Source organism: Chelonia mydas, chromosome 1 (assembly GCF_015237465.2).
Source record: "Chelonia mydas isolate rCheMyd1 chromosome 1, rCheMyd1.pri.v2, whole genome shotgun sequence".
Classification (NCBI taxonomy): Eukaryota; Metazoa; Chordata; order Testudines; family Cheloniidae; genus Chelonia; species Chelonia mydas.
This window is the reverse complement of record NC_057849.1, coordinates 286482823-286750549: the sequence shown is the minus strand read 5'-3', so window position 1 is coordinate 286750549 and position 267727 is coordinate 286482823. Positions and strand designations below refer to the sequence as shown.

At 42.8% G+C, this 267727-nt stretch overlaps 2 protein-coding genes and 1 pseudogene across 14 annotated transcripts; all 3 read left to right on the top strand.

Moving 5' to 3' along the window:
- Positions 1-5772: 5772 nt before the first annotated feature.
- TBK1 (TANK binding kinase 1) lies at positions 5773-65031 on the top strand. 10 transcript variants are annotated; one of them, XM_043548436.1, is made up of 22 exons: positions 6426-6534; positions 13674-13940; positions 21869-21988; positions 23840-23980; positions 25046-25175; positions 25916-26097; positions 29665-29825; positions 31265-31375; positions 39517-39696; positions 43547-43743; positions 44395-44453; positions 46874-46965; positions 47539-47640; positions 54776-54851; positions 56731-56855; positions 56963-57039; positions 57381-57420; positions 58901-59002; positions 59092-59188; positions 60485-60591; positions 61102-61173; positions 62135-65031. In XM_043548436.1, exons 3-22 carry the CDS (start codon positions 21902-21904, stop codon positions 62184-62186), a joined length of 2190 nt encoding a protein of 729 aa, XP_043404371.1. In that variant the 5' UTR covers positions 6426-6534; positions 13674-13940; positions 21869-21901; the 3' UTR covers positions 62187-65031. The 10 variants fall into 10 exon arrangements, with proteins under 10 accessions (XP_043404391.1, XP_037743280.1, XP_037743261.1 ...); XM_043548450.1 differs by having other exon boundaries at positions 6428-6534; positions 56734-56855; XM_043548456.1 differs by lacking the exons at positions 6426-6534; positions 13674-13940 and adding an exon at positions 5773-6129 and having other exon boundaries at positions 56734-56855.
- An 8030-nt stretch (positions 65032-73061) lies between these two features.
- RASSF3 (Ras association domain family member 3) lies at positions 73062-246197 on the top strand. Of its 4 annotated transcripts, none has more exons than XM_037887319.2 (6): positions 73062-73848; positions 123934-124055; positions 234700-234807; positions 238804-239071; positions 241152-241267; positions 243381-246197. In XM_037887319.2, exons 1-6 carry the CDS (start codon positions 73488-73490, stop codon positions 243528-243530), a joined length of 1125 nt encoding a protein of 374 aa, XP_037743247.1. In that variant the 5' UTR covers positions 73062-73487; the 3' UTR covers positions 243531-246197. The 4 variants fall into 4 exon arrangements, with proteins under 4 accessions (XP_037743247.1, XP_043404355.1, XP_043404350.1 ...); XM_043548424.1 differs by lacking the exons at positions 73062-73848; positions 123934-124055 and adding exons at positions 166573-166706; positions 183800-184190; XM_043548420.1 differs by lacking the exons at positions 73062-73848; positions 123934-124055 and adding an exon at positions 166082-166228.
- Positions 246198-251155: 4958 nt separating this feature from the next.
- LOC119566440 lies at positions 251156-266060 on the top strand (annotated as a pseudogene).
- Positions 266061-267727: the final 1667 nt, after the last annotated feature.

Here is a 267727-nt window from a genome sequence, read left to right as displayed (position 1 = left end):
GAAAATTTGGTGGGGAAAAACATAGTTATGCAATGAGTCCTAGTTTTCTCCCAAGAATAAATATCTACATAAGATTGTGGAGTCAACATACCCCACAGATAATCAGGAGTGGCCAATTTTTTTTCCTACATTACATAGTACTTTAAAATAAGACTCGAGTCACAATACTCATTTAAAATAATGACAGTCTGTCCTTCAACTAGGCTACAGCAAACCAGATTACTAGGAGTAGAAAGGCTGCCAAATAACTAATCCTAGGAATGTCCAGCAAGGACCCGAACTTTCTGGCAGTCATTAGCAGATTCACAGTTTGGTACAACTGGAACAAAATCCAATACACTTGTGGAAGAACTCAACCACCCCCACCCACTATGATTATCAAATATCTTCTGAACTAATTGTCACATTTCTTGACTAAAAGGATAGTCCTGTGGGACAGAGGGGGTTAAGTGAAATATTATATGGCTCTCTAGAGAGATACCAAGAACAAACTGAGGGACTGCCCTCTTGGTGTGGATTCTTCAGTGATTTAAATTTTCACTGGCTCTAACAGAGTCCTGGCTTACTTTCATTATATTACCTGTAATCTAATTATTAGGGCTGTGGATTAATCACAGTTAACTCACACGATTAACTCAAAAAAATTAATCACGATTAATCACTGTTAAACAGTAGAGTACCAACTTAAATTTATTAAATGTTTTGGATATTTTTCTACATTTTCATATATATTCTGTGTTGTAATTTAAATCAAAGTGTATATTCTTTTTAAATACAAATATTTGCACTGTAAAAATGATAAAATAAATAGTATTTTTCAATTCCTCATACAAGTACTGTAGTGCAATCTTTGTTGTGAAAGTGCAATTTACAAATGTAGATTTTTTGTTACATAACTGCATTCAAAACCAAAACAATGTAAAACTTCAGAGCCTACAAGTCCACTCAGTCCTACTTCTTGTTCAGCCAATCACTAAGAGAAACAAGTTTGTTTACATTTACAGGCGATAACGCTGCCCTCTTTTTATTTACAATGTCACCAGAAAGTGAGAAGAGGCATTTGCATGGCACTTTTGTAGACGGCATTGCAAGGTATTTATGTCTCAGATATGCTAAACCTTCATGTGCCCCTTCATGCTTCAGCCTCCATTCTAGAGGACATGCTTCCATGCTGATGACGCTCATTAAAGGACTAATGCATTAATTAAATTTGTGACACAATTCTCCCCCAGGAAGTTCAATGTCCCCTGCTCTGTTTTACCCCGATTTTGCCATATATTTCATGTTATAGCAGTCTCAGATGATGACCCAGCACATGTTGTTCATTTTAAGAACGCTTTCACTGCAGATTTGACAAAACACAAAGAAGATAGCATTGTGAGATTTCTAAAGATAGCTACAGCACTAGACCCAAGGTTTAAGAATCTGAAGTGCCTTCCAAAATCTGAGAGGGATGAGGTGTTGAGCGTGCTTTCAGAAGTCTTAAATGAGCAACGCTCCGATGCAGAAACTACAGAGCCTGAACCACCAAAAAAGAAAATCCACCTTCTGCTAGTGGCATCTGACTCAGATAATGAAAATGAACATGTATTGGTCCGCACTGCTTTGGATTGTTGTTGAACAAAACCCGTCACCAGCATGGATGCATGTCCTCTCAAACGGTGGTTGAAGCATGAAGGGACATATGAATCTCTAGTGCACCTGGCACATAAATATCTTGCGACGCCAGCTACAACAGTACCATGAGAATGCCTGTTTTTGCTTTCAGGTGACTTAAACAAGAAGTGGGCAGCATTCTCTCCTGCAAATGTACACAAACTTGTTTGTCTGAGCAACTGGCCGAACAATAGGACTGAGTGGAATGTAGGCTCTAAAGTTTTACATTTTTTATTTTTGAATGCAGATTTTTTTTGTACCTAATTCTACACTTGTAAGTTCAACTTTCATGATAGAGACTGCACTATAGTACTTGTATTAGGTGAATTGAAAAATACTATTCCTTTCTTTTGTTTTTTTACAGTGCAAATACGTGTAATCAGAAATATAAAGTGAGTCCTGTACACTTTGTATTTTGTGTTGTAATTGAAATCAATATATTTGAAAATGTAGAAAACCTCCAAAATATTTAAATAAATTGTTAACAATGTAATTAATCACGATTAAGTTTTTTTAATCGCTTGACAGCCCTACTAATTATGTAAGGGCTAGACTGGAGGGTGCAAGGTAGCAATTATGCCTCAGGCCAGATTTCTTCCTGCTTGCTCCTGGCTGCATTTGGTCCTGGATAATAGCAAATTACTACCTTCCATGTGCCCCTTCAGCTGTGCTGGCTGCCATGTTTGGGGTAGAGCCCAAGTTCCACCCACATCTCTCCCACCTGCTGAGGCAAATGAATAATGGGCTTGCAGCTCGCACTCACCATTACATGCCTGGATTTTAGGTTTAGTTGAGACTGTACTCTTCCCTCCACCCCTTGAGGATAAATGGTTTGTATAACTGGTCATTTGTAAGATTGGAGTTTGTGAAACTGAGGTTCGACTGAATTCCAACTCTTAAGTGGTACCTGTAATCTTCACTGAAGCGGGAAAAGCATCCTCTGCGTGTTAAACATGTCCAGATACTTCCAAAGAGGGGAGTCTGGTGATGACTCTCCTTCCAGATCATGAGTGGGCTCACCAGCCAAAATTCTTGTTTGTTTGGTTTTTTTGTGAGATGCTAAATGGGCACTTTGAGGGTGAGAGCAGTCAACCACCACAGATTCTAAATCCAGGTATGCTGAGGTTTGTTTCCCCCCCCCCCCCCCCTCCTCAGGCATTGGCTTCTTATGACCTTATTCTAGCACATATTCCCTTCTAGCACATGCCTCTTTTGCAATCTCCTTATGACACCTTCTCTATCATGTACTCCACTTGCCTATGTACTAGCCACAAGCATGAGTGGAAGGAGTTAGGCACTTAAATCTGCCATACAGTTATAACAAGCCCAGGTATTTTCCTAGGATACAAGCTAAGTGTTTTTGGAAAAGGTGCTGCAGTTTCTTAGCTGGCTGTGGAACTCTGAAGAGCCAAAACTGTCCGTATGTGAGGCAGAACTTACAGGCTCTTCAGAGTGCAAATTATGCCCTCCTTGGTCACAGCCTTCTGACCCTCTTACTACCAGGGCATGGCCCTGTAGAGCTGAACAGACATATCTGGTCCCCACTTGTCCTAAGGAGCCATAACTCCAGCGTGGAAAGACCTGATCAGGAGCAGCAGACCATGTCAAGGAGGCAATCTAAGGGTCAAGAGGATACCAGCTGACCAGCTCAGGGGTCAAGTCCTGGGGTAGACCTGAGCCAGAAGGGAGGAAAAAAACTTTAAGGGCTCATATGCCCCCACAAATATTGAAGGGAGTCCTAAGTGCTCTGGGCTGGTACATAGCTCCCCTTCTGAAACAAACCCTGGGACTCTAGCAATGAGCCCCCACCACCCCCAGGCATGGAGTGTGTGACTCTGAGGTGGAGGACACAAAAGAAGACACATCTAAGGGACTCAAGGCACTAGATAAAGTGTCACAAGAGACCCTGCCAGGGCTGGGTGGCAACTCCTGTGAAGCAGATGAAAAGGGCCACAAAATGAAAAGGAAAGAAATATAAGAACTCTGACTCAAGCACTGTCTCTTCTAGTGAGGAAGGAGAGCTCTCCTCTTCCAGGGGAAACCTCTGGTACTGCAGATTACATGGCACAACCAGAGGTGGTAGTACTGCCTCTAAGAGTTCAGACAGATGGCCACAGGGCTGCCTTTGCATATCCATTTCTTCTAGGGAAGGTCAGAAGGTAAGGTGAAAAGTAGCAAAGGTGATCATTCCAGGACACTGGTTTTCAGTTCTGATAGACTTGGCACTAAAACCCCCACTGCATCTAGCAGTGAGACCAACACCAGTCAGGAACACCCTATCCTTCATCTAGACCCAAAATGTCTACAGCTGATAGCATGGCTATTGAGAGGGAATATTAATTGCATTCAGTCTGTCCTCCAAAATTATTGGGACTTGCCTCTTCTCTACATAAGCTTCGACGCTAAAGGCCTACTGCTCCATCTGGACTAGGTTTAGCTCATGTCAGGAAAACAACAGAAGCCCCAAGGACCCTGGCATCCCAGCTATTCTGGGTTTCTTCAAGATAGTGGGGGAAAAGGATTCCAGCCCACCACTGTTGCATGCTAGGTGTCAGATATAAGTAGCATCTTACATACTGGGTCTATTGGCAGATAATCCTCAAGTACCCAGATCTCTCAGACCAGTCAGACTGGCTAGACCTGTTGTCAGACAAATCTTTTCTATATGGGACCCACTGGTGCTAGAAGCCCTGATCACACACAGTTTTGAATCATGAACATTAGTCGCACCATTCTGTCTATCCGACAAAACCTGTTTCTTGGTCACTATCACATCTGCAAGATGAGTTTTCGGAGTTGGCAGCTTTATCCAGGCCGGAAAGTCATCATGACCCCAGAATCTTCTTGCCAAAAGTAAACTCCTCTTTCTATTCCTCACAGAAGGTAGTCCTGTCATTCAGTCCAAAGCCACAACATCCTGAAGAAAAACTGGCATAATCTGGATGTTCATAGAACACCAAAGATCTGTCTTAAGTGCACTGAACTGACAAGATCATTTCCTTTCACCTGAAGTGCCAAGGGCTCTAGGTGTTCAAACTGTGACCAGATTGGTCAAGTTATGCATTGTAGAGGCAGAGAAGGCCTCAGGTTTACCTGTTCCTGACGTCATCAAGGCACAAGATCTTTCTTTCTACTTATGAAGTCACCAATCTGTTCTTCCACTGAGGAAATCTGTAGGGCAGCAACATGGGCCTCTATTCTGTTTGTTAGACGCTAGTGTTTATGGAGAATCCATTCTGTTATTTGTGCCAGTCTTTTAGAGTAAGTTTGGCAGTTGGATCACTTTAGCCCATTCCACGCTTTTGTTTTGACTAGGGGGAGTTCAGTTAGCTACACCCAGAGAAGCTGCATGCTGTGGATTAAACCTACTGGATTAAACCAGTGATCTATGGAATCTTACTTTAAAACTATATACTTTGCATGATTCGTTCCAGAAGCTCTCAGTCAGGACATAACAGACACTAGAAAATGGACTTTCTGTCCTCTACACAGGCATCCTTTGGCAAGAAGGTGCTACATTTGGTGATCCAGAAACAGTTTGCCCTTTTGGCAATTAATTTTGTGGGGGACTCTCCCTATCTCATTCTGCTACTTTATTCATCTCTTATTTATTTTCACTGCTCGCTACTTCACAGATGTCTGATACTGGGCTACAAAAGGGGAAATTTTTTACACAATAACTTTCTTGCTGCAGCGATGTTTTCCATGATTCTACCCTTCCTGGTATTGTTAAAAAAAATGTTCACAACTGTTTTGTTGAGAAGCTTTGGAGCTTCATGCTTTGGGGTGTGAACTTGAAATTTGGGAGTGGTGCAGGATGGGGGTGGGGTGTCACTCGAGTGTCATGACTGTGCCTTCTGTAGTTCCTTTGAAAATTCACCTACATTTGGCCTAGTTCTAAGCCTCCAATACAAAACAAATCTGTTTGTATATGATCGGTAGATACTTGCCTAGAGTTTAGCAGCTACGTTCTCCAAAGATTCCATCGGCAATGAGCATGCTCCAACCCAGGGCTGCCAAGACTGAGCATAGCGTCGCCTGCTCAGGCTCCTCCTAGGTGCCGAAGGATAGATACAGTGTCACCGTAAGCGAGATGAGGGATACTACCTCTCTTGTGCTCTCAGTGCTTCTGCTGCAGCGGGCCAGGAAGCGTGACTGGAATGCAAGGGGTGGAAGGGATGATAGAGAATACAAAAAAGGGGGGTAGGATGGTAGGTGGAGAGAAGCTGCGATGGAGTTAAGGGGGGGAAATGGACTGAGGCCATCTAGAGGGATAAGGGGTACAGGAGCTAGGGTGGGGAGCTAGGAGCATAAGTCTAACCACAAGAGAACACCCCCCTCCAGAACCTGAACACACGACTCCAGCATCTCAATATTTTTCGGCTGTTGGCAAGGAGCAGCGAAACCCTTTGGAAATACATGATGGGGATGGGGTGTCTGTGAAGAGGGATGGCAGTGGTCGGGAGGGGACAGGTAGGCTACAACGAGGGACGTTTGGGACTAGGAGGGGATGGCGGGGGAGTCTGAGGCGGGATGGGCGGGGGGGGGTCTGAGGTGCTGGATGGGGATGAGCAGGGCGGCTGGGGCTCTGAGGGGGATGTCGGGGGACTGGCGGGGGTGAGGTCGGTGTCGCTGGATCGGAGCGGGCTGGGGCCTGCCGCAGGGCTCCGTGCGGGGCGGGGCTCCCCCGGCTGGGCCCGGGGAGCCCGTGGGAAGTACCCGCGGGGCGGCACGGCCAGGCCTGACACGCAACGGCACCGCCCCGCCTCCCCAGCGCCGCCGTTGCAGGAAGCCGGAAGCGGCGGGAACAAGCTTTAGCTTGGCAGGGCCGGGCGGGAGTCGCGGATCGCGGCGCTGGGACGGGGCTGCTGTCTGCAGGTAGGGCCGGGCCAGTGCCGCGCGGGAGGGGTGGCGGGTCTCGGGGTCGTCTCGGCGCTGTGGTGGGAGCCGGGGCTAGGGCCGTTGCCGGAGGCTGGGCTGTGACAAGCCGGGGCCAAGGGGGAAGGGTGCGGGGATCGGGCCCGCCAGTGACTTGCTGCGTGAGCTCGGGACCGAGTCGGGAGAGGGAACAGGAGCCCGCCCGGTGAGCCCGCCGCTCCTGGGGGCGGCCCGGCGGCTCCGCTCCAGCCCCCCAACAGCCCAGCGCTATGCCGGCCCCCACCGTCCCGGTGACCTGACCAGGCCCCGTGTCCTCTGCCCCCGGTGCCGGGAGGGGGCAGGTCAGTGAGCCGCCTTTGGTACCCCACGCTGGGCCCTAGTCCTAGGGCAGCGAGCATCAGCCTGGGGCTGCTGGGGCTCGCCTTGGGGTGACAGCGCTGGTGAGTTGTGGCCGCGTGCCTGAGACTTGCAACGTCTTCAACGTTAAACGCAGCAAAATCCTTTGGTACTGGAGCGAGAGATTTTACAAGCTGCCTTTAAAGTCTGTCCAGATGGAGGAGGGAGTTTCCCTAGAAGTGATCGACATGGTGGGTAAGGCATTGAGTTGGTGCCTAGGTGACATGGTTTCCTACTCCAAGGATGGTATCCTGATTTGTTCATGGATGCATATGAGCTTTAATGACCTCATCTCAAAACTGAACCACAGTTCATTCACTTATTTCAGGGGTTCTCAAACTGGGGGTCACAACACCTCAGGGCGTCCTGAGGTTATTACATGGGGGGATTACAAACTGTCAGCCTCCACCCCAAGCCCCGCTTTGCCTAAAGCATTTATAATGGTGTTAAATATATAAAAATACGTTTTTTAATTTATAAGGAGGGATTGCACCCAGAGGATTGCTATGTGAAAGGGGTCACCAGTACAAAAGTTTAAGAACCACTGAATTATTTTATGTTTTTAAATCTTGTAGCCTCTTCAACTAGGCACCTATGGGGAAAGAGTCGGGGGGAAGAGAGGAGGAGATGGGAACCATTATCTTTTGTGGAATATAAGCTTTCAAACTTTCATTTAAGAAAATAATTCCATCTGTTGGAGTAATTCCAGTTTTTGGATGTTGTGAAGGCCAAGACTATAACAGGATTAAAAAAAGAACTAGATAAGTTCGTGGAGAAGAATAAAAGGAGGCAGCTAGAGACAAAAAGATACCTTTTTAAATTTAAAAGGTAATATCCTACTGAGGAAAATAGAAAGGAACATAAACTCTGGCAAGTCAGGTATAAAAGTATAATTAGGCAGGCCAAAAAGGAATTTGAAGAGCAACTTGCCAGAGACACAAACTAACAGCAGATTATTTTTTAAGTACATGAGAAGCAGGAAGCCTGCCAAACATGGGGCCACTGGACAATTGAGCTGCTAAAGGAGCACTCAAAGAAGACAAGGCCTCTGCAGAGAAGCTATATTTTCAATTCACCTAATACTATTTCACAGTTCACCTAATACAAGTACTGTAGTGCAATCTCTTTATCATGAAAGATTTCAGAGTAGCAGCTGTGTTAGTCTGTATTCGCAAAAAGAAAAGGAGTACTTGTGGCACCTTAGAGACTAACAAATTTATTTGAGCATAAGCTTTTGTGAGCTACAGCTCACTTCATCGGATGCATTCAGTGGAAAATACAATGAGATTTATATACATAGAGAACATAAAACAATGGGTGTTACCATACACAATGTAAGGAGAGTGATCACTTAAGGTGAGCTATTACCAGCAGGAGAGCGGGGTCGAGGGGGGCAACCTTTGGTAGTGATGATCAAGGTGGGCCATTTCCAGCAGTTGACAAGAATGGCTGAGGAACTGGGGGTGGGGGATAAACATGGGGAAATAGTTTTAGTTTGTGTAATGACCCATCCATTCCCAGTCCCTATTCAAGCCTAAGTTAATTGTATCCAGTTTCCAAATTAATTCCAATTCAGCAGTCTCTCGTTGGAGTCTGTTTTTGAAGTTTTTTTGTTGAAGAATTGCAACTTTTAGGTCTGTAATCGAGTGCCAAAGAGATTGAAGTGTTCTCCAACAGACTTGTTGTTCCTCAGACGTTTTTGTCAACTGCTGGAAATGGCCCACCTTGATTATCACTACAAAAGGTTCCCCTCCCCGCCCCCGCTCTCCTGCTGGTAATAGCTCACCTTAAGTGATCACTCTCCTTACATTGTGTATGGTAACACCCATTGTTTCATGTTCTCTATGTATATAAATCTCCCCACTGTATTTTCCACTGAATGCATCCGATGAAGTGAGCTGTAGCTCATGAAAGCTTATGCTCAAATAAATTTGTTAGTCTCTAGGGTGCCACAAGTGCTTCTTTTCTTTTATCATGAAAGTTGAACTTACAAATGTAGAATTATATACAAAAAAACTGCATTCAAAAATAAAACAATGTAAAACTTTAGAGCCTACAAGTCCACTGAGTCCTACTTCTTGTTCAGCCAGTCGCTAAGACAAACAAGTTTATTTACATTTATGGGAGATAATGCTGCCTGCTTCTTGTTTACAATGTCACCTGAAATTGAGAACAGGTGTTTGCATGGCACTGTTGTTGTAGCCAGTGCTGCAAGATACTGACATGCCAGATGTGCTAACGATGCATATGTCCCTTGATGCTTCAACTACCATTCCAGAGGACATGTCTCCATGCTGACAATGGGTTCTACTCAATAACGATCCAAAGCAGTGCAGACTGATGCACGTTCATTTTCATCATCTGAGTCAGATGTTACCAGCAGAAGAGTGATTTTCTTTTTTGGTGGTTTGGGTTCTGTAGTTTCTGCATCAGAGTGTTGCTCTTTTAAGACTTCTGAAAGCATGCTTCACACCTCATCCCTCTCAGATTTTGGAAGGCACTTCAGATTCTTAAACCTTGGGTCGAGTGCTGTAGCTATCTTTAGAAATTTCACATTGGTATCTTCTTTGCATTTTATCAAATTTGCAGTGAAAGTGTTCTTAAAATGAACAACATGTGCTGGGTCATCATCCGAGACAGCTATAACATGAAATATTTGGCAGACTGTGGGTAAAACAGAGCAGGAGACATACAGTTCTCCCCTAAAGAGTTCAGTCACAAATTTAATTAATGCATTATTTTTTTAACAAACGTCGTCAGCATGGAAGCATGTCCTCTGGAACGATGGCCGAAGCATAAAGAAGGATATGAATCTTTAGCGCATTTGGCACATAAATATCTTGCGACGCCAGTTACAACAGTGAATTGAAAAATACTATTTCTTTTGTTTAATCATGCAACAGCCCTAGTTGAAACTATTGTAAAGAACAGAATTATTAGACACACAGATGGATATGATATGTTGGGGAAAAGCCACATGGACTTTTCCCCAATCTATTAGAATTCTTGGGGGGGCGCTGTTCGAGAATCATGTGACCAAGGGGTATACAGTGTAGTTGGACTTTCAGAAAGTCTTTGACAAGGTCCCTCACCAAAGGCCCTTAAGCAAAGTAGGCAGTCATGGGATATGAGGGAAGGTCCTCTTATGGATCAGTAACTGATTAAAAGACAGGAAATAAAGGGAGAGAGGTAAAAAGTTCGGTCTCCCAAGGATCTGTATTGGGATCAGTGCTGTTCAACATGTTCATAAATGATTTTGAAAAAGGGGTAGACGGTGAGGTGGCAAAGGTAGCAGACAATGCAAAATTACTCAAGATAGTTAAGTCTAAAGCAGACTGGGAGGAATTACAAAGGTATCTCAGAAAACTGGGTGACTGTACAACAAAATGACAGATGAAATTCAATGTTAAGTGCAAAGTAATGCACATTGGAAAACATAATTCCAACTATACCTACAAAATGAAGGGGTCTAAATTAGCTGTTACCACTCAAGACAGATCTTGGAGTCATTGTGAATAGTTCTCTGAAAACATCTGTGCAGTGTCAGTCAAAAAACCCTAACAACGTTAGGCTCTATTAGGAAAGGGATAGATAAGGGGATAGTAAATATCATAATGCCCTATATAAATCAATGGTATGTCCATGCCCTGAATATTGTACGCAGTTCTGGGTTGCCCCATCTCAAAAAAGATATATTAGAGTTGGAAAAAGTACAGAGAAGGGCAACAAAAATGATTAGGGGGATGGAACAGCTTCCATATGAGAAGAGATAAAAAGGACTGGGAGTTTTCAGCTTAGAAAAGAGACAACTAAGTGGGGATATGATAGAAGTCTACAAAATCATGAATGGTGTGGAGAAAGTGCATAAGGAAGTGTTATTTACCCCTTTACATAACACAAGAACCAAGTGTCACCAATGAAATTAATAGGCAGCAGGTTTAAAATAAACATAAAAAAGTACTTCTTCACACAATGCACAATCGACCCACGGAGCTCGTTGCCAGGGGATGTTGTGAAAGCCAAAACTATGACTGGGTTATAAAAAGAATTAGATAAGTTCATGGAGGATAGGCCCACCAGTGGGTATTATTCAAGATGGCCAGGGATGCTACCCCATGCTCTAGGTGTCCCTAACCCTCTGACTGCCAGAAGATGGGACTGAACAACAATGGGTGGATCACTCGACAAATTGCCCTGTTCTGTTCATTCCCTCTGAAGTGAACAGGATACTGGGCTAGATGGACCATTGGTCTGACCCCGTCTGACCCTTATATTCTTAAGATCTTGGGGGCATAGTTCATGTCTTAAGTGTTTGTACAACAACTAGCACATTGGAGGTTTTGGGCATCTTCATAATACAAATGATATTTGCTGGGGAGGAGGCTGAAAAAGCAGAAGCAGAAAGAAGGGCAGCAGACTAGAAGCCAGGAGTTTCAGAGAAAAAGAATGCTCCTCCTTTCCAGTGGGTAAGGGCTTTTGAATGTACTAGAAACAACAATGGATGAGTTCCCAGGAAGAGTACCTTAGTAGGAATCCCAGCAGCTTTGGTGTGGGGGTGGTCAGAGTTTGCCTTCTCCTTTAGGCATTGCCCCTAGACAGAGGGACCTCTCAGCTTTGTTAAGTCTTCCGGCTATTACAGGTCTGGTAAATTTTTCAAGTCCTAGGTATTATGCATGCAAAGCAAAACTGGGTCAGTTCCTCCTGCTGACTAACATACAAGAAAGAGCACTAAATTTCTCATCTCAACCAAAGCAGTCAATGCAAAATAATCCGCAATCCATTCCTACTATATACAATCACTTCCTGAATTCACCAAACGCTAACCTGCTGACAAATAGAGCAAACCTCCCCACCAAAAACTGAAAAATGGTCAGGATGCTAAACCAAAATCTAAAATATCAACATATGAGTCATTGGGAAGAACAAATTAAAACAAATAGTAAGCTAGACTGCTTTTAGGTCCCTGTACAGAACTACTTCCTCATCCGTGATCATAAGCTAGAAGTGAAAATGAAACAAAGTTTTTAGAGCTAGTTCAGAAAGGCACAGTCATGCAAGGAGGACAAAGGACAGGTTGAGACAGGGAGACATTCTAATCTAATACCCAAGGTACAAAGACATGTGAGAAATTATTCCTAGCAATTTGAAAAAATAGGTTTAAATGAAAAATCCACTCCCTAGCTCTGGGGAAAAAGGAGAGAGATTACAGAGAAGGCAATGTGTATCTTTTCTGGCATTTTTAGTATCTGTTTCCTTTTTTCTTTCTCAGTTTTTGCCTTACCTTGTATACTTTTCTTTTGTCCTGCTATGTTGTGTACTATGTACTCTGTTTTGTCCACTTCTTCCCACAGTTTTAAATGCACTCTCTTTCTGGGTGTCTCCATTTTAGTAACATCAGTCAGTATCCTAAATCTCTAAGGAAGAGAAAAGAGTGAGTGGATTTGGGAAGAAGAGGAGGAGGAGGTGGTAAAGACAGAGAAAAAAGAGAAAGGAATAGATGCAGCATACACATAAAAAGAAACATTCTGAACTATTGTAAGAAAAAAGGTGGAGTGAAGCCAGAATGGGAAAGGAAGTAAAACAAAAACAAGGAAAAGATGTAGCAAGTTATATTTTTAGAAGTTAAATAGAAAGTTGATTGAAGATTGTTAAAAGCAGATCAGAATACAACTGTGTTATTCCTTTAAATTGAGGGTTGTGATGTTGGGGGAATGGTTATTTTTCACCTTGGATAGGGTGAAACCAGAGTAAGTTGCAATGGTGTATTGTATTTATTTAGGAAGGAATATATGGGCCCCAAGAACAAAGGTGTTAATATGACCATATAACTGTCCAACATGAAACAGTTTTCAATAAAGTTCAGGGTTTGGAATGCAAAGATCTGAGCCTGCTTAAAACCATGGCAAACTCATTATTAAACATTTAAAAACCTTTTATTAAAGATATAGGGGGAAAAGAGAAAGTTAGAGCATTTGAAATATAAAGTATTAAGTAAGTCTTTCATTTTAAAAAAAAATCCCTTATTCCCTTTCCCTTTAGCTGTGGAGAGTCCTTAGAAGATTACAAAAATAGAAAAAGAAAACCCTTGTGTGCAGTCTTTTAGATGGTATTGAAGATAGTAATTACTGTTATTTTTGGGAAAAGTTAGCTGAGATGGGCTGTAGCTGGCATTATTGCTGTTATGAACGTCCATTCATAGGAAAACAAAACACACACAGAAGAGGAAAGAAAAGAACAGCAAAGACAGAAAATGCAGCATCTGTCTCTGGTGGTGTTTCTCACTTACAACCTCACTGCTGGAAAAAAAAACCACAGATGTGGCACAGTGTTTTCAGCTGCTCTGAGACCTGACATACTTGTACCAGCATCAGGCTGTTCAGGGTATTGCTTTTAGTTTCCTTTTTCTGGTTACAGGCTTATAGCAATGTTGCAAACTAGGCGTCTGCTTAGCCAGCCAAGACTGTATATTAAACAGAAGGAAAAAGGAGAGATAGGAAAGAGAAGAAATAAAGTGGTGAAGGAAAAGAACACACAAGGAGGGGTGACGACAAAGTCACATCTCAGGTAGTGTTTGGGATTCAGCAGGTGACAGTGGCAGTTTCATCTGGTTCCCTCTCTTTGGAACTGATGTCCTGATCAGACATTTCTCAGAATTAGTATAAAGAAGGTCTGGGGACCCAGGAGACAGTGGGGATGGCAGCCATGATGGTGAAGTTTCTTCCTTCCCCTCTCTTGTCTTTCAGCCAGCCAGCGTTCACCAGAGCCAGCTTTTCCTCCTGAAGTCTCTTTTTGAAGACCCCGAAAGGGAGTGATGGGCAGAATAGCTAAGTGGTTCTCAATCAGGTGTACACATACCCCTGGGGCTATGCAGAGGTCTTCCAGGGAGTACATCAACTCATCTAGATATTTGCCTAGTTTTACAACAGGCTACATAAAAAGCACTAGCAAAGTCAGTAGAAACTAAAATTTCAGAGGCAATGACTTGTTTATACTGTTCTATAAACTGAAATGTAAGTACAGTATTTATATTCCAACTGATTTATTATATGATAAAAATGAGAAAGTAAGCAATTTTTCCGTAATAGTGTGCTGTGACACTTTTGTATTTTTATGTCTGATTTTGTAAGCAAATAGTTTGTGAGGTGAAACTTGTGATACAACTTGCAAGACATCAGCCTCCTGAAAGGGGTACAGTAGTCTGGAAAGGCTGAGCACCACTGGAGTAGCTCATCATCTCCCCCCCCCCCCCCCCCACGTTAGGCCTAATTTCCAACAAAACCGTTTTGTTCTTTTGATTTCCAGTCCAGCACTTCTCTTGTTTACCAGCCATGACCTTAACATAGTTCTTGAATTAGATCAGTAGGCCTTTTTGTTTAGATTAATACAGTCTTACTCCCTTTTGCACCTTCTCGCGTCGACATTTGTTGTTATGGGTTACTGAGACATTTTATAAACGTTCTATAACTATTTACAGTTGAACTCACAATTAGGGTAAATTTGTAGGCCCAATCATCACAAGTGCAAGCTCTTGTTTGCACCAAGGCTCCACATGTACATAAAGCATTTTCACTGGTGCAGCTATATCAGTGTGGTTACATCAGTACAAATATCCTAGGCTTAGATCTGATTCCTATTTTCACTGTTTGAGATTTTTGTCGACATTTTGTACCGTATTGTAAATGGTTTCCTGTCTGCTAGATTTTTGTCATCCATCAAATGAAGTCCTAGATCTGACAGCGTGTTATACTGTTTTGTAGGGTGCTATGGCTCAGGCAATTTTTTTCTATTGGTCTTGGCATACATTACCTTTAAAAATAAGAGGGAAGGAGGACAAGAGACCTCTTATGTAAAAATGTCACATTAGTATCTATTGGGCTGTGAGATGATCACTTTCTAGTCAGCTATTAAATTGTTTAGTTTCTGAATAAAATTGGTAAGACAGAATTCTTTGTGTTCTTACTATCTATGTGCACTTTTCTGCTGAACAAACAAGATTCAGTAGATTTGACTCTTGGCAAGAGGTAGTCAAGATAGCATCATGCAAAGCATCAATCCCATCTTCTCTTCACTATGTCCATGCCACCTGGCACATCACAGGTAGTGGGTCTCATTATCTGGAAGACATTTTTAGTCCAGTGTTTTTTCAAGCTTTTTCATAGCATTGACCTTGTTTTAATACAGAAACTGCAGCAGATTGCCTCAGGGACCTGTCTCCTGCCATTCAGGTCTGCATAACATCTCTTTTTGTACCGTAGCAGTTACCAATATGGGAAAATTGTTTGACTAGTATTTTAGGTACTTTTAGTAGAGCTGGTTGAGAATTTTTGAAGTTTTGGTGAAAAGACGTTAGAGAAGATTTCCACTGTTTTTTTGACCAGCTGTTGTTCTGAGTTTTCTTTAATGCCTTTTAGCAGCTTGAGAAAAGGAAGAGGACCCACCAGCACCATGCGACCAGCCAGCTTGCTGTCTTTTGTGCTATATGGAGCTCTTCTTCCCTAGCTCATGTGTTAAGAATGAGTAATGATGGAAATAGATAAAATACAGTAGATTGGAGCTGCTTCATAACATTGGATCTATTTTGCAAGAATTCCAAGTTTTTACCTGGTATCTCCACATTTCACACATTACAAGATGATTGGACTTGTCTAAATGCCTTGGGACTGGCTTATAAGAAACACTTTACGCATAGTAATGTACCTTAATGAGAATCTATTATTAGAAATTATTACAAGTAGAAACTTGTTCAGCCAAAATAATTTGAAAATTCCTGTTTTAATGCTGTGTTGCCCTGAGTACTGTTAGAAAGGCAGGCCCCTGCCTTGTGCTAAGCACTGTAATGTGACTGATTAACTGTAATTGATATTGCAGCACAACTTCCTCCATTCTATTGATTTTCCTGTGGTTAACCCCCTTCTGTGTTGTTACAGACTTTCTTTGCTGTTGTATAAACCAATGATTTCTTCAAACAGAGCTGAACAACTTAGGTGATAAATATGGTTCCTTTAGATCTCTCTAAAAACAGGAAGTTCTTTTATCTCTTCTTCCTGTTATCACAGGGCTTGTGGGGCTTGATAGTGCTTTTCATAAGAAGAGTAAAGAGGCTTTTCTTGGGGGGCTGGCAGGGAAGGGGGGATGGGGAAAAAAAATCCTGATACGATGAATGACAAAACTGAACTAATTCAGGTTATCCTTAATTCTGAAGTGTTCATAGTTTTGCTGTTCCATAATTTATGGTAACTTACTGTTTTCTTTAGGCATTGAGAGATATTACACTGTTTGGAGACACTGTAGTAGCTGGTTGTATTGGGCTTCTGCTGAAACAATAAGATTATAGTATTGGTTGTGTATGAAAAATTAGAGCTTTGCTTTAATTAAAATAGATATGTTGTGGGCCTTTTTTAAATTTGGACAACTTAAAATTTTGTATTAAAAATCAGGAATTAACTCATAACACGATTGAGTTCTATTATTAATAATTGTGGGAAACTATCCAGGAAAATGCTGCTTATCTGGCACACTTGTCGTCAGAAGCAGTTTATAATCCATCTGAGGGCTAGGAATGGGACTCTGGTTGCTGACAATTTTCCTGTCTACCATGGTAGTATAAGAGAGTTGAGCCTGTTATCATCTGTACCTTTCCAAGGACAGCATATAGGGTGGCTTTTATTTCTGTTACTTAGGCCCTGATTCGGTAGGCTACTTTATTCAGGTGCCAGGGTCTGCCTGTGCAAAACATGGGCATTCTGTTCTATATCAGTCTTTATACCGTCTGGCTCCTCACTGTAGTATCTGAGCGCCTTCCAGTAGTTCATGTTGTCTGGTCTCTCATCCTCGCCTCAAGTGGAGGAGCATGTGCAGTGGAGTGTCTTGTTTTGGTAGAGATTACGGGTTGATTTGTTTTTTATACATATATCTGCTTTGTGTTTTTATTAGAGAAGGTGAGGTGAAAGAAGTGTGCTTTGCAGTTGAAGTGGAAAGTGGCAGGGTTTGGGGTAGTCCTTAGTTCTTGGGGGGTGGGGGAGGTCATTCCACAGTCTCAGACTGTCCCCAAGAAAGTTCTGTCTCCCACACAAGTGAGCTTTACTGTGGTTGTAGAATTCCATTGTGCCAGAAGAGTGGAGTTGTTGACACAGTCTTTGTTCCAGAGCTTTAGATGGTCTTTTGGGCATCCTGGGCCCAGGTCATGGACCACTTGGGAGAAAAAACTGAGATCTTGTACTTCATTTAAAGTTCTATGGGAAGCTAGTGTAGAGAGCAGAGGACAGATCTACTGTGCTCCCAGTAGCCTGTGTTGCTGAGAAAAGAGACTGCAGCATTTTCTACTAATTGGAGTTTCCAGAGTGCTGAAGGTTCCATGCCCACCTATACTGCATTGCTGTAGTCCAGCCAAGTGGTGATGAAGGCATGAATAACTGAGGCCAGGTCTTTGTCCACCGAGTGGGAGCGGTTGGGTCATTACAAAACCTAAACGTAATTTCCCCAATACTAATTTCCCCCTACTGTTACTCACACCTTCTTATCAACTGTCTGAAATGGGCCACTCTCATTACCGCTTCAAAAGTTATTTTTCCTCCCTTGGTATCCTGCTGTTAATTGAATTATCTCATTAGACTGACCTCACACTCGGTAAGGCAAATCACATCTTTTCATGTATTTATACTTGCGCCTGTATTTCCTACTCCATGCATCTGATGAAGTGGGTTGTAGCCCACGAAAGCGTATGCCCAAATACATTTGTTAGTCTCTAAGATGCCACAAAGACTCCGCGTTCTTTTTGCTGATACAGACTTACACGGCTACCACTCTGAAACCTGTCAGGATAGGATGGAGTCTCAGCCAGCTGGAGATTGTGGTGGTTGCTATGTGAGAGCTCTACTTGTGGCGGTTGCTATGTGAGAGCTCAGTGAGGAATCCAAGAGTACTACTATACTACGGATTGAGTTGACCAGTTTTGCAAATCGTTATTTTTATTAGATTTTAAAAAGAATCTTTCAGCCTGAAATTTTAATTAAAACAAATGCGTTTAAAAGTAGCTTCAGGTATTTCACCTGCTCCTGCACCCCATTGCTGCTTTTTGTGAGCTCACAATCACACTTCCTGAAAGCAGGGGGAGGGCAAAAAAACAAAAACCCACACACCAGTGGGAAAGACCCACACAAACAAGGAAAATTCCCAGCCTATAACTGGGAAATAGTTAAATTGACTCTACCCCAAATGATCTACAATTAAGAAAGCAAAAAAAAACCCTTGAAAATTGGAGAAAAATCTCTAGTTTCTTTCAGTTGCAATAGTTACTACTTCTAATAAGTAGTTAAAATATTAGAGTTTACATTGGTTCTTTAATTATCTGACTCATGTGAAACTAGCTTCTTGGAACCTTCCAATCTGGAGCATCCATACTTACACTGAGGTAGGGCCATATCTTTCAGTCTCCTGTCATACTTCCTGGGGTTACCCAGAGTTGAGCGGCACTTCGCTACTACCTGCCCGTGCCCTTACCAGGAGGAAGCCTTGTCTGAGCCTGACAGGGGTCAGAACCCCCACTCTACTGGCCGCAGGCAACACAAGCACTCCTCCCTCAGCCTACTCAGGCTCCGCTCTTCTTCTGCAGGTTAGCCCTCAAGCCCTTTGAGGGGCCCCCTGAAGTGTCCAGCCCTGGTCCACTGGATGCTCACAGAATTCACAAATCCACTGCTCCCAAAAGAACAGTACCTCCAGCTTACCAGTTACACCTCAGAGCATAGCTCTGCTTGATACGCAACTCTTATGTTTATAGTGAAAACAAGTAAAAATGTATTTTATAAAATGTAGAGATTTGAGGCGAGCCAATAAAAGTATTGGAAACAAATGGATAAATATAAAAAAACCATAACGCATGATCTAGAATCTAGACTGGCTTAATCCTTCCAGCATTTGTGACAGGGTCTGATCACCGCTAGTAGTCCTCCTCCTGGCCATCCTGGGGATTGGTTCTGCGAGACATTGCACCCTTCTTTGGCAGTGTCTTCACCCATCCTGTCTTACCCTGCGGCCCCTCTTGCTCCAGGAACCTCAGCCTCCTCTTTGGGACTTGGCCTCCGCCTGGGTCACCATACATATTTCCCGACAGGGGGTGATGTAACAACAAAGTCTTTCCTGGACAAACCATCCCAGGGAGTCTCCTCAGGGCACCAGCTAAAGGGAGGGACACGTGACCTCCCCATGTGACACCCCCACATGACTCTGCCCTGCCCCCAGCCCAGGGCTCTCCCCATCCCCTCCGCACATTACCTGGAGGAGTGGGGGGGGAGAAGGGGCTCTGTCCTCCCACTGTGCCAGCTCTGAGCATGCCAGAGGGGCAGGGCAGGGCTCCAGCTCACTCGGCTGCTGCCCCCAGAAGCTGAGCCTGGGTGGGGGGCAGCCTGCCGTTGCCCTACCCAGGCTCTGTCCCAGTCAGCCACTATGTTGCACTGAGCGGGCAGCGTCCCAGGTAATTTGGCTGGAAGAAGCTCTGGCCCCGCCTCTTCTGGCCCCACCCCACCCCTCCTCTCCCTCCAAGGCTGGCTGCGGGGCGGTGTGGGGGAACACACTTAACCCTTCATGCCCCTCCAACAAGTCACCTCTGTGGGCAGGCCTGTCCTCTACTTTGGATTCCAGGTCAGGGGGCCTCCAGTCAGCAGCCAAGATCTGCACTGTTCTACCGTGCTGCTTTCCCCGAAGCCCTCTCCTGGCTTCCCTGTTCTCTGGGTTCACCAGCCTCCCTCATCTCCAGGAGTAACTGTGGATTAACCTTTAGCCCCTTAACACACCTCCCTCCTCCCAGGGAGTGATTGCTGTCTACTTCCCTGCAGCTCCCTTCTGCGGTCTGCGCCCTGGCTTTATGGAAGTCTTGCCTGTTTCTGCCCAGCTGAGCCTGTTCCCAATCAATCCTCTACTCCCTGGCTGCTCCTCCAGGTGCAGCCTGTGGAGTTAATTGGCCCATCTAGCCATATTAACCCCTTCCAGTCTTGTGTGGGGTAGACACCCTGTCACAGCATATTATATACCAAGGCTTGCCTTGTGATCTGTTATGAGAAAAGTCACGCTGTCCTCTTGCCTCCTCAGTGGAAGGATACTATCTCTTTCCTTGCAATACCAGATATATCACCTCCTGCTCTGTGGTCCTTTCTATAGCTTTCACAATCTGTTATTGATTTCGCAACTTCCATTGTGAGACATACAATGCACAATATATACCTGACCAGACACAGAAAGATAAGGGACTCCTAATCCCATGCCTGAACAGAATCTGTCCACAGCCTGTCACATCCTGGTCACCCGCCTTTAACTTTAAGAACATAATTTCCAGTGTAGATCTAAGTTCCCTGTAAGCTGTGCAGCCACGCAGCAGCTGATTTAGGGCCACACAGGTGCTCAGGGAACCCGCTTGACCAGGACCTGCTGGGGAATGGGTGCCTCTCCCCTGGCCCCGCTGCTGTGGCTGGAGGAAGGGGCGCCTCTTCCCCCAGCCCCAACTCAGCCCCAGACTTGCCACAGCCTGGGGAGGGGCGGCCTGAACCCAGCCCCGGTCCGGACCGTCTGGGGGATGGGCGCCTCTCCCCGCAGCCCAGGTGCTGCTGCGGGGAGAGACAGCTGAGTGGGAGTCCTCTCTCCCCGCTATAGCCCCAGAGCACCCTTCTGCACTCCAAACCCCTCATCCCCGGAGCCCACACCCCAACCCTCTCCCCCAGCCCTGAGCCCCTCATCCCTGGCCCCACCCCAGAGCCTGCACCCCCAGCTGGAGCCCTCACTCCCCCCTGCACTCCAACCCCCTATCCTAGCCCTGATCCCCCTCCAGCACTCTGAACCCCCCAGCCTGGAGCCCCCTTCAGCATCCCAAATCCCTCATCCCTGGCCCCACTCCAGAGCCCGCACCCCCAGCCAGAGCGTTCACACCCTTGCACCCCAGCCCTGAGCTCCCTCCCACACTCCAAACCCCTCGGCCCTACCCACACCACATGAATTTTGTTACGTGCACCAATATGAAGGTGATGTGTCACCTCCATATTGGTGCACATAACAAAATTCATTCTGCACGTGTGTGGGAAAAATGAGAGGAAACACTGGTGTAGATACATAATGTCTTAAATATTATCCATCCATACGTTTCCATGTAAGCTACTGGCTCTCGGTAAAGACCTTACATGCGACTCTTTTGTTAATTATTATGTATGTACCTGATGAAAGGATCCCTATTAAACCCAGTTGGCATCAAAAGGACCCTGGGTCACAAACTCCTTATTTCAGAGCCAGGCTTACTTTGATATCACAAAAACAATGAGGATTCCAGTACTCCATGAATCTGAAGAAGTGGGGTTTTTACCCATGAAAGCTTATGCTCAAATAAATCTGTTAGTCTTTAAGGTGCCACCGGCCTCCTCGTTGTTTTTGTGGATACAGACTAACACGGCTACCCCTCTGATATTTGATATCACGTAAACCTGCCATTATCTCACTTCCATTGTGCAGTCTCTCAGATATGCTGAACCATGAAACTTATAGAAATGTTGCTTCTCTTAAAGGAAAGACATAATTCCCACATTATTTGAAACCTTTTGTATTATTTTCTTCTATCTTTTATGGTCTCTTTATGCCACATTTAGAAGCTGACAAAAGAATGGTTATTGAGACCTTTATTTGATTTTTAGTTGATTCTTTCAAATGGAGGAAGGGAAAAAGAAGACCTAAAACTGTGTGACAGATTTTATACAGTGTTAATTTTCATTCTGGTAGCATTTAGCTTGCCTTCGTTTCCTTTCTTCCTGCCTCCCCATCTCTCTAATTGGTGGATTTTTAATTCCTTTGTTAATTCTTTAAATCTCTGGAGTAGTGTTTCTCTGTTTCATTAAGAATGTATTGATTTTCCTTTAATTTTTGTGTGTGCAATATACTTGGTAACATTTATTTTTTTATTTTTAAGCTTGAAAAGAGAATTGACTAATCGAGAGAAAACATGCAGAGCACTTCCAATTATCTATGGCTTTTATCTGACGTTCTAGGACAAGGAGCCACTGCAAATGTTTTTCGTGGACGACATAAGGTTTGTGTGGAGTAAACAAACTCGTTACCATATAATAATTATTTTTTTCAAGAACAAGGATCCTTGTATTAATTCTTAAATAGTCTTCCTGTCTTGTTTCCTTTGTTAATGCATGGAAGTTGTTTTGGAAATCCACAGGCTGGATTCAGTAAGAAAACAATCATTAAACCTGGCACCTGTAATGTGAAAGCCCTTGAAATCTGTTCATCAGCCTTTTATGGAAAAGTTTTTTGAATTTTTTTATGATATTTTATTTTAATGTCCCTAGTAATCAGGAAAATATGTGTAAGATACGTGTTTTTAAACATCTTTATCATTGTTATTAATAACACAATCGGTATTAATACTGAAAGCATTTGTAAAATGTACCATTCTTTTTACTGTGCTTGCTCCATGCCTTTTGCATTTTATCCAGTTTGGACAGTGAAATTAAGCAATCATTTTCTGATTCTTATGCACAAGTACACAATGCTGTTTTGGTTCTTATGCACAAGTACAGTGCTGTTGAGTTTCCAACAATGCAGGGAAATGTTTAAATAAACAAGTAGAAAAGACTCTTTTAGGGCCTAAATTACTAAACGTATATGTCCTTTTTAAATTGGAAAGAAATATGTATCTGTGTCTTTTTAAAGAAACTGTTATTTCTGAACTCATTTGGGTTGGGTGGTAATCTTCATTCCAGATAAATATTCTGTTTGGGCTCTCTTTACCTAAACTTCTGAATTTATATTTATTAAATATCTGAATTTATTATTATTTAATATTATGATAGTGCCCCAATGCCATAGTCAGGTTCAGGTAACCATTGTGCTAAGTACAGGGTAGATTGGTTTTAATGTTATCCAGAGTGCTTAATTATGTCTTAATTTCTTTAATTGCCTTACTAATGTATATAAAAACAGTGAGAAAAATAACCCAACTGCTAATACCTTCTCCTGACTATAAATTATTAACAATCATTTTATAATTTTAAAGAAAAACTGAAAGGATTTTTATCTGCCAAGGTGTGTTTTGGGCGGCCTTTGTTTTCCCCTGAAATAGCTCAGGATATCACAAACTATAAAAGCATACGGAGTTGCACTGCTGTTTGAGATGTAATGGCTATCCAGTGGTGTAGGAAAAATGCAAAATCCCAGGATTCAGGTCAGCAGATAAATAAAGCCCCAATCCTGCAAACACTTTTACATTATTATCCCCACTGAATTCATGTGAGTAACTTTTTCCAAGATTGGGGCATAAAGCAGGAACTAATTTTTAAGTGTGTTGTTCTAAACTGTATTAATTGTAGTTTTTAAACCTCTACATACTTGGCTACGGATTTGGGCCTTACACAAATTTTCTAGAAGAAGATTTTCAATTAATCTTTGTACAGATAGTAAAATCTAAAGTTACCCCTCAGATTTCTCCATCTTTGTGAAAAATTACCCCCTAATCGGTGTTTATTACCTGAATTTAGATGGGAGTTGAGGCTGTTCTTTGTCATCAGATTATATATTTTGTCTCTCTCTCTCAAATTGTCTTGAGTTTGCAGTTCTTCATGTGTCCTGGCATTGTCTGTTAACAACCCTCAAGTGTTTGTAAAGAAGTAGCTTATCTTGAGCCATTTTTTCCTTCCTGCTTGTTTTTCCTTACAGCCCCCTATTAAATCAATATATTCATATAATAAACATTCCAATAACCAGATGAACATACAATATTAATAAATTATTGCAGAGAAGCTGCAATTATATCATACTTGTATATAAGTGAAAAGTGTTCTGGAATCTTTCAGGATGACTGGTACTGTATAAATGTTAATTATTAAGACTTGACTTTGATTTTTTAAAAATAATCTGAATATTTTTCTGATAGAAAACAGGGGATTTATATGCCGTCAAAGTATTTAACAACATAAGCTTCCTTCGTCCTGTGGATGTTCAGATGAGAGAATTTGAAGTATTAAAGAAACTGAATCACAAGAACATTGTCAAATTGTTTGCTATTGAAGAAGAGGTAATTAGCTGAAGTGGTTTGTAGTAATGCCATCCATGATTCCTGCATATGTATTTCATGTAAACTCAGCTGTATGGGGTAAGGTTGTATTTTTATTAAGAAGTATATAGGAGCCTTTTCCTACTGGCTCCTCTCCTTTTGCTGAGAATCTCCCCTGATCTGGAGCCACAGATTGAAAGATAGCAGAGACTGAATGGTGATACTGCTACTGAAATACATAACTGACTCCTAACAGCTTAGCATATCAGTACGCTTGCCCTGCTGTCTTTAGCATACAATCAGGATCAGTGCAACAGGCACTGAATCTGATCCACTGCATTCACATGTGCATATTATGCAAATACTGTCCTAATTTATAAAATCTTAAATTGAAATTATTTAAGATAATAGATTTTAATTACACTACTGTATATTTTTATATTAATATGGAATGCATGCTACTGTTTGATTTGCTCTTGCTTGATAATTTTGCAGCTTATTCAGAACCCCTCACTTTTTAAAAATATAAATAAGATTTCAGGTGTTCCACAAGACCGTCAGAAGATAGGCATCTTGCTGTATAAAGTTCACATAATGATAGAGCAGATGTAGAATTGCATCCAGGGATGAATTAAAGTAGCACTTCTCAAAGTGAGGTTGGCTAGGAGTTCACAGGAAAATGGGTAAAATGCAGAGGTCGGTAAAGACTTTGGGGAGGGGGAGTAATCAAAGGAGAGAAGTAAAAGTGCTGCTCCAGGCTCTTCTCCCACTGTAGTTCCTCATTTTTCATTTGCCTCTACACTACCTGCTACTCTGAGAAGGCCATTTTAAGGGTGAAGAAGGGCTAGCACCCATAATCTTGTGGCCTCCCTAGTTTCTTCTACACTCAAGATAAATTTTAAAATGGAACCAATTTTTCTTTTTTCTTTCTTTTCATTTTTTAAAAGCCATCAGAGTGAGACTTGTATATAAAATAGCATCAGGTTACAAAGCTTTGAAAAATAGGAGACTATGGCTTGATGTAATCTCTGGAATTATTAACAGTCTTCGTATCATTGTCAAATCTTTTTATTTTTTATTTTTCAGACAACCACTAGACACAAAGTACTTGTTATGGAATTTTGTCCATGTGGGAGCTTATACACTGTTTTAGAAGAGCCATCTAATGCCTATGGGTTGCCAGAGTCTGAGTTCTTAATTGTGCTGAGAGACGTGGGTATGTAGGATTTAATTTTTTAAACACTGTATAATTTGCCCTGTTGCTCAGCTGTTGTTTGGTTTAGTTTGGAATTGGAGTATTAAAATTCCTAGTTTGACAATATAGATGAAATCCTATGGATTATAGTATTACTTTTAATCTGTATCAACAAATGTAGTTGCATTATAAAACTATGATTTTTTTTTCTAAAAATTAGATTTTTTTTAAATGCAAAGATTTTTTTTTTTTGGTCACACACTGGACTTCCTTCTTGACAGATCATCACATAATAGATTACGGGGAGTAATGAAGTCCACCATTGTCTGCCCCTATCACCGCAGGAAATCTGGCAATTAAAATACGTCCACTTTATCTGCTCAGTGTTCCGAAGGATGATGGCAAAACCCATTGTTATCTCTTGTTTTCTACATTGTAGACATTCCTCTGGGAAGAGAATAAGATCACTAAGGATTATAAACTCTTACCTAAAATAATGGAAGAAAATAAGTTTCAAGAAAGGCATTTTTGAGAGCAAGATGTACTATTATTTGCTGTTTGCAGAAGAAAAGGCAAAGATTATTAGAATAGAGACAATAGGATATTCTAATCCTAGTAGCAGCAGTGGTCTTTGCCCTTCTCCTTTGCACACACTGAAAAACCATAGTCTGTGAAAGTATATATGCTTTTTTGGTATTTTAACATTTTTCCAGCTGGTTTTGATACATATGTACTAAATGCTGTACAACTCTGTATTTAAGTGGCTGGGATGAATCATCTTCGAGAAAATGGAATAGTGCACCGTGACATCAAACCAGGCAATATAATGCGTGTTATAGGTGAAGATGGTCAGTCTGTTTACAAACTGACAGATTTTGGGGCTGCTAGAGAGTTGGAAGATGATGAACAGTTTGTTTCTCTCTATGGTACAGAAGAATATTTGGTAAGCCATTTAATTTCTTACTGATGGACTTGTTGAAGCATGGGATATTTCTTAGTGAAAACTGAATAGCTGAGAGACAGAACCCCAGTTGGGAATTCATTTATCAATGACGCATCTAGTCTGGTAGTTACTGTTATAACATCAATCCTACCTTTTGCACCTTGTGTCATGCCAGGCCTCCGCTGATCTGGGGAACAAGTGTGCTGAGGTCATTTCCTGACTCAGATTCTCCATGTTTCATTGGGTGATATAAAGAATTGTAGCATAGATTTATTAGAGCTTCTTTGCCTCTCCCTCTCTGGATGTTTTTTAAATGTTCTTGTGAACTGTTTGGATGATGCTGCGTATCGCTCAGATCCACTTTCCTGATATTTGTATTGACCAAGCAGCGTGCAAGAGCACTGTAACTTGGAATGTCCAGTGTAGTGTTTTAAAGTCAGAGTACTTTAATTCCAAAAAGTGACAGGTGAGGGAGCCTAAATATCTAAAATACTTATATTGAATTTGAAAGTAAGTATATTTTTGTGGAAAAACAGAAAGAAAACAGTTGTCCCCTCCGCTTCTGTTTCCATGCCCCTCACATGCCAGTGTGCTAATAAATGTTGTCAATGCTCTTTCTCTCTGTTCTTATTTCAGAGTAACAGCCGTGTTAGTCTGTATTCGCAAAAAGAAAAGGAGTACTTGTGGCACCTTAGAGACTAACCAATTTATTTGAGCATGAGCTTTCGTGAGCTGCAGTTCACTTCATCGGATGCATACTGTGGAAACTGCAGAAGACATTATATACACAGAGACCATGAAACAATACCTCCTCCCACCCCACTCTCCTGCTGGTAATAGCTTATCTAAAGTGATCACTCTCCTTACAATGTGTATGATAATCAAGTTGGGCCATTTCCAGCACAAATCCAGGTTTTCTCACCCTCCGCCCCCCGCACCCCCCCCCACCCCACAAACTCACTCTCCTGCTGGTAATAGCCCATCCAAAGTGACCACTCTCCTTACAATGTGTTTGAAAATCAAGGTGGGCCATTTCCAGCACAAATCCAGGTTTTCTCACCCCCCGCCCCCCAAAAAAAAAAAAAAAAACAACCCCCACACACACAAACTCACTCTCCTGCTGGTAATAGCTTATCCAAAGTGACCACTCTCTCTACAATGTGCATGATGATCAAGGTGGGCCATTTCCAGCACAAATCCAGGTTTTCTCACCCCCCACCCCCCACCCCCCCAACCAACAACAAACACACACACACACACACACACACCCTCACACACAAACACACACACAAACTCACTCTCCTGCTGGTAATAGCTCATCCAAACTGACCACTCTCCTTACAATGTGTATGATAATCAAGGTTGGCCATTTCCAGCATAAATCCAAGTTTAACTAGAACGTCTGGGGGGGAGGAAAAAACAAGGGGAAATAGGCTACCTTGCATAATGACTTAGCCACTCCCAGTCTCTATTTAAGCCTAAATTAATAGTATCCAATTTGCAAATGAATTCCAATTCAGCAGTTTCTCGCTGGAGTCTGGATTTGAAGTTTTTTTGTAGTAAGATAGCGACCTTAATGTCTGTGATTGCGTGACCAGAGAGATTGAAGTGTTCTCCGACTGGTTTATGAATGTTATAATTCTTGACATCTGATTTGAGTCCATTTATTCTTTTACGTAGAGACTGTCCAGTTTGACCAATGTACATGGCAGAGGGGCATTGCTGGCACATGATGGCATATATCACATTGGTGGATGTGCAGGTGAACGAGCCTCTGATAGTGTGGCTGATATTAGGCCCTGTGATGGTGTCCCCTGAATAGATATGTGGGCACAGTTGGCAATGGGCTTTGTTGCAAGGATAGGTTCCTGGGTTAGTGGTTCTGTTGTGTGGTATGTGGTTGTTGGTGAGTATTTGCTTCAGGTTGGGGGGCTGTCTGTAGGCAAGGACTGGTCTGTCTCCCAAGATTTGTGAGAGTGTTGGGTCACCTTCAGGATAGGTTGTAGATCCTTAATAATGCGTTGGAGGGGTTTTAGTTGGGGGCTGAAGGTGACGGCTAGTGGCGTTCTGTTATTTTCTTTGTTAGGCCTGTCCTGTAGTAGGTGACTTCTGGGAACTCTTCTGGCTCTATCAGGCATTGGCACCCTGACAGCAGGATTGTCTGGCTATGTAGACTCCCTCCTCAGGCCCTACGCTACCAGCACTCCCAGCTACCTTCGAGACACCACTGACTTCCTGAGGAAACTACAATCCATCGGTGATCTTCCTGATAACACCATCCTGGCCACTATGGATGTAGAAGCCCTCTACACCAACATTCCACACAAAATGGACTACAAGCCATCAAGAACACTATCCCCGATAATGTCACGGCTAATCTGGTGGCTGAACTTTGTGACTTTGTCCTTACCCATAATTATTTTACATTTGGCGACAATGTATACCTTCAGATCAGCGACACTGCTATGGGTACCCGCATGGCCCCACAGTATGCCAACATTTTTATGGCTGATTTAGAACAACACTTCCTCAGCTCTCGTCCCCTAACGCCCCTACTCTACTTGCGCTATATTGATGACATCTTCATCATCTGGACCCATGGAAAAGAAGCCCTTGAGGAATTCCATCATGATTTCAACAATTTCCATCCCACCATCAACCTCAGCCTGGTCCAGTCCACACAAGAGATCCACTTCCTGGACGCTACAGTGCACATAAACACCACCCTATACCGGAAACCTACTGACCGCTATTTCTACCTACATGCCTCCAGCTTTCACCCTGACCACACCACACGATCCATCGTCTACAGCTTATGCTGGAAATGGCCCACCTTGATTATCATACACATTGTAAGGAGAGTGGTCAGTTTGGATGAGCTATTACCAGCAGGAGAGTGAGTTTGTGTGTGGGGGGCGGAGGGGGGGGGGGATGAGAAAACCTGGATTTGTGCTGGAAATGGCCCACCTTGATTATCATGCACATTGTAGGGAGAGTGGTCACTTTAGATAAGCTATTACCAGCAGGAGAGTGGGGTGGGAGGAGGTATTGTTTCATGGTCTCTGTGTATATAATGTCTTCTGCAGTTTCCACAGTATGCATCCGATGAAGTGAGCTGTAGCTCACGAAAGCTCATGCTCAAATAAATTGGTTAGTCTCTAAGGTGCCACAAGTACTCCTTTTCTCTGTTCTTAATGCATTTTCTGAAATAGTAGTTTTTGTAGTGTTTCTCTTCCTCTCCTTTTGTGCGGCTTTTATCTCCTAATTTGTAATTTCATCTGAATTTTCTTGACTAAATTCCCTTTATTTGATTTTGAACTTTATTGTAACAAGAGTGACTATAAACGGCTACTGGCTCAGGCTGAACAATGTTGCAGTATGATCTTGAAGTGCCTGTAGTGTGAAAAGCTTATGCAAATTCTACATAGCAGATGCTAACTTCCCTTTTTGATGAAAGAAATGCTTAGAAAGGTGGTGTATCCTGCTGTGGTTGCTCGCTTGAGTTTTGGTCTTTATAATTGTTTAGAAAGCAAGTAGTTCTAAGTTTTCCCCTTTTTTCCCCTTAAGCATCCTGATATGTATGAGCGAGCAGTGTTGAGGAAGGAGCATCAGAAGAAGTATGGAGCAACAGTTGATCTGTGGAGCATAGGGGTGACATTTTACCATGCAGCAACAGGGAGTTTACCATTCCGACCTTTTGAAGGGCCTCGCAGGAACAAGGAAGTGATGTGGGTAATTTAGAGGGAGAGTTTTGTCTGTTCATAAATGAATTCAACCAATAAAAATATCTATAACAAAGAGTTCTGTGCACACACACACACACAGCAAACAGTGTAAAAATAATGCAAATGGTAGGCAGATTTCATATTTAGCAAGGCTAGTGCCGTGGGAAGATTTCATATTTTACAAGACTAGTCCCTTGTGTGGCACATTAGACCTAATGATGCAGCAGAGCCTCCAGAAAATTGTGACACAACCTTTTGAAGCCTCTTGCCTTCTTTGCTGCACTCGCGATCCAGTACAATTTGTGAAAATTACCTTGTGTAATTTTCTTAGACACTACAAAATTAATTGAATGTAACATAAGATCTTATATTTTCAGAATTTCAAACTTCTATTTTAACAAGTAGCTGCCATTTAGGTGTTTTCAAATGACCGCCAGAAATTTGGCCAATTGGGTGGAGGACAATTGGGAGTTCTGGCATTGAGGAAAGTATGGGAGCTGTTTTTGGTATTCAGGAGGCAGTAAAGTCTTTTGCTGCTGAGGAAGAAATGCATCTTGTCTTTCCCTCTCCCTTTGCAGACAGGGATTTGGGATAAATTGGAGTTAGAGACTTAATATTTTTTAAATGAAAGTTCAGATTTTAGAGTGTAATTATGCAGCAACTTAAAAATCAGCTGTTCAGCAACAGTTTATGCAGCTGCATAATTGAATAATGTACAGGGCCTTACTATCATATATTGTACATTTAATTTTTCAGACAGGCTATGAAGCATGAAAGCAGTTGTCTCTGATGTCAGTTCGCTGTTTGAATCTTCCTTGTCTCTACACCATGTGTGTATAAAGTAACGTTTGTCCTAGAGCTAAATAAAATTTAATTCAGAGTTCTCTCCTTTCACACTTATTCCTAAATTTTCTGTTCAGAGTTGGGAAAAAATTGTGACTGTACAAATTTGTGCCAAAATCTGTGGCTATTTTAATATTAACGTAATCTCTGCTGAACCCAAGCTGTATTCCTTTTCTCCCAAACGAACATTTTTGGTAATTCCCTGGAACGTTGCAAGTTGAATTCAGTAAATGCCTGTACTATACGGACATAAAAATGACTTTGACATTTTTATTTTTTCCAGTGAGTTCCTGGATCCCCTCCCTAATTTTTCTCAATCCCAAGTCAGCCAGAGGGGCTTCTCCAATTCAGCATAAGGTGTTTCTTTTCATGAAACATTAAGTGTATTATTTCAGCACCCTGTGCCAGTCTGGAGATGAGCCCTGAACATTGTACTCCTGTTGAGCAGCAGATTGGTCTAAATTCTTGTACTAGCTTTAGATTTTTATTTACATTACAGGGTCCCATTAGACGGTCCATTTACTAGACTTGTACTTGAAGAGATAGTAATTAAGGATTGCATATTTATTTTGCATAATAATTTTTGTAATATCTCATAGGTATAAAATAATCACTGGAAAGCCTTCTGGTGCCATATCTGGAGTACAGAAAGCAGAAAATGGACCAATTGAGTGGAGTCGAGACATGCCTATTTCCTGTAGTCTTTCTAAGTAAGCTTATTTGAATTTTTTACCAAATACTGCAGTGCTACCTGAGTAAGGTTTTTCTCATTATTTTCTCAGTATAAGATGTTTGGGACTCTGGCTGTCTCTGACTTTTTTCTTTGAATTTTTACAGCAGCCCTATATTATGTTCTTTTATGGGCTATGAAATGCCTCTCTTTCCATTCCATCCAAGTGTTTCTGTAACTGTTCATTTACCCAAGAGCACTCAAGTGGTGAAAAAGAGTAATATGGCCAAGAACCAGCCTGTGCAGGGAGGGGGAGAATATGCTATTGAACAGGTAGGCATTAGCTCCATCACCAGAAGAGAGGATAATTATTACTGTGGATATACTGTAGTTTGTCGAAACCTCAAGTTTTACCTCCATCCTCCTGCCCGAGGGTCCTAAAGGGATTCAAAGAGCTAAAAATTATACACATGAATTTAATGGGAAAAAAGTCATAGATTCGTAGATATTTAGGTCAGAAGGGACCATTATGATCATCTAGTCCGACCTCCTGCACAACGCAGGCCACAGAATTTCACCCACCACTCCTGCAAAAAACCTCTTACCTATGTCTGAGCTATTGAAGTCCTCAAATCGTGGTTTAAAGACTTCAAGGAGCAGAGAATCCTCCAGCAAGTGACCCGTGCCCCATGATACAGAGGAAGGCGAAAAACCTCCAGGGCCTCTTCCAATCTGCCCTGGAGGAAAATTCCTTCCTGACCCCAAATATGGCAGTCAGCTAAACCCTGAGCATATGGGCAAGATTCACCAGCCAGATACTACACAAAATTCTTTTCTGGGTAACTCAGATCCCACCCCATCTAATATCCCATCACAGGCCATTGGGCCTATTTACCATGAATATTTAATTACCAAAACCATGTTATCCCATCATACCATCTCCTCCATAAAGTGATTGAGTTTAATCTTAAAGCCGGATAGACCTTTTGCCCCCACTGCTTCCCTTGGAAGGCTATGCCAAAACTTCACTCCTCTGATGGTTAGAAACCTTCGTCTAATTTCAAGTCTAAACTTCATGGTGGCCAGTTTATATCCATTTGTTCTTGTGTCCACATTGGTACTGAGCTTAAATAATTCCTCTTCCTCTCCCTCTCTGGTATTTATCCCTCTGATATATTTATAGAGAGCAATCACATCTCACCTCAATCTTCTTTTATCTAGGCTAAACAAGCCAGTGGAAAGAGACTTAAATTCTTCTCCTTCCTCCAGAACACAGTCATCTTCGTAGACCTAATACCTTCCACTTAAATATCCAGTTCTTGATCCCCATAGAGCCTTATGAAAATGTTCCTCCTTGCTGGTATTCCTGTATGTAAAATTGGATTTAACATTACAGAATATTATTTGATCATAGGAACCGTACCAGGCTAATTTAGGCACAAAACAACCATTTTCCCTCATATACGTTGCAGTCAAACATTAAAGGAAAAATGAAGGTGTTTAAATCAGAATAATCTAGCTCTCAGTATTTTGGTGACTAATGCCCCATTTCAACAGATGCATAAATTGAAGCATTGAAATGGTTCAGTTGACTTCAATATGATAAATGAGAGAAATAAAATAAGTAAATGAACCAAAAATACGTAAGTCAATGGGACTGCTCACATTATGCCTAAGTACCTGGCTGAATCAGGGCCTAATTACTAGGGCTGTCATGCGATTAAAAAAATTAATCACGATTAATCGTGTGATTAATCGCACTGTTAATAATAGAATATCATTTATTTAAATATTTTTGGATGTTTTCTACGTTTTCAAATATATTGATTTCAATTACAACACAGAATACAAAATGTACAGTGCTCATTTTATATTTATTTTTGATTTCAAGTATTTGCACTGTAAAAAAACAAAAGAAATAGTATTTTTCAATTCACCTAGTACAAGTACTGTAGTGCAATCTCTTTATCATGAAAGTTGAATTTACAAATGTAGAATTATGTACAAAAAAAACTGCATTCAAAAATAAAACAATATAAAATTTTAGAGCCTGTAAGTCCACTCAGTCCTACTTTTTGTTCAGCCAATTGCTCAGACAAACAAGTTTGTTTACATTTGCAGAAGCTAATACTGCCCATTTCTTGTTTACAATGTCACCTGAAAGTGAGAGCAGGCTTTCTCATGGCACTGTTGTAGCCAGCGTTGCAAGATATTTACGTGCCAGATGTACTAAAGATTTGTATGTTCCTTCACGCTTCAACCACCATTCTAGGGGACATGCATCCATGCTGATGACAGGTTCTGCTTGGTAACAATCCAAAGCAGTGTGGACCAACACATGTTCATTTTCGTTATCTGAGACAGATGCGACCAGCAGAAGGTTGATTTCCCTTTTTGGTGGTTTGGGTTCTGTAGTTTCCGGATCGGAGTGTTGCTCTTTTGAGACTTCTGAAAGCATGCTCCATGTCTCATCACTCTCAGATTTTGGAAGGCACTTCAGATTCTTAAACCTTGGGTTGAGTGCTGTAGCTATCTTTAGAAATCTCACATTGGTACCTTCTTTTCGTTTTGTCAAATCTGCAGTAAAAGTGTTCTTAAAATGAACAACATGTGCTGGCTCATCATCCGAGACTGCTATAACATGAAATATATGGCAAAATGGGGGTAAAACAGAGCAGGGGACATACAATTCTCCTCCAAGAAGTTCAGTCACAAATTTAATTAACATATTGTATTTTTTATGAGCGTCATCAGCATGGAAGCGTTTCCTCTGGAATGGAGGCCGAAGCATGAAGGGGCATACAAACGTTTAGCATATCTGGCACATAAATACCTTGCAACGCCGGCTACAAAAGTGCCCTGCAAATGCCTGTTCTCACTTGCAGGTAGCATTGTAAATAAGAAGAGGGCAGCATTTTCTCCTGTAAATATAAACAAACTTTTTTTTTCTTAGCGATTGGCTGAACAAGAAGTAGGACTGCGTGGATTTGTAGGCTCTGAAGTTTTACATTGTTTTGGTTTTGAGTGCAGTTATGTAACAAAAAAAAAATCTACATTTGTAAGTTGCACTTTCACGAAAAAGAGATTGCCCTACAGGACTTGTATGATGTGAATTGAAAAATATTATTTCTTTTGTTATCATTTTTACAGTGCAAATATTTGTATTAAAAATGATATACACTTTGATTTCAGTTACAACACAGAATACAATATATATGAAAATGTAGAAAAACATCCAAAATATATAATAAATTTCAGTTGGTATTCTATTGTTTAACAGTGCAATTAAAATTGCTATGAATCGCGATTAATTTTTTTTAATCGCATGAGTTATCTGCGATTAATCAACAGCCCTACTAATTACCTTTTCAAAATTAGTCTCCCTTTTTATAGGGAAGAGAGAAGTTGTTCTAGAGCTTCATTGTAGGAAAAGTGGCTCTGTCTTAAATGGAGCTAAAATGAAATGGAGTTTGTAGATCTAATTTATATATTTACTTTAGTTATTAAAATTATTTCCTAACTGAGGAATATTGGAAAGAGATAAGAATATCAGAGAATTATCATGTAAATTGCATTAACATTTTCTTTGTTTCACTTTGTGTAGTACCCTTTCCAGTTGCATTATTGTCCCTAAACAAATATTATTTTCCATTGTGGCAGTTTTGATAGGAGTATAAATAGAAGTAGAAAAATACTGAAGTGTGAACCAGTAACTAGCTGTAATCAGAAATGGTGAGTCATTTAAAGGGACACTGTCAACTTGAAGTCTAGTCAGTTTAAAACAAAATAAATGTTAAAAGTAGTTTCAGGTACTATGCCTGTGTCCTTCTGTCAATTTTTGTGGGTTTTACATTAATATTTTTCTATTTTAAAAATATTTTTATCTTCTATATTTTTGCATGGAAAAACATACGGGAATGTCACTGACTATACAGAAGAAGAAGAGAAAATGACTATATGCAGTGTTTTCCAATAGTAAAGTAAACAAATGGGGAGAAAAGAGTGTTTTCCATTTATAATGTAAATTATGGTGATATTACTTGTTACAGTAGAAGTTAAAAACAATTATCAAGTAGAATTATGGTTTTTAAGTTGAGGGTGTCCCTCTCACATTCAGATGCAGTTTGAGACTACGGATTTCAAAGAGCTCCCTATAACACTAACACAACCTGATTTTAGCTTCTAAGTGAAGTCTCTGCCTCACAGTTAGTCATTTCATAGTTGGGGTAGTAATTTTTCCCATGAACTCTTGTGAAGAAAATAGAGTTGTCTTCATTAGAACAGGTTGGGAAAGCTGTACATTATTTTTGAAAGTGGTGCAGAGAGGCCATGTTTAGCCATCTAATAGCAAACTATTCAGCTATAAGTATGTAGGGTGGGATTTTCAAAGTGGTTTAAGAGCACAATATCTGTTGACTTTAAATGGGATCTGTGCTACTAAGTCACTTAGGCTCCCTTGAAAATTGCAGGTTTGATTTGTGTACACATACCAGCATGTTGTTAATATTCATCTTTGCATTAGCCTGTAATGAAGAACAGGTACAAATTCAAGATACTTAAGATGGCTGCTGCCCCACTTTAAAGTAATCACTTGAAATTTCCATAGAATCATAGAGTCGTAGGTCTGGAAGATACCTTGAGAGGTCATCTAGTCGAGTCCCCTGCACTCAAGGCAGGAGTAAGTATTATCTAGACCATCCTTGACATGTCTTTGTCCAACCTGCTCTTAAAAATCCCCAATGATGAAGATTTCACAACCTCCCTCGGCAATTTATTCCAGTGCTTAACCACTCTGACAGGTAGGAAGTTTTTCGTAATGTCCAACCTAAACCGCCCTTTCTGCAATTTAATTGCTTCTTGTCCTATCCTCAGAGGTTAAGAAGAACAATTTTTCTCCCTCCTCCTTGTAACAACCTTTTATGTACTTGAAAACTGTTATCATGTCCCCTCTCAGTCTTCTCTTCTCCAGACTAAGCAAACCCAATTATTAAAATATTCCCTCATTGGTTTTCTAGACCTTTAATCATTTTTGTTGTTCTTCTCTGGACTTTCTCCAGTGTGTCCGCATCTTTCCTGAAATTTGGCATCCAGAACTTGACACAATACTCCAGTTGAGGCCTAATCAGCATGGAGTAGAGCGGAAGAATTACTTCTCATGTCTTGCTTACAACACTCCTTCTAATACATCCCAGAATGTTGTTTGCTTTTTTTGCAACAGTGTTACACTGTTGACTCATATTTAGCTTGTGATCCACTGTGCCCCCAGATCCCTTTCCACGGTACTCTTTCCTAGGCAGTCATTTCCCATTTTGTACGTGTCCACTGATTGTTCCTTCCTAAGTGGAGTACTTTGCATTTGTCCTTATTGAATTTCATCCTATTTACTTCAGACCATTTCTCTAGTTTGTCCAGATCATTTCGAATTTTAATCCCATCCTCCAAAGCACTTTCAATCCCTCCCAGCTTGGTATCATCCGCAAACTTTATAAGTGTACCCTCTATGGCATGATCTAAATCATTGATGAAGATATTGAACAGAAGCGGACCCAGAACCAATCCCTGCGGGACCCCACTTATTATACCCTTCCAGTGTGACTGTGAGCCACTGGTAACTACTCTCTGGAAACCATTTTCCAACCAGTTATGCACCCACCTTATAGTAATTCCATCTAGGTTGTATTTCCCTATTTTGTTTATGAGAAGGTCATGCGAGACAGTATCAAAAGTCTTACTAAAGTCAAGATATACCACATCTACCGCTTCCCCCCCCATCCACAAGGCTTGTTACCCTGTCAAAGAAAGTATCAGGTTGGTTTGACACTATTTGTTCTTGACAAATCAATGCTGACTCTTGTTTATCACCTTATTATCTTCGGTGTTTGCAAATTGATTGCTTAATTATTTGCTCCATTATCTTTCCAGGTACAGAAGTTAAACTGACTTGTGTGTAATTCCCTGGGTTGTCCTTATTTCCCTTTTTATAGATAGGCACTATATTTGCCCTTTTCCAGTCTTCTGGAATGTCTCCTGTCTTCCATGACTTTTCAAAGGTAATTGCTAATGGCTCAGATATCTCCTCAGTCAGCTCCTTGAGTATTCTAGGATGCATTTCATCAGGCCCTGGTGATTTGAAGACATCTAACTTGTCTAAGTAATTTTTGACTTGTTCTTTCCCTATTTTAGACTCTGATCCTACCTACCTCATTTTCACTGGCATTCACTATGTTAGACATCCAATCACCACCAACCTTCTTGGTGACAACCGAAACAAAGAAGTCATTAAACACCTCTGCCATTTCCACATTTTCTGTTATTGTCTTTCCCCCCTCATTGAGTAACAGGCCTACTCTGTCCTTGGTCTTCCTCTTGCTTCTAATATATTTGTAGAATGTTTTCTTGTTTCCTTTTGTGTCCCTAGCTAGTTTGATCTCATTTTGTGCTTTGGCTTTTCTAATTTTGTCCTTACAGACTTGTGTAATTTGTTTATATTCATCCTTTTTGTAATTTGACCGAGTTTCCACTTTTTGTAGGACTCTTTTTTGAGTTTTAGATCATTGAAAAGCTCCTGGTTAAGCCAAGGTGGTCTCTTGCCATACTTCCTATCTTTCCTACGCAGTGGGATAGTTTGCTCTTGTGCCCTTAATAATGTCCCTTTGAAAAACTGCCAACTGTCTTCAATTGTTTTTCCCCTTAGACTTGCTTCCCATGGAATTTTACCTACAAACTCCCTGAGTTTGCTAAAGTCTGCCTTCTTGAAATTAATTGTCTGTATTGTGCTGTTCTCTCTCCTACCATTCCATAGAATCATGAACTCTACCATTTCATGATCACTTTCACCCAAGTTGCCTTTCACTTTCAAATTCTCAAGCAGTTCTTCCCTATTTGTCAAAATCAAATCTAGAACAGTCTTCCCCCCTAGTAGCTTTCTCCACCTTCTGAAATAAAAAATGGTCTCCAATACATTCCAAGAACTTGTTGAATAATCTGTGCCCTGCTGTGTTATTTTCCCAACATATGTCTGGGTATGTCTGAAATCCCCCATCACCACTAAGTCCTGTGCTTTGAATGATTTTGTTGTTTAAAAAAAGCTTCATCCACCTCTTCTTCCTGGTTTGGTGGTCTGTAGTAGACCCCTACCATGACATCACCCTTGTTTTTTACCCCTTTTATCCTTACCCAGACCAACCTAAACTACTTTTGCTGCTAAACCCATTTTTTTCTTGTCCTATCCTCAGAAGTTAAGGAGAATATTTTTTCTTCCTCCTCCTTGTAACAACCTTTTATGTACTTGAAAACTGTTACCATGCCCCCACTCTGTCTTCTCTTCTCCAGACTGAACAAACCCAGTTTTTTCAAACTTCCCTCATAGGAAGATTTCTAGACCTTTAATCATTTTTGTTCCTCTTCACTGGACTTTCTCCAATTTAGAATCATAGAAGATTAGAGCTGGAAGAGACCTCAGGAGGTCATCTAGTCCAACCCTCTGCTCAAAGCAGGAGCAACCCCAACTAAATTGTATCACATATCACAATTTGTCCACATCTTTCCTGAAGTGTAGCATCCAGAACTGGACACAATACTCCAGTTGAAGCCTAACCAGCACAAAGTAGAGTAGAAAAATTACTTCTTGTGTCTTGCTTACAACACTCCTGCTAATACATCCCAGAATAATATTTGCTTTTTTTGCAACAGTGCTACACTGGTGACTCATTTAGATTGTAATCCACTCTGATCCCAAGATTCCTTTCCACAGTACGCCTTCCTAGGCAGTCATTTCCCATTTTGTCTGTGTGCAACTGATTGTTCCTTCCTAAGTGGAATACTTTGCATTTGTCCTTATTGAATTTCATCCTGTTTACTTCAGACCATTTCTTTGAGTGCTTCTTGCCCCTATCCCTGCCTTCATGATGAAATTAGGATTCAGTATTTGCCAAATTCCAAAGGCAAAATATTTGGTACTCAAATTTCGAAAAAGTGAATATGGTATGTACTGTCCCTATTCAGGAAAAACAGTGGGCAATATTGTTGAACAGAAGCTGTCAAACAGTAAAGGAAAGGAATGTTGTAGAATTTCTCAAAGCACAAAAATGTCCTACTTGTGATCTGTCCAATAGGGAGATCTTATAATGTCAGAATGAGAAACATTCCAACGTGTGGTGTCTCTTTTTTGTGTATCCACAGGGGCCTGCAAGTACTGCTCACGCCTGTTCTTGCAAACATTCTTGAAGCAGATCAGGAAAAATGCTGGGGATTTGACCAGTTTTTTGCAGAGACCAGTGACATACTCCACCGAAGAATAATTCATGTCTTTTCACTACAGCAAATGACCTCACACAAAGTTTATATTCACAGCTATAATACGTAAGCATTCTTTCCATATTTTCACTATTTCTGTCTTATCCAGGCAAATAATGCTGTGACCTCAGATCACATCAGTTTGACAGATTCAGTAGCCATTCCTTGACAGTTACCTGGTTGGGGAGAAGAGAAATGCATGATGATGATGATGTGTGCTGCAAGCCTGTAAGGCCTTCCTATGTCAAGCACTGTGTGTGTGTGATATATATATATATATATATATATATGCTGTGAATAGGTGTACATTATTTTTTTTGTTCTGGCCTCTTAATGGTTTGTCCCTTTCTTTTTCTCTGTGATTCAGCCTTTGGCAACAGTGCCCAAGTACTATGTTCTCGAAGAAATTGTGACAGGGCAAGGTCCCGCTCCTGTCTTCTGCTGTGTCAGACTATATGGAGACTTTCAATTGTTTTTCACCACAGTGTAGTTTATTTAAATTGCTTTCCCCACCACCTTTAGAGATCTCTACACCATATTTACAGCATCATATTACACATATATCACCCCTCTGCTGAGGAGACAGAAGAGATCTCTCTGTCCCAAGATCCTTCTTAGTTCTGGCTCTGTTAGCCTATATCTCCCCACATTGGTTCCTTCCTGTGGTTTCTTCTGTGTTCTGCATTAATGTGCCAATTAGCTCATTAATGCTCTCCCAGCTCATTTTAATCCACTGGTTAGGCACAGTTAGGTCCATCCAGGGGGAATTAATTGATGTGGTCAGAGTGGTGACTCAGCTGTTTTGATCCCAGCACTCTGTCACAGGAATCTTTTGTAATACTTCTCTTTGATCAGTCTTACCATTTTTAATTAGATTGCTTTTCTGTTTTGTATTTGTATCTCTTTGACTATACGCCTTAACATGCCAAAAACATGTTGGTGCTGTACAAGAGACAAATTGTAAACTCTTCAGGGTAGGGACTTTCTTCAATCTAAAATATTTTAAAGATATGAAACTTTTTAAAGGGTCTGTTTTTGTTTCTTCTCACAGTGTCATTGAGCTCCAATCTAGCTTTTCATAGAATCATAGAATATCAAGGTTGGAAGGGACCTCAGGAGGTCATCTAGTCCAACCCCCTGCTCAAAGCAGGACCAATCCCCAATCAAATCATCCCAGCCAGAGCTTTGTCAAGCCTGACCTTAAAAACTTCCAAGGAAGGAGATTCTACCACCTCCCTAGGTAACGCTTTCCAGTGTTTCACCACCCTCCTAGTGAAAAAGTTTTTCCTAATATCCAACTTAAACCTCCCCCACTGCAACTTGAGACCATTACTCCTTGTCCTGTCCTCTTCTACCACTGAGAATAGTCTAGAACCATCCTCTCGGGAACCACCTCTCAGGTAGTTGAAAGCAGCTATCAAATCCCCCCTCATTCTTCTCTTCTGCAGACTAAACAATCCCAGTTCCCTCAGCCTCTCCTCATAAGTCATGTGTTCCAGACCCCTAATCATTTTTGTTGCCCTTCGCTGGACTCTCTCCAATTTATCCACGTCCTTCTTGTAGTGTGGGGCCCAAAACTGGACACAGTACTCCAGATGAGGCCTCACCAATGTCGAATAGAGGGGAACGATCACGTCCCTCGATCTGCTCGCTATGCCCCTACTTATACAGCCCAAAATGCCATTGGCCTTCTTGGCAACAAGGGCACACTGCTGACTCATATCCAGCTTCTCATCCACTGTAACCCCTAGGTCCTTTTCCGCAGAACTGCTGCCTAGCCATTCGGTCCCTAGTCTGTAGCTGTGCATTGGGTTCTTCCGTCCGAAGTGCAGGACCCTGCACTTATCCTTATTGAACCTCATCAGGTTTCTTTTGGCCCAATCCTCCAATTTGTCTAGGTCCCTCTGTATCCTATCCCTGCCCTCCAGCATATCTACCACTCCTCCCAGTTTAGTATCATCCGCAAATTTGCTGAGAGTGCAATCCACACCATCCTCCAGATTATTTATGAAGATATTGAACAAAACCGGCCCCAGGACCGACCCCTGGGGCACTCCACTTGACACCGGCTGCCAACTAGACATGGAGCCATTGATCACTACCCGTTGAGCCCGACAATCTAGCCAACTTTTACCCACCTTATAGTGCATTCATCCAGCCCATACTTCTTTAACTTGCTGACAAGAATACTGTGGGAGACCGTGTCGAAAGCTTTGCTAAAGTCAAGAAACAATACATCCACTGCTTTCCCTTCATCCACAGAATCAGTAGTCTCATCATAGAAGGCTATTAGATTAGTCAGGCATGACCTACCCTTGGTGAATCCATGCTGACTGTTCCTGATCACTTTTCTCTCGTGTAAGTGCTTCAGGATTGATTCCTTGAGGACCTGCTCCATGATTTTTCCGGGGACTGAGGTGAGGCTGACTGGCCTGTAGTTCCCAGGATCCTCCTTCTTCCCTTTTTTAAAGATTGGCACTACATTAGCCTTTTTCCAGTCATCTGGGACTTCCCCCGTTCTTCACAAATTCCGCTTCTACTGTTCCTTAAGAAAAATCTGTCTTTTTATCATATGGATTCTTAAAAGGGCTGGATAACAATATTTGTAACTGGTTCAGACCTATTTTAGTATGTATATTCTCATGCTTCAGGGTGTCAGATCATCACCTGCAGGTGTCATGAAGATTTGTTCTGTAATGCACAGCACTGGACAATTGACTAGGTCAGCGTTTCTCAAACTGGGGTCCATGAGGGTACTCCAGGGGGTCCACGGGCCCCACCGATCAACTCCTCCCTCTCCCTCCCAGCACCTCCTGCACTCCGGGGAACAGCTGTTCAGCAGCGTGCAGGAGGCTCTGGGAGGGAGGGGAAGGAGCAGGGACAGGGTGCACTCGGGCTAGGGGGCAGAATCATGTTCAGGGCTGCTGGTCCCACTGATCAATTCCTCCCCCTCCCTCCCAGTGCCTCCTGCACACGGGTGAACAGCTGTTCAGTGGTGTGCAGGACGGGGGGCAAGGATCGGGGATGGGGTGTGCTTGAGGGAGGAGGCAGGGAAGAAGAGGGGCAGGGGTGGAGCAGAGGCGGGAAGAAGTGGGGCGGGGTGGAGCCTTGGGGGAGGGAGGAAGGAAGGTGGAGCCTGGAGCTGAGTGGAGGACCTGGGGGTCCTCAGAAAAATTTAAATCAAAATGCGATCCTCGGGTTGTTAAAGTTTGAGAACCGCTGGACTAGGTGATAGATTATGGCCAGTAAGTATTATTGGCCACTGTTGGAGGTAGGATACCAGAGTTGAAGAACTGATAGTCTCTAGTACAACAAATGCTTTATTTCCTGGTCACTAGTACTCCATCATCTGCACTGGCTACCTGTGAGTTTCTAGTTTGCATTCAGGGTGCTGGGTTTGATATGTAAATGCCCTAAATGTTCTGTGACTTCGCTTCTTGAGACACTGCCTCTCTCCTTGTGCCATACTGCCACACTTGCGATCAGTAGAGCTGACTCCGTCAACTTAAGAGAGGGACTGAGAGTAGAGTGTTCTCTGTGAGAGGTTCCGAGCTCTGGGTTAGGCTTCCGTCACTGGGTCCAAAGTCACCCTATTTTATTGCCCTTCAAAACATATCTATTTATGCAGGCTGTTGCAGAGATGGGCCTTTGAGAGAAATCAGATGTGTGGAGAGGAGTTTGGTTTTCTGCAGGCAATTTAATTTTATTTTTGTAATTTATGCAGGAGTTCCCAGAATCTTAGGTAGGCTGCACACTGCTTATTATTTGTATAAATCTAATAAGTTATATAGGAACAAAACCAATACTTAATTCACTAAATATAAAAGTTATATTTAAAAAAACCTATGAATTGCACCCTGTTGCATTTTAGTGAATTTGATCTGATTGTTTCCTAAGTGTAATGTTTTTCTTACAGAGCTGCCATATTTCATGAATTGGTCTACAAACAGACAAAAATAACTTCTCAGAACCAAGAAATGATATACGAAGGCCGCCGTCTAGTACTAGAGCCTGGAAGATTGGCACAACATTTTCCCAAAACCACTGAAGAAAATCCTATAATTATAATAAGCAGAGAGGCTGCGAGCATCGTAGGATTAATCTATGAAGAAGGTATGTTAAAGTCTTTTCTGACTGTTGTTAAATAAACAAGATTAGGCTGCTTATAAATGTTCTTTGAAAATAGGATTGATTACTGAATATTTCTGACCTCTGATAAATATATTAAAATCTTGGATCAAGAGTTTGTGCATATTTAGGCACCTAAACAGGCCTGATTTTCCTAAGTGCTGAGTATCCATCGCTTCCCATTGACATCAATAGATGCTGCTGGGTGCTCAGCACTCGGAAAAATCAGGCCACTTATTTTGATGCTTAAATATGCATTTAAAATCTAATTTTAGACAATTTTTTTTAAAAGTCCTGGTCCCTGAGCATTAATATAGGTAGGATTTAGTAATTTGCATAGAATTCTACAATCCTTTTGTGAACCACAATATTTAAATAAGTTGAAAGGAATTTTATAAAATAGCACTCCTAACTAATGTTGTTCTAATTTCCAGTAATATCTGGAAATGCAAGTGTTCTTGAGCTCTGATTAATCTTTCTAGTCTTTTAACAGAAGCAGTTCTTACTAAATTTGATGTTTCACTGAACACATAAAAGAAATGTTTCTAAACCAAAACTTATATTGTGTATTCACTAATGTATTACAGACTTATTACATATGAAATATAAAATAAAAGTCCATCTCTTATGTTTCAGTTTCACTTCCTAAAGTACATCAGCGCTATGACTTGGACAGTGATGCCAGTATGGCTAAAGTGAGTATTTATTTAATTAGAACGAGAATTAAATTGCTATCTCAAATAAACTAAAGCTACCTAATGCTGAATTGAATAATACCAGCCATCTTGTTTGTTTTTTTAATGGTCATTGCTTTTATAAATGTGTGTGTGTGTGAGGGTAACAAATGACAAATATGTATATTAGCTCTTTCTCTCAATTAGTACCTTATATTTATATTAAACTATGAGTTTTAAGTGGCTAATGATTGTAAATTGCTTTGAAGGCAAAAAGCATTATATAAGTGCTGTGCATTATTATTCCTCATCTGCATTTTGCTGGTTGTGATTTTCCTGAGGGGAAGGTCAGTGCTGAAGAAATTAAGGACCAAATCCCAAAATCATTGCTCAAGCAAAACTTGCATTGAAATCAATGGGAGTTTTTCCTGAGAAAGGACTGAATTAAGATTTATTATACTACAGTGGGTTTCAACCTTTTTTCATTTGTGAACTCCTAAATATTTTAAAAGGAGTTGCAGACCCCTTTGAAAATCATAGACGGTCTGTGGACCCCCAAAGGTCTGCAGACCACAGGTTGAAAACCGCTGTTATAGCAGGTTTATATGTCTAATGGATTTATACAAGTTGAGTTCATTTACAGTGAAAGAAAATGTTTTCCTACCCTCCCCACTTCAGTTTTTAAGAAACATTTGCTATAATATGCAATACAGTGCATAGTTAATGGTAAGTGAATATTTAAAGGGTAAAAAAATCAATTAACTGGTGGTCTTTCATAGTCTTATCCTAGACAAAATAAGAATATTTGAAAGTTAAGGTTATTGCAGAAAATCATCTAGCCTTATACAAAAATATTTTATTTAAAAATATCCTACAGGTTAGATAACTTTCAGATAAATAAGTTTTTAATCTGAAAAGCAGAGGTGAAAGTAAGCCGGTACGCCCAGGTGCGCCATACCAGGACCAGCTTTCCCAGAGGGCAATTTAAAGTCCTGGGATAGCAGCAGTGGGGCTGTGGCAGGGATTTAAAGGGCCCCGGAGCTCCAGCCGCTGCTACCGCCCCAGCCCTTTAAATGTCCACCTGCTGCCGAAGCCCTGGGGTAGCGGCGGCGGGGCTCTGGTGGGGATTTAAAGGGCCAAGGCGATAGCGGCTGCTGGAGCCCCAAGCCCTTTAAATCTCCACCTGACCCCTGCTGCCCAAGCCCTGGGGTAGGGGTGGGGGGGCTCTGGTGGGGATTTAAAGGGCCCCGGAGCTCCAGCCGCCACTACCACCCCGGGCCTTTAAATCCTCGCCGGAGCTCTGCTGCTGAAGCCCTGGGGTAGCGGCGGCTGGGCTCCGGAGTGGATTTAAAGGGCTAGGGTGGTAGCGGCGGCTGGAGCCCCGGGACCCTTTAAATCCCCGACTGAGCCTGGCCGCCGCTACCCCAGGGCTTGGGCAGCAGGGCTCAGGCGGAGATTTAAAGGGCTTGGGGCTCCGACAGCCACTACCATAGCGGAGCCCCAGGTCCTTTAAAGCTCTGCCAGAGCCCCGGGGTAGCGGTGGCAGCCGGGAGCCCCCAGGGCTCCTCAGTGATTTAAAGGGCCCAGGTCTCCGCTGCAGTAGCGGCAGCTGGAGCCCTGGGCCCTTTAAATAGCGCCTGAGCCCCGGGGTTCCCAGCCGCCTCTGCAGCTGGTAGCTCGGGGGTGATTTAAAGGGCCCTGGGCTCCCAGCTGCCACTACTGCAGCTGGAGCCCTGGCCCTTTAAATCAAGACTTAAAGGGCCTGGGGATTTAAGGCCCTGCCTCTTCCGGTTGAGGCCACGCCCTCTGCTCATGACTCCGGCGTATTGGTAAATCCTCTAAGTATTTATCATAGTCCATGGCATAAGTAGTAAGCTATGAGTAATAATATCAATAACTTTTAATTAAAAAAAAAGTTAAACTAGCTTCTGCTTGAGATTTTGTTTAGACGTATATCTACCTAGAATTCCAAGTGTTAAAACAAAGTTTGTAAGCAGAATTGGGTGGATGCCAAAAAATGGGACCCTACAATGAGGCCCTACAATTTTGAAAATGTATTATTTTTAAAAAAATTCTTTACATTCCTATACACTACTGAATACATTTACTTGTAACTTTCCAGAAAATTAAATCTGAACTCCCAAGAGTATGTGGTATAACTTTGATTATGACAGACTTATTTTCATGCCTAACAAAGACAGTGAAATTTCAGTGTAATGGAAAACTCATCTTTGCTTTAACTATGCTGCCATAATGAGTATGTGGATTCCCCCCATACACACTAATTTATGGACAAAGTTACCCCATTTTGTGTTACCATCTTCATGTTCTAATTTCTTCTAATATTAATCAATGTTGCTTTCTTGTGATCCATTGACTAGAAACAAACTACAGTGTTGGGAACACTGAATTAGTACTGACATTGTTTATTTCTCTGTCAGGGAGTAACAGGTGTTGTATGCTATGCCTGTAGAGTTGCCAATGCTTTGCTGCTTTACCAGGAATTAATGCGAAAAGGAATACGATGGTTAATGTAAGTGATTGGTTGAATTTTGTTGGGCATGGTTTCTTTACCAGACTTGTTCTGGTCGTTCACACCTTGCATAATTTTGTGGGCTTCCAATGACTTCTGAAGCTTTCTTCCTTCCCCTCGACCATGAGTATGAGTCGACTTTCACAGTCTCTCAAATGTTTCCTTCTCCCTCATCAGGGGAAACTCTGAAGACCCAGTTTCTGAACACTAGATCCTAGGTATCCATGTTATTTAGTTTAATTGGCTCCTACAGAAGTTTGGATAATTTTAACTTAAGTATAGTGTCGGAACATATGACCAGCATGGACAAATAATTAATGAATTTCAAAATTTTAAATAATGATTTTGGTAGTTCATGTTGTTAATAAGATTGTGAAAGATCTCTCTAGCTACTAAACTATTACTGAAGTAATGTCCGCCAGAACATTGGAATAAAATTTTATATGACAATAATATGTAAAATCTTAGAGATATTGCTCTTCATTATTACCAGCCATTATTACTGTAGGCAAAGATATGTGATGATAAGGAAGTGAAAACTTTTTTTTGATAGACTGATGCTATTCTTTCCAGTGAAATAATCAGGGAAGACTACAATGAAACGGTGCACAAAAAGACAGAGGTTGTCATCAAGCTGGATTTCTGCAACAGGAACATTGAGATAGCTGGGAAAATGTGAGTAGAAACACTGTATTGTTTTTTGGAAGTAAATACATTGCACTGCCAGTGGATACTGGCTGAATGTGTAGTTTTTTCTTCTCAGTGACAGCTGTATTTAAAGATAACTTTTTTTTACCATGTGTCTGCACACAAAAAAGGTTATTACTTTTTAATTACAATTGTTTCACCGATGGCAGTGGCCTAGCACCAAGTGAGGACAGGAGTGGTCTTGGACCTCACTGAATGTTGTTCCTTAATTTAGTGGAAAGGAGAGTAACTGTTGAATAGTGTGTATTACTCTTCTCTCCTTCCCCCCTCCCTGCCTGAGTTCTCTTGATGGCTTAGGGAGATACAGTAAAAGGTAGGACAAATAATCTAGTAGTTCAGTCATATGGTAGTGGCTAAAGCAGTAAGCTTGCCCTGCATATGATTTTAAAGATGAATAAAAGTGTTATGAAAGCAGGTTGTTAAAGACCTGGGCTCCCTGCTGCAGAGAGTGGATTTTAACATTGTAATACATGATTGTCTTTAATATTTCTATAAATATGACAAACAAAAAACTACATTAAAAGAACATTATTAACGTTGCAAGTCAAGCATTCACAAGTTAGGAAATGCCAGAGTTAAGATTGCCTGTGTAGGTAAACTTGAGGTTGCATGCCTTAACCATGACACCATCTTACTCTTCCTGCAATCTCCTGTCTCGTTCACTACACACCCTTCAAAGTCTGCTACAGAAGAAGCTGGGATACTACAGACAATAGTTTCCTTCACTATACAGCCCTGATTCATCCTTAGAGCAGGTTCGTCCTGTACACTGCAAGAGGCAGGGGTCCTATGGAAATTACAGTACGTGTTAATAATTTGTATAGTCAATTGTCTGGCCACACTTTGGTTTGTTATTTCGTTATGAAATATACTCAAGAGACCAAATAACCAATTCAGTCAGGTTTATTAATATAGTACAGGAAAAGAGTTCTGCACAATACCAATCTCTTGAGAGCAGTCCTGTGCAGCATGTGTGCTCCTTGAAATTAGATCCTTAAAGCCATCTTTTTATACCCTACCTCTTTACTAGTAAAAGGTACTATATACATCACCTGAAACTGGATTCAATGAATCAGCTTTTTGCCTTGTTTATTTCTGGTACCATGGTGTACCCCTTTATCTTTTGTTCCAAACCCATGCACCCGAATTCCAGGTCATGATGCACCCTTAACATTATTCTGAGCACATTCATTCCAGGTACTAAGGAGCGTGAAGATTCTTCCTAGGCTTGTACCAGGTTAAATAGGTTTGTGAGGGTAACTTCCTTTCTGTTGCTATGAGGAAACAATTACACCTCTACCCCGATATAACGCGACCCGATATAACGCAGGTTTGCATACAACGCGGTAAAGCTCCGACACGCTGCTCAGAGCAGTGTGTAAAGGGTGCAGGACCGGGGCCGAGGGGTTGGATAAGGGGCAGAGGGTCTCGGGGGTGGTCAGGGGCTCCCCCCCAGTGTCTGGGAGGCAGGAGCTGTGGGGGGGCACTTTTGGGGCCCTGCAGTCCCAGAGTGGCCTGGGGGATTAGCGGGGGGCCAGGAGCAGCCCACTCCGCTTCCCTCGCCTCGGCCCCAGCCATATCGCTCGGGGGAGGGGGCTTGGGGGAAAGGATCCCCCCGCACTCACTGGCAGTGGTGGAAGCAGAGCAGCCCGGCCCCAGCCCGCTCTACTCTGCCAGCTTCCAGCCATGGCGCTCCGCTTCCCGCCGCTGCTGGTGAGTGCCTGTCAGGGGTCAGGGTGTGTGGATAGGGGTCGGAGCAGTCAGGAGGCAGGGAGCAGGGGGGTTGGGTAGGGGGTGGGGTCCTGGTGGTGATTAGGGAGGGGGGGTCTCTGGAGGAGGCGGTCAGGGAACAGGGAACGGGGGAGGCCAAAGCAAGTTCGATATAACATGGTCTCACCTATAACATGGTGAGATTTTTTTGTCTCCCGAGGACCGCGTTATATTGGGGTAGAGGTGTATATGATACTGACAGTCTTCCTACCTACTTAAGCCAAAGCTTTCTTCAGCAAATGGAAAGTGTTACGGAATAAGTGAACAGGATTATAACAAATGCACAGGCTAATTTGGGCTAAATATCTGTTATATTAATGCTTAATATGTGTACTTAATACCTCATATATATGTTTGCTATAAGTCAAGAATATGTGATCATGTAATTAAAAACTGTATCATAATGTATACACGCACAGGGTCAAATTAAGGTTGTACAAGCAGCCTTAATTCTGGCATTGCCTAATTTTTGAGTGCTTGTTTTTGCAACCTTAAAAATATTATTTTAATGTACTGATTTTTGCATGATTGCCTTAATTTAAAAAAATCAAACTGAAAAAACAGAAATTGCGTCTTGTAGCATCACATTGACACGTTTAGATCCACCACACAGACCTCCGCTGCTTGAGCTAAAGGAGTGAGGGCTGAATGCTCAAAGAAGTTAGATACCTGGAAAAATCACTCTGATTCTCAAAGCCTTAGTTAGGTGCATAAGTTCCTTTACAATGAATGGTAAGAGATAGGTGTCTTAGACTAGAGCCCTGCGTGGGACTATTTTTTTTTTAAAAATCCCACTCCTATCCCACCTTGCATTACACACTCCCACCCGCTCCTGCGTTGGTTCTTGCATTTTTATCCCGCTCCCACCAGCATACATATATATGGGATACACACACACACACTCCCACCAGCATATATATGGGAGATATATACACACACACACACAAAATTCAGGCACAATTTTTACCACGAATAGAATAAAACAAATCTTGCTTAAACCATATAAAAATATTTTAACTCTTGTGATAATAGACATCAAATCTCTTTCTAGGCCTCACTTAAATTTAAGTATTAAAATCTTTATTTTACAAAAAGAGAAAAACGTGCTTTACATTGCTGAAATTCTATTTATGACAAACTGATGAGAGATTTAGTATTTTCCCACAAATTACCACAGTCTTCCCCCCCCCGCCCCGATCATGCCCACAACAAACTATATTTTACCCGTTCCTGCTATTATCACAGCAGGTCTTAGGACCCATGGGATCACAGTCCCACTGCAGAGTTCTACCTCAGACTGCAATTCACAAAAGCCACCACACTAGACATGGAGGCGCCTAAGCTAGCCAGTGGAAGATGCTGATGAGAAGCGTATGTGCTAAGCCCTGCTCCTCTCATGGAGATAGGTGCCTGTTTGCAATTCTGAAGTTGGGTACCCTCTTTAGAGTTAGATGCCTTACGCTGTTTTAGCAAGGAGCTGTTTCCGGTGGTGGTGCCCACCTTCTAAATTTTAGACCAATAGTTAGGGCACTCACCCTGGGATGTGGGAGACCTAGGTTCAATTGCCATCTCTCTGCCAGAGCGGGAGGAAGACTTGATCAGACTTGATCTCCCATCTCTCAGGTGAGTGTTCTAACCATTGGGTAATGTGATATTTTTATGTGACATTCCCTCATTCTCTCCTGTTGAAGTTGTTGTACTCTGGATAAATAAATAGTCATTGGAGCAGGGGAACTGGATCCTGGGTCTCCCACTCATTGGGTGAATGTGTTAACCACCATGCTATACAGTCATTCTCATTCTTCTATATGCATTTTCTGTCACTTGCTCTCATTTCATTTGGACCCCATATGTGATTTAGGTGGTTGAATGCCTATTTTTCTGCCTGTTTGTCAATCAGTGTGTGACTTAGTTAGAAGATAGGTGACAAGACACCTTCAGAGATGCAGCTGTTACTCCTGGGGAAATTCTGCACCAAAAAATTTAAAATTCTGCGTATTTTATTTGTCAAAATAACACCATATAATCGCACCAGTTTCAATTATTTTAGTAATTTATTTCAAAATACCTGTCAGCAAGTATGTCTGTAACAATATAGATAATAAAAAAGATTCAGGAAATGTTTTTAGACAAATAGATTCCTTACTAGGCATATTAATACGGAATTCTGAGTAATAATTCATTTAAACTACAGTATAGAACCGTATTCCCTGGACCCCTCAGAAGCAGTGCAAAGACTTGGGGGAGTCGAGGTAACGGAGGAGCTGAGGGAGAAGGAAGTAATTGATGGAAGGAGGCTGGGTATGAACTTGAAGGGTTGTTGGGTATGGGCGGGAAAAGTATGGAACAGGTATTTTTGGGGGGCGGGGAGAGATTGTTAGGGAGCATCCCCATGCTGATCCTGGCTGACCCTTAGCCTCTCCCATTCAGTCAGGCACATGTGCCCCTGTCCCCATGTGTCTTTGTGCCCCCACTCAGCCATCCCCCTACCCCCTTGTAGCTCTGCACCCCTTTCGCCTCTGCCCATGTGTCCCTGCACCCTCTCAGCCACCCCCTCCCCTCATCTCCATGTGTCCCTGCACCTCCGTCCCCATGTGTCTCTGTGCCCCCACTCAGCCACCCCTTTCCCCCTGTAGCTCTGCATCCCCTCCCCCTTTGCCCTGTCGTCCCCCACTAGCCCTTATGAGCCCTGTCTGACCTCCCAGCAGCCCCACACTGTCTGTCTCCCGACCTGGCCTGACAGGCACTGTGAAGAAGGCAGGCTTTTTCTCTTCCCTATCATAGCTGGGGCTTGCCAGGAGCGGCTGCTGTGTCTAGCGCCGCAGCACCCTCTGGTGGGCAAAAGCCGGAACTGCAGAAGTTCTTTTCTGCTGGGAGCTGCTGCTCTGTTCTAGTGCCACTGCACGTTCTGGTAGGCAAAAGGTGGAACTGCAGCAACTTTTCAGCTGAAGCTGTTTTCTGCAAAAAATAAAAAATATGCGTGGTACATGAAATATGCACACGCACAGTGATGCAGAATTCCCCCAGGAGTAAGCTGTGTGCGTGCTCAGAGGCAGAAATGTAGGCACCTAGGGAATTTTTAGTGCAAAAACTTAGGCGTAGAGCGAGTGTAGGCACCTGCAGGGTTTGGCAGGGGTTTTGTGCATTGCCGTGGTACCAAACTCAGGTTTTAGCTGTCTGTAACAGGGACGTGGCATCTAACTCCTTTTGAGCATCTGGGCATACCTGATAGCAGTAGTACATTGTTATCCTCTATGTGGACCTGCACTAAGGGGGGATGAAACGCTTTTCCCATTGGTTTCACAGATATTTGAGAGCAGAGGAATGGTGAGGCTCGGGTGTTTGGGGTTCCATTCCAGGCTCTGCAGAGGAGTGTGCTCTAGCAGATGCAGACTTTTCTTCCCATTCCCCTGGAGCATGAACCCTTTTGCCCCATCCGACCCAACCTGACCCTGTCAAAGTCCTGTCTCTTTCTCATCCCAGCCCCATTCTCCTTACATAGTAAGTGACCGTCTCTAGTCCTCAGATTTTTCATCCTGGTTCTAGTCTTTTTCTCTCCTTCCCCTCTCCTTGTCTGATCTGTTGCTCTCTTTCCTCCCCCCTCCCCTGGCCAAACCCTCCACATTCCCCAGTCCTGTTTTCTCTCCCCAGGCTTCAATCTCAATGTCCCTACCTACTCCAGCTCCTTATCCCAGTCTGTTGCCCAGCCGGTCCCAGTTTTACCCCTATACCCTGGCTTATTATATCTATCTCTCCTGCCTCCACCTTTTCCCCCCTGCCATCCACTGGTCTCTTTGCCCCCCCTGTTCCAGTCTCTCCCCCCAATTCCTAGTCCCAGTTTCCCTCGAACACCCCCCACCCCCGCAAGCCTACAGTCCCAGTCTGCATCCCTAGATTCCTTGTCCCATCTTTTCTCCCATTGCTGGGCTGCCTCTTGTAGTCTCTGTATTCAAATCAGGCAGCTTCCTCTACCACACTGACTGGACCCAGTAGGGAGTGAATTCTGAGAATGGGAGAGACAGGGAGTCTCCCTGTTTTTATGTCTAGTCCCTCCACAGAGCACAGCAATCAGAGCTGTAATTGCAGGAAAAGTACTGCTCAGCCCTGGGCTGGAGCATGCTCAGTGTGTACAGAATCTTCGGATATTTTAGCTGTTAAACTCTAAGGGTTTGTTTACACTGCAGCTGCAGGTGTGATTTGCAGCTAATGTAGACAGACCCATGCTTGCTGTACTCTAACTAGCTTGCTAAGAATAGAAGTGAGGATGCCACAGCACGGCTGCACAAGCGAGTATGTACCCAGCAGGACTGGGTAGGTTTGTGCAGCCTACCCTGAAACCTGCACCATGGCATCCTCAGTTCTCTTTTTAGCAAGCTAACTAGAGTACAGGTAGTGTGGGTATGTCTGCATGAGGTGCAAATCACAGCTTTACTTAGCATATGAAAACTTCAATTTTTCAAAGGCTTATAACTTGGTGAGATTTGAGCAGATTTCCACAGGGGCAGCAAAAGGCACATCCCTCATACGAAGGCCACCTCAATGCCAAATTTCTAATCATTTGCTCCAAAGTATGGTGATGCAAGTGCTTTTCTAAATAAATAAAAAGGTCACCAGATTTTTTTAACACAGGCAAACAATGTGTTTTTTCCCTATCATCATTCTTGGAAACTGCAGAATCATTTTGGCTGAATCTTTCTGAAACAATTCAGTCTCAGGCAGTCACCTGGCATTGAACTTCAACCCAAAGGGTTAACGTTTAGCAAAGTTATAAGCAATTGAAAACTGGGTCTTATAATAGGAAGTGGTTGGGAAATCTTAATAGGCCATGCTACCAGCCCTACCTATCATATTTGGTTATAACCCAGGTTTTCCAAGATGTTTCCATAGTCGTTGGAGAACTGGTGCTTGATGTGTTTGACTGTTTTTAAGGGGTACATTTCAAAAACAGATTGAGGTGATTACATCACACATTTCAGCTGTCTATAGAATACAAGTAATGAGTAAAAAGCAGGAATGCTAGGAATGCAAGTAGTTTAAAACTTTTTTACGGTTCAGCGAAAATATGGAATGAAGGGGCAAGAGTCTGTTACTGAACTAATGTTTTGTTCGTTGTTTAGGGAAGCTTTTAAATTGATTGCTTCTCAAAGTTACACATAATTTTGGTGGATTTTTTTAACTTTCTAACTTTTGTTAGTACAGGCTAGACAATTGTATTAACTTCTTGTTTTCAGTTCTAGGAACAAAATAATTCCCAAAACATGTTCTTTGTTTGTTTAATACAAAAGTATGAACAGCCGTCATGTTTTTAACTGAATTACATTTTTATGGACAGATACGAGAATCTGATGCAGATCCACTTGGAAACAGAAATGGATGAAATTTCAGAGATACATACTAAACTATTGCTTGTAAGTGTCTAATATTGTAATAAGTTCTCCTCAAAATATTGAGTGTACCTGTATACAAGTCCAAAGATGCAGTTTTGAAAGATGCTTTCTACAAGGAAAAACCTCTAGATTTTCTTAGCAGCTTTCCTCTTCTTCTGAGAGTTTCTTTGCATATGAAAATTGTGATGTGGTTATTTTCTAAAGAAAAATACAGCTGTGTTATCTGGTACTTTACCAACTGGAAAGCTCTATAAACCAGCATTTCGGGAGGGTGTGTGGGGCATGGGCTGTGGGAGAGAGTTTGGGCGTGGGAGAGGGCTCAGGACAGGGGGTTGGGGAGGGGTTTTGGGGTGCCGGATTTGGGTAGCGTTCAGCTCGGGCGACTTCCCGCAAGCGGCGACATGTCCCTGCTGCTCCTCTGCACCTCCGCCTAGGAGCTGCAGGGATATGTTGGTGCTTGTGAGGAGCTGCCCGAGGTGAGCTCTGCCCAGATCTGGCACCCCAAAACCTCTCCCATGCACATTCGAGTGGAAAGAGCAATGTGTCCACTGAAGGAGTCATCCCAGATATCAGACACTCAAAAAAATATCCTTAGCACCAAGCTTTAAAAAATCTAAATGTGCTTGTTTTGCATTTCATTTGGAAGGATCCCAAAGTTCTTCACATATTTTGTAAAATGTGTATGAATCATGTCACTACCATGTCCTTTGAAATCTACAGAGTTTTAAATTAAAAAAGGCATATAATCATATCTAGTACCCTACTGGATTTTAGCTGTCCCTGTGCCCACCCTAACTCCCCTTTGTGGCTCATCTTGGGGATGGCGATTACATCTCTGCCATGCCAGGAATCTGATACTCAGGGTGATATAATGATGATGTCTCTGATGGGCTCTTTGTTGATTCTCTGCCGCTACTGGGCTCTTGAACCTAGTTGTCATGAAATAAAAACTGAATTTATTAGCAAATTACAGAAACAGAGAATATTAAAGTAAAATGGTAGGCACATAATACATTCATCTGGGCAAATACCATGGAAAGGTGGGGGTTTTTTAGGTAGGTCGTGTGGTTAGAAAGTTATTTTTTATGACATTTGTAGAGTTTCATGATTTATGTTTCTCAGTGACTTCAGATCTCCTCTGTTTAAAAGTGTGTGTGTGTATGTACATATATAATGTTTAGCTGCCAGCTCATGCAGACTCAACCTGGAATCTGAAAGTCAGTCTGAGTTCTTTCTGGATTGCACTCCAACAAACTAAAGATCATGCAATAAGAATTCAGTTAATAGTTTTTTGATATGCAAGCCAAAACAAAAGTCAGCTTGCTGTCTTCAAGCGCTATTGTTTCTGTAGTGTTAACAGTGTGAATAAAAAACACGAAATGCATTGGGAGATCTAGAGGAAGACTATCTTACTGTATTTTTCTTGTCTTTTGTAATGTGTTGGTTGCAGCATTTGTATGGTTGAAGGTTGGTGTTAGGAGGCTTCATGGAGAAAGAGTTTGATGCACTGAAGCAGGGAGGAAGTTCCAGGATTGGGCAGTATAGGAGAAAAAGCATGAAGATAAGTGAAAGAGAGAGACAAAGAGAAGATACTGCTTATTGAGAAAATAAATGTTAATCAGCAGAAATATTAACTCCAAAGAAGATACTTTTCCTAATAATGCCATATTTGTATGTTCTTAAAGTGAACATTTGAGCTGCTAAATACTTCGTAAGTTGTCTAGGCATATTCCTATAGTTGGAGACAATTAGTGAAGTGAGGACTAGGTGGTGGTGGTGGTATTATTATTATTATTATTTATTATCACTATAATAAAGTGAAAATGCACTGAATCCCATCTCAAGTGCAAGATCATTTGTGATTTTTGGCAATGGTAGTGGTGAAACTGTTGTTCTTAAGCAGCTTTCTAGCTCTCGGGGAACAATAGAGCCCAGTCTTCATGACATTGAAGATAAACTGTCTCCTGGTGGATTGCTGAGTGATACCTGGGCAAATCAGGAAGGCACACATCCCAGAGACAGAAAGTAAGTGACAACTTCACATTCATTACTTGAACATATTCTCATTTCTGGACTGACCTACATTCATTATAATTAACCTTTTGTTTCCACCCACCCCCACCCCCTTCTAGTCCAGAAAAGCTACAAGTATTGCTGAGTTCTATCACAGATATTTATTATCAGTTCAAGAAAGACAAAGCAGAACGTAGTAAGTAATTCTATTTTTAGTATACATTAAGAATAATTAAAAGTATAAAGGACAAGTCAGCCTTAAGTCTGTTCAGATATTTTTAGTAGTGATGGGGAGAAATGGCCAACAACCGTGAATATGTCCTGAGTGCTCTGTAGGACAACAGTTAGGAAAATAATCTGAGGGAATAAGTGAACCACAACTTTGGTTTTATAAATTTAAACATCTGCATTGAAAAAAGTAAATGTCCATGCTTGCTACCTAATGCTTACTCAGACAGGGATAAAACAATTCTGTAGGATGATGGCTAAATGTAATAGAATTAAATCAGTAATATCTTTGATTTCCTCTGATACTAGGACTTCCTTATAATGAGGAACAAATCCACAAATTTGACAAGTAAGTGTTAAAATTACATTTAAAAAATATCACTTGTGCTAAGGTCCCTGACAAATCTTTGGCAGTTACCTTTCCTGCTGGTTCCTCTTCGATATAGATTATAAGCTCTTTCGAACAGCAACTTTCTTTCAATTTCTGTCAAGCACGATGACAGATTTTATGCATATTTGTTAATCATAATTATCTGCTTTCTAGAGATGGGGTAACTTTATATACCTTGAAGTGTGGATGTTAATTAACCAATTGGTCTTTGTCTGAGGGCATATATGTGTTTGAGTGCATGTGTATGTAAAATACCGTGTACCCAGTAGACATTTTGTAATTCCTGCCTCCTTTCCAATTTGCTACTTTTAAGGAATGTCTGTGGTTGATTTCTCTCCCTAAAGTGTTCTGCCTTTGCTACTACCAGTGGAGCTCCAGTGTTTTCCCTTTGGGGTCTCCAAGTGTCACTTGGGATCCTGAGCACATCTCTTTGTACTCCATACACTCCCAAAAGGAAATTGCTAGAGGATGGCATAAAGTATTGCTTTCTGTTCTGCGATTGCAGTAATTTCAGCGGTGGTGGTCTGAGAACTCAGCTCCTAGATCTTGGGGCTTTTTGGTGGCAGCAGAATTACTGGCTGGCCACTCCAGTCTTAATTGTAGCACTTTATCACTGGGTAGGCAAGTGAGCAGTGTTCATTTCAGCTGCTTCCTGGGTGGATGCCGGTTGTGTGATATTAATGAGAAAACAGGTACTTTGTCCATATATAAACCATACAGGTAAGATTACCAACTAGCCATCATTCAAGACTTTGTTCAGTAAAAACCTAAACGCTGACATGGGAGTTGTAGTCTTTCAAAATTTCACATTCCATGATTCCACTTCCTAGTTCACACACACAAGCATGGTTAGTGCTGAGACCACTACCTATCAAGCTGACCAATATTGTCTGACTATGTCCTCCTTCTTTGCTCATCTGTATCCACCTCTTATCTTACGCTTAGACTGTAAGCTTAATGGGGTATGGGTCTGCCTTTTTGTTCTGTTAGTACAGTGCCTAGCACAGTGGAGTCATGGTCCATGACTGATGCTGCTAGTCACTATGGTAATACAAATAATGAATTATAATAAGAAGTTCCTCTGTCCTTTCTATCCATCATTTCCTTTCCTTAAATATAATCAAGGTTTCAAATTTCAAATGGAAAAAGTAGTATGAGTGCATAGTTTGTAAATAATAGTTACAACTAGCCAAATTTTTGCCTCAAATGGGACATTGGAAATTGGAACATCTTGGAAATTAATTTTGAAATATAACCTGGCAGTTCATCCAGTATAAACACATTATGGTAGCACACAAAATAAGTTGGATAAAGGTTTTTTAGACATTTTAAATCTTCATATATACCTCGTATGCCTCAAAACTTAAAAAAAATCATTTGGGGAATGAAGTCCTGCAAGTGATATAACAATATTCAGTTGATTATTTCTGTATTGCAGGCAGAAGCTGAATTTACATGCCACAAAAGCCATCTCTCTGTTCAAAGATGAATGTGTCAGCAAGTATGAGACATTTTTGGACAAGGCAGAGGACTGGATGAGGCAAGAGACTGATTCATTAGAGTTCAACATCGTGACAGCACCATGATTTTGCTGATTGCCTTTTTAAAATACTTTTTTTTTGCTTCCAGAAAGATGCTTCATTTAAGGAAACAGTTACTGACGATCACCAGACAGTGTTTTGATATTGAAGAAGAGGTATCCAAATACCAGGACTATATAAATGAGGTATACTGGTCCTAAATTATGTCCAGTTTTTAGACTGAGTGAGCAAAGGATTCTATTCCATTTCCCTCAACAGGATAGTTTACCAAGTTCCACTTACATCTGTGCAAACCTGCTGAGAGTAATAGGGCTGCACAGATGTAATAGTTTGGCCTGTAGAAGCTGTATTGCTAGTGATGTGTGAGCTGGATAGAACACCGCCTGATTCAGAGTCCAGACTGAGTTTACAGGATCAGCAGTTTAAAAAAAAACAACTGAGCAACTTTAGATGTTTTTCAGTGATTCCATCTCAATCTTTTCTATGTGGCTCCCATCACCATAATCTCTGAGCGTCCTGAACATTAATGAATTTATCTTCATACATTCTTCTGAGGTTGAGATGTATTATCCCCATTTTATAGACAGGGAATTGAGGTGCAGAGACTAGCTTAAGCTCTCTCTCACTCTGTGGCAGAGTTAAACCAGATTCTTGTGTCCCAGTCTTGTGCCTGAGCAACAGAACAATGAAACCCCACAGTGTCGTTTTTACAGTCATTCTTCACAGTAAAACCACGTTTTAGGAACAATATACAATTGGAAGAAACTGTTCAAATCTCTGCCATGAGGCCAGAATTATTGAATTTTTTAGCACTCGGACAGTTGCCATTTGGAGTGCAGATCTATTCAGAGCCACCAGAATCAGTTCAAAACCAGGTTCCTGGGGAAAAATCAGAGGCATGAAAGTGTATATCTTGCTTTCTTCTGCAGAATCTAACCATTCATTAAAGATGTGTCAAACGTTTAAGACATTCAGACATGATATGTATTAGTCATCATTATACAGTGTCCCCAAATACAGAAAGAAGTCTGAGGGCAAATAAACATATTTTAGTACAACAAAATTACTTTTTTAAAAAAACACAAGTGTAAAAAGGGGGGGAATCCAGCTGATCTCCCTGAGCAAAAGTCTGAGAGGAGCAGGGTCATTACTATATTTATTAATAATGTTACTTGTGCCTAGGAGCCCCAGTCATGGATCAGATCCCTTTTATGCTAGGCACTGGACAAACATACAACAGGGAGATTGTCTCTGTTCTTGAGAGCTTACAAAGAGTAAGATGAGAGAATGCAACAGACAGACAGGGGAGAGCATGAGTCAATACTACTCAGCATGATAGGCAGCACACAGCTGCCTAACCATAGTCATGGCTTTGGTAGGGGAATATTTCAAGGAGGGATTTGAAGGTGGACATTGAAATGCACATGGCAGTTTGTTGGCCTGTGATCATGTTACTTACTTACCTTATTTATTTATTGCAGTTACAAGAAACTCTGCGACAGAAAACGTTTGCAGCTTCCACTGGGATCAAACATACAATGAATCCAATCTATCCAAGTTCAAACACTTTAGTGGAAATGACTCTTGGGTAAGAATTAGGTGGATAATTGTAATACTTTCATGTGCTTTCTATAGAGGAATTAGAGAAAATTTGTGTTTTTATCGTTGACTTAACTTGCCTTTCCATTTTTAAAGCAGTTAAGTGGCTACGGCATAAAGGTCAGGCATTTTCTGTCGGTTACAAAAACAAACTGGTATTTCTGAATGCTGATGTACTTATGGACATGAGGGAAAAATCATACCATTCACTGTTTTCATTTATTACTTTTGTCAGATTTTGTTCTCAAGCCAACTTAATATGCTTCTCCTTTATTTTGTACACGATTGCAAGTTACTGAAAACTTCATTGTGATGAGTCACTCTAATGTTTAGGCATCTTCAGAATATTTTTTCTTCCAATTTTATTATTAGAGAAACTGTTTCTATTATACCATTTTGACACATTTATTTCATAATGAATGTAACATTAAAACTGGCATGCAATGGATAAAACTGTTTATAATCACTGAAGACCTTTCTTTTGCTTTTTGTTATACAGTATGAAGAAACTGAAGGAAGAAATGGAAGGTGTTGTTAAAGAACTAGCTGAGAATAACCACATTTTAGAAAGGCAAATAGTAATTTTTACTTTTTGGTGGGGGGTGTTATAATTTGGTATGGAAGTTAATGGATGCAGGGAGCTAGAAAATGGGCAATTTTATCTCTTGGACAACTGTAGTATAGACACCTGTTTCCAAATTGTTGTTCTGAGACATGTTTCAAGCTGATATGGCCACAGTTGTTGTCTTTATTTGAAAACAATGCTATTTGTTCCATTACTGTGGAAGTCAATTTGTGATGCAGGTAAAAGCACCAAGAGAGCTGAAATTACCTAGGGTCACTTAGTGGAAATAACTGTTGCTCAGAGTGGTGAATGCTGGATTTACACAGTATTTCTTGCAGTGATCCACAGGCTCGTATCTAAACTTTTTTAATTTTCAGATATCACTTTAAGTTTAATAACTATGGAATGATACCAATCTGTATTAGTCATTCTGCAGTTTTAGCATGAGCTGTGATGAAATAGCACTGAGAAAACAAGTCAATCATACTTTTTATAACCATGCTGAAACAATGCTTTCTTTAATGGCACTGAAAACGATTCTGTTCTGTCTATGCTAGCAGTCAAATCATTTTCATTCACTGGTTCAGGGGTATCCACTGCACATGGCAGCTATTAGTAATGGGTCCATTTCCTACACAGGTGTTACGATCTGCCTAAGGCCTCCTAGTGAGTTAGTGAGTCAGTGGTAGTGCTGGGCTAAGAACTCACTTGTTTCTGATTCTTAGTCCTGTGCTTAGATCATTCAGTGACCTGTTGTATACACACTCTTCATGTGTCTCCAAGAATACTATTTTAAGAAATAAATGTGTGTTGGGGTGTGGCAAGAGAGGAGGAAAGAACATAATTAAGTTATAGTTAAATGAACTCAAAAAAGAAACACGTTAATTTTATTCTAGAGTAAGTGTTAATTTATTGTGCATTAAATCAAGTTTAATCAGCTAAGAATAAAATGTTTCTTTCACTTTAGATTTGGTGCTTTGACTGTGGATGGTGGCCTGCGGAATGTAGACTGTATCTAGTCAACAAAGGATCATGAAAAGACTGTTCATTTTCACAGAAAAAAAAATGCTATAAGGGGCTTTTAAATGCAGAAAAAACATTCTGTACAGCAATTTTTTTCTGCAACTCTAGTATTTAACAAAATTATGTAAATATGTATATACTGTAAATATAACAATTATATCAGTTTTTTGTTAATGTTAAAATAGAATTACTGTTAAATTTTCTGACCTGGTTATAAATTTTATCCCTTTAAGGAACTATGGCAAAGGATTACGGCAATAATGCTAAATAGACATTCATTGAATGTTGACTTTTGGGTCACGATTTACTTTTGTTTCTTGAAAGAGAATTTGTGGCTTGAACTAGCTTGCATTCAGAGAAGTTATGAATAGTTTTTAAAACAGTGGTCCCGAAACTGTGCGACGCACCCCCTTAGGGGTGTGTGGAAGAATGTTTTGGGGGCACACAGCAGGGCCCAAGTCAGTCCCCACAGGGGGTGGGGTGGGAGTACCACCCAGCTGTGCAGTAATGCAGGAGGGGGGCATAGACAGATTCCATTACTGGTAAGGGGGGAGTTGCGACAGGAAAAGTCTGGGCACCACTGTTTTAAAGGGCGCTTGGGCTTCCCTTAATACCAGTGTGTTATTTCAGAACCTAGTCAATGACTCATGATCAACTACAGTACTTGAATGAAGACCATTTGATCTTGTCTTTGCATCTGTAATTCAATGTGAACAGCGTGCATTTAGGACAAAGAGAGGAGATACGTTTCTTCCCCCTTGTCTACCAAGTTAATAGTCCACTTGTGTGTGAGAAAATAAATTCACAAGGTTTTTAGTCCTGTCCATGTTGGGTGCCATGTTCTCCATGATAATCATTTGGCTAAGTATTATGGGAGTTTAGTGTTGGAGTCCATAAATCACTTTGTCTTGCTTCAGTGCTAGTTTAACATCAGCAAAATAACTATTTTTTAAAAACGTAATTCTCAGAAAGGGACCAAAACCAACAAAGTACAGTGTCACAGCTTATGACTAATAAGATGTTAAACTTGGGAGGGAAAACCTAGTAATACTTTCTGTGGTGCCCCATACTGAAGGCTTCTGGCATCTAACAAAAATTATTTGAAACCAAAAGCAGCTACTAAATAGAAAAGTTAGCACATTCAAAACCAGTAACTGCACGCAGCCCAACCCCAAATACAAAGTTAATACTACACCCTGCTCCTCCAACACTGCACAACTCAGCCCAAAACATGGAGAAGAAAACTGTCTCCTCCAAAACCTATGAAATTAAAAAGGAAGCAAATATCCTGAGTTTCGCCACTGATGTAGTCTGCTACATATTGTTGAGGAAGAGCATTCAAGGATCATGGGCCTACTGGAGCAAAGGCCTCATCCTTTCTCTTTTGAGACAATGCCATGGATGGCCAACAGTTCCATCTCTGCCATTCCTATTTGCAATAAGGCATATAGGGTAAAGCATATAGGGTAACATTTAGTTCCTGAGATAGATTAGTCCTAGATTATTTCATGCTTTTTATAAGCACAGTAAAACCCTGAAGCATGCAACCAAATAAAAAGCAGCCAGTAACAGGTACACATGTGTAAGACTCAGTTTTGTGATGTTTATTCCCCTGTCTTTCTGCCCCCATCACAGTATAAGAATAAAAATTTCAAAACATTAAAATGTATTTTATACTTAAAATAGAAATTATGAAGTTGGTGTTTCTGGTTGGTTGCTCCAGTATTAAAGTAGTATATACACTGTTTTACAGTCTCTAATACTGGGTTGCTATCATTGCCTATTCAAATATCATTTACCCCTACGTATGGTAAAAGATGCTCCTCAGCTTGCAAACTTTTTGGAAAAAATTGCTCTGCAAAATTGGTGCAGCAATTTTGTTGCCCAAAAAAGAAAGAAAAAAAATCCATTTTTTCTGGGTTAGCCATGTCATTTAAAAGTGTTTACTTCAAAGTATTTAAATTATGGAAATATTTTAGAGCCTGATTGTGTTAGCATGCACATGAATGACTTCATGTCGGTAATCCTGCTGCATGTTAGTAAATTTTATGTGCATAGATGTTTGAAGAATCAGGTTCTTAAATTGTACATAAATGTATATTGGAATAACAGATTATTTCTATGTCTATGTTATTTTTTTCTTTATTTTAAGGAATTTTAACTTTGTAAAACAAATTATATTGGTTGAAAGATTGAATTTTCAGAGAAAAGACAATTGTAAGAGGAATAGAGGAGTCTTATTTCTCCTACATTGAAGCAGTCTGAATGGGGAGGGTTAATCGTTGTAAACATAGAGTTTGTATGCCACAGTGTACAGTCGCTTACTATTTTCACAAGGATGAAAATGTTTAATGTTTTTTTTCTATCATGTTGCTTCATAACATGTTCATTTTAAAACACTGCTGGTTTTAGTCTTGTAAATCCACCAATAATGTATATCGGCTTGTTAAAATTGTTTTGAAAAAGTAATTTGTTACAAACTGGCTAATGGACTTGAAGTAATCAGTTAAGCATATTACTGATTACTTTCTTATGAAACATCCCGTATTGGCTTTAGTCCTTGATGCATGGTGTGTGGTGTACCATGAGATTGGCTGCGTTCATACCAACTGTCATAATATTGTCAATCCTTAATATGGAAAGTAATAGGTTTGCCAAGACAGACAATTGACAGTATTATAGGGTTTTTTTCCCCCTCTGAAACGGAATTACTACTTTAGAGTTATAGTGTTAAGTAACTGATTAAAGTAACACATTAGCAAGCCCGTCTACATATTAATTGTAAAATTGCATGAGTGAATGACTTATATACATAAATACAATATCAACCATTTATTCTAAGGTGTGTCTTTAATTTCCAGGCTTCTTTTCATCATTTATTTTCATTTTGTTTCGTAAAAATTGGCTTTTAATTTTCATGATATACCACTATTTCCCCCTTAAACTCAAATGAAATATAAGGAATAAAATTACAAGTTTCAAACCATTATTTAGATTGCAGTAGCAGCAAAAGTGTGCTCAGTACTGTCCTAATACAGAAAAGAGCATTTCTGTCCTGCACAATAATGGAAGCACTAGCATAGACTAGGTGCCAGCAGCAACAAACTTTTTCACCACTGTATTGTTTAAACTTGTTCTGAGCAGTGTGGGTGTGCACATGTTGTGTCCCCTCAGTGCTCATCCTACTGATACCTTTTCTGCACAGGAGCTCCCACTGAATCTTGCTAATTCAGTAGCAGAAGTTTTAAGAAAAAGGTCACTGTGGACACAGTATGTGGGACTTCATAAAATACCTACAGGGTATAATGCTACAGCATGGATTACAAAAGGCGGCAGGAGACACTTCACTCATAAACATTTTAAAAAGTTGAACAAGCCTTGAAAGGGAGTAAAAGTGAAACAAGGAACAAACAAGCTAGACAAACTGGTTTGGGTAAAATTAGAACCAGTCTCTAGCCAATTCTGAAACAGCTTGCTCTTTCATTTAAGTTTGACTGCTAAGTATTCCAATACATAACTTTCATGCATGTTTCCTAACTCTCACTTTCTGATTCTGATTATTTTTGATGGATGTATTAACTGTAATAGTTCCAAAAAAGACTAATCTCCAACCAACCAACCAACCTGAGACTAATCGTTTAATTGAAGCGGAGAGGAAAGGTATCCCCTTAGCCCTAGTGCTTTCCAAAAAGCATTATTGTATACAGAAGAGACTAGGGTAACAGAGGAGACTAGGGTCTGGTCTATGCAAAAAGGTTTACCACCACAGCTGTGCTGGTTAGGAGCGTGAAAAAAATCACAGCCTAACCAACATTGCTATGTGGGCAAAAGCCCTAGTGTAGATGCGGTTCTACCAGCAGAAAAATCCTTTTACCTATATAGCTTATTTCATGCAGGGAACTCTTGTCAGTATAAGCTATATTTCCACTTCGAGGATTTGCCAGAGTAGCTATACTGGCAAAAAATCTAGTTTCAACAAGATCTAAGCATGCATGGAAGAACCTCTGCAGTACTGTAGCAAGGTCATGTAGCAACTGCTTTAGTTAAGGTTATAAAAGTTACTGTAAACCTCCTTTTTCAGTCATTCAAACTTTCTAAAAGCTTTGTGTCTTGATCTGAAGTTTTTCATGTCTAATGCCAACACAAAGTTTATTTTGATTAACTGAAGCACACTTCAATCAAATCTGAGTTCTGTAGAGCTTAAAAAGCAAGTTTTCCTATTTAATAATAGTGCGACTTATTTGTATCACAAAAACAGATGAACTGTTACATGTGAAACTTTGTATGGCTATAGACCTTGCTCTGCAATGTACATGATTCACTACAGTTTAGAAATATGGGGTGAAAAAACTAGAGTTGTTGGTGTTTAAAATTTGCCCAGCTACTCATATTAAACACAGCTAAGTTCTGAGTTATGATATGAATCCTGAATGTGCTACATATATGCGCAAAGCTAACTTAGCTTACCAATAAAATCCCTAGTCCCTTACTTGCTAAAAACCAGTGCGGGCATTTTTTCAAAAGTTTAAAGGAATCCCAGAACTTGGAAAAGGGATCTCCCTCCTGGACTACTCCAGTATTCTCCACCAAACTACTTTTGCCCATGGCTTGGGGCACATTGGGACATTTTGCTATAAAGTAAAGCTTGTCTGTGCAGGACACAGCTTTCTGAGCAATGAGTCCAAGACTGTGGCACAAACTTTCAAAAGAACTTATCAGCAGAAACCTTAGCACCTTCCCCTCTAAGTGCCACTTCTTCCACCTTGTCTTCTCTAATAAACATGTACATTAAACAAACAAACTCTACCAAAATGAAATACTGCACTGCACACAATTTTCTGGGGGAAGAGGTTGAGAGCGAGAGAACAAACTACATAAGACAGACGTTAGTCATGTTCAATGTACTACTGGATCGCGCTCATGTACTATGGGGATGAGGGCGGGTGGTATAAGAGTCTATTATGGTATAGTGGTAACTGGGCCATAGTTAAGATTACATTACAGTTTTAAGAGGAATTTTAAACTTGTATTTGTAAAAATCTCAAAAATGGCAAAAAATACAAACTTTGAGCATTTTGAAATTTTCATGGTGGTTTGATAAAAAGATGAATTGATACAGAAAGATTAAAAAATCATCATCCTTTCTGGTGATTTTATACACAGGATTGACCCACTTTTCTTTGTACCCCTTTTGCAAGAAACCTAAAATACTATGCAATCTGTCTTTTGGGTACATTTTTGTTCCTTGTGTATTGATTCTCACGAAAGCTTATGCTCAAATAAATTTGTTAGTCTCTAAGATGCCACAAGTACTCCTTTTCTTTTTGCGAATACAGACTAACATGGCTGCTACTCTGAAACCTGACAGTAATGTGTGTCTATAGAATATTTTATTTCTATTTAGTCATAACACAAGATATGTCAAATTTTAATTTGGTGACATTCGCTCTGGGAAGGAGAACTTTCCTGAGCTGGGAAAGAGGAGAGCAGGAGTTTGTATTGTCAATTTTAAGTGCTCTTGCAATTCACTACCCTTATGATTGACTACACCCCCAAACCCCAGCCTAGAAGACAGGGAAGAGGTGTTGAAACTCTTCCCCCTCGCCCTCTGCAAGCAGAGAATCTAGGTATCTAATATGACAAACCCCAATTTTGTCCACTGCATCACACAGTTTCCTTTCAGAGTGAGTAAACCAGATTTCCTTTTCCTCTCTGTAACTACTGTAAACCACACTCCTCTCCCAGAGCCAAGTATAGAATCCAGGATTCCTGATTGCCAATATTCTACTACTGACTGGTAAACAGTTGTGTAATCCATTGTTAGTGTGTCAATTCCTCTTCCAGTGGCTGTTCTAGAACAGGACTAGTAATTACTGTATTTCTGTAGCTCAAAAAGTAAAGGCCTAAGCTAGGGATCTGAAGGTCAAAGAATTCAAATCCTGCTGCTGGACTGTGTGAAGGCTGGCATGGTCACATGTGATTCATACAGTAAAAAGATGTCTTTAAAACAGGTTTGTACCTAAAAACTATGACAAACTGTAAATTATGGTATGGATCGCCAAAATACATGTTTCGCATTTCACCTCTCTCTGTCTCACTCTGCTTGTAGCCCATTGGTCAAAGTGTGTGTTGTGTCCCCTCAGTGCCCAACCCAGAGAGCATGAGAGTCTGTAACAATTCTCATCATGAGAATGTGGCTTTTCAGCACAAGCCATAAAGACTCATGCTTTTAGCTCTGAAAGTTGTTTCAATCACTGGTGTTGGCCAACATGGCAGCCATCATACTTTCAGGTGTCCATAGTGGCATGTTTGAAGGTTGAGAGGAATGCTTCATACTGGCGGAGAAGGGGGAGAGCAACCGGCAGACCTCGGGGTATAATGCAGATGTGTGCATGCTGGAGCTCCTGCTGGCTGTATCCAGGTTCTGGAAGTCCACAACAGGCTGTGAAGTGTTTCAGTAAGTGAATGATTACAGACTCCTTCTCGGAAGTTCCCTCCAGATGACAGGTTATATCAGGGGTGGGCAAACTACGGCCTGCGGGCCACATCCGGCCTGCCAGCCGTTTTAATCCGGCCCTCTAACTCCCACTGGTGACCAGGATGTGGGGCTTGCCCCGCTCCAGCCGGGGAGCAGAGTTGGGGGCCGCTCCACGTGGCTCCCAGAAGCAGCCGCATGGCCCCCCTCTGGGACTCCAGCCAAGGAGCAGGGTTGGGAGCTGAGCCATGCGGCTCCCGGAAGCAGCAGCATGGCCCCCCCCCCCCCCAGCTCCTATGTCATAAGGGCAGTCAGAGGCCTTCACCCTGCATGCTGCCCCCGCCCCAAGAGCCGCCCCTGCATCTCCCATTGGCCGGGAACCGAAGCCAATGGGAGCTGCAGGGGCGCTGTCTGCGGATGTGCAGAGCTACCAGGCCATGCCACGCATAGGAGCCTCCTCCTGGGGCTCAAAGCTAAGAGTGCAGGGTCTGGGAGGGAGTTATGGTGTGGGAGGGGGCTCAGGGTTGGGATGCAGGATCTGGAAGGGTGTTAGGGTGCGGGAGTGGGCTGGGGTTAGGGGTGCAGGGTCTGGGTGGGAGTTAGGGTGCGGGAGTGGGCTGGGGGTGCAGAGTCTCGGAGGGAGTTAGGGTGCGGGAGCAGGCTGGGGATGGGGGGTCTGGCCAGGAGTTAGGGTGCGGGAGGGGCCTCAGGGCTGGGGCAGGGGGTTGGGGTGCGGAGCACTTACCTGGAGTAGCTCCCATTTCGTGCGGGGTGTGCAGGTGCAGGGAGTTCAGGTGGCTCATATTTAGCTTGTGACCCCCAGATCCCTTTCTGCAGTACTCCTACCTAGGCAGTCATTTCCCATTTTTTGTGTGTGCAGCTGATTGTTCCTTCCTAAGTGGCGTACTTTGCATTTGTCCTTATTGTATTTCATCCTATTTACTTCACACCATTTCTCTAATTTGTCCAGATCATTTTGAATTTTAAATTTTGAATTTGTAATGAAAGAGTGTCATGAAGCAGAGGCACAAGGAGGTAAAGTTAAAGTTGCAACGTTCATTTTAACTGGCTTCTTGACTTTGAAGGGCTTAACTCTAATGCTGCTTCAAGTGCCTACGTAGGAGACGCTCAAAAATAACGTGTTTCGGTCTCCACTGCTTCCTGCTCCGCTAGCTTGCAAAAGATTAAACACAGACCTCATAAAAAAATACATTTATTAAAAAATCTCAAACTTTGTGTAATGCTCTGCGATTGATGAACCCAGCCACCGTTGACCAAAGCTGCCAGAACGTAATTGTCCTTGACCAATATACTTAAATTGCATTTTTGTCCTTTAGTTTTCAAAGCATTGTAAAAAAAAAAAGTAAAGAAGAGTTATTAGCGTATTGCAGAGCACAATAAAAAAGAAGAGACATATGAAGCAATCTGCTGGAGATGCAAGCTGATCTAGGAGATAACTCACGGGTTTAGCACAACAGAAAGATGGGCTTTGTTTCCAGCTCTGCTACAAAATTCCTCTGTGACGGTGAGAAGTCCCTTAGGCTCCCTGAGGTACAAAGAGGTTATCTGTACATAAGAGTAATATTTGACTCCCACCACACTCCCCAGCAGTTTCTGGGAAGCACAGAAAATTAAGAGCAGGAGTGTAAGTAATAAGACTAGAATTCAGAAATTCTTGGTGTCCAGCCCTGGGGAGGATATCCATTCTATTCAATATTAACAAACAGAATTGTTTAGTGACAGGGTTTCATCATAACACAGCTTTGTCAAACTTGGACATTAATGCAAAACTTTAACAGTGACTTCAAATGCTTTTATATACATTGTATGACAGATTAGCATACTGTCTGTCTGACTGTCACACATTCCAAGCATTTGGGAAGTTATTCTGAGTTAGCACTGCTGAAGTCACTGTCAAGGTTTTGGATTAGACTGCAACTTTGACGGAGTTAAGATGTGAATTGTTTTTGGGTATCTGTTGGAGATTGAAGTGAAAGCTTTAAGGAGCATTAGAAGATGTTATCAACAGTGATCAGGCACTGTGAAGGTGGAAAGGAATGCATGAGTTTTCCCCCTTAACTTATCTCTTTGTATTTAATATTTTGGGTTGCTGGGGTGTGTCCCCTCCTGACACAACCTTACCCGTCACTAAATGTAGTTTTTGTTTGTTAATTGTCTAGTGTTTTTTTTTTTATACTGTGTTGGTGTATCTCAATGGATAGCTGCTCAGATTCAGGGAAATGAGGATCTGTACGTGCTGGGGAATCGCAGAGAGAAACAGTGATTATGAAGTTGCTTCTATGTCAACCTGACAGAAGAATATGAGAGGCTTATGCCTTAGTAATATCCTTGTGTGTGTAAGATTTTACCTTCATTTAAGTTACTGTAAGTAAACATGCAAAGAGCAATCCTTCAAGTTTAGCAGTGACAATATGACCCAGGGAATAGAAATTGTATGGCAGGCCACGAATGCTCACAAAATTGGGGCTGGGGGTGAGGGCTCTGGCGTGCGGCCAGAAATGAGGAGTTCAGGGTGCGGGTGGGGGCTCCGAGCTGGGGAGTGGGGTGTATCAGAGGGTGAGGGCTCCGGCTGGGGGTGTGGGCTCTGGGGTGGGGCTGGGGATAAGGAGTTTGTGGTGTAGGAGGGTGCGCAAGGCTGGGACCGAGGGGTTTGGAGGGCAGGAGGGGGATCAGGGTTGGGGCAGGGGGCTGGGGTGCGGGAAGGGGCACAGGCTTCGGCTGGAGGGTGCGGGCTCTGCGGTGGGGCTGGAGATGAGTTTGGGGTGCAGGAGAGTGCTCTGGGCTGGGATCGAGGGGTTCAGAAGGCAGGAGGGGGATCAAGACTGCGGCAGGGGGTTGGGGCACGGGGAGAGGCTCAGGGGTGCAGGCTCCGGTTTGTGCTTACCTCAACCGGATCCTAGAAGCAGCGGCATGTCCAGGGGCAGATTTACCATGAAACACACAGTGCCCTGGCACAGGGCCAGGCACTCGGGCAGCTCAGCACCAGCGTATCCCCTGCGGGGGGCTGCTCCATGGGATGGGAGCTATGGGAAACAGGAGAGGAGGGAGGCTCACCTACAGCTTCAGGGAACCAGGCGGGAGGTGCGGGTGGCGGGAATGCTGCGAATGCGGGCCGGAGGACTCAGGAGAAGCACAGGGCAGCCGCTTCTCTCTGGCTGCGTGGCTGCCCCTGCTCCTCCTGAGTCCTCCAGCCCATGCTTGCAGGGCCGGATTCAGAAAGGGGGTGGGGCTTTAGGGTCTGCAGCCCTCGACTCTGGGGCCCACTAAGCCCTGGGCTGCAGCCCGTAAAGCCCTTGCGTTCCAGTCCTGCCTGGTGGGGGGTCGGGGTGGAGGCAGCTCTGAGAATCACGGCCAATGGGAGCTGTGGGGGGTGGTGCCTGCGGGGCAAGCACAGGACCACGCGGAGCCACCTGAACTTCCTGCACCTGCACCACCGCACCAAACGGGAGATGCCACAGCTAGCTGCTCCGCACCCCACCCCCCTGGCCAGATGCCCCATCCCCAGCCTGTTCCTGCACCCTAACTCCTTCCTAGACCCTGCACCCCCAACCCTGAGCCCCCTCCTGCACCCTACCTCCCACCCAGACCCTGCAGCCCCAGCCCGCTCCCACACCTTAACTCCCTCCCAGATGCTGAGCCCCCTCCCGCACCCTACCTCCCACCCAGACCTTGCAGCCCCAGCCCGCTCCCACACCTTAACTCCCTCCCAGACCCTGCACCCCCAACCCTGAGCCCCAGAAGGAGAATGCAGGAAAAAAATGAAAAAAGGGGGGGGGGGGGAGGCAGATGAAGCTGAGCACAGGGCCCCACTAACTCTAAATCCACCACTGGGCATGTCCCTTCTCCTACTTCTTCCTGAGGCACAGCCGGGCGGCACCGCACGCTGCCCCGTCCGCAGGCACCGCCCCTGCAGCTCCCATTGGCTTTGGCTCCCGGCCAATGGGAGCTGCAGGGGCGGTGCTTGGGGCGCGGGCAGCCTGCAGAGCGGAGGCCCCTGACTGCCCCTATGACGTAGGAGCCGGAGGCGGGGGGACCAGGCAGCTGCTTCCAGGACCCTCCCAGTCCTGCTCCCTGACTGCAGCGCCGGAGGGGGCAAGCCCCAGACCCCACTCCCCAGTGGGAGCCAGAGGGCCGGATTAAAGCGGCTGGCGGGCCGGATACGGCCCCTGGCCATAGTTTGCCCACCCCGGGATCATACTTAGTCCGGCCCTGAGTGCAGGGGCTGGACTCGATACGTCTCCAGGTCCCTTCCAGTCCTAGGAGTCTAGATGGTCACGTGCCATTTTTCTGGCCGGAGAGTCCGCGGACGTCTCATGCCCTGTGCACGGTGCGGTCTGTTCATTCCCCTTCGGAGGCTGAACAGCCCATCACAGTAACTGACACGAGTAAACCGGATCCCTGCCCTCCAGCTGCTCCGCTCCCACCAGCAGGGCCGGGGCAGAGGAGGGAGGGGGCTCTGTGACACCGGATCCGGCCGCCCTCTCCGAGCGCTGCCCTGGCTGTCGTGACACCTGATTCCCCGGGCCGAGGAGGGAGGGGGGCAGCGTGGGACACGATCCCCCCTCCCCCCCACACACACAAACTCCCCTGGGCACTGGCAGAGGGGCCCTGTGACCCCCGTCCCGCCTCCCAGCCCAGGCGCGGGCAGAGGATGGACGGGGCTCGGCCCTGGTCTGCTCAGCGCCCGCCCTGGGCAGGTGCAGCCACAGGCTGCGCGGTGCCGCCTGCCTGGGCGGCTGCAGCCGGGCGAGCCCAGGCGGCGCGTCCTACCTGAGGCGCCTCCCGAAGCTGCGGGCTGCGCATGGCGGCGGCGGCCCCCGAGCCCGGCGGGCTCCCGCGGGCGAAGAGGAGGAGGCTGCCGCGAGTGCCGGTTGTGAGGGCGCCCCGGGCGGCCGGGCCCCCCGCGCTGCCGGCCCTGGAGCTCTTCATGCCGCTGGGGGAGCAGCAGCCGCCGCAGCCCCGCGCGGGCAGAGCCGCAGCCCCGGGCCCGCTCTGCGGCCGCCGGCGACCCGGCCCGCAGCGCCCCCGCCACGTCCGGACTATCTTCGAGCCCGAGCCCGAGCCCGAAGGGCAGCGGCACCGCTTCAGGCTGCAGGAGGCGGTGAGGACCTGGTGCGACCTCTGCTGCCACTTCATCTTCTCCCAGAGCCTGCGGTGCGCGGGTGAGAGCCTCCCCTGCCCCCCGCTTCCAGCCCTCCAGCGCTGGTGGCCTCCCCCGCTCTCTCCCCTGCCCTTGGCATCTTCTCTCTTCCCCCTTCCCTCGTCTTGTCCTGCCTCCTCTTCTCCTTCTGCTTTTCTCACCCCCTCTTCTCCAGTGGTCTCAGCTTTCCTCCTTCCCCCCTTCTCCTCCTTTCTGTTCCCCTCCTTCCTCCCCCAGGGACAGGGCGATGTTGGGTTAGAGCCATGTTCAAACAAAACTCCATGGTCTAGGTCTGTACCTCGCTTTGCACAGGGCCTTTGAACATGGTTGGGTACCTGACACGAACCAGCTAAAGCTGACTGGGAACCTAGTTTGGTCACAGTCATGCTTAAGCCAGGTGACAAGTTATGAAATAGGATTGTAAGGCATCTAATGACATGAGAAATATCTACAAATATTTGCTGGTGTAAACACTTGCGAGGGCAAGAAGCTGCTTAGGGTGGTTACAAGGAAATACAGGGTGACTGAGTAATGGGGTGGAATTTAACAGAAACATTTAGGTTGTACATCAGGAAAAACTGGCTAATGTTGAGATCTGTTCCTGTGGAATAGTTACCCAAAGGGCGTGGTGGGAGCTTCATGACTTGGAACACTTAAAACTAGACTAGACAAAAAACTGAAAACACACAGTGGGGAACAATTTTATATTGGCAGAGGAGTGGATTATGATTTTCTAGATCTTGCCCAGCTCTGACTTCTGTATTACCCAGAACTGTTGTAGGTAGAATCATTGTAATTATTATAATTTTTCATATTCTAGAAATTAGAGAAGGAAAATGTATTAGGTCATCTAGTTCATCGCTCTGCCATCACAGGGTTGTCCTTGCAGCATGTTTTCCGGTAGCAGGGTTTTATTTTTGTATTATTTCTGATGTGGGGAAGAGGAAAGCCAACTATTGGGTTTTAAGTACAACCATTTTCTTGAGATCTCAACTAGTTTTAGTTACATCTCCATCATTTTCAGTCTCATTTTTATTTTGTCATTGCTCCAATAGCATACTTTATATATTTGTATAGGTGTGTTTTTTGAAAGTTTGTACATGTAACAAAATCATTAGAAAGAAAACAATAGTTATGCTGTGTGAACTTGCTTTTGTGTGTGAAGACTGGAAGGAGATCTGAGGTGGTTTTTAACTTGGTGCTCTGAAACTAATTTTATCTTGCTTAGTAGAGCCGTTTTGCAACCCAATTTTCAAACTATACTTCCTCCTTTTAGCAGAACACCATAGTACATACCTTAGATACGACAGATTTGTGATATAATTTATGGAAGTGTGTGCTATGAACCAAACTAACCTTCCCTGAAGCAGTCCTGAGATTCAGTCCAGACAAATGTGTTTTCTTCAGATCACTGACACCATGGACAGGTTTGTGGTACATCCTCGATCTGGTTTTCAGCAGTAAGTATCTTAAGTTCGTTGAAGAGATACCATCAGTCTGAAGCCTACTCAATTTTACAAAATGAGTTAAAAGTAGCTTCAGATACTACAATTGCCCTTGCAGCCACCTGCTAATTTTTGTCATTTTAGGACCACATTTGTAATCTCATGTTAACACTGAAAATGCCTTTTTCTGTTTCTGTTTATTAAAATTAGGAATTGAGATGGGATAGGACACTGGTTCAGGTTTCTTCAGAGGAGTACTGATATGTCTTTTTGTTGTTTACACAACAAACCTAATGTGAAGGAACCACATGGGCACAGTAGGATCCAAATAACTATACACAACATGTAAGGCCAAGCGCCCTAGCTACATATATACACTGCTGCTGTGGCTAGGTTGTGGTAGCTTCTGAAACACAAAAGACAAAGGAGGGCCATTAGAGGGCCAGCAGCCTCTTTGAAGGGGTACTACCCAATTCCTGCACATTATCTGTACAATGAAGAGTAGTCATATACTGTAGTCAACTCTCATACACTTGAGTTTTCATGTGTCCTCTATAGAGACAATATGCCATTAACTAGGTTTCTAATTTGTGCACTTTCACTAGCTAGTCTTCAGCTTCTCATAACTCATTTTAGACTAAGATGCCCTTTTCTTCTAATTAATTTTTCCATTCTTTAGTTCTTTCATTTTAATTACAAAACTGTAATATAAAGTACATACACACACACCCTTGTTGTTGTTTGTTATTTTAGGAAAATGTTCTGTTTAAAATTTTTAATTTAGTGCTTATAAACAACGCTAGCTTAACATCCTTGCAGCCTGAAGTTTTCTTTTTGTCACATAACAGGAGTAGGATGAGCTGCTGCAGTGCAAGCTTTCCCACACTATCCTACCAATGTCGCTCTACCATGTTTGGTAAGGCCCACCTCTATGCTTGTGACTATACTAGCCTTTGTTTCTAAAATTTCACTTTATTGCTTACAGTACTGTAGTCCTAATGGTGGTAGGAACAGTGGGAGTTTTATTGAACACGGTGAGTTGCTTGCATTTTTACCATCATGCCATCTAATCCTGATCTGAGCAAGTCTAGACAATGTGAGAGCTACCTTGTCTAAACTACATCTCCCACTGAGGGGGGTGCAATAGGGTTGGCAACATTGGGAAATTTTAGGGAAAAAGCCAGTGAAGACAAGGAAAAGGCTAATGAGAGGGTAGTTGTCTCCATATCCGTTCACTGCTTCTGCTTTAGCTGCTATTGTATCAATACCCCTATGCATCTTATTCAGTTTTAATACTTGTATACAGTATATTGAGGGGCAAAGGTCTCCTTGTATGATGCTTGCTGTGAGATTCATTCTTAGTGAAATAGTTCCAGTTCAAAAAACTGGAAGAGTTGTCATACTGTACTACTGAGATTAACCTAGTGTAATCCTCAATGGACTGAAGTGTTAGACTGCATGAACCATTATCTCCTTTGCCTTTGATTAGCACCTGATATTTGAAACTCAGGGAAGGACAGAAAGATCAAAGGATAATTTTCTTATATAACATTCCATTCTGGCTGAAGAGATGGTAGTAAACTTGTATTGTTTTCTGTTAAAGTGTAAGAGTTGCTTTAATTATTCTCCTTGGCGCTCCAGCTTTATGCAGTACGCTATTGGTTTGAATGAGACTATATATAACTTGACTGTGTGTGAAAAACAATTTAGGTTTGGTATAATTATGAGAGGACCCATAATGTTTTTATATAAAAATTGACATTTTAAAAAAAATGTGGTATTTATTAGCTTATGTGATGGATCAAATATTCTGTTGCTAGCAGGAAAAAAACCCTTAAGATTTCAGCCTTGATAATATATCCTCCAGTGAAACTTTCCTTGCACAGACACAGCTTTCAGTGATTATATCTTCCCTAAAACTAGCTCCATCTTTATGACTTATAGTACTTCAAGCAGTTCTGTCAAATTGCGGTTTCAGTAGCACAGGAAATGGGCAGATAAATAATTTATAACCTCTACATGAATACATCTTTTTAAAAGCTGTAAACAATAGCTCAGATACACAGATATTTCAAGAAGCTGATACGTCATAGTTTTGTAATATTTTTCTTGTATTGAGGCAGTCATTGGCTTTATTTTTTTCAGCATAAACTCAAAACAAAGCCCAAAATACTAGAAAATCCTGGAGAAAGGATGGGGGCTTGGAAAAGCAAGCACATGGTGAATGATTTTACCTCAAAACTGGAAAATGGTAATTACATACTATGGCCATCAGCATCATATTTTTTACAGCCTACCCTTCTGCAAGTATTTAGAGGACTGAAATTAAACTAGATCCAATAGTAATGGTTTATATTTATCTATCATCCCTTCCATTTGAGGATCTTACAACACTTTCTAAACATTGGGCCAGGTCCTCACCTGCTATCAATTGTCATATATTTACTAACTTAAATACACTGATTTGAACCTGCTGAGGATCTGGACCATTAATGAGTTTACTCATGCTTTTATAATTCCCATTTTATTTATTGGGAAGCTGAGATAGAGAGGTTATTGTCTTCTGTGGCTTTGGGAAAATCATCTCTGATAGAGACAGAACTAAAACTCAGATCTCCTCACTCTTAAGATATGTCTATATTTACACAATATTTGGATGTGTAAGTCTCCCCTAGTAACATTCTAGAGGCAAGTTATCTCCACTCCTTTCCTCAGCTCCTCCTTATCTTCCTTCTTGTTGCCAGATTGAGTTGCATTTTGTAACTATCGTGGTGAAAATTAAATGAATCAACGACAAGAAGTAGGGGGCACACAAAAAGACATCAGGGTTCCGATCTTTCACTCTACTCTAGTTCCCAAAAAACTGACTGACTATTTGTAGAGTATATATGTGAGTATTCCCAAGTATGAATTCCCCTCCATCAGCTGTGGTTTTTGGAGAAGCAGGATAGTCTTGTGATTAAAGTACAGTAGTAGGGCTGGGTCCAATTGTGCCAATGTAGACAGAGATGTCTCTACCAGTACAAGTATCAGAGGGGTAGCCATGTTAGTCTGTATCCACAAACACAATGAGGAGTCCGGTGGCACCTTAAAGATGAACAGATTTATTTGGGCATAAGCTTTCGTAGGTAAAAACCCCCACTTCTTCAGATGCATGGAGTGAAAATTATAGATACAGGCATAAATATACTGGCACATGAAGAGAAGGGAGTTACCTTACCAGTAAAGCTATGCCAGTACAGTAGTAGCAATGGTGGAAGTTGCAAGGTCCAGGCATTTTTACCACTGTTCAATGGTCACTATTCAATGTTTTACCCATTGAATCCTGCAAGGGGAACTCACTCGTGTTATATTGCCACAATTCAACAATGAGATGTTCTGACAGCTGAAGCAGAGGCAGGACTGGCTGACTAGCAGGCTAGGTCTGATATTGCAATTCCAATAACCTATAAATGTTTCCATAGTTATACAGAATTTAGCAGTCAGAGGAATTCCTAAATGCTTTAAAACTCACTTTACCCACCACTAAAATGGTATGTACCCAGTGTGTTAAACGGTAGACCACACCATTACACCACATTTTAGAAAAGGAAGTGAAAAACAACAACATTATATTAAAACTCAGATAATTTAGTTCATCACAATGTAGTTTACCTAAACAAAAACTAGACTAAGATGTCAGGACTAACAGCCTTACTTTTGCCAAAAATGTCTTGGGTTCTCTAATGGCCACAAGGGTTGTTGTATGTCTCATTTGAAAGTCAGCACCTCCAACACAGCAGCATCTCCCAGCTGGATCATTGGTATGCTACCGGGAAAGAAGTAACCATGTACCAAATCACCAAGATACTCCAGGATCACCAGAGGTGGTTGGGTTTTTTTTGTTTGGGGTTTTTTGGTTTTTTTTAAAGTTTTTTCCATCCAACTTATGACCAGGATCAAATCTGTTTGGTTTGACAGTTCAGACAACATCAGAGTTTGAGGTGCTCTCACTGTAGACAAAGGAACATACAATTAAAGAGAATGTCAAAATAAAATTAACTCAGCAAGTTCTTTATGGCCATATCAAGACAATGCACTAAAATAGTGTGTGCGCACAGGCATGCATGTGAGAAAATGACCGCAAGATCTTTGCATCAGGGATTGTCTTTGTGTCTGTTGTATTTAGCACAATGGGGCTATGATCTTCATTGAGGCTTTTGGGCCCTACCACAGTACAAATAATAATACAGAATTACTACATTGCCTGAAGAACTGTCAAGGACGTGACCGGGATGTCAGGTCAGAACTCAGTCAGGTCTAATGGTCAGAGCCATGGGGCTAGCTAGGCCTGGAGTTTAGAGCAGAGCCAAGAATCAGGGCCACAGGATACCCCAGGGCATAGTCAAGAGCAGAACTGAGAGGGTCAGAAGCCAAATACCTGGGCCAGAGACTTGGTCAGGAAGCAGAGCCAAGGGGTATCAAGGATGGAGAAGGGTAGGGTCTGACGCAGGCATAAGAGCAGGAAGAGGCACAGGAAGCAGGACCAAGCACTACTGTGGCTAGGAAACACATTGAGCAGTCAGCAAGTTGTGGCTGTTGCTGGGTTTAATAGTAGTTAGCTCCACCCCTCCATCAATCGGGCAGTGCAGTCAATTAGTCAGCCCCTCTAAAGATCAGCTGTGTCCAGTGTGTTGCTAGGAGACTGCCCCTGCTGCATCTGGCTCCCTCACAACTAAATACTAAGGAACCTGATGTTTTGGGGGGAATCATACAATATCAGGGTTGGAAGGGACCTCAGGAGGTCATCTAGTCCAACCTCCTACCCAAAAGTCTTGTAACTGTTTGTTTTCAGACATCTGATACAGACTGAAACATATTTTTGAACAACTTGAATGAATAAGATCAGGATTGAAACCTACAATTCAAAGGAAAAAGTTCTTCAATTTCAGAAGCAAAGGGACAAGGTGCACATTACTCAATCAGCAAAGAAGCAGATCGTATTTCTTAGAATAAACTAAAACAACACTGATTGAATCTTTATCTGGAAGGACATCAGCCCAGAAAGACAAATCAAGTGTTATGAACTACTTCTGTTAACAAGGGACTTTGTGGTTGAGCCCTTGTTGCTGTTTTGGGTTACTTTACAAGAGAAGTCTTTCATTTTTTAGGAGACCAGAGCTGCACACAGCCCTCCTAACCTTCCCATTCCTAATTTTCCAGATTAAGAAATAGACAGATACTCCAGATATGCATAATGCTGTTGTCTAATTTGACCTGCACTGACAAATTGGTTTGAGACTTGTGTGGTCTGGATTATTCAGATTGAAACTAACTTGATTTAATGAGTTATAATAAAATACAGTTTGTCTTTTTTTTAAAAAGATCCAAAATATTGAATGTAAGAATTCAATGAAGTAATAATCATTAATTGCTTGTGTTTTGCTATTGGCATCATAATTTAATGTTATGTAGAAAATGTGGTGTTCTTGTATCATGTGACCTGTTCTGGCATTTGGGAAAAAAATAGGTGTTTATATGGTTGTTAGGTGGAAAAGACAGATTCTTAACTTTAGGCTGCCAGGAGTTAGAATATTGTTTGTGGGTTTGGAAGAACAACATTTTTTAATCTGGTTCATGGATTGTGTGATGGGTTTGGTCACAGAGACCCCCTTGGGACTGCCACCTGATGTGCTGAGACTACCTCTGAGCCCGTTTTCCCTGCCAGCTTCAGTACTTTGTCTTGTTGAGCCAGACAGGCTAGCCTGCTGCAAACACAGACCCAGGTCTCAACCACATCCCCCAAAAGCTGCAGACTTAACTGAAAACAGCTTAAGAAGTGCTCCTGTCTTTAGCGCCCAGACACCCAGCTCCCAATCAGATCCAAACCTCAAATAAATCCATTTTACTCTGTATAAAGCTTATACAGGGTAAACTCATAAATTGTCCACCCTCTATAACACTCATAGAGAGAGATGCACAGCTGTTTCCTCCCCCAGGAATTAATTGCTTACTCTGGGTTAATTAATAAACAAAAGTGATTTTATTAAGTATAACAAATAGGATTTAAGTGGTTCCAAGTAATAACAGACAGAGCTAAGTAAATTACCAAGCAAAATAAAACAAAAACATGCAAGTCTAAGCCTAATATAGTAGGAAACTAAATGCAGGTAAATCTTACCCTCTGATGTATTCCAATAAGCTTCTTTCACAGACGAGACTCCTTAGTAGTCTGGGCCCAGTCTTTTCCCCGGTACAGTCCTTGTTCCAGCTCAGGTGGTAGCTAGGGGATTTCTCAAGGCTGCAGCCCCTTTTTTCTGTTCCACCCCCTTATATAGCTTTGGCACAAAGCAGGAATATTTTGTTTCTCTGGGACCCCGCCCCTCCTCCTAAATGGAAAAGCAGATTTAAGATGGATTCCAGTACCAGGTGACATGGTCACATGTCCTGGGAGACTGCAAGCCTTCATTCTTCCTGGCCTGACTCACAAGAAGGCTTGCAAGTAAACAGAGCCATTTACAACTAGTTGTCCTAGTTGATAGGAGCCATCAAGATTCCAAACCACCATTAATGGCCCACACTTTGCATAATTACAGTAGGACCTCAGAGTTATATTTCATATTTCTAGTTTCAGATACAAGAATGATACATTTATACAAATTGGATGACCCATGCTCAGTAGATTATAAGCTTTGTAATAATACCTTATAAGAGACCTTTTGCATTAAGCATATTCCAGTTACATTATATTCACAGTCATCAGTATATTGTCATAAAATCATATGGAGTGCAATGTCACAGAGTGGATGCATGCTTGTTGCAATGGGAGTAAAGTGAGTGATTTTGTATATACTAGCTCTACATTTCCTAGTGCACACATCTCTGGAATAGTTTTTCTTTTTCCCTTTCCTCAGTCTGGAGGCTGGCATTATTATTTATAATACACTGGTTCATTGAATCATAGAAAAATGTCACTGATTATTTTCAGGAAATTTATCCATGGTGATTAAATGTTTTTTTTTTTTTTTTTTTTTTGCCTTATTAACAGCATGGGTGTGTATTTCCATATGCTATACTTTGTGATTATTATAAGTGTACTTTTAAAATATGCAAACCATTGCCTATCTGAACAAAGACAAGTTAGGGAACCTAACTGTCTATACAGAGGAGAGTCCCAACTTTAGGAAAAGATTAAATCAGATGATATTTAGAGGCGTCATCAGTTAAGAATAGGCCATTCCTTTTAAGCATTAAGTGATGAAGCAGTTCTGGGAACTGCCAGACACTCAGTTTAAAAGCTGGCACTTATGAAATGAAATCTAATGCTTCTGAAGACCATACTCTGTATATGAAATTAAATATATACAAGACAAGTAATACTGGTAAAATCTTTGCTGGTATAGCTGCATCTACACTAAGGGCTTCTGCCAGCACAGCTATGTTGGTCAGGGGTGTGAAGAGGTCTGTTCCTTGACGAACATAGCTATGTTGGCAGAAGCCCCTAGGGTAGACACAGCCTAAAAGATATGTCAAACTTGGGCTATATAGACTTTCTTGGGCCCTGACGCTGCAGAGATCTTTGCACAGCCAGACCCCTACTCCCTTGGAGAACTCAATTGACTTCCATGCTGGCAGATCTGATTGCAGGATTGAGGCTCCATTTTGTAGTTCCTTTTATATTCTTTATATATTCTATATACATTCTTTATATATTCTTTCCTTACTGGTTAGATTTGATTATTACGTTATGCTGCATAAAGAGTATCGGGTTATAGTAGGGTGTTGGTTTGTCTTTTACAGTTGAAATGCCCCAAACAAGAATCTACTATTTGCATTTCTCTCTCTCTCTCTCTCATTCAGAAGATCTTCCATTTTCCCCTTCTCATCACCAAAAGGATCATTGTTCACTCAATCTTCTTTGGACATTAGAGATCTGGCATAGTTTCTTTTTGAGCTCATTGGTGACATTGCGTTTTTCCACCAGAAGGATGTGGTGGAGAAGGATGTGAAGAGCTCACTAATATCCTCATAGCACTTGCAGTTCCCTGCTATCCTGGGATAAAGGAACCAAGTTTAATTTTTAACAGTATTTTATGATGATACTCAGAATATTCAGTAGAAAGCTATTACTGAAGCATAACAAGCTCAGTGCAGATTAAAGGGATATAAGAGCTAGATATTCTCCTTCAATATGTAGAATATGTATGTAACCAAAAGTCTTTTTGGTGTGTGGGAAAAACACCTAAATCAAACAGGCAAACAAATAAAAACCCAGTGTGTATCAGGGTATTCTAAATGCCTCCTAATTAGCAACAAGGTTGAGGTCCTCCCCTGAAGAAGTGAAGGTAGAATGTGGAGAGGGAAAGCTTAAGTGTTTTTAACATGTTCCTCTCAAAAATATTTATTTTTTTCTCTTTGAAACAAATGTGTATAACGTACTCTTGAATTTTATACAATAGCAATTTAGGCTCCAGGCGCGCTCTTAAAATGTTATTCTACAGAGTGAGAACTGAAACAGCCTCTGGATCAAACTAGAAAGGGTTGTTTAGTCTTTTCTTAGGTGAATTGTCTTACAACATCCAGATTCTCCACATTAGAAATATCCCAAAAATGTTTTTTGAAAATCAAATTGCATTGTGTATGGGTCATACTTGCATTCAGAATATTTTATTTTACTATTGTTACACAGCAATTAATGCTGCTCAATATTTAGTAGAGAAAGTGTTCTGCTACTTGGTCACTTGGCCTAATGGGCTCCAGGCCATTCAGCACTTAATTGTAGTGGATCCATCATTTCCCTTCTCCCCTTGTCAAGTTCTCTCCTCCCTCCTTTTCTCTTGGACAGTTTCTTCCTTCCCCTTATTAATCTTTCTCCCTCCTAACTTGGCTACAGAAGCCACTTTTGCAGTGGTTCTCTCTCTCTGAATGTCCTAGGGCAGTAGTAAGCTTTATGGGAGGTAAGCTTTTCAGGACAGATGTATTTGTACAACATCTAGCACAACAGGGCCTCAATCCTGCTGACTGACAATGAAATTGAGGTGGGAGATCAGTGTGCTATCTCATTGGATGGACTTATCAGGATATTTAAGTGTAGGTTGGCAACGTCTCTCAGGAAGTAAATAATGACACTTTATTTGTCTGGATGGAGTTTTGGGCTGACAGTTTAGTTTTTCCTAGCTTGCTCTGAATACTGACAAACACCTTTTTGGTTTTGCTCATTAGTGTCTCAAAACTCAAATGCAAGCTTCAAAAAAGGATATTTACAGTATTACACTAAGTAAAGTAGGTTCAAACTAATTTTGTCTTAAACTGACCAAATTAGAATGCAATAATATAAGAACTATAATCTCTAATTGATAGGTGATAGGCTTCATGGTTAACACAGTAATATTTTGTTTTCTATCTTTGACCCTGTTCCCTTTGTAGATAGCTCTGTGCAAGCTCCCAAAGAGAAATCTACTCATTTTGGCACAGAATAAACCAAAGTCTACAGGCAAGGTGATCTATCATCCACTGAGTCTAATACTATGTGTCAAATCATATTATAAGACTGCTCAATATCCCCTCTCCAGTCCTTGCCTTTGGCTTTATTTTCCTCTGTATTGTAGAATGGAACTGCGTACAAGAGTGACCTTTCTTGCTGACTGTCAAATCAAATACCAGTCACTTATTATTAATTATTATTACTATGACAACAGTACCTGATAGCTGGCTAAAATTAAGATTAATTTGCTGTTTCCATTATAACCTTCTCTTTTAATCCATTAACAGCTTTTCATGTTTAATTCATATTTAATTCGTACACACACACACACACACACACACACACACAAGAGTACATCTACAACAAACTACCTTAAAGAATGTTAAAGTTGCAATGTGAAGCACAACATCATTTCCCAAGAATTAGCCCATTACCATCATACTTAACCACATCAACGTATGTATACCCTCTCTGACTTTCATTTCAGCATTATCACTATTCTGGCTTGACATCTTCACATTCCAAACACCAAATAATACAAAATAAATGACATACTCCAAGTTACTTACCTTATCAAAAATGCAAGCAAACTTCTCCTGTATATTTACATTGTGAGTTATAAAAAATCAGCTTTTATACTGTACAGTGCACAGTATAAACAAATAAAAACAGCCACAAATATTATTGAAATGTACACAAAGACACTTGTTTCATGTGTATGTTCATAATATGTTATATAATGAAATAACAAATTAACTGGTTGGAGTTAAAGTTGTACTTTGCAGTGTGATTTTCTATCTTCAGAAAAGTCAGCAAGTAGCTCAGTGGAGTTAGAGAGTTGCAGGGAGTAGAAAGGCTCCTGAAGGAATCCCTGGGTGGGGGGTGGGGGGAAAATCTAGAGTATTTATGACTCTCAAGCAGATGGCCGGAAGGTTTAATCCTGGAGGAAGTAGGTTAGGAGGGAAAGGGAGTAGAGAGGCTTGCCTTGAATCCCGGGCTGATATAGTCCCATTTTACAGAAGTGAACATTGGAAAAACAAAAGAGGTTAAATGACTCACGCAAACTCACCAAGGTTCATTAGAATTGGGACTAGAACTTGAGCTTCTGTTTGTGTGCCCTGGACTGAGTCCACCAGATCAGTGTTTCTCAACGACTGGTCCGTGGACTGGCGTCAGTCCCTGAGATCTCCCTGATACAGTTTAGGAAGGCATCAAGCTGGTCCATGGTATCCAAAAGGTTGAGAAACACTGCACTAGATCACACTGCCAGAGTACTTGAAATCATTTTTGATTTACTACAGTGGCAGGACTGGACATGGACACAGCTATACAGAATGAGACTCAATTCTTTGTTTAAGTCTTTATTTTAGAAGTGTTTTTCAGGCTATAATAATAATAATAAGTAATATATCTCAGGATATCTAAATAATATTTATTCCTTCCTCAACTTGAAAGATTTGTTATTTGACTGGGTTTATAGAGATCCTGTTGTATTAAACACTTTTGGCCGTATCATCCCCTCCCACAGGAGAAGGCGTACTTGAAAAACTCTAGGGTGTTGACCTGATGACATTCCCAGTGCACAAGAGAGTCAAGGACATGGTACTATGGCTCTACAACTGCTGTGGGCCAGCTGCAGGGAGAACTGGTACATCCATGCTATTCACTGTTCTGCCATCCCCCATGACAAAATGGCTCCTTTGGTCAGCATTAACATATCACATGCTAGAATTTCCATGGGTTAACAGAGAGGAAATGCACGGAGAAAGTTGCATAGGTTCATAAAAGAGAACAAAGCTGGTTAAGACCGTCTTTCCCATTACATGCTTTCTGTACAGTTTTGGACCCAAAAAATGAAGGCAATATTTTGGCACTTTAACAACAGGTTACATCCTAATCCCAAAGCCCCATTCCTTGTGTAACTCCCACTGAAGTCAGTAGGAGCATTGTGTATGGAACAGCTGCAGGGTGTTCAGTGATTTAAATACACCAAGTAATGCATCTTGGTGCACCAGCATGATTGTCAGGTGCAATGTTAATTTGGTTGGTTTTAGCACATTTTTGTGTCTTTCACTTATAACTATAATTCATGTAATATTTTTATAAGGTTTCTGCCATTTTTCTCCTTTCCCTTCTTAGTCATTGTTTTCTTTGTTTCAATGTGACATTTACATTTCTGGTATATAAATAATGAGAAATCTCAGTATTTCAGTGGTAAACATAGGGGCCAATACGTGTGAAAGACCTTTAATCTCACACCTACATAAAAGTACAAAAATAAAACAAAACAAAACAAAAGATCCCACCATTGGAGCTATGCCAGTTTATTCACAAAGGCATAAATTGTTAAATTTTATGACAACTTGTTTTATGTTACTGAGAGGCAGGGAGATACAGTAGATTTTCATTTGTAAACTCTTTTAAATGGAAGCAAGAGTCCGGAAGAGTCATGGATTACTGATTGCTGGTTAATATTTAATCCCTTCTGTGTGTGTGTCTCCTGAGAAACCCTTTTTTAAAAAAAAAAAAAAAGCAAAAAGATATAGCTACTTGCTAGGAGAAAGTTTCTGTTAGGAGCGGGTGAACAGTGGAGGTGGAAATCTGAACCAGCTGGGTGGAATTTGCTGAACAAATATGCAGGAACTTTAGTTTTAATAGTCTTTATCTCAGTCTTTATTTTATAGCAACTGCATAGGCTTGACAGGCATAGGATTGTTACTATTAAGAAATTATGCTCTGGCAAGGAATCTGTGTCACAATAGTTTGATGTTGCAGTGTAAATATCATCCTGTAGTGCTGCAACATGAGATGACCAGTCAAGAAGAGGGTTTCTTATGTTGCATGGGTGGGAGGAGGGGACTTAAACTTCTCCGTGGCTCAGCCAGAAGATCCATTGCTCTGGAACCCCATTCTTGGAACCTGTCTTATTTCTATTGTTTCAGCTCAGGTGAATAGATCAGCAAAGCTATTCAGTAGGTAAGTGGGGAAGCTTGTCGTTGTGGTAGATGGCTACAACACTTGTAGCCAATATAATAATAATAAAAACTATCTAAAGATTTATTAACTAGAGAAAGGAAATAAGAGTTATTTACAAGGCTGAAACAGGTAAACATACACACACAAATGAGTTACAGTCTTAAGTTTCAAAAGGTAATAGAAGCTTCTGTAATAAGCAAACTCTATGGGTATCTCTGTATAGCAACTAGACACCTGTGGCTGGCCTGTGCCAGCCAACTCGGGTTCATGGGTTTTGGGCTGCGGGGCTATTTCATTGGTGTATTGTGTTGACTTGGCTCGGGCTGGAGCCCGCACTATGGGACTCTCCCATCTTCCAGGGTCCTAGAGTCTGGGCTCCAGCCCAAGCCTAGATGTCTACACAGCAGTGAAACAGCCCTGCAGTAGGTCTCCTTTTCATGGGGCGGGGGCAGCCAAGTGTTTTGTCCTCTGTTCGACAATGGTTCATCTGGTGTTAATGGGCCTTCTTTTGTTGGCTGGCACACTCATTAATGCTTCTCTCCTGTCTGGTGATTTACAGTTACAGAGCAAACACTCAGATATTACCATATAACATGGAATACAGATATTATAAGCGAGATTAATGCATGCAGCAATTTACAAGCATTCCTTAAAGTCTAAACACTAAGTACATTTTTATAACTCTAATGCCTATTTTAACAATACTGACATACAGGTGGGCCAGGCTGGTTCCAGCTATGTATTTGTCAATGTTCAGTTGAGACTGAGGGGCCTTGGCATGAGCTGGCACCTGGTCTACCAGCATTACAGGTCTCTCTCTGTCTCTTCTGTTGAAGTTGTGCTCTGGATAAATAGTGAAAGGGTAAGGGCCTACTTGAATCGTAGGATGATTGTCAAATAATTGTGGCTGAGCTGTGGACAAGACATGGAAAATCACGGAAAAGTAATAATGGACCTTTATTAATTGAGGTAATCTGGAAAAGCTAGCTGTGTGTGGGGCTGACAACGGGAGCCCAGGCTGCATCTGGGGCTGACAGCAGGAGCCCCGGCCACACGTGGGGCTGACTGTAAAAATGTAACATACATACATCTGAATCCAGCATCAAAATTGCGGTGGAAGCTTAATATTGCGTGATCTGCAATATCACGAATTAAGTAGGGCCTTATGAAAGAGTGATTGGAGCAGGGGCGGTGGACCCAGGGTCTTCTGCTCCCCAGATGGATGCCCCAACCAATGGGTGACGTTCCATTGTAGCTCTCTCTCTGTCTCTCTGGCCCAATCACTCTTTCTTATTTATCCAGAATAGAATAGTTTCAACAGGAGAGACCGAGGGAGCCCCACATCCGAATATCTCATAGGTCAGTGGTTAGAACACTCTTAGAGTGGGAGACTCCAATTCCAATCCTTTCTCCCCCTCTTCCAGGGAAGAGGGAATTGAAGCTGGGACTCCACCATCACTTCCTCCTTCTGGAACAAGGCAAACACCTAACTCATTCCCATGAGAAACTGTGCAGGTGTTAAACCAGGAGAGGGGTTCCCATTTGTGGATTGGTGACAGAACTAGGCAGCACCCTACAGCCTGGATTTAGGCACCTGTCACTGAGAAAGGGGTGGGGCTTAGCAAACACTGTCTCCCATTGGATAGCTTAGACAGAGAATTGCCTAGCATGCCAGCTTTTGTGGATCACTTTCTTTGGTGCCTGTCTCTGCACATTCATTATACAGGGCGCCTACATACTAACTTGGCTTCTTGGATCACAATGTTGTTCCTGTGATTTCCAAGATACCTAAAAGTTAGGTGCCATGACGCTCTGCGTTGATATGCCTAAATTCCTTTATGAATTCCACCTTCTGATTCTGAAGCCAGAAGGAATCATTATCTAGTCTGACTTCTGTGTAATACAGGCTCTGGAGTGTTTCCCGCTAGTTCCTTCATAGTGCCCAAAACTTATGGCCAAAATAGAGCATATCTTATAGAAACAGAGACCCAATCTTGATTTAAAGTCTTCAAGTAATGGAGAGTCTACCACATTACTTGTTCCAATGGTTAAATACTGACTGTTAAAAAACTGAACCTTATTTCAGGTTGAATTTTGCAGGTTAACCTGTTTGTTCTTCTTTGAGTACTAGTCCCTATGTGTATTCCCCACATGGGTACGCATGCCTTCCATGTGTCTGAGACCGGAGGTTTGTAGCAAGTAGTGTCCATTGGTCTGCACCTGCGTAGTTGTCTTGCTCATGCTCTGAAATTAGGGCATAAATGGCTGTGCAGGCCAATGCTTCTTCAGTTCCTTCTTACCTCCATGTGGCCTGGGAATCCTCTGTGTCCATTACTATCCTACTCTGCTTCTGAATTTGTAAATATATAGTGTAAGTAGTTTTTAGTAAGATTAGACTTACTATTTATAATTTTAGTACATTTAATATTTTTTATAGCTAGTATAGTTGCATAGTTCCTCCCCTTCTTGGGGAGTTTCTCCCCACAGAGGAGGACTATGCCCAGAGTCCCAAGGTTTAAGAACTGTATCTTCTGCCCTTGCTCCTTCTCCATGAGTTACAAACACCAGTGCTGCTGTTACTTCCTTGGGGAGGCTCACATCTCTGTCAAATGCAACATCTGCTGCTCCTTCCCTTCCAGAACCCAGGTGCGATAAGAGCGCCATGTGCAGAACCACCTCCCGGAGAAGGCCATGAGACCCTTATCAGATCCAGGCCAAGGAGACCCTCCTGTACAATAGCCTCAGATGGTTAGCAGCACCCTTCCAAGCATCAGCTCCAGAGCAGAGGCCAAAACTGTTAAGCCTAATAAACCCTCTCTCAAGAGGAGGGAAAATGAACATAGGCACCAAGACAGATCCCTGTCCAGATCTGCCTCTAAGAAAAAGGATCCCGCCCTGTCTTGATCCAAGCCGGGTGAGTACTTGCAAATGGGTTCTAAAGATTTAGGTCCACATAAATCTTCCATCCAAGAAGGGAAGTTATTGGTACCAGCTCCAGTTTCACCTCATAGACCGAAAGATCAGCACCTGCTTGTTCAAACTGGGAGCTCCACTGGGAGATTCCCATTCTACCCCTCTGGTATATTCCATCTGGGATCCTATTAGTGCTAGAACATTGGAAGCACCGGATCTGCTGCCTCCAACCTCCAAGTCTCCTTGAACTCTGGGAAGGACTGAAACCTTTACCTCCCTGGAGTATATTTTTGCTTTACCCTACTGGCAATCTTCTCTTCTATCAGGACTGGTCTTCCTCAGAGGTATTTCAGCACCAGCAGAAACCATCTTGAGGAGAAGAGGATTCTCCCTTACACATCCACTAGCCAGAGCATTCTCCCTCCAGTACTGCCGGCACCGCTATTAGACTAGGAACCTACCTTTCCATTGGATGACTCCAATATTCCTGACAAGCTTTTCCCTCTGAGGGAGACAAGCCTAGGCAGAACTATCGGAGGTCTTGGAATGAACCCCTCCTGGTTATGACCAGTCAGCCCTTCATTCTGGCCTTTCCTGGCGTCCTTGGGATCCAAACATTAGATGCCCCAGAGCCATACAAGCATTGCACTGGTTCTCTTCTCCCATGAAATACCATCCAGCTCCGTTAGAGTCCACGGAGGAGGAAGTCGAACTAGATCCCATGGTTATGATGATTTTCATCCTCATCACTAGATGAGGCAATTAATCCATAATCCCCTTCTCTGCCTGATTACCAACGGCAATACCAGGAGCTTTTGCAGAGGGTGGCAGCTGAGCTCCTGATCCCTCTCAAGGAGGCCTGTGACACCCAGCATAGTCTCTTGGACATCCTGTGACACTCTGGTCCTTGTAGAGTGTTCCTCACAGTGAGGGAGGCCATTTTTAACCTGTTAGGAATATATGGCATACCCCTGCCTCCTTGTGCCCCTACCTTGATAAAGACTGAAAAATGCTATTTTGTGCCATTTAAAGGGGCATTCCTATTTACCCACCCTATACCCAACTCTTTGGTAGTGCAGGCAGCTTCAGAGAGGTCCAGGTAACAACAACCCAAGATGACTCCAAATGATAAGGGCACTAAATACCTTGATCTTGCGGGGAGGAAAGTATTGTCATCAACCAGCTTCCAATTCAGGCACTGTTAGCAAAATATGCTCTCACACATTATTCCAATTTCTGGAATTCAGAGACAAACTTCTCCAGGAAGACAGGGTTCTCATCAACAAGGTCAGGTTGATGCCTAAAACATCACTCCAGGTGGCAGTAGATGCAGCTGATACTGCATCTAAAGCCATAGCCACAGCCATAGTCATGAAGCACAAATCATGGCTTCACTCTTGGGGTTCCCCAGGGAGGTCCAGAATGCCATCAAGGACCTGCCTTTTGATGAGTCTAATCTCTTCAGTGAGAGGATTGACAAGTCACTTCACTCTCTCAAGGCCTCAGAGACTACCCTCAGCTCCCTGGTCATTTATACCTGAGCCCTGAAGATAAAACACCAAAAGCAAACTTATAGGCCCAGACCTTAAATGTTCATGTTGAGAGGCTCTCCACACTATCTTCAATCAGAGCAGAAAAGTCTCCACCAGAAAGTGCTATCTAGCTAAATGGAGGCTGTGACGCATGGCTAGAAAGGGTTAAACTTCCTGCAAAATAAATAACGCTCAAAAGACATGTAGGGAGATAATGTTTATGTTTTTGTATATTTTCATATGTATGAGTACAGTCGATAATGTAAGCAACAGACCCTGTCTATTCAGTATTCTGATATCATTTAAATGAATTGTAAACATGGGATATCTCGGTATTCATCTCTCTTTGAAATGTTTCAGAGTAGCAGGTGTTAGTCTGTATCCGCAAAAAGAACAGGAGTACTTGTGGCACCTTAGAGACTAACAAATTTTTTAGAGCATAAGCTTTTGTGGGCTATAGCCCACTTCATCGGATGCATAGAATGGAACATACAGTAAGAAGATACATATATACATACAGAGAAGGTGGAAGTTGCCATACAAACTGTAAGAGGCTAATTAATTAAGATGAGCTATTATCAGCAGGAGGAAAAAACTTTTGTAATGATAATCAAGATGGCCCATTTAGACTGTGAATGGGGGAAGAACAAGCAAATGGCCTTATGTAAATTAGTATAGCTAAGTACTGGTGGTGGACCTCCTTCAAAGTAATCCTAATTACCTTTTGTTCCCCGAGGAACTCCCAACTTGTCAAAGAGGACATGAAATTGTATAAAAGATCCCTGGGTCCTAATTCTGTCATCTCAGATCTGCTTAGACCTCGTCAGGGGAAGTTTGAGTCTCAAGACTGAGGTCCCAGGTATGCTGGTTCACCCTGAATATGAGATTTGGACATTGGACTATGACCTATGAACTGAATTCTAAAGGAACTCTTTGCAACTACAAAGCTCACCATCTATGCTATGAATCTGAACCTCAATTAGTTGAACTCATGTCTGTATGTATAATGATCTTTTAACCATACTCTCTCTCTTTTGTTTTTTAATAAATTTTTGTTTAGTTAATAAGAATTGGCTGTGGTGTGTATTTGGGTAAGATCTGAAACATTCATTAACCTGGGAGGTAATATGTCTGATCCTTTGGGATTGGTAGAATCTTTTCTTTTATATGATGAAATAAGATTTACAGAAAATTTCAGCATATTTGACGTGGGTACCTGGATGGAGGCCTGAGGTTGGATCACTTTAAGGGTTGGATCATTGCAAAACCTAAACCTAATTTCCCCCATACTAATTTTCCCCTACTGTTACTCACACCTTCTTGTCAACTGTTTGAAATGAGCCACTCTCATTACCACTACAAAAGTTATTTTTCCTCCCTTGGTATCCTACTGTTAATTGAATTGTCTCATTAGACTGACCTCACACTTGGTAAGGCAACTCCCATCTTTTCATGTATTTATATCTGCTCCTGTATTTTCCACTCCATGCATCTGATGAAGTGGGTTCTAGCCCATGAAAGCTTATGCCCAAGTAAATTTTTTAGTCTCTAAGGTGCCATAAGGACTCCTCGTTGTTTTTGCTGATACAGACTAACACGGCTACCATTCTGAAACCTTTAAGGGAACTGTGTTGTTTGGACTTCTGAGTAACCAGTAAGGTAATAAAGAAGTTGTTTTATGCTGGCTTGGTAAATCTAAGTATAGGAATATCCACCAGCTTTATGGGGATTGTCTGCCACATTCTTTGTAGTTCACCCTAATTGAGTGACCACAGCTGCCTCCCCACGAGGACCCCGGTCACAGAGGCATTTATTTACCTGAACACAATAGAAAGAGTTTTCACCAGAATCACCAGGTATTCTTGCTATTTTAGATTATCTCATATTCCTCAAGATGTCAAAACTTCTATTATCTCCTTCTGGGTCCACCTGGCAGCAGTCAGTGCCTTCCACCCTCCAATGGAAGGCCATTTTATCTTTACTCATAAAACCACACTTTGTTTCCTGAAAGGTCTTATTAGGACCTTTCCCCCAATGGTGAAACTTATGCTGCAATGGGACCTCAATCTGGTTCTCTTGATTCTTACCAGACCACCCTTCAAACCATTGGCCATGTGCTCCATGTTGTACCTGTCCATGAAGGTTGCCTTCATAGTAGCTATCAGACTGGCCAGACAACTGAGTGAACTGGAAGCACTCATGGCTGACCCACTCTACATCATATTTCATAAAGAAAAACTTGTCCTTCGCCTCCACCCAAAATTCATCTCCAAGATAATTTCTGAGTTTTATGTGTACCAACCCATCATTTACTGGTATTCTTCCCAAAACCTCATGCTTCCGAATCCAGTGAGGAAGAGAGACTGCACTCCCTTGATGTCAGACAGGTCTTGGCCTTTTAACTGCAAAGAACAAAAATGGTTTGGAAAACACAAGCCTCTTTTTCAGAGCTTTTTCACAAGGACAAGCATTATCTGCCCCTAGACTTTCTAAGTGCTTTTCCGGATGCATCATTCTTTATCAGTGTCACTTGTTCTCCGCCCTCCGCTCCACAATGAGGAGAGGACCCACTCTACAAGAGCACAAACAACCTCAACTGCATCTCTTTGTGAAGTACTGATGTTGGACATTTGTAAGAGCTTCCTGGAGCTCCAGTTACACCTTTCTGAAGCAGGATACCATAGTCCAAGAGTCTGCTGCAGATGCAGTTTTGGGGAGAGCAGTATTACAGACATCCATACCAGCTACAGCCTCACACCCTCCTCCTGTTTGAATATCCATGTGTGGAATACACATAGGGACCAGCACTCGAAGAATGAGAGGTTACTTACCCATAACTATAAAGGTTCTCTGTGATGTGTGGTCCCTATCTGTATTCTACTACCCATCCTCCTTCCTCTCTGCTTTGGATCTTATCTGATTTGTGGTAGAAGAAAGAACTGCAGAGATGTCGGCCCATGCTGTTATTTATGCCCTCTGTTCAGAGCACAAGGAGGGCAATTGTACAGGTGAAGACCAACAGACACTACTCCTACAAATCTCCATTCTCAGGTGTATGGTGTGGAATGCAGAAAGAGACCACAAATCTCGAAGATCTTGCAGGTACAGATAAGTAACCTCCATTTATGAATCTAACTACAGAACACTAAGAATTAAAATCATTAAGATTTGTTTAGCAACTATAATTGCTATCTGACAGACTGGACAATATCTGCCATAAGTAATATATGTTTTATTAAGATATTGAAAATTGTAAAATGTAAAACTTCTCAGTTGTCATTCTTATCAGCAAAGCCATTTTACCACTTCATTGAGATATGTTTTGATTTTTTTATACTGAATTTTTAAAATCACTAGTAAAACACTAGTACTTGTTATACCAATAAAATAAAAACCAGCAGGATCTTATTAAAGGGGAAAAGGCAAAATGCCACATTTATTGTGAATACAGAAAGAATCATAGTAAGCAGTTAGTTATAGCTATAACATTCCATTCAATCTCATATTTATTCACACATTCATTCATACACACACACACACAGGTTCTGCAAGGTTGTTATCATAGTTACCAGCCTTAGAGTTGCTCATGCCAAGCCACTGGCCAGGAGGCCTGGACATGAGGAGGGAGCAGGGCCTTGTCAGATGCTCATCTGATGCACCTGGAAGTTGGTTTGCAGAATCAGACCCCAAAGTTCTCACTTTCTAGAGTCCATTTTTATAGGAATTTCTTCCTATGCCAGTCTATGGGAATTGCTTCATCATGCTGTTGCTGGATCAATCAGCAGATCGCACATTCCTGACGGCTCCGTGCTGCCAGATGTTATCTTGTTCTTTGGTTCTCCCATTCTTGAGGCTGTTGGGTGGATTCCAGTCTGCCCTCCGGGGACCCTCTGGTTATTTCCACCTGACGCCTTCTTCAGCCAATGGACACTGGATTCTTAGGCTGGCACCTCCGGGATCATTCAGTTATTATCCACACCAAGCATCCGTCCACATACATCCTCTATCTCTATTTTAATCACAATTGTTAATACAACAAAAGGGCGGAGAGTCTCTGGGTGCTGTTTCTGTTGTTACAGAGTATTGCTTTGAGTCTCTCTCTGTGTGAGTAGTTGTTGTTACAAAGAATTGCTTTGAGAACAGACTCTGTCTTAGAATGTACTAACACAATTAGCAGCTTGCAAGTTTCACAGAGAGAGGGAGACAAACAGTACCAAAAACCAAGAGACCTCTTAATTAGTAATACCCTGGAATTTAAACTATGGGGAATCAAACTCATTTGTGATTTTAATACAGAACTTCTTTAATATGATCCAACATAGTCCCCCATTTGACACTAAGATTTATAATCATCAGTGTCACTTTCTGTGTAGCCTATTCAAGAGAAGGTACTGTGAGGCAATTTGAGTTTGTGATTCCAATTCATCCCACATACATGATCCTAATGATGTATCTTTACTACAAGGTTCTGGGGTAACAGGCAAGGTGAAGCACACCCACTTTTGAGGAGTCCATTTGGTACAACCTCTAGTGTCCAATAGCTTCCCTCCCTCCTGAGCCCACTGGCTCGAGGTCCAGGGTAGCCAGAAGGATCCCATGTGTAATATGGGGAGTGGGCTAACCTTCAATACCTTTGCCTCCAGGGACTGTTGGTGTGCAATTTTGACAACAATTTCTCCCATTAACAAGTCTGGTTTTACAATACTGGAAATGTATTGCATCCATTCATATTGATAAGGATCAAACAATGATCTCTTTCTTAACACTTAATATTTCCCAATATGACCCAGAACATTTCGTGTTCCAAAGTATCCGCATTTCAGTGCATCCCATAGCTATGGCTGTGTAGTTTCCTATTTCTAAATTTTTTCTTATGCATAAGCCATGTGGTAGTATTAAGCCATTGCCAAAGATTCCATCGGGCTTTTAGGTTACCCAGACCAATTTGGACCAAGTCTACATTGGCATGTACTTGTTTTTGTATCAGGCTGTCCTGTAGCTGGGACAGAGAGCTTAATTTATTTTTAATTACCTGCAGGTCTGCAGTATTTTTTTTTTAAACACACAACAATGCTAGCGACAAGACAAGACAAAACATAGAACACAAAACACAATTTCTGTTGCGACAGTAGATTCATGGTATTGGGTTGCTCTTCAGCTGGCATCAGCTTTTCCTGATTTTCTGAAAGACAAAAGAACATGTTTCTACCCCTTTTGGGGTGGCACATTATTGCTTAAAATATTTCTTTTACAAATACCCTTACTGATTGCAAGCAAAACAGAGGAATTACCCCCATATTTTCCTGTTTTTTTTCTATAGGCAGGCCAGGTTTCAATGGCTTTTATCTATTAAGGGTTATGGGGAAATTATCCCACTGTTTAGTCATTAAATCCTTGAGGTGGGGTACCTCAGTTTCCCTTCTTATACAGCAGACCCAAGTTTATAATGTTTCTCCTGCTGTGTTAAGCTTTAAGTTTATTTACAGGTAATAGCTGAGAAGCACTATTATCATACGACCTTAAAGGGTTTTTCCAAAAATCATACACACTATACATTGTTACAGGGGTACTTATCATCATTAAATTTATTAAAATTATCTTGTTATCCCATGCCTTTTATTTAGACAATTTGTTTGCTGACCAGGCGTGTCCCTTATCTGCAGCTCCTTTCTGCTGCTAGTTCTTTCCTTCCTTTATCATTTAGGTAATTTGCATTTTCACAGACGCTTCCTGCTTTTGGATTTAAAGCCATCAACAGCTCAGAGACTCTGTCTTAAAAGGGACACATACTAACAAAAATAATGTTAATGTTTTTATTTTTTTAGATGAACAAATATTCCTGTCTTCTGAGCCCCCTGCTAGCACTAACAGTAAATCCCTTACGTTGAAGTATTAGTTTTAAAACTTGATTTCTGAAAAAAACAATGAGGAGTCCTTGTGGCACCTTAGAGCCTAACAAATTTATTTGGGCATAAGCTTTCGTGGGCTAAAACCTACTTCATCAGGTGCATGGAGTGGAACATACTGTAGGGAGGTATAAATGCACACCCCACTTGGTAAGACAACTCCCATCTTTTCATATGCTCCCATCTTTTCATAGGGTTTTTAGATTCAGTTTTCAGTGACATAATTATTGATTATTCATTTATCCAGTAATTGGCAAATCCTGTTTATTTAACTCAAAATTATTTCATCTGATGCGAGAAACAAGTTATCTAATGGGTCTTTAACTCTGGTCCTTGCATTTTCTGAACTGGTGACCCATTTGTGCTAAAACTGTCACTTTGTTACTAGATGCCTGATGGCACGCATGTGTGCAACTAGAACAATAGACAGCTCTCTCAGCTGGAGTCCTGGCTCCTCCACTTTAATTGACACTGACTGAAGAATTGTGACAGATCTGGTATAAATGGAAATGTTTGTTTTGTTTTCAGAGTCATATTGACCAAAGGAAATGCAATCTATCTAGCTTGTGTCTGAGAAAGAGCAGTATGTTAAAATGCCTGATGTATAAAATGGGGTTAAATATTTGACATATTTTAGCCTATAGGAGTACAACATGAGCTCTATTTACTGAAGTTTTGTGAACTTAAAACACTTGCTTACTATATTTTAAAATTTTATCTGAAAGGATCTGTGTTCAATAATTTAGTTAGTGTTGATTTTCAATATGCAGTAACATTCGGGCTTAGCAGAAAAAAACCAATAGGATATGAGGAGCTGAATTGAAAGATGTAACATAATTGGAGGAAAACATACCAAAATTTGGAAATGTAAATGTTCATACAGTTTAAAGAATACATGCGAGAACACATGCTGTGTGTTTGTATATTAGTGCATGGGTGCATATATTAGTATACTGTATCTCTGGCTATATTTAAATTCATGTCTTGTTTGAAAGCACATAGCAGTGAGATGCCACATAAAAACCTTAGAAAATTAGATAGTAGTAAACAAATGGACCCTTAAATGACTTGAACTTTGCTTTATAATGCCTTTATACTGTTGGGTTTTTTAAAAACTAGTGTCCTTCTATAGAAATCTCTTTTTAAATGCAGAGAAGCTTCATAAAATAATTTTACAAGAAACCACCCATATGACACTGTTTAGAGGAAAATCCTTTTGTCTCAAAAAGAGCTCTTGCAATGATAATTATTATACAGTTGTCTGACATTAGTTTCAGTTTGCAAGCTAGACAAGGGAGCTAGAGGGCAACAAGGGATTTTAAAAAGCCTTTCCATGGAATACATTTTATTTTTTTGAAATTATTGAAACGACAGCACCAGGTTAGGATTCTTCATCAGCCCTGAAGCATTATTCTTTCTTTAGCCAAAGCATCTATTAATATAGCTGCTGCTTCTTGTTTTAAAGAGGAAGGTCTAAAGGAAATCCAACTGAATGACTGAGAGGGAGGGGATTTAGGACTAACAGGTGGTCTCGAGACATACTGGCTGAGTCTCAGTTCACATCTAACATATTATGTGTGGGTATTCATGGGCTTTCCTTTCTCATCCTGTCTGCATATTTCCGTTGTTCTTGATGTAACTACAGAGTACTTTAGCTATGGCAATAAGAAATGATTTTAGCAAAACCATCAGAAGGATAGCACAGTTTTTTTACTGGTTCCCAAAATCATTGAGCAGCTCAAGAAGAAGAAAATTCAAGCTTCTCTGGAAGTCTGCTGGTAAGTCTGCTGCTGTGATTAAGACAATTATCTTTTCTTTCTTTTTCTCTGCTAAGAAGAGAAACTAAAGATGAAAGTATGTTTACTTTATTGAGAAAACTTTTCCAAAATAGTATTCTTTGCTCTTTGGCATCCCGTACAAGGTCCATATGGACACAACTGTAGAAATTATTTGGAGGTACATATAGTGTATTGGTCAGGATTGCTCAGATGCAGGATACTACTACAGCTTTATCATTCAATCTTATTAACTTTCTTTTCTATAATATTTGGTTTTCCTTTTTATGGGGTTAGGTTTAATTCTTTGTCTCTCTCACATATGTGTACTTATGCACTCTGAGTCAGGAACTTCTGTCTCAAAGATCGATCAATCAGTTCTTTTAAATTTTAACATCCATTCATTTAGTGCTAAAATGTCAGAATGCTAGATGAAGAGAGAATTTGCTGAGGACCTTGAACTACTATATCAAACTAGCTGGTCTTACAAAATGGGAAGCAAGTTAGAAGAGGACTTGGGTTTGGTAATGAGATACAGTCTTTAATTTCTGTTTACCGCTTGTAATCCAGCCCAGCGCAGCAGTGACTGAATGTCATTGCATCTGAAGACTATTTAGTGCTCTATGTCAAATGAGTCAGTGGTTTCAATCCACTTACTAGTGGAAAAGAATCCATGACTCTCAACACCCCATTCAGCAATAAATAGAATCTTTAGCTTTAAAGGCCAAGGACTGCCCTGTCCCATAGAGATGGTCCCTTAAGGTCAGGGTCGAGGCATGTTGCTTGGGCAGTTTGCAGAAGCAGACACTTTTGTTGCTTTAGCTGCTGCACTTGTTCTGTTAATAATAGTGGACTTCATTCTACAAAGCACAAGCACTTTTGACAAGCACTAAGTTGATGTAAAATGGTGAGCCAGTTAGTTTTGAAGGTCTTCTAGTCTGAAAACCAAATTTTAACTTGTATGGGATGGTCTCTTTGTTCAACATTATAGCTGAAAAATGCAGTGTTTTAATTCAAGTGATGTATTTGTGAATCTGAACAAGTTGGACCATCTGAAATTTACCACTGAAACACTGTTGTGGAACATGACTAAATGGCAGATTGACATCCTCCTCTGTGAAAGAATCCACACCCCTTAAACATCCAGGGTGAAATCCTGACTCTATCGAAGTTAATGGTAAAATTCCCACTGACTTCACTGAGGCCAGAATTTCAACCCTAGTCTTCCCTTCCTCTTAAAGTATACAGTAGTACTAAATAATAATAATGTCACTCCCAGAATAATAATATTACTCCCGGAAGATAAGTTTAAACTTTACCCATGATGCTTTTTTATGTTAAATATTACTCTTGTGTACATCCACAAACCAAGTAAGAAGGTAACAATAGACACATTACTGAAAACTTTAATTCAGTCAGGTCATGTATATGTCAAAATGATTATGCAGGTCTTTTTTTCTCAGTGCCACCGAAATGTAACATTGTCTACAGTTTGTGAGGAGGAAGGAGGAGGATTCTGAGGGCCAGGCATATAAAACAATAAACTCCAGTGTATTTTTTTCTCTCCCCTCCCCCTACATCCAGTAGTTTTATTGGAATAAGATTTAATTTTCTGCATTAATTTTTATATGTATTTTTATTACTTTGGCATTAAAGGTGCATATGCTGTCAGAAATGCCCTGGGTATCATTCTCCATCAGTTCCTTGTGCTGATGATCACAAGGCCTGTGGTGTTACTGGAAAGATGGCGCATGAAGAAATATTGGAGAAAGTTGTACCCTAACACAAAAGAATAAACACTAAAATCAGCACAATGTTTTATAAGTGGTATTCCCTGATCCATTTTGTGGGACTCAGGCACATTTTAACACACCAGAGTTTGAAAAAACTTTTATGGAGAACCTATCAGTTTCTGTTGCAAAGGCACTGATACAATTCATAACCCTATCTGGACATTAGAAATGTAATAAGAGTTGTACTAGAATTCCTGTTTCACAAGAGAAGGGAAATGTGGGCTCCACTGAAGTCTGAGCATTTTGCTGTTGACTTCAGTGGGGCCAGAATTTCATTCAGGGTTCCTTCCTCCACCCATGATCACCAAACTAGCCTTTGATGATCCCCAAACACTTTTAAAAAAAAACAATAACAAAAACCTATTTATTTAGGAAGTTTTAACAAGTTTACAGATCCTTGCCATGTAAATATCAGAATCAAAACAATCATTACTACAGTTAGTTTTTCTTTAAAGAGACATTATACAATCTCCATATATACATATTTAACAGACCAACCAGTTCCTCCCCCTCCCCCACCCCCACCCCAATCTAAGCTAGTGGCATTCCCACCCTGCTTCTAATATGGTACACTCACACTTGGGCCTGCTCCAAATCCCATTTATTTCCAGTTCCAATAGTTCCCTTGGGTTTGCCTTTATTGTTAACTTAAGCAAGAAGAAACAAGTTAATTGTGTCACATGATTACGGTAGGCCTTGATATTCAAAAGGCAGAAATTTGATAGTGTCACATGTAAAAAGATATATCAGGGTATAATTAGGCATCTGCTCCTGATTCAGAGGCCTTGTAGATCAACCTGCCCCCAGCTGCTGACCTTGGAGAGAGAGAGGGAGGGGAGTACTATATGAAGTCATTTTGTTTAAAAAAAAATCAACTGTAAAAACATTTTGGAGATTTCAGATCTACTGCCTATTGATCAGTGAAAATTCTCTATAGCTATCATACTAATTTTTTGCTTGGATGTTGGAGAAATCAGAACCAATGTACCATTTCTTGAGGAGGGCTCAGAAAGAGAGAAGCCTTTTTTAGGAAGAAATTGCCACAATTAGATTGATTGATTTGTTTCAAGAAAATGTTTGGTAAAGTCTGGAATAGAATCAGAGCTGACCTGCGTTACATTAGGAAAGTCAGCATTAAAGGGTTTTAATTCTTAATTTTTACAGTACAGTTTACAGCACAAATCCTCTAGGCACTTGCTGCACAACTAAAACAATAGGTTCTAGGCACTGTTCACATATATTGATTAACTGCTGCTGTTAATGCTTTAAGTGCACTTAGTTTATTCATCGATATAAAACATTTTAAAAGATGTTAGGCAAGGAGGTTGCACTGTTTAAGGTTATGGTTTCCTTTTTAAAATGCATTCTGTGTTTCTTTGTTGGAAATGTTTGAATTTTTCCCCACAATATCCTCATAGAATCTGTGTTTTGTGATGCAAATCACCTGACTGGAGATTCTAGATACATATAGTGAGACCTGAAATGCATCAGGTTTCAGAATAGGATAATTGTCCACTGAAAAAGAAGCATTGGGACCTTGGTAGAGCTGGGTGTGGGAGGGAAAACTGGGGGGTTGAGTGCAAAGGGAGCTTGTGGAGGAGCTGGGTGCAGGTGAGATGAAGGAGAGCTCTGGGCCCCTCCTTAGGAAAATTGTGGCTGTGCCCCTGAATGCTGGCCACTGTCAGAGACAGGATAGTGGATTAGGGTCTACATAGGTCTGATCTTGTATGGCAGTTCCTCTGGCGCTACGGAAGGGAAACAAAGTTTAGGCCTGTTTATAGGAACAGGGGCCCCAGTGCATGGCTTCATCTGGAAAACATATAAAATTACTCCTAGGGGAATTTTGGCCAAAAAATTAAAAATTCGGTGCCAAAATTTTTAAAATTCTGCAAAATTCTGCACATTTTTATTAGTCAAAATAATGCAATATAATCATTTTCAATTCTTTTGGTAATTTATTTAAACTACAGTACAATGAATGGAGGTGGGGAGCATTGGAGGAAATTCCCAAATCCCCTTTGTGTAATAATAATGTAGCTAGGTTGACCCTTTATTTATAGTTATTAGTCAACAAATATATACAGCCATATGCTCAGTATTACATCATAGGCAACCGAAGAGCAAATAAGGGCTGGGGACTCAAACTTACTATTTATACTGGCTACTGACCATCTCTAGGTCCCAGAGCACATTTTGATAGGAACATTTTTTAGTCCAAAAATTTAGACCAGTTCTAATCACTAAATACTATAAGCATTTATAAGGCCATACTGTCATTTACAATAGGGCTCCTTTGCACCACTCTGGCAATGTAAAAGAGCCTTAAACTATTACACCTCTTTTATGCTCCTGGGGGAATTCACTAAGAATGGGAACAATTCACCAACAACAATGGGAACAGCTAACCACGCAGGATGCTACATTATGCTCTGCCTGTGGGAACAGAGCCTGCCTCATGCCTACCTCCAAATACCCTGAAGTCCTGCCTCTCCATACCAGGTGCACCGCAATAGCAAGCCAGAGCGACAGAATCTCTCTCATTTGCTAAACTCGTATGCATGCCCAGCCCTGCTTCCTCCTCCTACAGCAACTGACGTCTCCGCACATATGCATGCACTCTCCCCCACTCCCATGCTGATTTATGTCTCTGCCAGCCGCTCCAAGCTGCTGGGGAGGAGAGACCACTCTTGCATCTTCCCTTTTCTTCCCCATAGAAGTCATTTTTCTGCAGGGAAGCAAAGAAATCTGCAGACAACATGAATTCTGTGCCCGCGTGGTGGCGCAGAATTCCCCCAGAAGTATAAAACACAACAGTTTAATGGTGGGGGTGGGTGGGAATTGAATCCCACTTGAACTGAAACTATTATAAAATGTTCAAACAGGGGCACACATATCAGTGAGATTTATACAGCTCTGTTTCTAACCCAAATTGAGTCTTGTAAGAATTATTTTCTAAGCTTTCAACTAAAGGGAATGCTTAAAGATTAGCGGTTCTGTGTACATCTGAAAAAGTTTTCAGTGAGAAGGAAATGAGAAGTCATTAGCAGCTCTCTAAACTAGCCAGATCTTTCTCACAGTCAGCAACAAAATGTTACACTTTACCTCCAGCAGGAATTTGCGTATGATTTTTTTGGCCTATGTGTTGCAATTTTGGGGCCTCCTCTAAAGCTCATTGAAATCAGTGAGAGTATTTTCATTGATTTCAATAGATTTTGGGTCAGGTCATTGGAACCCAATCAAATAAATCCGTGTTAAAGGTACAGACATGTAAGAATACATGTTCTGCACAATAAACTGAAACAAGTATAGAAACATAATGACATCCTTTTAAATGAATATACCATAAAAATACATTTATGAAGGTTTAAACTTCTATACAAACTAAAGTTAAAATAATATGAAAACTGACCAGATAAAAGGAAAGCCTGTTTTTAACTACCTATCCAAAATATGTTTAATTGACCAACAGAGCCCTGATACCTAATGAGTGCACAGAGCTACTAAAAGAATATAATTTTGGTGTGATAAGAATATCCATTTTTTCTGTGTTTACTTTATAGTTATTTGTGAATTAAAGCTTTTATCCTAATACTGCACCAGATTATATGGAGTAGCACCCGTGCTTATATTGAGTAGCACTACCTCCACAAATAGTCCTATTGACTTAAACTGGGCTACTCCATTTGAGTAAAGGTAGCAGAATCTGACCTACTGTTTGTAAGAATACATAGCTGGGAAACAAAGAAATAAATGGTGTCACTAGATTACTCTATTCTTGTCAAAACAAAGTGTTGCATTCAAATTATTTTCCTTTGTAGGGAACAAATTTAGAATACAATAGAACCTCAGAGAAGTACAAACACCTCAGGAATGGAGGTTGTTCATAACTATGAAATATTCATAATTCTGAACAAAACATTATGGTTCTTTCAAAAGTTTACAGCTGAACACTGACTTAATACAGCTTTGAAACTTTATTAGGCAGAACAAAAATGTGTCTTTTAACCATCTTAATTTAAAAAGAAAAGGAGTACTTGTGGAACCTTAGAGACTAACCAATTTATTTGAGCATAAGCTTTCGTGAGCTACAGCTCACTATCAGAGAATAGGTATTCTATTCCAGCACAGCAAAATTTTACAGCCAAGTTTTGTTTGTTTATTTCTAAACCTCGGGTGTAAAGTTAGTTAAAAACAGAGAGGTTAGAATGACAAAATCCACGACTCGACAAAAGCTGGAATTAGCCAGATTTCAGGCTGAGGAAAGACAAAGGGAACATGAAAGACAGATAGAACTCATGCGGCTGAAGAAGGAGGAGAAGGAACAAGAAAGGGAGGCAGCGAAAGAGGCAGCGAAAGAGGCAGAACAACGCCAACCGGCTGCTCACAGGAGAGCTATGGAAGCAAGGGACAAAGAACTGGAGGAGAAGGAAAAAGAGAGGAAGTATGTGGAGGAGATAGAGAAGATAAAGGCTCAGCAGAATATCCCAACAAACCCTAGCAGTCCTTCTCCAAGTACCATTTCCCATCCCAGAAAGTTCCCCACCTACAAGACAGGCGATGATACTGAGGCCTTCCTAGAAAACTTCAAAAGGGCCTGCCTTGGGTACAACATCTCTACTGACCAATACATGGTAGAGCTGAGGCCGCAGCTCAGTGGACCCTTAGCTGAGGTGGCAGCTGAAATGCCTAAAGAACACATGAACAAGTATGAACTGTTTAAATCCAAGACGAGAGTCAGAATGGGGATAACACCCGAGCATTCTCGTCGGAGGTTCAGAGCCCTAAGGTGGAAACCAGACGTGTCATTTACCCGACATGCCTACCACATTGTGAAACATTGGGCTGCCTGGATATCAGGAGCAAGTGTTGAATCTCCAGTAAATTTGCCCTTCCTAATGCAAATGGAACAATTCTTAGGGGTGTTCCTGAGGAAATAGAAAGATACATCCTAGATGGGAAGCCCCAAACTGTAATCGAGGCAGGAGAGATTGGAGCCAGATGGGTGGAGGTGGCAGAGAAGAAGAAAACTGGTCGCAGTTGGAGCGGAGACCAGAAGGGACAACCCCAGACCACACCCTATTACTGGGGGCCGCCCAAAGCCCCACCTACCTCCCAAAGAACCCTCCAGACACCTTATCGTCCCACCACCCCATTCTCCAGCAACCCACCTCGCCCCAGTGACCCGTCAGCTGGACGATGTTTTAAATGTAACGAGCTGGGGCATGTAAAGGCCAACTGCCCCAAGAACCCCAACAGATTACAGTTCATTGCACCGGAATCACACCAGAGGTCCGCAGGCCCAGATACCTCCCAGATACCCTTGGAGCGGAGGGAAACTGTGAGTGTGGGCGGGAAGAAGGTCACCGCGTGGAGGGACACCGGAGCACAAGTGTCAGCTATCCATGCTTCCTTAGTGGACCCCAATTTAATCAACCCAGAGATCCAAGTGACGATTCAACCCTTCAAGTCCAACTCTTTCGATTTGCCTACAGCCAAGTTGCCTGTCCAGTACAAGGGCTGGTCAGGAACGTGGACTTTTGCAGTCTATGATGATTATCCCATCCCCATGCTGTTGGGGGAAGACTTGGCCAATCATGTGAAGCAGGCCAAGAGGATGGGAACGGTCACCCGCAGCCAGGCTAAACAAGCCATGAGGCCTAGCTCTGTTCCGGAAACTTCTATCAGGACCCGGTCAGAGGTGATGGACCCGGACCCCAGGCCAATGTCTGCAACAGCAGTAGTGGATCCAGTCCCAGAAACCCAGACGGAACCAATCCCAGACCCGGAACCAGCCGAACAACCAACACCAGACCCATTGCCAGCACTGAATCCAGTACTTGCAACCTCAACACCAGAGGGCCCCACCGAACCTGAACTGGCAGCAGCCCATAACCCTACACAAGAGGCTCAGCCGGAGCCTGAATCCCAACATAGTGCACCAGTGGAGAGCGGTTCACAGTCAACGGAAACAGCCCCATCCCCTACATCGCTTCCAGAGGGACCAAGCCTAGGTCCACAATCCCATGAGGAACTGATGTCTCCAACATCAAGGGAACAGTTCCAGACCGAACAGGAAGCAGATGAAAGCCTCCAGAGAGCTTGGACGGCAGCACGGAGCAACCCACCGCCTCTCAGCTCTTCTAATCGATTCAGGTTTGTTGTAGAAAGAGGACTTTTATACAAGGAAACTCTTTCTGGTGGACACCAAGAAGACTGGCATCCTCAGAGACAGTTGGTAGTTCCAACTAAATACCGGGCCAAGGTAGCTCACGAAAGCTTATGCTCAAATAAATTGGTTAGTCTCTAAGGTGCCACAAGTACTCCTTTTCTTTTTGCGAATACAGACTAACACGGCTGTTACTCTGAAATCCATCTTAATTTAAATGAAACAAGCACAAAAATGGTTTCCTGACACTGTCAAATCTTTTTTTTAACTTTTCCTTTATTGTTTTAGTAGTTTATGTTTAACACAGTACTGCACTGTATATTTTTGTCTCTGCTGCTGCCTGCTGCGTACTTCCAGTTCCAAATGAGGTGTGTGGTTGACCGGTCAGTTCATAACTCTGGTCTTCATAATGCTTAGGTTCTATTGTAGTTACTTTCTATAGTTAATAATTTTTAAAAAGTGATAGGCTATGGTATACTTATTTAATTTTCTTATCTAGTGTTGAGATGCACATGTAATTTCCATTTTGTTGTAGTAGTTATTAATTATTATTAATATTATTATTTATTATTATGCAATGCTATAGATGTAAATGGTACTTCAGCAGATTACAGACAAGTAAAAAACAGTGGCCATTCCCTTAGGACTTTACAATCTAATTGCAAATGTACGAAATATGTCCATGTGCAATCTTTTCAGGTACACTTATTTGTCTGATTTTGAAAATTCAGCCCTACTGATCTGAATGCTCTTAATGTTCATTGAGTAACTTCCACATCTAATGATCAGATAAGTATACATAGACTGTTAGTGAAAACATACCATTTTAAGACTCTGATTACAGTAAGTGTATTCTTTAAGGTTCAGTTTCCTTTAAAAATATTTTCTGCATTTGTTTTACATGTTTCTTTTTATTCAGAGCATGTCTGTAATTTTTTATATTGTGGTACAAATCCTTTGAGTGAGACTGCATTATTTGACTCCCAAAGTGCAATATCAGAGGGGAGAGAGAAATACAATCCTCTTTCAGTGTCACTGCTTTCCTTTTATTTCCTCTTCCCTTTGCTATCTCTGTACTGGGTTAGTTTTCTCCTGCTATATTTTCTAGGGAAAAGTCATTTTGTTTTGTGCCCACACTTCTAATCTTTCTAAATTACTTTGCATAATTTCTCTGGACTGATTAATGTTCATAACTTCTCCCAGTTTAATACCATCAGCAAATTTCATTAATGGGGTTTTTTACTCCTGCTTTCAGATAATTTAAATAAGATGTTTAATAAGACTAGACAACACCAGTCCCCATGGTATACTTGTAGATATCTTTTTTCCCTTTCCCTACTAAATAAAAAAACCTCCATTTTTTTGGCAAGATTTATTCCTTATATGTCTTGTAACAATTTGGATGGAATAGGAAGCCAAGAAAGGTGCAGCTGTAGTATTAAACAAAGCACTTCCCTCATCAACACTCACTTTGGCCATGTGCTTCAGGGTGCAAAATGAGGAGTGGCCATCACCAAGTTATCTGGAGAAGCAGCTGTGGAGCAGTGGTGTATGTAAAGTAGTAGTAATTAGTTTACTAGATAGGCGTGACTTACCAAATAAAGTGATGGAGTGTTAGTGTGAGAATGATTATGCCGATAATTATGTTAAGCCTCCAAGCCCAGTGTGAATTCACATTTCTAGTAGTGTGTGCAGACTCGGACTGAGCTACTTGCTTATGCAGTTAATACGTAGTGCTGCACCTTCTCTCCTGAGAAACTAGAGGCCTGAGGGCATACAAAACATTACAGTATGGAGCACTACTGCAATGCTGGTCAGGTTGGGGTGGGGTGGGGTGTGTGGACCTGGTCTTTCTAGTCTGTCTGTTCCCTTCTGTTGCCCCCTCTGTTCCTCAACCACGCACCCAACTCTGCTGCCTGCTTAGTGGAAGTTCACAGTGAAACTTTAGGGTATGTCGGCACTGCAGTTAAAAATCCGCTCCTGGCCCATGCCAGCTAACTTGGGTAAAGGGGCTTGTGCTAAGGGGCTGTTTAAATGCAGTGTAGACTTTCAGGCGTGGGTTGGAGCCCAGGCTTTAGGACTCTGTGAGGGTGGAGGGTCCCAGAGCTGGGGCTGCAGCCCGAGCCCGAAACGTCTACACCACAATTAAACAGCCCCTTAGCCCAAGCCCTGCAATCATGAGTCAGCAGGCACGGGCCAGCTGTGGGTGTCTAATTGCAATGTAGACATACCCTAATAAGGGGCCTGATCTGATTAGATTCCCGGTGCATTACATGAGGAGTCTAGTGAGTGATCACTAATGGGATCTGTACTTCTAGCTCCTTCACCATCATATTTTAAATATAACATACATATTTCATCACCTATTTTACGTGCATGTTTACTTTCCTATGTGGATCATTTGGCACTTCACCTCCTTTGGCGTGACTCAACTCTTGGCCCCCACCCACATTTGAATCCTAAGAGGAAACAGGATCCAGGGTTTATTTAGCAGGGAAGTCCCAGGATTTAGCCTTCATGAAGACTAGTCTTCCAGTTAAGTGGTTTATTCTGCGCCTATTAGAATGTAAGTCCTATTTTAGCATTTAAATCCATCACCTTAAGGGGTATTCATTGATTCCCCAGTAGAAACTGTCCTTTCTTATGTTCAAACTGAATTTCCTGGCTGTACAGGATAGCTGTATCATAGTTCTCTTCAAAGCTCTGTTGAGCACTGTTCTATAAATCATCTAGAAAGGGCATAATCACTTCTATAACTCAGTGAATTGAAAATGTTGCCTTATTAATTCAAGTAAGAAACAACAGACTCTACTGGGAATTAACTCAAGTTTCCTTTGAATAATAACTAAATAACTAAAACTCAGCTTCCCCTTTCATGTCATTTCATTTTGGATAGTTTTGTTTTAAATTAAAGAACAAATGAAAGAAGAGTACAAATTTGTGTTAACTTTATGCCTGCCATTTTGGTACTCAGCACTAGAGGGCACTAGAGTAAATAATTTTTGAAACCAGTTTAATTTGCACTGCTGTAATTTTCACACGCAACAATTAACTGCTGGAAGAAATTTGCTTAGAGTGGATGTGTCAGTTTTTTCCACTTTATTATTTTTAAATGTAAGAAAGAGAAAATATTAGTGCACAGGTAATTCCAGAAAGACAATTATTAGAGACAGGAAGGAGATATAGGCAAATATTGCAAACCATTTTCTCTGGTTTTATTTTTAATTTTTAAACAAATTTGCTTCAGCTATCTTCCACCATATTTTGTGTTTACCTCTGCAGAAATTTATTCAACTATGTTTTATTAACACAGATGTTTGCTGAAAGTGAATGTAAAGCTTGTTGACTCTACTACCCTTAGAAGGTGAATTTTAAATGCATTTTCTGAAAGTTCCCACACAAAAATACCCTTGTTATCAGTACAAAACTTATCCAATAAGGAAACAGAAAAAATTACTATAGGATTTAAGGAGTCAATCACAACTATGAACATAGAGATTGAATTTCAAAAAGCAAGCTATAGAATAAATTACTTCTATAAAGGATTTTACCAACTAATTTTGAATCATAAAAAAATTTGAGAAAACCATGATCTGTTCACAAAGGTATCACAAACATTACAAGAGGCAAAATTCGTGTAATACATTAGTTGTTATTAATTATTCATACATTTTTAATAGATTAAAAATGCAAATATTAATGTTGTCATCTCTCAATTTAATGTCAAATCTTGTGTTTCTCTCAAAGGCCCAGCTCTAGGAGTCAAGTGCTGAAATTCAGCTTTCATTTTTTAAAAAAAGTAAGTTGATAGCCTTTGTGGTAGCTTGAAAACTTGACCCAAGTGCACCCTAAAGGGTTAGAAGTCAGAAGACAAATAAAATGAACCCCATTTTTTTTAATCTTACGATTTTAAAACCAATTTCATGATATTTTGAGGTCTGACTTATGATTTTTTAATTCTTAGGGTTGGCAATATGGAAGTCTAAGATAAAATATATGTAGTCTTTTGTGTCCTTGCCACAAATAACTACTAGTTGAGAAAAAAAGATTACAGAGATGCTGACTTCATTGTCATTCAGTTTTCACTAAAACAAGTCCATGTATTATAATAATTTGTGTAATGGTCTTACATGGCCATGAGCTTTCCCATTGTCTGTAGATCCCATCTCTTAAATAATATTTATGAAGATCTAAGCTTTTCCTGAATCAAGCAGCAGGAGTATGCAAATTTTAGCAATAATAACCTCTAGGTCAAGCATTTCCTTGCAGTTAATGATCAGTTTGGTTGGAGTTGTGGACCCTTGAGTTTTACCTTGGGATTGTAACTCAGCCACTCATTAGCTGCTAGAAAATGCTCAACTCTAGCAATACTTCATAAACAGTGTGAAAATATAAATACTTGTCACAGGGTGGCTGGCTGCTGTAACTGAAGTAGGTCCCTGTGCCAGAGCAGGTGTTCCCAGTTGGGCTGCACCTGGTCTATAAAGGATCTGAGGGAGTCTAAGAGCTGGAAGGGAACAGAGTTGGCTGTGAGAAAGAGTGTGAGGCAGGAAGCTGCAGGAAGCAGAACTGCCAAAATCCCCTATGAGGGGAGGCAGGGAGAGCCCCAGATGAGTGAGCTGAGGACCTGTTTTCTTAAGTTGGACAATAAAACTGCCTAAAAGACTGTGGGAATGGCAGAGTCATCTGGAGAGAAGCCCTGTCTTATCACAATGCTTTTTTTAAAAAAAAAGTAATTACTTTTTTGTGTGTGAATTTTTTTTAAGTTGAGCTGTATGTTGCCATAGATATTGGGGATTTGTTTTAAGCTTTAGGAACTGTAATAAACAATGGGTAAAAATTGTTCTTACAATTATGCAAAATAAGTGTGTTCTTGTAAAGGGAAAGCAATTTTTAAACATACAGGGTCAAATCCTTCAGGCCTCAATTCAGCAAGATTCTTAAATCCACGCACAACTTTTAAGTGCATGAGCAGGTCTACTGAAACACATGCTTAAAGGTGTTGTGCATGTACTTAAATACCTTGCTGAATCAGTGCTCAGTCCTTTCTCAGGCGCAATTCCCATTCTGCAACATATTTAAGACTGATCACTAGACTGCATTTGTAGTTCATTTAGTTACAATATAATATCGCAATGTGTAGAGCTGCCTAATAATTCCTAGAATCCTATACAAATAAATGAGCATAAGAAAGATATATTACTCATATTACGGTAAATCAGACGATAAAAAAATATCCTAGAAACTGTTATTCAGGTGAGATTGAACTTAATAGTCTAACTTTAGGTCTATTATTTTGGTTCTTTTGTGGTGGATCTCTGCTCCAGTTGTGCCAACCTGTAGCACAGAGAATAAAGCTTACAATTTCCTACTTCAGAAATATAGGCCTTTACCAATTGAAGTAATGAAGAAATATGCTGTCATTAGTAGTAGCAGCTGAAATGTAAAATCTTAGTCTTCATGCTACAAGATGGTCACAAGCTTGAGCCAGTCTGTCATTCCATCTGAAATAGTAGTGATGTACCAGCCAATATGTAGGCAAAACCAATTATTAGTACAGTGGCTATACAAAATATATTGCTCCACAGATTCTTAAAAATATCACTACATTTCTGTGTGTTCCACCTGTGTATAGTAGGCAGGTGCTCCTGCATTATGAAAGCATCCTCTGAACAAGAACGAAGCATAGATGCTGAGTAGTGATTGGACATCTAACAAAGTGAATACTGGTGAAAATGAGGTAGGATCAGAGGCTAAAATAGGGAAAGAACAAGTTAAAAATTACTTAGATGTCTTCAAGTCACCAGGGCCTAATGAAATACTCCATAGAATATTCAAGGAGCTGACTGAGGAGATAGCTGAGCCATTTGTGATTATTTTCAAAATGTCATGGAAGATGGGAGAAATTCCAGAGGACTGGAACAGGGCAAAGATAGTGCCAATCTATGAAAAGGGGAATAAGGACAACCCGGGGAATTACAGACCAGTCATCTTTATTTTGGTACTTGGAAAGATAATGGAGCAAATAATTAATTAAGCAATCAAGTTGCAAATACCTAGAAGATAATAAGGTGATAAGTAACAGTAAGCAAGGATTTGTCAAGAACAAATCACGTCAAACTAACCTTATAGTTTTCTTTGACAGGGTAACAAGCCTTGGGGATGGGGGGAAATGATAGATGTGTTATATCTTGATTTAACTAAGCTTTTGATACTGTCTCGCATGACCTCATAAACAAACTACGAAAATACAACCTAGATGGAGCTACTATAAGGTGGGGGCATAAGTGGTTGGAAAACCATTCCCAGAGAATAGTTATCAGTGGTTCACAGTCAAGCTGGAAGGGCATATCAAGTAGGGTCCCACAGGGATCAGTTCTGGGTCTGGTTCTATTCAATATCTTCATCTGTGATTTAGATAATGGCACAGAGAGTACACTTATAAAGTTTGCAGACGATACCAAGCTGGGAGGGGCGGCTAGTCCTTTGGAGGATAGGATTAAAATTCATAATGATCTGGAAAAGCTGGAGAAATGATCATTGTAAAATTGGCAGAGCTGCAGTTTAGTACCAGATCGACTGTTGGCCTCCCTTGCCTTGTGGCGTGCCTGCTGCAGTTCCTTTGCTTTCATGCAGTATTGCTGCTGATCCCTGTTGTACCCCTTCACCTGCATCCCCATGCAATCTGCTCATCGATTGTCCACATTTCTACATCTGTGCCATAGCGCTACCTGCACAGCCTCTTTTCCCTGCAGGCCCAAGAAATCAAATACCTCTTGTCTGCTATAGGCAGGAGCATGTTGGAAGCATGTAGCCAGCATGATCGGTTGGGTAGCTGCACGCAAGGGAACGCTTCTATGTGTGCTTACCAAGCTGGGCAGTCAGGAAAATGCATTTTAAAAATATGCAGGTTTTTAAAGGCGGGGTGGGGTTGGCTAAATGGCTTCCAGTCTCTGACCCCTGGCCAGTGGAGTTGACAATTGTGACTAGAATGGTCATTGTTAGGGATTGTGGCACAGCTGCTGGAGAACTGTTAGGGTTGACATAGGTAACGCAATGCGTATACTCACACTGTCGGTTGACCAAGGCTCAACACAATTCAGGGAGGTTGTGACGTTGCACCTCATGATGCTTTATAGAAATATACTTATGAGTGTAAATATGACATAACTGGAATATGTTTTATGCTAGATATGCCATGTAACATATCTTTGCAAAGGTTATGTTCTTCTGCATGTATTCATCCTATTTGTATGCATGTATCATTTTTACATCTGAAGTTATGAGTGTTGGTTCTATGCCTGTATTTAAAGTGTTTGCTGTAGAAAGCACCTAAGGCAGATTTGGTCAACATAGTGTGAAGGGATTATTCAAGTAATTGGGAGTACTTGGCTAACAATGGACCTTGATAGACGCCAATCCACATCTGAGCTTTCCTGGGAACGTCCTGTAGAGAACTGAGTCATGCATGGACATGTGACTTGCCCATATGACTCCAAGACTTCATCTTGTAGCTGGATTCTGCAAAGGAGAGCAGAAGGGGTTTCCACCCCCAAGAGAAAGTCTATTTAAGCCCCTGGAAACCCCTGCATTTTGTCTTCAGCTGGAGCCTCTCAATCCCAAAGAGAAGCCTGAAAGAAACTGAAACAAAGGACAGTAACTACAGGGGTGTGAGTGATTGCTGGACCCAGACTAGAAAGAGGGGCTAGTCTGTCAAAGAAGTTTATTGGAACATCTTTGAGGGTGAGATTTACCTGCATTTAGTTTCCTACTGTATTAGGCTTAGACTTGCATGTTTTATTTTATTTTGTTTGGTAATTTACTTTGTTCTGTCTGTCTTTACTTGGAACCACTTAAATCCTACTTTTTATATTTAATAAAATCACTTTTTACTTATTAATTAACCCAGAGTAAGTATTAATACCTGAGGGGTGGGGGGGCAAACAGCTGTGCATATCTCTCCATCAGTGTTATAGAGCAGTGGTCTCCAAACTGGGGTGCGTGCACCGCAGGAGGTGCGCAAGATGATCCTAGGAGGTGCGCGGCAGCAGGAGCGCCGCCAGATGGCACTCCCCCGTTGTTTTTTCTTCAGCGGCAGCTCTGCACGTCCACGGCTGGTGTTCCCCTCCAGCGCCCCACCTGCGGTAAGTCTTCCGGTCTTCTTCCGTTGGCGGCGTGTCTGCGGCAGGTCTTCCGGTCTTCACCCTGGGGGTGTGCGAGCCAAAAAGTTTGGAGACCACTGTTATAGAGGGCAAATAATTTATGAGTTTACCTTGTATAAGCTTTATACAGAGTAAAACAGATTTATTTGGGGTTTGGACCCCATTTGGAGCTGGGTATCTGGGATGTGGAGACAGGAGCACTTCCTAATCTGTTTTCAGTTAATCCTGCAGCTTGCAGGGGATGTGATTCAGACCTGGGTCTGTGTTTGCAGCAGGCTAGCGTGTCTGGCTTGAACAAGGCAAGGTACTGAAGTCCCAAGCTGCCAGGGAAAACAGGCTCAGAGTTAGTCCCAGCACATCAGGTGGAAGTCCCAAGCGGGTTTCTGTGACCCAGCCCATCACAGAGGTGATGTTACTGCATTGCCATAATGGAGCCCTTACATCAACCAGAGACAAATGTGAGTGTAGATTCACATACAACTAGGGTAATGCTAGGTGACTTATGTTGACCCAGCTTTGTAGCCTAGACCAGGCCTAAGTCATAGATTTATAGAAAAATCTTTATTTTCTACTTTCTATTAAGGAGAAAAATATAAGAAGGAATAAAACATTGGTATATATATCCCTTTCCCCTCATAAGTACAGATTAAGGCAAAAAATTTTAAACGTCACACGTCTGTGTTCAAGTTATTTTCAAATGCAAACACTTCCACATTGTCCTATCCCCCCACTTCTATCATGAACAATATTGTTAGAATGGATAATTTGGCTCACTGTAGTTTTTCAATACTACACTCAATTTTAGTAAACTGGACCATATCTGAGAAGCCAATCAGAATTCAACGTGAGGTGTAACATATTACATCCTGGCTCCTATGAATGTCAACAAGGTTACAACTCTTTAAGTTGATTATAGTTTAGCTCTTGTTGCTAAACCATTTATCTGCAGTTGTTCCCCTTTGATTTTTTAGCTCGAAATTTAGTTTTATACAGCAAATACACGACTTGTCAGTCTACAGTGTAACCAGTAAAAAGCTTTTGCAGGAGACAGGCATAATGATGGATTAGTGTTTTAGTTTTACATTAATTAAAAATAGTAATGATCAAAATTATATTTGGCAGCTGTATAAAAGAAAAAGATCATTATTTTATCAAAAATGATTAAAAACTGCACTTTGTCCTTTTATACTATTAATATGTACTATCAAATAGCAATTTTTTCATTTGCAGTTACATCCTTCACTTTTCTGTTTGAAGCTCAGCGGATTTATATATATTTTCTTATTACTTATAAGCCCACAGTGTCCTTTTATGAGATCCTATATCATAACTACATACTTTCTTGATCAACTTTTTTTATCTGCTACAGAGCAAAGGTTATATTTTTTAAATACAATAGATCAGCTGTTCCATTTTTTATTCTTATTCTACAATAATGAATAAGCTTATTGAATCTTTTTTGTTTTGGCCACTGGAGCTTATTTATTTGCATGCCAGACAGGAAAGAGACGAAGATCAGTTGTGTGGCATCCCATGCTCTGATCTGCATTGCAAATGAGAAAATGCAGATGATATGCCTGGCATGTTGGCCAAAGTTTTCAAACCTAGGCATCTAAATAATCACTTGATTTCTCAGAGGTGCTGAACAGCCTAAACATCACTTGAAGTCAATATGGATTCTGAATGTTCAGCACCTCTGAAAACCTGCCCATTTCTATGTGTCTAAATACGGATTTTGTTCACTACCTTTATGTATCCAGATAGTAAACTGTTACTTATTTATTGCTTATATATATATTTCCACTAGTATTTTTAAGTGGATTGGGACAGTTATAGAAAGAGAGAAGAGCTGTGTACTTTCCAGCAGAGCATTAGTTGCTTGAAAGATAAGAAACCTAGGGTATGTCTACACTGCAATTAGACACCCGCGGCTGGCCCATGCCAGTTGACTTGGGCTCGCAGGGCTCAGGCTAAGGGGCTGTTTAATTGCAGTATAGACTATCTGGCTCGGGCTGCAGTCCAAGCTCTGGGACCCTCCCACCTCGCAGGGTCCTAGAGCCTGGGTTCCAAGCTGAGCCCGAATGTGTACACCACAATTAAACAGCCCCATATCCTGAGCCCAGCAAGCCCGAATCAGCTGGCACAGACCAGCTGTGGGTTTTTAACTGCAGTGTAAAGATACCCCCACTGCCAGATCCTCTGATCTGATACATCCCCTTTGTGCCATTCAGTGGCACAAAGGTGCTGTGAAGCTGGCTTAACAGCCTTCCTGGAGATTCTTCCAGTTGTCTTAGCTAGTTTCCTGGCAAATTTCCCTTAGAACCTAGCTAAGCCAACTTCATACTCCCTTTATGCCTCTGGAATGGGTATGGGGGATCTCTCTCCAGATGACAAAGGCCTCATGGCCTTTGAAGTGAGCTTGAAGACAGAAGGGAGTGGCCATATTACTGCAGACAATCCTTGGCTGGCAGAATGACCTTTGAGGGCTATTGTAGATGAGCACAATTTACAGCAGTTGGGAGAATGTTCTATGTTCTGCTACAGATTGAGCTAACCCTGGGCCAGCTCCAGAGTTGGTAATGTAGGTAGTGGCAGTGCACCTAAAAATTTTCAAGCTTATGGAAATGCGTCTATGAATACTGCAGGGCATCTGGGAGTTTTGGGAGCAGATACGGGTGGTGGGTAAAGCCAGGGAGGCTCCATCATCTTCACTATAGATTTCTAGGTTTAAGTCCACATAGAAATTAATGTTACTCCCACATTTGTAACTTCTCCTCTGTGGCTTCTTCTCCCACCTTAGACAAGCAGGAAGGCTAGCCTCCCTAGTGAGACTTTGGGAGTCACCAGATGGTGCTATTACAGATAATCTCAGAAGTTCTCTTTAATTGAATATATGAGTAGATGGATCCTGGAAGAAATATGGTTAATTGTGATGCAGTTCTTTTTAGGCTGGAAACTTTTGCTCATTGCCTGAGTGTCTCTTTGACTTGAATAAATTTTTAGGTGCACTGCCACTACTTACAGGATTTTTAGGCCGGGAGCATAAAGATACTGCAAATCAGGAATAAATCCATTGAGCAAAGGAAATTATAGAGAAGTAGAACCAGCATAACAGCAGAACTGGGCTGTAAACAACCTATATTTAGCAATTACTTGAAACCCAAGTAATCTAATTTGTTTTCTAATTTTCCCGTGACTTCTAATGAACCTGGTGAATATAACATGGCACCAGCCCCACTTTGGAAACAAAAATAGAATGTAAGCATCTGAGACTTATTCAGTAATGTAAACATAACCAAAACAAATCCAAACACTTAAGTCAAGTATACGTTCAGTACAAATTCAAATGTAGGACATTAATAGTAAAGGCACTATATAAATACAGTCTAAATCAAAAAGAGTCATTGCCACATGGAAATTACATTGGTTTCTCCTTCCTTCTGTGACCTGTTGCCTGAAAATAGACTTTTGAATAAAAATATGAAGTATTTTCCAGGACGCTCTAAAAGTATACTTCTCTTGCAGCAACTGTAGTAGTCATCTTTCTTGTGATGCTGGGAAGCAAACCATAATCAATCAAGTAACATAGGTTGTACTGGCTAACTTCCTAATCTTATGGAGGAGTAGAACTACACAGCATAGCTTCCTTGAAATAAAGACTTATTCTGAAGGATTTATTTCAGTTAAAAAAGATACAAGCATACATCTGTTTTCTCTGTACTCTTTGTTTTGGTTGCACACAATCTATAGTATGCATATTCATTTGAAAGTCAAATTTGCCCAGGTCATCATAGGAATTAGTGTTCTAATTTACAAGGGCCAGAAAAAAGACCACATCAGAATGTAGGGACTTGTACTTTTGAGCACCATATTTCTTCCTTGCTCCTGTCTGAGTCAATGAAGCTCAATTACCAAGGTCTGTTTGTTGTAGCATCTGCTCAGCTGCCTGCTTGTTCAGTTGCTTGTCTATTTCTGCACAACGCTGCAGAGAATCGGTTATGGGAACTGCTATTTACAAGCTATCAAGCAAAATCAAGTTTCAAGTGAAGAAAACACAAGCATCAGGTAGGGACTATGCACCTAAATGACTGCTTGGGACTCTCACAGTTTACCACAAAAGCAAAATACAAGTGGTCTCAATTTCACATAATTTTAGAATTTATTGAATTGCTTTTTTCTTCAACTTTAGACTGCTGAATAAGGCAACTTGAATCTAATGCTGTAGTGAAATTCTAAGTAACATAAAATGTTAGATTTTGCCTCAGCAATTGACAACACAGTTTTTGAAAGATGATATTTGTATATTTAATAAATATTTACACATTTACATTTGCATTTTTAATTTATAACACCAGTGAGATAAGTATAGCTAACAGTTTTCAGTATACGTATACCTCACTTTTACAATAGGTTTATTTCAGAAGACAGACTTAATATCCTTACTGATTCATTTGAGCAGGTTCTTTTTTTTAAAAAAGTCAGTGAATGTTTTTGTTAGCAGGACTTGTTAAAGCTTTTGATTTCTTCCAGGGGAACAGACATTTCAGATGCCATCAGAAAAGAATACCAGATTCTGATAAATTTCCAAGCAGAAATCCATTGATAATCTAGCAAAATACTGATCTTAGAAGCACAGATAATTTTTTCTGAAGTTCAGATATTTTGGGAGTGGGAGTAGTAACTTTCAGTAAAAGATCACCCAATAAGTAAATTCCCTTTTGTTTGACAATACCTGTACCTCTGTTGTACATTGTACTCTTATTTGTGGAATAGTTTTAAAAAAAACTGAACTGCATGGGTAAAATGTTATAGTAGAGATAATCTTTTCTTTTCCAGTCTCACTCATTAAACTTACATTCAGTCTGTTAAAATCTAGTTTATGACAGAAAGCTTTAATTGGATTTACAGAGATGAAGCTTTTATGTTTTCTGCAATTATGTCTCTACGAGGCAGGAGGAAGTTATGGGCCTGTCTTATAAATGACATTAAAGATACACAGATTGAAATGAATTATAAATAAGAAACAAAATAGCATTGAAAGAGAATGTTTCCTAATTTCATTAGTTAATCCTGTCTTAGAATATTATTTAACCAACACACTGTTCCTTAATATGATTTGTCAAAATTATTATGTATATAATGGGAACATGCTCCATACACACACACAAACAACATAAAAATATTATTAAGGTTGCAAAGTCAAGTACTCAAAAGTTAGGAATGCCAATGCTACCTTAATTTGACTCCCTCTTCCACCTTGTGTATATGCATTATGAGACAGTCTTTAATAACATGATCACATACTGTTTTTCCATCATAGGATCCCTGCCTCAGTCAGTGTACAGAATGGACCATACTCACTAACTAAGCATCTATTTAATGTATTATTTTATTCTTGTTATTCATGAGTGTGTGCTTTAGGACTGATTGACTGAATGGTACTTAGACCCTACTCTGAATAGAGAATTATTAACTTCCTCATGGGCTTTTTTATGGTGCTCATCACTATAGTATCTGAGGTCTTCATAGACATTAATGATTTTGTTTTCACAATGCACCTGTGCAGTGAGGGGTAGTATCTAATATTACAGATGGGGAACTGAGGCACAAAGTGTTCAAGGTCAAAAGCGTCCATATATTTTGGTTGCCCAACTTGAGACACATGGGACTTGATTTTTCAGAGGACTTAGCATTATATAGCACTTTATATGTTCAAAGCACATCTACTGATTTCAGATGCAGCTTTGAATGTCTAGCACTTCCGGAAATCAGATCCAGGTTTTCAAGTTGTACATCCAGAAAATGAGGAACACACAATTAGTTGATGTTTGGTTGAAGTGCCTTGCCCAGCATCACACAGGAGTTCTGTGGCAGAGGTATGGATAGAATCTAATTCTCCAGGGCGTCATTCGGCTGCCCTAACCATGAACTATCCTTTCTCTTCCTTTAGTCTCCTGCCTTATTGATTACACACCCTGCCAAATGAAAACACAAATTCCATCATGTAGACACCCACATGGGTCATCAGCAGGGTTTGAACTTTTAGATCCACTACATAGACCTCTTGCTAATTGAGCTAATGGAGAAACTGACAGCAATAGAAAGGGATAAGACACACACACTTTGCTAGTGGGCTTCACAAATATTTGCTGACCGCTGAGGAATGATGAGACTCAGGAATGTCCTTCCCTGATCCCAGTCTCTTTTCCCAACCAGTCTTCCATCACTACCACCTTGGCTCCCAGTCTTGCCCCCAGACTCCTTGCCCCAGTATCTCCCCACTGGGTTATCATCTCAATCTCTCCATCTCCCCAAAAAAACTTGCTTAGGCTCCTCATGCCAGTCTTCCCTACCCCACAGCTCCCTGTTCCAGTGTCCTTGCTAATCTGGTCCCAGTCTCTGTGCCCCCACCTAACTCCTTATTTAATGATGATACGGCCCACAACAAATGGGCAGTTTCAGGGAAAGTCCTGCTTGGTCCCTGTAGCCCTAAGCTGGATCATGCTCATTGCAGATGGACTCTTTGGAGAATTTGGCTGCCTAACTCTAACAAATCTTTACTAAACACATGAACTAAGATTCAAAGTCTTATAACTTTGCCAAATTTGGATTTTTATTCACATGAACAGGAAAAGGCACAACCCTGTCACCAGAGCAAAGCCCCTACCAAATTTCAAACCTTTGCTCCAAAGGATAGAGATACTAAAGTTTTCAACTAAATGGTTATAAGTTTTTGTTTTTTAACATTCCTAACCTCATGCTCAGAAATGGCTGAACCATTTTAGCTGAAATTTTTTGAAAAAACTCAAAGTAGACAACCCAGCATGAAAAATTTGTCTGAATGGTTAAAGTTTGGGAAAACTATAAGCAATTTAAAACAAGGTCTTAAAATGGAAAGTGTTGTGAAAACTTAACTATAGTTGGCACTACCAGCGCTGCAGGTTTTTGATAGATATGAAAACAGCAAATCTAGCAATGTTTCTGAGCAAGCCAGCAGTTGCTTTAAAAATGGCATAAAAATAAATATTTATAGGTTTTAGGGTAGAAAATTGAAACCTGATGAGCCTTTTGTCAAAATAGAATTATGTTCCACATACCTATTGTTATTGATTTAAATATCCAGTGGTCATCACAGCTGATCTTTGTGAGCCAGGAAGTGAGGTTTATACATCACTCCCGAATGCAGGTTTCTGATGGTAATACTTTACCAAACAGAGTACCTTTGACTTGATGTGTGTTTGTTATCCAGCTGTCAGTGTGCATTAATTTATTCCTAAAGGGCACTGAAGCTGGGGTCATCTACCACCTTTTATCTGAACTTTTGATCTGAAAAATGCTAAGTGTTGTTATGTCCATTTAATAGACTGGTAAATTGAGTTTAAATGACTTGCCCAAGATCATACAGCAAGTCAGTGGCAATGCCAGGAAAAGCATGCAGGAAACTTGACAAAATCCCTGTTCTGCTTTGGACAATATTTCCTCTCTGGTATTTAAATGATAATAGTTGTTAATACCTAGCACATACCATTTGTAGACCTCAGTTCTCTTTAAAAAGGTGGATTACTATTATTAGCCACATTTTACAGATGGGGAAACTGAAATTCAGAGAATTAATTAATTTGCCTGACGTCACACAGGAAATCAGTGTCGAGATCTGGTTTCTGTTGCTGATTCTAACCCCCAGTCTCATCTCCTGTCCACAAGACCACACTGCCTCTCACAGGTATACTAGATAGATCATGAAATTCATAAGTTGTCTAAACATAAACTGTTTAAACAGCTTAGGAATTTCACTTTGTAGCTTACTTTGTGGGAGGGATTTAAAAAAAATTATAGCATACGTTACATTAAAGATGTGCTATTTTGGAAAGAGATCCATTTGCATTCAGACTCTAATTTGCATTAAAATGATTTATGTTACTCAAAGCAACAGGAAGTTCTTCTCTAAATATCTTTTCTTTATATATATGTTTCAGATTGCAGATATACATGTCACTCTCACTGTCGAGATCTGGTGCATCTGGACTGTCAGCAGAATGGAAAATTAATGGAATACGTCTCCATATATGACGAGTTAGATCAAACCAACAATGGTCAGGTAATATGTTTTGCATTTGCAGAATTGCTACTTTCCATCTGTCAGTTACATAATAAAGAACCTTCTTCCTGTTCCACCCATCTATTCAAGATCAAAATGTACTTCTATTGGTAATTCAGTAGCTGACACTTTCCTGCTAAGTCAATACAGAATAAATGTACCAGAAGTTCTGTGCTGCTGGAGATATTATATTTTGGATAAGAAACAAGGCCAAGGGCGTGACCATTTGTGATAAAGATCCTACTCAAGTTTTGTTGCAAGAGAGTAAGGGTTTTAATCCTTCTGTTGTGATCAAATTCCAGTTTGGGTAATTTCATATTTGCTTACGTAGATTCTTCTCAAGTTTTAAATAGACACAATGTGCTTTTTCCTTTCTTTTCCACAAGTATTGTGTTACGTTACTGCTTGCTTTCCACCCCGAGGATGGCCTTGTATCAATGTTTTTCTTTTTACTTGTGGTGTACTTCAAAATAGTACCAACAGAGGAGTTTTTCTCCTCACCTGAAAAGGCAAGGAGTTTACACCCTATGACTAATACACTCTACTGCATGCATGCACACACTCACTGTCAGTCTGCTCTATAGCTAGGGCAGATAGCACCACCTATTATTAAGGTTACCCGACACTTCCCATGATAAGACCCTATTTTCAATTGTTTATAGCTTTCCCAAACTTTAACTGTTTGGGCTGAAATTTTCCATGCCAGGTCATTGCCTCAGTTTAAATTATTATTTTAATATTTTTTTTTATTTCAGCCAAAACAGTTCAGCTGTTTCCAAAAACAAGGCTGGGGAAAATACATTGTTTTGCCCATATTACATTCTGGTGACTTTTTTTTAAAGCTCTAGTGCCCCCAAGCTTTGGGAAAGGCACTTGAAATTTGGCAGGGAGTAGTCTTTGGGTCAGGGATGTGCCTTTTACCATCCCCATGAAAATCGACCCAAATTTGGCCAAGTTAAAAGCCAAATGGCATAAGCTTTGAAAAATGGCATTTCGTACATGCTTAGCAGAGACTTCTTAGATTTTGGCAGCTAGATGCCCTAAATAGTCCATCCTCACTGGGCATGCTCCAGCCAGGAGCTGAGCAGGACTCTTTTCCTACAATTGTAGCTCTGGGCTACTGCAAGCCATGCTAGGTCCAGGCATCTGACCTGAGCGCAAGGAGCCTGTCTCTTCTGTGTTCTCAAGGACTTCCTGCTGGTGGAGGAGGAAGCAGATAAGTCAAATGCAGAGAGAACTAGGACATATGAGTGACCAAGGGAGTAGATTGGGACAAGGAACCTTGGGGCAGGGGGACTAGGCCTAGAGCCTGGGGCTGGAGAGAGAGAGGAAAACTGGGACTGGGAGTTGGGGGGAGATTTGTCTAGTTGGGTCAGGAGACTTGGACTGGGTTTGGAAGCCAGGAAGAGACTGGGATTGCTTCTTCCTCAGGTTAATTTGCTTTCTCGATTGGCTTGGTCACTTTGTTTACCTTAGATGCAAATGTACTTTTGTTTTCTTTTGCTTGTGATCAAACTATGCTGTTTTTCGTATCTGCCTGTTAGCTTGATCCATGCAGATAGGTGAATGCACATTCCTTTGCATAGGGCAGGCTTGCTTATTAGCTGCCTCCACAACATTTTTTAGACCGTATTTCCAGCATACATACATAACTCTTTATACACAAACCATACATACATCTTGCAATGATCTTCATTACCAGCATGTCATTGTTTTTTTATATGATATCTTACAAGACGCTGTTTGGCTAAATATTCTGACAACAATGTGTTGGGTGCGCCCTTTGCTAGTTGGCATAAAGGGGCTCTTAGGATCGCAGAGGGGAGAGGATAGAAGGGCCAAACTGGGAGGACAGGCAGAAAAGTCTGTTCCCACTATAACACTCATATCCAGAACCCAAGATTCCTGAGTCTCACCATGCCTCTGTTGTAAGCAAATATCTGTGAAACCCACTGGCAAAGGGTCCCATCCCTTTCTAGTGCTGGTACACATAAGGTATGTCTACAGTGCAGGAAGAGATACAGGACAGCAAGTTTCTGACTGACTTAGGCTCATGGGGCTTGCACTACAAAAAGGACTAAAAGCAGCAATGTAGATGTTCGGGCTGCAGCCTGGGATCTGAGACCCACTCCCCTCACCATATTTCAGAGCCCAGGCTCCAGCCTAAGCCCAAACATCTGCACTGCTATTTTTAGCCTCATAGTATGAGCCTCATGAGCTCCAGTCAGTCGACCCGAGCTCTGAGACTTACTGTTTCAAGTCTTTTTTTGCAGTGTACACATACCCATAGAGGATGACAACCTACTACTGTTATCTATCACTCCCTTAGGCCAAGTGACAGAGGTCTGTGATGGATGAAAAGGTTCCAACCCTGCTGATGACCCATGCTGGTGTCTATATGATGCCACAAGATGGAACTTCTAGTTTTTTCAGATTCCTTTTTTAAAAACTAAGGAAATTACACACACAAAATTATACTAAGAGAACATTACTAAGATTGCTAAGTCAAGCATGCAAAAGTTAAGAAATGCTTGCTTTTGCATCCTTAATTCCACCCCCTTGTGTGTATGCATTATGATATCTTTAATTACATGATCACATTTTTCCAGAGAACCCTGGCTCATTCACTATACAGGGTGGACCGAGCTCTGGGGGTAAACCAGGTTGTGTAATAAAGAAGGCTGTTGTCTGTAGGACCCCGGCTTCATTTGTGTCAGAAGTTGGCAGGTATGTACTGAATGAGGCAGGAGACTACAGGAAGAAAAAGGGTGGCCTCAGGGTTAAGGTAGCTGAATGCTGCCCTGGAAAATTAGATTCTATGACTGCTTTTTCCATGGATTTCTTATGTGATGTGAGTCAAGTACTTTAAGCCAGAATTTTCATAAGTGGTCACTAATTCCTAATTTTCTGGATGCCAGACTCTAGACCTTGGGGGTCTGATTTGCAGAACTACTGAAAACTCAGAGCTACAACTGAAGTTAATGGCAGGTGTACATATAAAGTGTTTGAACATATAAACTGCTATATAATGCTAAGTACTCTAAAAAATCAGGTCCTAGGTGCCTCAATTTGGACACCTTTGACCTTAATATCTCTGTGCCTTAGTTCCCTCATCTGTAAAATGAGATAATACCCCTTAACCTCAGAGGTGTGTTGTGAAAATAAATTCATTAATGTGTGTGAAGCACACAGATACTATGGTGATGAGCACCATGGAAAAGCCCATTAGGAAATGAATAATTCTGTCTTCACAGCAGAGTGTGAATAGTGTGCTGTAAAAAAGGCCTGGAATCACCTGTTGAACAAGGTGAAAACAAAATATTGAATAGCTGCTCATTGAGTGAGTACTGTCCTTTCGGGTCACTGAAATGAGTCCCGTGTAAAAAATGGCAAGTGATTATATAATTAATGCATCATAATGTGTACGTATAAGGGGGCAAAATTAAGGTTATAGGGGCAACCTTAATTCCGGGAATTTTTAACTTTTTCAGTGATTGACATTGGATTGAAATAATATTCTTTCAACATAGTTTTGTTCTCTGTGTGTAATACATATATACACACACACACACACACACACACACACACAAAAACTAACTAAGGGATATATTTGATGCTTGTATGTTACGCTCCTTCTCCTTAATAGAAATTATGTGACTAGGAGAACATATGCCTAAAGTGTCTTACAGTTGGGGAAATGGCTGCTGTGGTAAGAAACCACAGTCTGATGAGAAAATTAAAACATTTGCACTTGCAGCCCTAAGAAATGGAAAGCAGTCAAATTCAAGAGAATACATAGAGTGCGATTTAAAATGGGAAGTGAAACAGTTATTATGACAATGAATTCCCCATTAGAACAACATAGGCAGGGTCTGTCCCAAACAACAGATTTCACAGAAACAACAGACAATCCCCAGGGGCTCATTGAAAGAGGCCTCCCTTGGATAGCTGAAAGAAAATTGGGCAGGGAGAGAGAACACCCCAAGGAGATTTGGATGGGAGTAACTCAGTCAGGGTTGGTGATTTGAAGAAGTCCTGGCAGAAAAACACTATGTAAATAGACATGCTTGTGTCATTTGTAATTTGTAAATTATTTCTTTTCTTTCTGTTTGGACTGATGTCACGGGGTCTGCTCACCACTAGTGCACTTCCTCCTAGTTGCTCTGGTGATTAGCTGATGCTAAGTGTGACACCTCCTTTCCACCTCTTGCCACATGTCCTGCCTTCTCTTCCTGGCTTTCAGTGAGGCAAGTCACGTGTCCTCCCCTTCCAGGGTATCAAAGTCTCTTCCAAACAGGCTCAGGCAGTCTTCCTATTTGCTGCACAGCTGGTGCCACTTCCCCAGTGGCTGGCAGGGGAACCTGGGCCCATCCTCTACTCCTGGTTCCAGCTCACCGCTAGTGCACCTCCTCCTGGTCACTCTGGAGATTACACAAGCCACCTGATTCCCCTTAGCTATGGCCTGTCTGGTTAACTGGCCTCCTTCTTAGCCTACATTAACCTCTTCAGGGCAAGCATAGGGTGAACACCTGATCACAATTGGGTCATACAAGGCATCACCATTTTGGACTCCATTGGCACAATGGGTGGAATTGAGACAGGTGGGGAGATGTTGTGCTGGGGGTTGGGTGAAATCTCATTGAAGCTGTTTGGTGCGACGGCCACTCTTCATTCAGCATAAATATAAGAAGCAGGTAAGCTCCTTTTTGGAGTAAGATACCTGAAACCGTAGGAGACACCATTCAAAACACAAGGTACATACAAAACCAGTCAGAAGCCAAGCTCAGAGGCGGATTAAGATTTATTGGGGCCCTGAGCACAAAGAACATTTGGACCCCCCCTTGCAATGGGGCCCTGCCCCATACTCCTCTTCCTCAGTTTTCAGAATGGAGAGAGGTAAATAGTGGTGTCTCCCAGGGGTCTGTTCTGGGACCAGTCCTACTCAACATATTCATAAATGGTCTGGAAGAAGGGGTAAACAGTGAGGTGGCAAAATTTGCAGATAATACAAAATTACTAAAGATAGTTAAAACCCAAACAGACTGCGAAGAGCTAAAAAAGGATCTCTCAAAACTGGGTGACTGGGTAGCAAAATGGCAGATGAAATTTAATGTTGATAAATGCAAAGTAATGCACATTGGAAAGCATAATCCCAAATATACATATAAAATGATGGGGTCTAAATTAGCTGTTACCACTCAAGAAAGAGATCTTGGAGTCATTGTGGATAGTTCTCTGAAAACATCCACTCAATGTGCAGCGGCAGTCAAAAAAGCAAACAGAATACTGGGAATAATTAAGAAGGGGATAGAAAATAGGACAGAAGATAACATGTTGCCTCTATATAAATCCATGGTACGCCCACATCTTGAATACTGTGTGCAGATGTGGTTGCCCCATCTCAAAAAAGATATATTGGAATTGGCAAAGGTTCAGAAAAGGGTAACAAAAATTATTAGGGGTATGGAATGGCTTCCATAAGAGGAGAGATTAATAAGACTGGGACTTTTCAGCTTGGAAAAGAGATGGCTAAGGGGAGATATGATTGAGGTCTATAAAATCATGACTGGTGTAGAGAAAGTAGATAAGGAAGTGTTGTTTGCTACTTCTCATAACACAAGAACTAGGGGTCACCAAATGAAATTAATAGGCAGCAGGTTTAAAACAAATAAAAGGAAATATTTCTTCACACAATGCACAGTCAACCTGTGGAACTCCTTGCCAGAGTATGTTGTGAAGGCCAAGACCATAACAGGGTTCAAAAAAGAACTAGATAAATTCATGGAGGATAGGTCCGTCAATGGCTATTAGCCAGGATGGGCAGGAATGGTGTCCCTAGCCTCTGTTTGCCAGAAGCTGGGAATGAGCCACAGGGGATGGATCACTTGATGATTATTTGTTCTGTTCATTCCCTCTGGGGCACTTGGCACTGGCCACTGTCGGAAGACAGGATACTGGGCTAGATGGACCTTTGGTCTGACCCAGTAGGGCCATTCTTATGTTCTTATATTATGTTCCCAAGGCCCCACCCTCTGGCCAGGCCAGAAGTCGGAGCTGAGCAGTGGTAAGAGCCACTCAGGGAGCCTGCGTCGCTGTGGGCCATCTTGGACATTCCACCTGCTGTGGGCAGTGCACCCCAGGAGGCGGGGACATAAGGTAGGGGCTGCTCTCAGGCACCCCAGTCCCCTGCCCAGGGCAGGTGGAGGGTCTAGGGCTCCCCACAGCAACCCAGGCTCCTTGTGTGGCTCCTACCACTGTCCGGCTCTGGCTTCTGACCTGGCCTGGGGGCCGGGCCTCAGGGAGAAGAGGAGGAGCAGGGGGCAGGCCACTGAGGGGGAAGAGGAGGGGTAAGGGGTGGGGCCACAGTTTCAGCACTGGTGGCCTCCGCTACTTCTACACAGGTTCTGGCGCTCCTATGGAAGCCCCCAAATTGGCTGGGCTTGCGTTAATCTACCACTGGCCCCTGGGCAGGAGATGATGGAATGCTTTATACTTTGCTGCTCCTTTAATGTCAACATTTGGAATCTGTTGGCCTCAACACTGAGAGTTTCACTGTTGTGTGGGCAGGCTTACGGATAATTGGCTTTTGGACTTTTTCAGACACCAGAGGATTCAGCATCTACCTTGCAAAGGAAGGCAGAATGGACTTTTGCCATGTAGTTTCTTTGAGCCCCAGGCAGTTGCTAACACAGTAGTTTTGTGTTACCTATAGCAAAGCTGTTCAGCCAGTTTTCACGCACAGGATGACTCACCTGAAATTCTAGTTCAGACCATTCTTACAGTCATTCAGTTGCTAGCAATGGCGGAGAGAAAACAGATGAATTTGGCAAAATGGCAGCTGGCACAAGACCTTGTGGCACCAAAATGACCTTTTCGTTCTAAGGACAAAGTGTCTGGCATGGGGAGGGTTCCAGTGTTTTCTTTTGTAGCTGTGTGTTGTCCCCATTGTGACTGTGGTTTGTGGGGTTTGTTTTGAAGTTTTTATGTAATACACATGAACAAAGACAGAGGCAGAACTGTTGGTCCAAAGTGGCGGGGCTGGGATCATTTCCTTTTGGCTTGTTGGTGAGTCACATGCCACTCACTTACCTTAATGTTTTCCTTTCTGACAGATGTTATAGAACAGCTGGGTGCCTGCTCCATTCTAGCCAGATAAATAATGCAGGGATAGAAAGGCTCATGAAATATTCAGCACCTGATATTCCCCCCAGCTCACAGCAGCTCCTTCCTGCACGGTATTTTAAGTTGAACATTCCAGTCACCCTTTCTTCCCTCTTTATGCAGAGATGGGCCTGCCAAGTCCAGCTACTGGTCTGGGGTCGGGGTCTGATGTTGGTTATGCTTCATTTTGGATCAGGCCCGAAAGGTCAAAATCTCAGTCCTGTTAAAAGCAATGGCAAAGCCCCTGTTAAGTTCAGAGGGACCAGGATTTGACACTGCTTGTGTGCCTTTGTTCATACCTGACCGCTGGGATGATACCCTCTTCTCGGTACTTCACCAACTGAATCTTGGGGGATTCCTCCTCCTAAGCCTCTTGACATTGTCTGACCAGTACTGGCCTTTGCTTGATTGCTGGGTTATACCCCTCTCCATTACAATCTCCTCAGCTTGTCTTGAAATAAGCAAAGGGGTTTGCTCTGGGCAATGGGCCGCATTGCATTACAGCTAGTCACAATTATTCCATCAAAACTTTTTTTGAGACAAAAAATGGCCATTTTAATGTTCTGGGGTTTGGGAGGTTTTTTTAAACAGAATCTTTTTTTTTTTAACCTAAAACTGAAAAGTGTTCCATTTTCGATAATTTTTTTCAGTTTTCAAAAATCAAAAAATGTTCCTGCAAACCAAAATGTTTTCACTTTTTCAATCAAAACCTGGAAAGTTTTTGCAATTTTTTTTTTCATTTCTTTCAAAAAAAAATGTCTGGAAAATACTTACCATTTTCTGACCAACTCTTCTGTCTGCCCAGCTAGTGGGGTAAAATCACTCCGGCAATATCTTCATTGCAAAAAAATGTATTTTTACACTGAGATAACTAACCTGAGATAGCATTCTTGCTATAAAATCCTAGTGGAGACAAAGCACTGTAGATTTTACCTCCATGTCTCTGTAGCTAGTAGAGGTCAGCCCCCTAGGTGTGGGGCTTTGTGTTGACTTTGACTAGCTACATCAAGGTAGAAACTACCTGTGCCTTGTCTCCACTGGGATTTCACATCAAGATAGAGATATCAATATATTTATTATTATTTATGTATTGTATGTATTCTCATAGCACCCAGGAGCCCTAGTCATGGATCAAGATTCTGTCGTGCTTGGCACTGTACAAACAGAACAAAAAGATAGTTCCTGCCCCCATGAGCTTACAATCTAAGTATAAGACAAGAGACAACAGATAGATACAGATGGAGAGGAGAGCACAAAAGCAGTAAAAACAACTCTTTGGCATTGAAGACATAGCTTATGACAAGGACTGTCTTTTGGGTGCTGTCTCTCTGGGAGACACTGCTACTTTTTGTGTACATAGGAAAGTTGCATCACTTTAACTTAAATCGAGTGTTAAACCAGTTTAGTTAAACTGGTGCAAACCTCTCTGCGGACAGTCTGATTTTAGTTTGAGCACCCTATTTTGGTTTAATTTCAACTTGTTCCCAGGCAACTTAAACTAAACTGAAAAAGCTGCTTTCAGATTGTGTTTTTATTGCAAAGAAACTGTGGCTTTACACAGACGTGGTGAATTAAAGATTTCTATCTCAATGTAAAATCCTAGTGGGAACAAGGCACTGTAGTTTACACCTCAGTGTAGTTAGATGAGGTCACCCAATATCCCCCAACTGGGGTTTAGCCCTACTAGCTACATCAAGGTCAGAACTACTTGTGCCTTCTCTCCATTCAATTTTATATTGAGTTAGTGATCCTGATATCAAAACACACCATTTTTGCAGTGAACACATAGCCTTAAACTGAAATAAGAGCAGCCACGCAGGAGTTTGCACTGGTTTAAATCAGTTTAAATTCACCCCTTCAGTTAAACCAGGGCAACTTTTACAAGTAGGCAGCCCCCACGATTATTATATTGCCTTACATTTAATGCCATCAAAGAATTAATCAAAAACAGCAATATAATGACAAGGCAACACATGCAGGGTTAGGGTTACTGCAAGGCCAAGTGTTACAGTTCGGCAAATATTCAAAAAAACATGAGATAGACAAATCAAGACCATAGGCTCTTCCATAGGCTGTCGCTTAATAAATTGATGATCTAACCTCTCCATCAAAGGGCATCTCCTGTTGTCTTATCCTCTCGCACCACTTTTATACCAGTAAAAAGAAAAGGAGTAGTTGTGGCACCTTAGAGACTAACAAATTTATCTGAGCATAAGCTTTTGTGAGCTACAGCTCACTTCATCGGGATCCGAGGTGCCACAAGTACTCCTTTTCTTTTTGCGAATACAGACTAACACGGCTGCTACTCTGAAACCTTTTATACCAGTGTAACTCCTTTTGACTAGCAGTGGAATAAGACTGGGGGCCAGAGCCCAAAGTCCTGCAGCCACATTGCAGGGCCCAAGCCTGAAGCCCCGTGGGCTGGGGATGAAGAGATGGCCAGAGATGGCAGTGGGGGCCAGGAGTGATGGGGAGGAGGGATGGTGAGCTTGGGGCCCTGCAGCTGGGGGACAGAGCCCGCCACCGCACGGCCAAAGCCTGGGGTAGCAACAGGCGCCTGGGACAATTGGAGGAAGGGGGTGTGAACTCAGGGCCAACACCTGCTGCCACACGGCTGGGGGCCCGAGCCCGAAGCCCTGTGGCTGGATTCCAGGGCCTGAGCCTGAAGCCCTGTGACCAGATCCTGGGGTCTGAGCCCAAAGCCCTATGGCCAAATCCCGGGGTCAAATCACGGCTGAAGCCCGGTGCTGGAAGAGATAGCGGGGGTCAGGGACTATGGGAGGGAGGTGTGAGCCTGTGGCCAGAGAAGGCAGTGCGGGCCAGGGGTAATCTGAACACAATAAATATTTAATGTAAAATGCCATCTGTGCTTTTCTGTGGCATAAGTTTTTTTGCTAACTCAAAGTTGTTAATTTGCCTGCAAAATGCAACTGTAGAGCTAACAGCGCCTACATCATATTTAAACCCCTCTTATGCAAGTAATATAGATTTGTGAAATTCTGTAAGTGGGAGGTGGTGCCTTGTAATTTGAAAAAACTATTGTTGGACTTGCTGCAGTGAAGAGTTTAAGCAGAAATGATTCTTTAAATCTTTGCTGTATATGTTTGTGCAAATTATATAATATTATACATGCTCACATAACTGGGGTAGCCATACTTTGCCTGAGGAGAGGGAACACTGCAACTTGCTAGGGTGCAAAGAGATGCAGTTATGATAATTTGCATTGGGTGGATTAGATTGCAGTTTTATTATTATTTCTTGTCTTTAATATGCGTTTTCAAAGTGCAAACAAGGACAGCAGTGGTTGGGGCAGCACTGGAGACAATTTTTTGTTGGGATGTGTTCAGACAAGTGGGTTTTGGTTGCCTGGAAAAAGAGTTGTGGTGAAAGCTGGAAGGCTGGTATTTTGCTGTTATATGATTGAATGTCTTTTTAAATGTGTCAGATGCCCAGTTGTTTGAGGATAGGCACCTGTAGCGGGGTCGTATTGGAAAACCCGGGAAGTGGGCGGGCGCAAGCCCTCCCACTGCTAAAGGCCCCTCCCCCAGCCTAGCGGGAGGAACCACTGGACCCAGGATCCAACTGATTACGGGGGACAACTAATGAAAAACAGGGACTGGAGTGAGGGTCATGTTGGATCATATTAAAGAAGTTCTGTATTAAAATCACAAATGAGTTTGATTCCCCATAGTTTAAATTCCAGGGTATTACTAATTAAGAGGTCTCTTGGTTTTTGGTACTGTTTCTCTCCCTCTGTGTGTGAAACTTGCAAGCTGCTAATTGTGTTAGTACATTCTAAGACAGAGTCTGTTCTCAAAGCAATTCACAGAGAGAGAGACTCAAAGCAATACTCTAACAACAGAAACAGCACCCAGAGACTCCCCGCCCTTTTGTTGTATTAACAATTGTGATTAAAATAAAGATAAAGGATGTATGTGGATGGATGCTTGGTGTGGATAATAACTGAATGATCCCGGAGGTGCCAGCCTAAGAATCCAGTGTCCATCGGCTGAAGAAGGCGTCAAGTGGAAATAACCAGAGGACCTCCGGAGGGCAGACTGGAATCCACCCAACAGCCTCAAGAATGGGAGAACCAAAGAACAAGATAACATCTTGGAGCCGTCAGGAATGTGCTATCTGCTGATTGATTCAGCAACAGCATGATGAAGCAATTCCCATAGACTGGCATAGGAAGAAATTCCTATAAAAATAGACTCTAAAAAGTGAGAACTTTGGGGTCTGATTCTGAAAAGCAACTTCCAGGAGCATCAGATGAGCATCTGACAAGGCCCTGCTCCCTCCTCATGTCCAGGCCTCCTGGCCAGTGGCTTGGCATGAGCAACTCTAAGGCTGGTAACTATGATAACAACCTTGCAGAACCTGTGTGTGTGTGTGAATCTGTGAATAAATATGAGATTGAATGGAATGTTATAGCTATAACTAACTGCTTACTATGATAACAACCTTGCAAAACCTGTGTGTGTGTGTGAATGAATGTGTGAAGAAATATGAGATTGAATGGAATGTTATAGCTATAACTAACTGCTTACTATGATTCTTTCTGTATTCACAATAAATGTGGTATTTTGCCTTTTTCCCTTTAATAAGATCCTGCTGGTTTTTATTTTATTGGTATAACAGTCAAAGGTTCAAAATGAGGAGACCGGATGGGGACACCGAGCAGAGACCCCGGGCAGTGCCCACTGCTCCTCAAAGCTGTCGAGGGAGCCAGTGGACGCTGCCCAGTGGAACTCTGCCCGGATGCGTGAAACTAGGGAGGAACGGGAATAGGCCCCGCAGTCACAGAGCACCCCCTCGTCTAACATCCTCCTCCTGGTATTATAGATGGAAACTTTGGCCAGAGCCAGGAGGAGGTTGACGAGGAGGTCTTGCGACTTCATGGGGCCATGGATAGGGTGTGCAAAGAGGAACAAGTGTGGGGAAAAGTGGAGCCAGAACCTCAACAAGAGGTTCTGGAGGAGCCGGAATAGGGGCTGCAACCTGGCATATTCGAGATAGGCGTGCGCCAGGTTCTCCCTTACGCCGCAAAAGGGGCAGGCCTCAGGTGTAGGGGTGAACCGCGCCAGGTGCACGCCCGTGCTCACGGCTCCATGAAGGAGCCGCCAACTAATGTCCCCGGCGGGTCATGGGACCAAAGTGGAATAAAGGCTGGCCCGCCGGGGCTCCTCACCCTCTCTAGGTGGAAGACAGTCCCGCCATTTGATGTCGGGGCGGGACACGAGGATGAGGAAATGTAACGTATGGAGCACGAGCGTGTACAGATGGTGTCTGGGCGCGGTTCAAAACCGGACCGGCTGCAGGGTACACAGCTGGCTTGGAGTGTGGAAGCGGGGAGGCTGGGGGGCCTCGCAGAACAGGGGGCCAAGAAAAATGTCCGGAGGGCCAGGGGTGAGCAGGGAATGCCCTCTCGCAGGGCTCGCCGCAGTAAAGCGAGAGAATCGGGTGACAAGGCGGCCTTCGCCTCCTGGAGTACGCGCCTAGGGGTCGGAAGGGTGGAAAGCCCCATGCGTCATAATCCAGGAGGTCTCCGACTGTGGTGGTTTCTGCCAGGACCAACCTCCGACACACCGAGTGAGACTTCGCCACCTCCACATGGAGATCGAGGTTGTGTAGCAGGGGCTCCGCGAGGAGGTCCGCTCCCTCGGTGGCCACAAATGACCTTGTCGCCGAAAAAAGCTTCCAGGTCCAGAGGAGGTCCTGGTAGAAGACCAGCAGCTTGGAGAGGTCTCGCGGAAGGCCTCTCGGATGGAGAAAAAAGAGCTGCCGGTCATATCGGAGCCCTCGGATGCAGTGGAGGAAGGCATGCGCCAACATGCACCACGCCGGACTACCTGCACCGTAAAGGAGCCTCTGCAGGGCATGGAGGCAGAAGACATGGACCTGGCTGCGCAAGCAAACCAGGCCCTGTCCTCCCTCCTCCAGGGGAAGACTCAGAGCCCCTGCAGAGACCCAGTGCAGCCCCGGCCAGAAGAACTCCAGAGCCATCCTCTGGAGCCTGGCCAGGATCCTCGGGGCCGGGCTCAGAGTGTTGAGTCGGTGCCAGAGCATAGACAGGACCAGTTGGTTCAGCACCAGCGCCCTCCCTCGCAGGGAGAGATACCGAAACAGTCCTGTCCACCTCCGCAACCGCTCACCCACCCTGGCCTCCAAATCCTGCCAGTTCTCCAGCGGAGAAGGATGCATGGCGGATAGATAAACACCAAGATAGAGCAGCGGACCCGCACACCACCGGATGGCTTGAAGCGCGGGTGGGAGGGAGCTCGCCTGCCACCCGTCCCCGACCACCAGGCCAGAGCTCTTGACCCAGTTGACCCGGGCGGAGGAGGCCGCCAAGTAAACGGCCTGGCAGGCCTCCACCCACATCAGGTCGTCCGGGTCCTGGACCATGAGGAGTACGTCATCGGCGTACGCCGACAGGACCAGCCACAGCTCCGGCTCCCAAAGTGCCAACCCCGTCAACCTCCTGCGGAGGAGACAGAGGAAGGGCTCGATCGCCAGAGCATACAGCTGGCCCGAGAGGGGGCACCCGTGCCGTACTCCCTGCCCGAAGCTGACTGGCTCGGTCAGGGTCCAGTTGAGCCTGACCAGACACTCCGCGTCGGTGTACAGCACCTGGAGAAAGCCCACAAACTGGGGCCCGAAGCCGAACGCCCGCAGGAGATACCCCTGGTCCACCCTGTCAAATGCCTTCTCCTGGTCCAGGGACAGGAGGGCGAATGACACACCGTCCCTACGCCCCAGCTCCAAGAGGTCCCGGACCAAATACAAGTTGTCAAAGATGCTCTGGCCCGGGATGGTGTAGGTCTGGTTGGGATGGACCACGTCCGCCAGCACGGACCTCAGCCGCAGCGAGATGGCCTTCACTATGACCTTGTAGTCCGTGCTGAGGAGCGAGACGAGACGCCAATTCTGTAAGTCGCGGAGGTCCCCCTGCTTCGGCAATAAGGCGAACACAGCTTGCCTGCACGAGAGAGGGAGGACCCCGCTTTGCAAGGACTCGGCCCAAATGATGACAAGGTCCGGGCCAAGGATGTCCCAGAACACGCGGTAGAACTCCACGGTCAGCCCGTCCATGCCCAGAGATTTATTAGTGGGCATGCAACGGAGGGCTTCCGACAGCTCGGCCAGAGAGAGAGGTAGCTCCAGCCGGTCCCGGTCGCCCGCGCTGACTGTCGGGAGTTCGGTCCAGAGCACCCTGCGGGCATTGGCGTCGGTCAGATCCGGGGAGAAAAGATTAGCATAGAAGGCCCTCACCCTTCCATGCATCTCCTCCGGATCTGTGAGGGGGGTCCCGTCCTCCGCCAGGAGGCAGGTGACGTGCTTTTTGGCCCCCCTCCTTTTCTCCAGGGCATAGAAGAAGCGGGAGCCACGATCCATCTCCCGAAGGAGGCAGATGCAGGATCGAACAAAAGCACCCCGGGCTCGATGGTCCTCCAGGGCCCGGAGGTCCTCCCGCTTCTCCCGGTACACTGTGCGGAGAGGTGGATCCTCGGGGCCGGAGGTGAGACGCCTCTCTAGCTCTAAAACCTCCCGCTCCAACTGCCCTATCACCGCATCCCTCCGCCAGGTGGCGCCCCGGGTGTAGTCGCGGCAGAAGAGCCGTGCACACACCTTCCCCACATCCCACACCGCCGAGGGAAAGGCATGCCGCTGCCCCCTCCAGGCCAGCCAGAACTCCCAGAAGGACGCCACGAAGCCCACGTCCTCCAGCAAGTTGTTATTAAAATGCCAATAGGCCGGCCCCGGCCTCTCCGAACTGAGAGAGGCTGTCACGGTCACCAAGTGGTGATCCGAGAACGGGGCCGGCCGGATGCTGGAGGCGTAGGCTCGTGCCAGATGGAAACGCGAGATATAAATGCGGTCCAACCGGGAGTGACGCAATCGATCCCCCTCCACCCGGACATAAGTAAAGGTAACATCGTGCAGGAAGATCACAGAGTACCCTCCCCCCCCGAAGGAAGGAAAGCAGCTGGCTCCTGCGGAGACCTACGCTACAGCCCCTGGTGTTCAGCGTGGCAAAGATGGTATCCTTCATGGGGAGGGCTGGGGTGAATCCTCACGGGCAGGGGAATCGACGGCCTCCAGCGGGCCCCACAACAACCCATGTTCGACCCCAAAGGTCATCAGGGAGTCGCAGAACTTACGGGCCTGCCGGTAGGCCACGAGGCCCTGCCTCCCAGTCTCTCTCCCCTCCCCAAAAAGGCCCTTCACGGCCCGGAGGATGCGATGGAAGTCCCCCCAGCACTGGAGGGCGAGCTGCACCTTGCCCTTTGAGCCACGGGTGTCCAGCAGGAAATGGCGCCGCTCTTCCCTCAGCGCAGAGGGGGACGCGGCAGCCAACCTGCTGCCGCCCTCCGGTAAGGCCCCTAAAAGATCTTCGCGGCCTGCAGAGACGGGCATGCATGGAGCGGAACCCCGGCGCAGTTGTGCCAGGCAGCCCGTCCCCATCCCCGGCACAGGAGGGGGCGGCGGAGGGAATAGTGCAGCCCCCATGATGTTAGGAAGAGGGGACACGAAAACCGCCCCCTGAGAATTGTCCGTAGACAGAGGAAACGAGACAACCTCGGGGGCGGCAATAACATGGGCGGTGGCGGGGAAGGGGGTGAGCGACTCATTGGGGATGGAAATAGGATCAGGGGGCGGGGTGGGGACGGGACTGGGCCAGGAGCAAGGACAGAAGAAGGGACGGGAGCAGGGACAAGGGCTAATATTGGGACCGGGGCAGGAAAGGGACCGGGAGCAGGGGTAGGAACAGGTGCGGGGACACTGATGGGTTCACGGTTCCCGGCAACCAGGCTATTGAGGTGCGGCTCCTCTCGGCTGGGAGTGGGGGACAATGGGACCGGGGTCAGAGGGGGCCTGCACTGACGCTGGGCACGGGAGCTGTGAGAAACACGTCACGCACAGCCACGGCGTCAGGCACTACGGAAACTTCAGTGGGGCCCCCCTCCAGAGGGGAAGCCAACCGTTCCGTCTGGGTGGTAGAGGGCACGCCCACAGGCTCGGGACCCGACCGCTCGGCATTGGCCGTCACCCAGAGGGGCTTGACGGCCTCAGATGAGGTGCCATCCGCGGCCGGACAAATAGGGAGAACCAGGGGTGCCCCCAGGACCAGAGGAGGGACTATAGTTGGGAGTGAGGGGCAGGGAGAAGGAGGAGGGGGCAGTGGAACAGAGCTGCCGCCCAGATCGAGGCCCACTGACTGGGGGTCGTCCTCCCCCTGGGTGACGGGGGTCAGCCTCAATCTCCTCAAATATGGAGGTAAATCCAGTCCCCGCGACCTCAGAGTCCTCCCCATCAGGAGCCAAGGCAGTAATAGCCCTGCTATCAACAACGGCAGGGGGCGCAGATGGCAAAGGGGCCGGGGGAACACCTATAGAGGCCTCCTCGGGAGGGGACTCAACAAGGGGGGCAGTGACACCTCCGTCTGCTGCCATGGCTGCCATAGCCAGCGTCTCCTGCTGAGCTCCATCCAGAGGCGCGGCAGAAGACGTAACAGCGTCGGCCCCCCGCAGCATTTTTTGGGGGGCCTCCTCTCCTTCCTCGTCGGAGGGGAGGGATCGAGCCCGCAATTTACGGGCGCCGCGCTTCCCCCGGACGAGCACCCAGCCCTCCGAAGTGGAGGTGGAGGGCTGGTTAGCAGGGGCAGGGCCAGGGGGCAAGGGCGATTGTTTTGGGGCTCGGGGCGGCAAGGGCGGGACAATGGGAGGAAGGGAAACCTCCCCCTGGGGCGGGCCCTCTCCCTCAGCCGACAGAGGTCTTGCCGCCCTCTCCTCCACGGGAGGCGGGGCAGCCACAGTGGCAGCCGGGCTGCCAGGGTCACCAGCGGTGACAGGGCCGGCACCCTCCCGGGTCTCGGGGGTCCCGGACGCTCCTCTGGGCCGGGCCAGGGGGCAGTCCCTCCGGACGTGCCCCGTCGCCCGGCAGAGAAAGCACCGGGCCTCCCCTGTTGAATAATGGACCTGGTAATGGGCCCCCTGTTAGGGCACCAAGAAGGACCCCTCGAGCGCCACCCCACCACACGTCACCGGTGGCACTTGAATCTGTGCCTGCTGGCGGAAGGGCAGAACGTGGCGGAGGGCGGGGTCCTTGCAGCGCAGCAGGAGAGGGCTGATGATTGAGATGGGTTTCCCCAGGGTGGAGAGGGCAGGAAACGTTGGGCAGGAAGGGCGGGATGGAGGTCAATACCACCCGTATGCCCAAGTCCTCCAGGGGTTCTAGGGCAACGAACATGCCCCCCACCACCATGCCCTTCTCTACCGCCTCCTGAGTGGCGGCCTCTGATGCTAGGAAGAACACAACCTTACCGTACATCTTGGAGGCCGCCACGATGGCCGTGGGCCCTACCACCCTCGCCAATGTCTGCACCTACGTTTCAACGTGGGGCGACGTGGACACCAGTAGGCAGCGGACGTCATGCCTCCTGGTCAGTGAGGGGAAGGGGCCCCAGCCACCAGGAATGGTACCGGAGACGGCAGTCGGGGCAGATGGCGCGATGGCATACGGGGGGGCGGCGGCGGCCACCTGGGCATACGCTCTGGGGGCTTGGGATGGAGCACCCCCAGAGCTGGTGGAGGGAATGGCTGGGGAGGAAGGGGCCATGGCAGATGTCGGGGCCGTGGCAGGGAGGGCAGCCCCGCCAATGGGAGGTTTTGTTTTCCGGGTGGGGCCTTTGCCCTTTTTATTCCCCTGGCCCTTTTTGCTGGTGGAAGGGGCAGCCATGGCAGCGGCAGAGTCTAGGCTAGTGGTGGCTGAGAGGGTAGCCGCTGGGGTGGGCAAGGGAGGAACTATGGGAGCGGCAGGGGCAGGGGCAGGGGCAGGGTCCTCCTCCATAGTGGAAAGAGGCAGGAGGAGGTCCCAAATCGGGGGTGGGACAATGGACAACTGCTCTTCCCCACTAGACGACAGGCAGGGGAGAAAGGTCCAGGAAACAGGGTATTGGGAATAGGGAAGGTGGGACAGGGCTAACCACTCCTCCCTGCTAGACTGTATGCAGGAAGGAGGGTACCAGCGTGGGCGGGGGGGGGGGGGAACTGTAGAGGGACACCGGGGGAAGGGAAGAAGCAACCACTCTTTCCCGCTAGGCTGCAGGCAGGGGAGGAGGGTGCTAACAACAGAAGGACAAGGGGACAACAAAGGAGAGGGGGACAATCATGGGCGCAGGGCGGGGCACCGGCTTCTCCGGCTGCACTCGGACGGGGAAGGACTACAATTGCATCAGGGGAGGTGCAGTGATCAGGATAAACAATTTAAAAAGGGGGGGGGGCACAAGTGCTTCAAAAGGGACATGGGCACACCAAACTGCGAGCTTCCCAGATGGACACACTGTTCCAAAATAAGTGATATATTTTTTAAAATTCTAGAATAATTACTCTACTTTGGAAGTGAGCTAATTACTCTGGAATAAAAGTGACTTTTATTCTGGAGTAGTGTGTGTCCATCTAGGGAGAATATTCCAGAGCTATTCTGGAATAGCTATGTCAGACAATCTCCCTATGAAGACAAGCCCTGAAGTATTAAAAAAGTAGCAAGTAGAATTGGTCAAAAGAATTATCAAGATTTTTAGTGAAAATTTCATCTTTTTTTAAAATTTAAATGGAATGTACTTGAAACTTTATTCATTTATTTTTTTGCCAGGTCTAATGTCAGTGTTCATCTATTGACCTATTTGCCACTGTTGGAGCCTGCAGAAAGAGATAGTCACTGCTGACTATTGACTCAGTGCAGCAGTGGCCATATCTAAAGCCCTTCGAAGTCAATCGGATTCTTCCTATTGACTTCTGTGGGCTTTGGATCAAGCCCTTGGTGTGGCCCAGTAACGCTACTCTGGTTATAAGAAAGGTGAGGAATAGCTTTTTATATCTTAGCCTAGCAAAGTTATGGAAAAACAAATAACCACATATGGATATAAACACATGTATTTGTGTAATAAAAATGTGTATTAGTAAAATTTCTGTAAAATTATATTGGGTAGTATTAATGCCCTAGCTATTAATGACACATCTATTGGAAGCTGTACTGTCACTGTCTTTTAAAAGCAATGGCAATGATGTCATGTTGTTTGAACTTTTTGGGTGAAGCCACTGTGTTTACCCAAGATAAATAAGTTGCAAACTCTCCCTGGAGAAAACATACAACCAGATTCTGGGAGCTCATCAGGAAGAAGCTCAACTCCTCATGGCTTGGGAGTCATAATTACCTTATGTGGTGTAATGTTTTGGTCTTGATTGTCATTCAGTCTCTTCTATACCTCCATTGTTTGATGTAGGTTCAAGTAGAGACTTTTCATCTCCTAATTCTTGTGACTATGATCTTCCACTACCCTGCAAGTTCCTTGCAGCACTTGGGGCTACAGAAGCTGTCATAAGACAAAAGGCTGCAGCTTTCAAAAGCAGCGTGACAGCAATTCTAAGGAATATTTTCCTGCAAGCATCACTGTTCTGAATTTTTTTGTTTTTAATGCCAGTCAGTATTTAAAAACTGATATGCTGATTCACAGATGCCATTACTTGGGTTCTCTAGTTTTCATTTATCATGTGGATGTTGTATCCATTCCATCAAACAAAATCCAGCATTGTCACCTAACCTTCTTCATGATCTACATATTCGTATTATGGCTGTGATATCTTTAATCAGATCTTCTGGGTTCTGCATTCTGGGTTTGGATGACTTTTTCACAGTAGTCCTTCTATTTATTAAGCCACGGTATTTACATCTTGTTTGATATGCTGACTAGAAAATGAATTCAGGCATAGTCGGCCAGAACAAAAGGGGGAAATTGCCCTGCTGGGAGCTTGTACTCAATGTGACACATCTGCCAAGCAAATGAAATTAATTGGCTTGAAATCTCCCTCTTATTAAAGATATTTCCCATAGGTATCACTACAAACATTTCATATATAATCCCCCAGACATTCTTCAACTAGACCATCATGGAAAAGACCAACTGTGCAGACTTTATCTTCATATTGTGTGCATGTATGGTGGGGTGCAGCTGCCTCCACAGCACTATCCTGTTCTGACATGGACAGGCCCTCCATAGGGCCAGGAGTTAGTTAGAGGGATGGAGTAAGGTGGGGTCATGAAGGGAGGAGGTATCGGAATGGGGATGCACATTGCTCTGTCCTTAAGACTTATGGAGAATCTGGAGAAAGTGTGTGCATCGTAAGTCTGTATCAGCTACTCTGTGAACCTCCTCTGCATCTGTAAATCTCTCTTGGGTGAGTTCTGGGGAAGCTGCTGGCTTGGGAGTCCCTGAAGCCATGCTGCTTGGCAGCCAGAAAGTGCCCCTGGAAGAGTGCAGAAGTACTGGACCTTTGTGTGTCTCCCTCCTGTGGATACTGCAGGGGGCTGCATGACAGTAGGCAAAAACAGCTTAACCCTCCCTTCAGTTTGTTGGGAGAACTTTAATGAGAAGACCCCAGGAACCCTTCCAGAACATCACTAGTAGCCCTATAAGCCAGTGAAGAATTGCAGGGGGAAAGACCTGTGATGTCTGATCCTGTAGACAGGTTTCAGAGTAGCAGCCGTGTTTGTCTGTATCTGCAAAAAGAAAAGGAGGACTCGTGGCACCTTAGAGACTAACCAATTTATTTGAGCACAAGCTTTCGTGAGCTACAGCTCACTTCATCAAATAAATTTGTTAGTCTCTAAGGTGCCACAAGTACTCCTTTTCTTGATCCTGTAGAGAGGCATTACTCTTGTTTTAAGATACATTGCCTGCAGATGTGCTGAAGTGAGTATGGTCAGCAGAAGTACTTGCTATACCTTTGGAAAAAGTGTAGCCTGTGCTCCCCTTAGTATTGACCTGTTTTTGCCTGCCAGCACGCTGGATGTGTGTGGAGTCATGGCCATGCCCCTTCTAAGGCTTTGTCTTCACAGACACACAGATATTTTTAACATTGAGATAACTAATGCACAATAGTTATCTGGCAAATCCGAAGTGGTGATAAGGTACTTGTAGTTTTTACTGTGAGATAGCTAGGTGATGTCAGCTATATACCCCCAACCCAGGGCTGACCCTGCCTAGTTTATGTCATGATAAAAACATAGTGGAGACAAGCCACTTTATTTTTAAAGTGGGATAGGTTAATTATCCTTTAGTAAAAACACACTTTTTGTTAGTGAAAATATAGCCTTACAGTATGTCTACACTGTAGCTGGGAACAGGCATCCTAGCCCGAGTAGCCAGACTCATGCTAGCTCTGCTCAAGATAGGTGCTAAAAAGGTGAGGACTTGGCAGCATGGGTAGTGGGTAATGTAAAATGCATACCATCACTTGCAGTCAAATGACTGACTTCTGAGTTGGGGGTGCGGGGAGAGGACTCTTGTTACCCCTATTCCACCTCCCAGAATGTGGCTTTCAGCACCGCTCCTTCATAAAGTAGTGTTTCTCATCAACACTATCCACTTTTTTTTCCCCCCTCAACCTCTTTGTACTTGTCCCCCTGATCATTATCTTTCTTTATAGGATTCCTCTGCCTACAAATATAACTAATCAGAAAGATCATATGATTATTAAGAAGCAATTTGTTGGAAGTGGAATGATGTAGGGATTAGAGCAGGGATCTCAAACTCAAATGACCACAAGGACCACATGAGAACTAGTACATTGGCCCGAGGGCCACACCACTGACCCCTGCTGCCCTGGCCCCGCCCCCACTCTGCCCCTTCTGTGAGGCCCCGCCCCTGCTCCGCCTCTTCCCTGCCCCCATTCCAATCCCTTCCCTGAAATCTCCACCCCAACTCTGCCCCCTCCCCGCTCCCAGGGGGTGCAGGGTGCGTTAGGGGGCTCAGGGCAGGGGGTCGGGTTGCAGCAGGGGGCTCAGGGCAGGGGGTTGGGGTGCAGCAGGGGTGTGGGAGGTGCCTCAGGGTAGGGGGTCGGGTCCAGCCTGCCGCGCATGGCTCTGGGCAGCAGCTGGGACCTGGGGGAAGGGTGGGAGGAACAGGGGTCTGTGTATTGCCCTGGCCGCTTCTCCAGGTACCTCCCCCGAAGCTCCCATTGGCCGGGAATGGGGAACCGCCAGAGCCTGCCCTTCCCCTGGTGTGCGCCGGGCTAGAGCTGCTTTCGGTAAATGCTGGGGGGGCAGGGGGCTTGCGGGGAGCTGGCGGGCCACAGAAAATAACCCCGTGGGCCATGTGTTTGAGACCCCTGGATTAGAGCATGATACTAGGAGTTGAGAGACTAGGCTTGTAGGCCTAGTTCTACCACTGATTTACTGTGTGGCCTTCAGAAGTCACTTAGGCCACAATTTTCTGAAGCACCCATTAATTTTGAGTGCCTCCATTTTTTGGGTGCTCAACCTGAGACAGCTTGGGTCTGATTCCCCTTCCTCCTCCCCAAGTCCTGCTTCAACATGTCTCGGGTTAGGCACACAAAATTAGCAGACATTTCAAAAATGATGGTAATTACCTCTGTTTGTTTCCTATATAGAAAGTGGGGATAGCAATACATACTATCTACCTACCTCACAGTAGTATTGTGAAGATTAACTATTCTTTATAAAGCATTTGGTACAATTTTCATAGTATGTTTAATACTGTAGATGTACAATACTATAAAAATGGTTAGTGGTATATTCTGACATTTAATTTCTTAATCTATGCCATAAGTATGCTTTTACTGTATTGGAAATATAGATATGCGTAAGATTCACTCAAGAACTGCTGTAGAATGATTTATCTTGGAAGAGGCTTTGATTGTATCTGTTAAAGAAACATTTTATTTTGGGGGAGGAAATTCTTGAGCGTAAGGTATTACAAATAGGGCAATTTCCAATGAGTATCAATTCTGGGGTGTCTTTGACCCTGTCCTTTGTGAGTGGTGATATTGCAATAGCTAATTATGTCTGAGGTTAGGATCAGCAGAAGTAACTGACAGAAATAATCCCTAGTGTCTCTGGAAGACACAAGTGAATTAGAAGCACCTGAAACTCACGCTTCAAACTGAGCATATAGTTACACTAGACTTTGTACATGTCACTAAGCCCTGGTCTACACTAGGACTTTAGGTCGAATTTAGCAGCATTAAATCGATGTAAACCTGCACTCGTCCACACGATGAAGCCCTTTATTTCGACTTAAAGGGCTCTTAAAATCGATTTCCTTACTCCACCCCTGACAAGTGTATTAGCGCTTAAATCGGCCTTGCCGGGTCGAATTTGGGGTACTGTGGACACAATTTGACAGTATTGGCTTCCGGGAGCTACCCCAGAGTGCTCCATTGTGACCGCTCTGGACAACACTCTCAACTCAGATGCACTGGCCAGGTAGACAGGAAAAGAACCGCAAACTTTTGAATCTCACTTCCTGTTTGGCCAGTGTGGCAAGTTGCAGGTGACCATGCAGAGCTCACCAGCAGAGGTGACCATGATGGAGTCTCAGAATCGCAAAAGAGCTCCAGCATGGACCGAACGGGAGGTACGGGATCTGATCGCTGTATGGGGAGAGGAATCCGTGCTATCAGAACTCCGTTCCAGTTTTCAAAATGCCAAAACCTTTGTCAAAATCTCCCAGGGCATGAAGGACAGAGGCCATAACAGGGACCCAAAGCAGTGCCGCGTGAAACTTAAGGAGCTGAGGCAAGCCTACCAGAAAACCAGAGGGGCGAACGGCCGCTCCGGGTCAGAGCCCCAAACATGCTGCTTCTATGATGAACTGCATGCCATTTTAGGGGGTTCAGCCACCACTACCCCAGCTGTGTTGCTTTACTCCTTCAATGGAGATGGAGGCAACACGGAAGCAGGTTTTGGGGACGAAGAAGCAGAAGCAGAAGCAGATGATGATGGTGTTGTAGATAGCTCACAGCAAGCAAGCAGAGAAACCGGTTTTCCCGACAGCCAGGAACTGTTTCTCACCCTGGACCTGGAGCCAGTACCCCCCGAACCCACCCAAGGCTGCCTCCTGGACCCGGCAGGCGGAGAAGGGACCTCCGGTGAGTGTACCTTTTAAAATACTATACATGGTTTAAAAGCAAACATGTGAAAGGATTAATTTGCCTGGCATTCGCGGCTCTCCTGGTTGTACTCCCAAAGCCTTTGCAAAAGGTTTCTGGGGAGGGCAACCTTATTGCGTCCTTCATGGTAGGACACTTTACCACTCCAGGCCAGTAACACGTACTCGGGAATCATTGTACAACAAAGCATTGCAGTGTATGTTTGCTGGCATTCAAACAACATCCGTTCTTTATCTCTCTGTGTTATCCTCAGGAGAGTGAGATATCATTCATGGTCACCTGGTTGAAATAGGGTGCTTTACTTCAGGGGACACTCAGAGGAGCCCGTTCCTGCTGGGCTGTTTGCCTATGGCTGAACAGAAATGTTCCCCGCTGTTAGCCACAGGGAGTGGGGAGGGTTGAGGGGGTAGCCACGCGGTGGGGGGAGGCAAAATGCGACCTTGTAACGAAAGCACATGTGCTATGTATGTAATGTTAACAGCAAGGTTTACCCTGAAAGAGTGTAGCCACTGTTTCATAAAATGTGTCTTTTTAAATACCGCTGTCCCTTTTTTTTTCTCCACCAGCTGCATGTGTTTCAATGATCACAGGATCTTCTCCTTCCCAGAGGCTAGTGAAGATTAGAAAGAAAAAAAAACGCACTCGAGATGAAATGTTCTCCGAGCTCATGCTGTCCTCCCACACTGACAGAGCACAGACGAATGCGTGGAGGCAAATAATGTCAGAGTGCAGAAAAGCACAAAATGACCGGGAGGAGAGGTGGCGGGCTGAAGAGAGTAAGTGGTGGGCTGAAGAGAGGGCTGAAGCTCGAATGTGGCGGCAGCGTGATGAGAGGAGGCAGGATTCAATGCTGAGGCTGCTGGAGGACCAAACCAGTATGCTCCAATGTATGGTTGAGCTGCAGCAAAGGCAGCTGGAGCACAGACTGCCACTACAGCCCCTGTGTAACCAACCGCCCTCCTCCCCAAGTTCCACAGCCTCCACACCCAGACGCCCAAGAACGCGGTGGGGGGGCCACCGGCCAACCAGCCACTCTGCCACAGAGGATTGCCCAAAAAAAAGAAGGCTGTCATTCAATAAATTTTAAAGTTGTAAACTTTTAAAGTGCTGTGTGGCATTTTCCTTCCCTCCTCCACCACCCCTCCTGGGCTACTTTGGTAGTCATCCCCCTATGTGTGTGATGAATGAATAAAGAATGCATGAATGTGAAGCAACAATGACTTTATTGCCTCTGCAAGTGGTGATCGAAGGGAGGAGAAGAGGATGGTTAGCTTACAGGGAAGTAGAGTGAACCAAGGGGCGGGGGGTTTCATCAAGGAGAAACAAACAGAACTTTCACACCGTAGCCTGGCCAGTCATGAAACTGGTTTTCAAAGCTTCTCTGATGCGTACCGCGCCCTCCTGTGCTCTTCTAACCGCCCTGGTGTCTGGCTGCGCGTAACCAGCAGCCAGGCGATTTGCCTCAACCTCCCACCCCGCATAAACATCTCCCCCTTACTCTCACAGATATTGTGGAGCACACAGCAAGCAGTAATAACAGTGGGAATATTGGTTTCGCTGAGGTCTAAGCGAGTCAGTAAACTGCGCCAGCACGCCTTTAAACGTCCAAATGCACATTCTACCACCATTCTGCACTTGCTCAGCCTGTAGTTGAACAGCTCCTGACTAGTGTCCAGGCTGCCTGTGTACGGCTTCATGAGCCATGGCATTAAGGGGTAGGCTGGGTCCCCAAGGATACATATAGGCATTTCAACATCCCCAACAGTTATTTTCTGGTCTGGGAATAAAGTCCCTTCTTGCAGCTTTTGAAACCGACCAGAGTTCCTGAAGATGCGAGCGTCATGTACCTTTCCCGGCCATCCCACGCTGATGTTGGTGAAACGTCCCTTGTGATCCACCAGAGCTTGCAGCACTATTGAAAAGTACCCCTTGCGGTTTATGTACTCGGCGGCTTGGTGCTCCGGTGCCAAGATAGGGATATGGGTTCCGTCTATGGCCCCACCACAGTTAGGGAATCCCATTGCAGCAAAGCCATCCACTATGACCTGCACATTTCCCAGGGTCACTACCCTTGATATCAGCAGATCTTTGATTGCGTGGGTTACTTGCATCACAGCAGCCCCAAGAGTAGATTTGCCCACTCCAAATTGATTCCCAACTGACCGGTAGCTGTCTGGCGTTGCAGGCTTCCACAGGGCTATCGCCACTCGCTTCTCAACTGTGAGGGCTGCTCTCATCTTGGTATTCATGCGCTTCAGGGCAGGGGAAAGCAAGTCACAAAGTTCCATGAAAGTGCCCTTACGCATGCGAATGTTTCGCAGCCACTGGGAATCGTCCCAGACCTGCAACACTATGCGGTCCCACCAGTCTGTGCTTGTTTCCTGAGCCCAGAATCGGCGTTCCACAGCATGATCCTGCCCCATTAGCACCATGATGCATGCATTGGCAGGGCCCATGCTTTGAGAGAAATCTGTGTCCATGTCCTGATCACTCACGTGACCGCGCTGACGTCGCCTCCTCGCCCGGTATCGCTTTGCCAGGTTCTGGTGCTGCATATACTGCTGGATAATGCGTGTGGTGTTTAATGTGCTCCTAATTGCCAAAGTGAGCTGAGTGGCCTCCATGCTTGCCTTGGTATGGCATCCGCACAGAAAAAAGACGCGGAATGATTGTCTGCCGTTGCTCTGACGGAGGGAGGGGCGACTGACGACACGGCTTACAGGGTTGGCTTCAGGGAGCTAAAATCAACAAAGGGGGTGGCTTTACATCAAGGAGTGTTTCAGGCAGGACTTCACGGAGGGTTCCAATAAGAAATGGTGCACCTAAGTTATTGTTCTTATTGGAACAAGGAGGTTAGCCTGGCCTCTGATTGATACATGGCTAGATTTACCTCGCTGCACCTTCTCTGTGAGTGACTGCAGTGTGACCTAGAGAAATGAGTCCCCTAGATGGGGGAGGAGGCAAATGAGTCCAAAACAAATCTGGTCTATTTATTGTTTTGATCCACTCCATCTATCTTTTACATCTTTGGCTGGCAGCAGACGGTGCAGAAGGACTGCACGCCATCCACATCTCATGGCTGCTCGGCAGAAGATGGTACAGTACGACTGCTAGCCATCGTCATCTCTTGCCTGCCCGGCAGAAGATGGTACAATACGATTGCTAGCCATCGTCATCTCTTGCCTGCCCGGCAGAAGATGGTACAGTACGACTGCTAGCAATCCGTATTGCCTGCCTGCTCACCATAAGACGGTTCAATAGGACTGACTGCAGGACTAAAGAGAATGACCTGGTCAAGTCACTCCAAATTTAGTCCCTGCGCCCATGTCTGCCCAGGCGCTCCCAGCCGACGTGGCCAGGAGCACCTCGGACATGACGAGGACGGCTACCAGTCGTACTGTACCATCTGCTACCAGAAGGCAATGGGTTGCTGCTACTGTGTAGCAATGCTGTACCGCATCTGCCAGCACCCAGGAGACATACGGTGACGGTTACCTGAGCGGGCTCCATGCTTGCCGTGGTATGGCGTCTGCACAGGTAACTCAGGAAAAAGGGCGCGAAACGATTGTCTGCCCTTGCTTTCACGGAGGGAGGGACGGAAGGGGGGCCTGACGATATGTACCCAGAACCACCCGCGACAATGTTTTATCCCCATCAGGCATTGGGATCTCAACCCAGAATTCCAATGGGCAGCGGAGACTGCGGGAACTGTGGGATAGGTACCCACAGTGCAACGCTCCGGAAGTCGACGCTAGCCTCGGTACTGTGGAAGCACTGCGCCGAGTTAATGCACTTAATGCACTTAGAGCATTTTCTGTGGGGGGACACACACTCGAATATATAAAACCGATTTCTAAAAAACCGACTTCTATAAATTCGACCTTATTCCGTAGTGTAGACATACCCTAAGTGAGGTTGAAATCCTGACTCCATTGATGCCTGTGGCAAAACTCCCATTGATGTCAGTAGGTTCAGTATTTTACCTGGAGACGGTAAGCATTTATTAATTATAATTTGACTTCTAATGCTCCTCTGATAATAACTTCATTTCCTCTTTAAACTGTGCTTGCATGCTGCAGATTAGCATACTTTAGTCCCAGAGCACTGATGGGCTGAGGGGAAGGAACCTGTCCCCTCCCCCCTCAGCCAGAAGGTTGGCTTGGTTGACACAAGACCTCTTATGTCAGGAATGTAAGCCTGCACCCCACCCATCCCAAAACCTTTGTAACTTTAAGAATAACTGACATCTACCCGTTACACTATGTGCTAGAGCAGCATTTCACAAAGAGGTCCATTAGGCTATGTTATAGCAAAAGCTACAAGAGTAATATTTCCTGGTCATTCTACACTCTTCCGTGCACTTTCATTTCTTTTAAGGCACCTGTGTTTTTTGGCTACAGTAAGCAGGGGGGAAGCTAAATTTTGCCAACTCCCTTCTAGTTTTGGCAGTTTCACTCTAGTTACTTCCAGGAATTATGTCCCTGTCACAAATAGGCTGTCAGTGCCAGATTTGGGAAAACCCTCCTTCTTGTTTTGATTAGGAAATGGATTCTTTTCAAAAGCATTCCCCTCCCTCACTCTTCCATATTTTCACCATGGTCGGAGACGGGCGCATCCAAAATGCGAAGTGTGCTGAAAATAAATTTGATAAGTGCCCGGCAGAATCTGCTGTCAAGGATGCTATAGACAGTTCAATATTTGCTCCACTCCCATCTGTCTGTTTCTCTTTGGCAGAGTCTGATACTTGGTGGCTCAGGCATTTGCAGTCTCTTGTCAGTGTTACACTGACAAGAGGATGTGGCTCTTAGAATGTTACACGTGAAGAATTAGAACCAAAGAATACACAGCCATTGGCCCCTGAAGCTATTTTAAAAGGACCCTGTAAAGATGGTTTTTAGGTAGATGATATTATAAATGCACCACACCCCCAACAAGAAGATGGAGTGAATAAATTTCCCACGAAGGATGGAAAAGTACCTGCCACATGGATTGTATATGCTGTTGGTCCTGGAGAGGAGGAGCTAGCAGCTGAGCATCTTTGGGAAAGCAGACCTATGAAGAGATTAGCTGATGCAGGCTCAAGACCATCTTTAGTGACAGGACCACCGAAGAAAACAGGGCCTGAGAATGAGCTGGAGACTTTTTCTGGTCACCTTCAAAAGGGTGTTCGGTGACTTCAAAAGCTGGGGCCATACGTAAGTAAGGAAGCTCCCCTCCACCTACTGGGCCCTGGATGCAGTTCATCAGGACTACATGCAAGTGAAGGCAGCTCTTCTAAACCATGTTGTAGCCAGAGGCTGCCCTAAGAACAGGTACTCGGGCAAGAGAGAAGGCCACATCAGGAACTTGTCGATACGGAATGCACACAGAGGGACGCTTTGTGATGAGGATGGAAGTAAGACGCTGTGTAAGACCTACAGCCCTACTAAAGCTGCAACAAGGTCTAAATATTTTCATTAAAATTGTGTAGGGTTTTGCTAAGAAGTTCAGTTTTCATGTAAAAACTGAGCTTTCAAGGGGTGACAAATTTTTTTTAAATGACTCAAGTCCAAACGCAAACAAGATGGCTTTGTGCAAATAGCTGAGCATGCAGTATTCTTTTTTCTTTAGATACTTCACAGCAGTACTGCAAGGCCAAATGAATGTTTCATGAAATACTCTGAAGGTCTCAAATGGACATGCACATGATAATCATTTATTGATTGCTTAATATCCGGGACATACAACTTGCCCCAATAACATTCTAGGAGAGTTGGAACTTAAGTCCAACCACAAAAGAAGAAAAAAACTTTTAAGCCAAAATCACGGAGGTGGGGATGGGTGGGTTTTGTTTTTTTGAGGACTGACTCATGATTTTTTGAATGTTTGGGATTGGTAATACTGCTATCATTAACACATGATGGTAGCCAGCAGGGTAGGGCTCCATTCAGCTGGTACATGGTACTGGTACCTCTCAAGTTGCTATCTTGTTTGCTGGAATCTCACTTACTTTTTTAAAATTAAGCCTTTAGCTCTGTGGTTGTAAAGAAAACTTCTAAACTGTGCACCAAGTGTGATGGATGCAGAGATGTCAGCAGAAAGCCTTGTTTTATACTGGCAATGAGAGTGCCAGGAACTGGAGAAGAAAGTACGTTAAATCAAACAGTGTGGAAATATAGTAGCAAGATTTACCACTGCAAATCTTGCTACTGCAGTGGTACAAGTAGTAAAGAAAATGTCTTTGGCATCTTTGCTCATTAAATTTCATTTTCTGCTATGGCGATGTCTACTTTCACAGTGACAAGGTGGGTGAGGTCATCTCTCTTATTGGACCAATTTATGTTGGTGAAAGACAAGCTTTCAAACTTCACAGAGCTCTTCAAAGTAACTAACAAAGCCCTTAAAAATGGTTGGAAAAGCTCTTTCCCAGAAGAGGTATAAACAAGCTAAAATCACTTACTCAAGCATTTATTAGCACTCTACATTTTGATCTTGAGCTATGTAAATTCACAGTGATTCAAACCATCTGCACTCTAGAACAATTAAAAACCTTCAGACCTCCTATGAGTTTCCTTCCTCTGATTATAACTTATGTGGTGTAGTAAAACACAGAGGTAAACAGCTAGTTAGTGCAGACTTTTGTGCCTATTTAATTTTATAGTGCAATTCACATACAACAATTCCCCCTTTAAAGGCAGTTAGCTTTCATCTGGAAAACATAACTTTTTTTTATACTGAAATGTTAGTTTATATGGCTTTGAAACAATTTGAGTTAGAAGTGCCTGCTCTCACTCATTCAGACTTCAAAAAAAATTGTCCTTTGGGATATAATATTTTCCACACTTGATCTTAGCTGAACAGTGAATTTTTAAAAAAAGTCTGAGGAAAATCTATCCAGCCATTTTGGATATGCAGTGCTGAAATAGAAACTGTCCATTGTATGTTTAAAAGAGAAAAAGCACCCCCCCGCGCTTTTTTTTTTTTTTTTGACACAGAACTCAAACGTTTGAATTCTGAAACTCGCGAATGTAAATAGTACTTCTTTTGGAGTTTCTCCATGAACACATTTGGATAAAGATTCTTACAAGCAATTTGAAAATTCCCTTCTGAGTATGCTCATCTTGCAACTAAGGTTTTTATTTTTAGCAGAGCCTAAGTCCTAGCCTCCTTTGGGATATCCAATGAACATTCTCACTTCCTCACCAACTGCTTCCAGGCTGCAGCTGAAATTGTTTCGGTGAGATGTCTACACACATCTCAAGCTTCAAAACAATCAAACAAAAAAACCCCCCACTGCCTGGACATCCAGAACTAGAAACTATTGTGGTGTGAAAACATTGGGACCTCTCCACAGATCTTCCTATAAGCTGCAAATTCTGAGCATTTACTTTAAATACTGTTTATCTTAATTGCCAACGTACATGCACATCACAATGTAAACATATATGGTACTGTTCTGTTACCCCAGCCTTAAAAAAACAAAAACAAGAAAACCCCTGTCTCCACCTAAGTTCCCTGAAAGCTGCGCCGCCCCACGGCAGCCTATTTAGTGCCATGCAGGCGCTCAGAGAACCCGCCTGGGGACCTGCTGTGGCCCAGGGAGGGGCGCTACTCCCCTGGCTCCAAACTAGCCTGACCCTGAATCTGCCGGGGCGCCTGGACCTGCCATGGCCGGGACACCCCTTCCCCGGCCCGAAGCCAGCCCTGGCCTGGACCTGCAAGGCTGGAGGAGGAGGGCCTATCCTGTCAACCCAGCCCTGGAGCTGCCGTGGCGGGGAGAGGTGCCTTTTCCCCCCCGAAGCCCAGGTGCTACTGTGGGGGAGAGCTGCGGGGGAGTCCTCTCTCCCCGCCAAAGCCCCAGAGCACCCCCCTTTACAGCAACCCCCCCATCCCTCACCCTCTACCCCAGTTTTGAGCCCCTCATCCCCGGCCCCACCCAGAGCCCTCACACCCCTGCACTCCAACCCTCTGCCCCAGCCCAGAGCCCCCTTCCACACTCCGAACCCCTCGGCCCCTCCCCACCACATGGATTTTGTTATGTGCACCAATATGGAGGTGATGTGATGTGTGACACAACAAAATTCATTCCACACATGGGTGGGAAAAATTAGTCTCCAGCCAACTATAACCAGAGTAAAGTTATACATTCTCTGTACTCGAACCCATTCCCATCAATGAGGTGTGACCTTCAAAGCATAATACAGATATGGATCATATAAATATTAACATTAATAAGACCATGCTTTCCTCTTCTGTTTTAAAACATGGAAATTATATGTGAAACAAATCAAACTTTAAGGTGGTTTTTTCAATTTTAAAATTATAGGCAGGGAATGCAATACAAGGCACCTAACTCAGACATGTTGCAAATTCTGTAAATCTAACAGTATAGAGCTAACAATTAAACTATTAGTTATTCCTTTAAAAAAGCATATGTGAAAACAATGTTGTTTAGGTTGCAAAGACATGCAGTCAAAAATTAGGAAATACCAGATTTACAGATGCCAATGCAACCTTAAATTGACCCCTTGGCTGTACCTATAGACTGAATGAGGCGGGGCCCTGTGGAAAACAGAATGTGATCATGTAATTAAAAACTAAATCATGATGGGGCTGATTCTGAATTAAAGACGCACAAGCAACTGGAAATCTAGCATTTCCTAGTTTTTGACTGATTGTCATTGAAATCTATATTCTTTTTTGATGTAAGTTTTTGTACATAATTTCCAGGAGAGGGGAGGTGCGCCTTTTCAGGGAAAGGTGAATTCTGTTGCATCATCATCAAGGTCTGAACTCTTGAAACTTCAGCACAGCTACACCACTGTAGGTAGCAGTAGGAGAAGGCTGTTATCCTGGTGTGGGGGAGGAGCTGCTAGCACCATGTGCTCTGTCTAGGAGGTAGTCCAGAGTAACTCATCCTAGCCCCTCCACTCCCCTGATAGTGGGGCGGGCTCTTGACCTATGTAATTTGTGAAAATGTTGAGTTTTTCTTGTTCTCTGTTCTTGCTGCAGTGCCTATTGCTAGGGCTGAGTGGTGGAAAGTTAAGGAGAATCAGAACTGTACAAAAGCAGGAAGCCTCCTTACATCAGTGCCTGACCAGAGCTAAAGCCATTACACTGCTGGACAACTCATTAATGTAAAGACATTTTTCCTCCTTTCTTCCCTGCTCTTTTCTGCTGTCTAGGGATGAGTCTAGGCTAAGAAAATTGGAGTTCATAATTCCCCATCAATGGAGCTCCACCAAAGAATACTGTAGACAAGACTCAGGAGTGAACAGGTAATCTAGTACAAGGGAACTCTTATAGCAATCTCAGACATTCCTGTCAGCTTTTTAAAAAGATGAACGTCATCAGTAATGTATGAATAGGTCAAAACTTGGGATTTGGGTATCCCCCCGCCATCAGTTCAAAGCCAGTAAATTGATCATAAATCCATTAAAATGTGGGTTCAAGACACTGTATGCATCACTCTTTAATTTATTTTAATATATTTCCATTTTCTTTCTTTGCTTTTTCCTATGTCCATGTTTCCTTCTATGTCTTGATACATCTTTTGTCAGCACTTTCTTTCTTCCTAAAACTTTCTGTTTAACATGTTACCTATCTGATATGGTTTTTCTTTGGCCTAATACTTCCTTTGTGTATTTTGTTCATTGTATTTACACCATTTCGACCCTCCTTAGTCCACTCCACTTCTACCCTCATCTTCTTTGGATAGAGGCAGTAGCACTCACCATCCAAATGTGGTGGGATGAGAACACTTTTGTATGGTGAACAGGAGATGGAATAAATTTGTAGATGTTGTTTTCCAAATATGCCGTGAGTTGGTGAGCCCTGGCTAAAGCAAAATTAGAATTAGGGTACAATTTTCAAAGGTACCCAAGTCTCAGTGAAAGTCCTGAACATTCTGCCCTTATAGCTGTGCTGTAGAAGTACAGCAAACTATCATTAATTTGTGTTAGCAACTGGGAAACTGAATTTTGTAAATGAACAAACATAAAAAATGCATCATAAGGAATATCCTGCTCCACCTAGGTACAGGAGGTATCCTCAGTAGAGGATTATCAGGAGGACCTCCACAGGATAACTTTCAACACAACATTACAGAGATACAGAGTTGTTGATGACAATGTCAGGATAGTGACAGTATCATTTCCTTCTGAGGATGCGATTCTATTTCATGAATTGGTTGAGAGGATGACCTCAAACTTTTTTTTTTTAAAGATGGTGGTTAAGGATGAGTGGGAAGTTAGGTCCAATCAAAAGTTATACACCCTTCTCTTGTCACTGTGTTAATCAACAGTTTCCAATACTGGTTATTAAAATAATACTCTAAGTTCCAAGCTGCAGTGTGGATGACCCCTAGAAAGTTTCCACTGCACAGCTAAGCAAGTTTGTAATTAAATAGAAAAAATGACACATCTAAAGTGTAACAAGAGAATCTCTTTTTCTTTGCCTTAGAGATTACACTGCTGATTTGATTGCCTGACTGGAAGGTCCCACCTCTCATTTATTTATTTACTGGCTTCAGGACAGATTCTGGGAATCAAATTGTAATTACAGTATATTAGGAGTGGCATTTTCCTGGTATTCATAAGCATGCAAGCTTCTACAGTTATGGTGTCTATACTTAAAACAGAAGGTCTGGTTCATTTTTATTGCTCCAAATACTCTTGCCTACTGTTAGCAATTAGGAAAAGTGTAAAAAGCAGAATAACTTTTGTTTGTTTTTAAGTACACATTATTATAGAATAAATTTCCTTAAAGTTGTATTTTCTCATACATTGTTACAGTCTCTACCATTGTTATAGTTTAATCATAGAATATTAGGGTTGGAAGAGACCTCAGGAGATCTAGTCCAATCCCCTGCTTAAAGCAGGACCAACACCAACTAAATAATCCCAGCCAGGGCTTTGTCAAGCTGGGCCTTAAAAGCCTCTAAGGACAGAGATTCCGCCACCTCCCTAGGTAACCCATTCCAGTGCTTCACCAGCCTACTAGTGAAATAGTTTTTCCTAATATCCAACCTAGACCTCCCCCACTGCAACTTGAGACCATTGCTTCTTGTTCTATCATCTGCCACCACTGAGAACAGCCTAGCTCTATCCTCTTTGGAACCCCCTTCAGGTAGTTGAAGGCTGCTATCAAATCCCCCTTCACTCTTCTCTTCTACAGACTAAATAACTCCAGTTCCCTCAGCCTCTCCTCATAAGTCATGTGCCCCAGCCCATTAATCATTTTCGTTATCCTCTGCTGGACTCTCTCCAATTTGTCCACATCCCGTCTATAGTGGGGGGACTAAAACTGGACGCAATACTCCAGGTGTGGCCTCACCAGTGCCGAATAGAGGGGAATAATCACTTCCCTCGATCTGCAGGCAATGCTCCTACTAATACAGCCCAATATGCCATTGGCCTTCTTGGCAACAAAGGCACATTGCTGACTCATATCCAGCTTCTAATCCACTGTAATCCCCAGGTCCTTCCTAAGTGCAGGACTCTGCATTTGTCCTTGTTGAACCTCATCAGATTTCTTTTGGCCCAATCCTCCAATTTGTCTAGGTCACTCTGGACCCTATCCCTACCCTCCAGCATATCTACCTCTCCCCCCAGTTTAGTGTCATCTGCGAACTTGCTGAGGATGCAATTCATCCCATCATCCAGATCATTAATGAAGATGTTGAACAAAACTGGCCCCAGTACTGACCCCTGGGGCACTCCGCTTGATACCAGCTGCCAACTAGACATTGAGCTGTTGATCACTACCCGTTGAGCCCAACAGTCTAGCCAGCTTTCTATCTACTTTACAGTCCATTCATCCAATCCATACTTCTTTAACTTGCTAGCAAGAATACTGTGGGAGACCGTATCAAAAGCTTTGCTAAAGTCAAGATATATCACATCCACCGCTTTCCCCATATCCAGAGAGCCAGCTATCTCATCATAGAAGGCAATCAGGTTGGTCAGGCATGACATGCCCTTGGTGAATCCATGTTGACTGTTCCTGATCACCTTCCTCTCCTCCAAGTGCTTCAAAATGGATTCCTTGAGGACCTGCTCCATGATTTTGCCGGGGACTGAAGTGAGGCTGACACAGGCATGCTATGGGGCCACCAGAAGTGGTCCAATGCTACTCCCCCTTACAGGCCCTGGAATAGATATTGTGCAGGAGAGTTGGGGAGGGAGTGGGCCTATAGGACATTGCAATATGGAGATTATGGGCTGTGACATAGCTTTTGGGAGATTGCCAGGGGATGTTTTGGACCTTTGAGCAGCCCAGAATCTAAGGATGCAGCACAAGAGCAGACCTATTATCTTCAATGTCAAAGTCATGTACATGCTTAAAACTCTGCTGTCCTTCCGATTGTTTTGTTTAGCTAGAGGCTCAGTCATTCTTAAATGCTGTAGGACCCTCTAAGCCCACTTCTCACCCCATCTTTTACTTCCTTGCTTTCAAGGGCCCAGTACCTTTCCCATACTCCAGCTTTGAGCAAGAGAAAGGACTGGCGCTTGTTTATGACACAGAAAGCAAGAGCAAACACAACACAATTATTGCTGGAACTGATGTAAACGCCACAGTTTATCAGTGATGAATAAAATACTTCAATACAAGCAAACAAAAAATGTTTACATAATGAAGTCACTAGACTCTGAAGAACAGTCCACCTTTATTAAATTAGATATCTGGCTTTATGAATTGATGTTTGACAATTCAGAGTCCTTGCCAGGTTAGTCAAAATGTTCACCTTTGTTTTCCTGTTTTAAGGAAAACCTCAGCTTTACCTGTGCAGCTCTTATGAAGCTGAACCTGGTGTTGCATTTCAATAAAGTGAACTTTAAAATCCTTGATGAAAGTATAAGGCTGCAGGTTAGCTCTACCTATAATGGAAAATATGCATCTTTTTCTCTGTATAAGATACAGCCAGCTGTATTATACGAAGTTCATCTTTTCCTACAGTTGCTTTATATTAATGATTATTCATGAGAACATTGTTTCAGAACACTGTATGCTTGTTACTATTTCTGGTCATAGGTGTATTATTTGGTTCTCAAACTTTTTAACTTATTTTGACCCTAGAAAGTCAGTAGTTTAAAAACCTATTTTAAAATTAGATTTCTATAGACACTATGCTTTTTTAAATAATGTTGTTCACTAGTCATCTTACGTGGGTATCTGTAGTATTATTTGGATTAAATTCTGTTTTAATTTTTTAAAATGTGTTCCCTATTGTCCTCTTGCCAGTTGCTCAAATGATCACAACAATGGATTGCCAGACTTATTTCTCAGCAGATTTAGTTTCTTTCTTTCTATGACTAATTGACAGCCAATGCACTCTAGAATATGACCCAATAATTACATTATGATTTGCTATTGTTCAGGAGAAAATATATGGTTAGTAAAGACAGTTCATTAAGCAAACAGTTAGAAACTATCAGGAGTTCTGTTTGATTACATGGGCTGTGACACTTATTCCATCTAACCTTGGGAATCACTTGACTATCTAGCACTTCTGCCATAGAAAAATATGCTGTTTGAACTGAGCTTTCCAAGATAGATATTCACCCCCTTTGCCTCCTTCCTTTGCCACTTATTGCAGCATTTATACAGCTCTATACATCTGTTTCACAAACACTAACTTCATTCTGCATAGCACTTATAAGTGTTGTGTAAATCTTTGCCACGTTCCTTGACTTCTAATGTCATCATGTTCAGATAACACTTCATTAATTCTGCACAAAACCAAACCTGCCTTCAGCAGAGTTATCAGTAAGCATATCTTCCAACTGTGGATCTTTGTTTTTAGTATGCACTATTCCTTTTTGTGGTTAACTAATTGGTAAAGCTTCTCAGGGTGGAGTAAGAAAAAAATCTGTGCCTGGTTGTCTGTGCAGGACCCAATCCAATGCCCAATCAGAAAATGAAAAGCTTACCTGGAGGAAGATGGTAAAATGGGTAAAATGAAATCCATTTGGAAGGGGGCAGAAGGACTTGGAGGAAAAGTGCACTTGTGGTGGGTGGAGGAGGAAGATCAAAGTGTTGGTGCAAATGTAACTCACAGCGTGTGTTACACCTCCCCTTCTATGCCTGATCCACAGAGGATATGAGTCTGTTACAGCTCCAACCTACAGAGCCTGGCTGTTTAGGTCAAACTGTCGAGACTTGTGCTTTCTCAACTAAGGTGGTACACTGGTGACTGAATTGTGTAAGCCAACATGGCAGCCATCACAGAAGTGTGGAAGCTGGAAGGAAATGTCTAAGAGGGAGGCGATGGCTTTATCTTTATATTTTTTTATATTTTAAATAAGTCCCATAAATGTCAGTGGATATGGGCAATTCATCTGAATTCACATTCTCCATAGATTGGCCCATCTAACACAGTTCTCAAGTGACAATGCACTGTTGTGCACCAGAAGGAAAATCTTCACTTGCTGCTGGTATCTTAAGTGTAATATATACGGTCCACTTACTTACCCAGCCTAACTGATCCTTATAAAGATAAATTATTGTTCTGGTAAAGCAGAAGCCTCTACAATTTAGGGGAGTGGAATGTACATGCTTAAAGCAACCAGTGAGAATCTGGATTATTTTAACAATAATAAAAATGAACCCACTTATTATTTATTTATTTATTATTATTATGGAGGCACTGATAAGGTTGAGATAAATTTTTAAATATCAAACACTTCATAAATCTGATAAGATTTCAGATTGATAGACGTAATTGCAAATAATAGAAAATCCAATGTACACCTGAATACAGACACTGAGGACACTGTCAAGATTAGTAAAATGACACTGACATACATCTAAACAGTTACTTTGCATTCAAGGATATCTCATAAGGAACTCAGATATATTCATATATATTCTCCCCACCCCCTCTCCAACCAATCTTTATTGCAGCAGGAAAAAAATACTTTGAGCCTTTTTTGGTATTATTCATATAGTGCCATGCATATGCCTGGTTCTTTGCAGACAAGTATAGTATATGGCAGTAGTGGGCTGCCCCTTCCCGCAGCTCCCATTAGCCGGGAACGGCGAACCCAGGCCACTGGGAGCTATGGGTGGCTATGCAAATGTAAACATACTGTCTGGAAGCCCGCCAGCAGATTACCCTGATGGGCTGCATGCAGCCCTCGGGCCGCAGGTTGCCCACCACTGGTGTATGGCCTCTGTGACAGAGAGATAGTGACTGATTTGTAGTGCACAGGTGGATTGCTGCATGCTTGCAGAGCCCTTTTAACTTCAGGTTTCAGAGTAGCAGCCGTGTTAGTCTGTATCCGCAAAAAGAAAAGGAGTACTTGTGGCACCTTAGAGACTAACAAATTAATTTGAGCATAAGCTTTTGTGAGCTACAGCTGTAGCTCATGAAAGCTTATGCTCAAATTAATTTGTTAGTCTCTAAGATGCCACAAGTATTCCTTTTAACTTCAGTGAGTCTTGGTGCAGTCTACCTGCATCATATCAGTTACAGGTTTGGAGCCTAAGTAAAGCAACCAAACGATGCTATCTCCCTGGTGTCATGGGGGAGCCCCATGCATGCACTGTGCTGCTAGATAAAATTTTCAAAAGCCCCTTAGGATACTAAGTGACTGTCCCATTGACTCAAGCCCACTTTTAATGGGATTTTGACTAAGTGACTTATACATTTTACCGGCTGTGTTTATGCTCTTGTTGATGTCCACTGGGAGTTTTCCATCAACTTCAGTTGGTGCAGGGAGTGGGTCCACTATCAGTATCTTCTCAGGCCTCTTGGGTTGGGGATGGTCTGGGCAAATCAGATAACATGGTGACCATTTGTCCAGAGCAATTATTGTAATTCTTCCTCTCCCCACTCACTCGACATTCAGTTTATAATTCTCTTGCATACAATGAAACTTTACACTATCAACAAGTAGGCATGAGATCCAACACATTTACACCTATCTTAGTCCTGCATTTTCAAGTTTCAGAAGTTGTTCTTAATGTCTAAAGTGCATGTGCTTTAATTTTGGTACAAGACTCAAACAGAACAAGGATTAAACATTCTTTTAGAAAAGATTTTCAGAAATAGTGATTTGCTGCTCCTTAGAATTTGGTGTGAGAAGCACCACTGGTCAAGGTCATAAGTGCCTTTTCAATATTTAGGTTAGATAGTATGAATACTATACTTAGAGTGGGAGGTATAGCACACAAGTTACATCAGTACTAGCATTAGGAACATAGGAATTGCCATACACTGGATCAAAATAGCAATCCATCTAGTCCAATATCCCGTCTCTTAGAGTGGCCTATACCAGGTGCTTCAGAAGAAGGTGTGAGGAAACCCTGCAGCAGGTAGTTATGGGACAACCAGCCCCCAGAGAAATTTCCTCCCAGGAGTTGAGGTGAGCTTATGCCCTGAAGTATGAGGCTTATATGCCTTCAAATCCTTTTTTTTTTTTTTTAAAGATCAAATATATGGTATAGTTTGGGGAAGACCTGGGATCTCTTGTTTCTTTTCCAGAGTTTTCTGGAGAACAGTCCCACTTAAATGACTCTGCTGGGGGGGGAGGGGGGAGAGGAATTGAGAGCTACATGAAATGGATGAGGCCATTTGCAAAGAGAGTGGAGAATGATGGAAATGGAAAACTTAAAATCTAGTAACCATTATCCTACTTCTCTGCACCAATCTCTTTTCACTCTTTCCCCCAACTAAGCCATACAAATAACTGCCCCCTTTGGGCCTCCCACTCCTGCCTCCACCCCTTTGCCAATGCTGTAGTTGAAATTCCCAGCTTGATTGCCATCCCTTCATCCGCTCCTTTAGGTCTGTCCTTAAATATCACTCCTTCCAAAGGCCTGTATTTCCTAATCATCCCTTTAAGGAGAGAACTTTTAAAAACAACTAAACAAAAGTTGTAGACCCAGCAAGACAGTTACTAATTCTTATGCCTAATTGCTTTGTTGGTTGTCGGTTTCCTGATCTCTATTCTTTAGGTGCATCTCGCTTTAGGACTAGTCTAGCCTGGAGTAGAATACTCTAGGGCTAGTCAGTAATGGGGAAGGAAGCCACCAATGTGTGTGGATGGACAGTTTGTTCGTGAAAAGATCCCAAAACTCTAAGTTAATTGACATTTACATTGTGCCAATAGCATGCCAGACACTTTAAAGATGTGTGAAGACAGACACCCTACCCCCTATCTGAGCATGGATGTGTGCACAGACTTGCCCCAAAATAGCTAAATCAGTTTTAATTTATACCTTTTGTTACCACAGTGTCAGTCTGGGGGTGGACATTCTTCTTGGGCAATAACAGTGTTTGATTTTGCTTAAATTGGAAAATTGCTTTAAACTAAATTGAAGTAAAACGGACAAGCTACATAAGAACGGCCATACTGCGTCAGACCAATGGCCTATCTAGCCCAATATGCTGGCTTTGGACAGGTTTCAGAGTAGCAGCTGTGTAAGTTCTATCCGCAGAAAGAACAGTGGTCAATGCCAGATGCTTCAAAGGGAATTAAACAGAACCGGGCAATAATCGAGGGAGCCATCCCATCATCCAGTCCCGCAGCATCTGGTAGTCAGAGGCTTTGGGTTTGCAGTTTTGTTGTAACCCTGTTGGTCCCTGGCTCTTAGAGAGACAGAAACATAAGCCACTTCTGTTTCCCAAGAAGAGTATATGTACACCCAGACTTCGCCTGAAATAACAAGAAGTGGGAGTTAAAATGGTTTTTGTTGCCCTGGTGCTAGTTTGACAGCAGAGCAGCTCTTAGACAGGGGCAGGGTCTCTGTCTTCGCTTTTCCTGCTCAAGTGCCTGGCTGGCAGCTTATTGGCACAGCGTAAGTTATCAACGCTCTGAAGTTGAGGGGTTTTGAGCCATCAAACTGGCCCTCCCACTGCGCTGGCTTCTTCCTTCCGCGTTACCGCTCCCACTCTCACCCCAGGCGGCCAGGTGTCCATAACAAAGGCTTGCGCGGGCGCTGGATGTGGAGTTAGTCGCAGAGAAACGAACTGCTCAGGGCAGGCTCTGCAAGAGACGGTGCCTCCGCCCAGCTCACCTGCTGTTCGGGGACTAAAGTCCATCGCAGCCCAAGGTGAGCCGGAAGAGGCGCCGGGGGGGTTCCGGGCTGTTTGCATTGCACCACCCGCCCCCTCCTGCGAGGCGGGGGCGCTGCCGGCCGCCAGGCCAGTCCCTGCTGCTGGGGGAGGAGGCAGGGGCGAGGGCGGCGCCGTAGCCGGAGCTCCCCTTTGGGCTGCGCTGCCCCGTGTGAACTTGTGCTGCAGGGAGGCTGGGCAGGCGGGTGCCGGCTGCGGCAGCCGCATCAGCTGTTGCGCCCGCGTCCCGGAGGCCTCGGGAGGGGAGGGAGAGCAGCGGGCCCCCATGCGGCGGCAGGGAAGGGGGTCTCCGCCTGCGGGCCCCTGCCACAGCAGCGGCGGCCGCTGACGCTGCCCTGGACTAGCAGCATGAGCAGCGGCTACAGCAGCCTGGAGGAGGAGGAGTCCGAGGAGTTCTTCACCGCCCGCACCTCCTTCTTCGGGAGGCCCCCGGCCAAAGCCAGGCCCGATCTGCAAGTGAGTGCAACGTCCCCGGGCCGGGGCAGCCCCGGCCGCTGCCCCCGGCGCGCGGGCAGCGTGTGCTGCCGGGCTGGCCCGAGTCGGGACCAGATTCTCGGGCTGTGCCCTGGCTCGTCCCGCTCCCGGCTGCCGCCCGCCTCCGGCCAGCCGCTCGCCAGGCGCTGATCCCGCCAGGCGCCGATCCCACCCGGCTGCCTGATTTCAGGCCTCCACGTGTCCCGGGCCCGGCTGTGAGGCAGCCGCAGAAGTTGCCGATGTCTTTTCCACCCCAGCGGAGCTCCTTCCCCCTGTGGGGACAGGGAATATTTGCCCTCGGTCCTCACTGGGACCCCCCTGATTTAGAAAATGCTCTTTAGGGGAGCTGTGGAATAAGCTCCTCCGTGTAAAGGCTGGGATAGTGCATGCACAGCCTGATCCGCATCGCCCTGGTCAGGGCCAGGGTCCGACCATGCTGTCCGGTCCTGCCGTGTTAGTAACTGTTGCATGGATGCAGTGGAACAGCCACTAAATCTGAATAGGTTTCAGAGTAGCAGCCTTGTTAGTCTGTATTCGCAAAAAGAACAGGAGTACTTGTGGCACCTTAGAGACTAACCAATTTATTTGAGCATAAGCTTTCGTGAGCTACAGCTGACTGCATCCGCTGAAGTGAGCTGTAGCTCACAAAAGCTTATGCTCAAATAAATCTGAATAGGCGTTAACCCAGCTCCAGGATTGCCTGGTAGCCGAGAAGAGTGGGTGACATGTTCCAGGCACCGAGATCAGGAGCATCTGTCTCCTTATTCCACCTTAGGTGATAATGCGCCATCCTCCTCTCTCGAGGTAACACTGATACCTCCTCTGCACCCTTCCAAACCCAACCCCTTCCCTCCCAGTAAATCCTCTACCCCTCTGGATTAAGATGGATATAAAATACTGAAATAAAGGTTTTCAAATATTCTGTTACAGATAAGCCATGATCAGTAATTTAAACAGTATGCACATTCTGTTTAGTGACTTGGGACCTCAACGGTTAATTTATTAAATGTGTTGCAGTTCTCTTTTTAATCTGATCTGTTAGACTAAGGTGTGCCTTGACAACTTGTTTTCTTTAGTGTTAGCGCTGGAGGCATGTTCTATAAATGTCAGTATGGCAGATTTTTTTTTCTATATATTGAATTGAAATGAAATAAGAATAGATTTTGTTTACTGACTTCAATGCTTTAGATGTCCCAAAGTGCATTACAGACACTTCAGATACTGATTCTGGGATAGCAACGTGGCATCATTAAGTTCTCTGCAATAATTCACACAGCCTGGACATGAAATAATGCTTACTGAGAGAGGATCTGGCCAACATTCCCTTACTCCACTTGGGGAAATGTCTTGGAATCTTTAATATCCAATAGATGTAGGGAAAGGACACAAGTTTTAATAGTGCTGCAGTCCCTAATAGTGCTCAACAAGTATGACACTGGATATGTTTGTTAAAACTGGGACTTGAGCTCTCTGGTCTGGTTTAGAAGTAAGAATGCTACCGAGAGGGAGCACACTTGACACTAGATTAATAATTAATTTAATTTAACAAATACTTTGAAATCGGAGTTTAATTTTTTTTTTTTTTTGGATACTTTTGTGTTTTACTTTTTGTGACAGGCAACCAGATACCAGGCTAATGGACAATCTTATAAAAACTTAGATAAACTCAAAATTCTTCAGTGTGAAAACAAAGTTATGGAGCCTAGGTGTTGAGATAAAAATCACGTTTTCCTGGTAGTGAGTAATCATGCTCTCAGTTTTCTGTTTCCAGCTTTCCTTTTAGTTGTAGTGTGGCTCTGTAGTTTTATTTGTTTTGAGCCCGGCAAGCATGAGTTGAATTGAGGTAAGGACCGTTTCAGCCTTTTGATGGGGAGAGAGGGATATGAGAAATGTAACATGTCTTGTTCAGTAATACAAGATAAACTCAGAACTGAAACAGATTTTTTTTTTTTTAAACTCTGCTAAAGGATCAGTACTGGCGTGTTATCAAACAGATATTTCATTAACTAGGTGTACCCTAGTCTTATGAGTTCAAAATACTGCAAGTTTGGAGGTTTGAAAATGAAGCAGCAGCAACCCACCTCTACCAGTACCGGGATTCAATTAAAAAATGTTCAGTAGATGCAGTGTCCCACCAAAGATGCAAAATAGGGGTCCAGCATTCCATAGTAAACTTTGTTCCTCTTTTTTTGATTGTCTTTAATCAGGGGATTCAGCCCTCCCTCATTAGTCTTTCTGCTTCCGGAAGCCTGAGTTGGCTTTTCTAGAGATGCAAAAAAGAAAAGGAGTACTCGTGGCACCTTAGAGACTAACAAAGAGATGGTTCTTCTTGTCTTTGGAAACTGATGAGCCATTGTTTCTTTGTGTATCGTTTCTTAGTGGAGCTCTGCTTCCATTCCCCCCCCCCCCCCCCCCCCCTTTTTTTTTTTTTTTAATGTTCCCTTTTAAGCCTGGGCTACACCCACTACAGAGTTAGGTTGACGTAAGGCAGCTTACATCGATGTAACTCTGTAGGTGTCTACACTAAAATATAGCTCCCACCAATGTAATTCACCCACTGCACCAACTTAATAACTCTAGCTCCACGAGAGGCATAGCACTTAGGTCGATGTAGTTAAGTCGATGCAGTCTGAATGTAGATACTGCATTGCTTATATCAACTGTTGTGGCTTTTCCAAAGCCGTCCCACAATGCCCCACGCTGACAATTAAATCAGTGGAGGCACTCCTGGTGCGGGCGTGCACCATCGACACGAGGAGCAGAGTGTGGACATGCAAAAGTGGTTTAATTACTGCGTTGGCTGTATGTCGATGTAATTTAGGTCAACTTAATTTTGTAGTGTAGTCTTGGCTTTTGTTTTTATTCCTTTTCACTTTCTTACTACTCCTTCTTACCACTGTTCATCTTCCTCTCCTATGTTGTTAGCAGTTGTAGGCCTTGTGCCTGCAAGCTATGCCCAGGCAAAACTCTGCTCATATGAGTCTTCCCATTGAAGACTATTCACGTGAGTAAGGCTAGACAGTGTTTGCCTTTGTGTCTAACATTAAAGCTCTTACCAGCAATAAATGTTTCACCTAGTAGCACTTCTAGTGTCTAATCCAGTAATGATGCTTGATAGTGAAACAACACGTTGTCACAGAGTACAAACAGTGAGACTTTGATATTGGGCAGCCTGAAATAGAATTCAGCTATATCCGTGACTCTGCAGTCCCAGAAATACTCAGCTAAATATTTCTACTCACAAAGCTTATGCTTATTATCAGTTGCATTGGTCCTCCTTTTTTGTTTAACCGAACATAGATTTCAATGGTCATGTGACTACTGAAAGATGCTTTTCCCTGGAAGGGAAGCTGTCATAATAAGGTTCTTTGTGTATATATGAGGATGTTACTTTGGTTTGGGTTTGAGGCTTAGTCAAAAATGCATGGTAAATCCCCTGATAGCTAGAGGGCAGCTACTAGTTGCTGTTCCTGTGTCTCTTTTCAAATGCACAGACTGTAATTTTGCAGTTCTTTCTCCCTCCCACCCCCGCATAAGACTAACCAGTGGTACTCATATTTAAATGTAACCAATTTAAATGCTCCATCTTAACTTTGTTTTACACCTCTCCGTACACACCCACCCAAAAGAAAGAGTGAAAACTTTTAGCTTACAGCTTTGCATGCAGAGAGACATATTGTACTGGCTTGCAGGCTTCTTTTGTCTAACTGTCTAAAGAAATCAGCACTTACGTTGGATCTTTAGGTCATGTTTAAGCTGCTAAGGGGGCAGGGAGAAAGGAATTGGAAGCAAAGATCAGTTAATCTGTATAATTAGTGGACTATTGAATTTTTGTCCTGCAGTTAATGGGCTGCCCACCATAACAACAGGAATTAAGTTGCATAACAAGAGGAATTAAATGAAACTACTTCTGGGATAGAAGTTTAAAAATCTCATAATAGTCCCTCTTTATAAAGTGCAATGTCTTCAGTGGAGTTCTTTAAAAACAAGGTAACAGGTTATTATGTCTCCCTTTTTTTTTTCCTTTTCTCACCTTAAAAAAAATCTAAATGGAACTACTGAAATTAAAATAATGTGAGATGAAACCCTATTTGTTGCATCACATTGCTGTCGGTGAGTTTGAGCACTGTCTCTTCAGGGCAGGGATCTTGTCTTCATAGCTGTCTGTCAAGTGCCTATTATGCTGTTGGTACTCTATAAATAAGAAGCATTTTCCCTTTCATGTAGTACAGATTGCAATTAATGGTCCTACTATATGACACAATGCAGTTAAAGGGGCACTCTTGGAGGTGGTAGATCCCAACTTGAATACCATGTCCATGTCATTATTCACATGTATGGCTTTTTTTCCTTTCCAAAACTAAAGCTTTAATGCTTTTCTTTTATAATAAATACCTTTTCCAAATTCCATCAGCCTACCATTGTAAAACTGCATGCTGGAAGAACACAAAGTTTTGATATAAAGTCAAATGAAATCACTACTAAGCTTCCAAGGGGTTGTTATGCAAACACAGTAGCTTTAACAGGATTTCTAAGTAAATTAAAGTATTTAATAGTCAAACTAATTATCTCAATTTTTCAAATTAAATCAGTCATCTTATCAAAAGGGAAATTAAGCTGGGAAGAAAATATGTTTTCATGGTTAGGGTAGGGTACTCAAAATGCAGCTTGCTTTGTGCCACATTGTGGCCCATGGAAGGGGATATTACGGTACTTTTTTCTGTACTTTCTCATATCGTCTGTGGTATCAGTAACACAGAGACAGGAGGAACTGTGGAGAGACTAGACTACATAAATATCCAGGAGGGCCTGGACTACTGTAGCTCCTTGTATCACTGTTATATGTTTTCTAGATGAAATGGGAAGAACTGTAGAAAGTTGGGTCCAGCCATTGAGACTATTAGTATGTGAAGTTATTCAGGTGTGTAAGTCTCCGCAATATCAGGTCTTGTAACTTTATATGATCTAGTCTGTGTGGGTCTTCCATTCCCTGTGCAATGTTTCTCAAACTTTTGAAAGTTGAGCCCCTTCTTCAGGAAACCACAGTCATGTCTGCAAACTTATCAGGTGTCGTTAGAGGCCTACAGATCTTCATTTATACATCTTTCTATGCCTTCCCAGCTAGTCTTGTGCATTCCCCCATTTTGGGAATTGCTGATGTAGCTCTTCATTAGATTTCCTCGCTTTTCTTCCAGGCTTTGATAACTGGGGAAATAGTTAAGTGTCGGCATTTAAAGTATCCTCACTGGAATCCAATTTAGCACTACATTGAAATGCCTGGGACAGTTCATATCTCCGAGCTATTGTTTCAGGCTTTCTCCATACTCATGCAGACGGCCATGCATTTGGTTACAACTTGCTTGACATTTTGAAGGTTTTCTCATTGCACTTTTAGGGCCTCATGAAGTGTGCACGTTGGTGTTTTCCATTTCTTTCCGTCAGTCTCAGATATCCCCCCCCCCCCCCCCCCCCCCCCCCCCGAATCCTCATTCCCTACGTCCTGTCTTAGTCTTTCTTGTCCCACGTCTCCATTCTAGATCTTGGTTCCCTCCCTCCCTTTTCCTCTTACAGGTACAGGCCTTCATGGCCTCTCTTGCCCTTCCCAAGAGTCAAATCGTGGTTTCTTCCTCTGCATTGTCTACATTATGAATCTGATGCTGGCTTTATACTTTAATGTCCACAATTAGTCTGAATTTCACATCAGTTGGCCATTGTGACCCTTTCTACAGAATCCCATGGAGTTTCCACTCAATAACATTCAGTGGAGAAAACATCTCCCCTGATGATTAGAACAAATGAAGATTCTATTTTTAGATTTTCTTTTTACCCAGAAAGGTTAGACTTTTTTGACAAGCAGTCATGAAGTTTATTAAAAGTAAAACTAAAAATATCCAGTAATATGGCTTATTCTCTTTATAATTCCTTTGGCAGTCAGTGGATATTATGCTGTAAACATTCTTTCTTACAGCTAAAAAAATTGCAAGTCAAAGAGAGACCTTTTAACTCTATAGTGATGAACATAGTACAAAACCCAGGACAAAAATCAGTTGCTGTCCATACTGCTCTTGTTTTAGCCAAGAGGAGACCGTGCGCTCCATCCGCATACTTTCTCTCCATACCCATGCTGGGAAAGGAGATGCTAAAAGGTCCGAGAGCTTTTTTTATACATATAGGTGAAAATTGACTTTGACTGCCAACAGCACTAATGGAGCAAACCTTTTTGAGGTTCATGTTTGTATCTCTTGTTTGTATCTTTTTTTTTGTTACTGTCATTGGGCAGACTGGTGTGGAGTTTAGGTGCATGTTGCTTGCCTTAGACAGAGCCACCAGCAAAACAAGCAGGTGCTTGGGGCAGCACATTTCTAGGGGCGGCGTTCTGGTGCCGGCCCTGCCGCCCCTAGAGATGTGCCCCAGCTCGCCTCCGCCCACTTCCCTGAGCGAGCCGCCGCCGCTCTGCTTCCTGCCCCCCGCCCCCGCCCCCCCCCCCCCGGCAAACACGGCAAGTCTGGGAGGGAGGGAGGAGAAGCGGAGCGGCGGCGTGCTCTGGGGAGGCAGAGGTGAGCTGGGGAGGGGAGCAGTTCCTCTACCCCCCCATTACTTCCTGCAGGGGCCCACCCCCCCCCCCCCGCTCACCTCTGCTCTGCCTGCTCCCCTGAACGCGCTGCCTCTCCCTCACCTGAGAGGGAGGGGGGAGAAGCGGAGCGGCAGCGTGTTCAGGGGAGCAGGCGGAGCGGAGGTGAGCTAGGGTGGGAGGTTGTGGGGGGGAGCCGCAGGAAGCAATGGGGGGAGGGAATGCGGCATGCCCGGGGGAGGAGGGGGGGCTGGGGATTTGGGGAAGGGGTTGGGAAGGGGCGGAGTTGGGGAGGAGCCAGGGGCAGGGGGGCACGAAAAAAAGCAGGGGCGGCCAAAAATTTTTTTGCTTGTGGCGGCAAAAATCCTAGAGCTGGCCCTGGCCTTAGAGCAAGGTTGATGTGCTTTTAGCATTAAATCTTTACCCACCCATGCATTTGTAACGATCTCAGAAGCTCACAGAGTATTTTTCAATCAAAATGTCTTAACATGTACATTAGTTGTTCTTTTTTTGTACATAGCAGAATTATTGCAAGTAGCTTACTATAAGCTGAGCATGATCACAGTTGGAGTCTGATATTCATGGGATTGTATTTTTGGGGCTTATCTCATGTCAGTACCTGAATTCCAGAAATGAGGTAGAAGTTCCTAACTTGTGTCCTAAATATTTTGCTTGCTGGTGGGAGATGAATGTAATGTCCCTAAGGTGGTTTGAGTTACTGGAACATCTAACCTGTGCTGTTACACTCGGCAAATCAAATTAAAGGTGTCCTGGCTTACGTGCAGTGACATTGTAGACAGAAGAACAGGGCACGGAGAAAGGATAGCGTGCAAACGGGGTGACTACAATGTTATCCCTTTACTTTGTTTTCCTTCTACCATATCAATACACGTAGGCCCTTCTCCTGAAATCTGATCTGTTTGAGCAAACCCTTGCAGAGCCTCACTCATGTGCTATAGGATTTGTTAGAAATTTCAGGCTGGTGATAGTCATGTACGCCAAACATGCACTGACACATCTTGTTCAGTTACAGAAGACCTTTGATTTAATAGATCTAAATGTTGAAGTACAGTAACTAGACTTGTTGTGCTGAAGAGTTCATAAGTCGTCAAAAGTGTACAGTATATCTGTATGGTTGGACATATAGATTTCAGTATTCCACTATAATTTTGCCAGGTGGTAACATATGGTTAAGATTCAGAAATGTCCTCTGGACTTTGTTTTCTAGTCTAAAAGACTCCAAGCGTCCAGCCATCAGTAGGAGTGTTGGGTGTGTCCCTCTGAGTGCACCTATTATAGACAGAATGAGTAGGCCACAGGGGCATCTGAATTAGTGAAAACAAGGTAAATAGTAACCACTAATAACTGCTTAATGGGGAAGAGGGGAACCCTGTCCTCCTAATCTTCTTTTCTGCTGTACACCTCTCTGTATAAACAGTATCAGGGCAGCCAGAGGTAGGAAGAGATGCAGATGCTCACTGATGGCTGGAGTTTGACATACACACAGATGCAGAGAGACACAGAGATGCACACAATATTCTGTGTGTGTATGAGAAAAGGAAAGTTGAAACGGATACTACTTGGAAAAGTATCTTGTCACAATATGCAAAAACCATTAATGCCGGTATGGATTAACAGTTCTGGGTAAACCTATTAGAAGAGGATTTGAAGTGAGGCAATAGATGTGTAATGCAGCATAGACTTGTAGCAATATCCTTAGGAGTCAATCTAAGCAATTTAAGTGTCATAAAGGTATAATTGAGGTGGACAAATCCCCTTGCCTTACATCCAAGAATCTGGACTAAATTCTGCTTTCATATATAGCAAAGTAAATCTGGAATGACATCCGTGGGGTTGCATAGGGTGTAAGTAAGGGCAGAATTTGTCCCTCATTTTATATGCTCAATTTCTATTTGAGGGTAAAAATGGTAGAACTTGCTGCACAAATTCGAAATAAGAACATTTGCAGAGCAATATCCATGTAGCTATAATTTTCCTCCTTTAAGGCTCCAGTTCAGCAAAGAGCATAAGCCCTTGCTTAAGTCCAGTTGACTTGAATGGAACTATAAGCACACGCTTCAAGTTAAGCTTGTACTTCACTCACGCCTAAATTCAGCAAAGCACTGTTCTGTTGCTGTTGGAGTTAATGCAACGTTGTCAAGAGGCATACATACATATAGATGCACACACAAATTTCCTACCACATGGTAGGTTTTAGTTGCTTTGGGACAAGTGACATCGCATGTATTTTCTTTTTTCCCCCCCGGGAAGAGTCGAGAATTGCTTTTCTGTAAGGTTGACAAAATGCAGCAGATGTTTTTGAAGAGTGAGTGTCCTGTACAACCTTGTATTTGGATAAGTTAAACAGTCATGTGCTTTTTGTAGCAAACCTCACATAGTGTGCAGGAGAGGAATCTGGGAGCCTGCATATAAACAGTTTGCTGCAGTCAGAGTAAAAGCAATAAGAGTTCCTCCATGTCTAGTTCAGAAGAAATGGCAAGTGTAAAATATCCCCACCCATGTGGGAGTATTTTACAGTTACCGTGTGTGTGTGTGTGGGGGGGGGGGGGGGGGGGAAGGTGTTGTTTTTGTTTTTTAAATCAAGGTCATTGCCCTTTGCTTCAACGTTGCACTTACAATAGGGTTGATGTACTTCGGTGTGTTAGCATGTTATCTGTTTCATATTTATTGGGGTTTTATTAACAGACATTGTTAGGCTTGGTGTAGTTTGATCAAAATTTTCTGAAAAAGTAATTTGGCCATTTTTAACTTAAAGTTGGGGAGAGGGGAAGTCTGAGGATTTCAAGGACTGGTCTTATTCTCTTTTCCCCTGTTTCCTAGACAGCTTTGAAAATTCCACTCTGTGTAACTGTTGAAAATGACATTTGGTAAGACATTATTAGCCTTTCTTAAAATGAAGGAATTCCTCTTCAAAAAGGTATATAACAATAAAAGTAAATGTTCTAAAACCAACTGGATGTATGTTTTTATATGAGGTACAGAGCATGTGTAATAACTGCTTTTCCATAATGTTTTTCTGTGGGTTTTTTTTGTTTGTTTTGTTTTGTTTTTTGGTCCTCCTCATTACTTACTAAGTTTTAAGTAGTGCTCGCTGAAAATTTTCCATTGAAACTCTTTCCCAACAGGAAATTAGGCTTTCACCAAAATGAAACTTCTCAAAAAAAATTCTGCTTTCCAGAGAAAATTTTGACTTTTTTTTAAAAAAACAAACAAACATGAAAATAAACAATTTTGTCTGTAAATCAAAAAATTTGTATTCAGAAATAGCGCTGTGGTACCTCATGAGAGTTGTGGTTTGGGTGACTCATGCCCTCATTCTATTTTATGGGTCAGATTCCCCACCTGGGCTACATCTCCCATGATGGAACAGCAAGCAGGGAGATGGTGGTGCATCATGAGAGATGTAGTCTGGCCAGGGAGCTCAGCCCATACAGGAGAATGGGGGCATGAGGCACTGTGGCAGCAATTCCAAATAGAAATTCTTGGTTTTCATTCAGAAACTCAGAGTTTTTGACACTTTGTCCCAAAAAAGGAAAAAGTCAAATATTTTCTGTGGAAATTTTATATGAAAATGATTTGTTTTTTCATTTTTGTTTGAATTTTCGTGACTAAATTTTTTTTTATTTAGTGCTTGTTTCAATACAGTACTAATAATTACTCTCTGTTGTCCACAACTACTGTGGTTACTCCTGTTTGTTAAGGCTTTGTATTGATCTAATCGTAGGTATGCTGTATTTCTGTGTGTGTGTACACTCTCCCCTTGCCATCTAGGTTCTTAAGCCATGACCCTCATTGGGGTATTTTAGTGGCCACGTCACTCCAAATATCAGGCAAAATCCTGGGATGCCCCCGGCCCACCTCCTTGGTGGATTGATTCTACTAAAGTGCTAGTGAAAACTGATGACCAGATCCTGCTCCCATGTAAGTTAATGATAAATTGGCCATAGACTTACATGGCAACAGGATTAGGCGTTGAGTTAAAAACTTCAGGATTTAGTTTTTTGTTTTTAGTGGAAAAAGTGGGGGCTTTAAGTTTTTTATGTTATGTTAAGCTATCTTTGCAATATTCATACCAAGTTGTTAGGTAGTAACCTTTATTACAGCGCATGTCCTCTTATTACCTTTTTTTGTAACACATGCACTGGACTACAGCTCACCACTTCAGAAAAGCATTTCAAGGAAAACAGTAGTATTTTTCATACTGCTTAACTACATTCTGAAGGATGATGTTAATCAGAGAGCAGAATTTATCTAAAACCCATACAGACTTGGTGGGATTATTTATTACTTTCATATACTCACGTATAAAGAAGTTAAGAAAATGGAAAGCTCTCTGCTTTGTTGAACTAATCCCATCTAATTGCAAACATCAACCTTCAAATTCTTTCTGTGGCATATCTGGCAAATTCTATGTAAATTAATAGTAAGTGGCTGTGTTAATGATTTCAACATGACGTGATCATGCGACCTATGTATTCTGCGGTGCAATATAAGAGTAAAAATATGGTGTGTATTACGTGACCTGTATTGGGTCATTAACTGCATGTACAGTGATTGCAGTGAATGGGATTGTGCGTGGTATAATACTATAGAGTGACTTAGTATAAGTGTTGATGCAAGACTTACTTGAAATAGATGTTACTTGGGCCACTGATGACAATGGGATTTTACATTGTTGAATTTTTGTGCACATAAATAAGAATATGTGGATGCTGACTTTTACCATTTCTGAAGCAGGTGATTAATTTGATTGCAACCCTGGTTAGCAGCAGGAGCAGAGTTAACTTGTAACAGGTCCCTTATTGACCTGGTAAGTTAGGAACAGGAAGAAAAAGTATGGGGAATGGCAGAGTCCATCTTAGATATATACCAGCCACAGAGGGTGCCTCAATTGAAATAAAGGTTAAAAAGGGGTATTGCACTCTATATTTTTGGAGTGTGGGAGGTGTGACATACTGGATCACAATCCAGACTAGTTGTGGGCTGTGTCTCCCCTACATTGTAACCTCGGGTGCCCTTTACATTGCCTTGGTGCTATAGCCTCCAACCTGGACTGCTCACAAGAGCCTCCAGTTTATAAGTCACTCTCAGATATGTCTGTGTATGCTGCAGCCAGCTACACATGGGCTCTCACCAACCTAGGTTATACTGCACAGTGACCCCAACACCCGCCCCCACAGTCCTGGATCTTCTGGAAATTTATGTGCTCTACTGCCCAGGACAGTACACATTAAGTCCATTATTCATTTAAGGGAATAATATGCCAGTTTATTATTTTAAACCCAGACACTTCAGCCTGAATGCACTGGATTAGATAAAACAGTAAAACAAGTTTATTAACTACAGAGAGAGAGAGATTTTAAGTGAGTATAAGTAATGAGGCATCAAAGTCAGAAATGATTACAAGAAAAATAAAGATAAAACATTTACTAGTGCCTAACTTAACAAACTATGTTAGATTCAAAGAAAGTTTTTTTCACCACATGCTCCAGCAGATTACTGACCAGTCTCACAGGTCAGGACCACCGTACCCTCCCCCCGGGTCCTGTATCATCTTAGGTGTATTGCCAGATGCAGACAGGGAGAGAGGAGGGTGTCTTGGGGTATCTGCCCCTTTTTTTTATAGTCTTGTTCCCCCTTTTGAGAATTATTTCCAGCTGGCAGCAAAGTGACAGGCAGTCTGATGAAGAAAGGAAACTCTCTACTGTTTTTCTTTGCTAAGATGTAGATTTTTGTCCCTGCCCACTTCCTTGCCAAAGAATGGCCATTTAGCAGGTAATGGTGCATCAGCCTTGTTGACACCTGGCTGAGGCATTGGTTTGCCCTTTGTCTCTGAGGAACTAGTTTAGCCATACCCAAATAAATGTGGGGGGAACCATACTTCGGTCATGATTTCACCTTATATTCATAACTTTACATATAATGTTGCTATGTGCATTTTGCCATCACATTATTGCTCAGCAAGTTGAGTATTTAAATGATACTTCACAAGGCATACCTTGTGCAGACATCATTACAATAGTGTGTAGGGTGTGAGGACCAAGGTATATTCTGTAACAGGATCCTTGTTTCAAAGTGGCCAGTAGGACATTGTGTCAGCCCTTGAGAACAAAATGGCAGGATTACATGAGGGACCCAATAAGGGTCACTCTGGAGGCTGGGAGGGAGTTTGTGATTGAAGTCTCTTTACTACCTTAAGAAAGACAGACTGAAAAAAGGAAGGAAAGGGGACTACAGCCCTCTTGCTACAATGACTGACTTTAAAAGGGAAGTTCTTATCATTTATTATTTGTGTTACTGTAGAGCCTACGAGCCGAGTCATGGGCCAGGACCCTATTCTGCTAGGTGATGTGTACACACAGTACAAAAGGAGGAGAGTTCCACACTTGCAGCAACTACAGCCTCCGATCCCTATATGCAGTTATTGGCATTGGAAATATTCCAGGAGTTCAGTCGTAGGGGGCGTTATCAGTACAAATAATCTTACACTGCAAGTAATCAGGGCCCCATGTATTGTACTTCACAGAATTTATCCTTTTGCCACGTGATTTGTGAAGCAGAACATAAGGGGCCTTTTTTTAAAATGAAAGGTTTCTCAGCTGTAACCTATTCTTCCCATTTATCTTTGGCATTCCACCCATTCATGATTGCATTTGCATGCACAGCAATTACTTACATGGAAAAGTAACATTATGAAAGCTTTGTTGAATTAATATATTTTTAGCTGTCTTTCAGTGCAGTTTAGTAGCCAGAACCATGAAGGGTTAGTACCATATATCTAGCCAGCTCTTAAAGCACCAGTAAGTGCTCGAAGGACAACAGGATGAGAAGTCAGAGCCTGAATTTTTAAATACAGTATTTCGTCACTACATTATTCTGCTGTCCTCATTTAAACTCAGGTTCTATTTAATGGTCTTGCCCTTCTTAAATTCCTTTTTTTGCTCTTTACGTTGTGTTTATCTCATGTTGGTGCCTGACAGAGGCTCCACAAGTGGCATGATGCAATGTGCTGTTTCTCTCCACTGTCTGCTCCTTCCTCAAGGCCTCTGTTTTCGAGATGCAGGATGGAGAACTTCTGATATGCTCATTAAGGTGTGGGAGCAAAATCACTATCCACTTCTGATTTCAGTCTGAGCCCAGTTTGTGTTGCTACATGTCAGGTTTATCTGCAATTCTGTTATAAACACCTTCTATAGAGATTCTGTATCTCTGCTGTAAAGATTTGCTCTGGGCTTTTACTTGTCTGACATGTTCTCGGCCTGGGAAATTTGTTTTTATAAAATTTGAAAAACAGTATTAGGATGTTCAGCCAATCGTGTGATCTGATTGGCTGAATGTTCTTTCATCCGTTATTATGAAAGAGGTATTTTACCATTAAAAATAAATAAATAAAGGTCTGTGGGAGTTAAAACTACCTAATGTTCAGGTCCTAATTCAAATATAAAGAAGTAAAGAAAGTGGAAAAATAGTTCATTTTTACAGTACCCATAGTTTTATATGGCTGTAATGTTGTACCAATAAAATGAAAACCAGCAGGATCTTATTAAAGGGAAAAAGGCAAAATACCACATTTATTGTGAATACAGAAAGAATCATAGTAAGCAGTTAGTTACAGCTATAACATTCCATTCAATCTCATATTTATTCACACACACACACACACACACACACACACACACACACGTACGTTCTGCAAAGTTGTTATCATAGTTACCAGCCTTAGAGTTGCTCATGCCAAGCCACTGGCCAGGTGGCCTGGACATGAGGAGGGAGCAGGGCCTTGTCAGATCCTCATCTGATGCTCCTGGAAGTTGGTTTGCAGAATCAGACCCCAAAGTTCTGACTTTTTAGACTCTATTTTTATAGGAATTTCTTCCTATGCCAGTCTGTGGGAATTGCTTCATCATGCTGTTGCTGAATCAATCAGCAGATAGCACATTCCTGACAGCTCCTAGATGTTATCTTGTTCTTTGGTTCTCCCATTCTTGAGGCTGTTGGGTGGATTCCAGTCTGCCCTCCGGGGGTCCTCTGGTTATTTCCACTTGACGCCTTCTTCAGCCGATGGACACTGGATTCTTAGGCTGGCACCTCCCTGATCATTCAGTTATTATCCACACCAAGCATCCATCCACATACATCCTCTATCTCTATTTCAATCACAATTGTTAATACAACAAAAGGGCGGGGAGTCTCTGGGTGCTGTTTCTGTTGTTAGAGTATTGCTTTGAGTCTCTGTGAATTGCTTTGAGAACAGACTCTGTCTTAGAATGTACTAACACAATTAGCAGCTTGCAAGTTTCACACACAGAGGGAGAGAAACAGTACCAAAAACCAAGAGACCTCTTAATTAGTAATACCCTGGAATTTAAACTATGGGGAATCAAACTCATTTGTGGTTTTAATACAGAACTTCTGTAATATGATCCAACAGTAACTACAGCATTGTTCTACAGACCAATCTCAGTAAAGAATGTTATCAAAGGTAAAAACACAGTATGAATGCTCCCGTGCTAGTTCATGGCATTGTGCATTTTGATTTTGCTATGGTGGCATGAGTTAGATATGGGTCTAGGACCTCAGCCTGGACTTATTTGTCTTAATTCTGAATTCTCTGGCTCTTGTGACTTAAATTCAGACAGCTAATATATTTAAAGGTATTTTTTTATTTAATATGATGGTTGTTCAATGGCATTTTAAATCCAGGCAAACTGGCTCCCAGACTGGGCTAGCACACTCTTGAGCTTGGTCACAAGGTGCAAGAGATCATCTGGACAAATGGTTTAATATTTGGGGAAAACAATACTTGTATGTAGATAGTAATTAGATGTGACATGACCCAGGTAGCTGCTAATGCAGCATACCCTAAAAGGAATTTCCCTAGAGCTTAATAAACCAATAAGCCATGATAAAATGTGCATTAATAGCAACATAGACGAAATGATGGACATATTATAAATACTGAGAGAAAGAGTTATTGATTCTCAGCCTCTCAAAAATGTGGGCTAGAAAGAGCTTGACTATGAAACTGTTACTGTTTGGAAACTCCATTACAGCCCAGCTGTAAGAGATCGAATTGACCACACGGCAGATCTGGTAATACAATACTGCCTGTGAATACTTTCCTTCCAAAAACACATAAGAATCATAAGATATTAGTCCTGTGTTTTGTCACAATACTTCCTGGATAGCTTTCTCCAAAATCAATGGGTGAATTTGTGAGCTGTTTATAATAATGTTCAATAGCGGTGAAATCTGTTGTCAGTGCTTTTTGCTGGCTTGTTCCCATGGGAAAACATTTGGTTTATTCTTAACTGCTATTACTGCATGACTTAATTGCAAAAAGTGAGCACAAAATTCTCCTGTTCAACACTGCAGCATCTATTGAGTTGAGTTCTAGGAAAGCACTTACATCATCTTTCCGTGTGCCATCTTGCAAATTGTTCTGCCACTTCTACAACTATAATGACAGGTTTATCTAAGAGCTTTAATTAAAGGATTGGAAGAGGCGTTTTAGTTGGTCAGGTGTCTCTGATGTTGTTGTTCCATTGCTGCTCACAAGCATAGAAAGCAGCATGCCATGTCTTAAAATAAACATTAGAGGGCTGACTGTGATATAAAGAGCTCTAGTGGAATGAAGATTATGAAATGCCTTTGTTAGCATCTTTTTAGTAGCTTCTTCTGTTTTCAGCACACATCTGTCTAGTCCATTGAATGATGCAGTATTTTACAGTAGGAATACCAGAGGAATTTGGTGGCTGGTGTTTTGTGATAAGTGTAGGGTTGATATATTCTGTCTAAGTTGGCAGCTGCTTTTGATGCAGTTACAAGCTCACATGATACAAGTCTTATCTCAAGATGGGGAAACATGATTGTTTATACTGTGTTGAAAGGCTGATTGTTGTATGAAGTGAAACATCAAAGTGGTTTCCAAATGTAATATCAAGTTCTGAACTTTAAAACTCACAACTGATTAAAAAAATTCTTCAAAGCATATTTGTTTTTAATGAAGAAATAAATATATGCTCCCCACTCTTGGCTCAAGAATAAGATGATAAAATAACACGTTCCATGAAAATAGCATGGTATCTAGTTACCAGAAGTGCAACAGAGAGCCTAGTGATTTTTCTTAAACAAAGTTGATGGGAGACCTGGAAAGACTTTTTTTCTCTTTGTAATTACAGCTCAAAATAGCTCCATAGGGGCTATGTTTAATGCGCTCATACTCTATCCTTGGTTTCAAATTTAAATTGGGGGCTCTAGTAGAGTGATTAGTTTTAGCCTTGTCTCACTTATCAACATCAAAGCACTATCACAAAATGGAATAGAAGTTGTCCTTTCTCACGATTGGCCCAGTAATGGAATGTTGAGTTGTGTGAAGCAAACAAAAGAGAAGACATAGCTGTATTTCCTTGCAGTCATCATTTCTGGTAGTGCTCACACATACTAGATGATGATGATGATGTGCTGGATGCTTTCCAAACAGAAAGGGAGGAGTGGTCTCTGCCCGAAGCAGCTCACAATCTAAAACCAGACAGAGGGTTGTGGAGACAATAGTTGAAGCTGTGTGTGATTAACGTTGTCCAAAGAGAGACTGTAAAGTGAAAAGGGGAGAAGGCCAAGGACCGAGCCTAAGGGTTGCCCGCAGATACTGTGAGAAAGGAGGAACCACCAAGAGAGATGCTGAAGGCAGAGTGAGAGAGGCAAGAGAAAAAACTCAGTGAAGATGTCAACAAAGGAGATGATCAACAAAGTCAAAAGCAGCAGACAAAGGATAATGAGGATGGAACAGAGATCCATGCTACAGTGTGTACTAGGAGATGGGGGGAGAGATGGTGATGAGTGATGGATGGTGATATTACAGCATCAGAAATCTGGTAAGTACAAAGCTTTGGTGCATTCAAGAGTATTTTCTTAGTTTGGAAATGTAATGTTAATTATAACTGATCTCTTAATTGTTTTAAGGCTTTGACTTAATTGTGCAGTGAGTGAGTACAGCCCCAGTGTGGACACAGTAGCTTGTGTTACTTTGCAGTGTGACTGCTCTCACTCAAACTAGGCTAGTTTGAGAAGAGTAACTTCAGTGCAGGTAACTCCAGTAAACTCTGCAGTCAAGACATGCACTTAGACAAGCTTCTTCATTTAATGTTTCGCAGTAATGTTACAGATAACCATAAGGTGGCATTGTCACTTGTCCCATGAATATTATTAATTTATTTTTGCTCTTCTTCCTGTATTTCATTGATTAGACATTAGGATTAACTAAACTGGAAAAAATTGTATACATATAAGACAAGAATACTAGTTATATGCTGAGCAGGACCATAATAACCTAAATCTAACTTATACTTGCTACTTCATGATACAAAAAAATTGCTTTATTCTATATTTATCTTTTATAAGTCTTTCTTCTGTGGCTTCAAAATTGCAATCTAATTGTAGTCCTTAAATATATGTTAGATGCAAGATTTTAGAAGCCATTTTGGTTTTTCATTTAGGGAACAATGAAAGAGTGGCTTCAACTTAGTAACACATTGTTTTTTAAAAAAAAAAAAAAAAAAAAGTCCTGCCAAATCAGAAACTACATCTTGCACTCTTTGCCTGACTTGGATACTGTAGTTATTCAAACATATTTCAAAATTTCTATTTCAATAACGTATTTGCTAATAAACATTTAGTGCTAAAGTCTTTGATTTACTTTTAAAACCCTGCAGGTGGTGGTGGGTTTTTTGGGGGGACGGGAGGTAGCGGGAGATGGGTGGAGAAAATGTTGCATAAGTGTTGAAAGGACTGCATATTACATCATTGTAGTTTCACATAACAAAATGTTAACATCTGAAGCCATCTGTCTGTAATTATTATTGCATTCATAGATTTGTGCCTTAGTCAAGTTATAAAGTGATAAAGTAAGGCTTGAAAAACAGTGCTGTCTTCCCAAGGGTGAAGATGGATAACTCTGCTACCTACCCTACTGTAGAGACAACTGACCTAAGTGATCTCAATGTTTACTGCTGGTTTTTTTTAGAATTCTGTGAATTCAACAATTAAACCGACAAAATTCTCAGTTCAGTTTCATTCTGCTGTTGCTCTGTAAGGATATAGAGCAGAAGTATCTTTCACTATGGCCAATAGGCTTAATCTTCATTGGTAGCTGGTGTTGGTTACATTTTTTTCAAGCCCTGTAAGAGAGTATTGGATTAATTGGTACAGTACATTAGTTGCTAATAGGCTGATGTAGAAGTTACTACAGTCACAACTGATTAATTTAGATTTGTATCCAAAGATGTTAGTGTGCCACCAGTGTAATTTGTTTTGTCCTCTTTATTTGTTAATCTGCATAAAAATGGACTGTTAAGTGATTTGCATTAACTAGATCTAAGCGTGTACTCTTTTACTACTTTCAAAGCACAATGGAAGTCAAACACATTAATCCTGCTTCAGACCCATAAGAAAATATTTTGACCAAAAAAAATAATATATATATTATTTATTTATTTATGGAAGGAAATTAAAACTTGTGGAAAAAATGTTCATTTCCTTTGAGTTTTTTAAAGGTTTCAAACAAATTAATGGGGAAAAAAAGCTGTTTAATTTTCTTTTTTGGTATCTCTTCCCTTGCTCCCCACCATCTCTCTCTTCCCCTTTTTTCCCCCCATTGGACCAGGGAAGCAAATGTTGGAGAAAACCAAAACATTTTCATTTTGTATTGCATTGAACATTATTATTTAATTGTAAAATCAAAAATTTCGATATGTTGGAGTGAAACAATTTTTGTTTTGTTTTGCCCAATATATTTCAGGGAAAATACTGACCAATTTGTCTATGTATTTTTTTTTTTTTTTTTTTATCAAGGTCAGAACTATTAATGTCAGCCCTTCTCTTGAAAGGGAGAAGACAAAAAATAGGACAAGACTCAGTTGAGTAAGGCACTGCTCATGACCAGGATCGTGGAGAATGGTTTAGTTTGAACCAATACCATATCTGGAATAGCTTAATTTTATAAAGTGTAAAATGATCTGCTCTTTTATGAGGATTAAAGCTAGTTTCTACCTTGATAACATTTAAACAGCAACTGCAGAGGAGAAAAGTTTTTTGTTTTGTGTTTGCCTCCTTCCCCCACTTCCCTTTTTGCCCTGACAAGTCTCTGAAACTGACTCTAGTAGGCCTATGTAAAAATACCCAAAACCTGCAGGTTGGTAACAAGCGACCCAATAATGATGAGAGGCTTAGAGCCTTCATCTCTTAATTGACTTCACCAAGGGCTTGTCTACACTCGCAGCACTGCAGCTGCACCACTGTAGCATTAGTGAAGACGCTATGAACACTGATGGGAGGGGGAGGGCTTCTCCCATTGGCATACGTACTCTACTTCCCTGAGAAGCAGTAGCTGTGTCAACCGGAGAAGCCCTCCCGTTAACATAGCGCTGTCTACACCAGGGGTTAGGTTGGTATAACGTCATCGCTCAGGGATGTGGAAAATCCAACATAGTTTTACTGATATAAGTCTCTACTTATGTCTGGTCTCAACAACTTGCAGGATGAGATTCGTTGTTAGCAACACCTTACTTGGGATAAATAAGGTAAGCAGAGGAGGTGGATCTGTGAAATGGGTTTAAATGTCTTGATGTTTATAAAATGCAGTGTGGTTCTGCTTATTTGAATGCTTAAAGCCTTGTGTCTTCGCCTTGCTGAGTGATTGGCTCTGTGCTGTGCAGACAAGTCAGGGAAGAGCAGGTCAGTTTATTATTTTTTGTCATCTTTTCCCTGCACGTGTTTTGGGGGTGTGTGTGGGAGGCTGTACTTGTTGAGATATCTGTTGGACTGGCTTTGAAGTTGGTGCCATCACTTCCACCTTCGATATTTGTGCATATCTTTTTAGGCCTCTTTCATGGCTGTGTTTCCTTAAGAGGTCATAAAACATTACAGTGTAATTGCTTTTTAGAAATTATTAATTCCACTTTACAACAGACCTTTGTTAAGCAATTGTATTGGTAAACGTGAGTATTTGGGTAATTGTAGTTGCTCCTTTTATCAGACAATGATTGGTTAAAGCTGGAACCAAGCTGCTTGAGAAAGAGGAGGTCTTCAGCATGCTCAGGCTGTACTCCTACAAATATCTTGTTTGAGACCAAACATATAAGCCAGGAAATAGTGTGGAAGTGAGCAGGTGATTGAAGTCTGAAATATTGCCGCTTTTAACAGACACATGCACACTTTTCTTTGTCGCTGCGTTGATGTAGAAAAGTGCATCATTTTATTTTGGGCCAGGCAAACAATCGTGGAGCACTGAGTGGAAGCTGGTCCATTCTGTCACCCTTTTTAGTTTTTTAGATTCTCTGCTTATGACCTTCTGAATTCTGGGAAAGCGTCCAAGTCTTTTACGCAGTCTGAAGTGCTTATCTCCTGAGATTTTTATTCTGTGCAAGAGAATACACAGATCTACTTAGAAAATGCCCACACTATCACAGTTATATGTCTAAGTAATCTGTCTCTCCCCCGCTACAGAGGGTGTGTAGTTACAATTCTCCTTGCTTTTTCTCCTTCTGGAAACCTTTGGTTTTTCAGTTATTGCTCTTTTTTTCCTTTTACGGAGAAGCTATTTCTGTTTTTTCATTTAGTAGTGTTGTGTGTTGACTGTGCATTACTCACAATTCAGGTGAACTCTTTCCTTTTATATTGTCTCTGGAGGAAAAAAATAATATAGCCAATGAGCAAAAGGAACTGCTATTTTTGTGTTTGTGTTTTGCTGTGCACTTACCCTTTAAATTATAATTTGAGGGGCTGCGAGGGATAAGACTTCACAAATATTTTTATTTTAGTAAAATAGTATCAAGAATAAACATAATCTGTACTAAATGTAGTCAATTAAAATAATGTTTAAAAAATATTTGTCTTGAAAGTCCCAAGCGCTCACTCTCTCTGTCTGCACAATGCAAACACCATTCAGGTCTTTAGGACAAACTGCCCTATATCAGTGCACTCTCACTGATACTGGAAGTCTCGTGCAGTGGTTTTCAAACTTTTTTTCTGATGAATGACCCAGTTGAAGAAAATTGTTGATGCCCATGACCCAACAGAGCTGCGGATGAGGGTTTGGGGTGTGGGAGGAGCTCAGGTCTGGGGCAGAGGGTTGGGGTGAGGGCTGCGGGATGGGACTGGGAATGAGGGGTTCAGGATGTCGGGGGGGGCTCTGGGCTGGGGCAAGGGGTTGGGGGTGCAGGAGGGAGTCAGGGCTCTGGGCTGGGGGTGCAGGCTCTGGGCTGGGTATGAAGGGTTGGGGTGCAGGAGGGGGCTCTGAGTTGCGGGGGCTCAGGGCTGGGGCAGGGAGTGGGGGTACAGGAGGGGTTAGGGCTCTGGGTGCAGGCTCTGGGGCGGAACTGGGAATGAGGGGTTTGGGGTACAGGAAGGGGCTCCAGGTTTGGGGGGGCTTAGGGCTTGGGCAGGGGGTTGGGGCACAGGGTTACCTCGGGTGTCTTCCGGTCAGTGGTGCAGCGGGGGTGCTAAGGCAGGCTTCCTGCCTGTCCTGGCAACATGGACCGTGCTGTGTCCTGGAAGCGGCCAGCAGAAGGTCCGGCTCCTAGGCGGAGGGTTGCAAGCAGCTCTGCGCGGCTCTCACCCGAAGGCACCGCTCTCTCCTCCCTCCCCCCGGCTCCCATTGGCTGGTTTCTGGCCAGTGGGAGTGCAGAGCTGGTGCTCGGGGCAGGGGCAGTGCGTGGAGCCCCGTGGCCCCCCAGCCTAGGAGCCAGACCTGCTGCTGGCCGCTTCCGGGGCACAGCGCGGTGTCGGAAGAGGTAGGGACTAGCCTGCCTTAGCCAGCCAGCACCACTGATGGGACTTTTAACGGCCCAGTCGGCGATGCTGACCAGAGCCGCTGCAACCCAGTGCCTTACATTCCGTGACCCAGTACTGGGTCACGACCTGCAGTTTGAAAACCACTGGTCTAGTGCACAGTAAGCTTCTTGTTTTGCATATTCACACAGTTAACTGCTGTATTGCCAATTCTTATTGTAGACAGACCTAATAGCCTTTTCAATTATTTTATTCTTATTAGGAGCAGTCATTCCACTTTACAACTCATAAAAATATGAGGTGAAGTCTGTAAATGTCTTTGAAAAGTGAGGAATGGTCTGACAATTCCCCACCCTCCCTAAAATTCCATAAGTTTATTGGAGTGCAGAGGATCACTTTCCAATGCCACATACTTGGTCTTCTTTCCCCCCCTAAAAAGATCTTGAATTTCAATATCTGCTTTTCCAGACAGAGGCTGTACAGGACTCCCTCTCAAGTGCTACTCTTTATTTGGCCAGAAAGCTTTCTGTTTAGCCTTTTTAGGCTTTAGAGTATGAAGCATTATTCTTCACCCAAAGACGGAGCAGATGGAGAGCCTTCAGGATGTCCTGCCATAGGAAGGAATAGTTAGTGGAGTAAAGGGGAAGACAAAATGTGCATCTAAGAGTTACAAACTCTGAAGGACATAGTTTTCATTTTTAAGCAGGCATCCCAATATTAAACTTGTCTTCTCCCTCTTGGAACTGACTGTTGCACCCATTCCTCAGTATTGTTCTATGTCTTCTCTCTTCCTCTTCCCCCATGATAAATGTTTTGTACAATATTGGAGATGTTTCCTGATGGACACTGTAGCATAGTAATGGCTCCCGGATGCAAACAGTGTGGCAGGCTTCTAACGAATTTTCTGGAGTTCTGAATTTACTGACCTTTAATATTAAAAAAGAATGACAATAGTTTGTTAAAATCTGTGTGTAGGGGAAAAATGGAACTTCTGGCAGGAACCTAGAGGGCTTTTTACCAGGCAGAGTAGTTCTATGTGGGTATGTCTACACTATGGAATTAGGTCGAATTTATAGAAGTCAGTTTTTTAGAAATCGGTTTTATATATTCGAGTGTGTGTGTCCCCACAGAAAATGCTCTAAGTGCATTAAGTGAATTAACTCGGCGCAGTGCTTCCACAGTACCGAGGCAAGCGTCGACTTCCGGAGTGTTGCACTGTGGGTAGCTATCCCACAGTTCCCGCAGTCTCCGCTGCCCATTGGAATTCTGGGTTGAGATCCCAATGCCTGATGGGGCTAAAACATTGTCGCGGGTGGTTCTGGGTACATATCGTCAGGCCCCCGTTCCCTCCCTCCCTCCGTGAAAGCAAGGGCAGACAATCGTTTCGCGCCTTTTTTCCTGAGTTATCTGTGCAGACGCCATACCACGGCAAGCATGGAGCCCGCTCAGGTAACCGTCACCGTATGTCTCCTGGGTGCTGGCAGACGTGGTACTGCATTGCTACACAGTAGCAGCAACCCATTGCCTTGTGGCAGCAGACGGTGCAATACGACTGGTAGCCGTCATCTTCATGTCCGAGGTGCTCCTGGCCACGGCCGGGAGCGCCTGGGCAGACATGGGCGCAGGGACTAAATTTGGAGTGACTTGACCAGGTCATTCTCTTTAGTCGTGCATTCAATCCTATTGAACCATCTTATGGTGAGCAGGCAGGCGGTACGGATTGCTAGCAGTCGTACTGTACCATCTTCTGCCGGGCAGGCAAGAGATGACGATGGCTAGCAGTCGTATTGTACCATCTTCTGCCGGGCAGGCAAGAGATGAGGATGGCTAGCAGTCGTACTGTACCATCTTCTGCCGAGCAGCCATGAGATGTGGATGGCATGCAGTCCTTCTGCACCGTCTGCTGCCAGCCAAAGATGTAAAAGATAGATGGAGTGGATCAAAACAAGAAATAGACCAGATTTGTTTTGTACTCATTTGCTTCCCCCCCCTCCCCTGTCTAGGGGACTCATTTCTCTAGGTCACATCATTCACTCACAGAGAAGGTGCAGCGAGGTAAATCTAGCCATGTATCAATCAGAGGCCGGACTAACCTCCTTGTTCCAATAAGAACAATAACTTAGGTGCACCATTTCTTATTGGAACCCTCCGTGAAGTCCTGCCTGAAACACTCCTTGATGTAAAGCCACCCCCTTTGTTGATTTTAGCTCCCTGAAGCCAACCCTGTAAGCCGTGTCGTCAGTCGCCCCTCCCTCCGTCAGAGCAACGGCAGACAATCATTCCGCACCTTTTTTCTGTGCGGATGCCATACCAAGGCAAGCATGGAGGCCGCTCAGCTCACTTTGGCAATTAGGAGCACATTAAACACCACACGCATTATCCAGCAGTATATGCAGCACCGGAACCTGGCAGAGCGATACCGGGCGAGGAGGCGATGTCAGCGCGGTCACGTGAGTGATCAGGACCTGGACACAGATTTCTCTCAAAGCATGGGCCCTGCCAATGCAGGCATCATGGTGCTAATGGGGCAGGTTCATGCTGTGGAACGCCGATTCTGGGCTCGGGAAACAAGCACAGACTGGTGGGACCGCATAGTGTTGCAGGTCTGGGACGATTCCCAGTGGCTGCGAAACATTCGCATGCGTAAGGGCACTTTCATGGAACTTTGTGACTTGCTTTCCCCTGCCCTGAAGCGCATGAATACCAAGATGAGAGCAGCCCTCACAGTTGAGAAGCGAGTGGCGATAGCCCTGTGGAAGCTTGCAACGCCAGACAGCTACCGGTCAGTTGGGAATCAATTTGGAGTGGGCAAATCTACTGTTGGGGCTGCTGTGATGCAAGTAGCCCACGCAATCAAAGATCTGCTGATATCAAGGGTAGTGACCCTGGGAAATGTGCAGGTCATAGTGGATGGCTTTGCTGCAATGGGATTCCCTAACTGTGGTGGAGCCATAGACGGAACCCATATCCCTATCTTGGCACCGGAGCACCAAGCCGCCGAGTACATAAACCACAAGGGGTACTTTTCAATAGTGCTGCAAGCTCTGGTGGATCACAAGGGACGTTTCACCAACATCAACGTGGGATGGCCGGGAAAGGTACATGACGCTCGCATCTTCAGGAACTCTGGTCTGTTTCAAAAGCTGCAGGAAGGGACTTTATTCCCAGACCAGAAAATAACTGTTGGGGACGTTGAAATGCCTATATGTATCCTTGGGGACCCAGCCTACCCCTTAATGCCGTGGCTCATGAAGCCGTACACAGGCAGCCTGGACAGTAGTCAGGAGCTGTTCAACTACAGGCTGAGCAAGTGCAGAATGGTGGTAGAATGTGCATTTGGACGTTTAAAGGCACGCTGGCGCAGTTTACTGACTCGCTTAGACCTCAGCGAAACCAGTATTCCCACTGTTATTACTGCTTGCTGTGTGCTCCACAATATCTGTGAGAGTAAGGGGGAGACGTTTATGGCGGGGTGGGAGGTTGAGGCAAATCGCCTGGCTGCTGGTTACGCGCAGCCAGACACCAGGGCGGTTAGAAGAGCACAGGAGGGCGCGGTACGCATCAGAGAAGCTTTGAAAACCAGTTTCTTGACTGGCCAGGCTACGGTGTGAAAGTTCTGTTTGTTTCTCCTTGATGAAACCCCCCGCCCCTTGGTTCACTCTACTTCCCTGTAAGCTAACCACTCTCCCCTCCTCCCTTCGATCACCACTTGCAGAGGCAATAAAGTCATTGTTGCTTCACATTCATGCATTCTTTATTCATTCATCACACAAATAGGAGGATGACTACCAAGGTAGCCCAGGAGGGGTGGTGGAGGAGGGAAGGAAAATGCCACACAGCACTTTAAAAGTTTACAACTTTAAAATTTATTGAATGACAGCCTTCTTTTTTTTTTGGACAATCCTCTGTGGCGGAGTGGCTGGTTGGCCAGTGGCCCCCCCACCGCGTTCTTGGGCGTCTGGGTGTGGAGGCTATGGAACTTGGGGAGGAGGGCGGTTGGTTACACAGGGGCTGTAGTGGCAGTCTGTGCTCCAGCTGCCTTTGCTGCAGCTCAACCATACATTGGAGCATACTGGTTTGGTCCTCCAGCAGCCTCAGCATTGAATCCTGCCTCCTCTCATCACGCTGCCACCACATTCGAGCTTCAGCCCTCTCTTCAGCCCGCCACTTACTCTCTTCAGCCCGCCACCTCTCCTCCCGGTCATTTTGTGCTTTCCTGCGCTCTGACATTATTTGCCTCCACGCATTCGTCTGTGCTCTGTCAGTGTGGGAGGACAGCATGAGCTCAGAGAACATTTCATCACGAGTGCGTTTTTTTTTTCTTTCTAATCTTCACTAGCCTCTGGGAAGGAGAAGATCCTGTGATCATTGAAACACATGCAGCTGGTGGAGAAAAAAAAAGGGACAGCGGTATTTAAAAAGACACATTTTATAAAACAGTGGCTACACTCTTTCAGGGTAAACCTTGCTGTTAACATTACATACATAGCACATGTGCTTTCGTTACAAGGTCGCATTTTGCCTCCCCCCACCGCGTGGCTACCCCCTCAACCCTCCCCACTCCCTGTGGCTAACAGCGGGGAACATTTCTGTTCAGCCATAGGCAAACAGCCCAGCAGGAACGGGCTCCTCTGAGTGTCCCCTGAAGTAAAGCACCCTATTTCAACCAGGTGACCATGAATGATATCTCACTCTCCTGAGGATAACACAGAGAGATAAAGAATGGATGTTGTTTGAATGCCAGCAAACATACACTGCAATGCTTTGTTGTACAATGATTCCCGAGTACGTGTTACTGGCCTGGAGTGGTAAAGTGTCCTACCATGAAGGACGCAATAAGGTTGCCCTCCCCAGAAACCTTTTGCAAAGGCTTTGGGAGTACAACCAGGAGAGCCGCGAATGCCAGGCAAATTAATCCTTTCACATGTTTGCTTTTAAACCATGTATAGTATTTTAAAAGGTACACTCACCGGAGGTCCCTTCTCCGCCTGCCGGGTCCAGGAGGCAGCCTTGGGTGGGTTCGGGGGGTACTGGCTTCAGGTCCAGGGTGAGAAACAGTTCCTGGCTGTCGGGAAAACCGGTTTCTCTGCTTGCTTGCTGTGAGCTATCTACAACACCATCATCATCTGCTTCTGCTTCTGCTTCTTCGTCCCCAAAACCTGCTTCCGTGTTGCCTCCATCTCCATTGAAGGAGTAAAGCAACACGGCTGGGGTAGTGGTGGCTGAACCCCCTAAAATGGCATGCAGTTCATCATAGAAGCAGCATGTTTGGGGCTCTGACCCGGAGCGGCCGTTCGCCCCTCTGGTTTTCTGGTAGGCTTGCCTCAGCTCCTTAAGTTTCACGCGGCACTGCTTCGGATCCCTGTTATGGCCTCTGTCCTTCATGCCCTGGGAGATTTTGACAAAGGTTTTGGCATTTCGAAAACTGGAACGGAGTTCTGATAGCACGGATTCCTCTCCCCATACAGCGATCAGATCCCGTACCTTCCGTTCAGTCCATGCTGGAGCTCTTTCGCGATTCTGGGACTCCATCATGCTCCCATCTGCCGATGAGCTCTGCATGGTCACCTGCAGCTTGCCATGCTGGCCAAACAGGAAATGAGATTCAAAAGTTCGCAGTTCTTTTCCGGTCTACCTGGCCAGTGCATCTGAGTTGAGAGTGCTGTCCAGAGCGGTCACAGTGGAGCACTCTGGGGTAGCTCCCGGAGGCCAATACCGTCGAATTGTGTCCACAGTACCCCAAATTCGACCCGGCAAGGCCGATTTAAGCGCTAATCCACTTGTCAGGGGTGGAATACGGAAATCAATTTTAAGAGCCCTTTAAGTCGAAATAAAGGGCTTCATCGTGTGGACAGGTGCAGGTTTACATCGATTTAACGCTGCTAAATTCGACCTAAAGTCCTAGTGTAGACCAGGGCTGTGAAGCACACCTTGGCATTTCTTTGTTATGAGAACAGATTTGACCTCTTCTTCCTCTTATCTCATTAACATGTTTGCTGTGAAAAGGGAAGGGAACAGAATGTTTTTGCTACTTGCAGAGAGAGAAGGGATGAAGTCTCTGTAGGGGACTAAGATATCGTTCTTGAGAACTCTTTTAAAACACACAACTAACCTGAAAACTCGCCATTTGGTGCAATCTGGTGTTACAAAAAATCAACAAAATTTGTTCTTTAAAAGTGTATTTCTGAGCCATGGACAGAAATCACATGACAGGGACTACTTATCAGTATCCAGAGCAGGGGATGTGATATTTCTTTCTTCCCATGCTACTCTTACCATTTTCAACATGAACGCGGGGCTACTGGGAATCCTTTGTAACTGCTGGATATCCTGCAACCCATTGCAAAATGATGATTTTCGATCTGAGCCTGACCGTGCACATGACACTACATATGTTCCCAGTATCAAATTGATTATATGAATTTCACATGTTTAATACACATTTTCATTTGCTCTTCCCATGAGGAACGTAACAACCTTAGGGAGCTGTGAGGGGAAGCATGAGTATTTCTCGTTCCCAGGCTTCAAATACTGTATATATGTTTTTTTCTTTTTGTAGTTAATACACCATAAAGCAGCAATATAGTATTTAAATAAGACTAGGAAAGTCTCTGATCTAACTAAATTTCTTTTTCCCACCCACAAACCCCAATCTTCGTTTTACATGGGGAACATAGTCTTATTACCAAAGCTGATCAATTGCATGAAATACCCCTTGGCTTAATATGCTGCATGAAAGAGTGTAATGTTAAGACCATAATAAAGGTCTAAACAAGGCTGAGGCTTTGTTTTCAATTTTGTGGGCACCCTGTCACAAGCATTCTGTGATTTTAAATGTTAAAAGACTTTAAGTCTTAGCTTTAAAATTCTTGACACTTGTAATCGTATTACAATTGTTTAAGCAGATACTATATTTTTGTTATTTTTCTTCCTGTGGGAAAAGGTGAAAGATTTTTGGTGTTTAAATGAACCTGATCATTTTATGAGCACCACAAGTTCAGCAGAAGTCCGTGAGAGCTCATGTGCGTGGCACCCTTGAAAATTAGGTCCCAGGTTGCTTGTTCAAATTCCAAAAAAGCCTTCTCTGCATTCTGACCTAGTGAGCTGATAAATTTTGTATTTAAATTAAAGGTAATTTGAGTGTAACAAACAATATTTGAGGCCTGTAGACGTCTAATTTAAAACTCTGTGTAACTTGTTTTTTAACAAACATATTTACAGTGCTAAGAAGTCTCTAGCTATTAGGCACTTTTTAAAACAATGAAGTCAAAACAAGTTTAATAATGGAAATGCTGCTTGAATACGACAGTAGGAGCAATCTTCCTTTTGACCTTTAATTTACACACATAGAGTTCAAGTCGGTGACACTTGGCAACCTCCAGTTGGAGAATATGAATGGCTATATGCATTCCGAATGGTTTGGTTGGTTGGGTGTGATGTCTGAGTGATGGATTCTCCCTGATGCAGGTTTTAGAGAACATTAGAATTCAGTTAATGTGTGCAAACATTGGAGGAGATCTACTTTTCATTTCCCCTTTAATGTGCAATTCCAGATCCTTAACTCTATGACAACTATATATGAATAAGAGCTTAATTTCTGTGCCCTGGTGCCCACCAATCCAGATAGATGGGTAGCGCCTCCTTTATTAGTCAGGCCAAGTGAGAACCAATATTCTTTCAAGTCTTGGCTCCCTCTGGTCAAACAAAGCTCTCTTGCTTTTTCTGCCTCCAGTTTTCTTCCTACCTCTCGCTAGAGCAAAGCAGCAGAGGAAGCTTCTGCCCTTTTGGTAATCTGTCTAGTTTAGTCAGATGTGTCTCTTTCCCCACCCTGCCAGTACTCTTTTCACAGCATAAGCAGCAACTCCAAAGAAAAGAAGTTGCAGTGTTTTGCAGCCACTATAGCCGGCTCCTTCTGTGCAATCTGAGAATGCCTCAGGCCTGTCCAAAGAGGCATGGCTATTGGTGGGAAATCAAAGGACAAGCTTCAGCTAATCCAGACTGCACAACACCAGGGAAGCCTCCAAGCAAAGGCAGAGCCTTCTATTGAGAAATCTTTTGAATTCCAAACAGCTGGAGGTTGTGAAGTGGGTTTCCAGGACTTCTCCTACTCTGCACAGCAAACCAAGAGGCTGGGCTAAAGAAAAACACTTGCTCCTGGGATAATATCTTGGATTATCCAAATTTACAGCACAGTCCAATGGGAATCTTTTTAAGATTCCTCTTCTCCAGAAAGCTCCCTCGCCTGGATCTGGAGTCCATGGGGCCCCCTTTTCTTATGGCATTACTTTACTTGAAAACAGTTTTGTTTGACATAATTGCAGTATTGCCAGTTCTCACAAATGTATCGCCATCACATGATTCCCCACGCTCTTGTGCGATGGCTTGAAGAGCTCCTGGCCTTACTTGATAAGGCAGCAGGTGGCTGCCCTCCTTTCCCTCCCACTTACAGTAGCTACCTGATTTCTCTCTTCCTGTTCCAGCAGCCACCTACTGTCCCTGTCTCTGGCTCCACCAGGTATCCGATTCCCTGCCACCTAACCTCCCCTATGATTGGTCTCAGATCTCTTGAACTCCTCGTGCTCCTCCACCCACTTTTTTCCCACCCCTTCCCACCTAGTTGCAGCTCTCGCTACTATCCAGCAGGTACTTACTACAAAGCCCCTTCCCCAACCCACTCTGTTATCTTCTCCTTAGAGCTATGCTTCCCTGATCCTTTTTTTTTCCTTCCACAGACCTGGCCTGGGCAAGTACCTGCAACTCAGACCCTTAATTCCATCCCCTCCCGCCACCTCAGCCATACCTACTCCCTGCTTCAGAGTTTCTGCTTCCCTGATCCCTCCTGTCAGTCTTGGCCACTCCTTGGCCCTGACAGGTACCTGCTTCCTGGCTCTTTCCCTCCCCAGTCTGGGCTCCCTGGCAGGAACCTGCTGCCCTGAGCCTTTGCTGGGCCCTGCAGCCATTTGCTTCTCCCCCCCCCCCCCCACCCCTCAATTCCATCAGCTCCACACTGCCCCATCTCCCAAACTGCTTCTGCTCCCCCCTTGCCTTGGAAGTCTGTGTGATGGGGGTCTGGTCTTGAGTCCCCTCTCCCCTCTGCAGGCTTCTGAGGGCGAGTGTCTGGCTCAGGTCCAAGGAGATTACTGTCCTATCCCCCCAATCCACGCATCCAGTGGGGTTCTGCTGTCATCAGCATCAGAGGAAGGACCCCTTCTCTCTCGCTGGGCTGGCACAGCCAGTTCCCATACTTAACCAGCTGAGCTCTAAAGGCTGGGGATTCTCTCTGAGAGAGCCTGTTTATGGGTGTGCGAATCCCCTGATACCGAAAAAAAGGCTTTCCCAGGATCCTGTCCATCAAAGGGATGTAGGTGGGAGTTGGTATTCCATTGTTTTCCTCTGCATCCCTCCAGTCCTGACTGAGGGCTTCCTGCAGACAAGCAGCAAGATCTGGGGCAGAAGTAGGGTCCACAAAAATCTAGGGAGCACTAATTGAGTATTTTGGGGGAAGGAGGTGGCAGTAACAACTGACTTTGAGGGCAGTGAAGTTTTGTGCAGCTTCATGTGTGATTTTCCTCGTCCGTGAGAGTCTCTAATGTCCCACTCAAGCAGTGGTGGTGAGATTAGTGACTTTTTCACGCTGTTAAGAAATGCCATATGTGGAGCTGCACAGACTTTGGCAGCTATGGGGACAGGTGGCTGCCACAGCCTCGGAGAGTGAGAACTAGGGAGTGGGACCTGCAGGCACCTGCTCCAAAATTTTGGAAAGGCAAGAGCTCTTTGCATTATTTTGAGAGGGGCCAAGATCTTCTTAGACCTGCAATAAATAAGCAAGAGCTAGCAATACTGTACTTGTCACACACACACGATTGGAGTAGGCCGGGGAGTTCAAAACTCAGACTAAAGATCATGATTTAACTTTTTAAAGAATAATGATTTTTAGGCTAATCTTGTGATTTGGGGGGCGGGGGGGGGGGGTCCTGATTCTTGGTTTCTGAAGTCTTGGGGTTGGTGATACTGCAGTTGTCTCTAATTCAGTGGTTCTCAAACTTTTGTACTGGTGACCCCTTTCACACACCAAGCCTCTGAGTGCAACCCCGCACCTCCCCATAAATTAAAAACCACATTTTTTTTATATTTAACACTATTAGAAATGCTGGAGGCAAAGTGGGGTCGTGATCCTCTGAGGGGTCAGAACCTCCAGTTTGAGAACCCGTGCTCTAGCTAGTACGACTCCAGTAGTGCCTGAGTCTAAATACGCTATTTCTCGGTCATGCTGACAACTGTGCCAGATACCCCAACCTTTTTCCTAGGGCTCACCTTGAGTGAGGCTGACTCATGGCAGCTCAGTTGCATTGCTGCCTGTGTGGACAGAGTTCAATGTTAAAGCAAACAAGGCAGGTTAGAGATGTGCAGTTTTCATTTCTACAGATTTGTTTGCCTTTGGCTACCAGACCTGTAAGTCACATTTCCACCTCAGTCCAATCCACTGGCTAAGAGGATGAGGAAATGTATTCCCTACAACTCAAAGCAGAATTCTCTGTATCTTCCATGAGAGCACTGTCAGAGGAATGATGTGTCCTATTCTGTCTCCGGAATAGTCTGTTTTAAAATAGATCTTTGCTGCAAGATGCAACAGGTGGTGGGGCCCTCTGGCTTTCACCCAAGCTGAATTCTCATTCCCAGGGTACTTCAAGCAGGTTTCTCCTCTACTCCCTCTACTGGGGAAGGCATTGCAAAAAGGTTAAAAGGACCAAGTGAAGGTTGGCTTGATTTTTATTTTTGCAGGCCTAATGGAAAAGTCCTAGCACCATCAAATTAATTTGTCCATTGTACAAGTTAGTTGTTTGCCTCTACCAGCATCCAGAACAGCTTTATCTATTGTTCTGGCTGTTGTGCACATGTGTAATAAGGGTTTTTGGACAAAGTTCTATTTATTTTATCCAAAAAAGAAGAAAATGCAATAGTTGATTATAGAATCTGGACTATTTTCTCTCACTGGGGTTACTATAAGGATTGCCGCTAAAAGAAAACTGACCTCCATCAGCATTTCGCATCCTGCAATGTGTGTCTAATGAGGGATTAGCCTCTAGTTACCTCAGAGGCCAGGTTTGGTCCTCACTTCCATAAGAAACATTTCTCAAAGATCTCATCAAATGCCCGACCCCTCTTGGGCACTCACCAGACTGCGGTGAGGGAACCATCTGCTTTAAGACTCCACAATATGAACAGAATGCAGGCAGTGTCCCTTTCTTAGGGACACCAAGCACACTCTCAGGGTGCTGATCCTCAATCTAGCACTGTCTCCAGAGAGCTGAGACCTTGTGATCCAGCTGTCCCACCCCTAGACAGCTACTGACATCCTGGAGTCCCCTGTAGCTTAAGCACACCCTCTCACAAAACACTGGCCATGTGCAGGCTGTGGGTCCACAGTTTACCTCTTTAGGAGCGTGTGATAGGTGAAACACATAAAATGTATGCAGAGAGACCTTACATAGGAGTCTAAAAACAACCACTTCTTGCCTTTTTATAAAATGAAAAATATACAGATCTAGTTTAAAAAAAAAAAACAAATGAAAAACCCCCCTACACACACTTCCCTGCTTTGGTTTCCTCACCACTCTGAACATTCTTGTACTGGGGTCAGGGTTCTCTGCGTGTGTCAGGAACCTCCTGCTGCTGCTAATAGCTTGACTTCTGAACAATGGAGCCTCTCTCCCTAGGGCAACTTGCTTATTCCGACCTTGGTTGGTCCTGCAGCTAAACTCCTTCTCCCCCGCCCCCAGTTATGAAAGCATGCGTGGCTCTTTCCATCCTGCCCAAAATTCTGAGGCTTCTCCTCAATGCACCCAGTCTCTGTGATTTGTAAAGGCTAGCATCAACAGCTTGGTTTCATTGTCTGGTGTTTTGAGAATTTTCAACTGTCTGAAAGGCAGCTCCCTGCAGACAAATAGGAGGAAGTAGCTTCTCCCAGGCATGTGTTAACCCATTGTCCCCAGGTGCTTCTACGTGAATAGGTGGTGGATGAGTTCTGCCAACCCCTCCTTTGTACTTCCTCTGGGAGGATCATGCTTACAGCCTTATCAGCACCGTCGGATTCCATGATCCAGCAATTTCATAACAACTTCATTATAGCAATCAGAATTCATAAGTTGTACAGTCATCACACCACCATTGGGAACTACCTGTTGGTTTCCACGCAATAATTTTTCATTTGTTTAGGATGGTGTCCTACTCTGTTGTTAAGCTTCCACATAGATCACTAGTGCTTCCCTGAGACCTGACTGCAGTGTTGAACTCTTGACTAGGTGACCTGTCTATACACGCGCTTGCTCTCTCTCTCTCTCTCTCTCTCCTCCCCGCTCTCGCCCCTGAAAGTGGCCTTTCTTTTAGCCATCGCTGTAGCTAGGAAGGTGACAGCATTTGGTTTTTTTCTCTTCTGAAATTTCCTCCTCTTTGATTTTTTTTCCATTGGGATAAGGTCATTTTATGCCCCTGGCTTAACTTTTGTGCAGAATTTCCCCGTTTTGTTTAAATCAGAAGATAACATTACCTAGCTTCTTTTCCAGTGTTCCTGTAGAAAGAGAGACTATTTAGTCTGTATTGGAGAGTTACTGACATTTGCCTGTTTTTAATGGTAGATTTTAGGAAATCTGAATCTTTGTGCTCTTTGAAGACTGCAAACAAGCTTCTTCTCATTTTGTCCTGGTGAAATAAATTCATTCTCATGTTGCAGAGGCTTACAGGATTGCAAATTTCTATTGCCCTGTCATAATTAAAGCCAAATGTATTACTTTCACATCTGGCTCTGAGATTGAAAGGGGAGATGCCTTAAGTGAAGATGTGTGCTGGGCTGTCATTTTGAACATGTAGGCTTTCTTTGAGAACTTGACAATCTCTCTTCCCCAGAAACTTCTTTGAATTGTCCTGGCAATTATCCACGAAGATGCTAAAATTAATGTTGGTTGTTTTGTGGCATCTTTGTCCTTCTGTGGGCTCCCTTTCCACTGAATATGTTGCATATTTTGCAGGGGAATCTTCACTTGAAAGTAATCTGTTAACCTGGACTCTTTCCTCTTTTTTATGTATATAGTTAGGGCCCTACCAAATTCACAGCTATGATAAAAGCATCCCGGACCATGAAATCTGGTCTCTCCCCATGAAATCAAGTCTTGTGTGCTTTTACCCTATACTATTCAGATTTCATGGGGGAGACCAGCATTTCTTAAATTGGGGTCCTGACTCCAAAAGGGAGTTGGGGGGGGGGTCACAGTTATTTTAGGAGGGGTTGCAGTATTACCATCCTTACTTCTGCACTGCTGCTGGCGGGGTGCTGCCTTCAGAGCTCGGTACCCGGCCAACAGCTGCCGCTCTCTAGCTACCCGGCTCTGAAGGCAGCGCAGAAGTAAGGTGGCAATACCATACCGTGCCACACTGAGTTCTGTGATGCTGCTGGCGGCCTGGGCTCTGAAGGCAGCGCCGCTGCCAGCAGCAGCGCAGAAGTAAGGGTAGCAGTACCGTAACCCCTCCCCTACAATACCCTTGTGATCCCCCCCACAGCTCCTTTACGGGCCAGGACCCCTAAAATTACAACACCGTGACATTTCAGATTTAAATAGCTGAAATCAGAAATTTATGATTTTTAAAATCCTATGACACTGAAATTGACCAAAATGGACCGTGAATTTGGTAGGGCCCTATTTATAATATGCTGATCACGTCTGTCTCCAGTGGTGGCAAAAGGGGAGAATTTTTACATGCTAATTTCTTTCTGTGCCTCACTTCTGTTAATTCAGATACTGTGACCTAGCAATTGCTTAGTGCCAACTGGAATTGCTTATTTATGAGCATAAATTCAATCTCGGTGTATTATCAAAAACTGGTGGGATGATCTGCACAACTGGCATGTTAAAATTAATGGTTATAATCTATTTAGGAAGGATCAAGTGTGCAAAAGGGGAGGAGGGGGAGTGGCACTCTGTCAAAAGTGGCATTACCTGTTTCCAAGTCTCTGATAACCAGGATGAAAGTGATCTTGAATACACATTGGCCAGTGTCCTAACAGATAAAGCACAGGATGGTATCTGCTACAGACTATCAAATCACACTGGGGAATGGGATGACCACGTCTTTACCCACCTATGTACAATGTGTATGGAAAAAGAACTGTGTGATTGTGGGGTACTTCTTTTAAAGTAGCATACTTTGGAGGTCTCATGCTGCCAGTACTAAAACTCCCTTGGAACTTCTAAACATTATAGGTGACAATTTCCTAACTCCCAAAAGTGTTGCAGTGAACATGAGAATTGTGTCTAAGAACTTGTTCTAACAGATCAGAGGAACTGATCACTACTAAAAAAGTTGTTGGTAGCTAGGTTAGGTATAAGTGATCGTGACTTGATCACATGTATAATGTGCAAGCAGAATAAAGTCCAGACTTAGTACTTTAATAGGGTCAATATGAAAAAGCTGAAAACAATTATGAGCCAAATCAGCTGGAGGAAGAACTTAATCAGAAAAATATGAAAGGTGATTGTGAATCACTTAAGAACACCTCATTAGATGCCTCAAAAGGCACAATCAAGGCAGAAGATTGTGTTGGTTTAAAAAAACCAACCTGGTTTAAAGGGGAAGTGAAGGCAACTGTAAAATGTGTGTGTGTGTGTGTGTGTATGTATGTATGTGTATATATATAAAGAAAGAAAGTAGAATTTGATAGTAATGAATATAAATCAGAAGTTAAGAATTCTAAAATTGATAAGGGAAGCCAAGGGACACCAGGAGAAGTCTATGACCAGCAGAGGTAAGGACAATAGGGAGGAGTTTTTAACATATATTAGGAACAAAAAGAACTCTAATACTGGTATTGGTCTGTTACTTGATGGAAATGGTAGAATTATCAGTAATAATGCAGAAAAGGCAGAAGTGTTCAGTAAATATTTCTGTTCTGTATTTGGTGGAAAAAAAACAGACGATGCAATCTCATCATATGGTGATGACAGTATTTCCGTTCCACTAATATGTCTGGAGGATTTACAGAAGCTACTAAAGACAGACATTTTTAAATTATCAGGTCTAAATAACTTGCTTCCAGGAATTTTAAAAGATCTGGCTGAGGAGCTCGCTGGACCATTAATGTTGATTTTTTCAATAAGCCTTAGAGCACTGGGGAAGTTCCAGAAGCTGGCAGTTAGTTAATGTTGTGCCAGTTTTTAAAAAGGATAAACAGGATGACTCAGGTAATTACAGGCTTGTCAGTTTGTCATTAATCCCGGGCAAGATAATGGAGTCGCTGATACAGGACTTGATTAATAAAGAACTAAAGGAGGGTACAGTAATTAATGCAAATCAGCATGGGTTTATGGAAAATAGATTGTGTCAAACTGTGATTTTATTTTATTTTTTTGGTGAGATTACAAGTTTGATAAAAGTAATAATGTTGATGTAATATATTTAGACTTCTGTAAGGTATTTGACTTGGTGCTGCACGATATTTTGATTAAAAAAACTAGAATGATATAAAATTAACATGGCACACATTAAATGGATTAAAAACTGGCTGATAAGTCTCAAAATGTAATCATAAACAGCAAAAAGAATCAAGTGGTTCTTCTTTGAGTGATTGCTCATGTCCATTTAATTTAGGTGTGTGTGCTCGCCACATGCACCGGTGCTGGAGTTTTCCCTCAGCAGTATCCGTAGAGGACCGCCTCCGGCGCCCCCTGGAGTGACACACACATGCCGCAGTATATAGGGTGCCACCAGTTCTGCCCACCTCAGTTCCTTCTTGCCGCCAGTGATGGTGCTGGAACTGTTGCTGCTTCAGTTAGTGCTGTAGCTGCTTGTTCATATGAACTAGTTATCTTTTGTATTATATGGTGTATATAGTTCTTATTAGCGTTTATAAATCCTTTAGCTATAGTTAGAGACTTCATAGGTCCTGAACAGGACTTTGCCTCGGGACAGGGCATGCCCTGTGATTGCTGCAAGAGGCCCATGCCCATTAGGCAATCCACACGGCAGTTGTCTGTGTTGCTTGGGCGAAAGACATATTAGTGAGAAGTGCAAATTTGCAAGTCCTTCAAGCCAAAGACGAAGAAGGAGCTTGATATTAGTTTAAGAGCACTCCTTATGGAATCAGCCCTGACCTCAGCACTGGAGCAATGCTCCGATTCGGCGCAGAGTATCGCGACCTCTGTGCGCAGTGACCCATGGGGACTGTCCACTAATCGCCACCGGTCCCCATCTGTGGCTCCGCCCAAGAAGGTGAGACAAGGCTGGTCTCCAGCCTCCCACAAGGGAAAGGATAAGACTGAGTGTGAGCAAGGTCCTATGCCGGGCAACTCTTCACCCATGTCGGGATCTTGGGCCCAAGCTCCAGGGGAGTGATGTAGCCCAACCTACTCCCCACCAGCTACCCCAGATAGCGGCAGAGGCCTGCATCAGCTCTGGGTGCCGTTCATGCCAGAGGCCCTGCAGGCAGCACAGGAGATCATGTCCCTCGTGGTGCCGCCCACACCGGCTCCCGCAGTTCCCTGGTCACAGGGTAAGCCCACGTTCAGACCGCTTTGGTTTCCACCTCAGTGGTACCGTTCCCTGTCACGGGGGATGTCCCTCCAGCACTCACCCTCCTGTAGCCGCCACACATCTGACTGCAATAGGCAGATGCAGCGCAGCCCTATTTGGTCCCCGGACCTTGGGCACAGGCAGAGAGGCTCGAGGAGCAGCTCACCAGGCGCAGACCTTTGGAGGCATGCGCCCCCCTGCAGGAGTACCGGTCCCGGCACCTGGTATCTCCGAGACTGTGGTACCGCTCCAGGGACCCATTTTGAGTGATCGACTGTACCATTCCTCAGACTGTCACTGATTCTCTAGGAAGGCATCACCGCATTTGGGTGCTTCCTGGCACCAAGCCTGCTCCGACTCCCGGTCCCACTCCTCATCCCGGTATTGCTTTCTAATCCCAAGCTGTCACGGATCCATCGAGTGCCACCAGTCCCTAAGACCCCACTCCAAATCAGACTCCAGGCAGAGTGACCGGCACCGGTCAGGACAGAGCCACCATTCCGCTCCGTCCTCATCACCTGGGAGTGACCGCTCGGGATCCAGCCCTGGTTTGGAGCAAAGCTCCCTGATGGCGGACAAGCTCCGGTATTGGCAGTACTGGTTACATTGTCGGCACCAAAGCCGGCCCCGTGGCCTCAGGCACAGTGGCTGGCGCTGTGGTACCATGGAACCCGTGAGGATTCACCCAGCCCTCCCAGGCTGCCTGCTCGGTGTCCGGAGCCTCGGAGAGACTAGCTGCCTTTCTCTCCCGCCCTCCTCCAGCGCACGAAGCCTCGGGCGCAAGGACCCTGCAAGTCTAAGAGGGAGCAGGGGAGCAAGCCACTGGGCCATCAATGGTTGTGGAGGACCCTATGGCACCAGCATCAGCGTCGTTTGGTGACAACGAGGAAATCACGGGGCCCCCTCCCCTGGTTCCTTCAGATGACGCTAATGTGCACCAGGAACTACTGAAGAGGGTCGCTGCCAACCTGGGTCTTCAGGTGGAGGAGCTGGAGGAGCCCTCAGACTCTTTCTTTGATGTCCTCTGTTCCACAGCACTGGCCAGGGTGGCTCTGCCCTTTCACGATGGGGTCTCTAAGATCACTAATGCCCTGTAGCAAGCTCTCTCCTCCCTGCCACCCATCTCCAAGGGCTGAGCGCAAGGGATTTGTGCCATCCAAAGGCCACGAATACCTGTACACCCACCCTGCTCCCAACTCCCTAGTGGTGGAAGGGGTTAATCACAGAGAGTGACAGAGTCAACCCAGGGCTAACCCTGAGAACAAAGACTCCAAGAGACTAGACTTGTTTGGGCTTAAGGTTTATTCGTCCTCTAGCCTCCAGTTGAGGGTGGTCAATCATCAGGCCCTCCTAGGACGCTATGATTTTAACATGTGGCAAGCCATGGCCAAGTTTGAGGGCTTTCTTCTTGAGGCTTCTAGGAAAGAGTTCCAGGCTGTCATGGAGGAGGGCACGAATGTGGCCAGAGCAACACTCCAGACGTCGTCAGATGCGGCGGATACTGCCACCTGAACCATGGCCTTGGCTATCACCATGTGCCATGCGTCCTGGCTGCTCCTCTCTGGCTTCTCCACGGAGGCTCAGCAGTTGATGCAAGACCTTCCCTTCAATGGGCAAGCCCTGCTTTAGGAACAGATGGACAATAAGCTCCATGGTCTAAAGGACTCCCGCATGACCCTTAAAACGCTGGCCCTGTATGTTCCCGGCCCTGCCCGCAAGCGGTTTAAGCCACAGTAGCCTCAGGGCAGGGGAGCCATCCTCGCCAGGAGCCTCCCCATAAGAAATCCAGAGGCTACAAGTGGCGTCCTAGCCAACAGCCTTTGCAGGCCTCTCAGTCAAGCTTGACCCGCAACAAGCAGGCAGGCAAGCACCCGTTTTGAGGGTACACCCAAGGGCGACATACCAAACTGTTCCCAGGATCCCTCTCTCCCTTATTTTTGCCAACCACCTTTCTCCTTTCCTCCCTGTGTGGGCATCTATAACATCGGACTGATGGGTCCTCAGAACGGTGGCGTGGGGTTACACCCTTCAGTTGTTTTCTACCCCTCCCCACCCCCTGTCCCCGTCCCTCTTCAGGGACCCTTTCACAAGAGTCTCCTTGCACAGGAGGTAGAGGGGTTACTGCAGCTAGGTATGGTGGAGATCGTTCCTCCAGAGTTCAGGAACGAGGGGTTCTGTTCCCACTACTTTTTAATCCCAAAGGCCAAGGGCGGTCTATGACGTATCCTGGACCTGCGAGACCTGAACCGCTTCCTAGCAAAGCTGAAGTTCTGCATGGTCTCCCTGGCCTCCATCATCCCCTCTCTGGATCCAGGAGACTTGTATGCTGCCCTTGATCTGAAAGATGCATACTTTCACGTCCCTCTTAGCTTTGAGGGACACAGACGCTTCCTCCGGTTTACAGTAGCTCCCAGCCACTATCAGTTTGCAATCCTCCCTTTTGGCCTAGCGACAGCACTGTGGGTATTTACCAAGCGCATGTTGGTGGTGGCTGCCTACCTCCGACATTGGGGTGTCGAGATCTACCCATACCTCGACGACTGGCTAGTCAAAGACAGAGCCAAGTCCCAGGTCGAAAGGGATGTCGCAATGCTGTTAGCTACCTGCCATCGCCTTGGCCTGTTGGTGAATGACAAAAAATCCACATTCGTTCTGGTACAGAGGATCAAGTTCATCGGAGCAGTGCTTGACTCGACCAGCACCAGGGCATTCTTGCCGCTGGAGAGATTCAGGGCATTGATGGACCTCATTGCAGAAGTCTCCACGTTTCCCCTGACCACAGCCAGGGTTTGTCTGCGCCTACTCGGTCACATCGCACCATGTTCATATTGGATGCTCCACACCAGGCTCCAAATGCAACAATGGCTGGCAACGGTCTACTCCCAGTCCAGGGACCACCTGGAGAATGTTGTCACCATCCCCGCGACAGTACTTACCTCGCTGCGATGGTGGACCGACCCCAGAAAAGTCCTGGAAGGAGTTCCCTTCATCAGTACTCCTCACTCAGTTGAGTTGGTTTTGGACGCCTCAGACCTTGGCTGGGGGGCACGCCTCAGCACCCTCCAGACCCAAGGTATGTGGTTCCCAGAGGAATCGACGCTACACATAACCGTCAAAGAGCTCAGGGAGATGCGCAGAGCATGCACAGTCTACCTCACCTGTTGGGCAGAGTGGTCAGAGTCCTCACGGACAGCACAGCCTCGATGTTCTACATCAACAGGCCAGGCAGAGCACGATCCTCAGCCCTCTGCCAAGAGACACTCCGTCTTTGGGACTTCTACATCGACCATAGAATCCATCTAGAAGCATGTCACTTTCCGGAACAAACTAGCAGATCACCTAAGCAGGGACTTCTCTCACCATGAGTGGGTGGTCCACCCAAAGGTAGCCGGCATGATCTTCCAGAGGTGGGGAACTCCCCATGTGGATTTGTTCACCACCAGGCAGAACAGGAGGTGCCACAGATTTTGCTCCAGACGGGATCTGGGTAAGGGCTCCCTCTCCAACGCATTAATGTTGTGTGGCTGAACCCAGATGAATGGGTCTGTTCGGAAGGGGTCCAGAAGGTCCTCCTCAAGAGTAGAAAGCCCTCGACTAGGCAGACCTACCTGCCAAAGTGGACAAGGTTCTCCCACTGGGCGGCCAAACGGGGCATCTTCTCTTTGCATTCTTTGGTGCAATCGATCTTGGACTACCTGCTTCATTTAAGGAGCCAGGGCCTGGCGCACTCCTCTATCAGGGTGCATCTGGCAGTCATTTCGGACTTTCATTCACCAATCCAGGGGAAGATGGTGTTCTCCCATGGCACGATGTTCAGGTTCCTTAGAAGCCTCGAGAGACTCTTTCCTCAAGTCCCGTCCCTGGCCCCTCAGTGGGATCTCAACTTGGTTCTGTCCAGGCTCATGGGCCCACCCTTTAAGCCTTTGGCCTCGTGCTCCCTGTCTCACTTATCATGGAAGGTAGCTTTCCTGGTGGCGGTGACATCGGCAAGGCGAATCTCTGAGCTGCAAGTCCTGACCTCAGAACCACCGTACTTGGTCTTCTATGAGGACATGGTCCAGCTCTGGCCCCACCCGGCCTTCCTTCCCAAAGTGGTGCCATTTTCCATATGAGCCAGGACATCTTCCTTCTAGTCTTCTGCTCTAAGACCCATGAGACTAGTGAAGAGAGGTGCCTTCAAGCTTTGGACATAAGAAGGGCTCTGGCTTTCTACCTATATTAGACAAAGCCTTTCTGTAAGTCAACGCAGCTTTTCATCTCTACAGCTGATAGGATGAAGGGCCTCCCAGTGTCCACGCAGAGGATTTCTAACTGGATCACCTCTTGCTTTCGGACCTGCTACGAGTTGGTGGGAGTCTCTCCACCGCCGATTGTCAGAGCCCACTTTACCAGACCGCAGGCATCTTCGATGGCCTTCCTGGCACCCTTCCTGATCCAGGACATCTGTCGAGCCGCAATGTGGTCCTCGGTGCACACATTCATGGCTCACTATGCCATCACTCAACAGGCCAGGGACGATGCTGGGTTCAGCAGAGCTGTGTTGCAATTTACACATCCGTGAACTCCTACCCACCTCCAAGGGGTACTGCTGTTGAATGGACCTAAGTCACCTAAGTTGAATGGACATGAGCAATCACTCGAAGAAGAAAAGACAGTTACCTTTTACATAACTGGTGTTCCTCAAGATGTGTTGCTCATGTCCATTCCACAACCCGCCTTCCTTCCCCACTGTCGGAGTTTCCGGCAAGAAGGAACTGAGGGTGGGGGAACTGGCGGCGCTGTATATACTGTGGCATATGCGTGCCAGTGCAGGGGGAGCTGGAGCTGGTCCCCTATGGATATTGCTGAGGGAAAAACTTCCGGCACAGGTGCATGTGGCAAGCGCACAAACCTAAGCTGAATGGACATGAGCAATCACTGTCTTGTCTGTTTCCAGTGCGGTCTCTCAGGGATCTTGGTCGTATGAAGAGGACAGGCCACTGATTCAGAGTGATCTAGATCGCTTGGTAAACTGGGCGCAAGCAAACAATATGTTTTAATACGGCTAAATGTAAATGTGTACATCTATGAACAAAGAATTTAGGCTCTACTTACAGAAAAAGAGACTATATCCTGAGAAGCAGTGACTCTAAAAAGATTTGAAGATCGTCGTGGATAATCAGCTGAACATTAGCTCCCAATGCAATGCTATGGCCAAAAGAGCTAATGTGATCCAGGGACGCATAAACAGGAAATCTTGAGTAGGAGTAGAGGGGTTATTTTACCTCTGTATTTTGGCACTGGTGGGACCACTGCTGGAAGACTGTGTCCAGTTCTGGTGCCCACAATTCAAGAAGGATCTTGGTCATTTAGAGAGGGTTCCGAGAAGAGCCACAAGAATTGTTAAAGGATTAGAAAACCTGTCTTACCGTGATAAACCCAAGGAGCTCAGTCTATTTAGCTTATCAAAGAGAAGGTTAAGGGCTGATTTGATTACAGTACAGAAGTATCTACAAGGGGAACAAATATTTAACCATTGGCTCTTCAGTCTAGCAGAGAAAGGTATAACATGATCCAATGGCTGGAAGTTGATGCTAGACAAATCAGACTGGAAATAGGGTATAAATTTTTAATGGTGAGAGTAATTAACCATTGGAATAATTTATCAAGGCTTGTGGTGGATTCTCCATCGCTGACCATTTTTGAATCAAGATTGGTTGTTTTTCTAAAAAATATGCTGTAAGAATTATTTTGGGGAAGGTCTATGGCCTGTGTTATTCAGGAAGTCAGATTAGATGATCATAATGGTCTCTTCTGGCCATAGTATCTATGAATCTATGGTTCAAAATGGGTGTCTACTCACCAGTCTGAACCAAATGCTAATGAAGGATTGAAGTTTTCACAGAGAGAGAGAAGTAGCAGGAAGAAGTAAACAACGGGGAAGCAGGGACACCCTATCTTGAGGTGCACATCAAAGATTTGTTCTAGTATATGTTAAGGAACAAAGAAGACACCCTGTCATCCTTCACCTAGGAAGTAAACGGACAGTGAGTTTGCTTCACGAAAGAGGGATCTCAGCCAGGCTTAGCTGAAAACATTGGAAAGAACTTTGGGTGAGAGAAGGTTCTTTAGCCAGGAAGATAACTTGTTAGTTAAATTTAGTCTCTAGAAAGCATGTTATGATTTTGTTTTATATATAACCATTTTCCCCTCCCCACTTGGGAACAGTGGTCCTGCTTAATCTGTGAGCATTCAGTGGAACAGGGTCAGAGCACTTCAGAGGGTTGGAGGATTCAAGAGTTGGTGTGTGCCTATTGTTAACCTGCACAGAGAGAGCAAGGCCTGGAAGGCTGGGTTTGTGTTTCCACAGGCTTATGGTTTCAGGGAGCTGTTCCATGGCAGGCACAGACGTAACTTCCTCACACTAAGGACAGTTGGTGGTGAAGTGCCCCACAACCGTAGGCACCCTGAAGAGCATCACAGGTACCCTCTGTTTAGTTCAGAGTCCTGTTTTGTAAGTAAGACTGTAGTTGTAATGATGAGTGCAGAATTTAAAGTACTGCTCTAGAAACTCAATCTGCAGAGGCAGAAAAGGGAACAGAGCCTAGCTAAACACAAGATGTTAAAATCTAGAAGGATTTTGTTAGTTTCTATTCTTTCTGATTGAATGGATAAGGAGGCACTCACTATCCACTTGCAGTGGTGGAAATAGAGCAAAGAAACACTCTCATGAGATAAGTGTCATGTTTTCCAGGCCAACTGCACCTCTGACCCCTCTTCGTCTTTTCAAGCACAACCCCCCACAGCTCTTGGGCCTCAAGCATTCATCTCTCTCTTGGGGTGGAATTATGCAATTATCCCACGCTGACTGCACCCTTGGCTTCAGTCCCCTGTTATCAACTGTGATTTAACTCAGCAAGCCTGACTTGGGTTCAATACCTGCTGTTTGTGTCCTTCCAGGAACTATGACAGTGGTGTCCAGTGGTCAAAGAGACTTCTTAAAGCACAGTGGTATTTATTTAGAACAAACGTATTTTTAAACAATAGATCTTAAAACCAATAAAGTCCATACTCATATCTGCCTCTCCCATAGGCTTACCATTGTGTGGATCTTGGGGACGCCCAACTGCTTCAGACTCCCTCCACCAAGCATCTCTTTGGGTACATGTCAATAAAAGACCCATGACTAGCTTAGGTCAGCAGACTTGGGCTCATGGGACACCGGCTGCGGGGCTAAAAGCAGCAGTGTAAACGTTTGGGCTAGGGCTGGAGCCCAGGTTCTGAGACACCACGAGGGGGATGGGTTGCAGAGCCCAGGCTCCAGTTCTAGCCCAAACATGTACACTTCAATTTTTAGGCCCATATGCCTGAGTCAGTTGACCTGGGCTCTGAAATTTGTTGCTATGGGTTTTTTATTACAGTGTACATGTACCCTTTGTGTCAGATTCAGGGATGCCAGGCATCCGGTTTTCAACTGGCACGCCCGGTTGAAAAGCGACCCTGGCAACGCCGGTCAGCACCACTTACCAAGCCGTTAAAAGTCTGGTTGGCTGCAGCGGGGCTGGCAGGCTGGGGTGCAGGAAGGGGTTCGGGGGGCAGGCTCCAGGTGGCCAAGCTGGGGCAGGGGTTGGGGTGTGGTAGGGGGGTTGGGGTGTGGGTTCCAGGTGGCACTCACCTCAGGCAGCTCCTGGAAGCAGCAACATGTCCCACCAGCACCTAGGGCAGGGGCGGCCAGGGAAGTGCTGCATGCATCCCTGCCCTGAGCACTGGTTCTGTACCTTCCATTGGTGGGGAACCATGACCAATAGGAGCTGCGGGGGCGGTGCCTGTGGATGGGGGCAGCGTGTGGAGCCTCCCTGGCCACCCCTGTGCCTAGGAGACGGAGGGACATGTCGCCACTTCCAGGAGTTGCCTGAGGTGAGTGCCACCTGGAGCCTGTACCCTAATCCCCAGCCCCGGCCTCACCCCCACCTCCCATCTGGAGCCCCTTCCCACACCTCAAGCCCCTCAGCCCTATCCCAGAGCCTGCACCCCCTCCCGTACCCCTCACCTCCTCCCGTACCCCAACCTCCTGCCCCAGCCCAGTGAAAATGAGCAAGGGTGAGGGGAGAGTGAGCAACAGAGGGAAGGGGGATAGAGTGAGCGTGGGGCGGGGCTTTGGAGAAGGGGCAGGGGTGGGGTGTGGCCTCAGGTGGGGCAAGGGTATTCAGTTTTCTGCAAATAGAAAGTTGGCAACTCTAGTCAGACTGTCCCTCTGGACAGCTGATAATTAACCTACCCCCGCCCCTCCTTCTGAGTAGGGCTTTTTAACTGTTTAGTTCCCTTTGATCTTGTTCCCAGCATGGCAAAACAGCTGTGTCACTTCAGGCTAGAGCCTGGAAGTATACCATTGTCCTGTAATTGCCCTCTCCCTCAATGTTTGCTGGGAGATTTTCTTATCTGTAGCTATTAGGATGTTTTTCCAAGAGCTCTCTGTTAAGCCAGATGAATATATTTGTACAGGAAAATCTTATAACCCATTGTACAACAGCTTCATCTTGCTGGTCATATACATCATGTATAAAATTATTACGTCTCCGTATTCTTAAATTATTACATAGCAGCTCCATGTCAGTCACAGAGGGCGTTGTCCTGATTTCACAGATAGAAGACTGAGGTACAGAGAGAAGAAAAGTCAGAAGAATCCAAAAATTAATGGTGCCCAGTTTGAGACACCTAGAATCTGATATTTTCAGAGTACTTTGCATGATATAGTGTTTCATCTGTTCAAAGTACCTCTCCCATTGATTTCGGTTGTAGCTGTGAGTTGCTCAGAACTTCAGCAAATCAGACTGCAGTGTCCCAAGTTAGGCACATAGAAAATGAGGAACACCCAATTAGTGATCACAGGTGAAAAGCTCTGGTTTAAGTGTCTTGCCCAGCATCACAGAGAAACTCTATGGAAGAGGCAGGGATAGAATACAGTTTTCAAGGGCAGAATTCAGCTGCCTTAACCAGGAGACCAGTGTTTCTCTTTCTGTAATCCTCTGCCTCATCCACTACACCCCAGCCAACGTCTGCCACAAATGAGGCAAGGGTCCTATGGACAACATCTCATCCGTTTTCACTGTCCCCACTGGCTGCCAGTCCCAGTTTCCCTTCCTATCTTCTGCTGCATAGGTCTGGCTTGTATTCACTGAGCCTTGTTTTGTACAGAATTCAAGTGAACTTAACAGTATTTTATGTAGTTAATAAAGAAACCATCTGTGTGCAAAGTCAAAGTTTTGAATTATTTTAGATATTACAGCTATTCTATTTTTTAATTTGGCGGGGATGGTGGAAGAACAGTCCTTGGGTAAGCCATACTGGTATCAAATGCATACATGAACTTTGTAGGCACAGTTCCTGGTTGAGAACATAACACAGACTCCATTGTGCTGTCACATAGCAAAGCCAATAAACGTGGATAAGTTCTTCACTTAAGAAGACAAAGATTGGATTTTCATGCACATGTATTTGACAATGAGGAAAGAGAAAGAGAAAAAAGTGACAGCTAAATTTATGTTGTTCTTAAATAGACTGTTTTCAATTTCCTGTATCAGTTTCTACCTTAAAATTTTGTAAGTAAACTTCAGACTTTGGGGTATGCTATACTTTTCTCTAGAAACATGCTTAACCAACAGTCATCTCCCCACATGCTCATTTCTAGTAAAACTATTGCCAGTAGTTTAAGCAGTGTGGAAACTTGTGCCTTACAATAACACATGCTACCCCATACATTATCTCCCTCCCCCTTAAAAGATTTAATTGATGATTGCTAGATTAAAATCATCATTCTTTAAGATCCCAAGTATACTCATAGTAAAATCCTAATGGGCTTATGTTCTTGGTTAAAGTGGGGAAATGCAAATGTTGAGTCCCCCTTATCCAGCTGTAAAGAGAGAAAAATGGAGGAGGGTCTCTTAAGCAATTAGATTGTTCTTGTTTCTAAAAAGGAGGCTTAGTGTTAAGACTTTATAGGTTTGTTTAGTTTCAGAGGTAGCTCTGTGTTCTATGTTACTCCTAAATCCAAATGAAGAAGGCTGTCACCTCCTGGCTCCCTTCACTACCATCAGTTATTAGTTTTTAATCTTGTTAGACTGGATTTGTCTGACATTTTTGTATTCCAGAGGCAAAGACAGATCTATCTAGTTAAGCGGTAAACATCAGTGGTCCTAACTAGTGCTGGGAAAACCAATGTGAAAAGGTGAGTTACACTGCTAATTATTGTGGTTTGGATAATCTTGTTCAGTAACATTCCCTTAAGCAGACAAATGTAACCTCTTAAGCACAGTCTTAAATTGCAAAACAAAACAAGTTTCAAAGTAGCAGCTGTGTTAGTCTGTATCAGCAGAAAGAACAGGAAGACTTGTGGCACCTTAGAGACTAACAAATTTATTTGAGCATAAGCTTTTGTGAGCTACAGCCCACTTCATCGGATGCATAGAATGGAACATATAGTAAGAAGATATATATATATAGAGAGAGAGAGATACACATACAGATAAGTTGGAAGTTACCATACAAACTGTGAGAGGCTAATTAGTTAAGATGAGCTACTATTAGCAGGAGAAAAAAACTTTTGTAGTGATAAAACAAAACAAGTTCTCTAGACTTTATGGGTTAGAGATAATGCAACTAAGTTGTGTGATTGATTTTAAAATAGCTCGTTAAATTTAGAGGGGCCAGTGGATTTTCAAAATATTCCCTGTAATCTTCAGGAGTAGTTTGCAAGGATGTTTCCAATTCCTGAAGGAATAGGAGCCCTATATATGAATAACTACTGGCTAAAAGAAGTGCATTTGATAACCAGAGCAGATGGGCTAATCCCATGACACCACAAATGCCTAAAACGCCTCTGCCTTTGTGGAACAAGTAATCCCATACTCACAAGATGACTACTGTTACAGTTGCTGTGTGAAACTTTGCACTGTTGCTGAATCAGCTCTTTCTCCATTTTTACCATCACAGTAGTTAGCAAACTCGGTGACAGTTATCCTAGGAAATCTGAACGAATTAAAATTGTAGTATGATTCTTTGGACAGTAGTGCACTGTACAAAGATGAAGTTTTAGAGAAGATATTTCAAGCAGACTTCTAAAATGAAATCAGATACAGATGGTTTGAATGGACAGGACTGGGAAAGAAGAACAAATAGTGATTACTAATCATCCCCAAGTTCCCACATTAGAAAACTCACAGTATTATTATCCAGTTGTGACTATGATTAATTCATTATCTTAACAAGATTGCATCTGTGGTGGGAAAAATAGCTGATGCACTTCATATCTAATAGAACTGGTAGGCAAATAGTATGAAGCTACTTAAGAAAAAATTAGTCCTACTTTACCTTCTCAGTATGTTGCCATTAATCTCAAGACGTGGCCCTTTTTAACTAATGTGTTCTGATTGGATACGATGAATCTTGCTGCAGTTTGGTAGTACTGTGATATTTTCCAGTCCTGCTGATGCTGTAGTACGTATGCTTGGCTAGAAAAGTACTGTTTGGTTGCCTTTAGACTTGTTAATTATACTGCAAATGTAAAATATAATTAGTGATTTGTTAGTAAATCACTTTATAGCTTGAGCGTGAGAGATGTATATAATATTTTACTGAAGCAAAAGCTGGCATAGTTTGCATCTTAAAAATATATTACCTACAGCACTATCTCTTTTTAAAATGACTTACTCTGTGTAATTAGCTTGGTTAGACTAGCCTTGTGCTTCTGAAAATAATTAGATACCACAGCCAGCTGCAGCTGGCTTGTTCCCAGCTTCACATCATAACATACATTTGATTCGAGAACATGTAACTAGTGAGGAACTCCTTTAAATCCTCCTATATCTGCACATCTGTGGTATTTGTACATTCTCTTGGCTAAAAGCTATACCCTTTTTCTGTACCTGACTGTGGGCCAGATTCTGCCTCCCTTGCTCACATAGAGTAGTCCCTTTATCGCAGGGATCGCCAACCTTTGGCACACTACCCGCCAGGGTAAGCCCCCTAGCGGGCCAGGCCGGTTTGTTTACCTGCTGCATCCGCAGGTTTGGCCAATAGCAGCTCCCACGGGCTGCAGTTCGCAGCTCCAGGCCAATGGGGGCCGCAGGAAGCGGCGGCCAGCACATCCCTCAGCCCACGCTACTTCCCGCAGCCCCCATTGTCCTGGAATGGTGAACCGTGGCCAGTGGGAGCTGCGATTGGCCGAACCTGCGGATGCCGCAGGTAAACAAACCAGCCCGGCCCGCCAGGGAGCTTACCCTGGCGGGCTGTGTGCCAAAGGTTGCCGATCCCTGCTTTACCACATGAATAGTTCTGTTGATTTCAAGGGGACTAACTAAACATAAGTGGAGGCCCGATTTCTGCCACCTTCTAAGACAGGGGTTCTCAAACTGGGGGTCATGACCCTTTGGAGGGTCGCAAGGTTATTACGTGGGGGTTGCAAGCTGTCAGCTTCCACCCTAAACCCTGCTTTGTCTCCAGCATTTATAATAGTGTTATAAATTAAAAACACATTTTTTATATTTAAGAAGGGGGGCTCGCACTCATAGGTTTGCTGTATGAAAGGGGTCACCAATACAAAAGTTTGAGAACCACTGTTCTAAGAGCAGCTATTTGTTTTAAACCAAAACTTGCCTTCCTTATTGTGAACAGACCTGAGATTTTTGTCTTTATAACTGTAATGTAATTACATGCTGAATAATGAAACAGAAACTATAGTAAACATGGTATGGATGCTAGACCATGCATGCTCCACCCTGGATCGGCAAATCCTCACCCAGGGCAGGAAAGAGTCCACCAGAATGTGCTACCGCACTAATTGGCAGCACTTCTTAGAACAGGCCCACCACCACAACTCTGTGGACACAGTGAGCATCTCACTTGTCCTGGACTATCTCCTCGCTCTCAATACATCGGGCTTAGCTCTCAAGTCTATTTGGGTACACTTGGCAGCACTTAGTGCCTTCCTCCCTCCAGTGAGGGCACCTGTCTTTACGCACGCTATGACTGCACTTCGTGAAAGGCCTGTTCAACACTTTTCCACCAGTTGTGAAGCCAACATCTCCATGGGACCTTAACCTCATTGTCTCTGCCCTCACGAGACCATCCTTCGAACTCATGACAACATGCTCCATAGAATAACAGAACTGGAAGGGATCTCAAGAGGTCATCTAGTCCAGTCCCATGCAGGACTAAGTATTATCTAGACCCACCTCCCTCTGGAAGGGACATTCCTGGTTGCCATCACCTTGGCCAGATGAGTCAGTGAGCTCGCTGCCATGATGACAGACCCTCCCTTCATGGTATTTCACAAGGAGAAGGTCTCCTTAAGACTACACCCCAAATTCATTCCTAAGGTGGTGTCCGAGTTCCAACTCAATCAATCCATCCACTTACTGTGTTCCATCTGAAGCCACATGCCTCCCCTACTGACAGAGCCCTGTACTCTCTCAACATTCACTGTGCCCTGGTGTTCTACTTGTACAGGACAGGACAGGTCGCCGAGACTCTTCGTCACCATTGCAGAGAGATTAAAGGGACTAGCCATCTGTTACCAAAGATCTCTAAATGGGTCTCAGGGTGCATGCTGGCATAAACGCTCCAACCTACTTCCTTCCGGGGGTATGACCGCACTTTTTACAGAAGTGCAAGCTGCCTCCTCAGCCTCTCTAGCTGATGTCCCATGGCAGGACATCTGCAAGGCTGTGATGTGGCATTCTATCCACGCGTTTATGGTGCACTACACCATAACACACATCAGCAGTGGACACGGATGTGGGCCATGCTGTATTAGATGGCTATATCATTAGCATCCTCCCACCCACCTCTTCACTGGTTATGACTCGTAAGTCACCCACCTGTGGGGAATACACATAGGGACCATCACTTGAAGAAGAGGAGGATAGTCACCTGTAACTTGAGGTTCTTGGAGATGTATGGTCTTTCTCAGTGTTCTACTACCCACCCTCCTTCCCTGCTGCTTCAGACTCTATTCTGCAGTGGTAAGAGGGGAAACTGGAGTGGTGTCAACCCAGACTGCCCCTTATACCCTCGGCCAAGAGCACGAGGAGATGCACTACACATGTGCAGGTCAAGAGATACTGACTGGAAACACCTCTGGACTCAGGCACAAGGTGCGCGTGCGCACCCACATGTGGAATACAGAGAGGGACCACGCATCTCGAAGAACCTCCAATTACAGGTGAGTAACCTCCTCCTCTTCCACCAAGAACATTACATGTAAATAAATTCTAGCCCTGTAGATAGACCAGTCACAATGTTTTGTGTACAAAACCAAACACACAACTTGAATTACGGGAGTTCAGTGGTTTAGAAATCTGAACTCTTCCATCTTCTCTCTAACTCTTTAATGTGGCTCCATTTTTCTTTTTTTCTGTAAATCATGATGGTAGTTGTGGGTTGTGTGGGGTTGTTTTTTTTTCATTTTTTTTTATTTTATTTTTACTCAGGACTTTATACAGCATTGGGGGGATTTTTTTTTTCAGGAAGTTACCCTGTTTTTAAATAAGTAAACATAGTTTTTCAATTAGGTGTTAAACTGGGGTGCATGTGTGCACCTATGCAGTTTTATTGTGTCTGTAAAATGATTGCTCTTGCATTAAAATTAGGTAGCTATTTGTATCAAGCACATTCCTTTTCTCTCTAAGTATGTTGGCTAAATATCAAAATGCTTCTTTGGTGAAATTGCTTCACACGGGGATAGATCTTAGGATATCTGACAAAATAGCAGAAAGTAAAGCGTCAGACAATATTTGTGAGGCTTTTAAAAGTAATTGACTATGTTTCTGCTTTTTTGTTAATTTGCAGCCTTTAAGCTTTTTAAAGGTGCTATTACTGTTGGGTAATTCCCATGCTAGTCACAGTCCAAGCCTACACAGCCTTTAATAGTGTATGTTGTTATGTGTATTATAACTTCTGCGATTGCCTATCATAAGTCTAGGCTAGAATCTGATTCTAGATTGGACTACCTTACCTCTTTAATATTGATCGGTCTAGTTCTAGTCACTTTCAAAATGTGAGAAAGTTTGCATTTTGCATAGACTCGCTTCTCTTCACATACAAACTAGGAACCATTATGGGTTTCTCATGTCTTGATGGGCTTCATAATTGAATTACCTTAAACATAAGTTGGGTTTAAGGAAAGGTGGAGTAGCAGCAACACTTCCTTGTGACTTTAGTTTCCTGTGCATACAAATGGGGAAATTGCTGTTTGGAATGAAGAGAGAATAACTTTTTGAACTTTGTTATAAAATCAACACATTCTTCCATGTGCCAGTTTAAGAACAAAGCAACTAATCTTTTGTTTCCTGGTGGCCTTTCTCCAGCCCAGCAGAATAAATTGCTTTTGGACTCTAGCCATTGAATCAGGTTGTGAGTAAGCTACTCTTTTCATCCTCTGTAATTTTAGCAGCAGTCTTTTGGCCTTCCTTCATTAAAGAGAAAAATGCAGTACTTGGGGAAAAAGTCGGCAATGTTTAGGTGCCATGAAATATTAAACTGAATTTTCTTCTACTCATCTCGGGCTATCTAGGTGAAGGTAATGATCCTATGGACGTCTTGTCAATTTTCCAGTATTGATGATTGCACAAATATCAATCTTCTTAATAAAACAGGTTCTGATGTCTAAGACTATTCATGAGAGAGTGAGTGAAGAATTTATATTGCTTTCTTACACAGTCAGCACACTGCTAACATTGAGCTAATGGTGGTGTAAAGTGCTTTACCTAACATAAAAACAAAAAGAAAAGGAGTACTTGTGGCACCTTAGAGACTAACCAATTTATTTGAGCATAAGCTTTCGTGAGCTACAGCTCACTTCATCGGATGCATTCAGTGGAGGGAGCTGTAGCTCATGAAAGCTTATGCTCAAATAAATTGGTTAGTCTTTCTTTTTGCAAATACAGACTAACACGGCTGCTACTCTGAAACCATAAAAACAAATGTAACTCCTAGACACAGTCTCAACTGCAAAGGCTTCTCTTTTGTTTCTGCTGCATCAAGCATGGGTGCTTGTTTTGAAGAGAGTGGCCATTGCGGGGTCCAAAGATTTTAAATATTTCTGTAGCAGTTCAGTAGATCAGTTATTTTACAGGGCCTATTGAGACAATTAACATTGCTGTAAAAGTACTTTGTGAAGACTGTTTTCTGAAAGACAGTTATTCTAATGAAAAATAGCTGCAAAAGAGAAAAAAATTCAGAAAGGAAGGGAGCTTGAAGTTCAGATTAGTTCTTAACTTTACTGCCTTAAAAAGACATCTCAGAAGGTATGTAAGTTGGCTGTAAACTTATACCAGACTGAAGCTAGACATGCCTGTCTGCTGTGGTCAGATTAAAAATAATGAAGGAAAAGTTTTGTGTTTTGGGGGGACAGAGACATGTATACTTTTTTAAGGAGGTCATCATTGTAAAAATTGTTTAATGCTTTAGGAGTGATTATTTTATAATGTAAACTGCTTGTCCTTTATTAAAAAAAAAAAAGCAAAATAAAGCTGAGACTTTATTTTTAAAAATAGATAGCTGGCTGCACTTGTTCAAAAAGAATCGGGGCTTTTTTCTTTTAGTTATGACTGTGACAGGTGTGGGCCCTTTGGGGTGTCACCTGATGTGCTGGGGTGTGACGAAGTCATCCTATTCTGTCAGCCTGGATCCCCTTTACCTGGCCTTGCTGGGTTAGGCTCACAAGCACGGCCACACCCAGCTGCAGAGAGAGACAGAGATCCACTCTAGAAAGATTGAGCCTTAGGGGCTCACCCCAGTACTCTGGTGCCCACTCCCTTTAAGGGGTACAAACCCAAAGGTTTTATGAAATCCGACCCCCCCGCCCCAATGTGGAGGGAGATATGCACAACTTCTTGCCCCCTTCTCCTCCCGTTAGAAATTACATAAACTGGGTTATATTATAAACAAGCAATAAGTTTATTAACTACAAAAGGTGAATTTTAAATGAATATAAGAGGTAACAGACAGAACAAAGCAGATTACTGAACAAATAAAGCTAAATACACAAGCTAAGATCAATATACTTAAGGAACAGGTTACAAAATGTAATTTCTTACCCTAAATGTTATTTTAGGCAGGTTGCAAAGTTTCTGTGGTTCAGAGTTCCAGTTATATCTCTTTTCAGACTGGATCCTTGTCTTAGTCTGGACTCCCTACCTCCCCCCCCACTGCCTTCCCTGCAGGTGGCTTTAGCAGTCTTTTCTCTTGGGCACCCTGGCCATGGAGAGGAGTCCCGTTTGCCTTCCTCCCCATCCTTAAATAGGATTTACATAAGGCGGGAATCCTTTGTTTCTCAAACTTGACTCCCCTTCCCTTCCAGTGGAAAGTTACAAGAAGTTTCAGGTAATGTTTAGTATCAGGTAACAAGACCACCTGACTCTGTAGTGTCACAGCGTCCGTGAGTCAGTGGCAGTATGGAGCACCCGCAGGAAGGCCAAGCCTTTTCACGGTCCATTGTCCTCACTGATGGGTCATCAGCTCTGTCGGGCTTTTCCGTTGTTGTACCTGAAGTGTTAGCAGTGGGTGTCACTCCAAAGTAGCATAGCTGAAATACAGATACATAGTCAATATTCTTAATTTGAGATACAGAAATGATACAGGCATACAAATTGGATAATCACATTCAGTGAATTATAATCTTTCCAATGATATCTTACAAGATCTATCTTGCATAAAGTATATGTTATGTCATATTCATATCATAAGCATATTTTCATAAAAAATATGGAGTGAAACGTCACAATGACTTCATAAAAATGTTCAGAACATGAATGTGGTCTACATAAGTTGCACACACATTGACCAAAAGAGATCCCATAATTTCTCAGAAGCATTCAGAGAGCTAACACTTCCCCCCTGAGGAATTTACGTAGCGGACTGTAATTGCTTCAGAGGACTCTGTCTTTTAAATGCTACTGTTTTATATTAAAGCTATGGCCTGCTTGCACTGGGGAAACTACCTACTGAGTCTAATACCATTTCATGGGAGTTGTAGTGTTAGACAAGGCTCCGGAGACCAGAAACATTTTCACTGTGTGATTTTAAATTTGCTTTAAAACAAGTCTAATCAAAACAGTAACTTTAAAAAAAACATTTTGTCTGGCAGAACCTGGTCTACCTTCTAACTCTCCCCAGTTCTAATACCAAATCTGGTGTTAGAACCAAGGTATTGGGAATTCTTTTTTAACTTGGTCCTTGTAGACATAGTCTGTATCTAGGTAGAATAAAGAATTAATGAGTTAATCTTTCAACTACTCCAACCCAGGTTCAGATTCTGGGTTTGATTACAGGTGAAATGGAATTTGGTCTCATCCTAATTCTCTGTTGGTGCAAATTGTAAAACTCCAGCTCAGCCATTGGCTCCTTACCCCCTAGGGAGTTCTAGACTATGAGTGTTGGAATGGATTTTTAGTTTTCCTTCTGAATCCGCTGTGCTTATGGGTATTAACCGAGCCCCTGACATTATTTTAGCTGTTAATAACTGAATAGTTCAGTTTTGTCAGTGCTTAACCGTCTTTCAAGATCCACTGATTAGCTTTACACTGTATCTCAGGGTATGTCTACACTGCACAGTTGTCGCCAAAACCTTGTGTCTTTTGTGGGTACTTAAAAAAGCCCCCCCGCAAAAGACACAAGTTTTGCCGACACAAGCAGCAGTGTGAACGTTCTGCCGACAAAGCTTATGCCTTATACGGGGCTGGAAGTATTTTGTCAGCAAAGGTGCTGACGAAATACCGCAAAAGAGCATTCACACATGCTGACTTTTAGCGACAAGGCTTCACTACGTAGTGTAGACAAGCCCCCATATAAGCTTGTTTGTTAAGTACTGTTACACCATATAACCTTATCAGTTAAAATCCAGACCTATTGAGTAGGGTCAGGAGAGGGTGCTAATCCATTTCACTACATTAAGCCACTTGTATTTGGATAGCCAAATGTCTAACTTACACTTTTCCTGTGCAGGGTATTTGACAGTGGCTGATTATTTTCTATTCTTGCAGGTTTATAAATCTAGTTTGATTAAAATCTGTGCAAGACCTAAACAGTTGTGAAATGTTAATTCAAAAACCATACAATGTATTACTTTAAAAATGTGTCAGAATGGCTTGTAACCTGCTATGCCTTTTGATAGAAAATCTAGGGCCACGGCTTCAAATGCTATTCTTCATACAGTTTAGTTTTGGACTCTAAACAAATAGCTGCTGTTTAACAATTGGCACGCAACCCAGTTTTAAAGTACAGCCATATAGGGTATGACAGAATTTGTGCTAAGGGGTTTTCAGAGTGAGGTCATGATAAACTTAAATGAAACTTGAGCTGCTGCTGTACTGTCACCAGCAAATACAATTAATCTTTCTAACAAATACACTCATACAGTGAAATGAATACTGTATTTATATTGCCTCTGGTTTGTGGAGAGGAATATTTAAAGGAGTAAACTGTAAGGATTTTTTGGCTTGTTCTGTGCTTCTTAAAATATACAACTAATTTAAACATTTTAGGAATTCGTTCTGCTAGCAGGTTGTCACAGTTCAGGTTATGTCTTAGTTTTCCCTATGACAGGGCTTTGACAATACGCCGGTAAACACACAAACTGGTGGTTTTTCTCTTTTTAAATAATGTAAAGTAACTAATACTCTCTAGAATGTCTGTACATTTTTTAAAGCATTTCTGAAAGAATTAAAAAAAAGTTACACCTCTGCTTAGCAATATAATCCCACAAAGTCCTGAATTTGAGTATTTAATGATGTGAGTCTCTTACCTTTTTTCATAGTGGCCAAACAGCACAGACACCTGAAGTGTTACAGTGTTAACAGGCTGTGGCGTAGAATGCTTTTGAAATCATATTGTCTTCTAAAACTACTATTCAGCATAAGAGGAGGCATCTCTGCCCAGCAAAATGACGGGTTTACATAAACTGCTTTCTATTCCTAGGGCAATGGAATAGGAGGCAGAGACCACAAGCAGCACTGACTGCAAAAAGAAAACTCAATTGGTAGAGTCAGTTACCTCCACCCCATCATCTTTCTCCTTCCCAGCTCCAGAAAGCGCCCTCTGTGGATCATAGATAGATCATGGGCTTGGGCATGAGTAGATCTTGGAGCTGCTTTGCTCACAGTTCCTCGGCTAACACCTCTAGTCTATTCTGTCTCCTCCCTGTCTCTGGTTTGGAGGTAGTATCTGTCAATTAACAGATAGATACAGCCGGACTCTCCACTTGGTGATCCACAGATGGGTTGCCAAGTGAAGTCTGAGGGCATTTTCTGAGGACAGGGTGGCATTTCTTGGGTAGGGGAAAGGTGGTATTGAGTTCCTTTGTTTCCCAGGAACACCAGTGTATGGAGGAAACAACATGTTTACTTTAAAAGTAATTCAAGTTGGTGATTTTTAAATTTTATACATCTCTCTGGTGGTAGTAGAATGTGCATTCATTTTATTTAAGCTGGCCGTTCATTTTATTGAGGTCCGTGCATAAGAAATCAGGATATGTTTCTACCCCTCGTTCCTCTTCCCCTTCCCCAGAAAAAAACCCCCCCAACAAACATTGACTTTTCCATGTTCATCCTGGTACTAATGAAGTCCCTTTTCTAATGGAGACGTGCTGTAGTTAGTAGGTATTAAGTTTGTTTATTTTTCATTGTATTCTTCACAGGTATACATGTCTTGGTCTCTGGTGTGGAAGAGTGAATGGATTTTATACTCATAGGTTAAACTTTAACCCCTCTATCTTGAACCACATGTTCAAGGTCACCAGTTATAGCGTAATCCAAGATCATGGAGTCTTCATGATATGACAGGATCAAGTGTTGCTTTGTGTTTGGGGTGAGCGTGGGTCTGAGGACAGGAGGGGGTAGAGTGCTGGCATTGTTTAAAAGTTGGCTTTAGCTCCCAAGGCTATTTGGTTCTTTGAATTTCTTAAGAAAATACTTTATTCCCTTTTTGGCTCAAGTACAGTTTTCCTCCATTATGTCTCCCTTCTTCTATCAAGCCTTTGTGATGTGTTCTGTTTAGTGGAGCTTGCTTTTCCTATATTAGAGCTATCACTTAAGGTCACTGCTTCACTGGAAAAGTTGGTTTCCCTTGTGGATGCACGTAGAAAAGTAGAATTCTGTTTGGAATGTGATCTAGAACTCATTAGATCAAGTCCTGGATTGTTGGGTTTTTTTTCAAATTTAGTGTGAGGGTGTCTAGCTGTTTGGGTATAGCAACAAGATGCTCACCTAAGACCAAAGCTTGGAGTTCATGTGATACAGATGGGGAGGGGGTTGGGATCACAGTTTGTTCTGCAGCTCACTTGAACAGTTACTTGCATGTTAATACTATTCATGTGCACTTGTATCACGTTAGCATCTAGAGGCTGAATCCCCACTCTGGCACTTCGAGTGCAGAAGGTGGGGGCCTGCAAGGATTTTAAAAATTAATACTTGCCAGTCCAGGCTTGTATTACACTCCCAAGGTTACAGTTTTTCTCTGACCTTGGCTTGGTAAACGCTGCCACCACCCAAATGCCAAAGACCCCCTTGAACCCAGGAAGGAACACTTGGGAATTCCTCCCTGTGGGGTACCCTTGAGCCCTTTCACCCTCCTCTTTGGAAGAGCTAAGAAAGAAAACAAAGGAAATTAGCAGTTGCCACCAGCTAATTAAACAACATACGCACAAACCTCTTAAGACACCAAAAATCCAATTCTGTTCTTAAAAAAGGTACATTTTATTAAAAACAAGAAGGAAGAAAATACATCTGGAACTGAGGCTTTTTCTAGGTTTTTAAAGGAGCAATTCCAAAAATTAAGCACCCAAAATAGCTTTTTGGGGGGTTCAGCTTAAAGGTTACAAGCAAACAAAAGGATCTGGGGTTAGCACAGAGGAGATCCACAAGCCAAAATAAAGAAATAAACCTGATCGCGTCTGTCTAAACATTCCCTGTCCCAGTGATTCCTTCTAGGTATGAAAGATAATTTTTCATACCTGGTTCAAACCTTGCACAGCATTCCTGCTTATAGCATCGCTGCTTCGTGTCCCTGCAGCCCAGAGACAACAACGGAGAGACAAAGGGAAAGCTTTTTTCCCCATTTTAAAAAGTTTTAGCCTTCCCATTGGCTCTTTAGGTCAGGTGCTCTTTTGGTCAGGTTTTTCTTTACCTTGGGACTTTTTAACCCTTTGCAGGTAAAGCAAGCAGCCACCAAGAGGTACTTTACAGCTAATTGGCTGGCTGGGTGTCCATGAAAGAGAGCTCTCCCCCACTTCATTTATCACAGGCCTCATCTGAGATTGGGGTCCTATTATGCTGTGGACTGTATGTGCATGTAGTACGTGTCAGTCCCGGCCCTAAAGACCTTACAATCTAAGTAGGCAGGACAGAGGATGGGAAAAAGGAAGTGTTATTTTCCCCGTTTTGTAAATAGGGAACTGAAGCATGGAGAGGTGGTGACTTGTGAAAGGTCATGCAGGAAGTCTGTAGGAGAGCTGGGAACTGAACCCAGTTCTCCGGTATCTTAATCACAGCCCAGCTGTTCTCCCTGATGGAAACAAATGCGCGCTCGTCCCCCATCTCCTGCCTGCTACTATTGCTTAGAAACTTGTGTTTGAGACTCAAAGGAGCTCTTATACTTAGTTTGAAGGTTTGTTGCCAAATTTAATGGAAGTTCTGGGCACCAGAGATGTGTGCTTATTTCATAGACTACTGAAAATATTTCTTAAATTTCATAGCAAATTAACAGCTTGGCCCTGGGCTGAGAGGCTGGTGGTGTGTATCTGAAGAAATTATACGTAGGCTCCCTAGAATTGCACTGAATATTGTTTTTATCACCATTCATAATTGCCCTCAAGACGAGAAAACAACAAATGTGAGGCACAGGAATGGAAACAGGCCCAGAACACTGAGCAGCAAAACACATTTTCTCAGTTGACTTGGGAGCAGCAGATGATGATGACATGGCTTGCAGCTGTTAATGAGAACTTCATTCCCGTGTTCTGGCATGCAGTTGGTGACAGTATGATGCCACACCTCATATAGTTCTCGTGTTTTGGTCAAAATACAATTATACAAAAATACTGTAAAACTAACCTGCTCAACATAATGGCCCTGTCTAGCATTGGGTGAAGAAGAGCATATGGCCTCTGCCAGGATGGCTTGACGTGGTTGTGTTTCACTTCTGCGCTCATGACACATACTGTGAGTGGGACAGACCATTGGACGCAATCACTGGGACTAACTACTGAAGCAACTATTTGCAAAATCTGTATTAACTGATGAAAATATGAAATTTATATAGATCTGTTCCCGTGATGTATGCTGTGTTAGATGCACAGTATGCATATATCAGTTGTACCTGTGTAATACATGAAATGTATTGTGAGGTATGCATCTGATACTATTTGTACACTTGTAATGCACCTGCTCCAACTTACAGAACAGGTGCTCAGGTCACAGACAAAGCAACAGTTGGGAGTAGTACTCTTATCTATTTGGGGATTAACCGAATCGGTTTACGCAAACCGGTCTGTCCTCTCACTGGCCAGCGAGAACTGTTGCAGGAACAAATGGAGTGAGACTTGCTTAGCTGCAACACGTAATCGGCAATAGTTTTTTCCCTCCAGGTAGTGTAGCTAAAGCAATAGAGGATGAATGAGTTCCTTGCCAACACTCCCAGTCTCAGAAAGAATGTTTTTACATAGTATCAGCCACATAGTCATTGCAGAGAAGAGTTTACTGGCCTCTTGATCATGTCCCCCATAATCCATGTGAACACATGGTACTTAGTTGCTTCCATTGTTAATTTTCTGTACATGCTATGTTGGATGCATACAAGGTTTCCAAACTGTAATGGATATTTATTTCCTTATATGTCAGTGGAGTTGTACTGATGTAACTGAAAACGGACTTACACTGAATCAAAGTATAATAGGCAGAGGACCCTTTCTGTAAGGTAAAGCAGGATTCTCAGCCAGTGGGTTGTGACCCAAAATTGCATCGAAAGGTTATGGGGCTGGCTGGACTCAGCTCCTTGGTCTGGGCTTCATGACCTGGTGCATGGGGTCACAGCACTGCTCCAGGTTTGGCCTCGCTGCTGCTCTGTCATGATGATTGGGGGGGGGGCGCGTCTGGGCCAAATTTCAGTGACCAGTATTGCGACCCCAGAGGTTGCAGTGCCCAGATCAGGGAGCCAAGCCCAGCTAGCTCATGGGACAGGAGTCAGGAGGGGGTGTCATGTTCTCCAGTAAGTACTGGTCCCTGATGTATCTCCCGCTTTGCAGCTGAGCAGCGCCTGTGGGGGAGCATCGGCTCTGGGGCAATCTCAGGAAGTCTCTGGATTGCGACAGGCCATCAGGGTTTACAGATGGGTCAGCTGAGAACCCCTGAGGTAAAGAATACAGAAGGCAAGGAGAGGATTGTGGGAAGCTGAAGAAAATGTTTAGCAGCTCTTACCAAATACTTCTTTTCCTTGATCTTAGCCTGGGCACACTGGCCAAAAGAAGATTACTTCTGCTACTGTTGCTTTGTCTAGCCAAACTTTGGATCAGAGACCATGATAAAGATTAATTATGTACTGCAGGTGATTTGGCTCTGTGGGTATTGTGAAGAAATGACATGGTATCTTACCAGCAGATTTTGGATGTTGGATGTTTGAATTAAATATAACTAAAGATCAAAATCCACGGGTGCGACAGATATCCAGGAGTAGACAGATGTGTTAACACTTAGCTGGAGATTCCTAATCAGAATGACTGACTCCTTGATCACAGTAGACTTGATTGCACTAGCATTCCTTACAACTTCCATGTGGTATTCCTTCATTTGTTGCCTCTCAGTTGCAGTTGTGCAGGATTTTCCCCCTCTCTTGTATAACCTTTGCTGATCAGACAATTTGTGGTGTTAGATTGCTTGTGAAGGAATTTTTTTGTTGGTTTGAAGTGCATCCCTCACTGCACAAACAGTTGCAGTGTTTGAGCTCTGGTTATGTAATTTGTTATCATTTGAATCTAATGCTTTTTGTGCTTCTAGTTCCCAGACCTGGGTTTCCTGGGATAATGGACTTGAAGTGGAGACATAACTTTTTTTTGGCTGAAAATAAAATATTTTCCACAGTTTCATCACTTTCCTTGCTGTTAACGGACCTGAAACTAACATAGGATGCAGAACACTGATTGAAGTAAATTGGCAGTCTTTCCATTGAATTTAAGGGGAGTTGGATCATGGTCATAGAGACCTCAAAGTTCAGATCCTTATTGCTTTGCTGTTTTTTCCCCCACATCCCTTTTTTTATATATAATTTGCAGTTTGGGGTTAATCTGCTTACTGTTTAAATGCTCCATTAACAGTTCAGATGCACATGGTGGCAAACTCAATGATTACTTTATATTTCTCACTGTCATGTAATGATGCATCTTATGCCTTTCCATAAGAAAGGCCCTGCGTACTCTCCAGCAAGCTGGACTAAAATCTGCGCAAGGCTCCCTGGTTTTCTGTGGTACTTTGGTGAAAGAAACTGGAATTTCTGAGGCATGTTCAAAATAGAGGGTCTTACTGAATTAAATATAAGAGTGAGTAATTTCATCACTACAATATTCATTGCTATTTTCATATGAAAGTCTTGTTCTTCCCTAAATAAAACACACAATCTAAAATGGCTTAATGGGCTTTCCTATTCATTGTCTCATTGATTACCATACCAAATTTGCTCAGATTGCAGGTAGACAATTTTTTTTCAGCTGTCAGCCCTGCAGACTTACCCTTTGCTGTTAAAGGCAGGTTGGGTTCTTTTCATTATCTCCACTAATAGCAGTTCTGCAGGCCAAATTATGCCCTCCATGATCTGTATAGCCCTGTCATGGAAACAGGAAGCTGGTTTTGGAACCAGATAAATGGGTTGAGGCTTTTGACACTGGGAAAAGGCAGATTAATCTTTTCTTTCCCTTCTGTTCCCTGTTGTTTTCTCCTCTGGACAGTAGTTGTGGATGGTGATACAAGCTTCCCCACTACAGCAATCCTTGACACTGGTCAACTCCCTCCTTCCCCATCCAGGACTGCATGCAACAAAAATGGGCAAACACATTAGCTAGAACAGGGGTGGGCAAACTTTTTGGCCCGAGGGCCACATCTGGGTATGGAAATTGTATGGTGGGCTATGAATGCACACAAAATTGGGGGTTGGGGTGTGGGAGTGGGTGAGGGCTCCGGTTGGGGGTATGGGCTCTGGAATGGGGCCAGAAATGAGGAGCTGAGGGTGCAGGAGGAGACTCCGAGCTGCGGCAGGAGGTTGGGGTGGGAGGGGGGAGGGCTCCAGCTGTGGGTGTGGGCTCTGGGGTGGGACTGAGGGGTTGAGGGTGCTCCGGGCTGGGACTGAGGAGTTTGGAGGGCGGGAGAGGGATTGGGGTGGGGCAGCAGGTGTGGGGGGGTCAGAGGTGCAGGTTCTAGGGGGCGCTAACCTCAAGCAATTCCTAGAAGAAGAAGCATGTCCTCTCTCCAGCTCCTAAACGGAGGCGCAGCCAGGCGTTTCTGCGCGCTGCTCCATCCACAGGTGCCACCTCTGCAGCTCCCATTGGCTGTGGGGTTCCCGGCCAATGGGAGTTGCGGGGGTGGCACTTGGGGCAGGGGTAGCGTCCGGAGCCCCCTGGCTGCCCCTATGTGTAGAAGCTGGAGAGGGGACATGCCGCTGCATCCGGGAGCCATGCAGAGCGGGGCAAGCCCCAGACTCTGCTCCCCAGCTGGAGCGGGGCAAGCCCCAGACCCTGCTCCCCAGGGGGACCTCAAGGGCAGGATTAAAATGTCTGGAGGGCCGGATGCAGGCCCCAGGCCATAGTTTGCCCACTCCTGAGTAGAAGTATCTGCTAAACAATTAGCAGTAAAATAATTATACATTTTGATTTTCAAATGGCATTATTAGGGTTCAGAATTTCCACTATCGAGATGAATGGGGCGGTTCACACCTCTCAAAGCTAATGTTTCAGGCTGTCTGCCCCTCAGGAATATGGATCGGAATCAGTGCCCATTTGGAAGAACGTGTTCACAAAGTCTAGAAACTTTTAAAATTTAAGTTTAGATTCTTGAGCACAATTCTGTGGCAGGTGCTTGCTCCATAAATTCTGTGGCCAAATAATTACAGAATACACTGTTCCCTACTTATAACATATCTTTTGTAATGGGATTAAAATTGAGGGTGCAGTAGTTGCCTCAAAATATTTTTTTTAAATTTAAAACAAAAAACATAATGTTTGGAATGCTGGTGTTTTCAGATTCTTATTATTTGCTACACATGTGATATCTCTACAATCTTTTATATTTAATAATTTCTAAACATTAAAATTGCTCCAACAAATTTGTTCTTATTTTAAAGAAAAAATTACTTATTTTTTAGTTTTAGCACAAAGGGAACCCTTCGCAAAACTAGAGAAGCCCCTAAAGGAGTAAGGGAATAAAAAGCATTATATTAAAGTGCTAAGTGTTATTGTACTTACCGCTCTCTGGGAACAGGTTACAGGAGGGGAAAAAATGATGATCAATATTCTTAATTTCTCTAGTGAGAGGGGGGAGTCTTGATTCTGAAAACTTCCCAGGTGGTTTGGTCCTGCTTGTAGTGGAGTTGATCACTGTGCCACAATATTGTAACTTCAGGATAAAAATGCTGTAATTAAGGAACTAATGGCATTCTTATCATAAAAGCTGTAATGTTCATATCTAAGGTAGTTGGTATCCTTATTTTACAAAGGGGGAAACTAAGACAGAAAGTGTCTTATCCAAGACCCCAAAGGAAGTTAGTGTTTGAGCCAGGATCAGAGTTTGGGAGTTCCTTGTTTCCAATCCTTTGCTCAGACCACATCTCTTTTTTAGCTGCAGGGAGGATGGCGGAGGCATGTCTCTTTATTCATGTATATAGTAAAAAATCAAAGAATCTAAAACTCTCAGCTTTGTATAGGCTTTCTGGCAGGCAAAAATGTATAGCTCTGCATCACACAATGTTGTCACAGGGTTCAGTTCTGGCAAACTGAAATGCCTGCCAGCTGTGCTGGGAAGTCTCAAAGAGATTATGTTCTAGGAGTGGCTTTTGAGGTCAGGAAAATCCTTTTCTTAGGCCAAACTCCTCCAGGGTCCATTTGGATGGGTAGTCTAAAATACTGACCCTGGACCATTGTGCACATGGTGCATGAGTATTCCTGTGTTCAGAGGTACCCAGATGTTTCCAAGTCAATGTACTCCTCTCCTAAGAGAGGTCTAAAATCTTTAGCTGAATCAGTTTCATACTATATATGGTGTTTGTGCAAGTGATAGAAATCTGAGTGTATTTATAACACTGGTTTGCCGCAGTAATGTGGACTGGGAACAAATGCTTTTTTGGATAATAGCCAGTGCTTAAGATTGATTTTACAGGGGCATGTAAAATCAGTATATAGCTTGTAAAAGACAACAGTTGAAAAACTGATAGGGGCTTCTTAAAAAAACAAAAACAAAAAACCACTTGAATTTGGAGAAACAATATATGCCTAGAGGCATACTTGTGATGTGTCATATAAGCAGGATGATAGACTATTATAGGTTGATAAATGCTTTCACCTTTGGAATGCTGAGATGCCCATATTCCAATACTAATAAATTCTTGATTTTACTTATTTATCAGGTACTGGATTTCTTATATATTTTTCTGCTTTGTGCAGAGAGTTTCTTTTAATTACATATGCCTTAAATGTAATACTGTACAAATGTTGTGATTGGAAAATATTACATAGCATTGAAATGAAAAAATCTAAGCATGAAATGAGTTGAGCTGTTTTGCATACTGCTCATAAATATTTGAACAAAAATAGTTGGCAAAAAATGACACACGTGTTTTTGGGTGTGTCAGTTTAACTGTTTATGATCCGCACAGCAGCTTTTTTGACATACCTCATTGCTAGATCTTTGTATTACTACATGGATAACTTCTGTATATGGAGCCTGTATAAGGTAATGATTGGTTGCACTGTTTGCTCATAGCCTAGAATGTAAATGAACTGTTGTTGTTTATTCTGCATTTGTTTTGTTCTAGGATGTTCAGAAAGAGAGAGAGACCCACACGTATCTCAGTAAAGAAGAAATTAAAGAGAAGATTCAAAACTATAATTCATCTGTTACTGACAAATTAAAGATGACCTTGGTAAGAGTCACATAGAACTGCTGTAGTTTATAATTGAATAGCTGAGTGTAACTCATATAGTGCATTATTTGTCACTTTGTCTTTAGCATTTTTCGTGTGAAACTATGGCATAATGACTTTGTAGTGTACTACAGGAGACGGGCCGTTTCTTAGCCCTGAAATGTATGTAAGCCACTTTCACCCCTCAGATGTTTGGGGTTAAGGGATAACAAGGGTAGAAACCACAAACCTGTACATGTGGTGTGAAAAATTAACGGTTTAAAATACTCTCAACTGTAAATAAATAAATGGATTCCTTCCGTCAAAAACCCTCAATTATACCAGTACAACCAGCACAGGGAGAATATGGCTGTTTATTTTTATCAGACTGTCTATAAGTATGTCTCCTATAAAACTACATTACCATGGCACCCAAATATGTTAAATCAAGCAAAAATAACTCTTAATTATGACACTTTTTACATTAATTTCAGAAAGTTTGATTTCTGGGGATGGTTTTAAGAAGTAGGTTTTCAATGTGATAAGAATATAAATAAAATTTTTACATAATGAAGTTAAGATGCACACTGATTCTTAACTTCTAAATCTTCTATAGTAGTTCTAGGATTGTCTATTAATAAAATCGACATTTACCTGGCTAAAATGTTATAACTCAATCTATATATAAACTGTCAGATCCTTTTATGTTCCATTAGATGTGCTGTACATCCAAACTTAGAAGTTCTGTTACATTCTAAATTACTTTAGATATGCAAGCCTTATCTACTAAACTGATTTTTGTTATGTATTTTCATATGGTTTGGAATTAATACTTGTAAAATCATATTGCCGAAAGTCCTGTAACACAGTAATATTTGACTAATCATTTGTTTTCAGAACTAATTACAATAAGAAACTTTCCACGTTGGTTAGGTTAAAATAAGCATTTAGCCTGAGATATTCAAAGGACTTAGTCTGTTAGGCACCCAATTCCCACTGAATTGCAATAGAATTTGGGCACCTAACCCCCTTTGACAATCACAGCTTTAAGCATTGCACAGCTGTATGTGACCTTGTGTTATGTATGTGTGCAAAGTTATATTGTAGAGTGTGCTTTTAATATAAAGTGTATGCAAATGTATCTGACATATATAATATTACAAACAGAAACTCTGTTAAAACATTATTCAGGTTGCAAAGTCTAGCGCCCAGAAGCTAGGAAATGCCAGAATTTCAGCTCTCTTGTGCATATGCATTATGCAGTCTTGAATGAGCAGGTATTCAATATTTTCTTGTCTCATTTGTCAGTGTTTGGCCCCCAAGCCTTATTTACTGCACAGTATATTCAGAGCAGGGTTTGAACAGAATTATTAATTTCCTCACAGGCTTTTCTGTGGCACTTATCACTATAGTATTATGTTTCACTAATATTAATGAAGGTATTTTTCACAACTCCCCCATGAGGTGAGGGACTAGTATTACCCCATTTTATAGATGAGGAACTGAGGCACAGAGAGATCACAAGTACCTACTAATTTTGGGTGCCCCATTTGAGACAGCTTGAACTCGACTTTTCAGAATACTTAGTCAGTGTTATCTAGCACTTCACATATTCAAAGCCCAGCTTCCATGGCTTCCATTGCAACTGTGAGAGCTCAGCCCTTCTGCAAATCTGACCCCAGGGTCTCAAGTCAGACCCCTAGAAAATGAAGAACGCACAATTAGTGAAAAGTTTTTGGCTTACATGACATGGCTAGCATCCCATAGGAACTCTGCAGCAGAAGCAGGAACAGAATCCAATGCTCCAGTGCAGCATTCAACTACCTTAACCCTTGCTTCATTTACTACACACCTTCCAGCTTCTGCAACAAATGAGGTAGGAGACCTTTAGACAACAGCTTCCTTTACCACGCAACCCGGACTTATTCCCACAGCCAGTCCTTCAGGGGTCCTGTGGAAAAAACAGTATATGATCAGGTAATTAAAGTCTGTAACATAATGCATATGCACAAGGGGGCTGATTTAAGGATGTACAGCAACTTCTGGCATTTCCTAATTTTTGAGTGCTTGACTTTGCTACCTTAATACAGTAACTCCTCACTTAACGTCCTCCTGCTTAACGTTGTTTCAAAGTTACGTCGCTACTCAATTAGGGAACGTGCCTGTTTAAAGTTGTGCAATGCTCCCTTATAATGTTGTTTGGCTGCCTGCTCTGTCCACTGCTTGTAGGATTCTGTGGAAGAGCAGCGACTTTACAAGGGAGCATTGCACAAGTTCCTCTTCTCTGCCTCCTCCCGCTACCTCCCAGTGCTTCCACCACTGCCAAACAGCTGTTTGGCGGTGCTTAGGACTTTCCAGGGCGGGGGCAGGAGTGGGGATGCGGCGTGCTCCGGAGAGGAGGTGGCATGGGGGTGGGAAGAGGTGGGCCTGGAGTGGAGCAGGGATGGGAAGAGGCGGGGCTGGAGCATCCCCCGGCAAAGTCGGTGCCTGTTCTTCTCCAGGGAAGCTGCTGTTGCTGCTGCAAAGGTGCTTCCTAGCGTCCTTGCCTGCAGCGGGCTGTGCCTGTGTGAGGTAAGCCAGGGACACTTCCCAACCACAGTACAGTACTGTACAGTATATAAAGCCATTTGTCTGCCCCAAAAAAATTTCCTTGGAACCTAACTCCCCACACTTACATTAAATCTTATGCGGAAATTGGATTAGTTTAACATTGTTTCACTTAAAGTTGCATTTTTCAGGAACATAACTACAACATTAAGTGTGTGTGTTCCTAGGTTTTTTTAAAAAAGCAAACAGAAAAAACAAATTCCACCATGTTGACATGGGTCATTAGCATGGTTGGAACGTTTAGATACACACACCCACGCACCCACCCCTGCTACTTGAAATAATGGAGTAACTGCTAGCAGTAGTAGGATGTCATCCTCTGTGGACCAGCATGCGGAGCAGGGGGGAAGGGAGAACAGATGGATGTGCTTTCCCAGTGGGTTCGGCAAGTTATAAGCTACTGAAAACAGGGTCTTGTAATGGGAAATGTTGGGCAACCTTAATATTAGGTATTGCTACCAACTCTGCCTATTTTAAATTTTAAAAAGTATGTGAATATGTTTGGGGGGGAGTTCATGACTATACTAGTTTGATAATCTCAAAATTTATTCTCTCTAGTTTAGATTTTGTTTCTTGTGGAAGTATACCATAGAACAAGTCAAATAGGTGGAAGAGGGATAGGTAAAAAGAAGACAGTTTTATTCTCCTTTCATACAAAGTCTTTCAGTGGCATTTTTTCTCAAAACTGTTAAGTTTTTTCCTTTGTGCTTTTAAAAAAAAAAGTTTATATTTAAAATTTAATGAAACCATTGAACAAGTTTTTATTTTTAAAATTTTTGTAAATTTTCTAACATTTGTGTTATGAACTGTGAAGGTTAATTTGTGAAGTCACAGTTTGAATTACAAGATCTCACATGCTTCTTGACTAATATGAATAATAAATTTATAATATAAAATAACAAGCCAGTATCTTGCAAACTTATCTCAGTTTTTTCCCCAACTAACCACAGTGTGAGCTCAAAACATGGATTAATTGTTTTTATACGTAGTGGGATCTCCACTTTCTAACCTGCTAAAGCAGAGCTCTGGCAGCTTGTTGGGAATACCAGTTCTCTCTTGGCAGTGTTTCCCCATTTCCACCATTAGTTGGTAGCCTGGTGATGCAGCTGCTTAATTTTTCTACCAAAACTGAAAATTTACCATTAGCTTTCATACGATTATTTGCTTGATGCCTCTCTAGATCTCTTAGAATTCAACTGTAATTCCAAAAACTAAAGTGAATTTTGTGGCAGCCATGGAGGAATAGGGGAATGTGTCTGGCTCTTACAAAAATTATTTGCCTCATGTATTATGACAGCACATTTTAAAGAGTGCACTGCAATCGGTACTTTATTGCTATTGATGCTGTCATAATAAATATGTCACTATTTATTAATTTTATAAAATGTTGTGCTTGTCTTCCTGCTGCAGAACTCAAATGGGACTTACACTGGCTTCATCAAAGTTCAGATGGAACTATGCAGACCTATTACTATACAGACTGCTGTGAATCCAGGAGAGCATGCTCACAATAACAACGAGACTTCATTTTACTTGCCCCCAGGCTATGTGAATAAGCTTCATATAAGCAGCATTAACACTGTTCGTGAAGTTATTGAGGCCTTGCTCAAAAAATTTGTAGTGTTTGACAACCCTGCCAAGTTTGCACTTTATAAACGCTGTCACAAGGAAGATCAAGGTATAATTTAGATTTGTTGTCTTTTGATGTTGGAATGGGGAAAGGGTTGGGAGGTGTGTACTATAGGTATGTCTGAGATAAGCAGGATGGGAGGGAGCAGATACGGGAGAGGTGATGGTAATGATCTCATTTTATAAATGCAGGTTACAGGTTCTTATTTTGTACTCTGTGAGAGATGGTGTGTGTGGGGGATGTCTTTTCTGGTTGTGGGAGCAGGAGTGCCTTGTGATCAGATTGGCTATTTTTCGGGTATTTGGAGAGTAAGATGAGAAAGCATTATTATCTGATGAGTGAGGCCCTGGGGTTTGTTCCTTTGTAGAGCCATCTTGGTTTAGGCAATGGATGGTAAGATATTTTGGGAGTAAGGACATAAGGGGATAAGAATATATAAAGGGAATGGTATTTGTTGTTTTATAATTATACTTATGGGGAATGAGGATTTGCTGGAACGGGTGATAATATGGTGGGAGTGTAAGTCTCTTGGGTAGGTGATGTGTGGGAATAGGACTTCACAGTTTGTCTCATAGAAGGGAGTGGGGAACCACTCTGAGGTGGTTTCACTCCTATCTAGGAGGATCCAGAGAATGATTTTGGGTGACCACTAATCTCCTCAAAGATGCTTTTCATTGCGAACGTGAGGTTGCTAAGGTGGGTAGTAGAGACATGAGTTATGGCGGCTGCAATGTACAGGCAGTTGTAGATTTCCATCATGATGGATCCCGGTGGTGCAGTGGAATGGATTGACTCAATATCTTCTAGAAATTGGGACTTGGATGAGATGTACTTGGTAGCTGGCTGAGATTTATGACAAGACTGAGATAATGTTTAATAAATTGGAGGAAGCAAGCGGAAGAATTGGATAGTTATATGAACTTATTCTTTTAAAATACTGTTTTAGCTGAATAGCTAATGCTCCAAAAATGAATAGGCATCTATATACTGTCACCTACAGTCTACAATGTGGCTCAATGTCAAGATAGAAAATATTAATTTCTTATGTTTTTTGACTTATGCTTAGTGATATTGGAAAATAGGTAGCAGTAGAGTTTCAAAGGTAACATTCCCCTAGAATGTAACAGGTGTTTTTTTAATCTGTTAATGTGCTTGATGTGATTCTCTCCTGGGTTAGTTAATCTGTACGCAGAGGAATCTCTCCTTGCACTAAATGCTGTTAAAAGTTAGGAGTGCATGTACATCAGGACATGCCAAATAAAAATCAAAAATAGATACTCAAGGAGCATTTTCATTTTGTCAGCTTCTTGCTCTCACACTTGGAATCCAGCTGCTTGAACTGACAATGACAGCAGCCAGCTGAAATATGACACTTCTGGCCAGCAGGCATTCCATCTAAACAGGCAGTGTTGTCTTGTAGACAGTGTGCATGTCTCAAGGGGTGTGTGTGGAACCTTCACTGAAGCCTTTTCTTTAGAAGTTCTAATGGCAGTGGCCTGCCCCAGCAAGGACGGGACCTAAAATACAAAATGCCAGACGCTCCAATCCTACAGCTTGTAAATAGGGCCCCCGTGCCATACAGACATGGAAGTGGAGGGAAGGCCCTTGCTTCCCTCCACAAGATTGAAGCCCTGTGTTTGTCCTCCTGTCACTGAATGGGTGGGGGTGGGAAATACCTGTAGCCACATTGTGCCCTTGGACACCATGCATAGAATAGTGATGTGGAAGGAAGTCAGCAAATTACCAGCTAATTTCCCAGGTTTAAAACTTTTGTTTCAGTTCTTGTTATGTGCCATTATGCTGCTATTTTTTTGCTGTTTTCTTGTTTCTTTTGACTATGCATTAAAATAAATATTAACGTTGGCTAAGAGCCAGCTCATTCAGTTTGGAGTGTCAGTTATTGCACTCTATTATGAACAACACATTCTGCTCAGCCTTCCCAGCAACGGCTGTTTGTACAAAAATATCCCCAGCAGCGCAAAGGTTTTGTAGCAACAAGTGTATGTTTTGGGGTAGAGATTGGATTGTTTGCTTTTTAAAGATTTTGCTCCCTAGCACGCTTTCTATTAATAGTTGAAATCTTTTATTTGTAAAACTGAATAATAATTGTAACGTTCTCCTTTTGCAGTTTATACATGCAAGCTCTCAGACAGAGAACATCCCCTCTATATGCGTTTGGTAGCAGGCCCCAGCACAGAAACACTCAGTTTTGTTCTGCGTGAACATGAAACTGGAGAGGTTATGGTAAGTTACATCAGTGTTTTTTTTGTTTAGCTTCACTGATATGTTAAATACACTCATTCTCTGTCTCCGAAGTGTCTTTTCATGATGATTCATTTGAGAGTGTGTGTAACTATACACAAAATTGTGAAATACTGACCAAAAGTCGCTATGCAGGTTATTTCACGCATGGAATATTAAAGCAGTGAGTTCTGCAGTGCAGCTAGAAACAGGTGTTAATTTTAACACACACACCCCCCACAGCTCTCCCCTTTCACATGGGGTACACCTTTCTGAACAATTCCCCTTGCGCTGAATTTTTCCATTCTTGGGCTCTGTTCAAAGCTGAATACATACTTTTGGAGGGAACACGGGGGAAGGTTAAGCAACATCTCTTAATGTTTTGAGTTCCGCAACGGTGAGAAAAACTTCCCATTTTTAAAACACACACTCCCGCTCCCCCAATACTAAAAAGTTACTGAAATTTGAAATTAAATAGTCCTCAAAGTACATCCCCAACCAACCAAGTTTTAAAATAACTGGTTGGATAATAAAATTAAATAATTATGATGATTGAGTATTGAAGTTAGTGTGTAAATCATTGAAAATCAATTGTGAGCATATTTGGATATCTCACATTTTTAGCAGCATTTAATCACCACCCCCCACCCCCCCCCCCCGGTGACATCACAATGTACATTTTCCCTGCCTAACCTGGCCAGGGGGTTGGCTGGTGCTCTTAAGCTGCTACTGGAATAGTTTGCATTACAGTGATTTGTAAATATTTCACTGGAACAAAATCTCCTCCACCCTCACCCCCAAAGCAGATCCCACTGGGAATCAATACTTGGAAATGATTAGGGTCGAGTGTATCTCTCGTCACATGAATAGTCCCAGTGAAGTTAGTGGAACTGCACAAATGAGTGTAGTTACAGAGGACTGGGCCCTATGGTTCTTTTTTTTTTTCCATTGTCAAGCTGAAGTCACCACAGTGCAAACCAATGTGCTGCTGCCTTGTTAACCAGACAACTCCAGCAACAGCAAAGGTTGGAATTCTTCCCTCCCAATCCTTTTACCTCAGTCAGGTGTGAAGTTCAAAGCCTACTTGGGACCATGTCAATACAAATATTATTAAGCATCAGACCATTTAAAAAAAGAGAAGAAAATGAAGTGCAAAAACTATGTCAGTGCAACATTTTTAAAGTTGCAAGTTGTAAATTAAAATAGTCAATAACTGTGAAATTTAATGTAAATACAGCAACATTAACTGCTACTCTGCACATTCTGTATAGTTTACAACATATTACCATTTGTCAAAATGGTATGCTACAAGAAAAACAGGGATCGAAGTTTATACATCCGTGTAACGTGGCCAAGTTGATGTTTCTGTAGGAAACTTAACTTTATATTTCCTTAACTGTGGAAATTGTGCTAACTTGGCTTTTGTACACCATATAGTAGGAGTAGTCAATTATTTTTTTGTCAAGGTCCACGTTTCTTGGGCAGGGTGTAGTTTGGGTCCAGACACCAGAAAACATAATTAAAAAAAAAATAAAAATAATAATAAGTAAATAAAAAGATTCCGGGATTAATTCAGAAGTCTCCGGCGATCTGGATTTGGCCCATGGTCTGCCTATTGATTACCCCTGCCAAATAGTAACACTATTATTAGGATGTAGATGAAATTACTTAGTTCCAATTTTCATTCATTGACTCTGTTAGGATTAAGTGGCTACCATCAAATTAAAACTCAGTCTTGTGTCTGGAAATGTATTGTATTAATGTACTAATTGTTACAGGTAATGTCTAGTAATGCTGTAAAAGAGTGTAGAGAAATGTTTTTCTGTTTTTTTTCCCCCATTGTGTTTATTTTGTGGATTTGCAAACACTTCATGTGTAGTTAGATTCCCCATTGTTTCTCACAGAAGAGACAAGAGAAACGTTTCAAAAAGAAAAAATGTTTGCAAAAACCACAGAAATTAGCAGGAGGACTTCCAGCCTAGTATGAAACTATTTTTTGCTCTTTTCTTGATGCAGAATAGATTCTGAGTTGACAGTGTCCCTTTAAAAATACAATATGAGTAACTTGTGTATTTCCTGTTCACTACATCAGGCTTTCCCATTTTTTTTTCCCCAGTGGGAAGCCTTTAGCCTTCCTGAACTGCAGAACTTCTTGCGTATACTGGACAAAGAGGAAGATGAGCAACTACAGATCTTAAAGAGGCGTTACGCAGCCTACAAAGACAAACTTGAAGAAGCCCTTGATGGGGTGTGGAAACCAGGTTAAAGTGGGGCCAAAGAACACTCAGGAAAAATGCCCTGGAGCATGCCAAACCCAACCGTACAGAACAGCAGCAAAGAGTAGTTTTCTTTATTCAGAAGACTGGTTTGTGAAGCGAGGGTTACCTGTACTTTTCTATAGATTTAGACCCATAAATCAGGGCACTTAGTGTCTTGCACCCATAAGTAAGGAATTCTGCATGTTTGTACATCAACTTACAACCCCCTATTGTGCCTTCAAGGGCTTTCCAGGTTACCTTTGTGTAAGCTCTAAATCTGTTATCTAGGATGCTAACAAATAAGAATTTTTTGACCACTTTTTATTATTTGCTTTAATATTAATGATAGCTTTAAAAGTAAGGAAGTGCAAATTGATCATTTTAAAAATTAATAAAACAGCTTAGCCATGTGTGATCAAAAACAGATTGGAGCATTATGTTTGAGACTAAATAGATTTGCACTACCTTTCTGTTTTCAAATATTTACTGTGTAATTTCTGAGAAAACAGTTATAGGTGGAAGGGATGTAAAACCTTTGAGGTTCTGTGAAATTGTGGAAGATTTTAAAGTAGTCTTACTGGAGAAAGTAAAGAGCAAGTTGAAAAGAAAGCAAGAGCAGAGGAAGTGACTGTAACAGCTGATGGAAGATGGATGTAGAGTGGAAATACTAATATAGAAGAAGAAATGGAATTTTATTTTTCCTAGTGAGTAGTTGTAAAAGAATAAAGTTTTAGGATGTTCTAATATTATGAATAAGTTTTTAGAATTGTGTACATTCTCACTAGAATAGAAATGAGGATAATTTATACAAGTACTGGGAGGGAAAGAAGGAAGGAGGCTACATATTAGTGGAAATTAAACTGCCTACGTTGGAGAAGCTAGTTCCTAAACATGTGAAAGCATATATGGTTTGAGATGTGTAACAAATATAGTGAGCTGTTATCTGCTTAAATTTTGAAATGTGGGTAGTGAGTATATCTCATTTTTATAAGGAACACCCACCTAATTGGTCACTGAATGTCTAAATTAGAAATATAGATGCAGGTACATTGATCTAACTGAAATCAGATCTTTCAGCTGAGGTCAAAGAGACATTTTTTAGACAATCTTATGAAGACATGAAAGCTTCCTCCACTAGTGTGTTTATTTAAAGGCTCAGTGAGGCAAAGAGAAGTAGAATTTCTTGTTTGTATTTCCAAGGAAGCAGAGAATTAGAATATATTGGTCATGTTGTAGATGAATCGCTTAACTCCAGTTTTGGTAATTTGAATTTTTTTCTAATTATATTATTTTAAAAAAATGGTCCAACAGCTAATTACCAAATTCTGTACACCTGCTGATTTACTTGATTAAGAGTAGGAAAAAAATGTAGCAAAAGAAAATTTTGTACTTTACTGTAAATGTCATTGTTATTCTTTCAGAAATATTTATCGAAAGAAGCACGTTCAAAGATACCAAAGAAATGGGTGTGCAATAAAAGTATGAAGAAGGTTTGAATAACTGACAAGTTTTAGTCATAACCACATGGTGGGGAAAAGTCAGGATTTATGCTAGTAAAGAAATGGATAAATAGTGCTGGCGATTCAAGAACAGCAATTGTTTCTCTTACTGTAAAGATGTTCATTGTAAATTCCCAAGGAATAGTTGACACTTTGGTGACACCTAGTGGATACTCTGTGAAACTCCAAGATGTTTCTGTTCTTTATATGAATTTGACATAATTGTGCCTTTGTTTCCTTTATTTAGTAATGGACACCTCCTTTTTTTTCTTTTGGCAAAATATTTTTTTGCAGATGCAGCAAGACAATCATATGTTTTAAAGTGTTAAGAGAACTTAAAAAGTAGGACTAACTATAAAAATATATATGGTATATCTTGTTTGTTTTTATTTTATTTCACATGTAACATTGTAGGGCATGTGGGACGTTTATCATCAAAGTGAGACACTTTACCATAATGGTTCAGGGAGTACTTTTACATTTTGTTAACATTGTTTTTCTATAAATACTACATCATATGGATGGATATTCTATTAACATCCACTTAATTTATGTAGTGTTAACCATAACAATGTAATCATTAGATAATAGTTAACGTTGAACCATTTGTTCTTCAGATTTCAACACTGTTTGAGTCTGTAGTTTATAGATATGTGAATCTTTTTTACTTGAACTAAATTATCTGTCTTTAAAGTGGGCATCTTCATTTGCTTTAGCCAAAACCTCAATCAGTGTCTTATGCACTACAAGTTTTAATTTGGAAAAAAAAAAACTTACTGTATTTTAATTTTGTCGTAGTCCACAGTTAATTGTTGTTAAGACTGTTTTGTTTTATTTTTTTACACACTGGTTACTACAACAGCTTTAATTTAAAAGAAATGGTCAAATCTGGCTCATTTTTTTCTTTTTAATTTTATTATCAAATGATCAAGCTGTCAAACCTTTGTTGCAGAACTGTTTTGTATTAATTATGTGATGGTACCAGAATTATGATTAAATGACCTGGGGACAATGCAGGGAAACCTTTAAAATTTATGTCTTTAAAAAAAAGTTATACTATTTATAATTTTGACAAGTTTAATTTTATTTTTATAGGGAAGTTTTTATTCCCCTTGATGTTATTATTGAATGGCAAATGATAGTTCCATTATTAAAGTTGAAGTTGGCAGTACTTTATCATTTGTGTGGTGTTTTACCTTGCTAATATCGTATTACCTGAAGTTCATGTTGTGTTCATTTAATGCTCAATAAGACCTCTTTATAAGGAAGCTACTTGGCAAAATATAGCCTCCTTTTAAGCACAAATTAAGATTTATTACTCATGGGGGAATTCTGTGCCAAAAAATAAAAAATTCTGTTCCAAAACATTAAAATTCTGCAAACAATATTTTAAAATTTTGCAAATTTTATGTGTCAAAATAACAGTACACAATCATGCCAGTTTCAATTATTTTGGTAATTTATTTCAAAATACTTGTCAGTAAGTATGTCTGTAACAATACAGACACACACAAATTCCCCCAGGAGTAGAGAGTTAAAGAAACCCCTATGACAACCCAGTTCCTTTTTCTCTGACCCCCCCACCCCGCCCCACCAGAGCCCAGGCAAGGGTCCAGACATCTACAACCCCTCCTCCCCTAGAGCCCAACCATGGGGCCCCCCTTGCCCAGATACCCGCAACCCCTCCCCCCAGAGCCCAGCTGCAGGTCCCTCCATTGCCCAGATACCCACACCCATTTCCCCCAGAGCCCAGTCATAGGGCCCCCCAGCCCAGACACCCACCCCCCTCTGCCCCTCAGAGCTCAGGGATCCAGAGGGAAAAACAGCCTGATGCTCAGTCCCGTGCTTGTGTGGCGTTTCCTGTGCACCACTGCCTCCTTCCTTCAGGGCATGCTGGGAACTGAAGCTGCCAGGAACCCTCTAGCTCTCTCCCCTTTCCCCTGGCCATGTCTTCTATGGGAGAGCTGAGTGATACTGGGTTCAGCAGCCCCTAGTGGCAGCCAGCAGCACTGTAGCCCATTTCTGTGGGGGGAAAGGAAATTCTGCATGCACAACATTAATTTCTGCAAAACTCTGCATTGCACAGTGGTGCAGAATTCCCCAAGGCATAATTTATGAGACAAGAAATATTTACTTTGGTATATATATGCACACCATCAATAGAAAGTTATTTTTTATTTTGGCTCCTAGTTTGATTAACAATATAAGCACTCCAAGTGGCTTAGTGGACCGAGTATTGGATTAGGATTCTGGAGACTTGGGTTCTGTTCCCACCTCTGCTATTGTCATCCTGACTGACACTGGCCAAGTCACTTTTCTGTTCCTTTGTTTTCTTATCTGTAAGATGGAAGTTACAAGGAACAGGGAGGTGAAGTGTAAAGCACTGTGAGATCTAATGATGAAAAACGCTACTTAAAAGCTGCTATTTATTTATAAAACAAAAGAAAAATTCCTTGACTTCTAAGAAGAACCTTGTTAAGAAAAGGCTTATTTCAGTACATTATTTTCTGGCACCAGCACTTGGATTAAGGGTGCTTTGAATTTGTAAGGGACACGTTCAACTGAAAGGTGGCCCAAAATTTAGGTTTTGGAAGAACATGATTCTACGAAACATGAAATCAGAAGAAATGTTTTCATGGATTGTTTTCTTAAAAAATTCCAGTGGAAAGTTTTTAACAAATTAAACACTTTCTTTGGTAATAGTTGTACTTTAAACATTATAACATTGAGATTTTGTCACTGTCCAAATTGATGATAAAATGGAAAAAGTAAACAAACAGCAAAAACAACAAGGGATTGGAGTATTTAAAATTAACTGGTTTTAATATTCTGTTAGTATCATGATTGAAGAAACTGACATTTTAAATCCTGTTTTTAAACAGTGTACCTCTTAAACCATTAAAGGACATAAAAGTTAAATTATTTAAAAATCTGCTGCCCTTTAAAATTTATTAAACCTTAAATGCTGTTAAGGAAAAGTTAGCACATGTGACTCCATTTTGGTTTGGGGCCCACCATTGTCTAAATGCCAGCACATCATACACCAGGAGGAGTAATCCTTAGATACCGAATCCGTGTGAAAATCCTCCTCCTTGTCTCCAGCCTGCCTTGATTTGCAGTATCTGGTTTTTGTCAGTCTCTAACTCCCTGTCTCTTGGCCTTGATGTGAGGCCTCCCATCCTGATAATAAAAGTTACTGATGCATGGCTTTAGGACCATGCTGTGTAATTAACATACTGGTATAGCACGAGGAATGCACCAAGCAGGAATAGGTGGTAGATAAGACAAGGGTTTGTTTATTGGCTAAGGTTTCCGATGCACGAGGGCAACATGCTTTGCTAAAAAGTATATAACCTTTGTATAATTTGTATTCAGGGTCCCCTCCTGGCTAGCAGGGGGGCACCACGCTTGAGCGTAATAAACTTAGTGTCTTTTGGGAACTCTGCAGTTGTGGACTTTATTTCTGTGCCTCAGCCTAGATTCGAACTGTGCGTGTCCTACCAGGTGTAATTCGTAGCACTTGTGTGCGTGTCCTACCAGGTGTAATTCGTAGCACTTGTGTGCGTGTCCTACCAGGTGTAATTCGTAACAATGCTAATTTGCTGTTTTTAATTTTTATGACAAAATACTAGCCAAACTTTTAAATTATAGATGAGAGAACCATTGAAAAAGTGTAAAGGGTGGATTATTAAAATCTGGGTGGTTTGATTTTAAATCAGTGATTTAAAGCACCAATTTTAATCATGACTTAAATCAGCAAGGAGAAAACCTTAATTTAAATATTTGATTTTAGCCTTATTTTGCATTTGTACTTTTTAGTTATTTTTCCTGAAGATAAGTTCATTTTCACTGGTTGGTATAACTATTAAAAAATGTTGATTTGCAACCAAATAGGGCCTTTGTACTTAATTTTGTACATCTTGTTGCTAAACAGGAGGACACTTATCTATATACATTTAAGTAATTATATAGCATAAAATAAATCTATTCCAATTCTTAATTTTTAAATGTTTTATGTTAGAGAATTGTGAGTGACATGTTTCTTGTTTACTAGTGTGACAAAGTTCCTCCTCTACCTTGGTGGGTCTTGCGCTTATTGGCGGATTTGCTCGCCTTCGAGCTTCACGGCAGCCCTCAGTTCGGCCGTTTTTGTGAACCCACGGTCCAGGTCAACTCCTCCTGTGTCTGACCAGGAATTGGGAGGTTTGGGGGGAACCCGGGCCTGCCCTCTACTCTGGGTTCCAGCCCAGGGCCTTGTGGAATGCAGCTGTCTAGAGTGCCTCCTGGAACAGCTGTACGACAGCTACAACTCCCTGGGCTACTTCCCCATGGCCTCCTCCCAACACCTTCTTTATCCTCACCATACGACCTTCCTCCTGGTGTCTGATAATGCTTGTACTCCTCAGTCCTCCAACAGTATGTGTTCTCACTCTCAGCTCCTAGCGCCTCTTGCTCCCAGCACCTTACATGCGCACCACAAACTGAAGTGAGCTCCTTTTTAAACCCAGGTGCCCTGATTAGCCTGCCTTAATTGATTCTAGCAGCTTCTTGATTGGCTGTAGGTGTTCTAATCAGCCTGTCTGTCTTAATTGTCTCCAGAAGGTTCCTGATTGTTCTGGAACCTTCCCTGTTACCTTACCCAGGGAAAAGGGACCTACTTAACCTGGGGCTAATGTATCTGCCTTCTATTACTCTCCTGTAGCCATCCGGCCCAACCCTGTCGCACTAGATAATGTTTGTTTACTCATGATGTGTGTCAAGATGCATTTGGACAGAAATTGGAATTCAATTAAATGTACAAAAAATTGAGCTAATAAAACTACATTAAATGTGCTGGATACATAAGAAAAAAATTTTATGTAAACATGTTTTGCATTTAAAACTACCTGATTTATTAAACAAAGGAACTATTAAGTATAGTTAGTGAATTGACATACTGATTCTGGTCACCAGGGGCCAGATTTTCAAAGGTTTTTAGGTCTCTAAAGATGCAGATGGGTGCCCAATGGAATTTTCAAAAGTGTTTAAGCAGGCTCATGAATTCATAGAGTTTAAGGCCAGAAGGGACCATCAGATCATCTAGTCTGACTTCCTGTATTTCTCAGGTCCTTAATTATCACCAAGTTACCCCATATTGAGCCCAATAACTTGTTTGACTAAAGCATAACTTCCAGAAAGGTTGGTAGTCTTGATTTGAAAGACATCAAAGATGGAGAATCCACCACTTGCCATGATAGTTTGTTCCAGTGATTATTCAAGCTCACTCTTGAAAATTTGTGTCTAACTTGAATTTATCTGACTTCAGTTTCCAGTTATTGGTTCTTGTTACGCCTTTCTCCTCTAGATTAAAGAGCCTTTTAGTATCTGGTATTTTCTCCCTGTGAAGGTACATATACGCTGTAATCAAGTCACTATATGTTTAGGTGCTTAAGGAGTAACTCATTCTGTTCTCTAGTTAGATTTGGTTATCTTAATAGATCCCCCCGACCAGTACATCGTGGGTTTGCAGTTAGCACACTGAGCCTTATCCATTCAAGATCCTGCAGTTCTGAGTTATCAATAATGCTCAAACTCTAAATGTAGAGTGCCATGCCCACCTCTTTACCCACTCTGTCCTTCCTAAACAGGTTATAACCAGAGATTTTGCATTCCAATCATCCCACCAGGTTTCAGTAATGCCGACTATATAAAATTTTTTCTCATCCATGAAAAAGTCCAATTCCTCTTGCTTGCTACCTAGACTCCTAGTATTGATATGTAAGCATTAGGAAAAATTTCTTCCATTTGAAATTAGTGGGAGTTAGCTGCCTAACCTTCATTTGAAAATCCCACTAGTCAATTATCTGCATCTTTTGGTGCCTAAATATTGTTGAAAATCTCGCTCCACGAACTTCAAGTTTTTTTAGAACTAGCAAATCATATCCTCTCCCACCTGGTTTTTATTCATAGATTGGAAAAGAAAAACAAAAGTTTTTCTGCTCTTTCAACTCCCAGTTTCTCAACTTTGAATTAACAAGTCCAAATGACGAAAATACTCTCTGCATTTGCTAGCTAAACTGAAACCAAATGTAATTAAGGGAAAAGCTTTTCTGCACAAACAGAAACTGAAAGTACGGACGTTTGGAAATATGTAGATGTCAACCTTTGTGCTACTGTAAAGACTGAAAATAATGTAGACGCTGAATGTAATATGACATATTTATAAAACTTGATTTGACCTCAAAAGTTAAGATGTTTTTTCCCCGATTCTGTATGAAAATAACAAAGGAGAACCCTTTAACTCAATTGGAAGAGGTAACTTTCTTGCTGCCATTTCAAACATTGTTGGTATTTACCTTTTGCCGTCGCCTAGTGATCCAGAGCCATTCATGTAGGTCCTCGTTTATTTTTACTTTTAAGTTCAGTAATGTGTATGTTTGCTGAGAAGTAATTTAACTTTCTTCTTCGAGGACTGTCCCTGTGGGTGCTCCACTTTAGGCGTCTTGGCACCCTGCACTTCTAATCGGAGCCCACTCCAAGCGGTTACCACAGGTGCGCAGCCAACCGTTCCTCAGTTCCTTCTCTACCACCTTTGGCTTCAGTCAGAATGACAGCAGTCCCCTTAACAACTCTAGATATTCCTCTTATTTCAGTCCAATCAATCGCCACATCTGTCGTCATGCAGAGGGCTTCCTGGGTCTATCTCACTGGCTTCCCAGGGAAGTTCAGGCTACCGTAGAGGACTTACTTTTCAAAGACCAAAAATTGTTCGCAGAGAGCACAGATGTATCCTTACACACCTTGAAGGATACATGCAACATTAAAGACACTGGGAATATATGTCCCTGCGAACAAAAAGAAACAGGGCATATTCTATAACCAGCGATTCCAGACTGCCGCATACAGCCAGCCTCAAAGAAATTATGACCAACACCGCAAGCAGCGCCAGACGAGATGCCGACTAATGCAAGAACAGTCGTCTACATCTCAACCATACACTTCCAGGCAAATGTTTTGAAGTGTTGGTCGAGAACACGAGAGCCCCACATTCTCCAATTCCAGAGTCACTTTTAATTTCCAGCTCATTTAGGGACCGCCTTACAACTTTTTACCCTGTTTGGAGAACCATCACCTCAGACAAGTGGATTCTGGAAATTATACAGATGGGTTATTCCATCCCCTTTGTCTCTATTCCACCTACCCACCCTCTTCCCCATCCCTCTTCGGGACCCATGTCACGAGCACCTGCTACAGCAGGAAATAAATCATTTTCTGCAATTTGGAGCTGTGGAACCTGTACCAGCTCATACGGGATTTTATTCACATTACTTTCTTACTCAGAAGAAAACAGGTGGATGGAGGCCCATTCTGGCCTTGCACAAACTAAACAAGTTCATGGGAACACAGCGCTTCAAGATGGTTAACCCTAGCAAACACAATTTCGGCACTGGAGAAAGGAGATTGTCTCTTGGCCCTCGACCTACAGGATTCTCACTTTCACGTCACTATCCACCGGAGGTTCCTCTGATTCACTGTTCAGAACCTGCACTACCAGTACAGGGTGCTCCCCTTCAGCCTATCCACAGCCCCCAGGGTATTTTCCAAAGTTCTCAGCGTTGCAGGAGCACACCTTCACAGGCAGGGTGTGATAATCTTTCCCTACCTAGACAACTGCCTATTCAAAGCACCAGCATACCAGGAGGCAGCTGATGCCACTCACACCACTTTAGCCCTGTTTACAAACCTAAGGTTACAAATCAACCTTCAGAAATACACCCTAACTCCAACCCAACAACTGGACTTTATAGGGGCACACCTCGACTGTATCACGGCATCAGCACAGCTACTCCAACAATGGTTTATTACCTTAACAAACCTAATTACAACAGTATGTAATTATTACAACAGCCCACAAACGTCCACCAGAACGTGCCTACAACTTCTAGGGCACATGTCAGCTACAACATTTGTTGTGAAACATGCCAGGCTTCATATGAGATGTCTATAAACCTGGCTATGCACTGTCTATATTCCTCACAGACACTCCATCAACAGATGTCTTACAATGCCCAGCGGAGTGAAACACTCACTCACATGGTGGACAAAACAAACAAACGTTTGCTCAGGTGTCCCCTTCCAACGGGAACCCCCATCGGTAACTATCACCACGGATGCTTCTCTGGTGGGATGGGGGGCCATGCTTGTCCAAAAACACCATCCAGGGCCGCTGGTCCCTAGCGGAGTCTAATCTCCACATAAATCTACTGGAGCTACGAGGAGTCCGAAACACCTGCCACCACTTTCTCCCCCTTATGAGCAACAAAACTGTCTAGATTCTCAGGGACAACTTGGCGACTGTGTTTTATATAAATCGCCAAGGAGGGGCCTGATCTTACCTGCTCTGTAGAGAAGCAGTTCACCTCTGGCAATGCAGCATGTCCAAAAATATGTACATATCACGGCATCCTACCTACCTGCAAGCCAGAATGCTACAGCAGATGACCTAAGCAGGAACTTCTCACAAATGCATGATTGGGAGCTGGACCCAGGAATACTAGAAACTATATTCAAACAATGGGGATTTTCCTCAATGATCCACAATGCCAAATGCCCACAATACTTTTCCCGAGCTGGACTGGGGAACAACTCTGGGAGACGCCTTCCTTATCAAATGGGAAGCCCCGCTCCTGTATGCCTTCCCCCCACAATCCCCTTATTGAGCCATGTCCTTCACAAGATCAGGAAAGACAAATCCAGAGTCATCCTAAATGCACCAACATGGCCCAGACAAACATGGTTCCCATACCTGGACCAGATGGCTGTGAGACCACCATGAACCCTTTCCCCGGTGTCTCATCTGCTGACATAGGATGCAGGATGCCGCAGTCACCCCAACATTCCAATACTCCATCTCAAGGCTTGGATAATCCATGGATGACAGAACTTGAAACACGCTGTTCCAAGGAAGTGCAGGACATTCTATCAAACTGCCGACGACTGTCCACACAAAAAACATAGGTGCACAAGTGGAAACGATTCTCCATCTGGTGCCAGGACAAGCAAATTACTCCACAATTGGCCCCACTACGCACAATCCTCGATTACATATTGACTCTCAAAAAATCGGGCCTTTCCACTAGTTCACTCACAGTGCACTTATCAGCTATCACTACCTTTCATGCTAAGGTGGACAGACTCACTGTCTTCACCCATTCGCTGACCAAGCACTTTCGCAAGGATATAGAGAACACTTACCCACACTAAGGGACCCGACCCCTATGTAGAACCTTGTTCTCCGTGCCCTCATGAGCAAACCCATTGAATGGCTAGCGACCTGCTCATTCTTTCACTTATCCATGAAAGTCGCCTTTTTAGTAGTGATCACATGAACAAGAAGGGTGGGAGAGTTGGGTGCTCTAATGGCACACCCACCTTATATCACATTCCTCAAGGGCAAAGTAGTCCTACGACCACATCCTAAATTCATACCCAAGGTCACCTCCTCCTTCCATCTCAACTAACCCATTTAATTACCTGTATTCTTCCCCAAGCCACACGCCGACAACAGGGAGGCATCCCTACACATGCTGGATGTCCGCAGAGCGCTGGCGTTCTACGCAGAGAGAACAAAAACATTCAGAAAAACATCCAGACTATTCGTATCCACAACAGAATGGTCACAAAGTCAAACCATTTCCAAACAGAGACTTTCTAAATGGATCTCTAACTGTACCCAATTATGTTACCAAAAATACAACGTACAAGCTCCTTCCGGACTTTGCACACACTCCACTAGAGCTATGTCCACATTGATAGCCTTTCTCAAAGATGTACCCGTCACTGATGTTTGTAAAACAGCTACCTGGACATCACCCCATACTTTCACCAAATACTGTGCCCTAGAATAGCAGTCAGCTGCACATGCTCACTTCGGACTCTCTGTGCTCTCCACTGTAAATAAATGAACTCCGAAGCCCCTCCTCTCCACTGAGGGGCACTGCTTTACAGCCACCTAAAGTGGAGCACCCACCTTGTGCAGTAACTGAAGTTCTTCAAGATGGTTGTCCCTGTGGGTGCTCCACTACCCCCCTTCCTCTCCTGTACTTCAGACTTTCACGTCGATCCTCTGGGGTAGAGAAGGAACTGGGGAATGGTTGGCTGTGCACACGGAGCGGTGCGAGGCGGCTGCCGTGCGCAGCCAACTGGGGCACTGCTCCTGCAAATCTCCAATTAGAAGCACAGGGCACCAAGACACCTCAAGTGGAGCACCCACAGGGACAACCATCTAGAAGAACCTCAGTTACTGCACAAGGTGAGTAACTTTCTCTTCAATACATTTTCTATATTCATGTTGTAGCAGCAAATAAAGCACATTAGTTGGTCTCATGTACAAGAAAATGTGCCACAAATGTGTTTCTCAGCTGAAATTAGACAAGAGAAACATTGCTAAAAAGTGTGTATAAACCAGTACAGTATTAATGTTTTACTAGGTTGAGAGCTGGTGACAGTGAGGCTAATGACTGACCTGATCCTGGACTCCCTACGTGGATAAAACGCCCATCAAAACCAATGAAAGTTTTGCCCACACAAATACTCCAGGAGAAGGCCCCAAATAGCTGCACGTAGGGTATCTTTTAATCAGGGCCCTGCGTACTCCACAGCAGTCTTAAGTTTTTTCCTAAGGTCAGATGTCTTCAGAGTTTCATGTTAACCAGACCATTCATCGCCCAGTTTTTTTCTTCAAAACATCAGACTAGGCAAGAAGCTGCCTTCCATACCTTGAATCATAGAATATCAGGGTTGGAAGAGACCTCAGGAGGTCATCTAGTCCAACCCCCTGCTCAAAGCAGGACCAATCCCCAACTCAGTCATCCCAGCCAGGGCTTTGTCAAGCCTGACCTTAAAAACTTCTAAGGAAGGAGATTCCACCTCCTCCCTAGGTAACGCATTCCAGTGTTTCACCACCCTCCTAGTGAAAAAGTTTTTCCTAATATCCAACCTAAACCTCCCCCATTGCAACTTGAGACTATTACTCTCATTCTGTCATCTGCTACCACTGAGAACAGTCTAGATCCATCCTCTTTGGAACCCCCTTTCAGGTAGTTGAAAGCAGCTATCAAATCCCCCCTCGTTCTTCTCTTCCGCAGAATAAACAATCCCAGTTCCCTCAGCCTCTCCTCATAAGTCATGTGTTCCAGTCCCCTAATAATTTTTGTTGCCCTCCGCTGGACTCTTTCCAATTTTTCCACATCCTTCTTGTAGTGTGGGTCCCAAAATTGGACACAGTGCTCCAGATGAGGCCTCACCAATGTCGAATAGAGGGGGAACGATCATGTCCCTCGATCTGCTGGCAATGCCCCTACTTATACGTCCCAAAATGCCATTGACCTTCTTGGCAACAACGGCACACAACAAGAACCATCACTGTCCTTCTATTTGGACAGAACCAAACCATTCAAAAAGTCTCCCAGACTGCAGTTTCAATAGCAGACAGATCCAAAGGATCCACAGTCATCACCCAAAGGCTTTAAAGATGGCTCTCTGGCTGTATCATTTCATGTTACCACTCTGCCACCATTCAACCTTCTTCTAGAGTATTAGGCCATTCTACAATGTCTCAATGTACTTGTATGGCGTGACTCAAGAATATTCCGGTGACTGAGATTTGCAAACAAGCAACTTGGGCTTCAGAACATACTTTTTTCAAGCACTGTGTCATGGTGCATGCCTCTAGATCAGATGCTGTGGTGAGCAATGCAGTTCTGTCTTCAGTATTGGACTACGTTCTGAAGCTCCCTCCTCCCTTTGGGGATACTGCTGAAGACTTATCACAGGAACACTACTGAAAGAAAAAGGAGAGGTTACTCACCTTGTGCAGTAATGAGTTCTTTGAGATGTTTTGTCCCTATGGGTGCTACACTACCCGCCCTCCTTCCCCTCCACTTTGGAGTGCCCTCTGCAGGACTTTATGATGGAGAGAAAACTGGAGGCGGTTTGGTCGTGCACCCCTATATATCATCATTACAGAGCATGAGGATGTGTAGGGCACATTCATGGGCTGAACAGGTACTGCTACAGCAAATCTCTGACCCAAGGTGCATGCGCACATGAAGTGGAGCATCCATAGGAACATGCATCTTGAAGAATTTGTTACTGCACAAGGTGAGTGCTTAGAATGTTGACAATTTTATAAGCAAGGTTACCTTCCCATACTAGCCCAGCCATTGCAATCTACCTGAAAATGCAGATACCCTGCTTTTCTTTGTCAACTCCACATTCTGCTAGCTGATTACAACTGTAGAACCTTTATGAGCTGGAACAGATTGTATGTGCTTCACTGATGCTTTCCTTAATGTTAACTGACAGGACCACATTACCCTGGCAAATCCAGGCAGTCCAGCTCTGTGTTTGTGCTTGTTCTCCCCTGATCCGGCAGAGACCTGAAATAACTCTTAAATATGTTTTCCTGAGTAACCTACGCTTTGTCAAACTCAGATTTCAGTACAAAATCCCTTATAAAAATAATTCATTCTTTCTGTCTCTGCTCTATTAAGCTCCTTGTTAAGGTATAGGGTTTCTTACCTTTATGCTGGAGAGAACAATTTCTGTTTGGGGAGGAGGAAGGGAACAAATAATGCCAGGTTCTTCACTCCAATGGTATATATCACTTCTGAACTAGTCTTTTTTCTCTTTTTTTTTTTTTTAAGGTAATCTTTACATTGGCACTGTGGATGGGAAGCTGTAGATGATCTGTGGTGACCAATTTCATTTCATTACTCAGTAGAGCAAGAAGTGTTTGAATGTGGTGAGTGATCTTTTTTTCCCAATGAGATAATCAAGACTGACTCATTTGTATAACAATGCTGAATAAGGGGCGGAAATACTGTTTTAATTGCTGTTAATGTTTTCTGAGTTTTACATGCAAAGTTATTAAAGACTGATAACACTACGTAGTTTCTTGTAGACTCAGATCTGGAGTATTTCTAGTTGTTGTTCGTTTGAAATCCATATGGTGACTGAAACAAGAGTGGTTCTGGATTTCGAAAGAAGAGAACTGCAGTAGAACCTCAAAGACATGAACACCAGAGTTACGGATTGACTGGTCAACAGGACACCATGTGAAACTGGAAGTAACCAATCAGCATTAGCAGAGACCCCCCCACCCCCCCAAAAAAAGCTAATACTGTACCGTGTTTGAATTGCATCTTAAAGGTAGGCACATCTGGGGTCTCTGTCTCCACCCCACCCCCACGCACAGGGCAGCCACCTACAGCTAGGAGGTGAAGACACTGGTGCTGCCAGCCTGAGGGGGACAAGCTTGTAAACTCAGTCCAGCCCAGGGAAGGAAGCTGCTGCTGAAGCCTGGCCTGGAGTGTCAGCGTTGGATCTGGAGCCCGAACTGTGCTTTGTTCAGAGTTCCAAACATTTCAGAGTTACAGACAACTTCCATTCCCATCTACACCAATAATTGAACCACTGTAGACAATAATTGTTATTTACACTGGTTGCTCCTTTAACAAGTGCTGAAAACTGTTTTAACTATTAGTGTACAGAGGACTAAAAAAATTTCTGCACTGTTAAAATGTCTGCAGAGGGTGAGGCCTTGTCTATATTTTGCTGTAAGTGCAGAGTTAAATGATGCAGTGGTAAAACACTTTTTCCTGAGCTACGTTAGTGCTTCCAACATTGCTAACATTAGTGGAGCTGCACTGGTGCTAAACCCATGTGAAAGGTCACCGAGATGCATCCTCACTGACAGCAACTGGTCAGTTTCTTAGACACCCATCTTCCACCTCCAGAATGCCCCTCTGAGCTTTGAAGGAAGTTTGGAAAAATGTGGTACTGGAGCTATTCAACTTCTCTCCTAAAAGAAAATTCTCAGAAAATCGCAGTACTATTCTAAGAAAATCAGCCTTATGAATATAGTTTCTTGGTCCCAGTTTTTAGCCCAATGTGTTAATGACTCATAGGCATGTAGTGCTTAAAATGATTCAGTAAGAAGTATTTGAGGGAGACCAAGATGCTAAATGAGGAGAAAATAATTTCATATTTGTTTCTTTTAATTAAAAACTAACATTTTGTGACATTAATTATAAAACATTTGGCATTCCATGCCATGATTTTTAGTGTCTAGCAAAGTTATGAATTTACACTCCCAGGCTCGTTTTTTGAAGTTGTTGTGCAGGTTTCCTTTCAGGATGAGTAGTGAGGTCAGGTATGGAGAGAGAATTTTGTGAAAAGTGTTCCCTCACGGCTCAGAAACCCAGCGAGGGGAGAGAGTTTTGGAGTCCAGGTTCCAGCCCAAGTGGGAACATATGCACTGCTATTTTTAGCCCTGCAGCCGGAGCCCTGCAAGCGCAGGTCAGCTGACCCAGGCTCTGAAATGTGGTGCTGTGAATTTTTCTTTGCAGTGTAGATACACCCTCTGAGTGCTTCTCTCTTTCCCCAACAGAAGTAGGTCCAATAAAAGATATTCCCTCACTCACCCTGTCTCTTTAATAGCCTGGGACCAACAGGGATACAAGACTGAAAATATTGTGTTTTTACTTTCTATCACATATTGAATGTTTTAGGATAGTTTCACTTTCAGAAAACGGACTGATGGGATGAGTGAAAGTGGGTAGTTTCATTTAAAAGCTAGATCAGGAACACTTTCTGACTTTGACGTTGTCAGTTGCATTTGATCATTGGGTATTTTTGTTAATCAAGTGTAGATGGAATTCCTTTTAGGTTCTTGGACTAGAAATATCGTGTAACAGGACCATTTATTTCACTAATTCAAATAGAAAATGGGGACCTCACAGATATGAGGTGAGATGCTCTCCTTAGCCATTTGTAGGGGTGATTAAATATATTTAAAGCATCATTTGGTGCTGGTGGTACTCTGATCTACCACCTGGAAGAAATGGGTTTGATTTCTAGTTTTGGTCTCTTGCTTGTTTGACTGGTTTGAACTAAGCAAGCTGTAGAGACAATATGCTCAGCTCCGGAGGTGATGAACATGCTGCATTGCTCTGTAGCTTCCTCCCTGGCCATACGGAAGTAATGTTAATGAACTTTCAACAGAGTCTCATCCAGTCTTCCTTGGCTGTAAGGATGTGAGAAGTTGATGACTGGTAATTTAAATCAGAGGAATATTAGGGTGCAGTGAATCCACAGAGCTTTTTAGGATGTGAAGATTCCTCTTAGAGACTGGAAATCAAGTGATGGAATTTAATAGTCCTTAAATCATCAGTGCTGCAGTCCCATAGTATCATGTAGTCTCATCCTTATTTAAATGCTGACAAAGGGCTTGACAGCACACAAGAGATAAACATAAAAGCAGCCCCTGCCTTGTGGAGTTTACAGTTAAAACAATCTAAATTTGTCATACAGATCATTTAGTAAAGGAAGCTTGCTTAAATTATCTGGGGTATTTTGAAGTGAAATGTCAAATCTTTATTTGCCATGACAAGCAGGTGTGATGCTGTTTCCTGATTTGCCTGGCTTGAGGGAGAGGCTTCAAGCAGCTTGGCAAAGCAGGATATGCCTCAGAGTGAGTTCTGATTCGGGGCTTTACTGCCAAACTTTTTCCTCTGACTTGTAGAGGAAGCAGAGAGGCTTCTCTCTCACTTCATGAGGGCTGTGATCAGCCAGGTATACAACCCTGGGGATTCATTGAAATAAACAGTGAACAGAGCAGTCTGTTCCTTTACAGTGTTGCAAGCTTGTCTTTTATATTAAGATGGTGGTACCATGTATAAGGTCTGCTTTTAATTAAACTGTTAAAACAACTGCTGGCGATTTTCTGTTAGTCATTGAATCCAGATTTCTTTTAAAATATCTAGCTAAGTCCTTTCATTTTTTAATGACTTGTTTTGGTTAAGGTCATAGAAACTAACCATCTTGGATGTCTGCTGGCCTATGACCCTGTAACAAGAATAGCCAGAACTCTGCTCAGTGGCCTGTACATGGCACATGCATGGTCTCCAAATGAAGACTACATATTAATCACAGAAACCAGCACATGCAGAATTATACCATATGTAAAACCTCAATTTTCCCTCCTGGAATTAAAACATTGCAAATCAGGTTAGGCTGTTGATTTGTTGATTTAATTTCTAGTCCCAAGCATAATTTTCCAATGCTTTCGCTGAAACTATCCATTTAAAAATGATAGTATTGGAAATGTTTAAAATTAACTTTTTTGAAGGCCAACGCTTGAGGTTCAGTTAATTTTGAAATGGAAGTATGCTTTAAGTGGAGGTGGAAAGCCACTCCACCCAGTATAAAGTTTTTCTAGATACTTGCTCATATACAGCTACTGTACTTTGGTTCCTAATTTCATCAAACCTTATTGCAATTGTCCTGGTTAAATAATCATTCCTTATAAACACTTGCACATCTGGACTTCCTAAAGTTGCCTTCAGAAAGTGAGAATATTTGTGTGATTACCGTTATTAGCCAAATACCCCATTCTTCAAATTAAGATAAGTTGAATTTACCATGGTTTTCCATTTTTTAAAAAGTTTGTGTGTGTGTGCGTGTGTGCGCGTGTGTGTCTTGAATTTTGGTCATCTCCTACAACATCAGAGCTAATTTTAACGTGATAGAGCAGAGTTCTCATTTTACAAAGAATGTGTTGAGTTCTGCAAGTAGTTTTCCCTGCCTGGAGCCACTATATGGTGCTGCTCTGAGGAACAGATTTAAGTTATGTAAATTGTATGCAATTAGCATTGTGATGGATAGCCAATAAATAGTATCCCCTTTGTTCAAATAGATTTGCTGCTTCTGGTGAAGCCCCTTCTGCTACATTTTGAAAATCCTCTTGTGTGAATTGTACAGCAACTGATATACTAAGAACATAATAACGGCCATACTGGGTCAGACCAAAGGTCCATCCAGCCCAGTATCCTGTCTACCAACAGTGGCCAATGCCAGGTGCCCCAGAGGGAGTGAACCTAACATGTAATGATCTAGTGATCTCTCTCCTGCCATCCATCTCCACCCTCTGACAAACAGAGGCTAGGGACACCATTCTTTACCCATCCTGGCTAATAGCCATTAACGGACTTAACCTCCATGTATTTATCAAGTTCTCTTTTAAACCCTGTTATAGTCCTAGCCTTCACAACTTCCTCAGGCAAGGAGTTCCACAGGTTGACTGTGCGCTGAGTGAAGAAGAACTTCCTTTTATTTGTTTTAAACCTGCTACCCATTAATTTCATTTGGTGGCCCCTAGTTCTTATATTATGGGAACAAGTAAATAACTTTTCCTTATTCACTTTCTCCACACCACTCATGATTTATATACCTCTATCATATCCCCCCTTAGTCTCCTCTTTTCCAAGCTGAAAAGTCCTAGCCTCTTTAATCTCTCCTCATATTGGACCCATTCCAAACCCCTAATCATTTTAGTTGCCCTTTTCTGAACCTTTTCTAATGCCAGTGTATCTTTTTTGAGATGAGGGGACCACATCTGTACGCAATATTCAAGATGTGGGTGTACCATGGATTTATATAAGGGCAATAAGATATTCTCTGTCTTATTCTCTATCCCTTTTTTTAATGATTTCTAACATCCCGTTTGCTTTTTTGACTGCCGCTGCACACTGCGTGGACGTCTTCAGAGAACTATCCATGATGACTCCAAGATCTTTCTCCTGATTAGTTGTAGCTAAATTAGCCCCCATCATATTGTATGTATAATTGGGGTTATTATTTCCAATGTGCATTACTTTACATTTGTCCATATTAAATTTAGTTTGACATTTTGTTGCCCAATCACTTAATTTTGTGAGATCTTTTTGAAGTTCTTCACTGTCTGCTTTGGTCTTAACTATCTTGAGCAGTTTAGTAGCATCTGCAAACTTTGCCACCTCGCTGTTTACCCCTTTCTCCAGATCATTTGTGAATACATTGAATAGGATTGGTCCTAGGACTGACCCTTGGGGAACACCACTAGTTACCCCTCTCCATTCTGAAAATTTTCCATTTATTCCTACCCTTTGTTCCCTGTCTTTTAACCAGTTCTCAATCCATGAAAGGATCTTCCTTCTTATCCCATGACAACTTAATTTACATAAGAGCCTTTGGTGAGGGACCTTGTCAAAGGCTTTCTGAAAATCTAAGTACACTATTTCCACTGGATCCCCCTTATCCACGTTTGTTGACCCCCTCAAAGAACTCTAATAGATTAGTAAGACATGATCTCCCTTTACAGAAACTATGTTGACTTTTGCCCAACAATTTATGTTCTTCTATGTGTCCGACAATTTTATTCTTTACTATTATTTCAACTAATTTGCCCGGTACTGACATTAGACTTACCGGTCTGTAATTGCCAGGATCACCTCTAGAGCCCTTCTTAAATATTGGCATTACATTAGCTATCTTCCAGTCATTGGGTACAGTAGCTGATTTAAAGGACAGGTTACAAACCATAGTTAATAGTTCTGCAATTTCACATTTGAGTTCTTTCAGAACTCTTGGGTGAATGCCATCTGATCCCAGTGACTTGTTACTGTTAAGTTTCTCAATTCATTCCAAAACCTCCTCTAGTGTCACTTCAATCTGTACTGTGTCCCTCAATGACTGCTGTACCTAAATGGATATAAAAATATGAATTCACTTTTTTTGGCAGCTATTGGCTGAATGGATCTAGTGCTGGTCTGAAGCCTACCTGGCTATCCAGGTAACATCAGACTATCAAAGAGAGGCACATACAGACTGGGAATATCTACTCCTTGCTTTCCTAGTTTCTTTTGCTCCTTTTCGGAATGCTTTAGGACTTTGTCCCTGAAGAAATTTATTGCAAAGGTGAATTAAATCTGACATTGTGTAACAGTAGTATTGCAGTAGCATGTTCAAACCACAGGCCTGACCTAAACTTAAAACTACTTCTGGAGAACTGTTGGTTCGGGCTATTATCTTTTGTTTTAAATGGTCTTTGCTGTGCTGCTGTAAGTTCTACCAGCAAAGAAGTGATGTTGGCAGTGTCTTTCTTGGCCAGGGAATTGATATAAGTGGTGCTGGCAAAAGCACTGTTGGTATAAGCTGTGTGTGACCTAGGAAGGTGCACCACTACAGAAGCAAGCCCTTAGTGTAGACAAGATATCATAGACCACGACCCCATTGTCTGAGTTGCCATACAAACATTGTCCCCACCCAAAAGCACTTATAGTCTAAGTATGCTACCTCCTGCATTTTGATTACTTCTACTCTAAGGCAGTTGTAGAAGCCTTAAACTATGATGCCCAGCTGGGATTTTGCTATTGGAACACCGTTATTTGCCTGCATGTACAGAAAGTCAGTGCTAAGACTTCATCTTTCTCCCACAGAGTAAAATTATCACCCTGCAGTTGGCTGAGATTAAGTAAATTGCTTAGGGAAATTTCAGCTCATCATTTCTTTCGTAGTACTTGATACATAATTTTGATTCGGATTGGTAAGTGATTTCAACTCTGCTTTAGCAAGTCCACATTGTGACAGATGGCCAAAAAGGGTTAAGCAGCTCGCAGGCTAAATGACCCAGATTCAACCTTTAGAGACATTTTGGGAACTATGTAAATGGTAATTAGGGCAATTCCATGTTAGATGGGCTAGAACTTTGAAATGCAAACCTGTATTGTTAGAGAGTTAAAGGTGATACTAATAGTATCTTTACTTCTGTCTTGTTAGATATTAGCCATGTAAACAGACAGTTCCTGTTTATTACTATAGCTATTGATTCAACGATCAAAAGGGAATATTCAACATTTAGATGAATCTTGAGTGAAATATCATTGTCTATGTCTCTTTAAAATTTTTGATAAACTGCTTAATGGATAAATTTCCTTATGTTAATCCATGTAGTAATTACTGATGATGTTTAGGAAATAGAAGGATACTTTCAAAAGCCTATTGTTCACCCAGGACTGTATAGATAAGAGGATGCCAGAAAACACTATAAAAAGACTCTTGAGACCTGATCCTTTCATCTCAGATCTGCTTAATGCTTTATGCAGGGTAAGCTTGAGATATCCAGTCCCACCTGGATATGAACATTGGACTACAACCTATGGATTAACTGTGAAACAACTCTTTGCAACTACAAAGCTCACCGTCCCTACTATGAAGCTAATCTCAGAACTATATTCTTGTTCATGATCTTTTAACCAATATATGTATATTTTTAATAAATTTTAGTTTAGTTAGTAAGAATTGGCTGTAAGCGTGTATTTGGGCAAGATTTGAAATATTCATTAACTTGGGAGGTAATGTGTCCAATCCTTTGGGAGTGGTAGAACTTTCTTATATGTTTAATAAGATTTTCAGTAATCATCATATGTGATTTGTGAGTCTAGGTGGAAACCCAAGGCTGGGTTGCTAAAGGGAACTGTGTTTTCTGGGTATCCAGAAAGGTATTATAGAAGCTGTTTTGTGCTGGCTTGGTAAATCTAAGTATTGGAATACCCATCAGCTTTGGGGATTGTCTGTCCCATTCTTTGTAGTTTCCCCTAATTGAGTAATCTCAGTGTGGCTCCCCTGGGACCCCAGTCTCTCACACATTATAAAGTAAGTCCTTTTTGCCAATTTATAATAAGCCCCACTAATGCCCACCGTTTCCTGAGATGCTAAAGCAGTGACTGTATTTCAGGAGTCACCAACCTGTTACTTACCTTAGAGCTATCAGACATCCAGCTGTGGCGGAAACAGTTGAGTGAAAGTTATCAGTGTGCTTTAGCTGTTGGTTTATTTGCATCTGCCCACAACAGTAAAGTTATCTGGCAAGTGCCAGATCTGCACTGTTACATCTGTACCTACATAATCCCCCTTATATTAACACCAATTTTCCTTTAATGGAACATGTTCTGAAACAACCAATGCCGTCTTACATTTTTACAGGTTCTGCCAGTATCACTCTATAGCATCTTTCTACATAAACATGACTTATTCTTAGAAATTAATGACCAAGGAGAAACTGTAGAGAGTTTTCATGACCCTGATGGTAGCATGACATGGCCATTAGAGATGTCTTTGAGCACAATGGGGAAACACAGAGGTAATACAGAACAGCCATTTCTTGCGGTGCTAAACTAATACCTAACTGTCAAGTTTTGTGTATGATTCCAATATACCTAACTCACGTACATGGAAAGAAAAACAGTGGTGTTTCTTCAAACTACTTAAAAGCATTTTCAGAAACACAGCTCTTCTGCACACTACTTTAATATTGGAATTTTCCTCCAACATTGTACAAGTATTTCAGCTAGAACTTAGATAAGGTAATGCTCCATTTTGGCTCAGGTAGCAGAGGGATTATACTGATGATTAAGCAATTATCCACTTTAAATTAAGGTTGAAATCCAGTAATAAGGGATTGTGTAAGCTGTGAAGTTGCACAGGCAGATGTAGAAGTTAAGCTTTCCTCTGATTGCTTGAATATAGGCTAATCTCCACAGGGCCTAGACCTCCATGATACTTAGAGGTTACTTTGAGTATACATTTCATGTTCTTTGTAGTCATGTTCTTCTCACCAACTACTTATGTTTTGGGTGTGCATTTGCCCTCTAAGAGTGTGGGGAAAGTTAGAACTCTATTCTGCACTAAGGGCTTGTAGTAACTTTACCCCATAGTAGCCTGCTGCACACTAGAAGTTCCCTAGTGTGCTTTGACATACTCCCCATTTCAAAGAAGGGTAGATCAAAGTGTGCTAGGAATTTTAGTGTACGGCAGTAGGGTCCACATAGATACTGATATCAGGCTAGGGTGGGGTATATTTACACCCCAGCTTGCCACACATTGTTTGTTTGTGTAGACAAGACCTTTGATTAGTAAATAGGCATGGATTTCTGGGTAAGCCACAGGGAATCTTCTACAGCTGGCAATCTTGGGTATCAACTATTTTCACAGAAAAGCTAACACTTAGGTATGACAACTGGCCTATGCTCTAGATACCTTACTAGGTCCTTAGCCGGACAGAAGTATAAATGCACGTATAAATGCACCTATAAACTAGTTATACTAGTTGACCTAAAGTAGTTTAGAAACAGGTATAATTAAACTGAGTATAACACTGTATACAACTACCTCTGGACACTTGTTTTATGTTAACTTAAGCTAAACTGGTATTAACACAATCTTACTTTGGTGACAGCTAAGGTGGTATTAAGAGACACTACCATGTTTTTCAGGTTTTGGGTGGTGGTAAGCTAAAGGAAAAAAGACTCCTCCATTCTTTGCTACCTTCAACAGGCAATGGCATTCCAATACTTTCACTTCCCTTTCTAGATACTGAAAAGCAATACAGCATTGCCAACCTCAAGAGATCAAAAGTCATGATATTTTAAAGACTTTTTTTGGTCTGTCTTGATTTTTGATCTCTCCTGAATCTACTGGGTAAAACTGATTCTAGCTCCTGCTGCTGAAGTTCAATTCCCACCCCAGTCTCCTTCCCAGCAATTTAATCCTGTCTCCCAATCCCTATCACCTCTGTGCCGCCTGGGATTCTTCAGCCCCCTGTTCCTGGCCTGGGAGCTGCAGGGGGAGGATCAGATGTGCCATCTTGTCTGTTTCTTATAGGAGGGGCAGCAGGAGTGGAGCTGCTGTGATAATGGTGAGCAGATGGGTGAGACTGCTGGCTTCAAGCATGGCTCTATGTTGCCAGGGGGCTGGATCTTCTTATGTCATCACAAGGTGAGCTCCAGCACTTCCTAAAGAGTTGGCAATAGTAGCAATATGTACCTCAACTTCCAGTTCACTTAAGA

Bases quoted from the DNA above. Each gene is read 5' to 3' on its own strand.
- TBK1 (XM_037887333.2), top strand. From the start codon at position 21,902: ATGCAGAGCACTTCCAATTATCTATGGCTTTTATCTGACGTTCTAGGA. The intron at 25,176-25,915 runs GTATGTAGGATT...TCTGTATTTAAG, and splicing joins AATTGTGCTGAGAGACGTGG to TGGCTGGGATGAATCATCTT. The intron at 46,966-47,538 runs GTAAGTGATTGG...TATTCTTTCCAG, and splicing joins AAAGGAATACGATGGTTAAT to TGAAATAATCAGGGAAGACT.
- RASSF3 (XM_037887319.2), top strand. From the start codon at position 73,488: ATGGCGGCGGCGGCCCCCGAGCCCGGCGGGCTCCCGCGGGCGAAGAGG. The intron at 124,056-234,699 runs GTAATATGTTTT...GTTTTGTTCTAG, and splicing joins ATCAAACCAACAATGGTCAG to GATGTTCAGAAAGAGAGAGA. The intron at 241,268-243,380 runs GTAAGTTACATC...TTTTTTCCCCAG, and splicing joins ATGAAACTGGAGAGGTTATG to TGGGAAGCCTTTAGCCTTCC.